The sequence below is a fragment of the Pseudophryne corroboree genome, chromosome 11 (assembly GCF_028390025.1).
Source record: "Pseudophryne corroboree isolate aPseCor3 chromosome 11, aPseCor3.hap2, whole genome shotgun sequence".
Taxonomy (NCBI): Eukaryota; Metazoa; Chordata; class Amphibia; order Anura; family Myobatrachidae; genus Pseudophryne; species Pseudophryne corroboree.
In genome coordinates this window covers 22,509,432-22,797,789 of record NC_086454.1, presented here as the reverse complement: position 1 = coordinate 22,797,789, position 288,358 = coordinate 22,509,432, and the positions used below count along the sequence as shown (strand labels likewise).

At 46.8% G+C, this 288,358-nt stretch overlaps 1 long non-coding RNA gene across 2 annotated transcripts; it reads left to right on the top strand.

Moving 5' to 3' along the window:
* The first annotated feature begins 66,271 nt into the window (after nucleotides 1-66,271).
* Nucleotides 66,272-232,182, top strand: LOC134969863 (uncharacterized). 2 transcript variants are annotated; one of them, XR_010189534.1, is made up of 4 exons: nucleotides 66,272-66,798; nucleotides 88,105-88,219; nucleotides 90,402-90,587; nucleotides 231,604-232,182. It is a non-coding gene; the product is annotated as an uncharacterized LOC134969863 (long non-coding RNA). The 2 variants fall into 2 exon arrangements; XR_010189533.1 differs by lacking the exon at nucleotides 231,604-232,182 and having other exon boundaries at nucleotides 90,402-90,694.
* Nucleotides 232,183-288,358: the final 56,176 nt, after the last annotated feature.

Below are 288,358 nucleotides of genomic sequence, written 5' to 3'. Positions count from 1 at the left end.
CTGCCAGTATACGTACGGACTGTCTGACGTGCCTACTTGGATGCGGTCACTCATATAATCCTCCACCATTCTTTCAATGGTGAAAGAATCATATGCAGTGACAGTAGACGACATGTCAGTAATCGTTGGCAGGTCCTTCAGTCCGGACCAGATGTCAGCACTCGCTCCAGACTGCCCTGCATTACCGCCAGCGGGTGGGCTCGGAATTCTTAGCCTTTTCCTCGCACCCCCAGTTGCGGGAGAATGTGAAGGAGGAGCTGTTGACGGGTCACGTTCCGCTTGACTTGACAATTTTCTCACCAGCAGGTCTTTGAACCTCTGCAGACTTGTGTCTGCCGGAAAGAGAGATACAACGTAGGTTTTAAATCTAGGATCGAGCACGGTGGCCAAATTTCAACAGATTGACCACCCGTGAATCCTGGTTAAGCGAATTAAGGGCTCCATCCACAAGTCCCACATGCCTAGCGGAATCGCTCTGTTTTAGCTCCTCCTTCAATGTCTCCAGCTTCTTCTGCAAAAGCCTGATGAGGGGAATGACCTGACTCAGGTTGGCAGTGTCTGAACTGACTTCACGTGTGGCAAGTTCAAAGGGTTGCAGAACCTTGCACAACGTTGAAATCATTCTCCACTGCGCTTGAGTCAGGTGCATTCCCCCTCCTTTGCCTATATCGTAGGCAGATGTATAGGCTTGAATGGCCTTTTGCTACTCCTCCATCCTCTGAAGCATATAGAGGGTTGAATTCCACCTCGTTACCACCTCTTGCTTCAGATGATGGCAGGGCAGGTTCAGGACTGTTTGATGGTGCTCCAGTCTTCGGCACGCGGTGGCTGAATGCCGAAAGTGGCCCGCAATTCTTCGGGCCACCGACAGCATCTCTTGCACACCCCTGTCGTTTTTTAAATTATTCTGCACCACCAAATTCAATGTATGTGCAAAACATGAGACGTGCTGGAATTTGCCCAGATGTAATGCTGGCGTTGTCCGATGTCACAAATCCCCAGGAGAGTCCATTTGGGGTAAGCCATTCTGCGATGATGTTCCTCAGTTTCCGTAAGAGGTTGTCAGCTGTGTGCCTCTTCTGGAAAGCGGTGATACAAAGCGTAGCCTGCCTAGGAACGAGTTGGAGTTTGCGAGATGCTGCTACTGGTGCGGCCGCTGCTTTTCTTGCTGCGGGAGGCAATACATCTACCCAGTGGGCTGTCACAGTCATATAGTCCTGAGTCTGCCCTGCTCCACTTGTCCACATGTCCGTGGTTAAGTGGACATTGGGTACAACTGCATTTTTTAGGACACTGGTGACTCTTTTTCTGAGGTCTGTGTATATTTTCGGTATCGCCTGCCTAGAGAAATGGAACCTAGATGGTATTTGGTACCGGGGACACATTACCTCAATCAAGTCTGTAGTTGCCTGTGAATTAACGGTGGATAACGGAAACACGTTTCTCACCGCCCAGGCTGCCAAGGCCTGAGTTATCCGCTTTGCAGCAGGATGACTGCTGTGATATTTCATCTTCCTCGCAAAGGAATGTTGGACAGTCAATTGCTTACTGGAAGTAGTACAAGTGGTCTTCCGACTTCCCCTCTGGGATGACGATCGACTCCCAGCAGCAACAACAGCAGCGCCAGCAGCAGTAGGCGTTACACTCAAGGATGCATTGGAGGAATCCCAGGCAGGAGAGGACTCGTCAGACTTGACAGTGACATGGCCTGCAGGACTATTGGCTTTCCTGTGTAAGGAGGAAATTGACACTGAGGGAGCTGGTGGTGTGGTTTGCAGGAGCTTGGTTACAAGAGGAAGGGATTTAGTGGTCAGTGGACTGCATCCGCTGTCATCCAAAGTTTTTGAACTTGTCACTGACTTATGATGAATGCGATGCAGGTGACGTATAAGGGAGGATGTTCCGAGGTGGTTAACGTCCTTACCCCTACTTATTACAGCTTGACAAAGGCAACACACGGCTTGACACCTGTTGTCCGCATTTGTGTTAAAATAATTCCACACCGAAGAGTGATTTTTTTTGTAATTTGACCAGGCATGTCAATGGCCATATTCGTCCCACGGACAACAGGTGTCTCCCCGGGTGCCTGACTTAAACAAACCACCTCACCATCAGAATCCTCCTTGTCAATTTCCTCCTCAGTGCCAGCAACACCCATATCCTCATCCTGGTGTACTTCAACAGTGACATCTTCAATTTGACTATCAGGAACTGGACTGCGGGTGCTCCTTCCAGCACTTGCAGGGGGCGTGCAAATGGTGGAAGGCGCCACCTCTTCCCGTCCAGTGTTGGGAAGGTCAGGCATCGCAGCTGACACAATTGGACTCTCCTTGGGGATTTGTGATTTAGAAGAACGCACAGTTCTTTGCTGTGCTTTTGCCAGCTTAAGTCTTTTCATTTTTTTAGCGAGAGGATGAGTGCTTCCATCCTCATGTGAAGCTGAACCACTAGCCATGAACATAGGCCAGGGCCTCAGCCGTTCCTTGCCACTCCGTGTCGTAAATGGCATATTGGCAAGTTTACGCTTCTCCTCAGACGATTTTAATTTTGATTTTTGGGTAATTTTAATGAACTTATGTGTTTTGGATTTTACATGCTCTCTACTATGACATTGGGCATCGGCCTTGGCAGACGACGTTGATGGCATTTCATTGTCTCGGCCATGACTAGTGGCAGCAGCTTCAGCACGAGGTGGAAGTGGATCTTGATCTTTCCCTATTTTACCTTCCACATTTTTGTTGTCCATTTTTTAATGTGTGAAATTATATGCCAGTATCAATAGCAATGGCCTACTACTATATATACTGTGCACAACTGAAATGCACCACAGGTATGGATGGATAGTATACTTGACGACACAGAGGTAGGTAGAGCAGTGGCCTACTGTACCGTACTGCTATATATTATATACTGGTGGTCAGCAAACTGTGCAAAACTGAAATGCACCACAGGTATGGATGGATAGTATACTTGACGACACAAAGGTTGGTAGAGCAGTGGCCTACTGTACCGTACTGCTATATATTATATACTGTTGGTCAGCAAACTGTGCAAAACTGAAATGCACCACAGGTATGGATGGATAGTATACTTGACGACACAGAGGTAGGTAGAGCAGTGGCCTACTGTACCGTACTGCTATATATTATATACTGGTGGTCAGCAAACTGTGCAAAACTGAAATGCACCACAGGTATGGATGGATAGTATACTTGACGACACAGAGGTAGGTAGAGCAGTGGCCTACTGTACCGTACTGCTATATATTATATACTGGTGGTCAGCAAACTGTGCAAAACTGAAATGCACCACAGGTATGGATGGATAGTATACTTGACGACACAGAGGTAGGTAGAGCAGTGGCCTACTGTACCGTACTGCTATATATTATATACTGGTGGTCAGCAAACTGTGCAAAACTGAAATGCACCACAGGTATGGATGGATAGTATACTTGACGACACAGAGGTAGGTAGAGCAGTGGCCTACTGTACCGTACTGCTATATATTATATACTGGTGGTCAGCAAACTGTGCAAAACTGAAATGCACCACAGGTATGGATGGATAGTATACTTGACGACACAGAGGTAGGTAGAGCAGTGGCCTACTGTACCGTACTGCTATATATTATATACTGGTGGTCAGCAAACTGTGCAAAACTGAAATGCACCACAAGTATGGATGGATAGTATACTTGACGACACAAAGGTTGGTAGAGCAGTGGCCTACTGTACCGTACTGCTATATATTATATACTGTTGGTCAGCAAACTGTGCAAAACTGAAATGCACCACAGGTATGGATGGATAGTATACTTGACGAATGACGACACAGAGGTAGGTAGAGCAGTGGCCTACTGTACCGTACTGCTATATATTATATACTGGTGGTCAGCAAACTGTGCAAAACTGAAATGCACCACAGGTATGGATGGAAAGTATACTTGACGACACAGAGGTAGGTAGAGCAGTGGCCTACTGTACCGTACTGCTATATATTATATACTGGTGGTCAGCAAAATTATGCACTGTACTCCTACTATATACTACAATGCAGCACAGATATGGAGCGTTTTTCAGGCAGAGTACGTATAATACTGGTGGTCACTGGTCAGCAAAACTCTGCACTGTACTCCTCCTATATAATACTGGTGGTCCCCAGTCCACACAATAAAGCAGTGTGAGCACAGATATATGCAGCACACTGAGCACAGATATGGAGCGTTTTTCAGGCAGACAACGTATAATACTGGTGGTCACTGGTCAGCAAAACTCTGCACTGTAACCCTCCTATAATACTGCTGGTCCCCAGAATAAATATATTTGCACTGCAGCCCCCTGAAACAAAGTGAGAGGACGCCAGCCACGTCCTCTCACTATCATTTCCAATGCACGAGTGAAAAATGGCGGCGACGCGCGGCTCCTTATATAGAATCCGAATCTCGCGAGAATCCGACAGCGGGATGATGACGTTCGGGTGCGCTCGGGTTAACTGAGCCATACGGGAGAATCCGAGTATGCCTCGGACCCGTGTAAAATGGGTGAAGTTCGGGGGGGTTTGGATTCCGAGGAACCGAACCCGCTCATCACTAATTTCAGTGTGAATAATCTTAGCTACGATCAACTCGGAATGACCCCCATAGTGCAAGTAATGGCACATATGCAATGTAGAAAATCGGGGATGTCATCCAAAGCCCCATTAATTATCTTCAACAAGTTACCATAAATACACTATCTATCCATGATCTTAGGCAAAGCTGGAGAAAGAAATCATCATTTTACCCCCTAGGAGAGATCACATTTAGGGGTCTATTTACTAAACACTGGATGGAGAGAAACTGGATGGAGATAGTGGCAGTTAGGAGCTGATTGGCTGGTACTTTGGGGGTTATTCCGAGTTGTTCGCTCGTTATTTTTTTTTCGCAACGGAGCGATTAGTCGCGAATGCGCATGCGCAATGTCCGCAGTGCGACTGCGCCAAGTAAATTTGCTATGTAGTTAGGTATTTTACTCACGGCATTACGAGGTTTTTTCTTCGTTCTGGTGATCGTACTGTGATTGACAGGAAGTGGGTGTTTCTGGGCGGAAACTGGCCGTTTTATGGGTGTGTGCGAAAAAACGCTACCGTTTCTGGGAAAAACGCGGGAGTGGCTGGAGAAACGGAGGAGTGTCTGGGCGAACGCTGGGTGTGTTTGTGACGTCAAACCAGGAACGACACTGACTGAACTGATCGCAGATGCCGAGTAAGTTTGAAGCTACTCAGAAACTGCTAAGAGGTGTGTATTCGCAATTTTGAGAATCTTTCGTTCGCAATTTTACTATGCGAAGATTCACTCCCAGTAGGCGGCGGCTTAGCGTGTGCAAAGCTGCTAAAAGCAGCTTGCGAGCGAACAACTCGGAATGACCCCCTTTATCTCCATCCAGTTTATCTCCATCCAGTGCTTAGTAAATAGAGCTCTATGTATCCACGGGTATGGGTCATTGGGTTGACTCAACTTAGGTCGACAGTCATTAGGTCAACCATGGAAAGTCGACATGCATTAGGTCAACATGGTCATTAGGTCGACATGTACTAGGTCGACTGGTCAAAATGTCGACATGGGTTTTTAGACTTTTTTGGTGTCGTTTTCTTCGTAAAGTGACGGGGAACCCCAATTAGTGCACAGTGTCCCCTTGCATAGCTCACTTTGCTCACCATGCTTCGGGCAAGTTACCGTTCCCAATTGTAGTTCACGTGGATCGTCAAGTATGAAAAAGTCAAAAAAAGGAAGAAAAAAAATAAGAATTTACTTACCGATAATTCTATTTCTCGTAGTCCGTAGTGGATGCTGGGGACTCCGTAAGGACCAGGGGGACAGCGGCTCCGCAGGAGACTGGGCACATCTAAAGAAAGCTTTAGGACTAACTGGTGTGCACTGGCTCCTCCCCCTATGACCCTCCTCCAAGCCTCAGTTAGGAAACTGTGCCCGGACGAGCGTACACAATAAGAAAGGATTTTGAATCCCGGGTAAGACTCATACCAGCCACACCAATCACACCGTATAACTTGTGATCTGAACCCAGTTAACAGTATGATAACAGAGGAGCCTCTGAAAAGATGGCTCACAACAATAATAACCTGATTTTTGTAACAATAACTATGTACAAGTATTGCAGACAATCCGCACTTGGGATGGGCGCCCAGCATCCACTACGGACTACGAGAAATAGAATTATCGGTAAGTAAATTCTTATTTTCTCTAACGTCCTAAGTGGATGCTGGGGACTCCGTAAGGACCATGGGGATTATACCAAAGCTCCCAAACGGGCGGGAGAGTGCGGATGACTCTGCAGCACCGAATGAGAGAACTCCAGGTCCTCCTCAGCCAGGGTATCAAATTTGTAGAATTTAGCAAACGTGTTTGCCCCTGACCAAGTAGCTGCTCGGCAAAGTTGTAAAGCCGAGACCCCTCGGGCAGCCGCCCAAGATGAGCCCACTTTCCTTGTGGAACGGGCTTTTACAGATTTTAGCTGTGGCAGGCCTGCCACAGAATGTGCAAGCTGAATTGTACTACAAATCCAACGAGCAATAGTCTGCTTAGAAGCAGGAGCACCCAGCATGTTGGGTGCATACAGGATAAACAGCGAGTCAGATTTCCTGACTCCAGCCGTCCTGGAACATATTTTCAGGGCCCTGACAACATCCAGCAACTTGGATTCCTCCAAGTCCCTAGTAGCCGCAGGCACCACAATAGGTTGGTTCAGGTGAAAACGCTGGAACCACCTTAGGGAGAAACTGAGGACGAGTCCTCAATTCCGCCCTGTCCGAATGGAAAATCAGATAAGGGCTTTTACAGGATAAAGCCGCCAATCCTGACACGCGCCTGGCCTAGGCCAGGGCCAACAGCATGACCACTTTCCATGTGAGATATTTTAACTCCACAGATTTAAGTGGTTCAAACCAATGTGACTTTTGGAACCCAAACTACATTGAGATCCCAAATTGCCACTGGAGGCACAAAAGGAGGCTGTATATGCAGTACCCCTTTTACAAACGTCTAAACTTCAGGGACTGAAGCTAGTTCTTTTTTGGAAGAAAATTGACAGGGCCGAAATCTGAACCTTAATGGACCCCAATTTCAGGCCCATAGACACTCCTGTTTGCAGGAAATGTAGGAATCGACCCAGTTGAATTTCCTCCGTCGGGCCTTACTGGCCTCGCACTACGCAACATATTTTCGCCAATTGCGGTGATAATGTTTTTGCGGTTACATCCTTCCTGGCTTTTGATCAGGATAGGGATGACTTCATCCGGAATGCCTTTTTTCCTTCAGGATCCGGTGTTCAACCGCCATGCCGTCAAACGCAGCCGCGGTAAGTCTTGGAACAGACAGGGTCCATGCTGGAGCAGGTCCCTTCTTAGAGGTAGAGGCCACGGATCCTCCGTGAGCCTCTCCTGAAGTTCCGGTTACCAAGTCCTTTTTGGCCCATCCGGAGCCACGAATATAGTGCTTACTCCTCTCCATCTTATCAATCTCAGTACCTTGGGTATGAGAGGCAGATGAGGGAACACATACACTGACTGGTACACCCACGGTGTTACCAGAGCGTCTACAGCTATTGCCTGAGGGTCTCTTGACCTGGCGCAATACCTGTCGAGTTTTTTAATCATGTGGACGACTTCTGGGTGAAGTCCCCACTCTCCCGGGTGGAGGTCGTGCTGAGGAAGTCTGCTTCCCAGTTGTCCACTCCCGGAATGAATACTGTTGACGGTGCTATTACATGATTTTCCGCCCAGCGGAGAATCCTTGCAGCTTCTGCCATTGCCCTCCTGCTTCTTGTGCCACCCTGTCTGTTTACGTGGGTGACTGCCATGATGTTGTCCGACTGGATCAACACCGGCTGACCTTGAAGCAGAGGTCTCGCTAAGCTTAGAGCATTGTAACTGGCCCTTAGCTTCAGGATATTTATGTGAAGTGATGTATCCAGGCTTGACCCTAAGCCCTGGATATTCCTTCCCTGTGTGACTGCTCCCCAGCCTCGCAGGCTGGCATCCGTGGTTACCAGGACCCAGTCCTGAATGCCGAATCTGCGGCCCTCTAGAAGATGAGCACTCTGCAACCACCACAGGATGGATACCCTTGTCCTTGGTGACAGGGTTATCCGCTGATGCATCTGAAAATGCGACCCGGACCATTTATCCAGTAGGATACACTGGAAAGTTCTTGCGTGGAATCTAACGAATGGGATTGCTTCGTAGGAAGCCACCATTTTTTCCCAGAACCCTTGTGCATTGATGCACTGAGACTTGGTTCGGTTTTAGGAGGTTCCTGATTAGCTCGGATAACTCCCTGGCTTTCTCTTCCGGGAGAAACACCTTTTTTCTGGACTGTGTCCAGGATCATCCCTAGGAAACAGAAGACAAGTCGTCGGAACCAGCTGCGATTTTGGAATATTGAGAACCCAATCGTGCTGCCGCAACACTACCTGAGATAGTGCTACACCGACCTCCAACTGTTCCCTGGATCTTACCCTTATCAGGGAATTGTCCAAGTAAGGGATAACTAAAATTTCCTTCCTTCGAAGGGATATCATTTCGTCCATTACCTTGGTAAAGACCCGGGGTGCCGTGGACCATCCCTACGGCAGCGTCTGAACCGATAGTGACAGTTCTGTACCATAACCTGAGGTACCCTTGGTGAGAAGGGTAAATTTTGACATGAAGGTAAGCATCCTTGATGTCCCGAGACATCATGTAGTCCCCTTCTTCCAGGTTCGCAATCACTGCTCTGAGTGACTCAATCTTGAATTTGAACCTCTGTATGTAAGTGTTCAAAGATTTTAGATTTTAGAATCGGTCTCACCGAGCCGTCTGGCTTCGGTACCACAATAGTGTGGAATAATACCCCGTTCCTTGTTGCAGGAGGGGTACCTTGATTATCACCTGCTGGGAATACAGCTTGTGAATGGCTTCCAAAACTGCCTCCCTGTCAGAGGGAGACGTCGGTAAAGTCGACTTTTGGAAACGGCGAGGGGGAGACGTCTCGAATTCCAATATGTACCCCTGAGATATTACTTGAAGGATCCAGGGGTCTACTTGCGAGTGAGCCCACAGCGCACTGAAATTCATTGAGAACGGGCCCCCACCGTGCCTGAGCTTGTAAAGCCCTAGCGTCATACTGAGGGCTTGGCAGAGGCGGGAAAGGGTTTCTGTTCCTGGGAACTGGCTGATCTCTGCAGCCTTTTTCCTCTCCCTCTGTCACGAGCAGAAAAGAGGAACCTTTTGTCCGCTTGCCAACAAAGGACTGCGCCTGATAATACGGCGTCTTATTTTGAGAGGCGACCTGGGGTACAAACGTGGATTTCCCAGCTGTTGCCGTGGCCACCAGGTCTAAAAGACCGACCCCAAATGTCCCCTTTCAAAGGCAATACTTCCAAATGCCGTTTGGAATCCGCATCACCTGACCATTTTACTGGTAGAATTGGACAACGCACTTATACTTGATGCCAGTCGGCAATTATTCCGCTGTGCATCATGCATATATAGAAATGCATCTTTTAAATGCTCTATAGGCAATAATATACTATCCTTATCTAGGATATCAATATTTCCAGTCAGGGAATCCGACCATGCCAACCCAGCACTGCACCTCCAGGCTGAGGCGATAGCTGGTCGCAGTATAACACCAGTATGTGTTTAAATACCTTTTTTGGATACCCTCCTGCTTTCTATCAGCAGGATCCTTAAGGGCGGCCATCTCATGAGAGGGTAGAGCCCTTGTTCTTACAAGCGTGTGAGCGCCTTATCCCCCCTAGGGGGTGTTTCCCAATGCATCCTAACCTCTGGCGGGAAAGGGTATGCAGCCAATACTTTTTAAGAAATTATTAATTGTTATCGGGGGGAAACCCACGCATCATCACACACCTCATTTTATTTCTCAGATTCAGGAAAACTACATGTAGTTTTTCCCTCACCGAACATAATACCCCTTTTTTGGTGGTACTCGTATTATCAGAAATGTATAAAAACATTTTCCATTGTCTCAATCATGTAACGTGTGGCCCTACTGGAAATCACGGTTGTCTCTTCACCGTCGACACAGGAATCAGTATCCGTGTCGGCGTCTGTATCTGCCATCTGAGGTAACGGCCGCTTTAGAGCCCCTGACGGCCTATGAGACGTCTGGACAGGCACAAGCTGAGTAGCCGGCTGTCTCATGTCAACCACTGTTTTTTTATATAGAGCTGACACTGTCACGTAATTTTCAACAGTACATCCACTCAGGTGTCGACCCCCTAGGGGGTGACATCACTGTTACAGACACTCTGCTCCGTCTCCACATCATTTTTCTCCTCATACATGTCGACACAAACGTACCGACACACAGCACACACACAGGGAATGCTCTGATAGAGGACAGGACCCCACTAGCCCTTTGGGGAGACAGAGGGAGAGTATGCCAGCACACACCAGAGCGCTATATATATACAGGGATAACCTTATATAAGTGTTTTTCCCCTTATAGCTGCTGTATGTTTTAATACTGCGCCTAATTAGTGCCCCCCTCTCTTTTTTTTAACCCTTTCTGTCTGCAGGGAAGAGCCAGGGAGCTTCCCTCCAACTGAGCTGTGAGGGAAAATGGCGCCAGTGTGCTGAGGAGATAGGCTCCGCCCCCTTTTCGGCGGCCTTATCTCCCGGTTTTTTGTATATTCTGGCAGGGGTTAAATGCATCCATATAGCCCAGGAGCTATATGTGATGCATTTTTTGCCATGTAAGGTATTTCTGTAATGTTTTATTGCGTCTCAGGGCGCCCCCCCCCAGCGCCCTGCACCCTCAGTGACCGGAGTATGAAGTGTGCTGAGAGCAATGGCGCACAGCTGCAGTGCTGTGCGCTACCTTATTGAAGACAGGAACGTCTTCTGCCGCCGATTTTCCCGGACCTCTTCGCTCTTCTGGCTCTGTAAGGGGGCCGGCGGCGCGGCTCCGGGACCCATCCAGGCTGGACCTGTGATCGTCCCTCTGGAGCTAATGTCCAGTAGCCAAGAAGCCCAATCCACTCTGCACGCAGGTGAGTTCGCTTCTTCTCCCCTTAGTCCCTCGATGCAGTGAGCCTGTTGCCAGCAGGTCTCACTGAAAATAACAAACCTAAACTAAAACTTTCACTAAGAAGCTCAGGAGAGCCCCTAGTGTGCACCCTTCTCGTCGGGCACAGAAATCTAACTGAGGCTTGGAGGAGGGTCATAGGGGGAGGAGCCAGTGCACACCAGTTAGTCCTAAAGCTTTCTTTAGATGTGCCCAGTCTCCTGCGGAGCCGCTGTCCCCCTGGTCCTTACGGAGTCCCCAGCATCCACTTAGGACGTTAGAGAAAAAGGTGAAAAACTCATGTCGACCTTTTGACCTGTTGACCTAGCACATGTCGACCTAATGACTGTTGACCTAAGCTGTGTCGACCTAACGGTCGTATCCTGTATCCACTCTGCTCCCCTTTTTAGTAATTGTGCATTACATGGACCAGGGGCGCTGGAATGTTTTTAGGTTGGGGGGGGCGTAGAAAAATAGTATTTTGGCGCCCCTATGGTGCCGGCCTCCTCTTCCTTTTTAGCCGCCCACCGCTGTGCGGATGAGCGCTTACCTCCAGATCCACGCGGGCAGCATCTCCTTTAAAAACAGTGTGCTACCGCAGGGTGCTGTGTCCTCCTATCTTCAGTTGTGTCCTAGCCACCGCCGGCTGTCTCTCCTTCACAGATGCATTACTGGGAGGAGGCGTGGCCAGGCTGGGACATCCTGGGACCATAGTCACGCCTCCTCCCCGTAATGCAACTATGAAGGAGAGACAGCCGTCGCGCTCTGGAAAAGGGGGCGTGGTCACTCAACAGGGGGCGTGTCCTTCAGTGTAGTTTTATCCCTTATACTATCTAGTACTGGTGCTCCTTTCACATTGTAGCACACGGTAGGAGCCGAAAATCACATTATAGCACACGGTATGAGCAGAAATTCACATTATAGCACACCGAATGAGCCGAAATACACATTATAGCACACTGAATGAGCTGAAATTCACATTATAGCACACGGTATGAGCAGAAATTCACATTCTAGCACATGGTATGAGCCGAAATTCACATTCTAGCACGCTGAATGAGCCGAAATTCACATTCTAGCACACTGACTGAGCTGAAATTCACATTCTAGCACACTGAATGAGCCGAAATTCACATTGTAGCACGCTGAATGTGCTGAAATTCACATTCTAGCACACTGAGTGAGCCGAAATTCATATTGCAGCACACTGATACCCCTTTTACACCTACGAGCACGGGTCGCAGCCGGGAGCCTGACACGGGAGCTGCCCCCTGCTGCGACCCGTGCTCGGTCCCTTTCCCATTAGCAGTCACAACCCGGCATATGCCGGGTTGGTGACGCTTCTAGCTACACGGCAGGGGCGGCGCAGGGAGATCACATGATCTCCCAGCGCCGCCCATCCATACAGTGTAAACGGGAGCCGTGTCGCATCGACACGGCTCCCGTTTACACTACACCCTACCCGGATCATTCCCGTGTCCTACCCAGGTAAATAGCCGGGTAGGATTCACGGATCACTTGATCCGGGTTTACCCTTTTCCACTTGCCAAAAACACGGGTAAATGCGCGCCCCCGTGCATTTACCCGTGTTTTTTGAGCTAGTGGAAAAGGGGTATGAATGAGCCGAAATTCACATTCTAGCACGCTGAATGAGCCGAAATTCACATTCTAGCACGCTGAATGAGCCGAAATGAGCTGAAATTCACATTCTAGCACACTAAATGAGCTGAAATTCACATTCTAGCACGCTGAATGAGCCGAAATTCGCATTCTAGCACGCTGAATGTGCTGAAATTCATATTCTAGCACGCTGAATGAGCCGAAATTCACATTCTAGCACGCTGAATGAGCCGAAATTCACATTCTAGCACGCTGAATGAGCCGAAATTCACATTCTAGCACGCTGAATGAGCCGAAATTCACATTCTAGCAGGCGGAATGAGCCGAAATTCACATTCTAGCACACTGAATGAGCCGAAATTCACATTCTAGCACACTGAATGAGCCGAAATTCACATTGTAGCACACTGAATGAGCCGAAATTCACATTATAGCACACTGAGTGAGCCAAAATTCACATTGTAGCACGCTGAATGAGCCGAAATTCACATTATAGCACACTGAATGTGTCGAAATTCACATTCTAGCACATGGTATGTGCCGAAATTCACATTGTAGCACACTGAATGAGCCGAAATTCACATTGTAGCACACTGAATGAGCTGAAATTCACATTGTAGCACACTGAATGAGCCGAAATTCACATTCTAGCTTGCTGAATGAGCCAAAATGAGCCGAAATTCACATTCTAACACGCTGAATGAGCCGAAATTCACATTCTAGCACACTGAATGAGCCGAAATTCACATTCTAGCACACTGAATGAGCCGAAATTCACATTCTAGCACACTGAATGAGCCGAAATTCACATTGTAGCACACTGAATGAGCCGAAATTCACATTGTAGCACACTGAATGAGCCGAAATTCACATTCTAGCACACTGAATGAGCCAAAATTCACATTCTAGCACACGGTATGTGCCGAAATTCACATTCTAGCACACTGAATGAGCCAAAATTCACATTACAGCACACGGTATTAAGGGGCGAATTTATTAAGCCTGGTGAAGTGATAAAGTGGAAGGTGATAAAGTACCAGCCAGTAAGCTCCTAACTGTCATTTTTCAAACCCAGCCTGTGACATGGTAGTTAGGATCTGATTGGCTGGGGCTTTATCACCTTCCACTTTATCACTTCACCGAGCTTAATAAATCTGCCCCTAAGTACTGTATACTTCTGTAATGTACTGTAAAGTCTCTCTGGGAGCTGACACTGTAATGCACAGCTGTGCACCTTCTGCAGGGCACACTCTGATGTGTAGCCTCTGACCTAGTTAAGGGTTTCCCTACTCCTCTGCCTTTCCAGCTGCACTCACCTTGACCCCCTTATCTCTTTCCTCAGTTTCCTTTATTTGCACCCTCAAAGTTCCTGATTCCCCCAGCCCCTCTATCTCACACTTCCCTCTGCATTCCCAGTCTTTTCTCATGCCCCCGGAGTCCCCTCTAGATTCAGCCAACAAGACACAGACTGCCTGCAAACCTGTATAACCTTTAGAGAGAGACTTCCCTGTTCTCATATAACATGCCCAGGTGCTTTCTCTGAGTCTGTGAGATCCTCACTCCGTGTTCCAGCAGGGGTCAGAGGAGCATGTGACCGCTCTGCCAATCAGGGGCTCTTCTAATCAGCATGTGCCAAGCTCCTCCAATCACAGCTCGGCACATGCTCTTCTGACCCTGTTGCTAAGATTGCTAAGACTGATGCTCGGCACCGCAGTGAGACTGTGAGTTACAGGGACTTCCCCTGCTGCTGCTGTTCCGTGCTCTCAGTGAGTCACACGATCTAACAGCGGGGCTCCCATCCCTGTGCTGCCGCCGCCGCTGCTTGTCATGCAGTGTGTCAGGCGGTGCAGTGGTAAGCCGGCAGCACAAGTAGCAGAGCGGACAGAGCGCCTTTGCAGACTGCTGAGCGGGTAGCGCCGGAGCCAAGCGCTACCCTGCGCCTCTGTCATATTTGGGGGGGGGGCAAGCTGCCCCCTTGCCCCCCCCCCCCCATGTCATGGACTCAGCTGTCCTGAAGCCTCTGCAAGCGGGAACGGTGGTGACAGTGGCAAACGCAGGATTTAGTAAGGGGGGTTTCCACCATGGTGTGAGTGTATGCATGTATATACATATATGTATGTACACATAGTGTGTGTGTGTGTGTGTGTGTGTGTGTGTGTGTATATGTATATATATATATACATACACACACACACACACACACATACATAGCACACGCATTCACACATACACAAACACACATACATACATACATACATAAACACACACACACACATACATACATACATACATAAACACACAAGCACACACACATACATACATACATACATACATACATACATACATACAAATCTCATATACAGTGTACATACTGTATATGTTATACTTACATACAGTACCACCAGGGCATAGGAGGCAGGGGCAAACCCGTGGCACTGTGTGAGGACGGAGCGAGCTGCTGTGGCTGAGCATGCGCAACCAGCAGCTCCCCCCAGACATTCTCTACTGCAGCAGGTCCGCGGTCGCGGCTTTTACTGAGACGGAGACACTGCAGTCTCTGTCTCAAAAATAAAAAACTTGTCTCATCAGGGTGGGGTTTCCAGGTACTTGGAAACCCCCCCTGTGTGCGCGAGTGGGTGAGGTGTGCTGAACACAGGTGATTCGGATCACATGGTTAATAACAGGCGCTCTGCTACTTATGGGCCAATGCTGTGCAGTGTGATGCTCTTGAGAAAGGTGGGACACCACCGAAACAGCTGTCGGGCTAATGGGGGAGAATCCATCATGCTGAGACCGCTATGGACATGGTGACATGTTTAACTTCTTTGTATCTACTATGCTGCTGTTATATGGATAACAAATTGGATTAGTCGAATAAGAAGCACTTTTTTGTAATGCAAAGGTGGTGTGCTGGTCTCCTCTTTTTTGGCTGCTGAATGGTGTGCTAAAGAAACTGATGGATATTACTTTATTATAAGATTGCAGCATCTGAATATTATACAAGCGTAACGTGCGGGTTTTTTTGTTTGTTTTTATCTCCTATACTAGGTGCTTCATCGCGCCCTACGGGCGCTCTTCACACCGTCGCAAGGGGCTACGCCCCCTTAACCCTTGCATGCTTTTCTGGGGTTTAATATTTGTATTATATGGAGTATTACCTGCATTCCTTTGTTAGTGGTTAAATATTGCACAATGAAAGGGCGTGCGATGGTGAAGGAGGCACAGCCCCTTGCGACGGCGTGAACAGCACCTGCAGGGCACGATGTACAGAATGTAGCGGGTGCGGGGTGGACTGCGGATGGGGCGGTGTCTGTAGATGCTGCGGGTGAAGGGGGGGCGGATGCGGGGGGGCCCCGGATGGGGAAGGGTTGGGAGGTGCTGCGTGTGGGGGAGGGGCAGAGGAGTGGGGGCTGCAGATGGGGAGGGGTCCGAAGGCACTGCAGGTGGGGGAGAGGCAGGGGTGACATGGGTGGGGCAGGTGCGGGGATGTTGCGGATGGGTGAAGGGTTCCGGAGGTGCTGTGGGATGGGAAGGGGCGGGGGTGCCGGGGGTGGGGTAGGGGTTCCGGAGGGGCAGGTACGGGTGGTGCAGCGGATGGGGAAGGGGTTCCAGAGGTGCTGCAGGTGGTGGAGGGGGGGTGCGGGGGTGCCGTGGGGAAGGGGTGGGTGAGGAGGGGACCGCGGATGGAGGAGGGTGTCTGCAGATGCTGCGGGTGGAGGGGGGGAGACATATATGGGTGGTGGATGGTGGAAGGGGTCTGGAGGTGCTGTGGGTGGTGGAGGGGCGGGGGAGTGGGAGCCATGGGTGGTGTAGGGGGTCTGAAGGCACAGCGTGTGGAGGAGGGGTGGAGTGCCGCATGTGGTGGAGGGGAAGGTGCGGAGGTGTGGTGCATTGGGGAGGGGTCTGGAGGCGCTGCGGGTACTGTACCTGCCAAAAAGGTAGTTGGAGGGTATGCAGTAATGGGGCCAGGACAAGGGTGACAGGGCAAGGACAGGGGCGGCGGGGCAAGGACAAGGGCGACGGGGCAAGGACAGGGGCAACGGGGCAAGGACAGGGGTGATGGGGCAAGGACAGGGGCGACGGGGCAAGGACAGAAATGACAGGGACAGGATAGGGGTAACAGGGCCAGGATAGGGGTGGCAGGACCAGGACAGGGGTGACAGGGCCAGGATAGGGTTGACAGGGCAAGCACAGGGGTGAAAGGGCCAGGATAAGGGTGACAGGGTAAGGCCAGGGGTGACAGGGCAAGGCCAGGGGTGACAGGGACATGAGCGAACACAGGGCACGGGAGAGATTGGTATTAGGGACAGAACAGTGGTGACAGTGACAGACAGATGTGTCTTACCGGAGTCACTGCTGCTGGCTGCTGCTGTTCCACTCCAACCTGTTGGGATCTGCTGCTGGTGGAGACTTGGCATGGCTGACTCTCTTAGGCTGGAGTCCTGCTTCCTCTGCCCGTCCGCATCCCTCCCCCCCTCCTCAGTCACACACCGCAGACCTCGCGCGGCTGCCGGGCACTGTGGTAAGGGGAGACTGGGAGTGACTGGTTAGCCCCCAGGAGACGCTGCGGCTGGAGGGAGGAGGGGGTCATAGCATGCACGCGGCGCGGACCTCGCGGCTGCCGGGCACTGTGGTAAGGGGAGACTGGGAGTGACTGGTTAGCCCCCAGGAGACGCTGCGGCTGGAGGGAGGAGGGGGTCGGACTTCTGCAGCGCTGCCCACCGGCTGAAGTGTCTGAAGGAGCTGGGCGCACCTCACTGCGGGCGGCAGTGCTGCAGCTAACGGTGGGGGTGCCGGGGCTGGAGATAACACAGGCAGTACGGAACCTGCACAGCGGCTGTTGCCCCACATAACTGCAGCTAAGAAGCGTGGAGTGTGGCAGAAAGTGACGCTCCTCTGCGCCAGAGAGCCCCTGCTGAGTATGCTGATGTGGGGGGTCAAGCACACAGTGAGCCGGTGCTCGTCTGTCTGTATGACATACCCCTCACACACCCCCATACCTCCCAACTGTCCCGCGGTGAGTACCATTTTTTGGGGTCTGTCCCGCTGTCCCACCCACGGGCCGCAGTGTCCCGCGGTGAGGGGGGGGCAGTTGGGAAGCTCCTGTACTCGCTGTTCTGCGTAGCAGAGCAGCGGTGAATAGATGCTGTGCGCATGCGCACAGCGTCTATTTAGTGGAGACAGAGGGAGAGGGGGCATCAGGGGGTACAGATTAAGGGGGGGGGGCGGCAGCAGTCGGATTAAGGGGAAACCCAGGGGGTACGTACCCCGAGCCCCACAGTTTTAGGGGGGCCCTGGCTGGAGTAGCTCTATCCCAGCTCTGAAGCTCCCCCATCCTGCCAGCAACAGCAGCAGCATTGTGCTACAGTCAGCACACGCTGCTGCGTGTTGTCAGGTCTGTGGTCTCCCTGCTTTCTTCTGCCTGTGCGGGTGTGTAGGGGGGAGCGACCACCCCCTCTGGATTTACCCCTAGCTGAGGGGCCAAAATCCCATAAAAAACAACAACCAATTCCCGGAATTTGCATAAGGGGGTGTGGCCCCATGGGCCGTGATTAGGCCACGTCCCCAAACCCACAGCAGGCACAGCAATGAGATAGGGTTCCTGTCTCAAGTGCCCTGGGCCCCCGGACTCATAATCCGCTCCTGGGGACATGCCAGCAGCTCACAGAGCGCTGGGCATGCCCCCTGACTGAGGAAAACGGGGCGTGACTCGCGATCGCGGGTCCTCCGCAAAGCCACGCCCATTTCGTTGGCCACGATCCCCTTTTCGCCGTGCATGTGTCCCTCCTTCTGCCTGAAGAAAGCTGGGAGGATTGCACCCCTGCCTGTGCCATGCCCATTAGTGATGAGCGGGTTCGGTTTCTCGGAAACCGAACCCCCCCGAACTTCACGCTTTTTACACGGGTCCGAGGCAGACTCGGATCTTCCCGCCTTGCTCGGTTAACCCGAGCGCGCCCGAACGTCATCATCCCGCTGTCGGATTCTCGCGAGGCTCGGATTCTATTGCGAGACTCGGATTCTATATAAGGAGCCGCGCGTCGCCGCCATTTTCACACGTGCATTGAGATTGATAGGGAGAGGACGTGGCTGGCGTCCTCTCCGTTTAGAGTAGACTAGAGAGTAGTAGAGACACTTGATTTACTAATTTTGGGGAGCATATTAGGAGTACTACTTGCTGATAGTGTGACCAGTGACCACCAGTTTAATTAATCCGTTCTCTGCCTGAAAAAAAACGATACACAGTGTGACACAGTCACATACCATATCTGTGCTCAGCCTCAGTGTGCTGCATCATCTATGTAATACTGTATATCTGACTGTGCTGAGTGCTCACTGCTCACACAGCTTAATTGTGGGGGAGACTGGGGAGCAGTTATAGCAGGAGTACGTATTTTAACAGTGCACACTTTTGCTGCCAGAGTGCCACTGCCAGTGTGACTGACCAGTGACCACTGACCACCAGTATATTGTGATTGTCTGCCTGAAAAAGTTAAACACTCGTCGTGTGGTGTTTTTATTCTATAAACGCATTCTGCTGACAGTGTCCAGCAGGTCCGTCATTATATAATATATACCTGTCCGGCTGCAGTAGTGATATATATCTATTTTTTATATCATTATCATCCAGTCTATATTAGCACTGCAGCAGACGCAGTACGGTAGTCCACGGCTGTAGCTACCTCTGTGTCGGCAGTCGCTCGTCCATCCATAATTGTATACCACCTACCCGTGGTGGTTTTTTTTTTTTCTATCTTCTTGATACTAGTAGCTTACTTTAGGAGTCTGCAGTGCTGAGCTGACAGTGTCCAGCAGGTCTGTCATTATATAATATATACCTGTCCGGCTGCAGTAGTGATATATATATATTTTTTATATCATTATCATCCAGTCTATATTAGCAGCAGACGCAGTACGGTAGTCCACGGCTGTAGCTACCTCTGTGTCGGCAGTCGCTCGTCCATCCATAATTGTATACCACCTACCCGTGGTGTTTTTTTTTTTCTATCTTCTTGATACTAGTAGCTTACTTTAGGAGTCTGCAGTGCTGAGCTGACAGTGTCCAGCAGGTCTGTCATTATATAATATATACCTGTCCGGCTGCAGTAGTGATATATATATATTTTTTATATCATTATCATCCAGTCTATATTAGCAGCAGACGCAGTACGGTAGTCCACGGCTGTAGCTACCTCTGTGTCGGCAGTCGCTCGTCCATCCATAATTGTATACCACCTACCCGTGGTGGTTTTTTTTTTCTATCTTCTTGATACTAGTAGCTTACTTTAGGAGTCTGCAGTGCTGAGCTGACAGTGTCCAGCAGGTCTGTCATTATATAATATATACCTGTCCGGCTGCAGTAGTGATATATATATATTTTTTATATCATTATCATCCAGTCTATATTAGCAGCAGACGCAGTACGGTAGTCCACGGCTGTAGCTACCTCTGTGTCGGCAGTCGCTCGTCCATCCATAATTGTATACCACCTACCCGTGGTGTTTTTTTTTTTCTATCTTCTTGATACTAGTAGCTTACTTTAGGAGTCTGCAGTGCTGAGCTGACAGTGTCCAGCAGGTCCGTCATTATATAATATATACCTGTCCGGCTGCAGTAGTGATATATATATATATTTTATATCTCATTATCATCCAGTCTATATTAGCAGCAGACGCAGTACGGTAGTCCACGGCTGTAGCTACCTCTGTGTCGGCAGTCGCTCGTCCATCCATAATTGTATACCACCTACCCTTGGTGTTTTTTTTTTTCTATCTTCTTGATACTAGTAGCTTACTTTAGGAGTCTGCAGTGCTGAGCTGACAGTGTCCAGCAGGTCCGTCATTATATAATATATACCTGTCCGGCTGCAGTAGTGATATATATATATTTTTTATATCATTATCATCCAGTCTATATTAGCAGCAGACGCAGTACGGTAGTCCACGGCTGTAGCTACCTCTGTGTCGGCAGTCGCTCGTCCATCCATAATTGTATACCACCTACCTGTGGTGTTTTTTTTTTTTTCTATCTTCTTGATACTACTAGTAGCTTACTTTAGGAGTCTGCAGTGCTGAGCTGACAGTGTCCAGCAGGTCCGTCATTATATAATATATACCTGTCCGGCTGCAGTAGTGATATATATATATTTTATATCTCATTATCATCCAGTCTATATTAGCAGCAGACGCAGTACGGTAGTCCACGGCTGTAGCTACCTCTGTGTCGGCAGTCGCTCGTCCATCCATAATTGTATACCACCTACCTGTGGTGTTTTTTTTTTCTATCTTCTTGATACTACTAGTAGCTTACTTTAGGAGTCTGCAGTGCTGAGCTGACAGTGTCCAGCAGGTCCGTCATTATATAATATATACCTGTACGGCTGCAGTAGTGATATATATATATTTTATATCTCATTATCATCCAGTCTATATTAGCAGCAGACGCAGTACGGTAGTCCACGGCTGTAGCTACCTCTGTGTCGGCAGTCGCTCGTCCATCCATAATTGTATACCACCTACCTGTGGTGTTTTTTTTTCTATCTTCTTGATACTACTAGTAGCTTACTTTAGGAGTCTGCAGTGCTGAGCTGACAGTGTCCAGCAGGTCCGTCATTATATAATATATACCTGTCCGGCTGCAGTAGTGATATATATATATTTTTTATATCATTATCATCCAGTCTATATTAGCAGCAGACGCAGTACGGTAGTCCACGGCTGTAGCTACCTCTGTGTCGGCAGTCGCTCGTCCATCCATAATTGTATACCACCTACCTGTGGTGTTTTTTTTTTTTCTATCTTCTTGATACTAGTAGCTTACTTTAGGAGTCTGCAGTACTGACAGTGTCCAGCAGGTCCGTCATTATATAATATATACCTGTCCGGCTGCAGTAGTGATATATATATATTTTTTATATCATTATCATCCAGTCTATATTAGCAGCAGACGCAGTACGGTATTCCACGGCTGTAGCTACCTCTGTGTCGGCAGTCGCTCGTCCATCCATAAGTATACTAGTATCCATCCATCTCCATTGTTTACCTGAGGTGCCTTTTAGTTGTGCCTATTAAAATATGGAGAACAAAAATGTTGAGGTTCCAAAAATAGGGAAAGATCAAGATCGACTTCCACCTCGTGCTGAAGCTGCTGCCACTAGTCATGGCCAAGACGATGAAATGCCAGCAACGTCGTCTGCCAAGGCCGATGCCCAATGTCATAGTACAGAGCATGTAAAATCCAAAACACCAAATATCAGTAAAAAAAGGACTCAAAAATCTAAAATAACATTGTCAGAGGAGAAGCGTAAACTTGCCAATATGCCATTTACCACACGGAGTGGCAAGGAACGGCTGAGGCCCTGGCCTATGTTCATGGCTAGTGGTTCAGCTTCACATGAGGATGGAAGCACTCAGCCTCTCGCTAGAAAAATGAAAAGACTCAAGCTGGCAAAAGCACAGCAAAGAACTGTGCGTTCTTCGAAATCACAAATCCACAAGGAGAGTCCAATTGTGTCGTTTGCGATGCCTGACCTTCCCAACACTGGACGTGAAGAGCATGCGCCTTCCACCATTTGCACGCCCCCTGCAAGTGCTGGAAGGAGCACCCGCAGTCCAGTTCCTGATAGTCAGATTGAAGATGTCAGTGTTGAAGTACACCAGGATGAGGAGGATATGGGTGTTGCTGGCGCTGGGGAGGAAATTGACCAGGAGGATTCTGATGGTGAGGTGGTTTGTTTAAGTCAGGCACCCGGGGAGACACCTGTTGTCCGTGGGAGGAATAGGGCCATTGACATGCCTGGTGAAAATACCCAAAAAATCAGCTCTTCGGTGTGGAAGTATTTCAACAGAAATGCGGACAACATTTGTCAAGCCGTGTGCTGCCTTTGTCAAGCTGTAATAAGTAGGGGTAAGGACGTTAACCACCTCGGAACATCCTCCCTTATACGTCACCTGCAGCGCATTCATCATAAGTCAGTGACAAGTTCAAAAACTTTGGGCGACAGCGGAAGCAGTCCACTGACCAGTAAATCCCTTCCTCTTGTAACCAAGCTCACGCAAACCACCCCACGAACTCCCTCAGTGTCAATTTCCTCCTTCCCCAGGAATGCCAATAGTCCTGCAGGCCATGTCACTGGCAATTCTGACGAGTCCTCTCCTGCCTGGGATTCCTCCGATGCATCCTTGCGTGTAACGCCTACTGCTGCTGGCGCTGCTGTTGTTGCTGCTGGGAGTCGATGGTCATCCCAGAGGGGAAGTCGTACTCGTAAGACCACTTTTACTACTTCCACCAAGCAATTGACTGTCCAACAGTCCTTTGCGAGGAAGATGAAATATCACAGCAGTCATCCTGCTGCAAAGCGGATAACTGAGGCCTTGGCATCCTGGGCGGTGAGAAACGTGGTTCCGGTATCCATCATTACTGCAGAGCCAACTAGAGACTTGTTGGAGGTACTGTGTCCCCGGTACCAAATACCATCTAGGTTCCATTTCTCTAGGCAGGCGATACCGAAAATGTACACAGACCTCAGAAAAAGACTCACCAGTGTCCTAAAAAATGCAGTTGTACCCAATGTCCACTTAACCACGGACATGTGGACAAGTGGAGCAGGGCAGGCTCAGGACTATATGACTGTGACAGCCCACTGGGTAGATGTATGGACTCCCGCCGCAAGAACAGCAGCGGCGGCACCAGTAGCAGCATCTCGCAAACGCCAACTCTTTCCTAGGCAGGCTACGCTTTGTATCACCGCTTTCCAGAATACGCACACAGCTAAAAACCTCTTACGGCAACTGAGGAAGATCATCGCAGAATGGCTTACCCCAATTGGACTCTCCTGTGGATTTGTGGCATCGGACAACGCCAGCAATATTGTGTGTGCATTAAATCTGGGCAAATTCCAGCACGTCCCATGTTTTGCACATACCTTGAATTTGGTGGTGCAGAATTATTTAAAAAACGAGAGGGGCGTGCAAGAGATGCTGTCGGTGGCCAGAAGAATTGCGGGACACTTTCGGCGTACAGGCACCACCAAAAACGCCTGAACCTGCCCTGCCATCATCTGAAGCAAGAAGTGGTAACGAGGTGGAATTCAACCCTCTATATGCTTCAGAGGTTGGAGGAGCAGCAAAAGGCCATTCAAGCCTATACAACTGAGCACGATATAGGAGGTGGAATGCACCTGTCTCAAGCGCAGTGGAGAATGATTTCAACGTTGTGCAAGGTTCTGCAACCTTTTGAACTTGCCACATGTGAAGTCAGTTCAGACACTCCCAGCCTGAGTCAGGTCATTCCCCTCATCAGGCTTTTGCAGAAGAAGCTGGAGACATTGAAGGAGGAGCTAACACAGAGCGATTCCGCTAGGCATGTGGGACTTGTGGATGGAGCCCTTAATTCGCTTAACAAGGATTCACGGGTGGTCAATCTGTTGAAATCAGAGCACTACATTTTGGCCACCGTGCTCGATCCTAGATTTAAAACCTACCTTGGATCTCTCTTTCCGGCAGACACAAGTCTGCTGGGGTTCAAAGAACTGCTGGTGACAAAATTGTCAAGTCAAGCGGAACGCGACCTGTCAACATCTCCTTCACATTCTCCCGCAACTGGGGGTGCGAGGAAAAGGCTCAGAATTCCGAGCCCACCCGCTGGCGGTGATGCAGGGCAGTCTGGAGCGACTGCTGATGCTGACATCTGGTCCGGACTGAAGGACCTGACAACGATTACGGACATTTCTCTATCGTCCTAGTGGATGCTGGGGTTCCTGAAAGGACCATGGGGAATAGCGGCTCCGCAGGAGACAGGGCACAAAAAGTAAAGCTTTACGATCAGGTGGTGTGTACTGGCTCCTCCCCCTATGACCCTCCTCCAAGCCTCAGTTAGATTTTTGTGCCCGGCCGAGAAGGGTGCAATCTAGGTGGCTCTCCTAAAGAGCTGCTTAGAAAAGTTTAGCTTAGGTTTTTTATTTTACAGTGAGTCCTGCTGGCAACAGGATCACTGCAACGAGGGACTTAGGGGAGAAGAAGTGAACTCACCTGCGTGCAGGATGGATTGGCTTCTTGGCTACTGGACATCAGCTCCAGAGGGACGATCACAGGTACAGCCTGGATGGTCACCGGAGCCTTGCCGCCGGCCCCCTTGCAGATGCTGAAGTAAGAAGAGGTCCAGAATCGGCGGCAGAAGACTCCTCAGTCTTCTAAAGGTAGCGCACAGCACTGCAGCTGTGCGCCATTTTCCTCTCAGCACACTTCACACGGCAGTCACTGAGGGTGCAGGGCGCTGGGAGGGGGGCGCCCTGGGAGGCAAATGAAAACCTATTTTGGCTAAAAATACCTCACATATAGCCTCCGGAGGCTATATGGAGATATTTAACCCCTGCCAGAATCCGTTAAGAGCGGGAGACGAGGCCGCCGAAAAAGGGGCGGGGCCTATCTCCTCAGCACACAGCGCCATTTTCCCTCACAGAAAGGCTGGAGGGAAGGCTCCCAGGCTCTCCCCTGCACTGCACTACAGAAACAGGGTTAAAACAGAGAGGGGGGGCACTAATTTGGCGTTAGAAATATATAATAAAGATGCTATAAGGGAAAACACTTATATAAGGTTGTCCCTATATAATTATAGCGTTTTTGGTGTGTGCTGGCAAACTCTCCCTCTGTCTCTCCAAAGGGCTAGTGGGTCCTGTCCTCTATCAGAGCATTCCCTGTGTGTGTGCTGTGTGTCGGTACGTGTGTGTCGACATGTATGAGGACGATGTTGGTGAGGAGGCGGAGCAATTGCCTGTAATGGTGATGTCACTCTCTAGGGAGTCGACACCGGAATGGATGGCTTATTTAGGGAATTACGTGATAATGTCAACACGCTGCAAGGTCGGTTGACGACATGAGACGGCCGACAAACAATTAGTACCGGTCCAGACGTCTCAAAAACACCGTCAGGGGTTTTAAAACGCCCGTTTACTTTAGTCGGTCGACACAGACACAGACAGGGACACTGAATCCAGTGTCGACGGTGAATAAACAAACGTATTCCTTATTAGGGCCACACGTTAAAGGCAATGAAGGAGGTGTTACATATTTCTGATACTACAAGTACCACAAAAGAGGGTATTATGTGGGATGTGAAAAAACTACCGTAGTTTTTCCTGAATCAGATAAATTAAATAAAGTGTGTGATGATGCGTGGGTTCCCCCCGATAGAAAATTAGGGGCGGTATACCCTTTCCCGCCAGAAGTTAGGGCGCGTTGGGAAACACCCCTTAGGGTGGCTAAGGCGCTCACACGCTTATCAAAACAAGTGGCGGTACCGTCTATAGATAGGGCCGTCCTCAAGGACCAGCTGACAGGAGGCTGGAAAATATCATAAAAAGTATATACACACATACTGGTGTTATACTGCGACCAGCGATCGCCTCAGCCTGGATGTGCAGAGCTGGGGTGGCTTGGTCGGATTCCCTGACTAAAAATATTGATACCCTTGACAGGGACAGTATTTTATTGACTATAGAGCATTTAAAGGATGCATTTCTATATATGCGAGATGCACAGAGGGATATTTGCACTCTGGCATCAAGAGTAAATGCGATGTCCATATCTGCCAGAAGATGTTATGGACACGACAGTGGTCAGGTGATGCAGATTCCAAACGGCACAAAGGTGTATTGCCGTATAAAGGAAGAGGAGTTATTTGGGGTCGGTCCATCGGACCTGGTGGCCACGGCAACTGCTGGAAAATCCACCGTTTTTACCCTAAGTCACATCTCTGCAGAAAAAGACACCGTCTTTTCAGCCTCAGTCCTTTCGTCCCTATAAGATCATATCTGCCCAGGGATAGAGGAAAGGGAAGAAGACTGCAGCAGGCAGCCCATTCCCAGGAACAGAAGCGTTCCACCGCTTCTGACAAGTTCTCAGCATGGCGCTGAGACCGTACAGGACCCCTGGATCCTACAAGTAGTATCCCAGGGGTACAGATTGGAATGTCGAGACGTTTCCCCTTCGCAGGCTCCTGAAGTCTGCTTTACCAAGGTCTCCCTCCGACAAGGAGGCAGTATGGGAAAAAATTCACAAGCTGTATTCCCAGCAGGTGATAATTAAATTACCTCTCCTACTACAAGAAAAGGGGTATTATTCCACACTATATTGTGGTACTGAAGCCAGAAGGCTAGGTGAGACTTATTCTAAAAAAAATTTTTTGAACACTTACAAAGGTTCAAATCAAGATGGAGTCACTCAGAGCAGTGATAACGAACCAGGAAGAAGGGGACTATATAGTGTCCCGGGACATCAGGGATGCTTACCTCTATGTCCCAAATTTGCCCTTCTCACTAAGGGTACCTCAGGTTCGTGGTGCAGAACTGTCACTATCAGTTTCAGACGCTGCCGTTTGGATTGTCCACGGCACCCCGGGTCTTTACCAAGGTAATGGCCGAAATGATGATTCTTCTTCGAAGAAAAGGCGTCTTAATTATCCCTTACTTGGACGATCTCCTGATAAGGGCATAGTCCAGGGAACAGTTGGAGGTCGGAGTAGCACTATCTCGGATACTGCTACAACAGCACGGGTGGATTCTAAATATTCCAAAATCGCAGCTGATCCCGACGACACGTCTGCTGTGCCTAGGGATGATTCTGGACACAGTCCAGAAAAAGGTGTTTCTCCCGGAAGAGAAAGCCAGGGAGTTATCCGAGCTAGTCAGGAACCTCCTAAAAACAGTGCATCATTGCACAAGGGTCCTGGTAAAAATGGTGGCTTCCTACGAAGCAATTCCATTCGGCAGATTTCACGCAAGAACTTTTCAGTGGGATCTGCTGGACAAATGGTCCGGATCGCATCTTCAGATGCATCAGCGGATAACCCTATATCCAAGGACAAGGGTGTCTCTCCTGTGGTGGTTATAGAGTGCTCATCTTCTAGAGGGCCGCAGATTCGGCATTCAGGATTGGATGCTGGTGACCACGGAGCCCAGCCCGAGAGGCTGGGGAGCAGTCACACAAGGAAAAAATTTCCAGGGAGTGTGATCAAGTCTGGAGACTTTTCTCCACATAAATATACTGGAGCTAAGGGTAAAATTATAATGCTCTAAGCTTAGCAAGACCTCTGCTTCAAGGTCAGCCGGTATTGATCCAGTGGGAAAAACATCACGGCAGTCGCCCACGTAAACAGACAGGGCGACACAAGAAGCAGGAGGGCAATGGCAAAAACTGCAAGGACTTTTCGCTGGGCGGAAAATCATGTGATAGCACTGTCAGCAGTGTTTCATCCCGGGAATGGAAACTGGGAAGCAGACTTCCTCAGCAGGCACGACCTCCACCCGGGAGAGTGGAAACTTCATCGGGAAGTTTTTTCCACATGATTGTAAACCGTTGGGAAATACCAAAGGTGGACATGATGGCGTCCCGTCTGAACAAAAAACGGGACAGGTATTGCGCCAGGTCAAGAGACCCTCAGGCAATAGCTCTGGACGTTCTGGTAACACCGTGGGTGTACCAGTCGGTGTATGTGTTCCCTCCTCTGCTTCTCATACCTAAGGTGCTGAGAATTATAAGACGTAGAGGAGTAAGAACTATACTCATGGCTTCGGATTGGCCAAGAAGGACTTGGTACCCGGAACTTCAAGAGATGCTTACAGAGGTCTTATGGCCTCTGCTGCTAAGAAGGGATTTGCTTCAGCAAGTACCATGTCTGTTCCAAGACTTACCGCAGCTGCGTTTGTCGGCATGGCGGTGGAACGCCGGATCCTAAGGGAAAAAGGCATTCCGGAAGAGGTCATTCCTACCCTGGTCAAAGCCAGAAAGGAGGTGACCGCACAACATTATCACCACATGTGGCGAAAATATGTTGCGTGGTGTGAGGCCAGGATGGACCCACAAAGAAATTTCAACTCGGTCGTTTCCTGCATTTCCTGCAAACAGGAGTGTCTATGGGCCGCAAATTGGGGTCCATTAAGGTTCAAATTTCGGCCCTGTCGATTTTCTTCCAGAAAGAATTGGCTTCAGTTCCTGAAGTCCAGAAGTTTGTCAAGGGAGTATTGCATATACAACCCCCTTTTGTGCCTCCAGTGGCACTGTGGGATCTCAACGTAGTTCTGGGATTCCTCAAATCACATTGGTTTAAAACCAGTCAAATCTGTGGATTTGAAGCATCTCACATGAAAAGTGACCATGCTCTTGGCCCTGGCCTGGACCAGGCGAGTGTCAAATTGGTGGTTTTTTCTCAAAAAAGCCCATATCTGTTTGTCCATTCGGACAGGGCAGAGCTGCGGACTCGTCCCCAGTTCTCTCCCTAAGGTGGTGTCAGTGTTTCACCTGAACCAGCTTATTGTGGTGCCTTGCACCTACTAGGGACTTGGAGGACTCCAAGTTGCTAGATGTTGTCAGGGCCCTGAAAATATGTTCCAGGACGGCTGGAGTCAGGAAAACTGACTTGCTGTTATCCTGTATGCACCCAACAAACTGGGTGCTCTTGCTTCTAAGCAGACTATTGCTAGTTGGATGTGTAATACAATTCAGCTTGCACATTCTGTGGCAGGCCTGCCACAGCCAAAATATGTAAATGCCCATTCCACAAGGAAGGTGGGCTCATCTTGGGCGGCTGCCCGAGGGGTCTCGGCTTTACAACTTTGCCGAGCGGTTATTTAGTCAGGGGCAAACACGTTTGTAAAATCCTACAAATTTGATACCCTGGCTAAGGAGGACCTGGAGTTCTCTCATTCGGTGCTGCAGAGTCATCCGCACTCTCCCGCCCGTTTGGGAGCTTTGGTATTATCCCCATGGTCCTTTCAGGAACCCCAGCATCCACTAGGACGATAGAGAAAATAAGAATTTACTTACCGATAATTCTATTTCTCGGAGTCCGTAGTGGATGCTGGGCGCCCATCCCAAGTGCGGATTGTCTGCAATACTTGTACATAGTTACAAAAATCGGGTTATTATTGTTGTGAGCCATCTTTTCAGAGGCTCCGCTGTTATCATACTGTTAACTGGGTTCAGATCACAGGTTGTACAGTGTGATTGGTGTGGCTGGTATGAGTCTTACCCGGGATTCAAAATCCTTCCTTATTGTGTACGCTCGTCCGGGCACAGTACCTAACTGAGGCTTGGAGGAGGGTCATAGGGGGAGGAGCCAGTACACACCACCTGATCGTAAAGCTTTACTTTTTGTGCCCTGTCTCCTGCGGAGCCGCTATTCCCCATGGTCCTTTCAGGAACCCCAGCATCCACTACGGACTCCGAGAAATAGAATTATCTGTAAGTAAATTCTTATTGTCGTCTACTGTCACTGCATATGATTCTCTCCCCATTGAAAGAATGGTGGAGGATTATATGAGTGACCGCATCCAAGTAGGCACGTCAGACAGTCCGTACTTATACTGGCAGGAAAAAGAGGCAATTTGGAGGCCCTTGCACAAACTGGCTTTATTCTACCTAAGTTGCCCTCCCACAAGTGTGTACTCCGAAAGAGTGTTTAGTGCCGCCGCTCACCTTGTCAGCAATCGGCGTACGAGGTTACATCCAGAAAATGTGGAGAAGATGATGTTCATTAAAATTAATTATAATCAATTCCTCCGTGGAGACATTGACCAGCAGCAATTGCCTCCACAAAGTACACAGGGAGCTGAGATGGTGGATTCCAGTGGGGACGAATTGATAATCTGTGAGGAGGGGGATGTACACGGTGATATATCGGAGGATGATGATGAGGTGGACATCTTGCCTCTGTAGAGCCAGTTTGTGCAAGGAGAGATTAATTGCTTCTTTTTTGGTGGGGGTCCAAACCAACCCGTCATTTCAGTCACAGTCGTGTGGCAGACCCTGTCACTGAAATGATGGGTTGGTTAAAGTGTGCATGTCCTGTTTATACAACATAAGTGTGGGTGGGAGGGCCCAAGGACAATTCCATCTTGCACCTCTTTTTTCTTTCATTTTTCTTTGCGTCATGTGCTGTTTGGGGGGTGTTTTTTGGAAGGGCCATCCTGCGTGACACTGCAGTGCCACTCCTAGATGGGCCAGGTGTTTGTGTCGGCCACTAGGGTCGCTTAGCTTACTCACACAGCTACCTCATTGCGCCTCTTTTTTTCTTTGCGTCATGTGCTGTTTGGGGAGTGTTTTTTGGAAGGGCCATCCTGCGTGACACTGCAGTGCCACTCCTAGATGGGCCAGGTGTTTGTGTCGGCCACTAGGGTCGCTTAGCTTACTCACACAGCTACCTCATTGCGCCTCTTTTTTTCTTTGCGTCATGTGCTGTTTGGGGAGTGTTTTTTGGAAGGGCCATCCTGCGTGACACTGCAGTGCCAATCCTAGATGGGCCAGGTGTTTGTGTCGGCCACTAGGGTCGCTTAGCTTACTCACACAGCTACCTCATTGCGCCTCTTTTTTTCTTTGCGTCATGTGCTGTTTGGGGAGTGTTTTTTGGAAGGGCCATCCTGCGTGACACTGCAGTGCCACTCCTAGATGGGCCAGGTGTTTGTGTCGGCCACTTGGGTCGCTTAGCTTAGCCATCCAGCGACCTCGGTGCAAATTTTAGGACTAAAAATAATATTGTGAGGTGTTCAGAATAGACTGAAAATTAGTGGAAATTATGGTTATTGAGGTTAATAATACTTTGGGATGAAAATGACCCCCAAATTCTATGATTTAAGCTGTTTTTCAGGGTTTTTTGAAAAAAACACCCGAATCCAAAACACACCCGAATCCGACAAAAAAAATTCGGTGAGGTTTTGCCAAAACGCGTTCGAACCCAAAACACGGCCGCGGAACCGAACCCAAAACCAAAACCCGAAAAATTTCCGGTGCTCATCACTAATGCCCATACCATCTGCTTCTGCTCCTAGACTCATATAGATTTGCCCAGATCTGTGACTCATTTGACTAACTCCGCCCAGTGTTGTGACTCCGCCCAGCGTTAGCAAATGAGGCACAAAGTCACAGATCTGGGCTAATATATAGGAGATAATAGCCCAGAGTGACTGTGGATAACACTGGGCGTGGCTAGGAGGTCTCATTGGTTTAGCAGCAGGTCTATCACACCCAGTCCACAGCTGATTGGGCAAGAAATGCCCTCCCACACAGGATACATCCAATGGGAGGCTCTGCCCTTTGGCTGCTGTGTGTTCCCAGAGCAGGATTAACAATGGGGCTGATGGAGCTGCAGCTCCAGCCCCACACCCCAAAATAGTCACCCTGCATCTGCAGCAACAGCAACACACCCTCCAACAATTTACACATAAAAATCGGCACAAATTTGAAAAAGGGGCGTGGTCACGGGTACAGCGTGGTCACGCCCCTTTTCCTATACTTTCAATGGAAGTTTGTAGAGCCAAAAATCGCTACAGACCTTAAAATACATAATTCTGTACCTGCCAAAAAGGTGCAGCTGGAGGGTATGCCACTGCATCTGCAGCAAGTCTCTGCACTGTAGATAGGGAAAAAGAAATCCTTTTACTGCAGTGTCCTATGTCCTGCTGCCAGTCCGCCTGCCCCCTCCGCCATCAACAATCCCCACTCCCTAGCCGCTGCCCAAGTGGAACAAAAGCTGCTGCAGCCACCAGCACAGATGTATATGAAAGCGGCACAGCAGAAGGCTTTCATAGCCCTCCCTGCGCCGCATACTCTCTGAGCCCCGGGGCCTCCTCTGCGCGTGATGTCACAGAAGTGCCTCCCCGCCACAGCCGCGCCCAGATCCACAGAGGCCCTGACTCCGCAACACAGCACCTGGGCTGCCGGCCTGGAAGCCCCGAGATGGCTAATGTAACGGATAGAGAGGGTGATATCGCGGAGGGTAATGTCTGGACGCTGAATCAATGTAAAAGGTGACAGTGCTGTGCAGTGCAGTGGGTGTGCAGTGTCACTGACACTGCACAGCACTCTCACCTTTTACATTGATTCAGCCAGTCACTCAGTTCTGCCAGCCAGTCTCTATTGTTAGCGCCGGTGCCCCAACGTGCCGCATTACTGGGAAGAAGACGCACTAAATAAACTACAGCTCCCAGCAGCCCTTAGCGCCAACGCATTCCGGCCCCTAGGGCTGCTGGGAGCTGTAGTTTATTGAGTACATCCTCTTCCCTGTAATGTTGGGACACCGGCGCTAACAATAGTGACTGGCTGCTGTGCGAGTCTCCGGGAGAGCCACTGCCAAAGGGAGGACAGCAGCTTAGCTGCTGACAGGAGGAGAATCAGGAGAAGCATTACCCGCCCCTCCCCCACTCGCAGTACCTCCGGGCTCAATTCGCGGCATCCTCACATCCCCCCCCTCCACCACCGGTGGTGGCTCCAAATCCCCTCCCCCACCCGCAGCTCCCCTGCACCGGCCCCTCCCCCACCCGCAGCACCCCCGCACCGGCCCCTCCCCCACCCACGATACCACTGCACCAGCCCCTCCCCCACCCGCGGCACCCTGCAACTGCCCCTCCCCCACCCTCTGCAACCCTGGACCCCTCCCCCATCTGAGTCTCCCCCGCTTACGCCACTCCCTCAACCACAGCACCTACTAGGTCAGAGGTTCTCAAACTCGGTCCTCGGGGGCACACGCAGTGCATGTTTTGCAGGTAACCCAGCAGGTGCACAGGTGTATTAATTACTCACTGACACATTTTAAAAGGACCACTGGTGTAGCAAATTATTTCACTTGCGATTCTGTGAGACCTGCGAAACATGTACTGTGTGTGCCCCCAAGGACCGAGTTTGAGAACCTCTGTACTAGGTGATTCATCAGGCCCTGCGTGCGCTGTTCACGCCGCTGCAAGGGGCTATGACCCCTTTACCATCGCATGCCCTATGTCCGTGCAATATTTAACCACTCACACAATTATGATTGGAGGTAATACTCCATATAATAAAAATATTGCATACCACACGCCTTACGACGGTGTGTAGAGCGCCCGTAGGGTGCAATGAGTCACCTAGTATATATATATATATATATATATATAAGTGGGTTAAAAATTATTGGTGGCACAGTGGATGTGGGCTGTTCATTGGTGGGGCAGTAGATGTGGGCGGTTCATTGGTGGGGCAGTGGATGTGGGCTGTTCTGAGGCAGTGGATGTGGGCGGTTCATTGGTGGGGCAGTGGATGTGGGCGGTTCATTGGTGGGGCAGTGGATGTGGGCGGTTCATTGGTGGGGCAATGGATATGGGCGGTTCATTGGTGGGGCAGTGGATGTGGGCGGTTCATTGGTGGGGCAGTGGATGTGGGCGGTTCATTAGTGGGGGAATGATGACTTTGTACAGGCTGAAGGCAGGAGGCTGAGCTGTCTGTATGGCTCCGTCCTGTGTGCTCTGCGTGCGGCTGGTAAGTTGGAGCCGGGGAGGGTGTGGGGAGGAGGAGCAATGTCACACACATGCCGAGGTGAGCGATGTCACAAGTGACATTGCTCACATTGAGCTGCCTGCATGGCTGACCCGCGACCTGTTCTTAACGAGCGCAGGTGTGCGCATCGGCCATTGGGACGGGCATACACACTAGACGACTTGAACGATATATCGTTCAAAAACGTCTTTATCGTCCATATCTTTGAACAAAGTTGTCTAGTGTGTATGGCCCTTTAGTGACCTAGAAAGAAAGTGTGGTATGTATTATCTCAATGTGACATCAGAGAGAGGAGCAATAGAGGAAAAACCAGACGTTTGACACTCAGCGCACTGAATGTTAGTGTTCCGATCATGCTTCTGCGGAACTTGACTCCACCCTAATTATGCATTGGAACCCGACTTAAAGTGACTGCTCTGCAGACGAACCTAATTGAGGCAGAGATCCTTACGGGATGTGGCGCAGGTGAGACGGTGTTTATGCCACGTATACCCCTTATTCCAAACAGTGGGGGTCATTCCGAGTTGATCGCTCGCTACGGATTTTCGCAGCGCAGCGATCATGGCAGAACGGGGCTAATCTGCGCATGCGTATGCACCACAATGCGCAGGCGTGTCGTACAAGTACAAAGAGCATTGTGGTTTTGCACAGGTTCTAGCGATGCTTCCATTCGCACTGCCGAACGCAAGGAGATTGACAGGAAGTGGGAGTTTCTGGGTGTCAACTCACCGTTTTCTGGGAGTGTTTGGAAAAACGCAGGCGTGGCCGGGCATTTGCAGGGCGGGTATCTGACGTCAATTCCGGGACCTTCGTCGCAGCAATTATTGCACAAAATAAGTAACTACAGGGCTGGTCTTGTCCTGCACAAAATGTGTTTGCTGCTGCGCGGCTGCACAGGCGTTCGCACTCCTGCAAAGCGAAAATACACTCCCCGTGGGTGGCGACTATACGTTTGCACGGCTGCTAAATGTAGCTAGCAAGCGATCAACTCGGAATGCCCCCTGTTTTCCTTTTCAGTTCAAGCTCCTGCTGCTTTGCTATGACGATCAACAAGTCGCAGGGGCAAACGCTCTGGGCTGCAGGTGTAGATTTCAGGACCAGCTGCTTCTCCCATGGGCAGCTTTACGTGGCTTGCTGACGAGTTAGTAGCCCGAAGCATCTATTTGAGTTAATCCCTAAAGTAAAAATGGCAATATTGTTTATAAAGACATTTTGTGATCAATGTGTACGATATAAAATATTCATCACAATATAAGATGGCACTAGTTCCGCTGAGCAATAACAGGCATCCACGTGATCGAAACCATGGGTACATACTGTATGTGTGTGTGTGTGTGTGTGTGTGTGTGTGTGTGTGTATGTGTGTGTGTATATGTGTGTGTATTTCACATAATTCCATTGTTTGTTTGTTTTGCTGAATTTAAGTTTCTCAATTGCTATATATAGAACAGAGATTAGGGAGGCCAGACCACACGGAATACTCGGGGTCATTCCGACCCGATCGCTCGCTGCAGTTTGTCACAGCGATTGGGTCGGAACTGCACATGCGCCGGCGCCGCAGTGCACCGGCGCATTGCAGCCGTCGTTGCCTAGCGATCGCCTCTGAGACCTCTGAGCGATCGCCTCTGAGGCCGTTTAGGGGAAGTGGTCCGGCCAACGCAGGCGTGACCGGACCGTTGGGGGGGGCGGGTCGCAGCGGCTGCGTGACATCACACGCAGCCGCTGCGGGCGGGGGAGCTACAGCGCTAAAGCTGCGCTGGTCGGGAGCTACTCTTGAAGTGCAAAGGCATCGCCGCTGTGCGATGCCTTTGGACTTCTACGGAGAATGGGGCCCGGCACTGACATGCGGGGCGGACTAGCTCTGTGCTGGGCGCCCCCGCATGTCAGTGTGAGTGATCGTAGCTGTGTTACATTTAGCACAGCTACGATCATCTCGGAATGACCCCCACAGTGCAGGAACTGCATTGTGTGTTATATGGCAAGATAGAAGGTGTCTCCCGCTTGCAGCTCTCGAGGTCAGGGATAATTCTGTAATTTCCTGGCTTATGTACAACATGACGGTCCATGTTGCCTACGCTGCGTATTCTCAGCAGAACAGAAATGGTTACAATGCTCTTATCTGCGCGAGGCTGGTCCGGGAATCTTGCTATATATACCGTAGGAGGGATTTCATAATTTCTCCCGGCAAGAACAGGGATGAAGGAATTTGATTCAGCATTTGAATAGGTTTGCTACTTAGTAACGGTGCTTTGTGTGAAGGTCACATGATCAGGATTTCCTATTCAGCAGTTGTGTTACATTTCTGACTGACAGCTATCTATACACGGCAATGACGATTGTGCATTGGGCAGTAAAGAGTGAGATACAGTAGAACCGAAATACTCTGCCTTTTGTGTCCTGAAACCTTGAAGATTCATAACATCATATACAGCCCGGGAAATGTAAAGGAGGCAGATGGGGTCATACTCTGCGTGACATGCAGTGAGAATAGTGCGCCATTCCCGTATAACTGCGCCACACTGCCCTTAAAATAAACGCTTATAGGTCCTGATTCTGAGTTGGACGTTGTGCTGAAATTCACGCAAATAGTCAATATTTTTCAGCTGCGCATGCATCCGCAGCAGTATGCCGCTAAAAAGTCGCGCAGCGCATGCGTCGCTATAACGATTGAGACGCAGGTTGTGAAGTATATTGGAAATGTGCTGTGCATTCCTGGGCGGTGACTACTCAGACACGCAGAGATGTACCGTCTTACGGGCGTGCTATGGGTATGTCGCGGCCGTGATGCTGGAGTGGTTACATACACAGATGTTCAATTGCTCACATTGGAGGCCGCACTTTGACTCCCCCCCCCAAAAAAAAAATTAAAATACAATGGACGTCAGTATTTGACCCGGCAAAAAGGTGACATCCGTAGAAGCAGTTTCACATGTCCTGATATAACATGAGTGGCGAGGACCACTGTAAAACCAATCTATCTACCCCCCACCCCCCGTGTGTCTGCCGTGCTCCTGCTGTAACAGCTGCCCCCCAGTATCATGTGACTGTAATTAGCTGCTGGCGGCTGCTCTCTGTACGGCTTCTTAGATTTAATCATTTGCACTATAGCTCAGATTTAAGAACATCATTTACATATGAGGCGCACAGGGAAAAGTTCACTTTCTTTTCCATCTACAAATGACGGTAATTGCCTGACTCACTAATAAACACGGGTCAGACAAGTATGTCTTCCCAGCGAGACCTTCCTGTCTGTCACCTCACAAGGTTAAATACAGTAAAGGTGCTTTAATCAGTAAGATTCATTTATTATACTAAACAACAGAAAATTAAAGCACAGATTCATTGGCTGCAGAGAGTCACAGGGGAATATTCAATTTGGCCCAAAGAGAAATCGGGAGTAAAACTCCCCGATGTTTCTTCGGGTGCTGCGGTCGGGCTATTTAATTAGCTCGGCTGATAAAACCTGCTTTCTCTATCGTCCTAAGTGGATGCTGGGGTTCCTGAAAGGACCATGGGGAATAGCGGCTCCGCAGGAGACAGGGCACAAAAAAAGTAAAGCTTTACTAGGTCAGGTGGTGTGCACTGGCTCCTCCCCCTATGACCCTCCTCCAGACTCCAGTTAGATTTTGTGCCCGAACGAGAAGGGTGCAATCTAGGTGGCTCTCCTAAAGAGCTGCTTAGAGAAAGTTTAGTTTAGGTTTTTTTCTTTACAGTGAGTCCTGCTGGCAACAGGATCACTGCAACGTGGGACTTAGGGGGAAAGTAGTAAACTCACCTGCATGCAGAGTGGATTTGCTGCTTGGCTACTGGACACCATTAGCTCCAGAGGGATCGAACACAGGCCCAGCCGTGGAGTCCGGTCCCGGAGCCGCGCCGCCGACCCCCTTGCAGATGCTGAAGCGTGAAGAGGTCCGGAAACCGGCGGCTGAAGACTCCTCAGTCTTCATAAGGTAGCGCACAGCACTGCAGCTGTGCGCCATTTTCCTCTCAGCACACTTCACTGGGCAGTCACTGAGGGTGCAGAGCGCTGGGGGGGGGCGCTCTGAGAGGCAAATATAAACCTTATACAAGGCTAAAAATACCTCACATATAGCCCATAGGGGCTATATGGAGATATTTAACCCCTGCCTGACTGGAAAAATAGCGGGAGAAGAACCCGCCGAAAAAGGGGCGGGGCCTATCTCCTCAGCACACGGCGCCATTTTCTGTCACAGCTCCGCTGGTCAGAACGGCTCCCAGGTCTCTCCCCTGCACTGCACTACAGAAACAGGGTAAAACAGAGAGGGGGGGCACATTAATGGCTATATATATATATATTAAAGCAGCTATAAGGGAGCACTTAATATAAGGATATCCCTTGTATATATAGCGCTTTGTGGTGTGTGCTGGCAGACTCTCCCTCTGTCTCCCCAAAAGGGCTAGTGGGTCCTGTCTTCATTAGAGCATTCCCTGTGAGTTTGCGGTGTGTGTCGGTACGTGGTGTCGACATGTATGAGGACGATATTGGTGTGGAGGCGGAGCAATTGCCAAATATGCAGATGTCACCCCCCAGGGGGTCGACACCAGAATGGATGCCTTTATTTGTGGAATTACGTGATGGTTTATCTTCCCTTAAACAGTCAGTTGAGGACATGAGGCGGCCGGACAATCAATTAATGCCTGTCCAGGCGCCTCAAACACCGTCAGGGGCTGTAAAACGCCCTTTGCCTCAGTCGGTCGACACAGACCCAGACACGGGCACTGATTCCAGTGACGACGGTAGAAATTCAAACGTATTTTCCAGTAGGGCCACACGTTATATGATTTTGGCAATGAAGGAGACGTTACATTTAGCTGATACTACAGATACCGTAAAACAGGGTATTATGTATGGTGTGAAAAAACTACAAACAGTTTTTCCTGAATCAGAAGAATTAAATGACGTGTGTGATGAAGCGTGGGTTGCTCCTGATAAAAAGTTGATAATTTCAAAAAAGTTATTGGCATTATACCCTTTCCCGCCAGAGGTTAGGGCGCGCTGGGAAACACCCCCTAAGGTGGACAAGGCGCTCACACGCTTATCCAAACAAGTGGCGTTACCCTCTCCTGAGACGGCCGCACTTAAGGATCCATCAGATAGAAAGATGGAAGTTATTCAAAAGAATATATACACACATGCAGGTGTTATACTACGACCAGCTATAGCAACTGCCTGGATGTGCAGTGCTGGAGTAGTTTGGTCAGAATCCCTGATTGAAAATATTGATACCCTAGATAGGGACAATGTTTTACTGTCGTTAGAACAAATAAAGGATGCATTTATCTATATGCGTGATGCACAGAGGGATATTTGCACACTGGCATCTCGGGTGAGTGCTATGTCCATTTCAGCCAGAAGAGCCTTATGGACACGACAGTGGACAGGCGATGCGGATTCAAAACGTCACATGGAGGTTTTGCCGTATAAAGGGGAGGAGTTATTTGGAGTTGGTCTATCAGACTTGGTGGCCACGGCTACTGCCGGGAAATCCACTTTTTTACCTCAAGTCACTCCCCAACAGAGAAAGGCACCGACCTTTCAACCGCAGCCTTTTCGCTCCTACAAAAATAAGAGAGCAAAGGGCTTGTCGTACCTGCCACGAGGCAGAGGAAGAGGGAAGAGACACCAACAGGCAGCTCCTTCCCAGGAACAGAAGCCCTCCCCGGCTCCTGCAAAAACCTCAGCATGACGCTGGGGCCTCTCAAGCGGACTCGGGGACAGTGGGGGGCCGTCTCAAAAATTACAGCGCGCAGTGGGCTCACTCGCAGGTAGACCCCTGGATCCTGCAGATAATATCTCAGGGGTACAGGTTGGAATTAGAGACGGATCCTCCTCATCGTTTCCTGAAGTCTGCCTTACCAACCGTCTCTTCCGAAAGGGAGAGGGTGTTGGAAGCCATTCACAAGCTGTACGCTCAGCAGGTGATAGTCAAAGTACCCCTATTACAACAAGGAAAGGGGTATTATTCCACTCTATTTGTGGTACCGAAGCCGGATGGCTCGGTAAGGCCTATTCTAAATCTGAAGTCCTTGAACCTCTACATAAAAAAGTTCAAGTTCAAGATGGAGTCACTCAGAGCAGTGATAGCGAACCTGGAAGAAGGGGACTTTATGGTATCCTTGGACATCAAGGATGCGTATCTACACGTTCCGATTTACCCCGCACACCAGGGGTACCTCAGGTTCATTGTTCAAAACTGTCACTATCAGTTTCAGACGCTGCCGTTCGGATTGTCCACGGCGCCTCGGGTCTTTACCAAGGTAATGGCCGAGATGATGATTCTTCTTCGAAGAAAAGGCGTATTAGTTATCCCATACTTGGACGATCTCCTAATAAGGGCAAGGTCCAGAGAACAGCTGGAGACAGCTTTAGCACTATCTCAAGAGGTGCTAAGACAACACGGGTGGATTCTGAATATTCCAAAATCCCATTTAATCCCGACAACTCGTCTGCTGTTCCTAGGAATGATTCTGGACACGGTTCAGAAAAAGGTTTTCCTTCCGGAGGAAAAAGCCAAGGAGTTATCCGATCTGGTCAGGAACCTCCTAAAACCAGGAAAAGTGTCAGTACATCAATGCACAAGAGTCCTGGGAAAAATGGTGGCTTCTTACGAAGCAATTCCATTCGGCAGATTCCATGCAAGAATATTCCAAAGGGATCTGTTGGACAAATGGTCAGGGTCGCATCTGCAGATGCACCTGCGAATAACCCTGTCACCAAAGACAAGGGTGTCACTTCTGTGGTGGTTGCAGAAGGCTCACCTATTAGAAGGCCGCAGATTCGGCATTCAGGATTGGATCCTGGTGACCACGGACGCCAGCCTGAGAGGCTGGGGAGCAGTCACACAAGGAAGAAACTTCCAGGGAGTATGGACGAGTCTGGAAAAGTCTCTTCACATAAACATTCTGGAACTAAGAGCAATCTACAATGCTCTAAGCCAGGCGGAACTTCTCCTGCAAGGAAAGCCGGTGTTGATTCAGTCGGACAACATCACGGCGGTCGCCCATGTAAACAGGCAGGGCGGCACAAGAAGCAGGAGTGCAATGGCAGAAGCTGCCAAGATTCTTCGCTGGGCGGAGAATCACGTGATAGCACTGTCAGCAGTGTTCATCCCGGGCGTGGACAACTGGGAAGCAGACTTCCTCAGCAGACACGATCTTCATCCGGGAGAGTGGGGTCTACATCCAGAAGTCTTCAACATGTTAATAGACCGTTGGGAAAGACCAATTGTAGACATGATGGCGTCTCGCCTCAACAAGAAACTGGACAAATATTGCGCCAGGTCAAGAGATCCACAGGCAATAGCTGTGGACGCACTGGTAACTCCTTGGGTGTACCAGTCAGTGTATGTGTTTCCTCCTCTGCCGCTCATACCAAAGGTATTGAAGATCATACGGCAAAGAAGAGTAAGAACAATACTAGTGGTTCCGGATTGGCCGAGAAGGACTTGGTATCCGGAACTTCAAGAGATGCTCACGGACGAACCGTGGCCTCTACCTCTGAGAAGGGACCTGCTACAGCAGGGTCCCTGTCTTTTTCAAGACTTACCGCGGCTGCGTTTGACGGCATGGCGGTTGAACGCCAGATCCTAAAAGGGAAAGGCATTCCAGAAGAAGTCATTCCTACCTTGATTAAGGCACGGAAGGAAGTCACCGTGAAACATTATCACCGCATTTGGCGAAAATATGTAGCGTGGTGCGAGGATCGGAGGGTTCCGACGGAGGAATTCCAACTGGGTCGTTTCCTACATTTCCTGCAATCAGGATTATCTATGGGTCTCAAATTGGGATCCATTAAGGTTCAAATTTCGGCCCTGTCAATATTCTTCCAAAAAGAATTGGCCTCTGTCCCTGAGGTCCAGACTTTTGTCAAGGGAGTACTGCATATACAGCCTCCTGTGGTGCCTCCGGTGGCACCGTGGGATCTAAATGTAGTTTTAGATTTCCTCAAATCCCATTGGTTTGAACCATTGAAAAAGGTGGATTTGAAATATCTCACATTGAAAGTGACTATGTTACTAGCCCTGGCCTCTGCCAGGAGAGTATCTGAATTGGCGGCTTTATCTTATAAAAGTCCTTATCTAATCTTCCATTCGGATAGGGCAGAACTGCGGACTCGTCCGCATTTTCTCCCTAAAGTGGTATCAGCATTTCATCTGAACCAACCTATTGTGGTGCCTGCGGCCACTAGCGACTTGGAGGACTCCAAGTTGTTGGACGTTGTCAGAGCCTTAAAAATATACATTGCAAGGACGGCTGGAGTCAGAAAATCTGACTCGCTGTTTATATTGTATGCACCCAACAAGTTGGGCGCACCTGCTTCAAAGCAGTCGATTGCTCGTTGGATTTGTAACACAATTCAACTTGCACATTCTGTGGCAGGCCTGCCACAGCCTAAAACTGTAAAAGCCCACTCCACAAGGAAGGTGGGCTCATCTTGGGCGGCTGCCCGAGGGGTCTCGGCATTACAACTCTGCCGAGCAGCTACGTGGTCGGGGGAGAACACGTTTGTAAAATTTTAAAAATTTGATACCCTGGCAAAGGAGGACCTGGAGTTCTCTCATTCGGTGCTGCAGAGTCATCCGCACTCTCCCGCCCGTTTGGGAGCTTTGGTATAATCCCCATGGTCCTTTCAGGAACCCCAGCATCCACTTAGGACGATAGAGAAAATAAGAATTTACTTACCGATAATTCTATTTCTCGGAGTCCGTAGTGGATGCTGGGCGCCCATCCCAAGTGCGGATTATCTGCAATACTTGTACATAGTTATTGTTAACTAATTCGGGTTATTGTTAAGGAGCCATCTTTAAGAGGCCCTTTCTGTTGTCATACTGTTAACTGGGTTTAGATCACAAGTTGTACGGTGTGATTGGTGTGGCTGGTATGAGTCTTACCCGGGATTCAAAATGCCTCCCTTATTGTGTATGCTCGTCCGGGCACAGTACCTAACTGGAGTCTGGAGGAGGGTCATAGGGGGAGGAGCCAGTGCACACCACCTGACCTAGTAAAGCTTTACTTTTTTTGTGCCCTGTCTCCTGCGGAGCCGCTATTCCCCATGGTCCTTTCAGGAACCCCAGCATCCACTACGGACTCCGAGAAATAGAATTATCGGTAAGTAAATTCTTATTTTTTCATCCGTAAACACACAGGTTCAGTGAAACCTGTGTGTTTTCGGGTGAAATAGCCGCTGATATCGGGCATTTTGCTTCGCTTGCCGGAGCCAGGTGAAGCAAAACCCCCGATAAGCCGTGGGACGCGCCGGCTTATCAGGGCCAATTAAATAGCCCCCGGCGGCGATACTTATCACCTGCCAGCTTCGGGACAAATTGAATAACCCCCACAGCATATTATCCATGTGGTCACAGGCTTAGCCATTTTCAGAAAATCCCGTGACCGGATGTGCCCTCCCTTCCCGAGCAAGGCGATCCCAGATTGGGTTTGGTCGCTTACTGACAGTAACCGCCTGTTACTGACTGCGCAGTGGGTGGGTATTTTGTTGCCGCCACCAGGCTTCTACCACCGGCACCAGGAACCGCGTTTCTGCTTAGGCTCCTACCACTGGCACCTGTATACTGTTTACCGTTGTGTATGCGTGGGCACGCTGATGACTACCTCCTGACTGGCATCGGTTGACTCCCACTGGTCACTGACCAGGCTCTGCCTTGATAGCTGGCAAAAGGCAGAGCTTGGAGTCGCTGGGCTCCAGGACAGGCGGATAATGGAATAGCATTTTGCGCAATTCTGGTAGTCACAGGATATAGATGCACTCATTGTAAAGGCAAGATGTTTATTGCTCAAACAGTCTTTAAAAAAAAGACTAGTCCGTCGCTAAAAGTGCAAAGGACCATTTCACAGCATACAAAGATGTTACAGCAGCATCTCTCCTCTCTCCGTCAGAAGAGATCACTCAGTCAGAGAATAACTCTCTCCACTCAGGTTTCACAGCCATCTTTATATAGTCAGAAGTTACAATAGCATGGTGACATCCACCTCCATATACCTTTTGGATTCGTATAGCAATCAGACCAGCTATCTTACAACACATAAATAAATGCAGATTACATTTCAATAGAGGAAACTCAGTTTCCTTCACACAGTATATCTGTACAAGAAGTCAGGAACACATCTGATTAAAATCTGCTTGACACTTTACATACAGAAACACTTTTCAACAGGATACTGGAGTGCACTGACCAACATCAACAATCTTATCACACTAGGAGGTTAATTAGCATATGATTTCCTTTGTGAGAGTGTCCCATGAAGTGTTCCCAAATGTCGATTCCAAAGTGCATTTTTACCTTTCAAATACTCTTAGACACGTCTTAGATATAAATACATTCTAAATGTGCAATTCTGCAACTGTACATGGAGCCCTAAATATTACATGTTAAAACACATTATTAATCATACATTTAGTCATTTAAAGTGCACTTAAAGTGCGTGGCGTATAACTGATCAAATAAAGAAGGATAGTTACCTAATGAGTGCCAGAGTTTCCTTGGCTTGGCACGCACAAATCACAGGAGCTCACAGAAAACCAAGTCCAGAATCATGGCAGGAAATGTTAATGACCCAGCAAAGAATGCTGGGACCAGGCAAACTATATAGGCAGGTGTCAGGTGTAGTCCCTGCTGGTAATTAATGATTAATTACCTGACACTTGGCTGCAGAACAGAGTCAGGAGGGTAGCACCTCTGATCAGATCCATGACTGCAGCTCACAATACCCCACCTGGTGGTGGCGGGGAAACAAGCCAGAGTTCTAACACATTCGTGAAACTTTAGAGGAAGCAGCAGTACAGCTGCAGAGGAACCAGTGGTGAAAATTTAGAAGACGCAGTGGTGCAGCAGTAGAGGAATCAACAGTGCAGCTGCATAGGAACCAGTGGTGAAGATGTACAGGAAGCAGTGGTGAAGCAATAGAGGAAGCAGCAGCGCAACTGTAGAGGAACCAGTGGTGCAGCAGTAGAGGAATTTGTATTCAAGCTGTAGAGGAAGCAGTGAATAGATGCTATAGAGCAGTGATGGGGAACCTTGGCACATCAGCTGTTGCTGAACTACACACCCCAGCATGCCCTGCAACAATTTTGACCCTCGGCTATGCTAAAACTGTTGCAGGGCATGCTGGGGTGTGGAGTTCAGTAACATCTGGAGTGCCAAGGTTCCCCATCACTGCTATAGAGTAAGCAGTGATGATGCTGTAGATGAAGTAGTGGTGCAGCATTAGATGAAGCAGTGGTGATGCTGTAGAGGTAGCAGTGGTGCAGCAAGAGGAATCAGTGCTGCAGCTGTAGAGGAAGTAGTGGTAATGAAGTAGAGGAAGCACTGGAGAAGCTATAGAGAAAGCAGTGGTAATGCAGTAGAGGAAGCAGTGGTGAAGCTGTAGAGGAAGCACTGGTGAAGCTGTAGAGGAAGCAGTGGTGCAGCAGTAAAGAAGGCAGTGGTGCAGCAGTAGAGGAAGCAGTGGTGCAGCAGTAGAGGAAGCACTGGTGAAGCTGTAGAGGAATCACTGGTGAAGCTGTAGAGGAAGCAGTGGTGCAGAAGTAAAGAAAGCGGTGGTGCAGCAGTAGAGGAAGCAGTGGTGCAGCAGTAGAGGAAACAGTGGTGAAGCTGTAGAGGAAGCACTGGTGAAGCCGTAGAGGAAGCCGTGGTGCAGCAGTAGAGGAAGCAGTGGTAATGCAGTAGAGGAAGCACTGGTGAATCTGTAGAGGAAGTAGTGGTGCGGCACTAGAGGAAGCAGTGGTGAAGCTGTAGAGGAAGCACTGGTGAAGCTGTAGAGGAAGCAGTGGTGCAGCAGTAGAGGAAGCATTGGTGCAGCAGTAGAGGAAGCAGTGGTGCTGCTGTAGAGGAAGCAGTGGTAATGCAGTAGAGGAATCATTGGTAGCTGCCATGAGGGCCAAGGTTAATGTGGGGTGATCTACTATATGCTACACAGTCAAGACCAGCAAAGGGAAAATACAAGAAGTTAGATGGGAGAAACATAAGGGAAAATATAAGAGGGAACATCTCAGTATATTCACTTATACCCCTTTCACACCAGCCAAAATTTCCCGGGTTAATGCACATGAACGCGCATCAACCCGGGAAATTTCTCAGTGTGAGAGGGTACAGGGTCAAAATCCCGGGATTCCTGCCCCGGCATTTCAACCCTGCTACCTTCCAGGGTTGGTCCCGGGATCTTCTCGGGAACCTGGTCAGTGTGAACGGGAGCCGGGTCAATGTGCCCCGGCTCCCGTTCACTCTCTATGTAGCAGGCGGCGTTTGGAGATCATGTGATCTCTTGCGCCGCCCCCGCCGCGTCACCGCTGACGTCAGCAACCCGGCAATATGCCGGGCTGCTGACTGCAGTATGCAAGGGGTCTTACCCGGGAATGTCCCTGTATGATCCAGGGACCGTATTCCCGAGTAAGACCCCGGCATTTCTGGTGTGAAATCGGTATTACTGTAGGTTACGACTAGAGATGAGCGGGTTCAGTTCCCTGAGAACCGAACCCCCCGAACTTCACTACCCGAGCCCGGCTCAGGTTTTCCTGCCTGACTCGGAAACCAGAACGAGGCAAAATGTCATCATCCCGCTGTCGGATTCTCGCGGGTTTTGGATTCCATATAAGGAGCCGTGCATCGCTGCCATTTTCACTCCAGTTCCGGAGAGTGTAACGAGAGGATGTGTCTCCGTCCTCAGTGTCTGTACAGGAGGGAAAGTGGGGTGGCGATTCCAGTGCTGTCTTGTGCTGCTCAGTCCAGTGTAGTGTCTTGTGCTGCATCAGTCCAGTCACAGTGGTGGTGTCCTCTGCTGCCATATGTCCAGTGCTGCTGTATAAGTCCAGTCCAGTGGTGCTGTGTTGTGCTGCATCAGTCCAGTGGTGGTGTCTAGTGCTGCATCAGTCCAGTCACAGTGGTGGTGTCCTCTGCTGCCATATGTCCAGTGCTGCTGTATAAGTCCAGTCCAGTGGTGCTGTGTTGTGCTGCATCAGTCCAGTCACAGTGGTGGTGTCCCTGTGCTGCTGTATAAGACCAGTGGTACTGCTGTATATGTCCAGTCCAGTGATAATGCCGTATATGTCCAGTGATACTGCCGTATATATGTCCAGCGGTACTGCCATATAAATCCAGTGATACTGCCGTATATATCCAGTGGTATTGCCATATAATTCCAGGGATACTGCCGTATATGTCCAGTGGTACTGCCATATAATTCTGGTGATACTGCCGTATATGTCCAGTGGTACTGCTGTATGAATCCAGTAGTACTGGCGTATAAATCCAGTCCAGTGATACTGCCATATAAGTCCAGTGATACTGCTGTATATGTCCAGTGGTACTGCTGTATATGTCCAGTGGTACTGCCGTATAAATCCAGTCCAGTGATACTGCCGTATAAGTCCAGTGATACAGCAGTATATGTCCAGTGGTACTGCCGTATAAATCCAGTGGTACTGGCGTATAAATCCAGTCCAGTAGTACTGCCGTATATGTCCAGTCCAGTGGTGTTGCCATATAAGTTCAGTGGTGCTGTCCTGTGCTGTATATTATTTACCCCAAATAAAGGGGTTATTAATATTTAATCCAAATTATTTTTACAGGGTTTGCCCTGTGTGGTGCAGAGGTACACTCTCCTGTGCCGCATATTGTGTTATATAACTCCAGAAAAATAATGGAGAACAAAAATTTGGAGGAAAAAATAGGGAAAGATCAAGAACCACTTTCTCCTACTACTGCTGCTGCTGTTGTTGCTGCTGGGAGTCGATCGTCATCCCATAGGGGAAGTCGGAAGACCACTTGTACTACTTCAACAAAGCAATTGACTGTCCAACAGACCTTTGCGAGGATGAGGAAATATGACAGCAGTCATCCTGTTGCAAAGCGGATTACTGACAGCTATGTTGGTGTTAGACGTGCATCCGGTATCCGCCATTGGTGCAGTGGGACTGCACTGTCAACCCTAGATGGGCCAGGTGTTTGTGCCGCACACTTGTGTCGCTTAGCTTAGTCATACAGCAACCTCATTGCACCTCTTTTTCTTCTTTGCATGATGTGCTGTTTGGGGCCTAGTTTTTGAATAGTGCCATCCTGTGTGACGCTGCAGTGCCACTCCAAGATGGGCCAGGTGTTTGTGTCGCTTAGCTTAGTCATACAGCAACCTCGGTGCACCTCTTTTTCTTCTTTGCATCATGTGCTGTTTGGGGCCTAATTTTTGAATAGTGCCATCCTGTCTGCCACTGCAGTGCCACTCCTAGATGGGCCAGGTGTTTGTGCCGCACACTTGTGTCGCTTAGCTTAGTCATACAGCCACCTAGGTGCAACCTTTTGGCCTAAAAACAATATTGTGAGGTGTTCAGAATAGACTGGAAATTAGTGGAAAAGAATGTTGTTGAGGTTAATAATACCGTAGGATCAAAATGACCCCCAAATTCTGTGATTTTAGCTGTTTTTATGTTTTTTCCCCAAATCATCCAGATTCAAAACCAAAACCTGAAAGGGTGGTTTTGGCAAGGCCAATCCAGATCCAAAACACGAGCATGGAACCAGAACCAAAACCAAAACACGAAAAAGTGCCCGCCGCACATCTCTAGTTACGACCCATTCAAAGAACCCATTACATATGTTTGCATTGAAAAGAGAAATGCAGCAGGGTCCAAAAACCTGTTTTGGTGTAACAGACAAGAAAGGGCAAAAGAAACAAGGGGCAGATTCCATAGAGCCTCCTGGACACTGGATGACACATGCACGGGCTGAGTAACCTCACGTGCGTTTGGTGAGCACATTGTAAGTGTTCTGGGCAGTGTGAAGGAGAAACTCGTATGTTGCAGGCCTAGCTGGTTAAACTTCCATACATCCGTGAACAACTATAATTTATTCTCCTCATTTTATCTGTCACAGATTATTTACGCTTATGGTAAATCTGCTAAACAGAGACGAAGAGGAATAATAATAATTCTGGATTATAAAGTACATTTCCCAGTGGAAGATTTAGCAGAGAAACTTTCACTTTTTATTCCTGTATCTCAATTTATGATCCTGGTATTCATTTACAGTATGCTCAGATACCGCAATATTATGTGCACCAGATAATAAGTTACTACAGTCTCTCTCTCTCTCTCTCTCTCTCTGGGGAGCTGCAGGGGTGGAAGTCTGTCATATGCTTGTTCTCATATAAGACTGATACATGAGACATTGATGAAGTATATATTATATGATAATGTACTCTGAGAATGCTGCAAGGCATGTTCTGTAACAGTGTATAGAAATAATGGCTTTTCCTGCAGCCAAATACACAGGTATTAGGAGGTTTTATGATGCTCTACCTCATACAGGAGCATGACGGAACTGGGACTGAACTGGGAATCAGAATGAGGCACTAAATGGAGAGTAACTGCTAGCCCCTCTGTTATTGGGAGAAACCAGAGTCAGCTGATCAGTCCAACATGGCGGAGCCCATACAGAGAAGAAACCAGGAATAGGCACCAAATCACCGATAACTACCCGGGTGGAATAGGTTTAGGTTTACTGTAGTGGCCAGTGGGAGCGCCCCAGCAGGGGCAGTAACAGCACCGGTAAGAGGGAGTCAGAGTCCGTTGTGTGACAAGCTGATTCCTTACCCTAAACCAAGACTCTTAAAGAAGAGTCTTTGGTTTAAGAGACCCACCGACCAGATGTTGCTGTCAGCGCCCCTGAGTAGCACCATCTCATTCACACTACACCACATATTAGTAGTGTCCCTTATTCATGTACACAGCCGCACACACTGTATCAGCCGGATTACGAATTGCAAATTTTACAGTCCTCACTGAATGAGGTCCAAAGTGCGGGTTTGTGTGGTTGGCGTATGACTTTTGTTCTCTGGGGGCCACTCATCGAGGATAGATGGAGGATGTAACACAATTAGGTTTAGCTGGTAACAGACTTCGAAGACATGACAGAAAATCACCAGGAAACACCACAGAACATCCAAGGGGCGATTATTAAAGAATCAACACACAACACCCAAGGCACAAATACCAAACTGTGCGACTGTAAGAAACTGTGGTGGTCACGCTGCTTGGTCTGAATGCCGGAGGGGAGAATATACAAACTGCACACAGTTAGGGCCATGGTGGGAATCGAACCCATGACCTCAGTGTTGTGAGGCAGTAATGCTAACCATTACACCATCCGTGCTCCCTCAGTGTACCTTCTCCATCCCTGGGCTAGCTCACCACTCTGCTGTGTACCTAGGACAGCTGTCTGTTCTGCCCAGTTCTACTCTGGTACGCTGTGTATACTGCACTTTGGTGGTCATTCCGAGTTGATCGATAGCTGCATTTGTTCACTGCGCAGTGATCAGGCTAAAAAAAAGGCAGTGAAGCGCAAGACGTACGGGCACAACGAACGATGCAGTTTTGCACAGGGTCTAGCGATGCATTTCAGTCGCACTGGTTGCCGCAGAGTGATTGACATGAAGTGGGCGTTTCTGGGTGGCAACTGACCGTTTTCAGGGAGTGTTTGGAAAAACGCAGGCGTGCCAGGGAAAATGAAGGCGTGGCTGGGCGAACGCTGGGCGGGTGTGTGACGTCAAATTCGGAACTGAATAGTCTGCAGTGATCGCAAGCGCTGAGTAGGTTTTGAGCTACTCTAAAACTACACAATCATTTTTTTGCAAGCGCTCTGCGATAAAAACGTTCGCACTTCTGCTAAGCTAAAATACACTCCCAGTGGGCGGCGGCATAACGTTTGCACGGCTGCTAAAAACTGCTAGCGAGCGATCAACTCGGAATGACCCCCTTTATCCAGATCCAGAATACATGAGATCCCCTTTCTCAGATACCCATTCAGGAACTCCGATCCACATGAATGGAGCAGTAATGTATAGCTGTAAGGCTGGTATATATATGTATGCCATGCGTTTAGGATTTGTGCTGACAAGAACCGGCCATAAAATGAATGTCAAAGGGTCAATTAAACAGTAATACTGCTGGTCTCCAACTCAGACAAAATCATAAGAGAAAATGAATAGTTTTACACTCGGTGCCAACCTCCCATCCCACCGAAACGTTCACAGATTATTACAGTAAAATTATCCGCCGAGGCACTTAGATGGGAGGAAGATTTATTCTGTATTGGGTGCATGTCTCATGAAACCGGGAGATCATTTAGAAAATCAACGCATAAAACACAATGAAATGGCCACTCTATAGAAATGAGACTGCAAATCATTCCTGTATTACCCAACGCGCCATCCTCGGAGACCGGGCTCTTTGCGGCGCACAAACTTCTTGTATTTCCTTAAGTGCTTCCACTCAGTTCAGCTTAATACGCATTAAGTTTTGATTAGCTCTTTTAAAGTTTGTAATTGCAATTATGAGCGTTTTTCTTTTTAGAATCCAGACAAACTGCTTTTCCATTCACATATCTCTGTTAGAAAACATTGCAAGAGAGGAATAAATCCGACGAGGGAATGCCGATTATCACATGAAAAAAACAAAACAGCAAAAACAATGAGAGTTATTTAAAGGGGATGAATACCGCTGTCTCACTGCAATATTCAGAGTATTCCCACACCTAATCCTTATGCAGCGTGCTTGTGTCGGGTCCCCTTACCTCCGGCTTTAGCAATATCGGAAAAGATGACATTTACGGCAGCTACCTAACAGATATCAGCTTTGATCGGTCTTGTGTAGAGTGGGATTATGGGCCTGATTCAGACTGGCGTGCTGCAGCGTCAGCGTTCGCAGTCTGATGCCCGGTGTAGTATGCGCATGCACTGTCCCCTGTACTGTCCTTTGTACGGCGCTGCGAAACACATGTGGCGCCTTATAAATAAAATGTAATAATAATAATAATAAATAAAATGCGCAGAAGCCACACTGAGCGTGCGCACACAGTGAGATGCGACGCCATATCATTTGTGCGATCGCCTCTGCCTGAATGACAGGCAGAGGCGGCGTTGGGAGGGGGTGCGGTCCGGACAAGGCAGGCGCGTCCGGACTGTTTGCGGGGTGGGCCGCGGTGCGACCCTAAACATGGTGGGTAGCCTTGGCTGCGTAGGCAGGGAGCTACTCGGCAGGTGCGGAAGCATCACCGCTGTGCGATGCTTTCACACGTCTGCGGGGGAGGGCCTGGGCACGCAGGGCGGACTAGTTTTTTCGCACATCTACGATCAGCTCTGAATCACCCCCTATGAAAGCAACTTCTTTCTACATTGTCCCGGGTTGGGATTGATTTTCCGGCGTTGGGGATGTTGGTAGTCAGAATACCAACCGTGGCAACCCGATGGTTAGAATCCTGACAGGGGAAGGTAAGTATACTTACCTTACACCTCTGTCCCCCTAACCCTCCCTTGCCGTAGCATAAATCTATCCCTCCACCCCCTGCAGCCCAGCCCTAACCCGCTCCGGTGGCCCCTAAATCTAACCCCCCCCCTTCCCGCAGCCTTACCCTAACCCTGTCCACCCGCAGGCTAGAACCTTTAGTAAATTTACCCCATAGATTCTCCATCCCAGATAGAACCCCTCTTAGGCCAATGGCATGTTCCCTGAAAACCGAAACCCCCCGATCTTCAAAAACACGAAAAGTGCCCGTTGCACATCTCTATAATTAATAAAAACTAATTTAAAAATAAACATAATGCGTGGACAGTGATGAAATGCATATTAGTGTTACGTTCTTGATGCTCTGAACAAAGAGGTGTAGTGGAGCAACTCCAAAGCACCAGAACGTGACGCTGAAATAATGGCCAGGTGTGATGGTAACCCCTAGCAACCTACCTCCGTTGTTTCACCCGCGTGGTCAGTTCACGCCTGCGAGACTGTGGTTTCTTGGGCCTACGGCAGCCGCGTTTGAAGGGCGGATTAGGTCTGCCCAACTCCGATGCCCCCAGGTCTTAATGCGAGACAAGGCGTGAACCGAGACGGGATGATAACAAGGGGACCTCGAACTAAACAAAACAGAGAGCTAGGGGCTACTAAGAAACCTAAAACTAAATATATGTGCGGCACGCCGCCAAAGGAAAAGAACAACAAAGGTACCACTGTCCACACCCTACACGGCACCGTCGTGTACCGGGGAGGACAGTGAGAGCGGAAACCTTCTGGCTCTTTCCTCTGGGGACAGCCGGGAGAGACCCATTTGCATGGGCTCCTCGACGTCCTCAGGGAAAGCATACACACATGGACTAGGCCTGAAATTAGCTCCTCTTTCAGCCCTCCGCTCTCGGAGACGACGATCAATTTTAATATCAAGCTCCATGAGTTTATCTAAAGTCTCTGGAGCGGGGTACTGAAGGAGACTGTCTTTGATAACTTCAGACAAACCGAGGCGAAACTGACAGCGCAGGGCCGGGTCGTTCCAGCCACAGTCGTTCGACCAACGGCGAAATTCGGTACAATACGCCTCTGCGGGATTTTTTCCCTGCTTAAGTGCACACAGGTGGCTCTCAGCCGACACTTCTCTATCAGGGTCATCATACAAAAGGTCAAAGGACTTAAAAAAGGCATCTACTGATAGCAAGGCTGCGTCATCGGCTTTTAAGCCCAGGTTTGCGGATCGCCTTGAAGCAAAGACATCACAATCCTGACCCGTTGAGACTCAGTACCAGAGGATCGGGGGCCTTAAACGAAAATAAAGTTTACAAGCTTCCTTAAAATTAAAAAAATCCTTTCGGTTACCCGAAAAGCGGTCAGGAAGATGCATCTTTGGTTCAGGAATCATACCCGGGGAGGCTCGTAAAAGATCTTCCTGTGATCTCACCCGAAGGGTAAGATCCTGAACCATCTGAGTGAGTTCCTGAATCTGATTGGCCAAAAGCTGGCTGGGATTCGGTCCTAATACTGCCGGATTCATGAGGCCGAATTTCAAGGCCACCCAGATACAAATAACTTTTTTTTTTTATGGGCCGGTGATAATGTTACGTTCTTGGTGCTCTGAACAAAGAGGTGTAGTGTAGCAACTCCAAAGCACCAGAACGTGATGCTGAAATAATGGCCAGGTGTGATGGTAACCCCTAGCAACCTACCTCCGTTGTTTCACCTGCGTGGTCAGTTCACGCCTGCGAGACTGTGGCTTCTTGGGCCTACGGCAGCCACGTTTGAAGGGCGGATTAGGTCTGCCCAACTCCGATGCCCCCAGGTCTTAATGTGAGACAAAGCGTGAACTGAGACAGGATGATAAGGGGACCTCTAACTACAGAGAGCTAGGGGCTACTAAGAAACCTAAAACTAAATATATGTGCGGCACGCTGCCAAAGGAAAAGAACAACAAAGGTACCACTGTCCACACCCTACACGGCACCGTCGTGTACCGGGGAGGACAGTGATAGCGGAAACCTCCGCAACAACACCAGTACCAAATAAACACAAGGACTCAGCGACCTAGACCGCAAGACGTAGCAAAAGCCACTACTCACCAAACCGGGAGAGAACCCCAACGAGCGAGAACCCCGAGAAGACTGTTACAGGTTCTCTCGAGTAGAGAGCTGGAAAGATTCGCAGGACCGACTTCTGAACTCCAGGACTCAGGATCACAGGGAGCAGGATCAACCAGATAACAGCACGCTGGACAATAACCTCTGCAGGGCAGGAACAGCATACAGGAAGCTATCACTGGCGAGGCTGTAATGTGCTTGATTCCAATAAAAAAGGACCTGCTGACCAATGACAGGATAGCCAGCAAGACCAGCCCCCAGACCCTAATTGATAGTTGCCGTGCAGCTGCCCTGCTGCACGAGCAACTCATCAGGAGAAATAAGTATCTGGCAACGGGGAACGCGGGCCGCCAGTGGCGTCCCCGTTGCCAGGGACCCGGCGGCTACAGCACGCACGGCGTCCTGGCGTTGCTAGGCACCGGGCGGGCGAAGAGGGAGGTGCGGCGGCCGTGACCGTCGCTCAACAACATTCGGAGCGGCGTCACGGACCGCCGCACCTAACAATTAGCAAGGAGTGATGTGCACTATTCATCCACTACTAACGTTAGTGGCTTCGAACCAAACACGGCATACAAATATGTAACTTATCTCTATAAATGGAGTTCCCGGGGGATGAGGCACAGTATATGGATACCTTGGCGAAAAACTATATAGACGGCACATAACGGATGGTTTAGTAGACAAACACAGAAACATTTTCTTTTAAAGACTGAAAATAGCCTCCTACTTGGTATAAACGTCAGTAGGGTTATTAGTAATTATAGCAAGGTTCTCGGATGTACTATAGGGATGAAGGGGTCTATTTATCATTTGCAGGTGTTTTTAATCACCAAAACCCAAAAATATTAAGTATATTAAATGTATGTACTGGCGAACGCTGCAGTCTTCCATCTGAAATATCACCATGTGATATGTCAACATTAGGTTATGGTTAGGTACCACTCGGAGGGTTAGGCTGCGGGGGGGGGGGGTGTTAAGGTTAGAGTCTAACTTAGACCATGGGTGGGGGGTGGGCGAAGGATAGGGTAAGGCACTAGAGGGAGGGTTAGTGATTAGGGTTAGCTAAAGGGCAGGTCAGTGCTGTAACCAGACGTTTTGGTGCCCTGGGCCAGAAAATTGGTGCCCTCTCATATTTTTCAAACAGGGACATATGGCGAGCCCTGGCCCCTAGTGAAAGCACTTGCTATTTATACAGTTGTGCTCATAAGTTTACATACCCTAGCAGAATTTGTGATTTTCTGGCCATTTGTCAGAGAATATGAATGATAACTCACAAACTTTCACTCATGGTTTTATTGTTATGCACACCAGTGCCTGCAGGAATGTACTGGTGTCTGAACTGTTATGCACACCAGTGCCTGCAGGAATGTACTGGTGTTTGAACTGCTATGCACACCAGTGCCTGCAGGAATGTACTGGTGTCTGAACGGATAGGGATGCAAAACAAATGAACTCACAGACAGACTGGGGAATATGACATTACGTACACAGAAGGTGATAGGGTAACAAAATAAACACAAAGTGAACAGAGAAGCCCAGAGGCTAAGAAACTGGGTGTCTCCCTAGTATTAATAATGCTCAGATGGAAAAAGCAAGATGTTGTGTTTTCATACGTAGAGAACCCGAAATGCTGTTGCTAAGGGCAACAGCAAAACCCTAAAGGGTTACCGACGGGTGTGGCAGTAAACTCCTTGGTCAGAGATGGAATGATAGACACAAGGAGAGTCTCCACAATCCTAATCCTCACTTGCAGTGCACAGGTTCAGCTTACTGCCACTAAACTGACCCCTGAACACCTTGCACAGTGAGACAGGATTTAGGCAGGCAATTCTGAGAATACAGCCGCAAACTTGCTAAGTTCACAGAGTAGCAAAAGAACCCCAGCAAGTTAAACGACTGACTCCAGTCTTACTGCTAGGTCTGGATTGGCAGAGTGTAATACCAAATCCCCAGGCCTATTTGCAGTAAGCAACAACAAATACAAAGCTACACAGTACTGGCTAACTTTCAGGAACTGACTAACCAACAAAGATTCAGCAGCATCTGCTTAACCTGAGAAGAGGCCTTATATAGCAGGTGCTGTCCACGCCCCACTCAGACCTCACAGACTGTGAGCACAAAAACCAGCACCGGATCCCCTGCCGTGCACAGAGCCTGTAACCACTGCACAGCAAAAGACCCGAACCGGAGTATCAGCTGCGCTCAGGTTACTCCGCTAGCACTTGTCTCCCGGTTGCCACGACGACGTGGCAGCACAGGGCAGGAGACCCTAACAGTACCCCCCCTCTGACGAGGGGTCAAAGAACCCCTACCACCGGGTTTATCGGGGAACTGCGAGAAGAAAGAGCGTAACAGTCTGGGGGCATGAAGATCACAACTGCGCAGCCACGACCGCTCCTCCGGGCCATACCCCTTCCAGTGCACCAAAAATGACAGCCGACCCCGAACCATCTTGGAGTCAAGAATCCTTTCAACAACAAACTCCCTCTGGCCACGTATCAGAAGAGGAGAAGGTCTTCCACTGGAAGAAGGATTACTAATCGCACGTTTTAAAAGGGAACAATGAAATGTTTTATTGATACCCAAAGAACGGGGCAGATCTAACTGTAATGCCACCGGATTGATAACCCTGGTGATCTTATAAGGGCCGATGAACCGGGGGCCTAACTTATGAGATGGCTGTCTCAACTTCAAATTCTTGGTAGACAACCAGACGAAGTCTCCTAATTTGAAGCTGCAGGGTCTTTTCCGCTTATCAAAAACCCTTTTGGTCACTAATGATAACAGACACAAGGGCTTTCTTCACTTTCCTCCAAATACCTCTAAGGACCGAAACCACAGAGGAACCACCAGGCGTGGAGTCCAGGGGGTCAAAAGAATTGGCCTTAGGATGATGCCCATACACACAAAGGAAGGGAGAGATCCCTGTAGCAGAGTGAGCCGCGTTGTTATAGGCAAACTCCGCCACGGACAGATGAACAACCCAGTCAGTCTGACACTTGGAGACATAACACCTGAGGAACTGCTCCAAGGACTGGTTCACCCTTTCAGTCTGCCCATTAGACTGCGGATGGTAGCCTGACGACAAGCTGACAGAAATCTGGAGATCGGAACAAAATGCCCTCCAGAATTTGGCCACAAACTGGGATCCGCGGTCAGAGACCACATCAAGTGGCAACCCGTGGAGACGCACAACATGCAGCATAAATAATTCAGACAGGCGTCTGGCCGATGGCAGCCCAACCAGTGGAACGAAGTGCGCCATCTTCGAAAACCTGTCAACGACAACCCAGATGGCTGTCATCCCCGAGGATTTGGGCAAGTCCACCACAAAATCCATTGAAATGTGGGTCCATGGCTTAGATGGGATAGAGAGTGGATTTAATGGGCCAACAGGAACCCCTCTAGGAGTCTTATTTCGGGCAGAGATGTCACATGCCCGAACCCACTGATCCACATCCTTAGCCACCGAGGGCCACCACACCGCCCTAGATAGCAACTCCCGAGTTCTGGCAATACCCGGGTGACCTGCCGACTTCTTGGCATGGAATTCCAGGAACACTCGCTGTCTTAACCTAGGAGGCACAAACAAAAGACCTACCGGAAGGTCTGGAGGAGCCTGCTCCTGTGCTCTAAGGATTAATGATAAGAGGTCCTGGGTAATGCCCACTTTAATACATGATGGGGACACAATGGGCAACGGCTCCTCGGTGGTCTCCTGGATTGGAGCAAAACTCCGCGAGAGCGCATCAGCCTTGATGTTTTTTGACCCAGGGCGATATGTTATCAAAAAATTAAAGCGAGCAAAAAACAAAGCCCATCGTGCCTGCCTGGCATTGAGACGCTTCGCTGACTCTAAATATGCCAGATTCTTATGGTCGGTGAGAATTGAGACCACAAACTTAGCCCCCTCAAGCCAGTGTCTCCACTCCTCGAGTGCATCCTTAATAGCCAACAATTCCCGGTTACCCACGTCATAATTCATCTCGGCAGGCGAAAATTTACGGGAAAAGTAAGCACAGGGATGAAGGCGATTATCAGACACTCCCATCTGAGAGAGCACTGCCCCAATACCCATCTCAGAGGCATCCACCTCCACCACAAAAGGACGCTCTGGATCTGGGTGTCGCAGCACCTTGGCCGATACAAATGCCCTTTTGAGACGGGCAAAAGCCGCTTTAGCCTCACAAGACCAGTGAGCAACATCCGCCCCTTTCTTAGTGAGTGCCACCAAGGGCGCCACTATAGACGAAAATCCAGCGATAAATCGTCTATAAAAATTTGCAAAGCCCAGGAAACGCTGAAGCGCCTTCAAACTAGTGGGCTGCACCCAATCCAGGACTGCCTGTACCTTGGAACCCTCCATTTGGAAACCTTCTGGGGAGATAATATATCCTAGAAATGCGATTTGCTGAACTTCAAATTCGCACTTCTCCAGCTTCGCCCCAAGCTGGTGGTCTCTGAGTTTCTGGAGGACTAAGCGTACATGCTTCCGATGTTCCTCCAGGGAATGGGAGAAGATTAGGATGTCATCTAAGTATACAACTAAGAATCTATCCAAATATTCCCTGAGTACATCATTCATGAAATCCTGGAAGACTGCCGGGGCATTACAGAGCCCAAAAGGCATCACCAAATATTCATAATGCCCTGAGTGGGTATTAAAGGCAGTCTTCCATTCATCCCCCTCTCTTATTCGGATTAGATTGTACGCACCGCGTAGGTCAATCTTAGAAAAAATGGTGGCAGTACGAAGCTGGTCAAACAAGACCGAAATGAGAGGCAGTGGGTATGAGTTTTTAATCGTGATACGGTTCAATTCCCTGAAGTCGATGCAGGGTCGCAACGAACCGTCCTTTTTACCCACGAAGAAGAACCCCGACCCAACTGGAGACTGTGAAGGTCTGATAAATCCCTTAGCCAAGTTCTCCTGAATGTACTCTGCCATAGCCTGAGTCTCAGGACGTGACAGGGAGTACAACCTGCTCTTGGGAAGCTTAGCATTTGGCAACAAATCAATGGCACAGTCATAGGGGCGATGGGGAGGTAGTACCTCTGCAACTTTTTTGGAGAACACATCCGCAAAATCTGCATAACACCCTGGCAATCCTGGCAATCTTAGCTGCGAGAGCCTGACTGGAAGGCTCAAGCAACTCCTGAAACAATCAGTACCCCAACTAAGAATCTCCCCAGAGACCCAGTCAAATTGAGGATTGTGGGCCCTTAACCAGGGTAACCCCAACACCAATGGGGCAAAAGTACAGACAGTCACATAAAAGGACAATTTTTCAGAGTGTGTGGCTCCAATAAACAAAGAAATATGGCTAGTGCAAGAGGTAATTTTACCTTGGGATAATGGTTCCCCGTTTAACCCACAAATCTCAATTTCCGATGCCAAGGGTACTAAGGGAACAGAGTGTTTCAGGGCGAATTGGCGGTCCATAAAAACCCCGTCGGCCCCACTGTCCACAAAGGCCTCAGTCTTGACAGTTTGACCGAGGATCTTCAAGGTCACCGGAATGATAAAAGTCTTCTTGGGAAATTCTGACTTCTGGCCTGACAGGATATTTCCCATCACCCTCAGGCCCTGAAGTTTTCTGGCTTTTCTGGGCATGATACTACCACATGACCTCCATTCCCACAGTACAAACACAACCCCTGCTGTCTCCTCCGCGTCTTCTCACGCGAGGAGAGGCGGGTAGCCCCAATCTGCATAGGCTCCTCGGAAAATTCCTCAGAGTCTGAGGTTCCCTTGGGAAAGAAGGAAACCTCGGTCTCCCTTTCAAGCCTACGCTCTCTCAGCCGTCTATCCACCCGGATGGATAACTGCATGAGCTGATCCAAGCTATCAGGCAAGGGATATTGTACCAGTTGGTCTTTTATCTGGTTAGAAAGACCTCTTCGGTACTGGTGTCTCAGGGCTGGGTCATTCCACTGGGTATCATGGGCCAACCTCCGAAACTCCGTACAGTAAACCTCAACTGGCCTTCGCCCTTGCTTAAGGATCGAAATCTGAGCCTCGGCTGAGGCCGTCTTGTCAGGGTCATCATACAGCATGCCCAGTGCCGTAAAAAAAGCATCAACACTTTTAAGCGACGGACAGTCAGGCTGCAACCCATATGCCCAGACCTGTGGGTCTCCTTGTAGCAAGGAAATCACTATGCCCACCCGCTGAATCTCCGACCCAGAAGACTGAGGCCTAAGCCGGAAGTATAGCTTGCAGCTCTCCTTGAAACAAAAGAACTGCGAGCGATCTCCAGAAAAACGATCCGGGAGATTTACTTTTGGCTCCTTAACCCCTGAAGGTGCTGCTGCTGCGGGAGCTCCGCCAGCGGCCTGGGAGGTGTGCATTTTAATGGACAAATCATTAAATTGTCGAGTCAGGACCTGCACCTGATCGACCACCTGTTGCAACGTATTTTGAGGGGTATGCTCCATATTCCCACAAAATTTCAACAGGAGTATTAGGCTGCTGATTATGTTATGCACACCAGTGCCTGCAGGAATGTACTGGTGTCTGAACTGTTATGCACACCAGTGCCTGCAGGAATGTACTGGTGTTTGAACTGCTATGCACACCAGTGCCTGCAGGAATGTACTGGTGTCTGAACGGATAGGGATGCAAAACAAATGAACTCACAGACAGACTGGGGAATATGACATTACGTACACAGAAGGTGATAGGGTAACAAAATAAACACAAAGTGAACAGAGAAGCCCAGAGGCTAAGAAACTGGGTGTCTCCCTAGTATTAATAATGCTCAGATGGAATTAGCAAGATGTTGTGTTTTCATACGTAGAGAACCCGAAATGCTGTTGCTAAGGGCAACAGCAAAACCCTAAAGGGTTACCAACGGGTGTGGCAGTAAACTCCTTGGTCAGAGATGGAATGATAGACACAAGGAGAGTCTCCACAATCCTAATCCTCACTTGCAGTGCACAGGTTCAGCTTACTGCCACTAAACTGACCCCTGAACACCTTGCACAGTGAGACAGGATTTAGGCAGGCAATTCTGAGAATACAGTCGCAAACTTGCTAAGTTCACAGAGTAGCAAAAGAACCCCAGCAAGTTAAACGACTGACTCCAGTCTTACTGCTAGGTCTGGATTGGCAGAGTGTAATACCAAATCCCCAGGCCTATTTGCAGTAAGCAACAACAAATACAAAGCTACACAGTACTGGCTAACTTTTAGGAACTGACTAACCAACAAAGATTCAGCAGCATCTGCTTAACCTGAGAAGAGGCCTTATATAGCAGGTGCTGTCCACGCCCCACTCAGACCTCACAGACTGTGAGCACAAAAACCAGCACCGGATCCCCTGCCGTGCACAGAGCCTGTAACCACTGCACAGCAAAAGACCCGAACCGGAGTATCAGCTGCGCTCAGGTTACTCCGCTAGCACTTGTCTCCCGGTTGCCACGACGACGTGGCAGCACAGGGCAGGAGACCCTAACATTTATACAGTTCAATTACCTTTTCCCGCAGATCCTTTGACAATTCTTTTGCTTTCCCCATGACAAAGAATCCAGACACGTCAGTGCAGCACTGGATGAAAGATTCAAGGGTCTTTCAGGAGTCCAGAAACTCACTGACCTTTTTTACACACACACTAATTACAAGCAAACAGATCACAGGTGAGGATGGTTACCTTTAGTAGCCATTCAACCCCGTTTGTTGTCAACTTGTGTGCATGTTATCAGGCCAAAATCTCCAGGGTATGTAAACTTTTGATCAGGGTCATTTGGGTAGTTTCTGTTGTCATTATGTTTTAAAAAGAGTAAACACAGTTGTTTGACAATAAATGGCTTCACCCAACCACTAAACATGAGTGAAAGAAAAGTTTGTGAGTTATCATTCATATTCTCTGACAAATGGCCAGAAAATCACAAATTCTGCTAGGGTATGTAAACTTATGAGCACAACTGTACATTTATAGGACACCCATACTTAGAGAACACTTCCAAGAAAATGGATTTGGACACCAATCCTCTTATACCATCAATTACGCACTTCACTTGAGAGTGCCATGTCATTAAGCAGGGCCGAAACTAGGACTTTCGTCACCCGGGGCAAGGCAATAGTTTGCGCCCCCTCCCCCCAAAAACAAAACAGCAACAGTAAAATAAACTCTGTCAGGCTAAAATATCAGATTACCAGGAAATTTGATAAAGGTGATACTATTGGACAATATTCCCCTATGTGCATCAAATGTCCTACAGTATGCGTCACATGCCCCGCCAGCGTGTTCAACTACATGATCCACTGTGTGTCCCCATACATTGCACTATATCATAACACTTCATTCCCCTATCCCTTGAACTACATCACTATACTACATCCCCTACACGCTGAACTACATCACTATACTACATGCCCCTATGCACTGCACTACATACCCTATATGCTACACTACATCACTACACTACATCCCCTTATATGCTACACCACATCAGTGCACTACATGCCCCTATATACTGCAATACATTACTACACTACATACCCTATATGCTACACTACATCCTCTTATATGCTACACCACATCAGTGCACTACAATCCCCTATATACTGCAATACATTACTACACTACATACACTATATGGTACACTACATCACTACACTACATCCCCCTAAAAGGTACACCAAATCCCCCCATCTGGGAGGCAAAGCGGAGGTTGATCTTGCTAACTGGGAGCACAGTGCACTTCTATAGCTTGTAAGGTGCACCGCACGCTAGTCGCAGCACTGCATGGCAAAGAAGAGAGTTTAAGAGAGTAACCGGCATAGGAGAGATCCCAGGTACTGGAGCTCACCCGTAAAGCGCTGTGAGCCAGCTGTGGGCAGACTGGTGGGTCAGAGACATTGCCAAGGGAGCTGTCTTCTGCCTCACTGGAGCAGCACAGCCCTGCCGGTAAAAAAAAACTAAAAACCCCTGTTCCTCTGTAACTCCTTGGCACCACCTCAAATCCTGCACCCGGGGCGCATGCCCTCTTAGCCCCCCCTACCGTGTTTCCCCGATAATAAGCCCTACCCCGAAAATAAGCCCTACCCTTGCTTTTGGAAACTGGTCCAAAATAAGCCCTACCCCGAAAATAAGCCCTATCAAAATTCCCGTTCCCTGAGTCCGTGCACTAAATTCAATGCCCCCCGCTCCACCCCCGCTAACCCTCTTCACCGCTGCCCTGCTTGATGGATGCTGTACAGCCGTTGCAGACTCCAGCTCCCGGTCCCAGGGATGCATTGCGCCCTGCGCATGATGTCACCGCGCACACAACGCGGCTTCTGTACACGGCGGGAGCGGAGCAGCGGTGCTGGCGGAAAGCATATTATTCTGTCTGTTTTGAGCCCCAGACATGAGTGCAAAAAGGAAGAGCTATACCGTCGGGTACAAGAAAGCAATTGTGGAGGACTCAGAGGGCAAGAATCTTTCATCTTTCTGTAAAGAAAAGATGTTGGATCTCCGAATGGTCCGAAAATGGAGAGCGGAGTACAATAACCTCAGTCAGCAGGTGGATGAGGGAAAAGCTAAGAAGCGCAGGTCTGGATCAGGTCGGCAACCCTTATATCCTGAGCTGGAAGACATTATTGGTGAATGGATTGCTGACAGGAGAGCAAAGGCGTTGGTTGTGCGCAGGGCTGATATTCAAGCATTTGCCCTTGCAATGGCACCACAGTTCGAAATGGTCCCAGAAGGATTCAAAGCATCACAACACTGGTTGGATGGTTTCCTTCAGCGATATGAACTGTCTCTAAGAAGATCAACAACACTGTTTAAGCTGGAAGATGTTGAAGTTATTAAACGTGCACTTGCATTCAAGTCCTTTGTTGATGGGATCGACTTTTCTAAATACCAAACCTGCAATATGATCGCTATGGATGAAACTGCAGTGTTTATGGGTCAAGCGTCTCAAACAACAGTTCATCACTGGGGTGCCACATCAATCTACATTCCCACCACTGGCTACGAAAGTGCACGGGTTACCTGTGTTTTGGCAATTCGTCTGGATGGAAAGAAAGCCACACCTCTAATCATCAGTAAGGGCAAGAAAGATAAGATTGAACGTGTATCAGGCATTTACGTTCTTGAAACCGAAAAAGCCTGGTGCACACAAGCAGTTATAAGGAAGTGGCTGGATTTAATGCTGCCACTTGTTTTGCGAGGTGACCAAAGAGGTCTGCTAGTCTGGGATTCAGCCAGCACTCACCGCGCTAAAGACATGAAGAACTTCCTTGCAGAGAGAAGAATAGATCAAGTAATGATTCCCGCAGGAATGACTGCCTATCTCCAGACTCTTGATATTGCAATAAACAAGCCATTCAAGGACTATTTGCGCATAGAAGTCAATGACTACATTGAAAATAGAATGGAAAGAAATCAGCGTGGAAACTTTGTGAAGCCCCGTCTGCAAGAGGTCGTGACTTGGGTGAAGAAGTCATGGGATAAAATTACTGACAGCTGTGTCGCCAATGCACTACAAGCAGGCTACCTGGACAAGACCTGCTCATTTAAGGAGAGCTATATTGCTGGACATGACAGATTGGGTCCACTTCTCCTGAAGGAAATGGAGGCACAAGAAATCCAGGCCGGAATTCGGGGTATGGACACTTATGATGATGTTATTGAAGAAGATGACATGACCATTTTTGAATAAAGGTTTTGTTTTTGTTTTTTTACACTTACGGTACCTGTTTATTGAAATTGCTGGCACCTGTTTATTGAAATTGCTGGCACCTGTTTATTGAAATTGCTGGCACCTGTTTTTTGAAATTTGCTGTCAATGTTAATTAAAATAAGCCCTACCCTGAAAATAAGCCCTATGGTGTTTTTTGTTGGAAAAAAAATAATAAGACAGTGTCTTATTATCGGGGAAACACGGTAGTTACGGCCCTGCATTAAGCTACATTATCCTTAATTTTAAATAAACACATTTCTTAGCAGTTACACCAGGACCTTCAGTCACATCCTCCATTATTTAAGGCACACATTTCAAAATACTGTCATACCCAGGATTCAAACCCATGACCTTCCGTATTGCAGTCAGACACCTTAGTTATAAGAGTATAAGAGTATTTTGAAATGTGTGTCTTACATAAAGGAGTATGTGACTGAAGATGTTTAGGAACATGAGGGGTAGATGGGCGCGGTAAGGTGACCCCACTGACTAAGGAGGAGGAAGTTTTAACGTGTCATTTTAAATGGGCCCCTGGAGCACTAAGGGAACAACTACTATGGTCAGACTTGGCAGCAGGGGCAAATTAAGAGAGGGGGGCCGTGAGCAGCCTCCACCTGGGCTCCCTCCTCTCTAGCAGGCAGCGACAGTGACTGAGCACTAAGCGGTGCACAGGTGTCCAGGAAAATGGTGTGACAGCCATTTTCCAGGTGTTTCTCCCTGCTGCGCATGCGCAAAATACTGGGAAGATGGCCAGGGCTCCATTTTTCAGGAGTACTGTGCACCATTTAGTGCTCAGAGTCACTGTCACGGGACTCCAGAGAGGTAAATATTGAAAAAATTGTTGCATTGTGTGCGGTGTGGGCCCACTGCACCCATTTAGATTTCTATAATGGGTGCAGGGTGTGGGGTGTCCAGGGGCGCCATATTCCCGGAGACCACAGTAGACTCTGGCAGAGTCTACTAGCTGCCGGAGAGGAGGGGGCCCTTTTCTCTTACTATGCCCCTGCACAAAGTGCAAATTAACCACCCCCTTTTATTGCTAAATCATCTCCTATATAATAGCCCAATGTGACTCTGTGCCTGGCCCCCTAACGCTGGGTGGAGTCACAGGGCTGGGCGGAGTCACAGGGCTGGGCGGAGTCACAGATCTGGCCAATTATATAGGAGAGGGATAAGAAACACCCAGCCCAGGGTTCACTTTCTCTGGTGTCCCAGAATGGCTGCAGCCACGGGACACTGAGACACAGCGCTCTCCCTGTCCGGTGGTCTACCCCGGGGCACAGCTCTCCAGGCGCCCCTCTCTGCAACATGCTGCATGGGGGATTGCTCAGCTGTGTGACACGGGATCAGGGCCGGCACCACCATTAGCCAGCTTCCTATGGGCGCATGCCACTGGAAGGCGGCATGCTCCCGCTTCACTTACTTTTTGTGGCACTGGGTTCGGAGGAGGCTCCGGCGGTGGAATAGAGGACGCTGCAGCTGTGTGGGGAAGTGACGGGCTCGGGGGATGCCGGTCCACTATCCACCTGACGGAGACGCCGGGGAGCGGAGGAGGCAGCGGCAGCAGCAAAGCTGAACGTGCTGCTGCTGTGTGAGGAAGTGACTCAGGGCCTTCTGTGAATAGAGACACCGAGGAGCGGAGGAGGAGGTGTTGGCCGGTCCAGCATACTGCAGCTGTGTGGGGAAGTGACGGCCCACGGGAATGCTGGGGCGCAGCACAGACATAAGTGGTGAGTGCGGACAGGAGTGCAGTCGCTGTGTCTGTATATTTCCATGCTGTACAGACCAGTGTATAGGACCCCATCCCCCACCCGTAGAAACCCCCGCAACTGCCCCTCCACCACCCGCGGCACCTCCTGACCCCCTCCCCCATCCACCACACCACCGCACCTGCCCCTCTCCCACCAGCACCACCCATGCTTTTACCCCCCACACGGCACCTCCCAACCCCCTATCCCATCTGCAGTACCCCCCCTCTCCCACCCGTGGCATCCACGCACCCCCACACCTGCCCCTCCACCACCCACAGCACCTCCAGACCCCCTCCCCTATCCTCTGCACCCCCGCAACCAGCCCCTTCTTCACCCGCAGTGCCTTCGGAAACCCTCTCGCATCCCCAACCGCCCTGCACCTGCCCCTCCCCCACCCACCACACCCCCTCCCCTCCACTATTTGCACCAGGGCCGTTTCTTGGGGCAGGCGAGCAGTGCAACCGCACTGGGCGGCTGCCGCGGCACTAACTGTGATTCCCTGCTTCCTCCTCCTATTTCTCCCCGAGTAACCCGCTCAGGGGGCGGAGTTTCACGGAATGACGCGGTTGCGTCGTTACGTCACGACGCAACCCCGTCACTCCGCGAAACTCCCCCCCCCCACCGAGCGGAGAACAGAGGGGGATCCAAGTTATGAAGAGGGAAAAGCCGGCGCGAGGAGTGACTGGTGAGGTGGGCCGAAGAGCGGTAATCGCCTCTGTAAGTATTCTCTCTCTCTCTCAATGTGTAAAATGGGGACACCTGCCGTAATGTGTGAAATGGGGACTCTTGCCTGCCATAGTGTGGGGATTTAATGTATCAAGGGCATTGCTGTGTGTGGCATAATATGGTGCAGGGGGCATTACTGTGTGCGGCTTAATATGGTAGAATTTTTTTTTCCTGTGGTGGTCGTGATCTGTTGGAGCAGGGTCAAAAACTGGATTGTGAGGTAGTCTTTTTAGGCGAGGCCACACCCATTGAGATGAGGCCACACCCCCTTGCCGGGTGGCGCGTACGTTTTTTTTAAATCTAGGTGTGTGTGTGGGGGGGCACATTTTTTTTAATGTCATGGGGGGGCGCATTTTTAAATCTCGCACTGGGAGCCAATTTGGCTAGAAACAGCCCTGATTTGCACTGCCTCCGGACCCCCTCCCCAATTCGCACCCCCCCGGCACCTTTTGACCCCCTCATCCATCCGCACACTCCCTCCCCCATATCAACCCCCCTCCACCCATTGCATCTACAGACACCCTCCCCCACACCGCTACAACCACCGCACCCGACCCTTCCCCAGCCGCGTCACCCACCCCACACTCGGCACCCCCACAACCGCCACTCCTATACTGCCCTTGGACCCCGTCCCCCACCCGCAGCAACCCCCGCAACTGCCACTCCACCACCCACGGCACCTCCTCACCCCTCCCCCTTCCGCCACACCACCGCACCTGCCCTCTCCCCCCCACCCCCTGCCCCACCTGCAGCACCCCCCTCCCCCACCCATGGCAGCCACACACCCCCAAATCTGCCCCTCCACCACCCGCAGCACCTCCGACCCCCTCCCCCATCCACCGCAACCAGCCCCTTCTCCACCCACAGCACCTTCGGAACCCCTCCCCCATCCTTAACAGCCCTGCACCTCCCCCACCCGCCACACCCCCTCCCCTCCACTATTCGCACCGCCTCCAGACCCCCTCTCCGCAGCAACCCCCGCATAATTCCCTTCTCCACCCGCACCATCCACCCCTTCCCCACCCTCGGCACCCACACCCCTCCCCTACCGCCCTCGGACCCCGTCCCCCACCCGCGGTAACTCCCGCAATCACTCCTCCACCACCCGCGGCGCCTCCGTACCCCATCCGCAACACCTTCGCACCTGCGCAAAATTTTACCACTAGCAACAGTAGGCATGCAGGTAATATGCCATATAATACATATATTCAACCACACAAAGGCGTGCAGGGGTTAAGGGGGCGTAGCCCCGTACGACGGTGTGAAGAGCGCCCGTAGGGCACGATGAAGCACCTAGTAGGAATATATACAGCATGCTTCTTCATATGTGTGTTCTAACTTCTAAGCTGCAGTTTGGTTAAAGCACCCCTCCCCCTGTGCTGGAATTGATGCATACTGCTCTGTTGTGGCTCTAAATGATTGTACTGTAACAAATAAGCTGCAGCACATTTTACAAGTACAGCTACAGCAAATATTTAATTTCTGAATGTGTAATCGGTGACATTTGAGCTTATGTTCTGTAACCAGCTGGAGGAAATGTGCGCGACAAACGTTTCCTTCAAAACAACAAAGAGGTTTATACTATTATATATCACTACAACCGACACGTCGCTATAAATGTAAAGGATATACAGATCGTACAAATGTATTTCTAAAGCTCGGAACATATCTTGGAATCTGTTTTTTTTTTTTTTTTATGAATGTTGGCGGATGAATAGGGAACATATTTTGGAGCAGGGATTTAGCAGTGAGTCTCACATGTAGATGAGTAAGGGAACATCTCCATTTATCAGCAAATATACCAAAGGTAGATATAACCATATAAGGGGTAATTCAGAGTTGATTGCAGCAGCAAATTTGTTAGCAGTTGGGCAAAACCATGTGCAGTGCAGGTGGGGCAGATGTAACATGTGCAGAGAGAGTTACATTTGGGTGGGTTATATTGTTTCTGTGCAGGGTAAATACTGGCTGCTTTATTTTTACACTGCAATTTAGATTTCAGTTTGAACACACCCCACCCAAATCTAACTCTCTCTGCACATGTTACATCTGCCCCACCTGCAGTGCACGTGGTTTTGCCCAACTGCTAACAAATTTGCTGCTGCGATCAACTCTGAATTACCCCCATGGTGTGCTCAACATATTCGGTAATTGAATATTATTTTTTGCTTTCCGAACTCATCCTTCAGTTCTGCGTCGTTAGGTATTCGCATGATTTCAAAGTGCAGCGTCATTTATTTTTCCATGGGAAGTTTCTACGGACCCTATACTCTATAGGACCCACACTGATAAATCACATTTACATTTGCCATTTCCAAATATCTATGAAGAGAAGTGAAAGTTACCCCCTGCAGTTACAATATTTAACCCTGATCTTGAAGGATAGAATTTGAAGACATTGGTGGTATTCAAATGATATATCACGCCCAATCTCCTTTCTGAAGTGATCCCCGTTATTGCGCATATCGCACCCATAGTAATCAGGTTTAGCTGCGTAAAGGGTTAGAGCGCCCTCACTACCCCAGGTGTAACGAGCTGAAATTATGATACCACGTCCATCAGCAAAAAACAGAACGGGTGTGAAAGGGGGTGAAAAGAATTGAATACCGCCCTTGGTGGGACATGCCATATCAAGCTCAATCATACACCTAAGGTCTATGGCGTGACTGAGCCGCTCTGAGAAGAGTAGCATACCCTAATTTTGTTGAAATTTTGTATCTTATATAGACCGCAGGCAGTGATGCCGAGAGGCAAGGGCGGAGCGGGCCCCCCTCTGAGTATACTTACCTTGCTTCGGCAAACGTGTCTCTCCTCCACGGCACCATTTCACACCGCACTGTAAAGTTGTGTGCTCGAATGGGGTCTGGGTCGACCACACTTAGGTTGACAGTCATTAGGTCGACCACTATTGTCGACATGGTCTATAGGTCGACATGTGATAGGTCAACATGAAAAAAGGTCGACATGAGTTTTTTTTGGGGGGTGTTGTTTTCTTCCTAGAGTGACCGGGAACCCCAATTAGTGCACCGTGTACCCTCACATAGCTCGCTTCACTTGCCGTGCTTCGGGCAAGGTGCCTCGCTGCGCTCGGCACAGGTTACCGTTCCCAATTGTAGTCCACATGGATAGTAAAGTATGAAAAAGTTGAAAAAAATGTAAAAAAATTGTGAAAAACTCATGACGACCTTTTTTCATGTTGACCTATCACATGTCGACCTATAGACCATGTTGACCTACTGCATGTCGACCAATAGTGGTCGACCTAATGACTGTCGACATAGTGACTGTCAACCTAATGACCATATCCCGTTCCGACTCCGTGCTGTGTCTATCCACTCGCTTTGGTAATGTGTTGCCGGCCCTTGGGATCCCGGCAGTCAGCATACTGACCGTGGGATGCCGACAGCAGAATGCCAGGAAGGGGGGGGCGAGCGCAACAGAGCCCTTCGCTGCACTCGCCACAGGTTCTTTTCCCACTCTATAGGTGTCGTGGACACCCACGAGTGGGAATAGACCATGTGTGTCGGCATTCTATCGGGCGGCATTGTGATCATTTGGGATTCCGGCATCAGCGCGGTGACTGCTGGGATCCCAAGTGTCGGTCACATGACTGCATCCCTTCCACTCCAGTGACTGAGCTGACCTGAACTATCTGTCTGTCCACTGTGTCCATCCACTCCAGTGGTGAGCTGACCTACAAATACATCCTTATACATCTAGCCTCAATACGCCATGCAGTGCGAGATGCCTGACGTGAGTAAGCCTCCAGGTCCCATGCAACGCAATGCAGCTAGGATGCACGAGGAGACTGTGCTGATTCATTTTATATATTACACTTGTATATTGTGTGTGACTGAGTCTGTATACAGAGCACAATGGAACTTGTATTGGAAAAAAGCTGTGGCTGCTACATTGTAGCACTTTGTGTACAGATACGGAGCTCAGTCACACACTGATACACAAGTGTCATATCAAATTTATCAGCACATTGTCGGTGTGCACCCTAGTCACATTGCTTTGCAAGTAAGATACATTTTCGGCAAAAAAGAAACAAAAAAGAAGCCTAACGCTAAAAGATTCTCACGTGACCTGCCGTGCCAAGAGAGGCTGGTTGGTGGGACTGCAGCAAAATGTATGAGGACATATCTGTATCTGTCCAGTGTCCATCCACTCCAGTGCTAAGATGTCCTTTCTGTTCACTCCAGTTTCCTTGGGCTCCTTAGTGGTGTTAATATTGGGGGTCATTCCAACTTGGAATTACCCCCCTTGGCCGAACTAAATTACAGTGCAGACAATTAGTGAGTCAATGTTTATTATTTTTTATAGTGTAGGAACTTAGATCCCTCTATTGTCTAAGTGTGATGCACTGTGACTCCACAGGCCGTACCCCACTGCATTCACATAAATAATATAAACACAGTGACTCGGCAGTGTGAGTTGTCATTTACCAAAAAGTAAAAACAATTGTTCTTTTTTTTTTGTACAAGTTGTGTTTGCTGTACCCCCACTGTGTTCACATAAATATAAGCTGTGTGACTCCACAGCATGTGTGAGCATGAGTTTGTGAAAAAAGTAAAAAATATTTATTTTTTTGTACAACTTGTGTGTATTCATCTATACGGATAACGATCATTCAAGAGAAAAGCAGGAGGAGCAACCAAATACTAGCGCTTTAGCTGCTGAAACCAGTCATTATTAATCTAGTCCTTCAACGTCATTTACTAAAGGCGATGCCCTTCAGAGAAATGGAATGCAAGGGAGCACACTTCACTCAGCTGGAGCTGAGCTAGACAATGAACTGGCGAGGACTGAGTGAGAGCCAGTAATCAGAATATATACCCCTAGGCCAGCTGGGAGGTTCCGGTATGAATGGTCGATCATGTTATGGTCGACAGTCATTAGGTCGACCACTATTGGTCGACATTGACATGGACACATGGTCGACACATGAAAATGGTCGACACATGAAAGGTCGACACATGAAAAGGTCGACATGGGTTTTTTAACTTTATTGTGTCGTTTTTTGCGTAAAGTGACTGGGAACCCCAATTAGTGCACAGCGTCCCCTTGCAGCTTCGGGCATGGTGCCTTCGCTTCGCTCGGCACAGATTACCGTTACAATCGTAGTCCATGTGGATTGTAAAGTATGGAAAAGTTCCCCAAAAGAAAAAAAAGTAAAAAAACTCATGTTGACCTTTTCATGTGTCGACCATTTTCATGTGTCGACCAAGTGTCCATGTCGACCATGTCAATGTCGACCAATAGTGGTCGACCTAATGACTGTCGACCATAACATGGTCGACCATCTGAACGGATACCCAGCTGGGATAGGCTGAGCAGAATCAGATGGTGCAGAGAGATCAGACTGGCTAACAATTGGCTGAACTACGGTCAGGTGATTGGGACTTGGCACAGCAGTACTCTAGGGTCAGGCTTTGATGTGGCTGGTGGCCTAGCAGTCCGGGAAATACTGAAGCCTGTATGTCTTGTAAGTGACAGAGGACATGGGTACCTTGTGATGGAGTGAGTCCTCATGCAGCAGGAGGGGTAGGTGACCCAGTGGCAGGGCAAACTGGACCGGGTTGTGACAGAATCCCCCCCCCCCCCTTGAGGAGTGGCCTCAGGACATCTCCTTGGTTTTCGCGGGTACTTTGTATGAAAGTTGGAGATGAGACAAGGAGTATCTTCAAAATTTACCCAGGACCTATCCTCAGGAACGTATTTCTTCCAATGGATCAGATATTGGAGATTCTGATAACGACAACGAGAGTCAATGATGCTTTCGCCTTCAAATTCTACCCCTCACTGAGTTTTAATAGGAGGAGCCTTGAGAACAGAAGTCTGAAATCTGTTGAGTATAAGGGGTTTGAGAAGTGACACATGAAAAGAATTGGGAATTCGAAGTGATAAAGGAAGTTGTAAATGGTAAACCACTGGATTGATGACCTTAATGATAGGAAATGCATCGATGAAGCGAGGTGCAAATTTCATTGATGGTGCTCAGAGTCTGATATTGCGTGTGGATAACCAAACTTGATCACCCACCTTGAGGTGAGAAATAGCCCTCCTCCTTCTAACGGCAAAAATCTTGTAACGTACCGAAGAGTTTTTAAGTGTGGCATGAACATGATGTTTGCAAAATATTGGAGAGTTGTTTTGGCAGCTGGTACATCAAACACTGGGAGAGACTGGCACTCAGGAACACGAGGATACTGCCCATGCATGGTGTAGAAAGGAGTGGTCTCAGAGGAAGTATGACAGGAGTTGTTATGAGCGAACTCGGCCCATGGTAGGAAATCTGTCCCTTCATCCTTCGAGAATGATATATACATATGGAGGAAAGTCTCTAAATCCTTATTGACCCTCTCGGTCTGCCCATTAAATTGTGGGTGATACGCCGTGGAGAACTTTAACTTAATCTGTAAGGATGAACAGAGAGCTCGCCAGAAGCGGGCAACAAATTGGGATCCTCTGTCAGACACAATCTCTGTGGGTAATCCATGAAGGTGAAATATTTCAGAGAGCTGATGGCAGTCCAGTCAGAGGTACAAAGTGTACCATTTTTGAAAAACGGTCAACCACAACCCAGATAGTGGTAAATCCTTTGGAGGGTGGGAGATCAGTATTGAAATCCATTGAAATATGGGTCCAAGGTTGTAATGGTATGGATAATGGTTGCAAGGGACCAACTGGAAACTGATGAGAGACCTTATGCTGAGCACACTGAGGATAAGATGACACGAATGCCTGGACATCAGAATGTAAGGAAGGCCACCAATAGGATCTTTTGACAAATTCCAAAGTCATTCTAACTCCCGCATGGGCCCATAGTAAAAGTCACCTGCGAAGGTCAGGAGTGACAAATGTTTTACCAGGAGGAGGAGTGACCACATCAGTAGAAGCAGATACAGTAGGATTTAGCAGCAAATACTGTTCATCTCCATATGATTCGCCTTCTGGAATCATAGAGCGGGATAAGCCATCAGCCTTACAGTTACAGGATCCTATATGGTAGAAAATTTTAAAATCAAACTGAGAGAAAAACAGTGCCTACCTGGCTTGCCTGGGTGTGAGACACTGGGCAGTTCTGAGATAAAGAGGATTCTAGTGGTCTGTGAATACCAAAATTGGAAAGCGAGCTCCCTCCAGCAGATAACGCCATTCCTCAAAGGCTAATTCATTAGCTAATAGTTCTTTCTCGCCAATGGGGTAGTTCCTCTCAGCAGGCAGAAATTTATTTGAAAAGAATCCACAGGGATGTGGATGGATTGTCCTCGAGTCTCTGTGAACGAACTGTCCCTACTCCTTCTGAGGTTGTGTTCACCTGAAGGATGAAGGGTTGAGTAACATCTGGCTGGTTGAGTTCCGGAGCTGAAATAAAGGACTGTTTCAGTAACTGAAATGCTGTTTTTGATTCCAGAGACCACTATGTTGGATTGGCCCCCTTTCGGGTCAAAGCAGAGATAGGAGCTACTAATGTAGAGAACCCCTTGATAAACTTAATAATAATTGGCAAAGCTCAGGAATCTCTGAATGACTTTCAGAGAATTAGGCTCAGACCAGGAGAGTACCGCTTGAACTTTTTCAGGATCCATCTTGAGGCCAGCACCTGAAATGATGTATCCAAGAAAATATTAATAATAATAATAATTATAATTTTATTTATATAGCGCTCTTTCTCCAATAGGACTCAAGGCGCTTAACAGATACATAGCATAATATAGTACAGAAAATAATGAAGTACATTTTCATAAAATACAGAAGCATGAAGATACTAAAAGGGACATTATGGAAATGCTTGAGTATACAGAAAAGTCTTGAGTCTACTTTTGAAGGATTCTATAGTTGGGGCCTCCCGCACTGTGCGGGGAAGTGAGTTTCATAGAGTCGGAGCCGCATGACTAAAAGCTCGACCCCCAGATGAATTACGGTAGATTCTAGGTACTGCTAAAAGTCCTTCATCTACAGATCGCAGTAATGGAGTGGGGCAGTATGGGGTCAGAAGCTGTTTCAGGTACCTTGGGCCTTGGTCATGTAATGCTTTGAAACTCAGTAAGCCAATCTTGAAGATGATTCGCCATCGTACAGGCAACCAGTGAAGGGAGTAGAGGATGGGTGTTATGTGGCTAGAACGGGGCTGATTGGTTAATAGCCTGGCAGCTGTGTTTTGCACCAGCTGTAAGCGCTGCAATTCTTTTGCTGGTAGACCAAGGTAGAGGGCATTACAGTAGTCTAAACGAGATGATACAAATGCATGTATGACTTTTGGCATATCATCTGAGGGAATTAAGTGCTTGATTCTGGCTATGTTCCTCAGGTGAAAGAATGAGGATTTGATTGTGGCTGATATCTGATGTTTAAGTGTCAAGCCACCATCCAGGACAACGCCAAGATTCTGCACACGATCACTGGTCTGTAATTCTGAATCCCCGAGTGTAAGTCCAGTTGGTTGGCTATGCTGCAGTCTTGTCCTTTGATGTTGCGGTCGTATCATAAGGACCTCTGTTTTATCAGGGTTCAGTCGCAGCCAACTGGCGCTCATCCACTCCTGTAGTTCAGCTAGATAGCCATTTAGGGTTGCTATTGGGTTATCAGTGCCCGGAGCAAAGGACAAGTACAGTTGTGTATCATCTGCATAGCAGTGGTAGACCAGGCCATGGCGCCTGATTATTTCGCCCAATGGGAGCATGTATACTGCAAAAAGCATGGGGGATAGTATAGAACCTTGTGGGACACCACATGGCAATGGCACTGGTGGTGATGAGTATAATCCAGATGATACTCTCTGTGACCTGCCTGTGAGAAATGATTTGAACCAGCTTAGGACTGTGCCATCCAGACCACAGAAATGTATCAGTCGCTCAATCAGAAGCCCATGGTCCACGGTATCAAATGCTGCCGAGAGATCCAGAAGGATTAATATTGAACAGTCACCCCTGTCTTTTGCCATCAAAAGATCATTTAACACACACACCAGGGCTGTTTCAGTGCTATGTCTTCTCCTAAATCCTGATTGAAATGGATCATAAATATCATGGGTTGTCACGCGGGTTTCCAGTTGATTTGCAACGACTTTCTCAATAACCTTTCCTAGGAAAGGAAGGTTTGATACCGGTCTGTAGTTGGTCATGCAGTTGGGATCTAAATTAGGTTTTTTAAGAAGCGGTCTAACAATTGCTTCCTTTAGGGGTCCAGGGAAAATGCCTGTCTGCAAAGAGCATTGAACAATTTTTGTAAAGACAGGACCAATTATATCCATACAACCTATTAGAAGCTTGGTTGAGGCTGGGTCCAGATCACAGGTGGTGGGACGCAAAATCCGAGCAATTTCAGCAGTGTCCTTTACATCCACTGGATCAAAGCTGGTCCATGAAGGCAGGTAGCTTATATTGGCAGGCTTTGTAGTTTGGCACTCCTTTGATGGCACTGTGGAGATTCCAGCCCGGATGGTGGATATTTTATCTGCAAAGAAGTTTGCAAACTCGTTGCATCTTGCCTTGGAGAGGGTCTCATCAGTCTGCAGGCATGCTGGCTTGCAAAGCATCTCCACTGTGCGGAAAAGTTGAGCTGGCCTATTGTTTGCTGCTGTGATCTCATTTGACAGGAACTGTGCTTTCTTACGAGTGATTGTCGATTGATATTCTTCGTTATGCTTTATTAGTTTTATTTTGTCATCCACTAGGTTAGTCTTCCTCCATCGTCTTTCCAGTCTACGCCCCCTTTTCTTGAGCTCACTAACACTGTTGTCGAACCATGGAGCTTGACGTTGTGGTTTACGAGGTCTTAAACGCACAGGGGCGATAATATCAATTGCAGCCATAACATCCCTATTATAATAACGGACTAGGGAACAGGGATCTTCACAGGCACCCAGTATAGCAGAGAGATCCAGATTTGCTGCAAGAGCCTGGGGAGTCATACCCCTCCTTGGACGATACCTGGTCAACTCCACGGGCAGAGATCTTAATTGAGGGGTTGCAACTGAGAACCAGAGGGAGTAGTGGTCTGACCAGATGACTGGGTTTATTTTTAGGTCAGTGACTTCTAATCCAATCTGAAAGACAAGGTCGAGAGTGTGACCACTTTATGTGTGGCAGAGGGAATGACCTGTGTGAAGCCCAGACCATTCATTGTGCACAGGAGGTCTTGGCCAAGGCGTGAGAGCTCATCATCCATCCATGCATTGAAATCCCCGAGGATAAGCCATCTTTGATGTTCCAGAACCAGGCCAGCAACAGTGTCTGCAATTTCTTGTAGAAATATCTTTCCATCTCCAGGTGGCCGGTAAATGAGAAGTACTCTGAAACCTAATCCTGTCGAACTCCGGGCAGCAATGCACTCAAATGAGCGAGTAGTTTCAATAGGGTGGACCCTAAGTTTAAGTTCTTTTTTGAAGCAGATAGCCACCCCACCACCCCTGCGGTCCAGTCTTGGGTTGTCTATGACAGAGTAGTTTGTTGGTACTGCAGCCTCCAATATAGGTGCTGCATTTTCATCTAGCCAGGTCATTGTAATACAGGCTAGATCTGCAGATTCAATAAGGTCAGCAATTGTTGCAGTCTTGTTTCTTATAGATCTGGCATTACAAAGGACTGACCTGATTGGGCATACCAGAGGGCCTTCAGTTTTCTTTATGTTAAGTGCAGGAGCTCTGGGTATGGGGGTCACAAAGTGAGAGTTGACAGTTCTGTCCTTCCAAACACAGGGCCGTCTTTTGGGTATCACTTCTATTTGATTGTTCTTTGAGTATGGGGGTGAGCAGGTGGGCAAAGGACTTAGATGGTTACCGGGGGAAATACATTTCCGGCTTGCTCGCTTCCCACGAATGCGCCTGTGTTTTCTTTTTAAAATGCCAAGGGATTGGAGAATAGAAGCCTGTGATGGTGTGATAGGAACTGCAGAACGTGGTGGGCGGAGTGAAAGAATGAAGCTGGAGCAATACGTATACATTTGGTCATCAATGACAGATTACTATAAATTTGAGCTGCATATGATGATGAGAGAGGGAGAGAAAGCAGTGGGTTTTTCTTTTTTTGTTCTTGTTTTTTTTTTTTTTTTCCTTTTTGTGTTTTGTTTTCCCCCAATTTCGGTATGTGATCAAAGATTATAATGGTATTATGAACAAAGTTATTGCTATAACCTATTGTGTATATTTGAAGCAAGTAATAAATAAAATAACTGCTGATTTAGTCAATTATCCTAGGATAGGCAGCCTTTTGGAAAGGTGTTAGAAGCCAATTCCTACTGTGTAGGTGTGAAAAGTCTCAGTGTGAGAGGCCTTTGAAGTAGATTTTTTTGTGGGGGTAGTGATAACGTGTCCTGGAAATGGATCCTGATTTTAAACAGTGAGCCTTCAGCAATTCAGAGCCTGAATATACTGATATTAGTAGATTAATGCAATAAGTCAGTTATTTGTTGCTCAGAGAACAGAGGTGGATGATGTCTAAATGAGGGGCTGGATGTAGCCAAAGATAGGTTGTAATCCACAGTACCTTATCTGGGTAATGTCCAATGCAGAGTACAGCAGCTGCTAAACTGAAGGATTTCTCAGTGGAGATATGCAGAGGATTCAGTCCAGGATTCAATCCAGTGTGTATCTCAGCGTAGGAATGCAATCCGTTGGTTTTATGAAATGTCCGCGTAGAGTAGTACAAGTTCAAGGTAAGTCCTTGGATATTTATGATGATTCATAGGTCAGTTGTGGTGAATTTAAGCTGTTTTATGGAGATGATCAGGAGCATACAAAAGGTGAGGCAGCCATCTTGGGCGCCATACAAGGTCATCTTGGGCGCCGAAAAGGAATATCTGGTACCTTGAAAATACATTTTTCAAGTTTACAGTACAAGTGATTTACACAAAGTCTTCGGAGGACCTCTTTTACTTGGTTGCGATGTGAAATAAGGTCACTGGAGAATATGAGAACGTCATCTAAGTAGACAAAAGAGTGGTACAGAAGGTCACAAAATATCTCATTCACAAAATGTTGAAACACTGCTGGGGCATTACTCAGACCAAAGTGCATGACCAGATATTCATACTGCCCATCTCTCATATTAAACACTGTTTTCCATTCATCAACCTGGCGAATGCGGATTAGGTTGTAGGCACCCCTCAAGTCAAGTTTTGTGAAGATAGTTGACCCTATCGTTCTGTAAAAGAGCTCCATGATTAATGGCTGTGGGTAACGAATTTTGACAGTGATCTCACTGAGCCCTCTGTAGTCAATACAGGGTCGTAATCTGCCATCTTTTTTTTTTTTTTTACAAAGGAAAACCATGCACCGGCAGGAGATGATGAAGGATGGATAAACCCTTTCTTCAGGTTCTCTTGGATGTACTGGGTCATTATCAGGTACAGATAATGGATATGTACGACCTCTGGGAGGTGATTTTCCAGGGACCAGGTCTATGGGGTAATCCTATTCTCTATGAGGAGGCAAAGTGTCAGCCCCTTGTTTGCTGAAAACTTCAATATACGAGTGGTACTGAGTTGGTAATTTCTCAGCAATGGTAGTATCAGATGACCGAACAGGTACCACTTGTGTCTAACAGACACTAGAACAATTCTTACCCCAAGACAAAATGTGCATGGTGGACCACTCTATTAGGGGATTATGTTTCTGAAGCAAGGGAAAAACAAGTACAATGGAATGAGTGACTTTAGGGATGACCAGAAAATATATTTCTTCAGATTGTAATGTCCCCACCTGGCGTTCAACTGCTGAAGTACACTGGTTGATGGATCCATGTGGGATCAAACTGCCATCCACAGCTGACAGTGACACTGGATGAGCCATTGTCACAGTGGGTATGTGGTGCTTGGTAACATAACTTTGCATTATGAAATTCTCAGCAGCACGAGTCCAGGAGAACAGACAGGAAATTATGTTTGTTAGCAACAACAAGATTTACTGGAATCACAGAGTATGACTGTTTGGGAGAGGGATGTAATACTCCTAGTCTCTTTGCTTCCTGAGGAATCAGAAGCAACCGTTTTCTCGGTTGTTTGGTATAGGAGGAGATCATATGTCCAGCTTCACCACAATACAAACACAGATTTGTTTGACGTCGCCTCTGATGCTCCTCTGGACATCTGCCAATGTGCATGTATTCCTCACCGGCAGTGATGTTCACAGGAGATGATACTGAATGAACCTTAAGTGTATTGTTACTCACAAGAACGTTCTCTGAGACGTAAATCCATTTTAGTGCATAGGGAAATGAGATCTGCAAACTTGGAAGGATGGTCACGAGTTGCCAACACTCTTCTGATTTCTTCTGATAGTCCATGCCAGAATGTAGCTACGAATTACAAAGAGTTCCACTGTAATTCCGATGCTATCTTCTGGAACTGTACCACATGCTGACCCATGGTTTTAGTGCCCTGGCATAAACGTAAAATGTCTTTAGATGCTGGCATAACTTGTGGTTTCCATCAACTTTATGAGGCGTGGGAAGGTGAAGTCTGGGCACAGAAGCAGCATATGGTACCGGATGGGTAAGAACCCCTGGTCCTGTAGCAGTAGTCAGAAATTCATCTTGGTGAGTAGAGATTTCTTGTATGCATCGTGCCAGCTGGCGACTTGTTAACTCCAAACCTTCCAGATGTACTGCAGTATTATTCAGGAGGTCCGGTGATAGACAAATTCCTTCAGCCAGATCCATATGGCCAGTTCATACTGTCAGACTGGTAGTTGTTTGTTAATCCAGAGTCTGGAAAAGTCTGTGCAAGTACTTGGAGGTGTATAAATAAGCTGTCAGGCCTGAAGAGACCTCTAGACATGAAAGGTAAAGTCGAATATTATCCCCTGGCCGGGAATCGAACCCGGGTCTTGGCAGGAGATTGCCGGAGCGTGACCACTAGACCACCAAGGGTATTGGTGTTGGTGAATGGACGATATATGAGGCAGTGAAGAGTGTGAAGTGAAGGCAGTGAAGAGTAACCAGGCTGACACTGGGACATATCTCCCAACATGACCCTCTCCAGGAGGGACAGAATGCTCTGCTCCTGGACTTCCCTCTTAATTTATGATAGCCATCACCTGTGCTGAAACACCTTTCCTATCCATTAACCTGTTAAAAACAGGTGCCAGCAATCATAAATTAAGCGAAAAGTCCAGAAGCAGAACATTCTGTCCCTCCTGGAGAGGGTCATGTAGGGAGGTATGCTGGGATGATACAGTAATGATGTACAACACTCTCCTTAGTTGTTACCGCAGTCCAGTATAGTGGAGTGGCTAATCTTAGCAGTGTGGTTACCAGGTTCAGAATGGATGGTCACTGTAAATCTAGACCAGGAAACACTCTTGAGATGACAGGACTGGATGCAAATTGTACACCGAACAGGATGACAGTTTCTGAAAAACCGGAGCGGATCCAGGGAACTGGAACAGGCTGGAATCTCAGGTGCTGGCTGGCACCAGGAGTTAGGAGCTTGATGAGATCACCTGTCCAGCCAAAGGGAAAGGTGTGAACAGGTGTACAGCTGGATAACAATACTGAGCAGCACTTAGGGAAGAAACTGCAACTTCAGGGAAACAGAATGCAAGGGAGCACAATTACCTTCCCTCAGCTTGAGCTGAGCTAGACAATGAAAGGGCGAGAACTGAGAGCCAGCAACTGGTACATATATCCCTTGGCAAGCTGGGATAGGCTGAGCAGAATTAGATGGCGCAGAGAGATCAGACTGGCTAACGATTGGCAACCTTGGAAATGCTTCCACATGGCTTAGAGTACCCTGGGCTTGTGTATGATGGATGTATCCTCAGTTGGATGTTGAGCTTTGTTATTATTTATTTTATTGTTAATATTATTATTATGATGTCAGGGTCACTGGTTCAAATCCCGGGTTCAACTTGTGTTTATAGTATTGGTCATTGATATTGATATTGGTAACAGTCTCAGAACATGCTTGGCCATGTGGTGGCTCAGTGAGTACCTTCAAAATGCTCCCACATAGCTTAGAGCAGTGGTTCTCAATCGCGGTCCTCAAGTACCCCCAACAGGTCATGTTTTCCAGGTCACCTAGCAGTTGAACAGGTGTATTCATTACTCACTGACACATTATAAAAGATTCACAGGTGGAGCAAATTATTTCACTTGCAATCCTGTGAAGAGACCTGGAAAACATGAACTGTTGGGGGTATTTGAGGACTGAGGTTGAAAACCACTGGCTTAGAGTACCCTGGGCTTGTGTATGATGGTTGGATGTTGCGCTTTGTTTGTTATTATTATTATTATTATTATTATTATTATTAATTTTATTAAAGATCAATATCAACACTACACACAGAATGCACCTTGACATACCTCCCAACATGACCCTCTCCAGGAGGGACACAATGCTCTGCTTCTGGACTTTTCTCTTAATTTAGGATTGCCGTCACCTGTATTGAACAAGTTAATGAATAAGAAAGGTGTTTCAGCACAGATGATGGAAATCATAAATTAAAAAAGAAGTCCAGGAGAAGAGCATTCTGTCCCTCCTGGAGAGGGTCATGTTGGGAGGTATGCCTTGAGAAAAGTCTCTCTGCTGTGCAGAAAAATGGGCAGGGTCCATAGCCTAATGGTTAAGTGTCCTGCCTTCAGTGATGTACCCCCACAGACAGTGATGTCAGGGTCACTGGTTCGAATCCCGGGTTTGACCTGTGTTTATATTATTGGTCATTTTCCGCCTGCTATTGATATTGGTTACAGTCTCAGAATACACCTTGAGAAAAGTCTCTCTGTTGTGTAAAAACATGGGCAGGCTCCGTAGCCTAATGGTTAAGTGTCCTGGCCACACTGATGTACTCTGTAGACTGTGACTTCAGGCTCACTGTCCCAGGATTGACCTGTGTTTATAGTATTGGTCATTTTCCGCCTGATATTGATATTGGTAACAGTCTCAGAACATGCTTCGCCATGTGGTGGCTCAGTGAGTACCTTGGAAATGCTTCCACATGGCTTAGAGTACCATGGGCTTGTGGATGATGGCTGTGTCCTCAGTTAGATGTTGCACTGTGTTTATTATTATTATTATTATTATTAGTAGTATTATTATTGTTATTAATTTTAATAAAGTTCAACATCAACACTACATACACAGAATACACCTTGAGAAAAGTCTCTCTGCTGTGCAAAAACATGGGCAGGCTCTGTGGCCTAATGGTTAAGTGCCCTGCTCACAGTGATGTATCCTGCAGACAGTGATGTCAGGGTCTCTGGTTTGAAGCCCAGGATTGACCTGTGTTTATAGTATTGGTCATTTTCCACCTGATATTGATATTGGTAACAGTCTCAGAACATGCTTGGCCATGTGGTGGCTCAGTGAGCACCTTGGAAATGTCTCCACATGGCTTAGAGTACCCTGGGCTTGTGGATGATGGTTGTATCCTCAGTTGGATGTTGCACTGTGTTTATTATTATTATTATTAATCTTAATAAGGTTCAACATCAACACTAAATACACAGATTACACCTTAAGAAAAGTCTCTCTGCTGTGCAAAAACATGGGTAGGCTCTGTGGCCTAATGGTTGCGTGTCCTTCCCACAGTGATGTACACTTCAGATAGTGATGTCAGAGTCACTGGTTCAACCTGTGTTTATAGTATTGGTCATTTTCCACCTGCTATTGATATTGGGACCAGTCTCAGAATACACATTGAGAAATGTCTCTCTGCTGTGCAAAGACATGGGCAGGCTCCGTAGCCTAATGGTTGAGTGTCTTGCTCACAATGATGTACCCTGCAAATAGTAATGTCAGGGTCACTGGTTCAAATCCAGCGTTTGACTTGTGTATATTGTATTGGACATTTTCCGCCTGATCTTGATATTGGTAACAGTCTTAGAACATGCTTCGCCATGTGGTGGCTCAGCCCTCTGACAGTCCAGGTTTTAAGGATATCCAGGCTTGAGCACCTCAGTCAATTTGATTTAACCATCTGTGCTCAACAATAGACAGCCTTAAAACCTGGACTGTTCTGCTGCCTTGACAACCAGGTTTGGGAACCAGTGACCTGAGTGTGTGTCTGTGTGTACGGAGTACAGTATAAAATGTAAACTCCAAAGCCATACTGTAGAGACTCAATGGCAAAATTCTCTGCACAGTTCTGCCTTATATGGTGGCGCTATATAAAATAATAATTATAGTATAAGCATGTAACAGTTATGGGTTTCCACTTTACAGCCCCCCCCTCCGCACATCCAAGCTCCACTTGCACAAAGAATGTGATCACAATTGACGTACAGGCTTCTTTCAAAGATAAATTTAGGACATTTGTCAGAGATATGTACTAGGTAAAGTTTCCTACATCTTTATTTAGTACAATGGACTGACATGACAGTCAACATGGACCATTGTTACTTTGTTACACTAATGTACCAGCTCTCTGCAAAACCATTAACCTCAGTTCCGCAGAGAGTACAATACATTCACTTGTTTATGACCTACTGTATACGGCTGGTGACCCACTGCCGCTGCATCAGACTCTGATAATACCACTGTCACTGAATACGGGATGACTGCAACCAAACCTGTGTACATGCTTTTACTGGCATTACAGATATTCCAATAATATCATGTACAGTATTCTGATGTCAGTGCGTAAGGGTCCCAAAACAAGAGGTAAATGAATAATGTTTGCAGATCCTATTATCATCAATCAGGAAAATAAATGAATCACTCCCGAAAGAAATGAGGTCATTTTGAATTGAGCGAAGTTAAAAATATCAGTAGCATTTCCAACCATTTGTTATTCCTGATTAATACAGGTATTATAATTATATACCGCTGTGCGTTCTTCCTTCTCGCCGGTTTCCACCCAACACTGTGGAGCATTGTCGTTTTATTTTCCAAAGAAACTGGGGCAGCGCTCGCACACGTTACAACAGACAAAAAAAGAAGCGACACAAAGTGTTGGCCCTGTTACCGTTTCACGACGAGCTCCCAGAGGAGCAATAAGAACAAAGCCGCAGATATTTAGGCTATTTCTGGAAGAAAATGCTCCCAGTTTGGTCATAAAAAGCCGCAATGACAGAACGAAAGGAAACTGCAGCCCGGAATTTTTATGGCAGCGATTTGCTTGAGACTCGCGCACTCGTCATACTTGTTTGTCGTACTGGTTGTGGTAATTGATGTAGGATGTTCATTGACTGTCTTCCCTGTCAATCAAAAATGTTGTAATTAAAGACCGTGATAAGTACTTCCGCACGCAGTGAAACAGCGCGACTAGAGAATGCCAAAAGCACTTTGAATCGATCTTCCAACGGCGCCAGATGCGTCGCCACATTTGTGTAATCCTGTTTAATAAACAGAGAACAGCTGCGGGGGGAAATTACCATTAGTTTTCAGTGTCAGTTAAGGAACAGAATACTTGCAGGATTTACTTGTCTAACAGTTGTATTTTCTTCGGAGTGAGGAGAGCGCTCTTGCGGCCGGCTAGGATTTTATTGCACGCGAGAACACAAACCACTTCTGTATATTAATTAAATGGGGAAACCATATAAAAGGCAAACTTAAAACAACAAAGCGCTGCCGCCGCTGGGAAGATCCAGAGAACATAAACTTGAGATATACTTAGGACTGATTCCAAGTTCGCGTCCACGTGGGAGTTTTTCCATGGAGCGCGCCTGAAGCAATACCGGGCTTGCGTGAAGCACACAAAGAACATATCCAGTCTCCCATCGCCTCAATGTGAGTCTCCAAAATGAAAGCCTGTAAACACCTGTGAGCATTTGTTTTTGTTTTGTTTTTTACAAGACTAGGCGAAGACTTTTGCCATCAGCGCTACCAATAAAATACAGTACTGCAAATCTGTGTGTCTGTGGCAAATAAAACAGAGGGGATTGTGTCATATTTTGATCAAAACATTTCAGCTTGTAGCCCATCGTCAAGAGACCCCAATTTTCTGCAAGTCCCCACGCTAGCATATGTGCCCAGTTGTAGAAAATGAGGACTGCCTAATTTTACACTCTAATGCGATTCTGCAACAGGAAAAAAAAAATTGCAATAACGTTTTGCGGTAAAAAAAACGCTAAGTGTTGCCGTATACTTACGTAAATCCTCATTATTGCAGCTGTAAGACAGGTGGCAGTGACAGGGTTAATGAGAAGAGACATTGGTGCCTGACTCAAATTGGGTCTCTAGGTTGCCATGGAGACAGGACGCTAAGAACTTAGGAGTACCGCCAGTCATATCCGGTGTTTCTTGATACACATTGGCTCTGCCGACCTTTTCACATTGCGGCAGGCAAGAGTCCCCATTTTACACATTACGGCAGGCAAGAGTCCCCATTTTACACATCACGGCAGGCAAGAGTCCCCATTTTACACATCACGGCAGGCAAGAGTCCCCATTTTACACATCACAGCAGTCAAGAGTCCCCATTTTACACAGTACGGCAGGCAAGAGTCCCCATTTTACACAGTACGGCAGGCAAGAGTCCCCATTTTACACATTTACGCAGGCAAGAGTCCCCATTTTACACATTACAGTAGGCACGTGTCCCCATTTTACACATTAGGCAGGAAAGTGTCAAGTGGGGGTGGGGAGGAAGGGAGAGGTAGGGGGAAGAGAGAGAGAGACTACTTACATTTAAAGAGGATCTTCCTGCTCTTTGGGCCGCCTTTCAATCGTCGTGCCGGCCGCCTCCTCCTTCTAATAGCTTGGTTCCCCCTCCTCTTGTCACCAGTACTCGCTCAGAGGGCAGAGTTTTGCAGAATGACGCGATTGCGTTGTGACGTCACGACGCAACCGCGTTATTCCGCCGTGAAACTCCGCCCCCGACAGGAGTACTCAGGAAAAGGGAGGAGGGGGAAACAAGGACCCGCAAAGTGCCACGGCGGGCACCCCGTGCGGTTGCACGGCTCGCCCGCCGCAAGAAACGGCACTGGGTGTATGGAGGGTAGTTTTATGAGTGTGACAATCGTCTACGGTAGCCCTGTCTTCTGAGGGTAACTTCGAGATCACTGGTAGAGCCCCACTACCAATTGGGATTTTAATATTTCCCACAATGCTGGTGTATAAAAGAACACACTATAAAACAACGGTTTAGGTTTTTACTTTTTCGAACCATGAATAGAATTCTCCTCTTTATTTCTATTAACAGAATTTCTGAATAACGACTTAAATTTATAACATTAAGTTTTACCAACAGTTAATTGGTCAATATAGTTTCACCAGGCTCATTAATTACACACTAATACAATACTGCAATTTTATTTCACAGCAACTGCCAATCCGCGTCGTCTCTCTCTCTGTGTGGAAGATAAAGGTTAAGGCATATGCATTACCCACTAAATGGAAATTTTCCACCTTTACCACTTATTACAGTCATTGAATAGTAAATATAGTCCTTCTACTGCTGGGTTTATTAGCTTAAATAATAGTGTCCACCAATTACTGCTATCTATATTGCGCAATTTCTAATGGCCATATCGTTGGTGCACATACAGTTCCTCTTCCTTACACGTGTATCTATAGACTGTTTAACTAGCCAACATGTTATTAGTTATATGACTAATCTCTGTAACTTCCGTTTTGAATATTAGTCTAACGTTATATATTGTTTGTAATCCACAGGTGCCTGCGATGTTATAATCTATCAATCATCCTGGTGACGACTTGCAGAGGGATACTAGGATTGGTCAAGCAAAACGGAGGATGAGCTATTCTCCTTATTAGTGCAATAATTAAGGTAAGGTACTTGTACTTTAGGCTGAACTGTCTGACTTTTAGCTATCCATTCCTTCGGCTCTATGCTGCCAATTTGTTACATCTGTTTCTGACTGCAGGGTTGCTCTCTCTTATGCAGGGGTGATCTGATCTTGTATTTATGGATTGCTTTTATTATGAGTGAATTCACAATGGTAGTAAGAATTACACTGCCTGTAGGACGGGGTCACTTCTTAATCATTCCCCTGCTTAGTGAGATCGGGATATCAAGCCTTATTATGACGTGGGACACCTGAAGTGAGGTATTGTGAGTCTGCGTCTCGGATAATCTACAGAGACTTTCCCCTGATCTAATTTAGTGTGACCAGGGCCCACCCACACTGGTCACTCACGCTTTGAAGTCCGCCTTTCATCCACCGGGTTGGTGGGAGAGCCGCGGCCGCCTCCTGGAGGCCGTCCTTTCACGGAGATCTCCCCTGCTACAGGCGTCCTGCTATCGCGTCACCGCCTTGTTGGGCCGTCCTTCTTCGGCAATCTGGCTGAACGTGAGTCTAGGATGCCGCTGAGTATACCGGAGATGCCGATCAGGTAGGATCTCGTAAATCCTGTCTCCCGGTGTTTGGAACGGAGCCTTTTTCTCACTATGATGCGCAGTCCCCGTCACGGCGATCTGCCGTCCCTTGTTGCGCACCTCAGACTGCCCAACGGTCCTTTGTTGACCCCGTTTTATCTCCTCTGCTGGGGTTCCCAGATCTGTCCCGCCGTTTGTTGCTCCTCGCGCTACCCTATGCTCCCCTAGGTAGGCTTGGATCTCCCCTTCCGTTTGAAGAAATTAAAAGGTCCGGGGCCACGAGCCAGTCTAAACTCTGTTCCAGACCTAGTACAGCCTGTACTATTTCTCCTCCATGAGGGTCCGCCTGATAAGTTCTTCCTCTCTATAGGGTTAATCAATTTTAACCAGGTCTTTTGCCCTCCGTGAGGGTCTAATAAATTATAATAGCTTTTTCACTATATGACATGTTCAAAGTACAACGTAAACTGAGTGGATATGTACTCAACCAATCTTATCTTACACTCTAATAGGCCCCCTATATATCAGGGCATTACATGAGGACACATCTGTAATCTGATTTCGTTACCAAAAATATGGTGATTCCCTTACCTCAGATTACAGCCTGGAAAATAACGTTACGATCATCTCCTCTTAAAAATGATCTTGTATTTAGACACTTTAATATAACACTGATAGTATCTCAAAATCTGAATAAAATAAATAATCCAACGTTTCCCCCGTTTCAGTAACAGAATCGCCTTTATTTACTGTTGCACATTTTAATTTAACCATATCATGGAGAGAGAATTATTTCTGCTGTTCGAATGCCTTATTTTCATTATATTGGGGGTCATTCTGAGTTGATTGTAGCGGTGCTAAATTTAGCACAGCTACGATCATTCACACGGACATGCGGGGGGACGCCCAGCACAGGGCTAGCCCGCCCCGCATGTCAGTGCCGCCCCCCCCCCCCCCCCCCTCGCAGAAGTGCAAAGGCATCACACAGCGGCGATACATTTGCACTTCAAGAGTAGCTCCCGACCAGCGCAGCTTTAGCGTGCTGGCCGGGAGCTACTCCTCGCTCCACGACCAGCAGCGGCTGCGTGTGACGTCACGCAGCTGCTGCGGCCCGCCCCCCCAACTGTCCAGCCACACCTGCGTTGGCCGGAACGCGTCCCCTAAATGGCGGCTTAACGTTGCCGTCCAGCGCCCTCCTGCCCAGTGACCGCCTCTGCCTCAGATGCGATTGCTAGGCAACGACGGATGGCATGCACCGGCTCTGGGGCATGCGCAATTCCGACCAGATCGCTGCGCTGCGAGAAACTGCAGCGAGCAATCGGGTCGGAATGACCCCCACTATACCTGATAGTGAGATAGTATGTGATCATTTAATCAAATACCTATATTTTCATTGCTTTATATGCAAATGAATGAAATTCTGTCTATAATACTGTTTTCATTCAGTGAACACTGATAGTGTAAAGAGTTGGAATATGAAGTACTAGATCACAAGTCAAAATTATTTTCCTATATTAGCAAATACAGTATAGAGCAATTCAGCTGATTATAGCGCCAACATCTTGAACCTGTGCTGTATTGTCCTACCCTACTGTTTCCTAAAACCCCCATTATCCCCACTTCCCTTCCACAGGACGGAGCCGCTGAGACACTGTAACATCCTCCAAGATACAGAGATTTCGTAATTATTGATCATCGCTATCTATGGCACCTTTCCGGAAGTGTAGAGATTTAATTACCCAAGGGTACTCAGGCGCTTTAGGTATAAGGTGTTTCACCGAGCTGCTGCCTTAAATTAAGGGGGAGTCACCCCCACAAGGTAAACAAACAAGAAAAATGGAAGGCTGCGCTAGATAAATGTAATGTGACAACAATAATTGGTCTATTAATTGTACAATTTATTATTAAAATATATTATCACTGAAATGGTGTGATAAGTATATCATAAAATGCATGCAACATTAATAAGACTTAATAAAAACATATAGTTGGGGTATAAGAAAGGGTTACCCAATTAGCCAGCAATGAAAGAAGTTAGTAGGTGGAAAAGTCCGTTCCAAAGTAGTCCCCCAGATAGGTCCGAGTCCGGTATATGTAGGTATTTAGGAGGTAAGCAGTGTCCCATATAATAGCAAATTGCCGCTAGAGGATATGATGCTCCTGAATTTTAGATGGTGAGCTCCTCATGCAGTGCGGTGTATGGAGATCAGCGGTTCAGTCTGCTATTGGAGTCCTCAAATTGCATATGATGATCCGGAACTTGGAGGGGGTGGTTCGGTCTTCCAGCAATATGTATCTGGCTTGGGTCCCTTGTGCCACTGACGCGTTTCGCTGCATTCAACTAGCAGCTTTTTAAAAAAAAGAAAACTGCAGAAACTGGCTCTACAGAGGCAAGATGTCCACCTCCTCCTCATCATTCGATTCCTCACCCCTTTCACTGTGTACATCCCCCTCCTCATAGATTATTAATTCGTCCCCACTGGAATCCACCATCTCAGGTCCCTGTGTACTTTCTGGAGGCAATTGCTTGTGAATGTCTCCACGGAGGAATTGATTTTATAATTCATTTTGATGAACATCATCTTCTCCACATTTTCAGGAAGTAACCTTGTACGCCGATTGCTGACAAGGTGAGCGGCTGCACTAAACACTCTTTCGGAGTACACACTGGAGGGGGGGCAACTTAGGCCAAATAAAGCCAGTTTGTGCAAGGGCCTCCAAATTGCCTCTTTTTCCTACCAGTATACGTACGGACTGTCTGACTTGGATGCAGTCACTCATATAATCCTCCACCATTCTTTCAATGGTGACAGAATCAGATGCAGTGACAGTAGACGACATGTCAGTAATCGTTGGCAGGTCCTTCAGTCCAGACCAGATGTCAGCACTCGCTCCAGACTGCCCTGCATCACCGCCAGCGGGTGGGCTCGGAATTCTTAGCCTTTTCCTCGCAGCCCCAGTTGCGGGAGAATGTGAAGGAGGAGCTCTTGACGGGTCGCGTTCCGCTTGACTTGACAAGTGTCTCACCAGCAGGTCTTTGCACCTCTGCACACTTGTGTCTACCGGAAAGAGAGATACAACATAGGCTTTAAACCTAGGATCGAGCACGGTGGCCAAAATGTAGTGCTCTGATTTCAACAGATTGACTACCCGTGAATCCTGGTTAAGCGAATTAAGGGCTCCATCCACAAGTCCCACATGCCTAGCGGAATCGCTCTGTTTTAGCTCCTCCTTCAATCTCTCCAGCTTTTTCTGCAAAAGCCTGATGAGGGGAATGACCTGACTCAGGCTGGCAGTGTCTGAACTGACTTCACGTGTGACAAGTTCAAAGGGTTGCAGAACCTTGCACAACGTTGAAATCATTCTCCACTGCGCTTGAGTCAGGGGCATTCCCCCTGATTTGCCTATATCGTAGGCAGATGTATAGGCTTGAATAGCCTTTTGCTGTTCCTCCATCCTCTGAAGCATATAGAGGGTTGATTTCCACCTCGTTACCACCTCTTGCCTTAGATGATGGCGGGGCAGGTTCAGGAGTGTTTGCTGGTGCTCCAGTCTTCGGCACGCGGTGGCTGAATGCCGAAAGTGTCCCGCAATTCTCCGGGCCACCGACAGCATCTCTTGCACGCCCCTGTCATTTTTTTTTTAATTCTGCACCACCAAATTCAATGTATGTGCAAAACATGGGACGTGCTGGAATTTGCCCAGATGTAATACACGCACAATATTGGTGGCGTTGTCCGATGTCACAAATCCCCAGGAGAGTCTAATTGGGGTAAGCCATTCTGCGATGATGTTCCTCAGTTTCCATAAGAGGTTGTCAGTTGTGTGCCTCTTATGGAAAGCGGTGATACAAAGCGTAGCCTGCCTAGGAACAAGTTGGCGTTTGCGAGATGCTGCTACTGGTGCCGTCGCTGCTGTTCTTGCTGCGGGAGGCAATACATCTACCCAGTGGGCTGTCACAGTCATATAGTCCTGAGTCTGCCCTGCTCCACTTGTCCACATGTCCGTGGTTAAGTGGACATTGGGTACAACTGCATTTTGTAGGACACTGGTGACTCTTTTTCTGACGTCTGTGTACATTCTCGGTATCGCCTGCCTGGAGAAATGGAACCTTGATGGTATTTGGTACCGGGGACACAGTACCTCAAGTAATTCTCTAATTCCCTGTGAATTAACGGTGGATACCGGACACACGTTTAACACCACCGCTGCTGCCAAGACCTGAGTTATCCGCTTTGCAGCAGGATGACTGCTGTGATATTCCATCTTCCTCGCAAAGGACTGTTGGACAGTCAATTGCTTACTGGAAGTAGTACAAGTGGTCTTCCGACTTCCCCTCTGGGATGACGATCGACTCCCAGCAGCAACAACAGCAGCGCCAGCAGCAGTAGGCGTTACACTCAAGGATCCATCGGAGGAATCCCAGTTAGGAGAGGAGTCGTCAGACTTGCCAGTGACATGGCCTACAGGACTATTGGCATTCCTGTCTAAGGAGGAAATTGACACTGAGGTAGTTGGTGGTGTGGTTTGCAGGAGCTTGGGTACAAGAGGAAGGGATTTAGTTGTCAGTGAACTGCTTCCGCTGTCACCCAAAGTTTTTGAACTTGTCAATGACTTCTGATGAATGCGCTCCAGGTGACGTATAAGGGAGGATGTTCCTAGGTGGTTAACATCCTTACCCCTACTTATTACAGCTTGACAAAGGCAACACACGGCTTGACACCTGTTGTCCGCATTTCTGTTAAAATAATTCCACACCGAAGAGGTGATTTTTTTTGTAATTTGACCAGGCATGTCAATGGCCATATTTGTCCCACGGACAACAAGTGTCTCCCCGGGTGCCTGACTTAAACAAACCATTTCACCATCAGAATCCTCCTTGTCAATTTCCTCCTCAGCGCCAGCAACACCCATATCCTCATCCTGGTGTATTTCAACAGTGACATCTTCAATTTGACTATCAGGAACTGGACTGCGGGTGCTCCTTCCAGCACTTGCAGGGGGCGTGCATATGGTGGAAGGCGCCACCTCTTCCCGGCCAGTGTTGGGCAGGTCAGGCATCGCAACCGACACAATTGGACTCTCCTTGGGGATTTGTGATTTAGAAGAACGTACAGTTCTTTGCTGTGCTTTTGCCAGCTTAAGTCTTTTAATTTTTCTAGCGGGAGGATGAGTGCTTCCATCCTCATGTGAAGCTGAACCACTAGTCATGAACATAGGACAAGGCCTCAGCCGTTCCTTGCCACTCCATGTCGTAAATGGCATATTGGCAAGTTTACGCTTCTCACAAGACACTTTTAATTTTGATTTTTGGGTCATTTTACTGAACTTTTGTTTTTTGGATTTTACATGCTCTCTACTATGACATTGGGCATCGGACTTGGCAGACAACGTTGATGGCATTTCATTGTCTCGGCCATGACTAGTGGCAGCAGCTTCAGCACGAGGTGGAAGTGGATCTTGATCTTTCCCTATTTTACCCTCCACATTTTTGTTCTCCATTTTTTAATGTGTGGAATTATATGCCAGTAATATATCAATATCAATGGCCTACTGTACTGTACTATATATGTATACTGTTGGTCACCAAAATGCTGCACTGTAATACTAGAAGCTATAGAAAAGTATATATATTATTGTATATATCAGTACAGAGCAGTGTAACTGTGACACATGTGTCCTGACAAGCAGTATAGAAGCTATAGAAAAGTATATATATTATTGTATATATCAGTACAGAGCGGTGTAACTGTGACACATGTGTCCTGACAAGCAGTATAGAAGCTATAGAAAAGTATATATATTATTGTATATATCAGTACAGAGCAGTGTAACTGTGACCCATGTGTCCTGACAAGCAGTATAGAAGCTATAGAAAAGTATATATATTATTGTATATATCAGTACAGAGCAGTGTAACTGTGACACATGTGTCCTGACAAGCAGTATAGAAGCTATAGAAAAGTATATATATTATTGTATATATCAGTACAGAGCGGTGTAACTGTGACACATGTGTCCTGACAAGCAGTATAGAAGCTATAGAAAAGTATATATATTATTGTATATATCAGTACAGAGCGGTGTAACTGTGACCCATGTGTCCTGACAAGCAGTATAGAAGCTATAGAAAGTATATATATTATTGTATATATCAGTACAGAGCGGTGTAACTGTGACCCATGTGTCCTGACAAGCAGTATAGAAGCTATAGAAAGTATATATATTATTGTATATATCAGTACAGAGCGGTGTAACTGTGACCCATGTGTCCAGACAAGCAGTATAGAAGCTATAGAAAAGTATATATATTATTGTATATATCAGTACAGAGCGGTGTAACTGTGACACATGTGTCCTGACAAGCAGTATAGAAGCTATAGAAAGTATATATATTATTGTATATATCAGTACAGAGCGGTGTAACTGTGACCTATTTGTCCTGACAAGCAGTATAGAAGCTATAGAAAAGTATATATATATATATATTACTGTATATCAGTACAGAGCGGTGTAACTGTGACACATGTGTCCTGACAAGCAGTATAGAAGCTATAGAAAATAAGAAAAGTATATATATTATTGTATATATCAGTACAGAGCAGTGTAACTGTGACCCATGTGTCCTGACAAGCAGTATAGAAGCTATAGAAAAGTATATATATTATTGTATATATCAGTACAGAGCAGTGTAACTGTGACACATGTGTCCTGACAAGCAGTATAGAAGCTATAGAAAGTATATATATTATTGTATATATCAGTACAGAGCGGTGTAACTGTGACACATGTGTCCTGACAAGCAGTATAGAAGCTATAGAAAAGTATATATATTATTGTATATATCAGTACAGAGCGGTGTAACTGTGACACATGTGTCCTGACAAGCAGTATAGAAGCTATAGAAAAGTATATATATTATTGTATATATCAGTACAGAGCGGTGTAACTGTGACCCATGTGTCCTGACAAGCAGTATAGAAGCTATAGAAAAGTATATATATTATTGTATATATCAGTACAGAGCGGTGTAACTGTGACACATGTGTCCTGACAAGCAGTATAGAAGCTATAGAAAAGTATATATATTATTGTATATATATCAGTACAGAGCAGTGTAACTGTGACACATGTGTCCTGACAAGCAGTATAGAAGCTATAGAATAGTATATATATTATTGTATATATCAGTACAGAGCGGTGTAACTGTGACCATGTGTCCTGACAAGCAGTATAGAAGCTATAGAAAATAAGAAAAGTATATATATTATTGTATATATCAGTTCAGAGCGGTGTATCTGTGACACATGTGTCCTGACAAGCAGTATAGAAGCTATAGAAAATAAGAAAAGTATATATATTATTGTATATATCAGTTCAGAGCGGTGTATCTGTGACACATGTGTCCTGACAAGCAGTATAGAAGCTATAGAAAAGTATATATATTATTGTATATATCAGTACAGAGCGGTGTAACTGTGACACATGTGTCCTGACAAGCAGTATAGAAGCTATAGAAAGTATATATATTATTGTATATATCAGTACAGAGCGGTGTAACTGTGACCTATTTGTCCTGACAAGCAGTATAGAAGCTATTGAGAATGCTAAATTCCTTTGCCTTATAACAACCCTTTATGAAGCTAAGAACACTGTACGCTGTTTACTTAAGAAGTACCGTAATGGTACGCTAGTTGCGTAACGATCGCTCAGCCGTAGGCGAGACGCTCAAGCGTCACGTTCGCTCACGGCCCAGTGATCACAGGACACGTTATTGGTTATGTCTAGGGGAATGATTCGCTGTAGCGTAGCATACGCTCGAGACCACGAGGAGGTCACCAGCGATGCAGACGCTCACAACACTATACCTTTATGATAAAACCTTATACCAATGAAATACTCTGAATACCTTAATGTGAGTACAGGGTGTAAGTGCAACCTTGTGTAACCTGACTAACTACAAAGCTGCTTGAGCGTCACCGACGCTCAAGTGAACACTTAACACTATAGAAAATACACAGATACTGGTTTAGGTTCCAAAGCCTATTAACTGTATTATATCTAATATACTTGTAAAAGGGGATAACAGTACAATTGATACACTACAATATAACAGAGACTTCCTAACCAGATAACTACACAAGAAATACAATACAATACAATTACTATTTATGGGAAAATGGAAGGGGAAGAGAAGAAGAGAGAGATAGAGAGAAATGGCTCATGATAACATTAAATAAGAGACAACATGGTTGCAGATAAAACTACACATGTGAGAGACAATCGCTGCGCAGTTAGTCAATGCTGAATACAGCATGGGATGGAAGCTAGACTCCATTTTGAGAAACCTCCACTTGATTCCAAAGACCACACCACATGGCTGAAAGGGGGAGGGGAAGACATCCAGCAGCAGCCATTTTAGATTTGCAGGTCCAAACACATGGCACTCTATACTAAACCACAATCACATAGCAGAAAACACAAGACTCCATTTTCTTCCAAAATGTCCAAGCCTCAAAACAATGCATATGTTCTGATTTTACAATTCCAAACCATCTAAAACACCTTTCACAATGTAATCCAACTTCCTAGAACCATCTCATAATTTCACATCCCAAACAACTTCAGTATCTCAATAACCAGAGCATATTCATCACAAGACCAGATCACAATGTAATTAACACAAACGTAACTGCATGGTGGTATTTATGATTAACAGGATATATATTATAACTAACCAGCACAATCTATTTTAAATCTCCATTGGCAAACAAATACCACAAATATTATGCTACAGATTGTATACTGTTCCAATTTATCACAGACTTCACAGAGTATCCACAAACACCCAACAATCACACAACCAAGTTACAATATCCTATTTAAACCAGAAAGCAATCTATCTGTTTCCTTATCTAGCCATGTGAGGTTCAATACTTAGCCTTTAGTTTGGAAGATGTCCTGGGGATTCAGCCGCCATGCTGCTTGGTGCCAGGTAGCTGTGTGTGTGTCTGTGAGTGTAGCTACATTACATCTGTTCTCTGAGGCCACACCTGACCACTACCTTCCTGTTTGACCAGTACCTGGGGGAGGGGTCTTTCTTTCTCCTTTGTATTGAGTCACCATTCTCTTTGTATACAAATCCAGCCCCATTTGTAAACACAGGTGTTGACCCTCCTCATTGAGTCTCAAAAGCTCAGTGTAATTAAAGACTATTGTACTCCGTCTGCGGGAAAGATACTGATTTGGAGTACAATTGATCTTCAATTACTATTCCTGTGTTTACCTTATGCATGTGTAGAGATGAGGCCCTCTTAACATGCAAACTATTGTTTGGGGGATCTCTGAGGTCAAAGAGACATTTGAGACCTACTGATGCCTGTCTCCAACTGTTCAGATGCATGACTAAGTAAGGACAAATAATAATGAATAAATGGACATAACTTCTTATGTCCATAACTATTCGCACGAGCAATTAATCTGCTCCAAACCAACACCGGAATATTGCTATTTAAATACTCTTCCGATAGGTACCAAACACCACTGTCTGACTCCTGTTAGACCCTTCGCACAATACAAAGAGGGATTCCTCCGTTCAGGGACATTCTATATTAACCAAACTTTCAGAATCTATCAAAGGGACCATAATCTATAAACTACATTAATTGTGAAAATATGTAACGAATGAGTCGCACGCTACGACTACGTAAACTCTACCGTAAATACGCATACCGCGCCTGTGAGTGCACGCTATTGCGGGTATGCGCCTCCACGGGAGAGCGCACGCACGCGCAGCGCGGACCAGTGTGCGGTGCAAATATGGCAACGTGCATAGAGACATTTTTCTGACTTCGACACTATAGAAAAGTATATATATTATTGTATATATCAGTACAGAGCAGTGTAACTGTGACCATGTGTCCTGACAAGCAGTATAGAAGCTATAGAAAGTATATATATTATTGTATATATCAGTACAGAGCGGTGTAACTGTGACACATGTGTCCTGACAAGCAGTATAGAAGCTATAGAAAATAAGAAAAGTATATATATTATTGTATATATCAGTTCAGAGCGGTGTAACTGTGACCCATGTGTGTCCTGACAAGCAGTATAGAAGCTATAGAAAAGTATATATATTATTGTATATATCAGTACAGAGCGGTGTAACTGTGACACATGTGTCCTGACAAGCAGTATAGAAGCTATAGAAAAGTATATATATTATTGTATATATCAGTACAGAGCGGTGTAACTGTGACCCATGTGTGTCCTGACAAGCAGTATAGAAGCTATAGAAAAGTATATATATTATTGTATATATCAGTAAAGAGCGGTGTAACTGTGACCCATGTGTCCTGACAAGCAGTATAGAAGCTATAGAAAAGTATATATATTATTGTATATATCAGTACAGAGCAGTGTAACTGTGACCATGTGTCCTGACAAGCAGTATAGAGGCTATAGAAAAGTATATATTATATACTGGTGGTCCCCAGTCCCCACAATGCAGCACACTGAGCACAGAGATTTGCAGCTCACTGAGCACAGATATGGAGCGTTTTCAGGCAGAGAACGTAGATATTTGCAGCACACTGAGCACAGATATGGAGCGTTTTCAGGCAGAGAACGTAGATATTTTCAGCACACTGAGCACAGATATTTGCAGCACACTGAGCACAGATTATTTGCAGCACACTGAGCACAGATTATTTGCAGCACACTGAGCACAGATATTTGCAGCACACTGAGCACAGATTATTTGCAGCAAACTGAGCACAGATATTTTCAGCACACTGAGCACAGATTTCTGAGCTTTTCAGGGAGAGAATGCTGCCACGTCCTCTCCGTTCAATCTCCAATGCACGAGTGAAAATTGCAGCGACGCGCGGCTCCTTATATAGAATACGAATCTCGCGAGAATCCGACAGCGGGATGATGACGTTCGGGCGCGTTCTGGTTAACCGAGCAAGGCAGGAAGATCCGAGGCTGCCTCGGACCCGTGTAAAATGGGTGAAGTTCAGGGGGTTCGGATCCCGAGGAACCGAACCCGCTTATCTCTAATTTAAATATAGATATATATCTATCTCTGTCAGGTAGGTGGTGTGTCGGGGTAAGTCCAGCTGTCCCTGAGGGTGCGACATTCAGCACTTTAGGGGCACCAAAATGAAATTACTTTTTGCCCCCACCCCCACACACCTAAAAACACTCTGGCACCCCTTAATGGGAGCATTCATGTATTTTTACTATTCCAAATATAGTCAAAGGAACAACAACCAGAATCTAGAGTCCGGCGACATGTGTAACTAATACAGAGTGGATGTAAGTACAACCCTGGGGTGCATTCATAATAAGCTGTGTTCACTCCAGTAGGAGGGACTGCCGCTTTTGGGGAAGGGGCGAAGCAAATAAAATGGCTGGACCTGCCCTATTGCATTATTAATGGTTTGCATTATATTGGGATGTGTATGTCTGGTTCCAGGAGTGAATATGACTTCCAGTGAAAGGGTTAATTAGCTAGCCATTAAAAGCAGCGGGCAAGCCTTGCTTCGTTTCTATTAAATACAATAAACATTAATGACAAGTAACAAATGGGTTCTCTTCCCATTGTACTAATTGTGCCTAGCCCGATGACTGGAAGCCACCTCTGGTGAGAGACTGGGAAATAGCATTGGTGGTGGTGGCAGAGATCGGCTGGCACAGATATTATACATCTGCAGAACTGGCACCTCACCAAGGGGCAGATGTATTAAGCCTGGAGAAGGCATAAAGAAGTGATAAAGCGGTGATAAGTGCAAGGTGATAAACGCACCAGCCAATCAGCTCATAACTGTTAATATACATATTGGAGCTGATTGGCTGGTGCGTTATCACCTTGCACATATCACTGGTTTATCACTTCATTATGCCTTCTCCAGACTTAATACATCTGCCCCCAAGTTCTCTGCATGTTGCTGGGTGGGAAACTGCAGTGATGGAAATAATTGTATTTACATGTGATTTATAGTATAACAGAACTCTGTATCCTGTGTGTGGCCGGAGAGACTAGCCAGCCACACGTGTAATGGCGTCTGCGGCACTGAAGGGGTTAACCCTCGTGCCCAGCGCCATGTTGCTGACTGTTTAAAAGTTTGTTTAATTATGTGTTTTACTTTTAACATGTCATATGTAGTGCTCTGTGCACCATTGCAGGAAGACATGTTTAACTGTATCTATTTTATATTCAAGACAGGCTTGGTGTATATTTAAAGGAAAAATGCAGTTACTATAGATGTCTGAATAAGCAACTCTTATCCTCTGGAAATAGGAAGGGGCATGCTAAGGGCCCTGTACTAGCAGTGAGGTGTGAAGGACAATACCTTTTGATGTGTGAGTTCCTTAGAGAGAGATACTAATCACTGGGTCTATGGGCTTGGAATCTGTTTCATGTAGAGGATATAAGTGATATACGATCCGAATGGCAGATACAGGAAGGAAGACCGTTTGTTTGTATTGTAGCTATTCCTGTTGTAATCTTAAACACTGGGATTGCCTGCAGATGGGAATGACCAGACACATTTGTATTTTGAAGATATGTGCACTTATATCCTTGTAAAATGTAATTTATTGGTATTTTGTAAAATAACCTGATTGGTTGGAGAAGACAGGGAGGGCTTACCCCCCTGTGATACTGTGTGGAAAACTGACATAAAAAGGAGACCTGCGTGCCTCCAGAGTGTATTGTAACATCTTCTTCTGCTGAAAACATCTTGATTGTATGCTGTTGCCCCTAGCAATAGGGAGGAGCCTTTTTAAAGGTTATTTGAGCAATAAACATCTTTGCCTCAAGACTGCTTCATCTTGTGACCTACAGGGTTAGGCCAAACCTAGCCCCGTTCTCCGGCTGTCCAGGGAAGCACCTGACGTCTCCAAGCTCCGCCTTCCGCCAGCTACCGGTAGAGGCCTAGCAAGTGGCTAGTGGGGATTCGTCGACACCACACAGGTGTGGTAAAGCAGTGCGTCGGCACATACAGAGCAGAACCGTGGTTCCAAACGCCACGGCAGGTTAGGAGTTTGGTGGTGGCAGCGAGAATCTGCCCACAGCGCAGTGGGTGGAGTCAGTAACAGGCGGTTACTGACGGTAAGCGGGAATCCCCTATGTGGTCAGGCCTCGTGCGGCTTGACTTTCCATTCTGTGCGCAGTCGACGGGACGCGGCAAGCGGCGAGTGCTTCCGTACGGTACCGTCCTGTCACAGAAATTGGTGGCATAGTGGTGGGATAATCCCAGGCGGCTTTTCATCACCCGATTGGAGAAGCCGAGTTACTCAGGAGAGGAGTAACTGCAGCGCAGGAGAACGCACAAGATGGCGGAATTCAGCGGAATGTCCAAGGAGGATCTGGAGATCGTATGCCAGGGGAAGGGTGTGGAAATCCCTTCCAACGCGTCCAGGAGCGTCATGCAGGCGGCGCTCAGGAGCTGGGAGGAGTCTCATCGGGCGGAGGTGGAAAGCACTGACGGCGTCAGCATCGCAGAGGACGGCCCACCAGTGGACCTTCGTGAGGAACCGGTGAGAACCACAAGCCCCGCCCTCTCTCACAGCAGCAATGTTTCCCAGCAATCCCTAGCAGGGCCAGGATCCCAACGTCCCAGGGGGGGCGACCCGGATACCCTAGCAGATCGGCTAGCGGAATTGGGGGAAAGGGCAACGGAGCAAGAACGCATGCTTGTCATTCGGATTGGCATGCGGAGCGGGCATCACAGGCCGTGGTACCCCGGGAGCCGTTGTCAGCTGTAGTACACAGATCAGGACGTATTCAGTTTGCCAAGTTTGCAGACAGTGATGGGGACATTGATGGACATTTGCAAGTCTTTGAGAGGACTTGTAAACTACATGATCTACCCAAGTCAGAGTGGGTGAGACACCTTGTGCCCACTCTGCATGGAGCGGCCTTGGAGGCCTATCGAGGAGTGGCGACGGAGGACTGTGGGAACTACGACGAAGTCGAGAAGGCCCTCCTCCAGCGATTCTTCATCACTCCCGAGTCTTACAGGAAGAAATTCAGAGACTTGCCCAAGAATCCTAGCAGCACCCATGAGCAGTTCGCCACCCAGCTGCGGCAGTACGTGGTGAAGTGGGTGAAGGATTCGGAAGCCACTACATGGGACGCACTGATCGACCTGATCTGCAGGGAGCAGTTCTACCGCCGGTGCGCCCAAGAAGTGAAGGAGTGGGTGCTAGATCGGGAGCCACCCAGCTTAAAGATGGCTGCCCAATTAGCCGACAAGTATGTGGCAATTCGGCCACGGGGGCAGAAGCGCCCCGCCAGCAGCCAGCTCCAACAGACTGTACCACCAAGGGGACCACCCTCTTCAGCTCATCACCCCCAAAGACAAGCATCTTCCAACCCGGGTGCTCTTGGCCAGCAACCGCACCGCAGCGTCCCTGCAACTGATCAGAGATCATCGGTGCCACGACTGGAGAAGAAGTGCTACGGCTGTGGGAAAATCGGACATCTGAGGATGAACTGTCCTGCATCCCAAGCACCCCAGACTCGTGCCCCAAATCCGAGTGCTGGAGCCCGGATCGCTTGTTTGACGAGAGAAGATGAGCCTACAGAGACTGTTCCCCCTCCAGTCAGTCCGATGGAGTGTGGCAAGAGACAGGTGTACTCTGCGGAGAGAGTCACCTGCATGGCCAAACAGCCCCTACACAACATGTGGAGGCACCTGCAGCCAGTCCACGTGGGACCCCTGCAGGGAGAAGGCCTAAGAGACTCTGGAGTATTGCAGGGTCGCACTGCCACGATCACCCTGGCAGAAGGAACAGAAAAAGCGGTTCCCATGGCAAGAGTCTACCTGGACTGGGGAGCTGGACCAGAGTTGCGAGAAGTTGCCGTCATGGATGGTCTCCCAACTGATGTGGTCCTAGGAAATGATCTGGGTGGTGGGATCGTCACTACGTTTGTTGGCGCCATTCCCCGGAGTCAAGTTCCAAAACCACCGTTGACATCAGCTACTCCAGCACAGCCCAGCCCAGAGGAAAAGACTACAGCTGCTAGACAACTGCCAGCACAGCTAACCACAGCATCAACCAGCCCAGAGGAAAAGATTACAGCGGCTAGATCAGTACATCGACCCCGCATGCCTTTTACCTCTGGTATGCCTACGTCCCCTAGCAATGCAGAGGATGTCGGTTCCAGCTCGTTTGATCCTGTGGGGGTGCCCAATGATGCTCCTGACCCAAGTGGTTTGCCAACTCCGGCGGTGAGTATGAGAAACCACACTGACTTTTCCATGACTGACCCTTACCAGACTGACCCTAGTAGTCCCCACCTAGATCCCCCTGTAGTGTGTCCCAATTTAGGAGAGATTGAGGGCCGCAGGCAGGAGTTTAGGGAGGCTCAACTCTCTGACCCATCCCTGAAAGGCATGAGGCGCCACTCTGGCAGCGGCCTTGACAGGGTTGGGGTGGGAAGTTTGACCTGGCGGGAAGGGTTAAGGTACAGGGTAGCCAGGAAAGTGGGAGGGGATAGACCAGATAGGGAATGTGTCCAACTGGTCCCCTCAGGGAACTTTCCTGCGCAACCGGTGTCGGTTGCCAGCGAAACCCCTTTGGACAGTAACCCGGAGACAGACCGTACCCTGAAGTGCCTGACACAGAGCTTACCCTGGTCTGGAATGTCGGATGACGCCCAGACCAACTGTAAGGCTGGTGCCATGCGTTGGCAGCCGGGGCACTCCAGCGGTTGTGTTGTCTCTGGGCCTCTGCCCATAGGAGAACCCTTGCAGCAAGTTGCTGTGGACATAGCAGGTCCCCTGCCTGTGCGCAGTAGATCGGGGAAGACACGCAGCCTCCCTGTAGTGGATGCCACACAGGATCCAGAGGCTGATGGTCTGGCCGCCATCCCTGTGGCACAGGTAGCGGACGAGGAGGAAGGAGTAGGCCTAGGTGACAGGGTAGGTTTCCCGAGTCATAGGTCGACGGAGGAGGATTGGAGGGCAGGTCTGACAGTTAGGGCAGACAGTTGCCAGATAGGTATGACGGAGGTGCAGTGCCTGGGGCACCATGTGGGAGGAGACAGGGGTAGGCCCAACCCAGAGGGGGTGGAGGCAACCAGAGGCTGTCCCCGACCCACATCACCCAGACCGGTACTGACCTTAGAACCTGTAAGGCCCTACGGACATGTTGTCATTGACTTTAGTCCTGTAGTGAACCCCTTGACAGAGATGGCTAGGAAGGGCATTCCCAAGTCAGTGGACTTTGCACCCGCTTGCGAGTTGGCATTCCAGTCATTGAAGGAGGTTCGGGTACCCGCTCCAGTGCTGATGGTGCACATTCTTGACCAGGACTGTGTGTTACGAACTATTGCGCCACTGCACGGACTGGGAGCTGTACCAAGCCAGAAAGAGCCATATGGGCAGGAGCACCCTGTGGCCTGTTTGAGCAGAAAACTGTTATGGTGGGAGGTGGGGTATGCCACAATTGGGACACCTTGGGTGGCACTTGTTTGTAACCAGCCCCCCACCGTGGTGACTTACCACCTACCTGTTAGGTGGCTGCAACCTACCTTGGGGGAATTGGACAGACTTTTGTGGTGGAGCCTTGAACTTGGACTTCAGGTGGACTATTTGAACATTGTGCACCCACGAAGAGAGGCCCACTGCACTATGGATGAACTGTCTAGGCCGGAGCCTACACACCCTAGGTAGCGTCCCCTTCAACACAAGGGACTGCGGGACCAGGACCCAAATCGTTGGGACATGGGTCCCTGGTTGACCCGCTTGAATGGGGGGGAAGGAATGTGGCCGGAGAGACTAGCCAGCCACACGTGTAATGGCGTCTGCGGCACTGAAGGGGTTAACCCTCGTGCCCAGCGCCATGTTGCTGACTGTTTAAAAGTTTGTTTAATTATGTGTTTTACTTTTAACATGTCATATGTAGTGCTCTGTGCACCATTGCAGGAAGACATGTTTAACTGTATCTATTTTATATTCAAGACAGGCTTGGTGTATATTTAAAGGAAAAATGCAGTTACTATAGATGTCTGAATAAGCAACTCTTATCCTCTGGAAATAGGAAGGGGCATGCTAAGGGCCCTGTACTAGCAGTGAGGTGTGAAGGACAATACCTTTTGATGTGTGAGTTCCTTAGAGAGAGATACTAATCACTGGGTCTATGGGCTTGGAATCTGTTTCATGTAGAGGACATAAGTGATATACGATCCGAATGGCAGATACAGGAAGTAGAGATGAGCGCCTGAAATTTTTCGGGTTTTGTGTTTTGGTTTTGGGTTCGGTTCCGCGGCCGTGTTTTGGGTTCGAACGCGTTTTGGCAAAACCTCACCGAATTTTTTTTGTCGGATTCGGGTGTGTTTTGGATTCGGGTGTTTTTTTCCAAAAACACTAAAAAACAGCTTAAATCATAGAATTTGGGGGTCATTTTGATCCCAAAGTATTATTAACCTCAAAAACCATAATTTACACTCATTTTCAGTCTATTCTGAATACCTCACACCTCACAATATTATTTTTAGTCCTAAAATTTGCACCGAGGTCGCTGTGTGAGTAAGATAAGCGACCCTAGTGGCCGACACAAACACCGGGCCCATCTAGGAGTGGCACTGCAGTGTCACGCAGGATGTCCCTTCCAAAAAACCCTCCCCAAACAGCACATGACGCAAAGAAAAAAAGAGGCGCAATGAGGTAGCTGTGTGAGTAAGATTAGCGACCCTAGTGGCCGACACAAACACCGGGCCCATCTAGGAGTGGCACTGCAGTGTCACGCAGGATGGCCCTTCCAAAAAACCCTCCCCAAACAGCACATGACGCAAAGAAAAAAAGAGGCGCAATGAGGTAGCTGTGTGAGTAAGATTAGCGACCCTAGTGGCCGACACAAACACCGGGCCCATCTAGGAGTGGCACTGCAGTGTCACGCAGGATGGCCCTTCCAAAAAACCCTCCCCAAACAGCACATGACGCAAAGAAAAAAAGAGGCGCAATGAGGTAGCTGACTGTGTGAGTAAGATTAGCGACCCTAGTGGCCGACACAAACACCGGGCCCATCTAGGAGTGGCACTGCAGTGTCACGCAGGATGTCCCTTCCAAAAAACCCTCCCCAAACAGCACATGACGCAAAGAAAAAAAGAGGCGCAATGAGGTAGCTGTGTGAGTAAGATTAGCGACCCTAGTGGCCGACACAAACACCGGGCCCATCTAGGAGTGGCACTGCAGTGTCACGCAGGATGTCCCTTCCAAAAAACCCTCCCCAAACAGCACATGACGCAAAGAAAAAAAGAGGCGCAATGAGGTAGCTGACTGTGTGAGTAAGATTAGCGACCCTAGTGGCCGACACAAACACCGGGCCCATCTAGGAGTGGCACTGCAGTGTCACGCAGGATGTCCCTTCCAAAAAACCCTCCCCAAACAGCACATGACGCAAAGAAAAAAAGAGGCGCAATGAGGTAGCTGACTGTGTGAGTAAGATTAGCGACCCTAGTGGCCGACACAAACACCGGGCCCATCTAGGAGTGGCACTGCAGTGTCACGCAGGATGTCCCTTCCAAAAAACCCTCCCCAAACAGCACATGACGCAAAGAAAAAAAGAGGCGCAATGAGGTAGCTGACTGTGTGAGTAAGATTAGCGACCCTAGTGGCCGACACAAACACCGGGCCCATCTAGGAGTGGCACTGCAGTGTCACGCAGGATGTCCCTTCCAAAAAACCCTCCCCAATCAGCACATGATGCAAAGAAAAAGAAAAGAAAAAAGAGGTGCAAGATGGAATTGTCCTTGGGCCCTCCCACCCACCCTTATGTTGTATAAACAAAACAGGACATGCACACTTTAACCAACCCATCATTTCAGTGACAGGGTCTGCCACACGACTGTGACTGATATGACGGGTTGGTTTGGACCCCCCCCAAAAAAGAAGCAATTAATCTCTCCTTGCACAAACTGGCTCTACAGAGGCAAGATGTCCACCTCATCTTCACCCTCCGATATATCACCGTGTACATCCCCCTCCTCACAGATTATCAATTCGTCCCCACTGGAATCCACCATCTCAGCTCCCTGTGTACTTTGTGGAGGCAATTGCTGCTGGTCAATGTCTCCGCGGAGGAATTGATTATAATTCATTTTAATGAACATCATCTTCTCCACATTTTCTGGATGTAACCTCGTACGCCGATTGCTGACAAGGTGAGCGGCGGCACTAAACACTCTTTCGGAGTACACACTTGTGGGAGGGCAACTTAGGTAGAATAAAGCCAGTTTGTGCAAGGGCCTCCAAATTGCCTCTTTTTCCTGCCAGTATAAGTACGGACTGTGTGACGTGCCTACTTGGATGCGGTCACTCATATAATCCTCCACCATTCTATCAATGTTGAGAGAATCATATGCAGTGACAGTAGACGACATGTCCGTAATCGTTGTCAGGTCCTTCAGTCCGGACCAGATGTCAGCATCAGCAGTCGCTCCAGACTGCCCTGCATCACCGCCAGCGGGTGGGCTCGGAATTCTGAGCCTTTTCCTCGCACCCCCAGTTGCGGGAGAATGTGAAGGAGGAGATGTTGACAGGTCGCGTTCCGCTTGACTTGACAATTTTGTCACCAGCAGGTCTTTCAACCCCAGCAGACCTGTGTCTGCCGCAAAGAGAGATCCAAGGTAGGCTTTAAATCTAGGATCGAGCACGGTGGCCAAAATGTAGTGCTCTGATTTCAACAGATTGACCACCCGTGAATCCTTGTTAAGCGAATTAAGGGCTGCATCCACAAGTCCCACATGCCTAGCGGAATCGCTCCCTTTTAGCTCCTTCTTCAATGCCTCCAGCTTCTTCTGCAAAAGCCTGATGAGGGGAATGACCTGACTCAGGCTGGCAGTGTCTGAACTGACTTCACGTGTGGCAAGTTCAAAGGGCATCAGAACCTTGCACAACGTTGAAATCATTCTCCACTGCACTTGAGACAGGTGCATTCCACCTACTATATCGTGCTCAATTGTATATGCTTGAATGGCCTTTTGCTGCTCCTCCAACCTCTGAAGCATATAGAGGGTTGAATTCCACCTCGTTACCACTTCTTGCTTCAGAAGATGGCAGGGCAGGTTCAGTAGTTTTTGGTGGTGCTCCAGTTTTCTGTACGTGGTGCCTGTACGCCGAAAGTGTCCCGCAATTCTTCTGGCCACCGACAGCATCTCTTGCACGCCCCTGTCGTTTTTTAAAAAATTCTGCACCACCAAATTCAAGGTATGTGCAAAACATGGGACGTGCTGGAATTGGCCCAGATTTAATGCACACACAATATTGCTGGCGTTGTCCGATGCCACAAATCCACAGGAGAGTCCAATTGGGGTAAGCCATTCCGCGATGATCTTCCTCAGTTGCCGTAAGAGGTTTTCAGCTGTGTGCGTATTCTGGAAAGCGGTGATACAAAGCGTAGCCTGCCTAGGAAAGAGTTGGCGTTTGCGAGATGCTGCTACTGGTGCCGCCGCTGCTGTTCTTGCGGCGGGAGTCCATACATCTACCCAGTGGGCTGTCACAGTCATATAGTCCTGACCCTGCCCTGCTCCACTTGTCCACATGTCCGTGGTTAAGTGGACATTGGGTACAGCTGCATTTTTTAGGACACTGGTGACTCTTTTTCTGAGGTCTGTGTACATTTTCGGTATCGCCTGCCTAGAGAAATGGAACCTAGATGGTATTTGGTACCGGGGACACAGTACCTCCAACAAGTCTCTAGTTGGCTCTGCAGTAATGATGGATACCGGAACCACGTTTCTCACCACCCAGGATGCCAAGGCCTCAGTTATCCGCTTTGCAGTAGGATGACTGCTGTGATATTTCATCTTCCTCGCAAAGGACTGTTGAACAGTCAATTGCTTACTGGAAGTAGTACAAGTGGGCTTACGACTTCCCCTCTGGGATGACCATCGACTCCCAGCGGCAACAACAGCAGCGCCAGCAGCAGTAGGCGTTACACGCAAGGATGCATCGGAGGAATCCCAGGCAGGAGAGGACTCGTCAGAATTGCCAGTGACATGGCCTGCAGGACTATTGGCATTCCTGGGGAAGGAGGAAATTGACACTGAGGGAGTTGGTGGGGTGGTTTGCGTGAGCTTGGTTACAAGAGGAAGGGATTTACTGGTCAGTGGACTGCTTCCGCTGTCACCCAAAGTTTTTGAACTTGTCACTGACTTATTATGAATGCGCTGCAGGTGACGTATAAGGGAGGATGTTCCGAGGTGGTTAACGTCCTTACCCCTACTTATTACAGCTTGACAAAGGGAACACACGGCTTGACACCTGTTGTCCGCATTTCTGGTGAAATACCTCCACACCGAAGAGCTGATTTTTTTGGTATTTTCACCTGGCATGTCAACGGCCATATTCCTCCCACGGACAACAGGTGTCTCCCCGGGTGCCTGACTTAAACAAACCACCTCACCATCAGAATCCTCCTGGTCAATTTCCTCCCCAGCGCCAGCAACACCCATATCCTCCTCATCCTGGTGTACTTCAACACTGACATCTTCAATCTGACTATCAGGAACTGGACTGCGGGTGCTCCTTCCAGCACTTGCAGGGGGCGTGCAAATGGTGGAAGGCGCATGCTCTTCACGTCCAGTGTTGGGAAGGTCAGGCATCGCAACCGACACAATTGGACTCTCCTTGTGGATTTGGGATTTCAAAGAACGCACAGTTCTTTGCGGTGCTTTTGCCAGCTTGAGTCTTTTCAGTTTTCTAGCGAGAGGCTGAGTGCTTCCATCCTCATGTGAAGCTGAACCACTAGCCATGAACATAGGCCAGGGCCTCAGCCGTTCCTTGCCACTCCGTGTGGTAAATGGCATATTGGCAAGTTTACGCTTCTCCTCCGACAATTTTATTTTAGGTTTTGGAGTCCTTTTTTTACTGATATTTGGTGTTTTGGTTTTGACATGCTCTGTACTATGCCATTGGGCATCGGCCTTGGCAGACGACGTTGCTGGCATTTCATCGTCTCGGCCATGACTAGTGGCAGCAGCTTCAGCACGAGGTGGAAGTGGATCTTGATCTTTCCCTAATTTTGGAACCTCAACATTTTTGTTCTCCATATTTTAATAGGCACAACTAAAAGGCACCTCAGGTAAACAATGGAGATGGATGGATTGGATACTAGTATACAATTATGGACGGGCTGCCGAGTGCCGACACAGAGGTAGCCACAGCCGTGAACTACCGCACTGTACTGTGTCTGCTGCTAATATATAGACTGGTTGATAAAGAGATAGTATACTCGTAACTAGTATGTATGTATAAAGAAAGAAAAAAAACCACGGTTAGGTGGTATATACAATTATGGACGGGCTGCCGAGTGCCGACACAGAGGTAGCCACAGCCGTGAACTACTGTACTGTGTCTGCTGCTAATATATAGACTGGTTGATAAAGAGATAGTATACTCGTAACTAGTATGTATGTATAAAGAAAGAAAAAAAAACCACGGTTAGGTGGTATATACAATTATGGACGGGCTGCCGAGTGCCGACACAGAGGTAGCCACAGCCGTGAACTACCGCACTGTACTGTGTCTGCTGCTAATATATAGACTGGTTGATAAAGAGATAGTATACTCGTAACTAGTATGTATGTATAAAGAAAGAAAAAAAAACCACGGTTAGGTGGTATATACAATTATGGACGGGCTGCCGAGTGCCGACACAGAGGTAGCCACAGCCGTGAACTACCGCACTGTACTGTGTCTGCTGCTAATATATAGACTGGTTGATAAAGAGATAGTATACTCGTAACTAGTATGTATGTATAAAGAAAGAAAAAAAAACCACGGTTAGGTGGTATATACAATTATGGACGGGCTGCCGAGTGCCGACACAGAGGTAGCCACAGCCGTGAACTACCGCACTGTACTGTGTCTGCTGCTAATATATAGACTGGTTGATAAAGAGATAGTATACTCGTAACTAGTATGTATGTATAAAGAAAGAAAAAAAAACCACGGTTAGGTGGTATATACAATTATGGACGGGCTGCCGAGTGCCGACACAGAGGTAGCCACAGCCGTGAACTACCGCACTGTACTGTGTCTGCTGCTAATATATAGACTGGTTGATAAAGAGATAGTATACTCGTAACTAGTATGTATGTATAAAGAAAGAAAAAAAAAACCACGGTTAGGTGGTATATACAATTATGGACGGGCTGCCGAGTGCCGACACAGAGGTTGCCACAGCCGTGAACTACCGCACTGTACTGTGTCTGCTGCTAATATATAGACTGGTTGATAAAGAGATAGTATACTCGTAACTAGTATGTATGTATAAAGAAAGAAAAAAAAACCACGGTTAGGTGGTATATACAATTATGGACGGGCTGCCGAGTGCCGACACAGAGGTAGCCACAGCCGTGAACTACCGCACTGTACTGTGTCTGCTGCTAATATATAGACTGGTTGATAAAGAGATAGTATACTCGTAACTAGTATGTATGTATAAAGAAAGAAAAAAAAACCACGGTTAGGTGGTATATACAATTATGGACGGGCTGCCGAGTGCCGACACAGAGGTAGCCACAGCCGTGAACTACCGCACTGTACTGTGTCTGCTGCTAATATATAGACTGGTTGATAAAGAGATAGTATACTCGTAACTAGTATGTATGTATAAAGAAAGAAAAAAAAACCACGGTTAGGTGGTATATACAATTATGGACGGGCTGCCGAGTGCCGACACAGAGGTAGCCACAGCCGTGAACTACCGCACTGTACTGTGTCTGCTGCTAATATATAGACTGGTTGATAAAGAGATAGTATACTCGTAACTAGTATGTATGTATAAAGAAAGAAAAAAAAACCACGGTTAGGTGGTATATACAATTATGGACGGGCTGCCGAGTGCCGACACAGAGGTAGCCACAGCCGTGAACTACCGCACTGTACTGTGTCTGCTGCTAATATATAGACTGGTTGATAAAGAGATAGTATACTCGTAACTAGTATGTATGTATAAAGAAAGAAAAAAAAACCACGGTTAGGTCACTGGTATATACAATTATGGACGGGCTGCCGAGTGCCGACACAGAGGTAGCCACAGCCGTGAACTACCGCACTGTACTGTGTCTGCTGCTAATATAGACTGGTTGATAAAGAGATAGTATACTACTAATATTATATACTGGTGGTCAGGTCACTGGTCACTAGTCACACTGGCAGTGGCACTCCTGCAGCAAAAGTGTGCACTGTTTAATTTTAATATAATATTATGTACTCCTGGCTCCTGCTATAACCTATAACTGGCACTGCAGTAGTGCTCCCCAGTCTCCCCCACAATTATAAGCTGTGTGAGCTGAGCAGTCAGACAGATATATAATATATATAGATGATGCAGCACACTGGCCTGAGCCTGAGCAGTGCACACAGATATGGTATGTGACTGACTGAGTCACTGTGTGTATCGCTTTTTTCAGGCAGAGAACGGATATATTAAATAAACTGCACTGTGTGTCTGGTGGTCACTCACTATATAATATATTATGTACTCCTGGCTCCTGCTATAACCTATAACTGGTAGAGATGAGCGGGTTCGGTTTCTCTGAATCCGAACCCGCACGAACTTCATGTTTTTTTTCACGGGTCCGAGCGACTCGGATCTTCCCGCCTTGCTCGGTTAACCCGAGCGCGCCCGAACGTCATCATGACGCTGTTGGATTCTCGCGAGGCTCGGATTCTATCGCGAGACTCGGATTCTATATAAGGAGCCGCGCGTCGCCGCCATTTTCACACGTGCATTGAGATTGATAGGGAGAGGACGTGGCTGGCGTCCTCTCCGTTTAGACACTTGATTTACTAATTTTGGGGAGCATTAGGAGTACTCAGTAGTGTACAGTGCAGAGTTTTGCTGATAGTGACCAGTGACCACCACTTTTATTTATAATCCGTTCTCTGCCTGAAAAAAGCGATACACAGCACACAGTGACTCAGTCACATACCATATCTGTGTGCACTGCTCAGGCTCAGGCCAGTGTGCTGCATCATCTATTATCTATATATAATATTATATATCTGTCTGACTGCTCAGCTCACACAGCTTATAATTGTGGGGGAGACTGGGGAGCACTACTGCAGTGCCAGTTATAGGTTATAGCAGGAGCCAGGAGTACATAATATATTATATAGTGAGTGACCACCAGACACACAGTGCAGTTTATTTAATATATCCGTTCTCTGCCTGAAAAAAGCGATACACACAGTGACTCAGTCAGTCACATACCATATCTGTGTGCACTGCTCAGGCTCAGGCCAGTGTGCTGCATCATCTATATATATTATATATCTGTCTGACTGCTCAGCTCACACAGCTTATAATTGTGGGGGAGACTGGGGAGCACTACTGCAGTGCCAGTTATAGGTTATAGCAGGAGCCAGGAGTACATAATATTATATTAAAATTAAACAGTGCACACTTTTGCTGCAGGAGTGCCACTGCCAGTGTGACTAGTGACCAGTGACCTGACCACCAGTATATAATATTAGTAGTATACTATCTCTTTATCAACCAGTCTATATTAGCAGCAGACACAGTACAGTGCGGTAGTTCACGGCTGTGGCTACCTCTGTGTCGGCACTCGGCAGCCCGTCCATAATTGTATATACCACCTAACCGTGGTTTTTTTTTCTTTCTTTATACATACATACTAGTTACGAGTATACTATCTCTTTATCAACCAGTCTATATATTAGCAGCAGACACAGTACAGTGCGGTAGTTCACGGCTGTGGCTACCTCTGTGTCGGCACTCGGCAGCCCGTCCATAATTGTATATACCACCTAACCGTGGTTTTTTTTTCTTTCTTTATACATACATACTAGTTACGAGTATACTATCTCTTTATCAACCAGTCTATATTAGCAGCAGACACAGTACAGTGCGGTAGTTCACGGCTGTGGCTACCTCTGTGTCGGCACTCGGCAGCCCGTCCATAATTGTATATACCACCTAACCGTGGTTTTTTTTTCTTTCTTTATACATACATACTAGTTACGAGTATACTATCTCTTTATCAACCAGTCTATATATTAGCAGCAGACACAGTACAGTGCGGTAGTTCACGGCTGTGGCTACCTCTGTGTCGGCACTCGGCAGCCCGTCCATAATTGTATACCACCTAACCTTTTTCTTTGCATCATGTGCTGATTGGGGAGGGTTTTTTGGAAGGGACATCCTGCGTGACACTGCAGTGCCACTCCTAAATGGGCCCGGTGTTTGTGTCGGCCACTAGGGTCGCTAATCTTACTCACACAGTCAGCTACCTCATTGCGCCTCTTTTTTTCTTTGCGTCATGTGCTGTTTGGGGAGGGTTTTTTGGAAGGGACATCCTGCGTGACACTGCAGTGCCACTCCTAGATGGGCCCGGTGTTTGTGTCGGCCACTAGGGTCGCTAATCTTACTCACACAGCTACCTCATTGCGCCTCTTTTTTTCTTTGCGTCATGTGCTGTTTGGGGAGGGTTTTTTGGAAGGGACATCCTGCGTGACACTGCAGTGCCACTCCTAGATGGGCCCGGTGTTTGTGTCGGCCACTAGGGTCGCTAATCTTACTCACACAGCTACCTCATTGCGCCTCTTTTTTTCTTTGCGTCATGTGCTGTTTGGGGAGGGTTTTTTGGAAGGGACATCCTGCGTGACACTGCAGTGCCACTCCTAGATGGGCCCGGTGTTTGTGTCGGCCACTAGGGTCGCTAATCTTACTCACACAGCTACCTCATTGCGCCTCTTTTTTTCTTTGCGTCATGTGCTGTTTGGGGAGGGTTTTTTGGAAGGGACATCCTGCGTGACACTGCAGTGCCACTCCTAGATGGGCCCGGTGTTTGTGTCGGCCACTAGGTTCGCTTATCTTACTCACACAGCGACCTCGGTGCAAATTTTAGGACTAAAAATAATATTGTGAGTTGTGAGGTGTTCAGAATAGACTGAAAATGAGTGTAAATTATGGTTTTTGAGGTTAATAATACTTTGGGATCAAAATGACCCCCAAATTCTATGATTTAAGCTGTTTTTTAGTGTTTTTGGAAAAAAACACCCGAATCCAAAACACACCCGAATCCGACAAAAAAAATTCGGTGAGGTTTTGCCAAAACGCGTTCGAACCCAAAACACGGCCGCGGAACCGAACCCAAAACCAAAACACAAAACCCGAAAAATTTCAGGCGCTCATCTCTAATAACTGGCACTGCAGTAGTGCTCCCCAGTCTCCCCCACAATTATAAGCTGTGTGAGCTGAGCAGTCAGACAGATATATATAATATTATATATAGATAATAGATGATGCAGCACACTGGCCTGAGCCTGAGCAGTGCACACAGATATGGTATGTGACTGAGTCACTGTGTGCTGTGTATCGCTTTTTTCAGGCAGAGAACGGATTATATTATGTACTCCTGGCTCCTGCTATAACCTATAACTGGCACTGCAGTAGTGCTCCCCAGTCTCCCCCACAATTATAAGCTGTGTGAGCTGAGCAGTCAGACAGATATATATAATATTATATATAGATAATAGATGATGCAGCACACTGGCCTGAGCCTGAGCAGTGCACACAGATATGGTATGTGACTGAGTCACTGTGTGCTGTGTATCGCTTTTTTCAGGCAGAGAACGGATTATAAATAAAAGTGGTGGTCACTGGTCACTATCAGCAAAACTCTGCACTGTACACTACTGAGTACTCCTAATGCTCCCCAAAATTAGTAAATCAAGTGTCTCTCTAATCTATTCTAATTCTAAACGGAGAGGACGCCAGCCACGTCCTCTCCCTATCAATCTCAATGCACGTGTGAAAATGGCGGCGACGCGCGGCTCCTTATATAGAATCCGAGTCTCGCGATAGAATCCGAGCCTCGCGAGAATCCGACAGCGTCATGATGACGTTCGGGCGCGCTCGGGTTAACCGAGCAAGGCGGGAAGATCCGAGTCGCTCGGACCCGTGAAAAAAAACATGAAGTTCTGGCGGGTTCGGATTCAGAGAAACCGAACCCGCTCATCTCTAACAGGAAGGAAGACCGTTTGTTTGTATTGTAGCTATTCCTGTTGTAATCTTAAACACTGGGATTGCCTGCAGATGGGAATGACCAGACACATTTGTATTTTGAAGATATGTGCACTTATATCCTTGTAAAATGTAATTTATTGGTATTTTGTAAAATAACCTGATTGGTTGGAGAAGACAGGGAGGGCTTACCCCCCTGTGATACTGTGTGGAAAACTGACATAAAAAGGAGACCTGCGTGCCTCCAGAGTGTATTGTAACATCTTCTTCTGCTGAAAACATCTTGATTGTATGCTGTTGCCCCTAGCAATAGGGAGGAGCCTTTTTAAAGGTTATTTGAGCAATAAACATCTTTGCCTCAAGACTGCTTCATCTTGTGACCTACAGGGTTAGGCCAAACCTAGCCCCGTTCTCCGGCTGTCCAGGGAAGCACCTGACGTCTCCAAGCTCCGCCTTCCGCCAGCTACCGGTAGAGGCCTAGCAAGTGGCTAGTGGGGATTCGTCGACACCACACAGGTGTGGTAAAGCAGTGCGTCGGCACATACAGAGCAGAACCGTGGTTCCAAACGCCACGGCAGGTTAGGAGTTTGGTGGTGGCAGCGAGAATCCGCCCACAGCGCAGTGGGTGGAGTCAGTAACAGGCGGTTACTGACGGTAAGCGGGAATCCCCTATGTGGTCAGGCCTCGTGCGGCTTGACTTTCCATTCTGTGCGCAGTCGACGGGACGCGGCAAGCGGCGAGTGCTTCCGTACGGTACCGTCCTGTCACAGAAATTTGAGACTAGCCAGCCACACTGTGCAATATGTAATTATTGTAATAGAGAGTCTCGCTGCTGCCAAATCATTGGCTCCGCTCTGAGTGACTTTACAGAATAAACACACACTTCAGACTGACATGCTGAGTGTCTTACTACAGTTTACATCCACTGTGCTTAGGGAGTTGCGGTATCGCGCTGTATATCTCAAAGGTACCCAATCAGCATGGCAGCACAGTGGATAGCATTGCTGATTCACAGCACTGAGATCACGGGTTCGATTCCCAGTCACGTTCTATAAGTGTGGAGTTTGTATGTTCTCAAAGTATGTGTGTGGGTTTCCTCCCGGAGCTCTCGCACTCTAAAAACATAGTGGTAGGTTAATTGGATTGTGACAGTGAAATAAACAGAACCCCTAGGATCTGTGTGCGTGAATACACGCTTGTTTATCAGGGAATTAGACTGTAAGCTCCAATGGGGATAGGGAATGTTGTGAATGACAAACATATGCAGATCTACACATTGGTACCGTTATTTGATAAGCAATAATAATAACAATTGTCATTACAGTATTTAAAGCAAATAAAAGTGCACTAATTACACTTTCATTGCATTGTCGCAATAAAGGAAAGTCCATCTCATTATTTATAAATATTATAATATTTTCATTCACTATATATCCGATCAATTTGTATTATACACACAAACCCTCATTACTCTCTATACTGGGCCGTATTCAGCTTCAGTTGCAAAATTGCAAATTCGCAAATCAGATGATTATCGGACGACTGTGGATTCTCTGTGACCAGATTGTGCGTGAAGGCCAAAATGCATTTGCAATGCAATCTCAGGCCCAGCAAAGTGCGATTGTATAGTGCTTGCCAGGAAGTGATTATTTGTGGGAAGTTACATGGCATTTGTTAGGAGTGGTTGGAAAAACGCAGGAGTGTCATGGCCGTTTTCGTGGCGTATACCTGATGTCAGCTGCAATTGAAAACATGGCGCCACTGCAACTGCAGCCGCGTATATCCGGCGTATGCATGGGTCAACCGGAATTGTCCATGGTGCTCGATTTCTTTGCATGCATCGTAATTATACGAATGCATACACAAATTTGTGGATGCAGCGGCGGCCATCTTTCACCTTACTGGGCGGCTCCTGACATATGTGTTTTAGCAGATGTAGGATTGAGAAAATCGCACTTTCTGCCTCAATGGCGATCCAAGATAAATAAGGCCCACAGTTGAAAATTCTTCAACTACTTAGAAAAAAGTGTAAAAAGGAAACCAGTAATAATAAATAAATCAGGACACAATTCAGCCAGAGGACGCTCTAGGCTTCAGAGAGGTTTTGTATGGGCACGCTGTATCCTAAAGGTCTCCAGAAGCGGCTCCTGACTAGGAGCCTGGTGCATAATTGTCCTCACTGACGTGATTCCAATCTGCAAGTAACACGTATTATTCAGATGGCTTTGACCTGAGTGACAGTACACGCCTGGAAGTAGTATTTTTGCATCTAATTACTTATGTATTTCTGGAGGAGAAGCTGCGGCATGTTTCCTGAAGGCAGCTACTGTACAGGACATTTCCCCTTGCTCCTCATTGTGTCTGCAAAGGCTTTCCGCCAAACACCTTATTACAGCCTTCCAAATGTATTTATTAAATTAGGTGTTATTATGGCGTGTCGGAATACATTATGGCGACACTACCTGCTTACAATGTAGAATACATTAATACTGATGAATAGTTCAGAGCTGTACAATATAAACAGTAATGTGGCTTAGGGCAAATAGCTCAGATTATATTTCTTTTTTTTTTAAGGCATAAAAAGACATAGTAGAGCTGGTAAACACCAATACGCACGTCTAAAAGTCATATACACATTGCTCATAAATATTTGATTATCTCTGCAGCACTGCTAAGCTGTAAATAGTAATAGAGTATTGATGCCTCACGCCATTAGAGGCGGCTAAAGGCTCCTCCTATAGATTTAAGACAGTGGAGGAAAATAGTGAAGTGGACAAGTGCAGAAGTTACCCACAGCAACCAGCTTGTAGATAGAATTTATCAAGTACAGTACATTCCATAAAATGATAGAAGTGTGTTGGTTGCTACGAGCGACATCTCCACACTTGTTTGATACTTCTCCCCCAGCGTCTCAGCTGACTAGCTGTCAGGCTGGGGCCCAGTGTGTTCCTGTAGGGAGATCAAGATGCACCATATGGCACTGCCTACCCTGACTGCACGTCCCTATGCACTAAGCTACCTGGGGGTGCTGGCAGACAGGTGTATTTATGCCGCAGTCATGTGACACACCTTATCTGCGCACAGGTGGGCTCCAATATACTATTTTTGTGACTCATGAAGAAAGTTGGTGCCTCCAGAGGAAACATAAGCATCGATATACCTGTAGGAAGGAGGAGAATTCTGATGCAATCACTTATTTTCAGCTTTCTGTTCCTAATGAATTTTGAAAAATGTCTGGATTACATTTTCTTTATAGTGAGATATTAATGATGTCTGGTATTAATATTAGCAGCATTTGGGGTGGTTACATTGTGGCAATGGTAAGATATTGAAGACATACAAGATGGTTTAATGATGCCAGTCATGAGATACTGTATTGGAGACATTTGGGGTGTTTGGTGGTGGACACAATGGAATGTTGATGACATTTGGGATGGCTAGCTGGTGGTTGCCGTGGGATATATAATACATTTTGTCAATGTATTCTTTAATTTGAAGAATGGGTTTACTGGTGGCACCTGTGGGATGTGTGTGACTGATTGTATCATCATGGCATATTAGTGACATTTGGTTTAGAGGTGTCAGAAATTGGATTTATCTGGTATTTGGAAGGGTGCATTTGTGTCTTGAAATTATATTACTTACTGGGAATAAAATAAAGCCAACACAGAGTATATCAATTCATATATATGTTGTGGTGAGAAGGCTTATGTCTCACCACAATTGTCCACATTGTGGTGGAATCAGCTCCCTCCAAGGGAGAAGAAAACAAGGCCTGCACATTCTGCACCTGTAGTGGAGGTTTATAATTCTAGGCTTTCTAAACTGCACAGCTGTAGCTGGAGAAACAGGGGTCCAGGTTTTACAGGTCACCCAGAGACAGCAGGAAGTCAGGTGCAGGAGAGGGGTTGAAAACTCCCAAACACCCACAATGCATGGCGCTGATGCCTATTAGGGGTCAGTGAGCAGGGTCCAGTTTATAGCGCCAAGGACTGTGGACATTGGCCGTGCCAGTAGAGCATGGCATGTGTGGCTGCAAACATTTGAGCATGGGATGTGCTTGGACCTTTATGTTAGTCTGTTTGTTTTCTGTATGTACCTGTGTGACCAGGCCCAAGCCTGAATATACTGTGCTACAAGTGTCTGATACCAGTAAACACTGTAACCGGAAACCTGCCTGCGAGTCCTTATTTACAGTTCCCCTATTACAATGTATATCTAGCATTATGGACTGCCATAATTGTGTCCTTTCACTCGGTGTGTGTACTTGATTTTTTGCAATCCTTTGGTCATGAAGGCGAAACCAAAAAACCAATGAAAAACAAGACAGGCGTCATGTCACCAATGGCACTTAGCGCTTTCTTCCCAAGAGAAACACATGTAAGTCCTAGTTAGATGATGTTCTTCAAGCAGCGAGAGGCTGTCGGAGAACACGAGAGCAAACAGAATCTATATAATATCCGATAGCTGTATACGGTACTTGTTCATCAAAAGCCATAAGTACTAGCTCGAGACCGTGTTCATCGGAAGACTGGTCTTGTCGTTGCCTGTTCCTTCAGCCCAGAATTTAGGAAATTAATGGCACGTCAACTCTTTTCCGCAGAAAAGAAAACCGACTGTCAACCACGCAGCAACTAAAACAAGCTTGTTTATGCTAATACATTTTGCCTCAACACATTGTAAATTCTTCCTAATGCATTAATTATGATTCCACATAGACCAATAATTATTTCAAATATGCTAATTAGAAAGCATTTCCCTCAGTCTAACACACATATCAGTAAACAAGTGGAATTAATTCCCTTAGGATATGATAAAAAGATAATGATTTCCTCTTGACTGCAGCTTAGAGAGTTTAGCCCCCAATCAAGGAGTAATTATAGATGAAAACGAAGAGTGAGATGTTCTTACAGGTGTGAGGGGTGAAATGTGCACTTTGCCTTCCTAACGTTACAAAAGTTATACTAAGGACCAGTATTGTAAGAGCTATTTACTGTCTTTGTGTGACTGGAGTTTGCAATAGTTCTGTACAGAATGTAAGTTCGCAAAAAGAAAAAGAGAAAAGGACTGTATTTGTCGATGCACAGGAAGAAGGGTGACCTGATTATCACAATCTTCTGGAGAATTATTAAAATTTAACTTTTATTAGTGTCAAATTAAAATAGTGTGATGATAACTGACACACAAACTACGAGTATAGACGAAACATAAAGGTTAAAATCAAGACGTATACAACATATACCACAAGTGCAATGAAATAATAAGTGTGATTAAAGATTAAAATATGTGTCCGCGTGTCTGTTCTTATATCCAATTATATAATATTGCTCACAATATTTACTCAGTCTGATAATAGTTGTCAGCAATTGGTCTTCATATGTTCACATGACCATTTGTCAGTATTTATAATATCTGGAGTATCCCACTCCTATGTGTATAATTGTAGCTGACAATATGATTCCAATGGTGTCTATAATATTCACACTGTGTATATCTTATATTCTAGGCTTGGTGGTCTGTCTTATTCCCCACTTCAATATAGTGTTTTAATCACACTTAAATGGATCACACTCAGTCTGTACACTTATATATACTAATATGCAACTTTGTCAAGATGGAGTATCATTCATTACATATATATAGTTTGTTCAGTAGTGGATGCATCTTTCCTGAGCCTTCTAAAGAGCATTCATTGGGAATACAGATTGGGTTTTTCTGCCTAAAAATTAACACATTCAATATCCTGGTTGGTACTTATGTGTAGATTATTGTTGTAAACAGTATAAATAGGTTACAGTGTACCAATATCTCTATGTGGTTGTATTACGTGCGCTCTTGATTTTAATGAGACTCTCTGTAGTCATGTAAGATAATTAGATCAGGAGACATGCCATTCCTATAGTGAGAGTGAGTACTTTCCTCACACTTCAATATAGGTATTATAAATGTGCAGCAGTATACTGTGTTGCAGTACCCCTCTTAAAGGTGACACCTCCTATATTGACAGACTAAATGTATCTGAATTAGATAGGGATAGTTATGTCCCCCGTCAATTATAGAGGGCCAGCTGGTTATTAATAATAAATTAGGTAATGGTGGTTTATATTCCTACCACTCAAGGTGTATATATGTTGAATTAGCTAAGCTAATTGGTAATCAAAAAGTACGGGTTCTGAGATGTTTATTATAGTATCAATATACCTGCTGCATAAGTTAATACTGCAGCACTTTATCCATTGGCATTCATTGAGTTGTATCATAAGTGTTTCCACATGCCTATTGAATTATAAATGACCACACACTTATAATTAGAACCTTGCTAGCTTAATTGCTACCTCTGGAGACAAAGATGTACTTTATTATCTGTGCTGATAATTCTCAAACAGCATAGATTATAGGGTATGTTTCTTATAGTATTTATGTATCTGCCGGGTTCTGAGGTGTTTATTATAGTATCAATATACCTGCTGCTTAAGTTAATACTGCAGCACTTTATCCATTGGCATTCATTGAGTTGTATCATAAGTGTTTCCACATGCCTTTTAAATTATAAATGACCACACACTTATAATTAGAACCTTGCTAGCTTAATTGCTACCTCTGGAGACAAAGATGTGCTTTATTATCTGTGCTGATAATTCTCAAACAGCATAGATTATAGGGTATGTTTCTTATAGTATTTCTGTATCTGCTGCACAGATTGAAACTGTAACGTTTATTCTATTGGCATTAGTTAAATTGTATCATGCATATCTCCTCCTGACTAACAGGTGGCTTGGAGAATCAACTGTGAAACATTGTTGCGTTTCTATCTGTATAAGCCACAACACTGTCAATTACTGCTTTCTCACTGACATAGTTAGACTGACTGTGTCTGCTAGCCTAACACAATTTATCCGTCTACCTGCTATTTAGTGCTGTGGATACCATCGGAATCTAACTAATCACATAATCAGAACTAGTTATACATTAAATTGGTTTATGAGCAAGGACATAGACTGACACGCGGACAGGCAGCGTGTGTCCGCGTGTCAGTCTATGTCCTTGCTCATAAACCAATTTAATGTATAACTAGTTCTGATTATGTGATTAGTTAGATTCCGATGGTATCCACAGCACTAAATAGCAGGTAGACGGATAAATTGTGTTAGGCTAGCAGACACAGTCAGTCTAACTATGTCAGTGAGAAAGCAGTAATTGACAGTGTTGTGGCTTATACAGATAGAAACGCAACAATGTTTCACAGTTGATTCTCCAAGCCACCTGTTAGTCAGGAGGAGATATGCATGATACAATTTAACTAATGCCAATAGAATAAACGTTACAGTTTCAATCTGTGCAGCAGATACAGAAATACTATAAGAAACATACCCTATAATCTATGCTGTTTGAGAATTATCAGCACAGATAATAAAGCACATCTTTGTCTCCAGAGGTAGCAATTAAGCTAGCAAGGTTCTAATTATAAGTGTGTGGTCATTTATAATTTAAAAGGCATGTGGAAACACTTATGATACAACTCAATGAATGCCAATGGATAAAGTGCTGCAGTATTAACTTAAGCAGCAGGTATATTGATACTATAATAAACACCTCAGAACCCGGCAGATACATAAATACTATAAGAAACATACCCTATAATCTATGCTGTTTGAGAATTATCAGCACAGATAATAAAGTACATCTTTGTCTCCAGAGGTAGCAATTAAGCTAGCAAGGTTCTAATTATAAGTGTGTGGTCATTTATAATTCAATAGGCATGTGGAAACACTTATGATACAACTCAATGAATGCCAATGGATAAAGTGCTGCAGTATTAACTTATGCAGCAGGTATATTGATACTATAATAAACATCTCAGAACCCGTACTTTTTGATTACCAATTAGCTTAGCTAATTCAACATATATACACCTTGAGTGGTAGGAATATAAACCACCATTACCTAATTTATTATTAATAACCAGCTGGCCCTCTATAATTGACGGGGGACATAACTATCCCTATCTAATTCAGATACATTTAGTCTGTCAATATAGGAGGTGTCACCTTTAAGAGGGGTACTGCAACACAGTATACTGCTGCACATTTATAATACCTATATTGAAGTGTGAGGAAAGTACTCACTCTCACTATAGGAATGGCATGTCTCCTGATCTAATTATCTTACATGACTACAGAGAGTCTCATTAAAATCAAGAGCGCACGTAATACAACCACATAGAGATATTGGTACACTGTAACCTATTTATACTGTTTACAACAATAATCTACACATAAGTACCAACCAGGATATTGAATGTGTTAATTTTTAGGCAGAAAAACCCAATCTGTATTCCCAATGAATGCTCTTTAGAAGGCTCAGGAAAGATGCATCCACTACTGAACAAACTATATATATGTAATGAATGATACTCCATCTTGACAAAGTTGCATATTAGTATATATAAGTGTACAGACTGAGTGTGATCCATTTAAGTGTGATTAAAACACTATATTGAAGTGGGGAATAAGACAGACCACCAAGCCTAGAATATAAGATATACACAGTGTGAATATTATAGACACCATTGGAATCATATTGTCAGCTACAATTATACACATAGGAGTGGGATACTCCAGATATTATAAATACTGACAAATGGTCATGTGAACATATGAAGACCAATTGCTGACAACTATTATCAGACTGAGTAAATATTGTGAGCAATATTATATAATTGGATATAAGAACAGACACGCGGACACATATTTTAATCTTTAATCACACTTATTATTTCATTGCACTTGTGGTATATGTTGTATACGTCTTGATTTTAACCTTTATGTTTCGTCTATACTCGTAGTTTGTGTGTCAGTTATCATCACACTATTTTAATTTGACACTAATAAAAGTTAAATTTTAATAATTCTCCAGAAGATTGTGATAATCAGGTCACCCTTCTTCCTGTGCATCGACAAATACAGTCCTTTTCTCTTTTTCTTTTTGCTGACTAACCTTAGCTGTAGTCGATAGCACCCCCACAAATAATTGTGAATACTTGAATGCAATAGGGGTTATTTTGGAGCTGTATATAGTTCCAAATCTGATATAATACAATTGTGTGTGTGCAGATACAATCCCACTTTCCAGAATGTAAGTTCACAAGATCCGTTTTAATTTGCAAATTGCGATCAAATAGTCATTACAGAAGGTTGGATTCGTTAATGCATTTTAAAATCAATCAAGTAAATCAACTGTTTGGCACTTTTTACTGAGCGTCAGTCAAGTTTTTAATTACTGGGTTGAGAACTTATTTCGGTTTAATTGTTGATAAGATGGGTTTGCCGAGGACTCGATAAGAAAGATAACAGACTTGTAGACATAACCCATAGTTGTCACCTGCATCAGGTTTTTTTCCCCCCTGAAAAAATGAATATTCTATTAACATCAATCAAGTTTTTTTTTTTAAAAGTCACCTTGAAGCTACCAGCTGTCAGCAATTTAGTACTTTGGAGATAATAAAGAGTTTAAAGAAGAAATAAATGTCCAAATCCATCTCTGGAAGGTTCTGAAAGGATTTCTTTCAAACATGTTATTCTTAGCAATCTCAGTAGATTTTAGGCACCAAGGGCTACCATCCGGATTTGCTGTACATTTACTACCAATCTAGCAAGAAGTGTTTACACTTTAGTTACCACGAGTCTTATGTGTCCTAACGTGGTGGAATTATGGAGGACAGACCTTCACACTACATTTTCATGGGAGTTCTTCACCATACAGGAGCTTCAGAGAGATGGGCGAGTTGAGTGCGAGTTGGTGGACCACCAATATCACAACATCCATCACCTTTCCCCTCTGTAGGATCACACAGGAAAAATAGGTGCATGGTGCAACCCTCAGAGGAGGGTGAGGGCCAGGTCATTCAATTTTGGGGATGCAGTTGTAAGGTAACTACCTTTAAGTATGGTTGTCTGGCCGGCTCCACCTTATGCCGTGTGCGCTCAATGAAACAAGAGCTGCAAGCTTGCATCATGTATATAGGTGGCTTGAAGACAAGGTGCCTCATCTTTGTAACTGTGCCTTTATTGGTGCTCATTTCCATACTTGCGATTCATATCTAGTGGCTATTCCCACCCATTTGCTTACTTTGGATTTGCCTCTATCCTTTAGCTTGCTTATGTGAATTTTCTGATAATCTTGCTAAACTGACAACAACTACTGGGCTATAACCAATACCATGCATGCCTAGAATAACTACCTTCCAAGGCTATACAACTGACATGTTGACTTGCAGTTATGATATTTTCAAAATGTAAGGTGTCTATTTACTAAGCCTTGGATGGAGGTAAAGTTGACGGAGGTAAAGTTCCAGCCAACCAGCTCCTAACTGTTATCAAAGCCTGGAGCGAGATACAATTGCGTGAAATAACGTACCAACCAATCGACTCCTAGGGCAGAAGCTGGTATTTTATCTCTCATAATGTTATCTCTCTCTGAGCTTTGAGTAAAAAACAAACAAACCCCTCAGAGCTATTTATTATCATTTGCAGCCAGCACCCAAAAATAAAGACTCCTTATGGCCACAATAAGCAGCAATAAAGAATCTTTATTCTCCCGGATTTACCACTGGTAAGTCGCTGGGATGTCAGCTAGAGATGAGCGGGTTCGGTTTCTCTGAAACCGAACCCGCACGAACTTCATGTTTTTTTCACGGGTCCGAGCAGACTCGGATCCTCCCGCCTTGCTCGGTTAACCCGAGCGCGCCCGAACGTCATCATGACGCTGTCGGATTCTCGCGAGGCTCGGATTCTATCGCGAGACTCGGATTCTATATAAGGAGCCGCGCGTCGCCGCCATTTTCACACGTGCATTGAGATTGATAGGGAGAGGACGTGGCTGGCGTCCTCTCCATTAGAAATTAGATTAGAAGAGAGAGAGAGATTGTGCAGAGTCAGACAGAGTTTACCACAGTGACCAGTGCAGTTGTTGTTACTAACTTTTATTTATTTTAATATATCCGTTCTCTGCTATATCCGTTCTCTGCCTGAAAAAAAACGATACACAGCAGCAGCCAGTCACACAGTGTGACTCAGTCTGTGTGCACTCAGCTCAGCCCAGTGTGCTGCACATCAATGTATAAAAGGCAAAGCTTATAATAATTGTGGGGGAGACTGGGGAGCACTGCAGGTTGTTATAGCAGGAGCCCCCAGGAGTACATAATATTATATTAATTTAAAATTAAACAGTGCACACTTTTGCTGCAGGAGTGCCACTGCCAGTGTGACTAGTGGTGACCAGTGCCTGACCACCAGTATAGTAGTATATTGTTGTATGTATTGTATACTATCTCTTTATCAACCAGTCTATATTAGCAGCAGACACAGTACAGTGCGGTAGTTCACGGCTGTGGCTACCTCTGTGTCGGCAGTCGGAACTCGGCAGGCAGTCCGTCCATCCATAATTGTATTACAATATATACCACCTAACCGTGGTATTTTTTTTTCTTTCTTTATACCGTCGTCATAGTGTCATACTAGTTGTTACGAGTATACTACTATCTCTTTATCAACCAGTGTACAGTGCGGTAGTTCACGGCTGTGGCTACCTCTGTGTCGGCAGTCGGCAGGCAGTCCGTCCATCCATAATTGTATTATTATTATAATATATACCACCTAACCGTGGTTTTTTTTTCATTCTTTATACCGTCGTCATAGTGTCATACTAGTTGTTACGAGTATACTACTATCTCTTTATCAACCAGTGTACAGTGCGGTAGTTCACGGCTGTGGCTACCTCTGTGTCGGCAGTCGGCAGGCAGTCCGTCCATCCATAATTGTATTATTATTATAATATATACCACCTAACCGTGGTTTTTTTTTCATTCTTTATACCGTCATAGTGTCATACTAGTTGTTACGAGTATACTACTATCTCTTTATCAACCAGTGTACAGTGCGGTAGTTCACGGCTGTGGCTACCTCTGTGTCGGCAGTCGGCAGGCAGTCCGTCCATCCATAATTGTATTATTATTATAATATATACCACCTAACCGTGGTTTTTTTTTCATTCTTTATACCGTCATAGTGTCATACTAGTTGTTACGAGTATACTACTATCTCTTTATCAACCAGTGTACAGTGCGGTAGTTCACGGCTGTGGCTACCTCTGTGTCGGCAGTCGGCAGGCAGTCCGTCCATCCATAATTGTATTATTATTATAATATATACCACCTAACCGTGGTTTTTTTTTTCATTCTTTATACCGTCGTCATAGTGTCATACTAGTTGTTACGAGTATACTACTATCTCTTTATCAACCAGTGTACAGTGCGGTAGTTCACGGCTGTGGCTACCTCTGTGTCGGCAGTCGGCAGGCAGTCCGTCCATCCATAATTGTATTATTATTATAATATATACCACCTAACCGTGGTTTTTTTTTCATTCTTTATACCGTCGTCATAGTGTCATACTAGTTGTTACGAGTATACTACTATCTCTTTATCAACCAGTGTACAGTGCGGTAGTTCACGGCTGTGGCTACCTCTGTGTCGGCAGTCGGCAGGCAGTCCGTCCATCCATAATTGTATTATTATTATAATATATACCACCTAACCGTGGTTTTTTTTTCATTCTTTATACCGTCGTCATAGTGTCATACTAGTTGTTACGAGTATACTACTATCTCTTTATCAACCAGTGTACAGTGCGGTAGTTCACGGCTGTGGCTACCTCTGTGTCGGCAGTCGGCAGGCAGTCCGTCCATCCATAATTGTATTATTATTATAATATATACCACCTAACCGTGGTTTTTTTTTCATTCTTTATACCGTCGTCATAGTGTCATACTAGTTGTTACGAGTATACTACTATCTCTTTATCAACCAGTGTACAGTGCGGTAGTTCACGGCTGTGGCTACCTCTGTGTCGGCAGTCGGCAGGCAGTCCGTCCATCCATAATTGTATTATTATTATAATATATACCACCTAACCGTGGTTTTTTTTTCATTCTTTATACCGTCGTCATAGTGTCATACTAGTTGTTACGAGTATACTACTATCTCTTTATCAACCAGTGTACAGTGCGGTAGTTCACGGCTGTGGCTACCTCTGTGTCGGCAGTCGGCAGGCAGTCCGTCCATCCATAATTGTATTATTATTATAATATATACCACCTAACCGTGGTTTTTTTTTCATTCTTTATACCGTCATAGTGTCATACTAGTTGTTACGAGTATACTACTATCTCTTTATCAACCAGTGTACAGTGCGGTAGTTCACGGCTGTGGCTACCTCTGTGTCGGCAGTCGGCAGGCAGTCCGTCCATCCATAATTGTATTATTATTATAATATATACCACCTAACCGTGGTTTTTTTTTCATTCTTTATACCGTCGTCATAGTGTCATACTAGTTGTTACGAGTATACTACTATCTCTTTATCAACCAGTGTACAGTGCGGTAGTTCACGGCTGTGGCTACCTCTGTGTCGGCAGTCGGCAGGTATCCAATACTAGTATCCAATCCATCCATCTCCATTGTTTACCTGAGGTGCCTTTTAGTTCTGCCTATAAAATATGGAGAACAAAAAAGTTGAGGTTCCAAAATTAGGGAAAGATCAAGATCCACTTCCACCTCGTGCTGAAGCTGCTGCCACTAGTCATGGCCGAGACGATGAAATGCCAGCAACGTCGTCTGCCAAGGCCGATGCCCAATGTCATAGTACAGAGCATGTCAAATCCAAAACACCAAATATCAGAAAAAAAAGGACTCCAAAACCTAAAATAAAATTGTCGGAGGAGAAGCGTAAACTTGCCAATATGCCATTTACCACACGGAGTGGCAAGGAACGGCTGAGGCCCTGGCCTATGTTCATGGCTAGTGGTTCAGCTTCACATGAGGATGGAAGCACTCAGCCTCTCGCTAGAAAACTGAAAAGACTCAAGCTGGCAAAAGCACCGCAAAGAACTGTGCGTTCTTCGAAATCCCAAATCCACAAGGAGAGTCCAATTGTGTCGGTTGCGATGCCTGACCTTCCCAACACTGGAGGTGAAGAGCATGCGCCTTCCACCATTTGCACGCCCCCTGCAAGTGCTGGAAGGAGCACCCGCAGTCCAGTTCCTGATAGTCAGATTGAAGATGTCAGTGTTGAAGTACACCAGGATGAGGAGGATATGGGTGTTGCTGGCGCTGGGGAGGAAATTGACCAGGAGGATTCTGATGGTGAGGTGGTTTGTTTAAGTCAGGCACCCGGGGAGACACCTGTTGTCCGTGGGAGGAATATGGCCGTTGACATGCCAGGTGAAAATACCAAAAAAATCAGCTCTTCGGTGTGGAGGTATTTCACCAGAAATGCGGACAACAGGTGTCAAGCCGTGTGTTCCCTTTGTCAAGCTGTAATAAGTAGGGGTAAGGACGTTAACCACCTCGGAACATCCTCCCTTATACGTCACCTGCAGCGCATTCATAATAAGTCAGTGACAAGTTCAAAAACTTTGGGTGACAGCGGAAGCAGTCCACTGACCAGTAAATCCCTTCCTCTTGTAACCAAGCTCACGCAAACCACCCCACCAACTCCCTCAGTGTCAATTTCCTCCTTCCCCAGGAATGCCAATAGTCCTGCAGGCCATGTCACTGGCAAGTCTGACGAGTCCTCTCCTGCCTGGGATTCCTCCGATGCATCCTTGCGTGTAACGCCTACTGCTGCTGGCGCTGCTGTTGTTGCCGCTGGGAGTCTATGGTCATCCCAGAGGGGAAGTCGTAAGCCCACTTGTACTACTTCCAGTAAGCAATTGACTGTTCAACAGTCCTTTGCGAGGAAGATGAAATATCACAGCAGTCATCCTACTGCAAAGCGGATAACTGAGGCCTTGGCATCCTGGGTGGTGAGAAACGTGGTTCCGGTATCCATCATTACTGCAGAGCCAACTAGAGACTTGTTGGAGGTACTGTGTCCCCGGTACCAAATACCATCTAGGTTCCATTTCTCTAGGCAGGCGATACCGAAAATGTACACAGACCTCAGAAAAAGAGTCACCAGTGTCCTAAAAAATGCAGCTGTACCCAATGTCCACTTAACCACGGACATGTGGACAAGTGGAGCAGGGCAGGGTCAGGACTATATGACTGTGACAGCCCACTGGGTAGATGTATGGACTCCCGCCGCAAGAACAGCAGCGGCGGCACCAGTAGCAGCATCTCGCAAACGCCAACTCTTTCCTAGGCAGGCTACGCTTTGTATCACCGCTTTCCAGAATACGCACACAGCTGAAAACCTCTTACGGCAACTGAGGAAGATCATCGCGGAATGGCTTACCCCAATTGGACTCTCCTGTGGATTTGTGGCATCGGACAACGCCAGCAATATTGTGTGTGCATTAAATCTGGGCCAATTCCAGCACGTCCCATGTTTTGCACATACCTTGAATTTGGTGGTGCAGAATTTTTTAAAAAACGACAGGGGCGTGCAAGAGATGCTGTCGGTGGCCAGAAGAATTGCGGGACACTTTCGGCGTACAGGCACCACGTACAGAAAACTGGAGCACCACCAAAAACTACTGAACCTGCCCTGCCATCATCTGAAGCAAGAAGTGGTAACGAGGTGGAATTCAACCCTCTATATGCTTCAGAGGTTGGAGGAGCAGCAAAAGGCCATTCAAGCCTATACAATTGAGCACGATATAGTAGGTGGAATGCACCTGTCTCAAGTGCAGTGGAGAATGATTTCAACGTTGTGCAAGGTTCTGATGCCCTTTGAACTTGCCACACGTGAAGTCAGTTCAGACACTGCCAGCCTGAGTCAGGTCATTCCCCTCATCAGGCTTTTGCAGAAGAAGCTGGAGGCATTGAAGAAGGAGCTAACACGGAGCGATTCCGCTAGGCATGTGGGACTTGTGGATGCAGCCCTTAATTCGCTTAACAAGGATTCACGGGTGGTCAATCTGTTGAAATCAGAGCACTACATTTTGGCCACCGTGCTCGATCCTAGATTTAAAGCCTACCTTGGATCTCTCTTTCCGGCAGACACAGGTCTGCTGGGGTTGAAAGACCTGCTGGTGACAAAATTGTCAAGTCAAGCGGAACGCGACCTGTCAACATCTCCTCCTTCACATTCTCCCGCAACTGGGGGTGCGAGGAAAAGGCTCAGAATTCCGAGCCCACCCGCTGGCGGTGATGCAGGGCAGTCTGGAGCGACTGCTGATGCTGACATCTGGTCCGGACTAAAGGACCTGACAACAATTACGGACATGTCGTCTACTGTCACTGCATATGATTCTCTCAACATTGATAGAATGGTGGAGGATTATATGAGTGACCGCATCCAAGTAGGCACGTCACACAGTCCGTACTTATACTGGCAGGAAAAAGAGGCAATTTGGAGGCCCTTGCACAAACTGGCTTTATTCTACCTAAGTTGCCCTCCCACAAGTGTGTACTCCGAAAGAGTGTTTAGTGCCGCCGCTCACCTTGTCAGCAATCGGCGTACGAGGTTACATCCAGAAAATGTGGAGAAGATGATGTTCATTAAAATGAATTATAATCAATTCCTCCGCGGAGACATTGACCAGCAGCAATTGCCTCCACAAAGTACACAGGGAGCTGAGATGGTGGATTCCAGTGGGGACGAATTGATAATCTGTGAGGAGGGGGATGTACACGGTGATATATCGGAGGGTGAAGATGAGGTGGACATCTTGCCTCTGTAGAGCCAGTTTGTGCAAGGAGAGATTAATTGCTTCTTTTTTGGGGGGGGTCCAAACCAACCCGTCATATCAGTCACAGTCGTGTGGCAGACCCTGTCACTGAAATGATGGGTTGGTTAAAGTGTGCATGTCCTGTTTTGTTTATACAACATAAGGGTGGGTGGGAGGGCCCAAGGATAATTCCATCTTGCACCTCTTTTTTCTTTTCTTTTTCTTTGCATCATGTGCTGATTGGGGAGGGTTTTTTGGAAGGGACATCCTGCGTGACACTGCAGTGCCACTCCTAGATGGGCCCGGTGTTTGTGTCGGCCACTAGGGTCGCTAATCTTACTCACACAGCTACCTCATTGCGCCTCTTTTTTTCTTTGCGTCATGTGCTGTTTGGGGAGGGTTTTTTGGAAGGGACATCCTGCGTGACACTGCAGTGCCACTCCTAGATGTGCCCGGTGTTTGTGTCGGCCACTAGGGTCGCTAATCTTACTCACACAGTCAGCTACCTCATTGCGCCTCTTTTTTTCTTTGCGTCATGTGCTGTTTGGGGAGGGTTTTTTGGAAGGGCCATCCTGCGTGACACTGCAGTGCCACTCCTAGATGGGCCCGGTGTTTGTGTCGGCCACTAGGGTCGCTTATCTTTCTCACACAGTCAGCTACCTCATTGCGCCTCTTTTTTTCTTTGCGTCATGTGCTGTTTGGGGAGGGTTTTTTGGAAGGGACATCCTGCGTGACACTGCAGTGCCACTCCTAGATGGGCCCGGTGTTTGTGTCGGCCACTAGGGTCGCTAATCTTACTCACACAGCTACCTCATTGCGCCTCTTTTTTTCTTTGCGTCATGTGCTGTTTGGGGAGGGTTTTTTGGAAGGGACATCCTGCGTGACACTGCAGTGCCACTCCTAGATGGGCCCGGTGTTTGTGTCGGCCACTAGGGTCGCTTATCTTACTCACACAGCGACCTCGGTGCAAATTTTAGGACTAAAAATAATATTGTGAGGTGTGATGTGTTCAGAATAGGCTGAAAATGAGTGTAAATTATGTTTTTTGAGGTTAATAATACTTTGGGATCAAAATTACCCCCAAATTCTATGATTTAAGCTGTTTTTTAGGGTTTTTTGAAAAAAACACCCGAATCCAAAACACACCCGAATCCGACAAAAATAATTCGGTGAGGTTTTGCCAAAACGCGTTCGAACCCAAAACACGGCCGCGGAACCGAACCCAAAACCAAAACACAAAACCCGAAAAATTTCAGGCGCTCATCTCTAATGTCAGCACATGTGAAAGCCGGAGCCACTGGAGGGCATCACCTTCTATTTCGCCTCCGGGCGCTTGGTATGAACTTACACCTCATCCAGGTTACACTAAATCTATCCTGAAAGGTCCTTTTTTTTGTCTAGGTTGGAAATGATAGTTGTATCTGCATTCAATCATGAATCATATCTTTCATCAAACTTTTATTCCTCCGATGAATAACACAGGAGGGTAGAACTCTGAACACAGGAGGGTAGAACTCTGAACACAGGAGGGTAGAACTCTGAATGCTACATTTCTATGAAACTCTTGTAAATGAAAATAATTGCAGTTCTCCACTGTCACTGTGGTGTCGTATGGAGTGGATAAGCTGTTATCGCTAATATTTCACAAGCCTGAAGCAGTTATCTGCAAGTTGCTTGTGTGTTTGCTGACCTTGCAGAATGTTCTGGTATCATGCCTCTGTGTATCCTTCAATTCAATATACTCTTCATTTAACTACTGCAAAGATGCCTCTTTGTCTAGATCTCCCATTAAACACACAAACCTGCTGTATGGCCCCGCAATTACATACATACTGCTGACTTAATCAGAAGTAGACGGATTATATGGATAAAGAAGCAAATGGAGATTTATTCTGTACTAGACTGAGCAGGCAGACAGTGAGAGCAGAAAGGTTCCACTGTAAATTGGGCTTCTCTTCTCTTTCCGTGGATGTCGTGTGCAGCGCTTGTTGTCCATATTCCCGAAGTTTAATTTTAAGTTGCCAGCTTTCGGGATCCCAGCAGTCAAAATACAGATGACAGAATTCCGTTAGCCGTCACAATACCGACGCTGGACTGTTGACATGGTCAGGAGACTCACGCCGGAATACCAAGACCCAACATCCTGACTGTAAGGGTAGATTAGGGTTAGGACCGGGGAGGGGCTTAGGTTTAGACACCACCTGAGGGGGAGGGGGGTTTAGGGTTAGGCTACGGGGTGCGGTGGTTGGGGTTAGGCACCACTGGGGGGAGGTAGGGTTTAGGCACTAAGGGGGGAGGGTTAGGGTAGGCTGTGGGAAGGAAGGGTTAAGGGGGTAGGAGAGAGGGAGGCACATACTTACCTCACCTCTGTCAGGAATTCAGACATCGGGATGCCTGCGTCGCGATTGCAACCGCAAACATACTGAACCCCAATGAACCTGAGCATGTCATTGGCAGCAGGGTTCCTTGTAGACTGTCGTGGACTGTGATCTGGATAGGAGGATGTTGTGTTAATGACCATGGATAGAACTTAGAGGTTTAATCAAATCTCTCCCTGTAACAAGCATAAGATAAATAATAAGATGATCTATTGAACACAAAGCAAACAACACAGCACTGAGAACAGTCTCTGAGATACCAGTGGGGCCGGCCAATATGAGGTCAGGTGACAGCAGGGCGTGCCCAGATTATAGGAGAGACTCTGATACTGCGAATCAATTATGTTTGTTAGAAAACAAACATGACGCATACGCAGTATGGAGCAATGCTGAGAGTCAGGATGATGATGTCTCTGCTCAGCTACAGATGTGTCCTTTTACATTGTTGTTTGCGGTTCTTGCCGCGATACGTACGCATCACAGTAGCACTATGCTGCGGCGTGCTGCACTGAGGGGCAGATGTATTAAGCCTGGAGAAGTGATAAAACAGTGATAAATGCAAGGTGATAACGCACCAGCCAATCACTGTAAATTTACATATTAGAGCTGATTGGCTGGTGCGTTATCACCTTGCACTTATCACTGCTTTATCACTTCTCCAGGCTTAATACATCTGCCCGGAAGTCTCTTCCGTGGGTCTCCATGTTGAATAGGTCTCAGGTGCGAGCGTATGCACTCACCCACGAATATCAACAGACTCTTGCCGTGCTGCGTACGCATTGTGGTAACAACACACGTGGACACACCTGTATACCAGCAGGTGGCACTCTGGAGCTCTTGGTAGTTGCTGGACGTCCTGCAAGTGGATGGAGAGGTAGATGTAGACTGGTTACCACAGGATACACTGGTGGATGAAGTATTGTTACTACCATGTGTCTGAAGGTCTGTGATGCCCGGTAGAACAGACTGGCAGGTGATATTTAGGATGGTAGCGAAGCACAAGCTGATCTGGTGGGTTATGGATTCACACAGAACCTTAATGATACAGTCATGAGTGGTGTTCATTCATATAGAATAACAGAACGGAAAACACAAACCATGCGCAGCATAAACAGTAGTGCTGAGTATTGCAGACTGGCACTGAAGGAGTTAAACCCCCTTACTATAAATCCTGATGTTCACATGAATAACAGAACTGGAAACACAAACCATACACAGCATAACAGTAGTGCTGAGTATTGCAGACTGACACTGGAAGGGTAAGGGGTGTGGTATGGAAGGTAGATAGTAACCAGGTCGACAGTGTCTAGGTTGACCACTATTGGTCGACAGTAACTAGGTCGACAGGTTCTGTAGGTCGACAGGGTCTTTAGGTTGACATTGTCTAGGTCGACAGGTCAAAAGGTCGACATGAGTTTTTTAATGCTTTTTGGGTGTCGTTTTCTTCGTAGAGTGACCGGGAACCCCAATCAGTGCACCGTGTCCCCATGCTTTGGGCAAGGTACCTCGCTCCGCTCGGCACAGATTACCGTTCCAATCATAGACCACGTGGATCGTTAAGTATGAAAAGGTTCATAAAAATAAAAAAATTGTGAAAAACTCATGTCGACCCTTTGACCTGTCTACCTGGAAACCCTGTCGACCTAGCTATTGTCGACCAATAGTGGTCGACCTAGTTACTGTCGACCTAGAGACCGGATCCCAAGGATAAGCTAGCAGCAATGTTACCACTTGGAGAACCCACAGCAGCCAATGTATATACTGGACTATGGAGCCAAACTTTGTAACTGCAAACAGGAGGTAGGCAGGAAACTGAAGAAGTTTAACTGGCAAAGTGAGCAAGCTTATAGGTCTCTGGAGCCATGTGCAGAAGATCTGGACTGGAATTGGTTGAGCAGCATCAGCTGATCTCAAGTAAGATGGCAGCACCTCTGTTCCACATGAAGAAAATAAACAGTCTTTGTGATTATAATGTTTTGCTACACATCCTGATAGTCTAGGTGAGTGATGCACTCCCATGGAGTGACAGCACCTTGTGCAGAAACAGGCTTTACTGGTCCGGCGTGTGACATAGGGGACCCTGAAAGTATAAGACATCACCAAGGCCAAACAGGAATAAAGCAATCCACAGTCTGCGTATATATCAATGGATAATGGTTGAAGGAAATCCTGAAAATATTATCTGCTGAATGCATTTGAGTACGGGAGTTGAGAAATGCCCCAGTATAGAGTGTGGTATCTTTTGTTGACATGAATGTTATGACGAACTGGGACATGTCGACGGTCAGCATGTCAAGATAGACTGCGTAGGTCATGAATGTGGCCGAGACAGCATAAACTCACCGGCTGGGCATGCGGCATGCCTCTTAATGCATCACTCTGGCACGGAAGGGGTTACAGTTTTTGTGGGAGGAACGTAAGGAAAACTGCCTGGATTGTGATTGGCTGGATTCTGTATAGGGGCTGGTCTGACATACATATAGTCTTCAGACCTAGAACAGCCTGGCCTCTTTCCTGTTTTTCCGTGGAACTGCAAGTACTACTGAATTCATCTTATCTGTTCATTTTCAATTCTTCTTTTCATTTCCTAACTCTCTTCTCTTCTTATTTTTCCCCTCTCTTGTTCCTTCCCTATTCTTCCTTCTAGTTACCTCTGCTGTCTCCTATCCATGCTCCCTTACTCTGTTCTATCTACTCTAGCTCCTTTTATATGTCTTATACAGCCTCAGCCTGAGCCAGAAGCAGCGCAGACCTCCCCGCTCGGCTCATGGACTCCACTGAGGTCCGGCCGGCCCGGGGTAGACCTGCTGCGGCTGCTGGACGGGAGACCGAGGGCGTGCGCGGCCGGGCTCGGCCGCCCGCCCATGCTCCCCTACGTCCTCGCTCTCCTCTCCGTCCCCGCCGCTGGCTGCGGCAGTGGACGGATTGCAGGAGGTCCGGATGCAGCTGCGACTGCCTGACAGGGACGGTGTCGTACCGCCCCTGATCCAGCGCTTGGGCTGGCTGTCGGTCGCGCGAGTTATGTGGGGCCGAGACAGCGCTCCCGCCCTGCTGCTCGGCGGCTCTCACCCGCCGGGGGGGGGGGAAGCCCCCCCCCTAATTATAGCTGCAGTATTTTATACAGTAAATAATAAAAATAAATAAATTAATAAAATAAAATGGCAGGACCGTCAATGGCTCAGCGGACAAGCCACTGAGCAACAGCTGGTACGGTCCAGTGGGGGGGGGGGGGGTCGTGTGGCTGGCGGACTCGAGGGGTCCTATGGCGCGCGCGTGCCGGTATTCCCTGCAGTCACCAGGGGGGCCCATACGAGGCTTACCCCCGCTGGTGCTTATTTCTGGGGCAGGCTCAGGTCCGGGTAGCGCCCTCCCCTGGCAGGGCGGGGCGGCGCTCCCACTCTGCAGCCGCGGATGGCCTGTTGCCGCCTTTGTATCTGGCAGGACCGTCAGGCAGGGTCTTTCCGCGTCCGCCCGCGGAGGGACGGGCCGCCTGGCCTCTCCTGCCGAGGTTGGCCCTGTGGCGCCAGCCCCTTCCGGGTTGGGTCACGTACCGATTACTGCTGTCGTCAGACGTGGCCGTTCAGCCCCTGCCGGTCATAGGCTGCGACCCCAGCTGCCGGTCACTCACCTCATGATGGGTGGCATGGTCAGGCGGGTGGCGAGCGATCTGGCCCTCCCCATGTCAAGATTCCTATTTCCGACACGGCTGCGGTCAGCCCTCAGTCGGACGTTGCGCTGCCCCTATCTAGCAGTTACGACACTCCGGTTACTCATCCTTAGGCCTATTCTCAGGATAGGAGGAGGTCGCAGCGCAGGCGGTTCAGCCAGGGTTTATCGCAGCAGGACAGATGTGCCGTTATACCCGACCTTGACGGCTCTTCCGGGTCCCTGCTCCTTACGGGTGGTTTGCGAACCCCCCGTGGGGGCGAGGGACTTGCGTTCCGTGTCTGCGCTTACAGCTACGGCGTCCGCTCCTTTGATAGACGCCACCGTCTTGTGCGCCATTCGTGCCACAGTCGTGTCGGCGGTGCCCCCCCCCCCTCCTTGTCATCCTCCCTACACGGGGGTCAGGGGCCGGTCACCGCTTCTTTGGCTGATAGCTTCGCTCAGACGCTTATGCCGCTCCTGTCCTCTGGCGGAACGGCCGGCCCGCCAGCTTTGCTCGCGGCGGCTGCGGGACCGGTGGGGGTCCGCGGGAACTATGTCCTTTTTGTCTCCCCAGCCATGGACGTCGGGTCTGGAATGGAGTCGGCCGGTGCCTCAACAAGTCATCCGGAGGGAGCAGGGACGGACGGAGTTGCTACTCGTGCAGGTGAGTCTTCATCGGACCCTGTCTTGTCCCGGGGCAGTATGGTTACCCTCCACCCCCCCCCGTAGCGGGTTCGGATCAAGTACTCAGTCCCTCTCCTCTAGCGAGGGTAGACGTACGCGTGGGGTTTCCAGCAAGCTCAGTAGACACAGGCGCAGGCGTCGGGGCACTGACTCGTCCCTTGGCTCCACGTCCGCGGTGGGAGTGTCCTCCGACGGCGGTTTTGCACAGGGTCAAACTGCGCGAGCGCCGGTATTCATCCTCTTCCGCCTCATAAGTGTTGTTCGAGTCGGACACCGGTCACTGCGCTAACACGGCGGTGCACCATGGTCTTATCCCCGGGTTCGGGACGGGATCCATAAGGGCCAATACGTCAATATCTTCCCCCTCACTAGTGTTGATCGTTAAGCTTTGCTTTCAGCTACTAAGAAAAAGACAGGGCAGTGAAGCCGCCTTGCGATCCTACCCTAATTGGGTTAGGTGCATGTTAATCTACGCGGCGTGTTATTTAGCGACGCGCCCGGACGAACACATGAACCTAGTGCGCTATTAATTCCTTATACACGTGCTGTACCAGGTGTATGAAGGGTCGGCTGGGCGACGTTACTTTTAGGTTTTCCGGCGCACACTGCTCGGCCGGGAGATCTACATTTTCGGTAAAATGGATGTCGAATTGTGCTCGGAGCTGACACAGGGCTCCGTGGGCATCGAGGAGGGCAGTACGGCGGGACGGTGGCCAAAGCGGCCTGGCTCTCGTTCTGCTGCTTTTTGAGCGGGTCCATCATGCACAGGGCATGGTAAATGCTTCGGTTTCCATAATGCCCAATGTGAGTTGGGTGGTCGGTGTCGTTTTCGTCGCTCCTGCATTGGATGTGGCGGAGCCCATGGGATCAGGGACTGCGCCAGTCCTGGGACAGGGGGTAATTCCGGTTCGCAGACACGGCTGAGTTGCATTCCCGCGGCCCCCAGGCACTGGCCTTGGCCCCCACCCCAATTAGATTACTGGCACTCATACCCTGGCTGTGAGGGTACCTGCGGCGGGTGGACGCCCAATTTTTGCTCCTGGGTTTCGCGTTCGGCTTCTCCTTGCCGATATCTGGGCTAGTGGTCCCGGGGCTGGTACGAACCTGCGTTCAGCTCGGGAGTTTCCGGTCGTGCTCCGGCGGAATGTTCAGGCTCAGGTTTTCATTGGGCGGGAGGATAGGCCCCCCCCCTTTTTCGGAATCCCCCCCCCCCTTTACCGGATTTGGTCTTGTCCCCCGTCGGGATAGTGCCCATGAAGACCGCGAGCAAATATAGGCTCCAACAGCGTCTTTCCTGTCCCCTGGGGTCATCCGTACATGATGCTATCCCCGATTATCAGTGTAGGGTCATTTACCTGTCCTTTGATTCGGCCATAGCCAACATTAGGTCTTTTGGACCGGGGGTTGTGATGTGTAACTTGGGCATCCAGTCAGCATTTCGTCTTCTCCCTCTGTACCCTTCCGCCTTTCGGTTTATGGGTTTTTATATTGGGCGATGGCTATTACATAGATCGGTACCTCCCTATGGGTTGTTCTCTCTCTCGCGCATACTTCAAAGGATTCAGTTCTTTCCTCCATTGGTGCCTGGAGCATGCGACGGGCGAACGGCGAATTTCGCACGGCTTGGATGATTTCCTTTTAATCGGGAACCAGGACTCAGATCGCTGCGCTAGCTTGTTACGGTGGGCACTTGCCCTCTTCGCACACTTCGGGGTTCCGGTGGCGCCTGAGTGGCCTTAGGGGCCCTCTGCATCCGTAAGTTTATCTCGGACTTCAGATTGATTCGGTCGCCGGCCTCTGTAGGCTCCCAGTGGATAAGGTGTTACGTCTTCACGATGATATGCTTTATGCGATTGCTACGGAAAAGCTTACTCCCATGCAGGCTCACTCCCTATGGGGCCTGTTTACTTTTGCTTGCAAAGTTATCCCCATGGGTGGGTTTTTTTCTGTAGAACATTGGAGCAGGCGACGGTTGGAATTCGACGCCCGCATCATTTTCTCAGATTGTCCCTTGAAATTCGGCATGAGTTACGTATAAGGGAAGACTTTCTGGTTCGTTTCCGCAGCGTTTGTGTTGGGGGGAGGCGGCCGTGTCTGGCACCTCCCTGGAGCTTTTCTCGGATGCCTCTGGTGCTTGCGATTAGCGAGCGCTTCACGACACACTTGCTGTTGCTAGAACTTTTTCCCATACTGGGCGCATTGGAGCTCTGGCGCTTTGCCCTGCGTACCAAACAGGTGGTCTTCTGGTGCAACAATTTGGGCGTGGTTTTTGCCATCATCAGGCAGGAGTCCACATCCTTGCCGGTACTGCGGGTCTTCACGCAGAGGTTCTTGCTATGCTGGGTGAACAACATTACGTTGCGAGCCAAGCCTTTCTCGCGGCGACTGGCAGCGGTTTCGGCAGTTGGCTCCTGCAGCTCTAATCCAAGGGGGCTTCTGTCCTACTTCGGTGTGCGGATTGGAGGATATAGCCCACAGGTTTTTGGCTCCTGCAACTTTCGCGGCTTATCTGGCCACATGGGAGCGGTGGAGTCGCTACCTTCTGGAGAGGGGCCATAGTGGTAAGACCCCTCACAAGGCAGATGGCCCATAGTTGCATTGGATTCGGGATGGTCTGGGATGGTGGCAGAAGACCAATCCCTGAACATCTGGGCAGCAGGCCCTCTGGGATGGTGGCAGAAGGCCGATCCCGGCACATCTGGGCAGAAAGCCCTCCTACGTTTAGGATATTGTTTCAATTATAATTTTGTGATATTTTCTTTTCATGTGCTGTCTGCTTTATGCGATGTGTGATAAATATTTCAACAGTCCCTTATTTCGATAGGGAGTTTTTCATCCCAGTTTAGATTGAATAGGCCTTCCTCTCAGTCCATAATAGCCGTCGACGTACGCCCCGACGGTTTGTGGGGTAGGATTCAGCGCTCACGATAAGAGGATACGGATACGATACGGGGATACGAGGTTCGCCTCTTCATGGCGGCCTTTACGATGGCCTTCCACTGTGCGTTCAGAGTGGGTGAGCTGGTGTCCATCTCTCGGACTTCTGCCTCGCCCATGCTGGCGGCCCACGTCGTCGTACGCCCCGACGGTTTGTGGTGTAGGATTCCGCGCTCCAAGACTGACGTAGTCGGCAGGGGGCTGTGGGTTCGAGTGGGTCGGGCTCGTGTGTGGGGCATTTGTCCAGTTACCGCAGCCCGGTCTTCTTTGTCCGTACGGCCTCCAACGCCTCCCGGGTGGCTCGTCCATAGTGACGGTTTTTAGTTGACCAGATATCAATTCCGGTCGGTTTTGGGGCGTTGTATTTTATACATGGGTCTATCTCCGGCCGACTATGGGACTCACTCTTTCCGCATCGGCGCTGCTTCAGCAGCCGCTGCGGCGGGTTGGTCCGAAGTCGAAGTCCGGGCACTGGCAGGTGGAGGTCTGGTGCTGTCAGGCGCTGTATCAGGCCTTTTCCTCCCGGTGCGCCCTTTTGAGGATTAGCTGCTCGTCGCAGTTGCACTTTGCGACTGCGGGGGCCTTGAGGAATTTTTGTTTTATCGTTGGTTTTAATTACGACTGACGAAGTTTTGTGTTTTTGCCTCAAGTCAAATTGGGCGACCCCTACCCCCCCCCCCCCCCCCCCGCCCTCCCTGTTAGGGATGCAGGTTAGGTTACCCATTTCTCCATATATTTCATTTCTTAACCTCAGTTTCGTATTATGTTTTCTTTAGTTTGAGTTGAGTGAGTTTTTCTTCGTATTCTGCTTTGTTTAGTTGAGTTGGGTTTTCGGTTCAGGTGGCGGTGGCAGGTTGGTAACCTGGCAGTTGGTCGGTTTCTGAACGGTTATTTTAGTTTAACTTACGGGGTTTATTGTTAGTAAGTTCGGGTGAACTTTTAGGTAATTTTATAGTCTTATTATTAATTGAGGGGCACCACCGTACCTGGTGGGCCCATATGATAGATCATAAACATGTGTGGATATTGGGGCCGGTGGCCCTATTTTTTACCCCGTAGGGGCGGAGCGTACCTCCGTCCCTACAACGGTTGGTGGGCAGGGGTAGTGGCAGAAGGTCGACCCCTGGCCTTGGATTTTTTAGATTTCCGATGTCTGGGATGGAGGCAGGAGGCCGATCCCGAAACATCTGGGGCAGAAGGCCCCCTCACACATATGTTTTTATTGCTCGGGATGGAGGCAGGAGGCCAATCCCGGAACATCTGGGGCAGAAGGCCCCCTCACACACACATGTTTATTGCTCTATTTCGTCATATAATTTTGGATTACCCTTATTAAGTTCATTATCATGCTTAACCGTTCTTCTCCCCGCCACCTTAGTTAGAGAGGGAAGTCTGCATTCTTAGTTTTAGTATTAATAGGCCTCCCTCTCAGACAAAATAAAAAGCTGACCCCTTTCACGCCAATTATGGTTGTTGTGTCTTTATTTATTAAGATAAGTGTGCTTGAGTGGCGTGCGTATGCATCTGACGTGTGAAGTTTAATAATTTTTTAAGTGTTAAAGCCCTAACTTTACTCTAACCCTAACCCTCTAGTGTCGACACTGTGACTGGCGAGATGCACAATGTCAACATAATGACCATGGGGGTCATTCCGAGTTGATCGCTAGCTGCATTCGTTCGCTGTGCAGTGATAAGGCAAAAAAACGGCACTTATGTGCATGCGTATGTGGTGCAATGCGCACGCGCAAAGTAATATTACAACGAACGATGTAGTTTCACACAAGGTCTAACAAAGCTTTTCAGTCGCACTGGTGGCCGCAGAGTGATTGACAGGAAGAGGGTGTTTCTGGGTGTCAACTGACCGGTTTCAGGGAGTGTTCATAAAAACGCAGGCGTGGCAGGAAAAACGCAGGTGTGGCTGGGCGAACGCAGGGCGTGTTTGTGACGTCAAAACAGGAACTGAACAGTCTGAAGTGATCGCAAGCGCTGAGTAGGTTTTGAGCTACTCTAAAACTGCACAAAAAAATTATGCTGCCGCTCTGCGATCCTTTCGTTCGCACTTCTGCTAAGCTAAAGTACACTCCCAGTGGGCGGCGGCATAGCGTTTGCACAGCTGCTAAGAACTGCTAGCGAGCGAACAACTCGGAATGACCACCCATGTCAATGCGCCTGCTCAGGGACGGACTGGGGCTGTGAAGCAGCCCTGGCAGTGTGACTGGGCCTGGCCTTGTGGCACGGCGGGAGTGTGATGCCTCACAGTAAATTACCCCAGGAGGTTTGATAAATAGCGTTTATTCAATGTTCATTTATTCCTATGGTACCCACAGTGTTATAAACCCTGAACTGTGTACTGCCGTGGTATCAGGGCAGGGTAAAGCAGGCTGGCACGTGTGGGCTACCGCAGCAGCACCTTCCGCGTGCCCACTCTGAGTGTCTCGTGTCCCGAGCGGGAAAGATCCGGGGAACCAGGGGAGAGGAGTTAAAAGCAGGAGGCACGAGAGACAGCAGTTAGAATGCTGAGGAGGATCAAGCTAGAGCTACAGTGCGCAAGTGAAGGGCGGATTGAGTACCTGAAGTCCGCGGTCGTCGGCGGGTGGTCTCCGGCTCCCTTCGTCCACCCCTCGGATGACGCTACGCCTGGCTGCTGTAGACAGGAGACAGCGGGGAAGCGGAGGCTGCAGTGTGCAAGACATAGATACAGAATTCCGGTGACGCGCGAGAGGCGGATACCGGGAAACGGCCACAGGCGGAATCTGGGAGGCGGCTGTCCTCAGGAGCAACGCCCCTATACAGAGTCAGGTTAGAGGGGAAGAGAAGTAGCATCTAAGTGACTCCTAGATAAGCGGAGCAACTAAAGAAGGAAAACAGAGAGACGGCAAGAGAGGTGGGAGTGCATAGTCACAGCACACACTGAGTCAGTCAGCAGTTTAACATCTTGCATTTATTAAGAGACAGTACATCGAATTGAATAACTTCTCCATATCGCTCAGTTACTTAAATATAGTACACTGACTCAGCGAATCAACTAACACCTCACCGTTATTAAAAAGCACCTGGAGTTAAACAGCTTCTTATAGATCACTCAGCTGTTCAAGTATATGATACTGATTCAGTCCCTCACCTAACCCCTCCATTATTAAGAGATAGCATCCAGAGTCGAATCGGTTTATTATCTCTCAGCTGCCTTAGTAACAATCCTGATTCGTTTAATCTAATGACCCCGCTCAGCTATAAAGTGAGACACCTAACCTTGCTAGGTGGAAAAGAGAGAGAGAGAGAGAAAACTCATAACATTGTGTCAGTATAGTGGAGCATTCTTAATAATAGAAACCACTACCTAGAATTGACTTACCTCTGCAGATACTCCTTTCTTAAAGCAGCATAGCTATACATAATTCTTCACGCCGGTTTTCCATCACCACGAGCACACTAGAAAGGATAAAGATAATAGACTGCAATTAATTTATGTGGTCGTAAGCCTAGATAAGGCTCGCAGCATAGACAATTCTGCTTGTCATTGATCCTAGTACAGAGAATTAGCCTAATCTGGTGTACTTAAGGAGAATATTAGCTTCCCCTTTACCCTGAAGCTTCTCTATATTACTTTGTACGTATATATATCTTGGAATCCTGTTGGGATCTCACATCTTAAAAACTCTCACTGCAAAACTACCGCCTCCTGTGGTTAGCATCACATCCACCTAAGGTACCCAATGTGCACCAACATCTATTTAATCAGCTGAATTTTGCGAGAAACAATACAGTCTAGGGAGGTTGCGCTGGCGGGACGGAAAGTCAGTGATTGCTGTTTAACCGAGACTATTGATCGGGAAGTAGAAATAAGATCGTATATTGTTATAGTATCCATTATCAGCAAATATTGGGAAGTCTAGCGTATGGTTGTTACTATTAACTATAATAATTAAAGAGTTCTGAATATTTTATAAGTGGTATTCGAGTGATATACATAAAGGTGTATTAGGGTCATATAATGTAAGTTGTATTAGAGTCATATAATATTAAGTTGTAGAACAGTCATGCGTGGTTACCAGTAAGACATCGTATCTGCAACTACGGTTCCAGTGAAATAAACCTAAGTTTAATTGCAATCCAGGTCTAAATTCTTGACTCTAATTGCCTTATTGAACAATTGAAGGATATTGAATTAAATCCGAGCAGATTGAGAGAAAGGACATTGACTCCCCTTCCGTCTGTGGATCCCTGAAGTAACCAGTGAATAAGGTAACAAGATAATATTACATAATTATTTGGCGTCACGAACAGGATTCCACCGGCCGGAGTAGGAGCAATGTCCCGTGAACAGGAACTGGGGCCGGACACCTCCAATAGTGATACTGATAGTTCACCAAGAATGGCACCAATGAATCCCATCACTTTGCCTTATTATTTTGGAGCCCCGTGGCTTCCCACGTATTCGGGGGATGCACAGGGGTTGGATGGAAATACGCTGGCTGAATTTAAACATTGCATGAATTCCATGTTTCGCCTCTACCCACTTAGTGAACAACAGAAGGTAGAAATATTGATGGGACAACTGAAGGAGTCTGCCCTTAGGGAAGTCAGATCCTGGCCAGAGGAGGAAAGAAAGAAAACTGACCAGATTCTACAAAAATTAGCCACTACCTTCGGGGTCCAAACGGTGTCTGAACTGAAAATGAGATTTTATGCCCGTATGCAATTCCCCACTGAAACTTTACGGGATTTCGCTCTGAGTTTACAGGAATATTTGAAAGCTATTCAAGTTGTTGATGCTCTTTTCTTGATTTCAAAGAAGCGGCCATTAAAGTAGTTGGAACCAGGCCAACAACGGATGCAAGTATCCCAGAGATGCCTGGATTTCAGGAGGCACCACCGTCGGGTGGAAATACCGCCACTCCTCTACCAAAGTTGTTCAAAAATCTGGATTCTGCCATTCAAAATCTTCAAACTCCCCTACCAGATCCCATGCAGACTCTCCGATGTCAAATGGAAGAATTAATGGTAGGGATGACGGAAGTTTGCAAAGAGGTGAGGAATTTAACCAATACCAATAGACTAAGTGACATTCCTGCGGCGACCCGATGGTCAAGAGAAAGGCGAAAACCCGCTAGTGATTGGAGGGACCCGCCTCCGAGAGGAGGGAGGTGATCCACAGATAGGCTCGACAGCCAGGGACGGCCCATTTGCTGTCAATGTCAAAGACCAGGGCATGTTGAGCGACAATGCAACCTACGGGAGCCTTTAAACCCCAATGCCCCGAGGTTGGAGACCGAGCCTCGGGGGGAATCCACAGAATAGATCCAAATCCGGATGAATGGTGGCCTCAGTATGTTGGTCGGTGTCCCAATATTCCAATTTCAATTAATGGTGTAGGAACGACTGCCATGTTAGACACCAGATCACAAATAACCACTATTCAGCTTTCCACGTTTCGGCAACATTGGGGCAAAGATCAATTAATGATGCCGCCTCCCTCTTGGCTCCAATTAATGGCCAGCAATGGACTACGCATCATCTGTGTTGGTTACTGGGAGGCAGATGTACAGATAGGAGACGTTTTTCTTCCACAGCAAGGGTGCCTTATTACACATACCAACGACCCAGATGCCACGCCCATCATTCTTGGAATGAACATTCTACAACGATGCCCCAATGAATCAATCACTATCTTGAAAAAAGAATTATCAAAGATGGAATTAACTGAGCAAAGTACACTTCAGAAAACTATTAAGACCCTGCAAAGCCAGCAAAAATTCGTAAACTGTGCCGACTATCTGGGAAAAGTGTGCATCACCGATAGTAAACCGGTGAAGATACCACCAAATTCTGAAATGATTGTGTGGGGAAAGAGTAGGTGTGGACCACAAGGAAGGACCTATGAAGCTTTGGTAGAACCGTATGGTTCAAACCACGGAAATAATCTCACAGTTGCTCACGCGTTGGTCCAAGTGGAGAGTGGACGAGTCCCTGTGCGGATCATGAATCCCCACAATCATACAATTATGTTATATCGACAGCAGGCTATTGCTAAACTAACTTGGACCACTTTCCAAGATATTATTGATCTGAAACGAGAGGCAAACCAACGTACTACCCTCGCTCATAATGAAAGTGATAAAAATTGGTGGGAAGAAATCCAAATTGGCGATAAAGATACCCCGTTGGAACAGAGACAAGGAACGCTACAGGTGGTGAAAGAAAACTCTGAAGCATTTAGTAAAAACCCCACTGACTTCGGTACAGTTGCCACGGTGAAACATCGCATTATAACAGGGGCCGTTCTACCCATTAAGGAAAGGCATCGACCATTGGCGCCAGCCCTATACCAACCCGTCCGGAAGATGCTAGAAGATATGAAGGCTACGGGCGTAATACAGGGGAGCCATAGCCCCTAGGCGGCACCGATGGTATTGGTGAAAAAGAAAAACGGACAATTGCGCTTCTGCGTCGATTTATAGAAAATTAAACAAAATCACTCATAAAGATGCATACCCATTGCCCAGAATTGAAGAGTCCCTTACCGCATTAAAGTCTGCAAAGTATTTTTCAACATTAGACTTAACCAGCGGCTATTGGCAAATTCTAATGGATCCTGAGGATAAAGAAAAGACCGCATTTACAACACCCATGGGTTGCATGAATTTAACCGAATGCCTTTCGGATTATGCAATGCTCCGGCGACTTTTCAAAGAGTGATGGAGCATTGCTTGGGTCATCGAAACTACGAAATGGTCTTACTATATCTTGATGATATAATTATCTTTTCCCGGTCGTACTCAGAACATCTGCAGCATCTGCATGAAGTGTTCCGACAATTAGCTAAGTATGGGCTTAAATTAAATCCTATCAAGTGTCATCTATTGAAACCTAAAGTCCATTACTTGGGCCATCTTGTAAGTGCGAACGGGGTGGCTCCTGATCCAGACAAAGTCGAAGCAGTTCGAGAGTGACCAGTCCCTCGGACTATCAAAGAGGTCCGGCGATTTCTGGGATTCGTAGGATACTATCGCCGATTTATGAAGGATTTTGCCAAAGTGGCGTCTCCGCTACACGAACTGTTACGAGATGTATCAAAAAATGATCGGGGAATGATAACCTGGACAACTCGGCATCAGACAGCCTTCGATCATCTGAAACAGTTTCTTATGAAAGCTCCTCTGTTAGCCTACCCGGATTATCAACAACCCTTCATTCTCTACACCGATGCAAGCAAGCAGGGTTTGGGTGCAGTGTTGGCGCAAGTCCAAGATGGTAAGGAGAAAGTCATTGCGTATGCTAGTCGCGGACTTAGGAAAACGGAACGAAACGACGCCAACTATAGCGCTTTTAAATTGGAGTTTTTAGCATTAGTATGGGCTGTCACAGAAAAATTCAGGGATTATCTGGCCGTCACCCCATTTATAGCCTACACCGACTGCAACCTGTTAGCCCATCTGGCCACGGCCCGCCTCGGAGCCTTAGAACAACGATGGCATTCACGATTAGCCAACTACCAATTCAGTATCCGTTATCGACCAGGACGGAGTAACAGTAACGCTGACGCTTTGTCACGCCTCCCAACTCAGACCGAACCAGAAACATCGGATCAGTGGGAAACGGTTGAACTGCCTCCATTCCAACCTGGAAAACAACAGATCACTCAACACTCAACGGTATCAAAGGTCAAAACTAATGAGACGCTCCTGAAAACGGCGTCCGCCAATGAATGGAAACGCTGGCAAGAGAAATGCCCCATTCTACAGCAATTAAAGATTTTACTGCAGCAGGACCGAGTGTTGACTAAGCGGGAGAGACAGACTTATGCACCGGAATTGGTGAAGTTGTGGCGGCAACTAGAGCGTCTGAGACTACGACAGGGTCTACTGGTCCAGAAAAGCGTCGACCCAAAGACACATCAAACAGTAACCCAAGTGGTTATTCCCCTCTCAAAAATATCAATAGTGTTACAAGCCTATCACGACCGATCCGGTCATTTCGGCATAAAGAAAACTGAGGATAATCTGAGGCAACGGGTGTACTGGATCGGTATGTATCAAGATGTAGACACTTGGTGTAAAAATTGCACGGCCTGCAATTTGAGGAGACCACCCCGCTCAACAGAAAAAGCGTTGCTTCATTCCATCATTAGTAATCAACCCTTAGAGCTGGTTACAATAGACCATGTAAAATTGGGAAAAAGTAAGGCTGGCTAGGAATATGCCATAACTATCGTGGATCATTATACCAAATTTGCTGTCGCCTGACCAGTAAGAGATCTGACTGCTAGGACCACTGCAGAAATTTTCTGGCGGGCTTTTGTACGGCCTTACGGGTATCCCACGAAGGTGTTAACTGATCAAGGACCTGCCTTCACATCTAAACTCTTTCACGAACTGTGTACACTGTATGGATGTAAGAAACTTTAGACCACCGCTTATCATCCTCAAGGAAACGGCTTGTGTGAAAGAACCAATCAGACTCTTATACACATGTTAAGAGCCGTTCCGGTACAGCAACAAGTGGAGTGGCCCTTACTGCTAGCAGAACTGGTATTCTTATATAATAATACCCCCCTCAGCTCCATAGGATACACGCCATACTACCTGTTATTCGGAAGACAAGGGAAGTTACCTGCAGATGTGGAATTCAATGTGGAAACAGACCCAGAACCATTCCTTGAAACGACATGGGTGAAGGAACACCAGCGCCGCTTGCAGTTGGCTCAAAGTTCAGTGAATAAAACAATGGAAATAGTCCGGCGTCGGCAAAAAGAACACTATAATTCCTCAGCCCAAGCTAGTTTGTTGAGGGTAGGAAGTAAGGTGTGGAAGAAAAATAATCAGCGACATAGTAAGTTGGACTATCAATGGGAACCTCGTCCATATACCATCATCGAACAACCTATCCATGACGTACCAGTGTACCGCCTAAAAAGGGACGACGGGTTTCAACCTAGTTTAGTGCATCGGAATCAATTAAAATTGTGTCCCCATGGGCCATATTACGCAAAACAAACCGGAGAAATTAGGGAGGCTCCTGGGCCCCCAATCGACACTATCACAGTAACTCCAGAGTCAAATTCACAGATGGACTTTCTTATGAGTCTATATTGCCCGATTCTTTATTTTGCTCCAAGTACAGAAGGGCAAGAAGTCGTAAAAGTGGTGGATGAAGACATCCCGGCCCTCTTTGAGTTGGAGTCCAAAATACTTCCTCCAAGACGCTCTGAGAGGAGTACAAAAGGGAAACTGCCTCTTAGATATCAATCGTAAATAATAATAGAAATGGTAACTTGCTAGTTGTAAAATATCCATTGTAATAATTTAATGACTTATGGTAGAAAAACGTTGAGTAACATAGTATAGATTGTAATTCACGATATTTAATGCGATATGAATTGCTATTAAATTAATAGAAGTTTGTTACATAGAAAACCAAGTTGGCTAGAAACATGAGGACATGTATTGTTTCAGCGGGGTAGTGTGTGATGCCTCACAGTAAATTACCCCAGGAGGTTTGATAGCGTTTATTCAATGTTCATTTATTCCTATGGTACCCACAGTGTTATAAACCCTGAACTGTGTACTGCCATGGTATCAGGGCAGGGTAAAGCAGGCTGGCACGTGTGGGCTACCGCAGCAGCACCTTCCGTGTGCCCACTCTGAGTGTCTCGTGTCCCGAGCGGGAAAGATCCGGGGAACCAGGGGAGAGGAGTTAAAAGCAGGAGGCACGAGAGACGGCAGTTAGAACGCTGAGGAGGATCAAGCTAGAGCTACAGTGCGCAAGTGAAGGGCGGATTGAGTACCTGAAGTCCGCGGTCGTCGGGGGGTGGTCTCCGGCTCCCTTCGTCCACCCCTCGGATGACGCTACGCCTGGCTGCTGTAGACAGGAGACAGCGGGGAAGCGGAGGCTGCAGTGCGCAAGACGGAGATACAGAATTCCGGTGACGCGCGAGAGGCGGATACCGGGAAACGGCCACAGGCGGAATCTGGGAGGCGGCTGTCCTCAGGAGCAACGCCCCTATACAGAGTCAGGTTAGAGGGGAAGAGAAGTAGCATCTAAGTGACTCCCAGATAAGCGGAGCAACTAAAGAAGGAAAACAGAGAGACGGCAAGAGAGGTGGGAGTGCATAGTCACAGCACACACTGAGTCAGTCAGCAGTTTAACATCTTGCATTTATTAAGAGACAGTACATCGAATTGAATAACTTCTCCATATCGCTCAGTTACTTAAATATAGTACACTGACTCAGCCAATCAACTAACACCTCACCGTTATTAAAAAGCACCTGGAGTTAAACAGCTTCTTATAGATCACTCAGCTGTTCAAGTATATGATACTGATTCAGTCCCTCACCTAACCCCTCCATTATTAAGAGATAGCATCCAGAGTCGAATCGGTTTATTATCTCTCAGCTGCCTTAGTAACAATCCTGATTCGTTTAATCTAATGACCCCGCTCAGCTATAAAGTGAGACACCTAACCTTGCTTGGTGGAAAAGAGAGAGAGAGAGAGAGAGAGAGAGAGAGAGAGAGAAAACTCATAACATTGTGTCAGTATAGTGGAGCATTCTTAATAATAGAAACCGCTACCTAGAATTGACTTACCTCTGCAGATACTCCTTTCTTAAAGCAGCATAGCTATACATAATTCTTCAAGCCGGTTTTCCATCACCACGAGCACACTAGAAAGGATAAAGATAATAGACTGCAATTAATTTATGTGGTCGTAAGCCTAGATAAGGCTCGCAGCATAGACAATTCTGCTTGTCATTGATCCTAGTACAGAGAATTAGCCTAATCTGGTGTACTTAAGGAGAATATTAGCTTCCCCTTTACCCTGAAGCTTCTCTATATTACTTTGTACGTATATATATCTTGGAATCCTGTTGGGATCTCACGTCTTAAAAACTCTCACTGCAAAACTACCGCCTCCTGTGGTTAGCATCACATCCACCTAAGGTACCCAACGTCCACCAACATCTATTTAATCAGCTGAACTTTGAGAGAAACAATACAGTCTAGGGAGGTTGCGCTGGCGGGACGGAAAGTCAGTGATTGCTGTTTAACCGAGACTATTGATCGGGAAGTAGAAATAAGATCGTATATTGTTATAGTAGTAGTTAAGTTTAATTGCAATCCAGGTCTAAATTCTTGACTCTAATTGCCTTATTGAACAATTGAAGGATATTGAATTAAATCCGTGCAGATTGAGAGAAAGGACATTGACTCCCCTTCCGTCTGTGGATCCCTGAAGTAACCAGTGAATAAGGTAACAAGATAATATTACAGGAGGGCAGCAGAATAGAGAACCAGAAGATTGCGCTGCTCAGCGAGATCTTCTTTCTGTGTGGCCGGAATCAGCCCTTCGAAGTGACAGATGGCTAATCCGGAACTGTGCCTGATTAGACGCAATTACAAACGCTGAAGCAACAGCGATCCTTTTCAGTGACGGAACTGCGGGATATCGCAAGTGTAGCAGCTGCCCGCAAGTGAAGAAAGCCATTGCAACATGCTCAACAACTGCATACTCTGTCACAACTGCGACACAGATACGACTCGCTGCAAGCCTCCATGGCGCACAGAATAGCAGCTGTAACTGCGACGCTGGCGTAATGTTTTATGCATATGAGATCGCAGTCGCACACCAAGACATGCCCCAAAAATGGTCACGACACGCCTGCGTTTTTGCAGACACTTCCCGTTATCTTCCCAAAATGGCCTCTCCCTGCCAGTTACTCTTCGACTGCTTCCTCGCTGTAAGTGAATTTCACAAAGGTACCTTGCCGTGTGCGCACCGTGGCCACAATGCATGCACAGTCCACCAAACCGCTCAGTTACAACACCATTGAAGTTGCGACCGCATTTGAATCAGGCCCAAAATTTTCATTGTGTCAATACAAAAAAAAAAATCAACAACATTCTGATGTAGACAATTTAAATGTGGATATAATGACTACACGGTATCTGGATGATAGATAGACAGTGTCTAGTTAGACAGTCGATAGATAGACACAACATGTTAGACAGACATTCGGTTGACATGGTCAAAAGGTCGACTGGGTCAAAACGTCAACATGGTCAAATAATCGACATGTCAAAGGGTCAACATAAAAAAGGTATACAATTTTTTTCCCCATGTTACATGTTTTTGGACTATTTCATACCTTCTCTATCCATGTCGGCATAGAGTTGGTTATAAACCTTGTGGTGGGCGCAGCGAGCCACCGAGCCGGAAACATGGTGAGCGGATGCATTTCTACAATTGGGGGTCGCAGATGACAAAACATTTTACACAAACCACAAAAATGCAAAAAAAGTGGTGTCTACCTTTTTTTTTGTGTCGACCAATTTCATGTCGACCTTCTTACCCTGTCAACCGATTGTCTGTCTAACACGTGGTGTCTATCTATTGACTGTCTAACTTGACACTTTCTATCTATCATCCCACACCCAACTTCAGTACATAGGGGGTCATTCCGAGTTGATCGCTAGCTGCCGTTGTTTGCAGCGCAGCGATCAGGCTAACAAATGCCATTTCTGCGCATGCGTATGCCCCGCAATGCGCATGCACAACGTATGGGTACAAAGGCCGTTGTGGTTGTGCACAGGTTTTAGCGAAGCTTTAAGTCGCACGGCACAACGCAAGAAGATTGACAGGAAGGGGGCGTTACTGGGTGTCAACTGACCGTTTTCAGGGAGGATTTGCAAAAATGCAGGCGTGTCTGAAAAAAACGCAGGCGTGTCTGAAAAAAACGCAGGCGTGGCTGGGCGTTCGCTGGGCGGGTGTATGACATCAAATCCGGACACGATTAGGCTGAAGTTTTCGCAAGCACTGAGTAGGTTCAGAGCTACTCAGAAACTGCACAAACTGTTTTTGTAGGCGCTAGGCTGCACACGTGTTCGCACTTCTGCTAAGCTAAAATACACCCCCCAGTGGACGGCGGCATAGCGTTTGCACGGCTGCTAAAACTAGCTAGCGAGCGATCAACTCGGAATGACCACCACAGGGGGATAATTCAGAGTTGATCGCAGCAGCAAATTTGTTAGCAGTTGGGCAATACCATGTGCACTGCAGGTGGGGCAGATGTAATGTGCAGAGAGTTAGATTTGGGTGGGTTATATTGTTTCTGTGCAGGGTAAATACTGACTGCTTTATTTTTACACTGCAATTTAGATTGCAGATTGAACTCACCACACCCAAATCTAACTCTCTCTGCACATGTTATATCTGCCTCCCCCTGCAGTGCACAAGGGCCCTCATTCCGAGTTGTTCGCTCATTAGCTGCTTTAAGCAGCATTGCACACGCTAGGCCGCCGCCTACTGGCAGTGAATCTTAGCTTAGCAGAATTGCGAACGAAAGATTAGCAGAATTGCGAATAGAAATTTCTTAGCAGTTTCTGAGTAGCTCCAGACCTACTCCTACACTGCGATCAGTTCAGTCAGTTTCGTTCCTGGTTTGATGTCACACACACGCCCAGCGTTCGCCCAGCCACTCCCCCGTTTCTCCAGACACTCCCGTGTTTTTCCCTGACACGCCTGCGTTTTTCCACGAACTCCCAGAAAACGGTCAGTTTCCGCCCAGAAACACCCACTTCCTGTCAATCACACTACGATCAGCAGCACGATGAAAAAACCTCGTTAGGCCGTGAGTAAAATACCAAACTTTTGTGCAAATTTACTCGGCGCAGGCGCACTGCGAGCATTGCGCATGCGCAGTTTGCGACTAATCGCTCCGTAGCGAAAAAAAATAACGAGCGAACAACTCGGAATGACCCCCATGGTTTTGCCAACTGCTAACAAATTTGCTGCTGCGACCAACTCTGAATTACCCGCATAGTCCGCTATGGAAGACTGCAGTGCTAAGTAAACCTACTGTGTGTCTAAAATATCTGGCGCATCCTCATTTGCAGAAGACTCCTGACAGCAAGAACATCACTAAAGCACCTTGAGTTGGCAAACTGACAGACCCAATTACATCCAGAGGTCATCCTGTCACCCCGAGCGCTCTCCTGTGGCTGGTTAGGAGGGCTTTCGGAAAAATCAAAATATCCAAAAACTCTAAAGAAAGAGCGTCGTAAAGCAGAATCAATATAATAAAAGCTGTGTTTAATCAGATTTTCTTTACTTATCACATTAGAAATAGTTTGCTTTGTAGACTCATTAATTCCGTTCCCTTGGTAAACCACGGCAGGGCCCTTGGTTAATTAGCTTAGATGTTTAAGTCTCTATTTATGGCAACGTTTGCATGCACATCAAGTTTATTTTATTTTCCGCTAATAGAGCAAAGGTCTGCATGGGATAGAGGTCAAAAATAATTAAAATTAGTGCCAATCAATGTAGACAGATAATCAATAAGCCTCAGCATGCATTATGTAAGCCTCCCTGGTGTGCAGGAATCCTGGCCTTCTATTATAATGACTCAATTTAATAACGTACCCCTGACACGGAGATCGTTTCTCTGGATGATGTTCACTTACTGCATTCAGGAAACAGGAAAAGTCTATGAAGATCTCGGGAAATGACTCTCACTTTCCCTGCGGATTTTATATAATTTCTCTCCTAAGATCTCTGTCAGGGTCATCTGTCAACGATAAAATCCGACCTCGCAATATGTACCAACAAGAGCGCCTTTTATACACCACAGTGCAAATCACTACAATGAGTGGAAAAAGAAAACAATTACTGTACATCATAGACCTACTACCACCGTAATATCACCCTATAAACCTACTACCTCTGTAATATCACCCCATAAACCTACTACCTCTGTAATATCACCCCATAAACCTACTACCACTGTAATATTACCCCATAAACCTACTACCTCTGTAATATCACCCCATAAACCTACTACCTCTGTAATATCACCCTATAAACCTACTACCTCTGTAATATCACCCCATAAACCTACTACCTCTGTAATATCACCCCATAAACTTACTACCTCTGTAATATCACCCCATAAACCTACTACCTCTGTAATATCACCATATAAACCTACTACCTCTGTAATATCACCCTATAAACCTACTACCACCGTATTATCACCCTATAAACCTACTACCTCTGTAATATCACCCCATAAACCTACTACCTCTGTAATATCACCCCATAAACCTACTACCTCTGTAATATCACCCCATAAACCTACTACCTCTGTAATATCACCCTATAAACCTACTACCTCTGTAATATCACCCCCATAAACTTACTACCTCTCTAATATCACCCCATAAACTTACTACCGCTGTAATATCACCCCCATATACTTACTACCTCTGTAATATCACCCCATAAACTTACTACCACTGTAATATCACCCCATAAAGCTACTAACACTGTAATATCACACCATAAACCTACTACCACTGTAATATCACCCCCATAAACTTACTACCTCTGTAATATCATCCCATAAACTTACTAGCGCTGTATTATTATCACCCCATAAACTTACTACCGCTGTAATATCACCCCATAAAGCTACTACCGCTGTAATATCACCCCATAAACCTACTACCTCTGTAATATCACCCCCATAAACTTACTACCACTGTAATATCACCACATAAACCTACAACCACTGTAATATCGCCCCCATAAACTTACTACCAGTGTAATATCACACCATAAACCTACTACCACTGTAATATCGCCCCCATAAACCTACTACCAGTGTAATATCACCCCATTGTCAAAGTCAAAAATATTACATAGAGAGACCATATAAACTGCACACATATAAGTCGCTATACTTGCAAATATGCGCAGCGAGCACAGCAATATATGGAAACACACGCATTTGCTCGGACATGGCACAGAGATGGATTCGGCACTTGTTTCATACAGTACATGGTTATAATAATGAACAGCACCAGACATCATGGAGATTTAGAATTGGCTAATGAATTAATGTCATGGATGTGTATCATTCGAACCGAACCAGATAAACACATCATGTTTGGTATTGAAGCAAGCAGAATGAGGTGTGGGTTAGTTTGAGGCCTGTTGTGTTGTTGTGGGACATTGCAGCGGATAGATATGATTATATGTATAAAAGCTAAGATCATATTGTTAGAACAATGGATGCTCAAGACAACCTTTTACTAAGTTTTCAGGGCTGAACCTGATTAGCATATACAAAGGAGAAAGAAAGACCCCTCCCCCAGGTACTGGTCAAACAGGAAGGTAGTGGTCAGGTGTGGCCTCAGAGAACAGATGTAATGTAGCTACACTCACAGACACACACACAGCTACCTGGCACCAAGCAGCATGGCAGCTAAATCCCCAGGACATCTTCCAAACTAAAGGCTAAGTATTGAACTTCACATGGCTAGATAAGGAAACAGACAGATTGCTTTCTGGTTTAAATAGGATATTGTAACTTGGTTGTGTGATTGTTGGGTGTTTGTGGATACTCTGTGAAGTCTGTGATAAATTGGAACAGTATACAATCTGTAGCATAGTATTTGTGGTATTTGTTTGCCTATGGAGATTTAAAATAGATTGTGCTGGTTAGTTATAATATATATCCTGTTAATCATAAATACCACCATGCAGTTACGTTTGTGTTAATTACATTGTGATCTGGTCTTGTGATGAATATGCTCTGGTTATTGAGATACTGAAGTTGTTTGGGATGTGGAATTATGAGATGGTTCTAGGAAGTTGGATTACATTGTGAAAGGTGATTTAGATGGTTTGGAATTGTAAAATCAGAACATATGCATTGTTTTGAGGCTTGGACATTTTGGAATAAAGTGCCATGTGTTTGGACCTCCAAATCTAAAATGGCTGCTGCTGGATGTCTTCCCCTCCCCCTTTCAGCCATGTGGTGTGGTCTTTGGAATCAAGTGGAGGTTTCTCAAAATGGAGTCTAGCTTCCATCCCATGCTGTATTCAGCATTGACTAACTGCGCAGCGATTGTCTCTCACATGTGTAGTTTTATCTGCAACCATGTTGTCTCTTATTTAATGTTATCATGAGCCATTTCTCTCTATCTCTCTCTTCTTCTCTTCCCCTTCCATTTTCCCATAAATAGTAATTGTATTGTATTGTATTTCTAGTGTAGCTATTTTGGTTAGGAAGTCTTTGTTATATTGTAGTGTATCATTTGTACTGTTATCCCCTTTTTACCAGTATATTAGATATAATACAGTTAATAGGCTTTGGACCCTAAACCAGTATCTGTGTATTTTCTATAGTGTTAAGTGTTCACTTGAGCGTCGGTGACGCTCAAGCAGCTTTGTAGTTAGTCAGGTTACACAAGGTTGCACTTACACCCTGTATCCACATTAAGTTATTCTGTGTATTTCATTGGTATAAGGTTTAAACATAAAAGTATAGCATTGTGAGCGTCTGCGCCGCTGGTGATCTCCTCGTGGTCTCGAGCGAACCGCTACGCCATAGCGAATCATTCTGTCCCGTGATCTCTGGGCCGTGAGCGAACGTGACGCTTGAGCGTCTCGCCTACGGCTGAGCGATCGTTACGCAACTAGCGTACCCATACGATACTTCTTAAGTAAACAGCGTACAGTGTTCTTAGACTTCATAAAGGGTTGGTTATACGACAAAGGAATTTAGTATTGTCACCATAAACTTACTACCGCTGAAATATCACCCCATAAACCTACTACCGCTGTAATATCACCCCCATAAACTTACTACCTCTGTAATATCACCCCATAAACTTACTACCGCTGTAATATCACCCCATAAAGCTACTACCACTGTAATATCACCCCATAAACCTTCTAACACTGTAATATCACCCCCATAAACATACTACCAGTGTACTATCACCCCATAAACCTACTACCACTGTAATATCGTCCCCATAAACTTACTACCGCTGTAATATCACCCCATAAACCTACTACCACTGTAATATCACCCCATAAACATACTACCAGTGTAATATCGCCCCATAAACTTACTACCTCTGTAATATCAACCCGATAAACTTACTACCTCTGTAATATCACCCCATAAACTTACTACCTCTGTAATATCACCCCATAAACTTACTACCTCTGTAATATCACCCCATAAACTTACTACCGCTGTAATATCACCCCATAAACATACTACCTCTGTAATATCAACCCGATAAACTTACTACCTCTGTAATATCACCCCATAAACTTACTACCGCTGTAATATCACCCCATAAAGCTACTACCACTGTAATATCACCCCATAAACCTACTAACACTGTAATATCACCCCCATAAACATACTACCAGTGTACTATCACCCCATAAACCTACTACCACTGTAATATCGTCCCCATAAACTTACTACCGCTGTAATATCACCCCATAAACCTACTACCACTGTAATATCACCCCATAAACATACTACCAGTGTAATATCGCCCCATAAACTTACTACCTCTGTAATATCAACCCGATAAACTTACTACCTCTGTAATATCACCCCATAAACTTACTACCTCTGTAATATCACCCCATAAACTTACTACCTCTGTAATATCACCCCATAAACTTACTACCTCTGTAATATCACCCCATAAACTTACTACCGCTGTAATATCACCCCATAAACATACTACCTCTGTAATATCACCCCATAAACTTACTACCGCTGTAATATCACCCCATAAAGCTACTACCACTGTAATATCACCCCATAAACCTACCACCACTGTAATATCACCCCATAAACGTACTACCGCTGTAATATCACCCCATAAAGCTACTACCACTGTAATATCACACCCATAAACTTACTACCACTGTAATATAACACCATAAACCTACTACCACTGTAATATCACCCTATAAACCTACTACCACTGTAATATCACCCTATAAACCTACTACCTCTATAATATCACCCCATAAACCTACTACCTCTTTAATATCACCCCATAAACTTACTACCGCTGTAATATCACCCCATAAACCTACTACCTCTGTAATATCACCCCATAAACTTACTACCTCTGTAATATCACCCCCATAAACTTACTACCTCTCTAATATCACCCCATAAACTTACTACCGCTGTAATATCACCCCCATAAACTTACTACCTCTGTAATATCACCCCATAAACTTACTACCGCTGTAATATCACCTCATAAAGCTACTACCACTGTAATATCACCCCATAAACCTACTACCACTGTAATATCACCCCCATAAACTTACTACCTCTGTAATATCACCCCATAAACTTACTAGCGCTGTAATATCACCCCATAAACTTACTACCGCTGTAATATCACCCCATAAAGCTTTTACCGCTGTAATATCACCCCATAAACCTACTACCTCTGTAATATCACCCCCATAAACTTACTACCACTGTAATATCACCCCATAAACCTACTACCACTGTAATATCGCCCCCATAAACTTACTACCGCTGTAATATCACCCCATAAACCTACTTCCACTGTAATATCGCCCCCATAAACCTACTACCAGTGTAATATCACCCCATAAACTTACTACCGCTGAAATATCACCCCATAAACCTACTACCACTGTAATATCACCCCATAAACCTACTACCTCTGTAATATCACCCCATAAACTTACTACCGCTGTAATATCACACCATAAAGCTACTACCACTGTAATATCACCCCATAAACCTACTAACACTGTAATATCGCCCCCATAAACATACTACCAGTGTACTATCACCCCATAAACCTACTACCACTGTAATATCGCCCCCATAAACTTACTACCGCTGTAAAATCACCCCATAAACCTACTACCGCTGTAATATCACCCCATAAACATAATACCAGTGTAATATCGCCCCATAAACTTACTACCTCTGTAATATCAACCCGATAAACTTACTACCTCTGTAATATACACCGCCATAAACTTACTACCTCTGTAATAACACCCCATAAACTTACTACCTCTGTAATATCACCGCATAAACTTACTACCGGTGGAATATCACCCCATAAACCTACTACCTCTGTAATATCAACCCGATAAACTTACTACCTATGTAATATCACCCCATAATCTTACTACCTCTGTAATATCACCCCATAAACTTACTACCGCTGTAATATCTCCCCATAAACCTACTACCTCTGTAATATCAACCCGATAAACTTACAACCGCTGTAATATCACCCCATAAAGCTACTACCTCTGTAATATCAACCCGATAAACTTACTACCTCTGTAATATCACCCCATAAACTTACTACTGCTGTAATATCACTCCATAAAGCTACTACCACTGTAATATCACCCCATAAACCTACCACTGTAATATCACCCCATAAACCTACTGCCACTGTAATATCACCCCATAAACCTACTACCTCTGTAATATCACCCCATACACTTACTACTGCTGTAATATCACCCCATAAACCTACTAACACTGTAATATCACCCCCATAAACTTACTACCTCTGTAATATCACCCCATAAACTTACTACAGGTTGAGTATCCCTTATCCAAAATGCTTGGGACCAGAGGTATTTTGGATATCGGATTTTTACGTATTTTGGAATAATTAGATACCATAATGAGATATCATGGTGATGGGACCTAAATCTAAGCACAGAATGCATTTATGTATCATATACACCTTATACAAACAGCCTGAAGGTAATTTTAGCCAATATTTTTTATAACTTTGTGCATAAAACAAAGTGTGTGTACATACACACAATTCATTTATGTTTCATATACACCTTATATACACAGCCTGAAGGTCATTTAATACAATATTATTAATAACTTTGTGTATTAAACACAGTTTGTGTACATTGAGCTATCAAAAAACAAAGGTTTCACTATCTCACTCTCACTCAAAAAAGTCCGTATTTCGGAATATTCCGTATTTCGGAATATATGGATATGGGATACTCAACCTGTACTGCTGTAATATCACCCCATAAACTTACTACTGCTGTAATATCACCCCATAAACCTACTACCTCTGTAATATCACCCCATAAACTTACTACCCCTGTAATATCACCCCATAAACTTACTACCACTGTAATATCACCCCAGAAACCTACTACCTCTGTAATATCGCCCCATAAACCTATTACCACTGTAATATCACCCCATAAACCTACTACCACTGTAATATCACCCCCATAAACTTACTACTGCTGTAATATCACCCCATAAACCTACTACCACTGTAATATCACCCCATAAACGTACTACCTCTGTAATATCACCCCATAAAGTTACTACCACTGTAATATCACCCCATAAAGCTACTACCACTGTAATATCACCCCATAAACCTACCAACACTGTAATATTACCCCATAAACCTACCACCACTGTAATATCACCCCAGAAACGTACTACCTCTGTAATATCGCCCCATAAACCTACTACCACTGTAATATCAACCCGATAAATTAACTACCTCTGTAATATCACCCCATAAACTTACTACCTCTGTAATATCACCCCATAAACTTACTACAACTGTAATATCACCCCATAAACCTACTACCTTTGTAATATTAACCCGATAAACTTACTACCGCTGTAATATCACCCCATAAAGCTACTACCTCTGTAATATCAACCCGATAAACTTACTACCTCTGTAATATCACCCCATAAACTTACTACCGCTGTAATATCACCCCATAAAGCTACTACCACTGTAATATCACTCCATAAACCTACCACCACTGTAATATCACCCCATAAACTTACTACCGCTGTAATATCACCCCATAAAGCTACTACCACTGTAATATCACCCCCATAAACTTACTACCACTGTAATATCACCCCATAAACCTACTACCACTGTAATATCACCCCATAAACCTACTACCTCTGTAATATCACCCCATAAACTTACTACTGCTGTAATATCACCCCATAAAATTACTACCACTGTAATATCACCCCCATAAACTTATTACCTCTATAATATCACCCCATAAACTTACTACTGCTGTAATATCACCCCATAAACTTACTACTGCTGTAGTATCACCCCATAAACCTACTACCTCTGTAATATCACCCCATAAACTTACTACCCCTGTAATATCACCCCATAAACTTACTACCACTGTAATATCACCCCAGAAACCTACTACCTCTATAATATCGCCCCATAAACCTATTACCACTGTAATATCATCCCATAAACTTACTACCACTGTAATATCACCCCCATAAACTTACTACTAGTGATGTGCACCGGAAATTTTTCGGGTTTTGTGTTTTGGTTTTGGATTCGGTTCCGCGGCCGTGTTTTGGATTCGGACGCATTTTGGCAAAACCTCCCTGAAATTTTTTTGTCAGATTCGGGTGTGTTTTGGATTCGGGTGTTTTTTTATAAAAAACCCTCAAAAACAGCTTAAATCATAGAATTTGATCCCATAGTATTATTAACCCCAATAACCATAATTTACACTCATTTTCAGTCTATTCTGAACACCTCACACCTCACAATATTATTTTTAGTCCTAAAATTTGCACCGAGGTCGCTGGATGGCTAAGCTAAGCGACCCAAGTGGCCGACACAAACACTTGTCCCATCTAGGAGTGGCACTGCAGTGTCAGACAGGATGGCACTTCAAAAAAATAGTCCCCAAACAGCACATGATGCAAAGAAAAAAAGACACGCACCAAGGTCACTGTGTGAGTAAGCTAAGCGACACAAGTGGCCGACACAAACACCTGGCCCATCTAGGAGTGGCACTGCAGTGTCAGGCAGGATGGAACTTCAAAAAAATTGTCCCCAAACAGCACATGATGCAACGAAAAAAAGAGGCGCACCAAGGTCACTGTGTGACTAAGCTAAGCGACACAAGTGGCCGACACAAACACCTGGCCCATCTAGGAGTGGCACTGCAGTGTCAGGCAGGATGGCACTTCAAAAAAATAGTCCCCAAACAGCACATGATGCAAAGAAAAATGAAAGAAAAAAGAGGTGCAAGATGGAATTGTCCTTGGGCCCTCCCACCCACCCTTATGTTGTATAAACAGGACATACACACTTTAACGAACCCATCATTTCAGCGACAGGGTCTGCCACACGACTGTGACTGAAAGGACTGGTTGGTTTGGGCCCCCACCAAAAAAGAAGCAATCAATCTCTCCTTGCACAAACTGGCTCTACAGAGGCAAGATGTCCACCTCATCATCATCCTCCGATTCCTCACCCCTTTCACTGTGTACATCCCCCTCCTCACAGATTATTAATTCGTCCCCACTGGAATCCACCATCTCAGGTCCCTGTGTACTTTCTGGAGGCAATTGCTGGTGAATGTCTCCACGGAGGAATTGATTATAATTCATTTTGATGAACATCATCTTCTCCACATTTTCTGGAAGTAACCTCGTACGCCGATTGCTGACAAGGTGAGCGGCTGCACTAAACACTCTTTCGGAGTACACACTGGGGGGTGGGCAACTTAGGTAAAATAAAGACAGTTTCTGCAAGTGCCTCCAAATTGCCTCTTTTTCCTGCCAGTATACGTACGGACTGTCTGACGTGCCTACTTGGATGCGGTCACTCATATAATCCTCCACCATTCTTTCAATGGTGAGAGAATCATATGCAGTGACAGTAGACGACATGTCAGTAATCGTTGGCAGGTCCTTCAGTCCGGACCAGATGTCAGTACTCGCTCCAGACTGCCCTGCATCACCGCCAGCGGGTGGGCTCAGAATTCTTAGCCTTTTCCTCGCACCCCCAGTTGCGGGAGAATGTGAAGGAGGAGCTGTTGACGGGTCACGTTCCGCTTGACTTGACAATTTTCTCACCAGCAGGTCTTTGAACCTCTGCAGACTTGTGTCTGCTGGAAAGAGAGATACAACGTAGGTTTTAAATCTAGGATCGAGCACGGTGGCCAAAAGGTAGTGCTCTGATTTCAACAGATTGACCACCCGTGAATCCTGGTTAAGCGAATTAAGGGCTCCATCCACAAGTCCCACATGCCTAGCGGAATCGCTCTGTTTTAGCTCCTCCTTCAATGTCTCCAGCTTCTTCTGCAAAAGCCTGATGAGGGGAATGACCTGACTCAGGCTGGCAGTGTCTGAACTGACTTCACGTGTGGCAAGTTCAAAGGGTTGCAGAACCTTGCACAACGTTGAAATCATTCTCCACTGCGCTTGAGTCAGGTGCATTCCCCCTACTTTGCCTATATCGTGGGCAGATGTATAGGCTTGAATGGCCTTTTGCTGCTCCTCCATCCTCTGAAGCATATAGAGGGTTGAATTCCACCTCGTTACCACCTCTTGCTTAAGATGATGGCAGGGCAGGTTCAGGACTGTTTGCTGGTGCTCCAGTCTTCGGCACGCGGTGGCTGAATGCCGAAAGTGGCCCGCAATTCTTCGGGCCACCGACAGCATCTCTTGCACGCCCCTGTCAGTTTTTAAATAATTCTGCACCACCAAATTCAATGTATGTGCAAAACATGGGACGTGCTGGAATTTGGCCAGATGTAATGCACTCACAATATTGCTGGCGTTGTCCGATGTCACAAATCCCCAGGAGAGTCCAATTGGGGTAAGCCATTCTGCGATGATGTTCCTCAGTTTCCGTAAGAGGTTGTCAGCTGTGTGCCTCTTATGGAAAGCGGTGATACAAAGCGTAGCTGCCTAGGAACGAGTTGGCATTTGCGAGATGCTGCTACTGGTGCCGCCGCTGCTGTTCTTGCTGCGGGAGGCAATACATCTACCCAGTGGGCTGTCACAGTCATATAGTCTTGAGTCTGCCCTGCTCCACTTGTCCACATGTCCGTGGTTAAGTGGACATTGGGTACAACTGCATTTTTTAGGACACTGGTGACTTTTTCTGACGTCTGTGTACATTTTCGGTATCGCCTGCCTAGAGAAATGGAACCTAGATGGTATTTGGTACCGGGGACAGAGTACCTCAATCAAGTCTCTAGTTGCCTCTGAATTAATGGTGGATACCAGAACCACGTTTCTCAGCGCCCAGGCTGCCAAGGCCTGAGTTATCCGCTTTGCAGCAGGATGACTGCTGTGATATTTCATCTTCCTCGCAAAGGACTGTTGGACAGTCAATTGCTTACTGGAAGTAGTACAAGTGGTCTTCCGACTTCCCCTCTGGGATGACGATCGACTCCCAGCAGCAACAACAGCAGCGCCAGCAGCAGTAGGCGTTACACTCAAGGATACATCGGAGGAATCCCAGGCAGGAGAGGACTCGTCAGACTTGCCAGTGACATGGCCTGCAGGACTATTGGCTTTCCTGTGTAAGGTGGAAATTGACACCGAGGGAGTTGGTGGTGTGGTTTGCAGGAGCTTGGTTACAAGAGGAAGGGATTTAGTGGTCAGTGCACTGCTTCCTGTTATGCACACCAGTGCCTGCAGGAATGTACTGGTGTTTGAACTGTTATACACACCAGTGCCTGCAGGAATGTACTGGTGTCTGAACAGAGAGGGATGCAAAACAAATGAACTCACAGACAGACTGGGAAATATGACATAACGTACACAGAAGGTGATAGGGTAACAAAACCAACACAGAGTGAACAGAGAAGCCCATAGGCTAAGAAACTGGGTGTCTCCCTAGTATTAGAAATGCTCAGATGGAAAAAGCAAGATGTTGTGTTTTAATACGTAGAGAACCCGAAATGCTGTTGCTAAGGGCAACAGCAAAACCCTAAAGGGTTACCAACGGGTGTGGCAGTAAACTCCTTGGTCAGAGATGGAATAATAGACACAAGGAGAGTCTCCACAATCCTAATTCTCACTTGCCGGGCCCAGGTTCAGCTTACTGCCACTAAACTGACACATTGACGCCCTGCACAGTGAGAGAGGATTATGCAGGCAGGTCTGAAAGTACAGCCACAAACCTGCTGGGTTCACAGAATAGCAAAAGAACCTCAGCAGGCTAAACGACTGACTCCAGTCTTACTGCTAGGTCTGGATTGGCAGAGTGTAGTACCAAATTACCCAAGCCTATTTGCAGTAAGCAACAACAAAATACAAAGCTACACAGTACTGGCTAACTTTCAGGAACTGACTAACCAACAAAGATTCAGCAGCATCTGCTTAACCTGAGAAGAGGCCTTATAAAGCAGGTGCTGTCCACGCCCCCCTCAGACCTCACAGACTGTGAGCACAAAAACCAGCACCGGATCCCATGCCTGTAACCACTGCACAGCAAAAGACCCGAACCGGAGTATCAGCTGCGCTCAGGTTACTCCGCTAGCACTTGTCTCCCGGTTGCCATGACGACGTGGCAGCACAGGGCAGTAGACCCTAACAGTACCCCCCCTCTGACGAGGGGTCAAAGAACCCCTACCACCGGGTTTATCGGGGAACTGCGAGAAGAAAGAGCGTATCAGTCTGGGGGCATGAAGATCACAACTGCGCACCCACGACCGCTCCTCCGGGCCATACCCCTTCCAGTGCACCAAAAATGACAACCGACCCCGAACCATCTTGGAGTCAAGAATCCTTTCAACAACAAACTCCCTCTGGCCACGTATCAGAAGAGGGGAAGGTCTTCCTCTGGAAGAAGGATTACTAATCGCCCGTTTTAAAAGGGAACAATGAAATGTTTTATTGATACCCAAAGAACGGGGCAGATCTAACTGAAATGCCACCGGATTGATAACCCTGGTGATCTTATAAGGGCCGATGAACCGGGGGCCTAACTTATGAGATGGCTGTTTCAACTTCAAATTCTTGGTAGACAACCAGACGAAGTCTCCTAATTTGAAGCTGCAGGGTCTTTTCCGCTTATCAAAAACCCTTTTGGTCACTAATGACACAGACACAAGGGCTTTCTTCACTTTCCTCCAAATACCTCTAAGGACCGAAACGACAGAGGAACCACCAGGCGTGGAGTCCAGGGGGTCAAAAGAATTGGCCTTAGGATGATGCCCATACACACAAAGGAAGGGAGAGATCCCTGTAGCAGAGTGAGCCGCGTTGTTATAGGCAAACTCCGCCATTGACAGATGAGCAACCCAGTCAGTCTGACACTTGGAGACATAACACCTGAGGAACTGCTCCAAGGTCTGGTTCACCCTTTCAGTCTGCCCATTAGACTGCGGATGGTAGCCTGACGACAAGCTGACAGAAATCTGGAGATCGGAACAAAATGCCCTCCAGAATTTGGCCACAAACTGGGATCCGCGGTCAGAGACCACATCAAGTGGCAACCCGTGGAGGCGCACAACATGCAGCATAAATAATTCAGACAGGCGTCTGGCAGATGGCAGCCCAACCAGTGGAACGAAGTGCGCCATCTTCGAAAACCTGTCAACGACAACCCAGATGGCTGTCATCCCAGAGGATTTGGGCAAGTCCACAACAAAATCTATTGAAATGTGGGTCCATGGCTTAGATGGAATAGAGAGTGGATGTAATGGGCCAACAGGAACCCCTCTAGGAGTCTTATTTCGGGCACAGATGTCACATGCCCGAACCCACTGATCCACATCCTTAGCCACCGAGGGCCACCACACCGTCCTAGATAGCAACTCCCGAGTTCTGGCAATACCCGGGTGACCTGCCGACTTCTTGGCATGGAATTCCAGGAACACTCGCTGTCTTAACCTAGGAGGCACAAACAAAAGACCTACCGGAAGGTCTGGAGGAGCCTGCTCCTGTGCTCTAAGGACTAATGACAAGAGGTCCTGGGTAATGCCCACTTTAATACATGATGGGGACACAATGGGCAACGGCTCCTCGGTGGTCTCCTGGATTGGAGCAAAACTCCGCGAGAGCGCATCAGCCTTGATGTTTTTTGACCCAGGGCGATATGTTATCAAAAAATTAAAGCGAGCAAAAAACAAAGCCCATCGTGCCTGCCTGGCATTGAGACGCTTCGCTGACTCTAAATATGCCAAATTCTTATGGTCGGTGAGAATTGAGACCACAAACTTAGCCCCCTCAAGCCAGTGTCTCCACTCCTCGAGTGCATCCTTAATAGCCAACAATTCCCGGTTACCCACGTCATAATTCATCTCGGCAGGCGAAAATTTACGGGAAAAGTAAGCACAGGGATGAAGGCGATTATCAGACACTCCCATCTGAGAGAGCACTGCCCCAATACCCATCTCAGAGGCATCCACCTCCACCACAAAAGGACGCTCTGGATCTGGGTGTCGCAGCACCTTGGCCGAGACAAATGCCCTTTTGAGACGGGCAAAAGCCGCTTTGGCCTCACGAGACCAGTGAGCAACATCCGCCCCTTTCTTAGTGAGTGCCACCAAGGGCGCCACTATAGACGAAAATCCAGCGATAAATCGTCTATAAAAATTTGCAAAGCCCAGGAAACGCTGAAGCGCCTTCAAACTAGTGGGCTGCACCCAATCCAGGACTGCCTGTACCTTGGAACCCTCCATTTGGAAACCTTCTGGGGAGATAATATATCCTAGAAATGCGATTTGCTGAACTTCAAATTCGCACTTCTCCAGCTTCGCCCCAAGCCGGTGGTCTCTGAGTTTCTGGAGGACTAAGCGTACATGCTTCCGATGTTCCTCCAGGGAATGGGAGAAGATTAGGATGTCATCTAAGTATACAACTAAGAATCTATCCAAATATTCCCTGAGCACATCGTTCATGAAATCCTGGAAGACTGCCGGGGCATTACAGAGCCCAAAAGGCATCACCAAATATTCATAATGCCCTGAGTGGGTATTAAAGGCAGTCTTCCATTCATCCCCCTCTCTTATTCGGATTAGATTGTACGCACCGCGTAGGTCAATCTTAGAAAAAATGGTGGCAGTACGAAGCTGGTCAAACAAGACCGAAATGAGAGGCAGTGGGTATGAGTTTTTAATCGTGATACGGTTCAATTCCCTGAAGTCGATGCAGGGTCGCAATGAACCGTCCTTTTTACCCACGAAGAAGAACCCCGACCCAACTGGAGACTGTGAAGGTCTGATAAATCCTTTAGCCAAGTTCTCCTGAATGTACTCTGCCATAGCCTGAGTCTCAGGACGTGACAGGGAGTACAACCTGCTCTTGGGAAGCTTAGCATTCGGCAACAAATCAATGGCACAGTCATAGGGGCGATGGGGAGGTAGTACCTCTGCAACTTTTTTGGAGAACACGTCCGCAAAATCTGCATAACACCCTGGCAATCCTGGCAAACTTAGCTGCGAGAGCCTGACTGGAAGGCTCAAGCAACTCCTGAAACAATCAGTACCCCAACTAAGAATCTCCCCAGAGACCCAGTCAAATTGAGGATTGTGGGCCCTTAACCAGGGTAACCCCAACACCAATGGGGCAAAAGTACAGACAGTCACATAAAAGGACAATTTTTCAGAGTGTGTGGCTCCAATAAACAAAGAAATCTGGCTAGTGCAAGAGGTAATTTTACCCTGGGATAATGGTTCCCCGTTTAACCCACAAATCTCAATTTCCGACGCCAAGGGTACTAAGGAAACAGAGTGTTTCAGGGCGAATTGGCGGTCCATAAAAACCCCGTCGGCCCCACTGTCCACAAAGGCCTCAGTCTTGACAGTTTGACCGAGGATCTTCAAGGTCACCGGAATGATAAAAGTCTTCTTGGGAAATTCTGACTTCTGGCCTGACAGGATATTTCCCATCACCCTCAGGCCCTGAAGTTTTCCGGCTTTTCTGGGCATGATACTACCACATGACCCTTATTCCCACAGTACAAACACAACCCCTGCTGTCTCCTCCGCGTCTTCTCAGTTCTCACGCGAGGAGAGGCGGGTAGCCCCAATCTGCATAGGCTCCTCGGAAAATTCCTCAGAGTCTGAGGTTCCCTTGGGAAAGAAGGAAACCTCGGTCTCCCTTTCAAGCCTACGCTCTCTCAGCCGTCTATCCACCCGGATGGATAACTGCATGAGCTGATCCAAGCTATCAGGCAAGGGATATTGTACCAGTTGGTCTTTTATCTGGTTAGAAAGACCTCTTCGGTACTGGTGTCTCAGGGCTGGGTCATTCCACTGGGTGTCATGGGCCAACCTCCGAAACTCCGTACAGTAAACCTCAACTGGCCTTCGCCCTTGCTTAAGGATCGAAATCTGAGCCTCGGCTGAGGCTGTCTTGTCAGGGTCATCACACAACATGCCCAGTGCCGTAAAAAAAGCATCAACACTTTTAAGCGACGGACAAACAGGCTGCAACCCATATGCCCAGACCTGTGGGTCTCCTTGTAGCAAGGAAATCACTATGCCCACCCGCTGAATCTCTGACCCAGAAGACTGAGGCCTAAGCTGGAAATATAACTTGCAGCTCTCCTTGAAACAAAAGAACTGCGAGCGATCTCCAGAAAAACGATCCGGAAGATTTACTTATGGCTCCTTAACCCCTGAAGGTGCTGCTGCTGCGGGAGCTCCGCCAGCGACCTGGGAGGTGTGCATTTTAATGGACAAATCATTAAATTGACGAGTCAGGACCTGCACCTGATCGACCACCTGTTGCAACGTATTTTGAGGGGTATGCTCCATATTCCCACAAAATTTCAACAGGAGTATTGGGCTGCTGAATATGTTATGCACACCAGTGCCTGCAGGAATGTACTGGTGTTTGAACTGTTATACACACCAGTGCCTGCAGGAATGTACTGGTGTCTGAACAGAGAGGGATGCAAAACAAATGAACTCACAGACAGACTGGGAAATATGACATAACGTACACAGAAGGTGATAGGGTAACAAAACCAACACAGAGTGAACAGAGAAGCCCAGAGGCTAAGAAACTGGGTGTCTCCCTAGTATTAGAAATGCTCAGATGGAAAAAGCAAGATGTTGTGTTTTAATACGTAGAGAACCCGAAATGCTGTTGCTAAGGGCAACAGCAAAACCCTAAAGGGTTACCAACGGGTGTGGCAGTAAACTCCTTGGTCAGAGATGGAATAATAGACACAAGGAGAGTCTCCACAATCCTAATTCTCACTTGCAGGGCCCAGGTTCAGCTTACTGCCACTAAACTGACACATGGACGCCCTGCACAGTGAGAGAGGATTATGCAGGCAGGTCTGAAAGTACAGCCACAAACCTGCTGGGTTCACAGAATAGCAAAAGAACCTCAGCAGGCTAAACGACTGACTCCAGTCTTACAGCTAGGTCTGGATTGGCAGAGTGTAGTACCAAATGCCCAGGCCTATTTGCAGTAAGCAACAACAAAATACAAAGCTACACAGTACTGGCTAACTTTCAGGAACTGACTAACCAACAAAGATTCAGCAGCATCTGCTTAACCTGAGAAGAGGCCTTATAAAGCAGGTGCTGTCCACGCCCCCCTCAGACCTCACAGACTGTGAGCACAAAAACCAGCACCGGATCCCATGCCTGTAACCACTGCACAGCAAAAGACCCGAACCGGAGTATCAGCTGCGCTCAGGTTACTCCGCTAGCACTTGTCTCCCGGTTGCCATGACGACGTGGCAGCACAGGGCAGGAGACCCTAACACTTCCGCTGTCATCCAAAGTTTTTGAACTTGTCACTGACTTATGATGAATGCGCTGCAGGTGACGTATAAGGGAGGATGTTCCGAGGTGGTTAACGTCCTTACCCCTACTTATTACAGCTTGACAAAGGCAACACACGGCTTGACACCTGTTGTCCGCATTTGTGTTGAAATAATTCCACACCGAAGAGCTGATTTTTTTTGTATTTTGACCAGGCATGTCAATGGCCATATTCGTCCCACGGACAACAGGTGTCTCCCCGGGTGCCTGACTTAAACAAACCACCTCACCATCAGAATCCTCCTTGTCAATTTCCTCCCCAGCGCCAGCAACACCCATATCCTCATCCTGGTGTACTTCAACAGTGACATCTTCAATTTGACTATCAGGAACTGGACTGCGGGTGCTCCTTCCAGCACTTGCAGGGGGCGTGCAAATGGTGGAAGGCGCAAGCTCTTCCCGTCCAGTGTTGGGAAGGTCAGGCATCGCAACCGACACAATTGGACTCTCCTTGGGGATTTGTGATTTAGAAGAACGCACAGTTCTTTGCTGTGCTTTTGCCAGCTTAAGTCTTTTAATTTTTCTAGCGAGAGGATGAGTGCTTCCATCCTCATGTGAATCTGAACCACTAGCCATGAACATAGGCCAGGGCCTCAGCCGTTCCTTGCCACTCCGTGTCGTAAATGGCATATTGGCAAGTTTACGCTTCTCATCAGACGCTTTCAATTTTGATTTTTGGGTCATTTTACTGAACTTTTGTTTTTGGATTTTACATGCTCTCTACTATGACATTGGGCATCGGCCTTGGCAGACGACGTTGATGGCATTTCATCGTCTCGGCCATGACTAGTGACAGCAGCTTCAGCACGAGGTGGAAGTGGATCTTGATCTTTCCCTATTTTACCCTCCACATTTTTGTTCTCCATTTTTTAATATGTGGAATTATATGCCAGTATCAATAGCAATGGCCTACTACTATATATACCGCGCACAACTGTAATGCACCACAGGTATGGATGGATAGTATACTTGACGAATGACGACACAGAGGTAGGTAGAGCAGTGGCCTACTGTACCGTAATGCTATATATTATATACTGGTGGTCAGCAAACTGTGCAAAACTTAAATGCACCACAGGTATGGATGGATAGTATACTTGACGACACAGAGGTAGGTACAGCAGTGGCCTACTGTACCGTAATGCTATATATTATATACTGGTGGTCAGCAAACTGTGCAAAACTTAAATGCACCACAGGTATGGATGGATAGTATACTTGACGACACAGAGGTAGGTACAGCAGTGGCCTACTGTACCGTAATGCTATATATTATATACTGGTGGTCAGCAAACTGTGCAAAACTTAAATGCACCACAGGTATGGATGGATAGTATACTTGACGACACAGAGGTAGGTACAGCAGTGGCCTACTGTACCGTAATGCTATATATTATATACTGGTGGTCAGCAAACTGTGCAAAACTTAAATGCACCACAGGTATGGATGGATAGTATACTTGACGACACAGAGGTAGGTACAGCAGTGGCCTTCTGTACCGTACTCCTATATATTATATACTGGTGGTCAGCAAAATTATGCACTGTACTCCTACTATATACTACAATGCAGCACAGATATGGAGTGTTTTTCAGGCAGACAACGTATACTGGTGGTCACTGGTCAGCAAAACTCTGCACTGTACTCCTCCTATATAATATACTGGTGGTCCCCAGTCCCCACAATAAAGCAGTGTGAGCACAGATATATGCAGCACACTGAGCACAGATATGGAGTGTTTTTCAGGCAGACAACGTATACTTGTGGTCACTGTCAGCAAAACTCTGCACTGTACTCCTATATAATACAGCTGCTCCCCAGTCCCCACAATTAAGCAGTGTGAGCACAGATATATGCAGCACACTGAGCACAGATATGGAGTGTTTTTCAGGCAGACAACGTATACTGGTGGTCACTGTCAGCAAAACTCTGCACTGTACTCCTCCTATATAATACAGCTGCTCCCCAGTCCCCACAATTAAGCAGTGTGAGCACAGATATATGCAGCACACTGAGCACAGATATGGAGTGTTTTTCAGGCAGACATCGTATACTGGTGGTCACTGATCAGCAAAACTCTGCACTGTACTCCTCCTATATAATTAATATACAGCTGCTCCCTAGTCCCCACAATTAAGCAATAAGCAAGCACAAATATTCGCATCAACAATACACGGAGAGGACGCCAGCCACGTCCTCTCCATAACATTTCCAATGCACGAGTGAAAATGGCGGCGACGCGCGGCTGCTTATATAGAATCCGAATCTCGCGAGAATCCGACAGCGGGATGATGACGTTCGGGCGCGCTCGGGTTAACCGAGCCATACGGGAGAATCCGAGTATGCCTCGGACCCGTGTAAAATGGGTGAAGTTCGGGGGGGTTCGGTTTCCGAGGAACCGAACCCGCTCATCACTACTTACTACTGCTGTAATATCACCCCATAAACCTACTACCACTGCAATATCACCCCATAAACCTACTACCTCTGTAATATCACCCTATAAAGTTACTACCACTGTAATATCACCCCATAAAGCTACTACCACTGTAATATCTAGAGATGAGCGCCTGAAATTTTTCGGGTTTTGTGTTTTGGTTTTGGGTTCGGTTCCGCGGCCGTGTTTTGGGTTCGAACGCGTTTTGGCAAAACCTCACCGAATTTTTTTTGTCGGATTCGGGTGTGTTTTGGATTCGGGTGTTTTTTTCAAAAAACCCTAAAAAACAGCTTAAATCATAGAATTTGGGGGTCATTTTGATCCCATAGTATTATTAACCTCAATAACCATAATTTCCACTCATTTTCAGTCTATTCTGAATACCTCACACCTCACAATATTATTTTTAGTCCTAAAATTTGCACCGAGGTCGCTGTGTGAGTAAGATAAGCGACCCTAGTGGCCGACACAAACACCGGGCCCATCTAGGAGTGGCACTGCAGTGTCACGCAGGATGTCCCTTCCAAAAAACCCTCCCCAAACAGCACATGACGCAAAGAAAAAAAGAGGCGCAATGAGGTAGCTGTGTGAGTAAGATTAGCGACACTAGTGGCCGACACAAACACCGGGCCCATCTAGGAGTGGCACTGCAGTGTCACGCAGGATGGCCCTTCCAAAAAACCCTCCCCAAACAGCACATGACGCAAAGAAAAAAAGAGGCGCAATGAGGTAGCTGTGTGAGTAAGATTAGCGACCCTAGTGGCCGACACAAACACCGGGCCCATCTAGGAGTGGCACTGCAGTGTCACGCAGGATGTCCCTTCCAAAAAACCCTCCCCAAACAGCACATGACGCAAAGAAAAAAAGAGGCGCAATGAGGTAGCTGACTGTGTGAGTAAGATTAGCGACCCTAGTGGCCGACACAAACACCGGGCCCATTTAGGAGTGGCACTGCAGTGTCACGCAGGATGTCCCTTCCAAAAAACCCTCCCCAATCAGCACATGATGCAAAGAAAAAGAAAAGAAAAAAGAGGTGCAAGATGGAATTGTCCTTGGGCCCTCCCACCCACCCTTATGTTGTATAAACAAAACAGGACATGCACACTTTAACCAACCCATCATTTCAGTGACAGGGTCTGCCACACGACTGTGACTGATATGACGGGTTGGTTTGGACCCCCCCCAAAAAAGAAGCAATTAATCTCTCCTTGCACAAACTGGCTCTACAGAGGCAAGATGTCCACCTCATCATCACCCTCCGATATATCACCGTGTACATCCCCCTCCTCACAGATTATCAATTCGTCCCCACTGGAATCCACCATCTCAGCTCCCTGTGTACTTTGTGGAGGCAATTGCTGCTGGTCAATGTCTCCGCGGAGGAATTGATTATAATTCATTTTAATGAACATCATCTTCTCCACATTTTCTGGATGTAACCTCGTACGCCGATTGCTGACAAGGTGAGCGGCGGCACTAAACACTCTTTCGGAGTACACACTTGTGGGAGGGCAACTTAGGTAGAATAAAGCCAGTTTGTGCAAGGGCCTCCAAATTGCCTCTTTTTCCTGCCAGTATAAGTACGGACTGTGTGACGTGCCTACTTGGATGCGGTCACTCATATAATCCTCCACCATTCTATCAATGTTGAGAGAATCATATGCAGTGACAGTAGACGACATGTCCGTAATCGTTGTCAGGTCCTTCAGTCCGGACCAGATGTCAGCATCAGCAGTCGCTCCAGACTGCCCTGCATCACCGCCAGTGGGTGGGCTCGGAATTCTGAGCCTTTTCCTCGCACCCCCAGTTGCGGGAGAATGTGAAGGAGGAGATGTTGACAGGTCGCGTTCCGCTTGACTTGACAATTTTGTCACCAGCAGGTCTTTCAACCCCAGCAGACTTGTGTCTGCCGGAAAGAGAGATCCAAGGTAGGTTTTAAATCTAGGATCGAGCACGGTGGCCAAAAGGTAGTGCTCTGATTTCAACAGATTGACCACCCGTGAATCCTGGTTAAGCGAATTAAGGGCTCCATCCACAAGTCCCACATGCCTAGCGGAATCGCTCTGTTTTAGCTCCTCCTTCAATGTCTCCAGCTTCTTCTGCAAAAGCCTGATGAGGGGAATGACCTGACTCAGGCTGGCAGTGTCTGAACTGACTTCACGTGTGGCAAGTTCAAAGGGCATCAGAACCTTGCACAACGTTGAAATCATTCTCCACTGCGCTTGAGACAGGTGCATTCCACCTACTATATCGTGCTCAATTGTATAGGCTTGAATGGCCTTTTGCTGCTCCTCCAACCTCTGAAGCATATAGAGGGTTGAATTCCACCTCGTTACCACTTCTTGCTTCAGATGATGGCAGGGCAGGTTCAGTAGTTTTTGGTGGTGCTCCAGTCTTCTGTACGTGGTGCCTGTACGCCGAAAGTGTCCCGCAATTCTTCTGGCCACCGACAGCATCTCTTGCACGCCCCTGTCGTTTTTTAAAAAATTCTGCACCACCAAATTCAAGGTATGTGCAAAACATGGGACGTGCTGGAATTTGCCCATATTTAATGCACACACAATATTGCTGGCGTTGTCCGATGCCACAAATCCACAGGAGAGTCCAATTGGGGTAAGCCATTCCGCGATGATCTTCCTCAGTTGCCGTAAGAGGTTTTCAGCTGTGTGCGTATTCTGGAAAGCGGTGATACAAAGCGTAGCCTGCCTAGGAAAGAGTTGGCGTTTGCGAGATGCTGCTACTGGTGCCGCCGCTGCTGTTCTTGCGGCGGGAGTCCATACATCTACCCAGTGGGCTGTCACAGTCATATAGTCCTGACCCTGCCCTGCTCCACTTGTCCACATGTCCGTGGTTAAGTGGACATTGGGTACAACTGCATTTTTTAGGACACTGGTGAGTCTTTTTCTGACGTCCGTGTACATTCTCGGTATCGCCTGCCTACAGAAGTGGAACCTAGATGGTATTTGGTAACGGGGGCACACTGCCTCAATAAATTGTCTAGTTCCCTGTGAACTAACGGCGGATACCGGACGCACGTCTAACACCAACATAGTTGTCAAGGCCTCAGTTATCCGCTTTGCAGCAGGATGACTGCTGTGATATTTCATCTTCCTCGCAAAGGACTGTTGGACAGTCAATTGCTTACTGGAAGTAGTACAAGTGGGCTTACGACTTCCCCTCTGGGATGACCATCGACTCCCAGCAGCAACAACAGCAGCGCCAGCAGCAGTAGGCGTTACACGCAAGGATGCATTGGAGGAATCCCAGGCAGGAGAGGACTCGTCAGAATTGCCAGTGACATGGCCTGCAGGACTATTGGCATTCCTGGGGAAGGAGGAAATTGACACTGAGGGAGTTGGTGGGGTGGTTTGCGTGAGCTTGGTTACAAGAGGAAGGGATTTACTGGTCAGTGGACTGCTTCCGCTGTCGCCCAAAGTTTTTGAACTTGTCACTGACTTATTATGAATGCGCTGCAGGTGACGTATAAGGGAGGATGTTCCGAGGTGGTTAACGTCCTTACCCCTACTTATTACAGCTTGACAAAGGCAACACACGGCTTGACACCTGTTGTCCGCTTTTCTGTTGAAATACCTCCACACTGAAGAGCTGATTTTTTTGGTATTTTCACCAGGCATGTCAACGGCCATATTCCTCCCACGGACAACAGGTGTCTCCCCGGGTGCCTGACTTAAACAAACCACCTCACCATCAGAATCCTCCTGGTCAATTTCCTCCCCAGCGCCAGCAACACCCATATCCTCCTCATCCTGGTGTACTTCAACATCTTCATCTTCAATCTGACTATCAGGAACTGGACTGCGGGTGCTCCTTCCAGCACTTGCAGGGGGCGTGCAAATGGTGGAAGGCGCATGCTCTTCACGTCCAGTGTTGGGAAGGTCAGGCATCGCAACCGACACAATTGGACTCTCCTTGTGGATTTGGGATTTCGAAGAACGCACAGTTCTTTGCGGTGCTTTTGCCAGCTTGAGTCTTTTCAGTTTTCTAGCGAGAGGCTGAGTGCTTCCATCCTCATGTGAAGCTGAACCACTAGCCATGAACATAGGCCAGGGCCTCAGCCGTTCCTTGCCACTCCGTGTGGTAAATGGCATATTGGCAAGTTTACGCTTCTCCTCCGACAATTTTATTTTAGGTTTTGGAGTCCTTTTTTTACTGATATTTGGTGTTTTGGATTTGACATGCTCTGTACTATGACATTGGGCATCGGCCTTGGCAGACGACGTTGCTGGCATTTCATCGTCTCGGCCATGACTAGTGGCAGCAGCTTCAGCACGAGGTGGTAGTGGATCTTGATCTTTCCCTAATTTTGGAACCTCAACATTTTTGTTCTCCATATTTTAATAGGCACAACTAAAAGGCACCTCAGGTAAACAATGGAGATGGATACTAGTATACAATTATGGACTGCCTGCCGAGTGCAGACACAGAGGTAGCCACAGCCGTGAACTACCGTACTGTACTGTGTCTGCTGCTAATATAGACTGGTTGATAAAGAGATGTCTATGTAACTATGTATGTATAAAGAAGAAAGAAAAAAAAACCACGGTTAGGTGGTATACAATTATGGACGGACTGCCTGCCGAGTGCAGACACAGAGGTAGCCACAGCCGTGAACTACCGTACTGTACTGTGTCTGCTGCTAATATAGACTGGTTGATAAAGAGATGTCGTAGTAGTATGTATGTATAAAGAAGAAAAAAAAACCACGGTTAGGTGGTATACAATTATGGACGGACTGCCTGCCGAGTGCAGACACAGAGGTAGCCACAGCCGTGAACTACCGTACTGTGTCTGCTGCGACTGGATGATAAATGATATAAAAAATATATATATATCACTACTGCAGCCGGACAGGTATATATTATATATTATATAATGACGGACCTGCTGGACACTGTCTGTCAGCAGAATGAGTTTTATTTTTATAGAATAAAAAAAACAACAACACACAAGTGAAGTCACACGACGAGTGTTTAACTTTTTCAGGCAATCACAATATAAGTATACTACTAACTATACTGGTGGTCAGTGTGGTCAGGTCACTGGTCAGTCACACTGGCAGTGGCACTCCTGCAGCAAAAGTGTGCACTGTTTAATTTTAATATAATATTATGTACTCCTGGCTCCTGCTATAACCTATAACTGGCACTGCAGTGCTCCCCAGTCTCCCCCACAATTATAAGCTGTGTGAGCTGAGCAGTCAGACAGATATATAATATATATAGATGATGCAGCACACTGGGCTGAGCCTGAGCAGTGCACACAGATATGGTATGTGACTGAGTCACTGTGTGTATCGCTTTTTTCAGGCAGAGAACGGATATATTAAATAAACTGCACTGTCTGGTGGTCACTCACTATATAATATTATGTACTCCTGGCTCCTGCTATAACCTATAACTGGCACTGCAGTGCTCCCCAGTCTCCCCCACAATTATAAGCTGTGTGAGCTGAGCAGTCAGACAGATATATAATATATATAGATGATGCAGCACACTGGGCTGAGCCTGAGCAGTGCACACAGATATGGTAAGTGACTGAGTCACTGTGTGTATCGCTTTTTTCAGGCAGAGAACGGATATATTAAATAAACTGCACTGTCTGGTGGTCACTCACTATATAATATTATGTACTCCTGGCTCCTGCTATAACCTATAACTGGCACTGCAGTGCTCCCCAGTCTCCCCCACAATTATAAGCTGTGTGAGCTGAGCAGTCAGACAGATATATAATATATATAGATGATGCAGCACACTGGGCTGAGCCTGAGCAGTGCACACAGATATGGTATGTGACTGAGTCACTGTGTGTATCGCTTTTTTCAGGCAGAGAACGGATATATTAAATAAACTGCACTGTCTGGTGGTCACTCACTAGTAAACTCTCTGCACTCTCTACACTTCTACAGTACTCCTCCTAGTCCTAAGCTCCAGTAAATCTCTCTCTCTTATAATCTAAATGGAGAGGACGCCAGCCACGTCCTCTCCCTATCAATCTCAAAGCACGTGTGAAAATGGCGGCGACGCGCGGCTCCTTATATAGAATCCGAGTCTCGCGATAGAATCCGAGCCTCGCGAGAATCCGACAGCGTCATGATGACGTTCGGGCGCGCTCGGGTTAACCGAGCAAGGCGGGAAGATCCGAGTCGCTCGGACCCGTGAAAAAAAACATGAAGTTCGGGCGGGTTCGGATTCAGAGAAACCGAACCCGCTCATCTCTAGTAATATCACCCCATAAACCTAGCACCACTGTAATATTACCCCATAAACCTACCACCACTGTAATATCACCCCAGAAACCTACTGCCTCTGTAATATCACCCCATAAACTTACTACCACTGTAATATCACCCTATAAAGCTACTACCACTGTGGAGTACCCCAGGGATCTGTACTTGGACCAGTGCTTTTTAATATCTTTATTGGTGACATTGCAAATGGCATTAAAGGGAAAGTATGCCTTTTTGCAGATGACACAAAGGTATGCAACAGGGTAGACACACCAGGTGGGGTAAAACAAATGATTGAGGATCTAGGTAGACTAGAGGAATGGTCAAGAGTCTGGCAATTACAGTTTAATGCCAAAAAATGCAAAATCATGCACTTGGGTCTCAAAAACCCTAAAGCTGGGGCGTGGTCTGGGTGCTGAAGGAGACAGACGTGCCTAGTGTGAGCTCCTGAGCACCATAGCCCAAACTGCATATCCTGCAGCCTTCTGCAACTCCTAAGCCACCCTATTCACACTGCTGCCCTCCTTGCACCCCCGGCTGAGACCCCTGAAGTGCCGCGGAATCGGGGAGCAGTTTTAACCGCTCCCGCGGATTGCGGCCTACGGGGCTAGGAGAAGCCGGGACCTCGAGTTTGGCCTTAGGCCGGAAGCGGCTCCGGGACCCGCTGCACGGGCCGCTGACATCAGCTGGAGCTCCGTCCTTTCCGCGACCGCTAGCCGCCGGCCGCGACTAGAGGCGTCTCCCTGCCCCCGGCCCCGACAGATACATACCCGCCCGGCGGAGACTCATAAACCCGGCAAGAGGGGCAGCGCTAGCAGACGCCCGGCGGCCATATTGGATCCACTACAAGACACTGCGGCCAGGCTGTTGAACGGGGCTGCGGTCCCTAGACTACACTATGAGGCGCCTAAGTGTGAGGTAAGGTAGGGAGGCTTGATGTACTATAAAATTAATAATAGCACTCCCTTCACCCATCCATCAATCCAGCCATCCATCCATCCATCCATCCCTCCACATATCAAATCTGCGTTGGCTGATAACTTGCTTGGCAGCCTGGGGTCACGCAGTTATACCCCCATCGGACCATATCAGATATACTACCACTGCAAGTGGACGAATGGGTCCCTAACCTCGTACATGTTTGCCTGATGCCACCCTAAGACCACGTGGGGGCTTTTGCACGGCGACGACCCTCATGCTTCACAGTGCCGAGGATATGTAAAAGGGTAATTCTACACCGCTTTATTTAAAGACCGATCTCATGGTGAGAGGGATAAAGTAAAAAAAATGCCAAGACCAAGCCGGACGCGATACCGCTCCCTGCGAACCGACGCTCATCAGATTTACGCCAATTCCTAACTTCCCCAACCTCATCCCCCGCTGCCTCTTCTACTGTCCCGACCTCCCCGAGTTTACACGATCCGGTGGACAACATGGCCTCTCCTGGGACTCCGGTGCCCCCACAGGCCCTCTGTCTGTCCGCGGAGATAAGCGAAATATTGTCTCATGTACGGACACTTCCTACGAAACAAGATTTCTCAGCCTTGGAGACTCGCCTACTTTCCACCATTACTCAGGAGGTGACAGCGCTCCGACAAGATATGTCTCAAATCGCGACAAGAGTTGATGTCCTGGAACGCCATGAATCGTCTACAGTGGACTCTCTGATCAAATTTCGGGAAGTGCTATTTCACCAACGGGATGATATCTCCTTCCTAAAATCACGCATTGAGGATATGGATAATCGCGGCCGGCGAAATAATATTAGAGTCAGGGGCCTGCCTGAGAGCGTCCAGCAAACAGACCTTGTAGCCGCGTTATCTAAGATATTTGGGGAACTTATTGACCTGGATCCGAACAAGGACATTATATTCGATAGAGCTCACAGAGCCCTCCGTCCTCGAGGCTTACCCTCCGACAGACCACGGGACGTGATTTGTAGGCTCCATTATTATGCCCAAAAAGAGGAAATAATGAGGTCGGCCCGTCAACTGGTCAGCATTGACTTTCAAGGCGACAAGATTCAGATAATTCCCGACCTTGCCTGGTCGACCTTACAACAACGTCGCGCCTTGAAACCTCTTACAGACTCTCTCAGGAAACTCGAGCTGAAATACAGATGGGGCTTTCCTTTCTCCCTCCAGGTCTCTCATGGCGGCAAAATCGCAAGTCTCTCTAGACCGTCGGACTTACAGGCTTTCTTCACGATCCTGGGAATCCCTCCGGTTCCGGTGCCAGACTGGGACGCCTTTCACCACCTTCCAGACCTGCCTGTTGTACTCCCTCCAGACGACGCGTGGCAGCAAGTTCGTTCCCCACGGATGCGGGGATCCACTCCTGGCCCACGTCCTTCGAAGCCTCCCTGAATGAGAAGCCTCGTCCCGAGTGGACGTAAATTTGCCTGTTACTTATGTTATTCATTGAGTCTTTTTCTCTCTTAATAGTGCTATGTGTTGCTCACGAGTGAGATCGATTTTTTGTTTTTTGTTTTTGTTTTTATAGATGGATAATAGTGTGCAGATGCTATAGTTTCATGGAACCCGGTTTGATAATTTGAGGATTGCCTGTACACTCTTATACAAATTGATATACTTATATATCTATATACTTTTATTTTTCATGTTCCACATGTGCCTGGTGCACACCTCGGTAATACTGTATATTAATCTAGTTTCTATCTTGGGAGTGGTCGCTGTCCTGAGCCCCCCGCAAGACCCCACTATGCTGCATCCCCTGTTTCTTTGGATCGGGAGTCGGCAGGATTACGCTCCTGTCCTTTTTGCAGCAGTTCTTTTTGTAGTACCACCGCTTCTGTTTAATATCAAAGTATTTTTTGGCGGGGATTCCCACGCCACAGCTTTCTTTTTCTCTTTCCTTGCTTTTCCTTCTTTCCTATCTCCCCCCCCTGCTATTCTTCCCTCACCTTTCCCAGAGTCTGCCGAAGAGAAGACTAATGTGAAGTGATTAGATCCGTCTGATAATGGGGGTGAATGATCTACACGTAACTACCCTTAACGTTAAAGGGCTGAATGTTCCTGAAAAAAGGTCTAAACTTCTCAAATGGCTTAGAGATGAGAAAATCGACGTTGCTTTTATTCAGGAAACACACTTCAAGATAGGACATGTGCCGTCCCTAAAATGTCACTATTACCCGCACGTTTTCCTGTCTAACAATTCTGCTGGCAAGACACTAGGCGTAGCCATATTGCTTGCGCGCCACCTGCCTGTCCTCAATGTTGCCTCCCACAGAATAGCTGAGGGTAGGGGGTTGCTGGTGAAATGCGACATATACGGCCAACGTTTCTCTTTTTTAAATATATATGCCCCTAACGCTAAACAACCTTCCTTTATATCCTCAGTTCTAGAAGACGCGGAACCTCTTTTAGAAGGGGTGGTCGTGATGGGAGGTGATCTGAATTGGACCCTGGATCCCCGCCAGGACAATTCTAAAAAGATTTCCTACAGGTCGGAGGGGGAGCATAGGGGGATGAGACGTGCCCTGCTCGCCTACCAGCTGATCGACACATGGAGATTGACACACCCTTCTGATATAGATTACACCTATTTCTCACACCCACACCAGACTTATTTTTGAGTCACCGACACTTGCACCTTCTGTCTGATGCCTCTATAGGACAGATTGTATGGTCCGATCATGCCCCAGTTAACCTCACCCTACGCTTACCTCCCAGCGCACATCGCCAATGGTCCTGGCGTTTTAACGACACTTTCCTGCAAGATGCAGACTGTAAGTCCCGAATTGACAACGCTTTGGACTCTTATATTAGTACCAACGACTTAGATGACATTTCCAAAGTCTCAGTATGGGAAGCTCATAAATGTGTCATCAGGGGGGTTTGTGTTCAAATAGGATCCTTCCGCAAAAAGCAGAGAGAGAAACTCCGAGAGGATTTACTGTCCAAGATACAATCTCTCGAGCTTCTACATAAAAAATCCCAAACCCCACAACACTACGCCGATCTCGAAACTGCTAGGGCGGCTCTGAATAAGTTACTCTCCGATAGAGTCAAGTTTTCTTATCGGAAGTGCCATAGCAGATACTATCAATGGGGCAATAAGCCTGGAAAACTATTGGCCAAAGCACTTAGAGAACAACGTGCTCTTACTTTTATTCATACAATTAAAAACGATCATGGCCAACCCCAACACCAGACACCCCACATAGCCAGGGCCTTCAGGACATATTACTCCACTCTGTATAACCTCTCCGGCCCAACCGGAAGAATTGACAGGCCGTCCCATCAAAAAGCCATAGCTGACTACTTACGATCCTTACATTTCCCCACATTAACCACAACAGAAGTAGAAGATCTAGATGCCCCGTTTTCTACTGAGGAGGTTCAGCAAGTTATTGAATCCTCTCCTAATGGCAAGAGTCCCGGCCCCGATGGATATACTATTGCCTATTACAAAGCTTTTAAAGAGAAATTAATTCCTATACTCACAAGAGCCTTTAACACCATATCAGATCAATCGCCCTTCTCCCCACAATCTCTCGAAGCCCATATTGCAGTTCTACCCAAAGAGGGTAAGGATCCCAGTCTTTGCTCCAGTTACCGGCCAATCTCATTATTAAATATAGATATAAAACTTTTTGCTAAATTGATTGCAAATCGCCTTAAACTATTGTTGCCTGGCTTGATACATGGAGATCAAGCTGGATTTGTTTTAGGCCGAGAAGCTAGGGACAATACTTCTAAAGTGCTCAGCACGGTTCACTATGCCGGCCAGCTTTCATCCCCATCAATCCTATTGTCGACTGATGCAGAAAAAGCTTTTGACAGAGTGGACTGGGATTTTTTGACCGGTATGTTGAGGCATCTGGGACTTGGTAATGTCTGTCTTCACAGAATCTTATCCCTCTATACCTCCCCGTCCGCCAAAATTAGGCTTAATGGCTCCCTTTCTGACCCCTTTCCAATTTTCAACGGTACGCGACAGGGATGCCCGCTATCCCCATTGCTCTTCGTCCTTTGCATGGAAACATTAGCCCGAAGTATTAGGGCTAACCCAAGTATTTCGGGCCTGTTGGTAAGGGGGACCGAATACAAACTGGCATTATATGCCGATGATCTACTCGCAATAATCACGAACCCGGTCACCTCTTTACCAAACTTAATGGCAGAGTTTGAGAAGTTTGGAGCCCTCTCTAACTTCAAAATAAATTATTCCAAATCTATTGCCATGAATTTAACTACTCCTCCTGCTATAGTAGAAAGCCTGAAACAAGCCTTCTCCTTCACCTGGCATGATCACAAATTAAAATATTTGGGGGTGTTACTGACCAACGATTTATCCAAAGTGTTCTCCCTAAACTTTAAACCCTTATTGACTAGGCTTCGCCTAGACTTCCTGAAATGGAAGAAATTAAGACTGTCCTGGTTTGGGAGGATCAATGTAGTTAAAATGAATGCCCTCCCTAGGATTTTATTCTTTCTCCAGACCCTTCCGATACACATCCCCCTGCTCTGGCTTCGTGACGTCCAGAGGCTTATCCGTACATTTGTATGGGGTAAAAATTCACCCAGATTTAAACACGACATTTTGTTCAGGAGAAAACATCAAGGGGGGCAACAACTCCCACACATCCCTAACTACTACCACGCGGTACACCTGAATAGGATTCTGGAATGGACGCGGGCCAAAGACCGCAAACAATGGGTCCTCCTAGAGGAGGGCTGTCTCCCACATTATATTGAAATTGCACCTTGGCTCCCTACCCTCCCGAAGGTATCACACCCCACGGTCTCTCCCACGCTTAAATTATGGGCTACGCTGAGATCCCAGAGTCACATATCCTCCAAATGGTCCCCCTTAACCTCCTTTCTCTATAACTCCGAATTTGCCCCTGGCTTCCAAGGGACTGCTTTCGCCCCATGGGCAGAAGCCGGGATCTTTAGAGTCGGTCAGCTGGTGAGCTCGGGTAGGGTGCGCTCCTTTTCAGATGTTCAATCCCCTTGGAACCTACACAGTGCTGAGTTTTGGAGGTTCCTGCAGGTCCACCATTTCATATCATCTCCTAAGAACTTTTCTGACGTAACTAGGGACCTCACCGGGTTTGAGAAACTATGCACCTCCCCCAATTCACCCACGCATACTATTTCACAAATCTACACGATGATTATGGAAAACTTTTTCCCACAACCTCCTACCTTCCTGGCTTCCTGGGAGAAGGAATTGTCAGGGCTACCTACACAGATTAACTGGGATTCTGTGTTTAAGAACGCTCAGGCGAGTTCTTTATGCATCTCGACATTAGAGACCCTTTATAAACTTATATATAGGTGGTATAGGACCCCTCGTGTTCTCAATAAAATGTTCCCCTCCCTTTCGAATCTATGTTGGAGATGCGAAAATGCACCAGGGAGTTTTATACATATTTGGTGGGATTGCCCTCTTATAACTCCATTCTGGGCAGGAGTATTTAAATGCACCGAACAGATATTGGGAGATGAGATTCCGAAAGACCCAGATTTCTGGCTCCTTAATCACACCCCCGCAGGGTCACACTCCTACAAATATTCCCTGTTAAGACACCTTAGCAACGCAGCTAAAGCGGTGGTTCCAATCCTTTGGAGATCCACCTCACCACCCTCGATTAAAATGTGGTTCACAAAGATTGATCACTTTTTAGACATGGAAGACCTTATCTCCTTCTCATCTGGGAAAACAGTTGACTTCATAGCTATCTGGTTTCCCTGGTATGACTTTAAGGACACACCGCTGTATCGGTCCTATATTACGACATAACCCCCTTCATATCTATAAACATGCTCATATTCATACTTGTATCATTATTCATATCCATACTCATATTCCGACAATGATGTCTCTATAATATGGTCCAGACTCATAATTGGTGGGGGAGGCCCCTCCGTTCCCCAATTGGTCTGCCCTTACTGTGCAGACTCTTACACCTGACTCTGCCCACCCTAATTTTCCCTTACTTCTCCTCTCTTCCTCTTCTCTTCTCTCTCTTGATTCTCTTTCCCATTCATCAATGCTGTTTTGATAATATGTTTTCTTTTATAAGTTTTAATGTTGTCAGTAATGCAGACAGATATTTTTCTACTAAGGGCGCTTTATGTGTAGTGTACTGACGAATATATGTCACGCGATATTTTTGTATGCCCTCATTTTGTTTTTGAAAATATTTCTGTAATGTTCTGACTGCTGCTTTAACTAATAACTAATAAAAACAGTTTACACAAAAAAAAAAAAATCCTAAAGCTAAATACAGTATTAATGGCACTATACTGGAAACTACTGAGGAAGAAAGGGATCTAGGAGTCACTATTTCAGATGACTTAAAGGCAGGTAAGCAATGTAACAAGGCAATGAGGAAGGCTAGTCAGATGCTTGGCTGCATTGGGAGAGGAATCAGCAGCAGAAAGAAAGAAGTAATAATGCCACTGTATAGGTCATTGGTACGGCCTCATCTAGAATACTGTATTCAGTTCTGGAGGCCATATCTTCAAAAGGATATTAATACATTAGAAACTGTACAAAGGAGGGCAACTAAAATGGTGCATGGCCTACATCACAAAACATACCCAAAAAGACTAAGAAATCTCAATATGTATAGTTTGGAGCAGAGAAGGGAAAGGGGGGACATGATAGAAACTTTCAAATATATCAAGGGTTTTAACAAAGTCCAGGAGGGAAACATTCTCCAAATGAAGAGAAGCAATAGGACACGAGGACATGCACTGAGACTGGAGGGGGGGAGGTTCAGGGGAAATTTGCGGAAAAATTATTTCACAGAAAGGGTAGTGGACAAGTGGAATAGCCTCCCATCAGAGGTGGTAGAGGCTAAGACAGTAGAGCAATTTAAACATGCATGGGATAGACATAAGGATATCCTTACAAAGAAATAAGGATCAAATAAGGTTAGAGATAAAAATAATATTAAAAAAAAAAAGGGGCAGACTAGATGGGCCAAGTGGTTCTTATCTGCCGACAAATTCTATGTTTCTATGTTTCTAATATCACCCCATAAACCTACCACCACTGTAATATCACCCCATAAACGTACTACCGCTGTAATATCACCCCATAAAGCTACTACCACTGTAATATCACCCCCATAAACTTACTACCACTGTAATATCACACCATAAACCTACTACCACTGTAATATCACCCCATAAACCTACTACCACTGTAATATCACCCCATAAACGTACTACCTCTGTAATATCACCCCATAAAGTAACTACCACTGTAATATCACCCCATAAAGCTACTACCACTGTAATATCACCCCATAAACCTACCACCAGTGTAATATTACCCCATAAACCTACCACCAGTGTAATATTACCCCATAAACCTACCACCACTGTAATATCACCCCAGAAACCTACTACCTCTGCAATATCGCCCCATAAACCTATTACCACTGTAATATCACCCCATAAACCTACTACCACTGTAATATCACCCCATAAACCTATTACCACTGTAATATCACCCCGATAAACTTACTACCTCTGTAATATCACCCCATAAACCTACTGCTACCTCTGTAATATCACCCCATAATAAACCTGCTACTACTGTCATATCGCCCTATAAAACTGCTATTTCTGTAATATCGCCCCATAAACCTACTACCTCTGTAATATCGCCCTATAAACCTATTACCTCTGCAATATCACCCCATAAACCTACCACCACTGTAATATCACCCCTTTTTCATGTCAGCATTCAGCATGTTGACAGTAATGTAATGTCAACATTATTGAAATGTTGACAATGGCCCTCATTCCGAGTTGTTAGCTCGCTAGCAGATTTTAGCAGCATTGCACACGCTAAGCCGCCGCCCTCTGGGAGTGTATCTTAGCTTAGCAGAATTGCGAACGAAAGATTAGCAGAATTGCGACTAGACATTTCTTAGCAGTTTCTGAGTAGCTCGAGACTTACTCCTACACTGCGATCAGCTCAGTCCTTTTCGTTCCTGGTTTGACGTCACAAACACACCCAGAGTTCGCCCAGACACTCCCCCGTTTCTCCAGCCACTCCCGCGTTTTTCCCTAAAACGCCTGCGTTTTTCCTCACACTCCCACAAAACGGCCAGTTTCCGCCCAGAAACACCCACTTCCTGTCAATCACACTACGATCACTTCAACGATGAAAAAACCTCGTTACGCCGTGAGTAAAATACCAAACTTTTGTGCAAATTTACTTGGAGCAGGCGCACTGCGAACATTGCGCATGCGCAGTTTGTGACTAATCGCTCTGTAGCGAAAAAAAATAATGAGCGAACAACTCGGAATGACCCCCAATGTGTTTTTGGTGTAGTGCTACCCTTAACCCTAGCTGTAACCCTGATGCTAACCCTATCCGTAATGCAAATATTGACCGTAGGACCTGGCTGACATTGCATATATCAATATTCTGTCAACATTTTCCAGGTGTCGACATTATAAATGATGATTATCATAATTGTATAAAAGAGCTCTTAGTGGCTGCATTCTCTTTCCTCATATATCCTTCTCTCCTTCCCTCAGACAGTACTGGCGTCTTTGGCCTAATTTGTGGTTTCATTTCACTTATTCATACTGGCGCTCATCTCCATTGTTTTACTAACGGATTATTTATCTTCCTCTTTGTAATTTACATCTCATCTACATCAGAAATCTCTAGATGAAACAACAGAGTAAAGGGGAAAAGACGGGGAATAGTATTTATTTCATTGATGTCTTTGACGCTGAACTGACTTTATTCTCTGATCGCAGAAAACAGACACAAGAAGGAAACACAGGATCCGGCCAGGGAGCTCATCCTGGGCCTAATTCCAATTTGGATACAAGCCTAAGGGGGTCATTCCGAGTTGATCGCTCGCTAGCAGTTTTTAGCAGTCGTGCAACCGCTATGCCGCCGCCCACTGGGAGTGTATTTTAGTTTAGCAGAAGTGCAAACGAAAGGATCGCAGAGCGGCTGCAAAAAAAATGTACAGTTTCAGAGTAGCTTCAGACCTACTCAGCGCTTGCGATCACTTCAGACTGTTCAGTTCCTGGTTTGATGTCACAAACGCGCCCTGCGTTCGGCCAGCCACGCCTGCGTTTTTCCTGGTACGCCTGCGTTTTTCGGAACACTCCCTGAAAATGGTCAGTTCCCACCCAGAAACGCCCACTTCATGTCAATCACTCTGCGGCCAGCAGTGCGACTGAAAAGCTTCGCTAGACCCTGTGTACAAATACATCGGCCATTGTTAAAGTACGTCGCGCGTGCGCACTGAGCCGCATACGCATGTGCAGAAGTGCCTTTTTTTCTTAATAGAAGCGCAGCAAACTTTTTCAGCTAGCGATCAACTCGGAATGACCCCCTAAATGCGGACGGAGCCTGCGGATATCTGCAATGCGCACAAGTGCTGTAGAACGCAATCGTCATTTCCGCGTGACCCACACATGCATACTGGACAGAGGGGCTGATTTAGAGATGTTTGCAGCCGCGCATCTGTCCGCAACGGCCACATCAATCTGGTCTGCGCACGGGGACTGCCCGCAGTGCACATGCGTGACCCTTTTCCTTGTGGCGGATGTGGCTACAAGATGATTGACAGCGGTGGACATTCGCGGGGTGGCGACGAGGCGTTGGGGGGTGTGGAGGGCCGAACAGGGGCGTACCCGGAGCGATAAAAAAATTGGTGGCAGACCGCCTGACAGCAAAGCCAGGCTGTGCTGCCAGGGTTCAACCTTAATTCAATGCGTAGGCAATGTAATTACGGATGCATTGGGAGGCGGCGCATTTTAGTGGAACTGATCATTCTCCTAATGGTGTCACAAGGGGTGCCGTGGGGCATAGACTGACTCCCGTGCTCATTTATATCGTACGGAAGGATGAGACGCCTGTTTCAGATGGATCTTTTGCCCCCCTGCATGTGGCTGGTGTAATCCCGGTGGTAATGATAGTTGCTGTGAATGGAACACAGTGGTCCACCTGGCTTTCCGCATGAAGGGGGTCATTCCGAGTTGTTTGCTAGCTGCTTTCGGTCGCAGCGATCAGGCAAAAAAAAATCGGCATTTATGCGCATGCGTATGGTGCGCACGCGCGTCGTACTTTCACAAAAGCCGACGTAGTTTCACGCAAGGTCTAGCGACGCTTTTCAGTCGCACTGCTTATTGTTGAGTGATTGACAGGAAGTGGGTGTTTCCGGGTGGTAACTGAGCGTTTTCAGGGAGTGTGCTGAAAAACGCAGGCGTGCCAGATAAAAACGCAGGAGTGGCTGGAGAAACAGGGGAGTGGCTGGCCGAACGCAGGGCGTGTTTGTGATGTCAAACCAGGAACTAAACAGTCTGCACTGATTGCAAGGCAGGAGTAGGTCTCGAGCTGCTCAGAAACTGCACAATCTTTTTTTGTAGCAGCGCTGCGATCCTTTCGTTCGCACTTCTGCTAAGCTAAGATACACTCCCAGAGGGCGGCGGCTTAGCGTTTGCACGGCTGCTAAAAGCAGCTAGCGAGTGAACAACTCAGAATGAGGGCCGAAGACGGGTGCACATTCATTATAGACAGGTAGGTACGCGGCCATACGCAGAAGTGCCTGCAGATACTTGCACCATGTCCGCCATTTTTATCCCGATAGCTTCATACCCTTGTCATTCAGATAACACCCACTGTAATAACTGTGTGTTCCCGATAGATATATATCTGTGCTAAATCATTACTAGAAACACTCGGTATAATTCATATATACGCCTAGCCATAGCTTTGAGAAGGGCATACTTTCATTTCCATGTTTAAGGATACAAAATTGCTCTCCCACATGGAAACCAACAGAACGTCCGCAGAAAAGTGTCTGTCAGACGATCAGGGGCAGGAAATGGTTTTATCTCTATTATGAGGAACATTTATGTGACACAATATAATAAATCTCAGGCATGGCGCTACCGGGAGTCCTATTAACCAGACAGCTTCATTTTGATTTCAACAAGGTTAAGAAAAGCAAAAGGTTGAGTTAGCTCATGGGTAACATACTGCAGGAGGAATGAGATTGCTCTGTAATGACACATTCCGCATTAGAGTGCCGAACGGTAAACTTTACTCTCCCAGCAAAAATGCAGAATTCAAATACATGTGACAAAAAGCCATTAGGTGAATTCATCTGTAAAGTCGGAGTCTATGTCCCAATTTCACTGCCTCCGAATGCATGAAATGGAAAGTTCCCTTCCTGAGAATGAAAACCCAGCAGTTTTAATAAAAGTGACATTCACGTATGCGCTATTTCCATTCCGGTTACTGGAATAATATTTCATTGTTATTTACATTTTATTATTCAAATATTCATTTTTCTATAGGTCCTCGGGAAACGTCGTCTATGGAAAATGTATATGCGGGATACAATGTGTCACCGGGCTCACCAGCTGCTCATAATGCGGAGTGATGTGCACTATAAATAGCGACAGATATGGGGGGGATGGTGGATTGACAACAGCGATGTACTGGTTACTTATATTATTATTTATATGCAGTAATTTATATAGTGCGCACAGAGCTTTACAGAGAGTATTCGGTCATTCGCATCAGTTTAGGATCGGTTTAAGAGAAGAGGAGGCCCATCGGCATTTTACGTGTGGCCCCTTCCTCTCTATCAGCGCAATAGACTCTATATGCCGAAGTGTACTGCACGTGCGCAGGTCTCCAGCAACATGGCGTCACTTCTATGTTCCCGGATACTTCTGTATTGCGCATGTGAATGACTGTGCCATTTTCCAATTGATTTCTGTCTGCAGCACTGCTCAATGCTGGACTCCTGAGAGGGAAGTATAATTATATGGGGTGTGCAATGTGGGCCCCTCTGGATCTAGGGGGCCCATGTGCACCGGCGATGCATCAGTCCCTGCTCCAGTGGAACTTACACACACTAGGGTCATTTTTTTAATCAGAAGCCAATTAACCTACCAGTAGGTTTTCCGACTGGATCCCGCCCATTTCCCCATTGAAGTGGGAGGTCTGGGGGCTTGATGGTGTGTTCTGGTCAGTTGATGACATTATAGCCATGCCCCCTGGTGGATAATGCCGGTAGTCTGCATTGTAATGCAGAGGGCGTAGCTACGATGACCACTCCCCCGTACCACTTCCTTTGTACTGTCACACCTCCATCACACCCCCTGTGATGCGCCACACCCCAGCTGAGCCGAACCGGCTGCTCTTTCCAAGAAAGGAAGTCGCTGTCTATGGTATAAGTATGTTTTACCCCATTATTAATCCTCTAATTATAAACTACAGAAACTATTCCTGTTAATACAGGTTCCTACAGTAATGCCAATATCAGTCCATCTGACATATTTATCAGGGTGTGTCCGATCTGGACTACCCTCCCTGACACCCTAATCCTTCCACTACCTGGGACCTAGTGATCTGCCGCAGCCAGTTATGCCTGAGCATTGGGGGTAATTCTGAGTTGATCGCAGCAGCAAGAAAGTTAGCAATTGGGCAAAACCATGTACACTGCAGGGGGGGGCAGATATAACATTTGCAAAGAGAGTTAGATTTGGGTGGGTTATATTGTTTCTGTGCAGGGTAAATACTGGCTGCTTTATTTTTACACTGCAAATTAGATTGCAGAACACACCCCACCCAAATCTAACTCTCTCTGCAAATGTTATATCTACCACACCTGCAGTGCAAATGGTTTTGCCCAACTGCTAAAAAATTTGATGCTGCGATCAACTTGGAATTACCCCCATTGTACAGAAGAGCCACAAGGCTATTTGTGTGAATGCTATTTCTCTGACGTCCTAGTGGATGCTGGGAACTCCGTAAGGACCATGGGGAATAGCGGGCTCCGAAGGAGGCTGGGCACTCTAGAAAGAATTATGACTACCTGGTGTGCACTGGCTCCTCCCACTATGACCCTCCTCCAAGCCTCAGTTAGATTTTGTGCCCGGCCGAGGTTGGATGCACACTAGGGGCTCTCCTGAGCCTTTAGAGAGAAAGTATAGAAAGTAGGTTTTTTATTTTCAGTGAGACCTGCTGGCAACAGGCTCACTGCAGCGAGGGACTAAGGGGAGAAGAAGCGAACCTGCCTGCTTGCAGCCAGCTTGGGCTTCTTAGGCTACTGGACACCATTAGCTCCAGAGGGATCGACCGCAGGCCCAGTCCTTGGTGTTCGGTCCCGGAGCCGCGCCGCCGTCCCCCTTACAGAGCCAGAAGCAAGAAGAGGTCCGGAAAAGCGGCGGCAGAAGACATCAGTCTTCACCAAGGTAGCGCACAGCACTGCAGCTGTGCGCCATTGCTCCTCACACACACTTCACACTCCGGTCACTGAGGGTGCAGGGCGCTGGGGGGGGGGCGCCCTGAGAAGCAATAAATACACCTTGGCTGGCAAAAATACCACAATATATAGCCCCAGAGGCTATATATGTGGTAAATACCCCTGCCAGAATCCAGGAAAAAGCGGGAGAATAGGCCGCGGAAAAGGGGCGGAGCTATCTCCCTCAGCACACTGGCGCCATTTCTCCCTCACAGCTCCGCTGGAAGGAAGCTCCCTGGCTCTCCCCTGCAGTCTACACTACAGAAAAGGGTAAAAAAGAGATGGGGGGCACTAAATTTAGGCGCAGTATACAGTTATATAGAAAAAGCAGCTATAGGGGACATAACTCAGTTAGTCCCTGCATTATATAGCGCTCTGGTGTGTGCTGGCATACTCTCACTCTGTCCCCCCCAAAGGGCTTTTGTGGGTCCTGTCCTCTGTTAGAGCATTCCCCGTGTGTGTGCGGTGTGTTGGTACGGCTGTGTCGACATGTTTGATGAGGATAATGAGGTGGAGACGGAGCAGATGCCTTTAGGAGGGATGTCACCCCCTGCGGGGCAGACACCTGAGTGGATGTGCTTATGGAAAGAAATGAGTGCACGTATAGACTCTTTACATAAGAAATTTGACGACATGCCAAATGTGGGACAGCCGACTTCTCAGCTTGTGCCTGTCCAGGCGTCTCAAAGGTCATCAGGGGCTCTGAAACGCCCGCTACATCAGACCGCAGATGCAGATGTCGACACTGATACTGACACCAGTGTCGATGACGATGAGTCTAACCTGATGCCCACTAAGGCCATTCACTGCATGATTGAGGCAATGAAAGAGGTGTTACACATTTCTGATATAAATACAGGTACCACTAAAAAGGGTATTATGTTTGGGGAGAAAAAACTACCCGTAGTTTTTCCCCCATCAGATGAATTAAATGAAGTGTGTGAAGAAGCGTGGGCTTTCCCTGATAAAAAATTGGTAATTCCTAAGAAGGTACTAATGGCGTTCCCTTTCCCGCCAGAGGATAGGTCACGTTGGGAAACACCCCCTAGGGTGGATAAAGCGCTCACACGTTTGTCTAAAAAGGTGGCACTACCGTCTCCGGATACGGCCGCCCTCAAGGAACCTGCTGATAGAAAGCAGGAGGCGATCCTGAAGTCTGTATACACACACTCAGGCATTATACTTAGGCCAGCTATTGCGTCAGCATGGATGTGCAGTGCTGCCGCTGCGTGGTCAGATAAACTGTCAGAGAATATTGACACACTAGACAGAGACACGATCCTGTTAACCATAGACCATATCAAAGACTCAGTCTTATATATGAGAGATGCACAGAGGGAAATCTGCCGGCTGGCATCTAAAGTAAGTGCATTGTCCATTTCTGCTAGGAGAGGCTTATGGACTCGCCAGTGGACAGGAGATGCAGATTCTAAAAGGCACATGGAAGTTTTGCCTTATAAGGGTGAGGAATTATTTGGGGATGGTCTCTCGGACCTAGTTTCTTTCCACAGCAACGTCTGGGAAGTCAGCATTTTTACCCCATGTCCCCTCACAGCCTAAGAAGGCGCCGTTTTATCAGGTTCAGTCCTTTCGGACCCAGAAAAACAAGCGTGGAAAAGGCGGGTCTTTTCTGTCCAGAGGCAGAGGTAGGGGAAAAAGGCTGCAACAAACAGCAGGTTCCCAGGAGCAAAAGTCCTTCCCCGCTTCTTCTTCCAAGTCCGCAGCATGACGGTGGGGCTCCACAGGCGGAGCCAGGTACGGTGGGGGGCCGCCTCAAGAATTTCAGCGATCAGTGGGCTCGCTCACAGGTGGATCCCTGGATCCTTCAAATAGTATCTCAAGGGTACAAACTGGAATTCGAGGCGTCTCCACCCCACCGGTTCCTAAAATCTGCCTTGCCGATTGCTCCCTCGGACAGGGAGGCGGTGCTAGCGGCAATTCACAAGCTGTATTCCCAGCAGGTGATAATCAAGGTACCCCTACTTCAACAAGGCCGAGGTTACTATTCCACACTATTTGTGGTGCCGAAACCGGACGGTTCGGTGAGACCCATTCTAAAATTGAAATCCTTGAACACATACATAAAAAAATTCAAGTTCAAGATGGAATCGCTCAGGGCGGTTATTGCAAGCCTGGAGGAGGGGGATTACATGGTATCCCTGGACATCAAGGATGCTTACTTGCATGTCCCCATTTACCATCCTCACCAGGAGTACCTCAGATTTGTGGTACAGGATTGCCATTACCAATTCCAGACGCTGCCGTTTGGACTGTCCACGGCACCGAGGGTATTTACCAAGGTTATGGCGGAAATGATGATACTCCTTCGAAAAAAGGGAGTTTTAATTATCCCGTACTTGGACGATCTCCTAATAAAGGCGAGGTCCAAGGAACAGTTGTTGGTGGGAGTAGCACTATCTCAGGAAGCACGGCTGGATTCTGAATATCCCAAAGTCACAGCTGGTTCCAACGACACGTCTACTGTTCCTGGGTATGATTCTGGATACAGTCCAGAAAAAAGTATTTCTCCCGGAGGAGAAAGCCAGGGAGTTGTCATCTCTAGTCAGAGACCTCCTGAAACCAAAACAGGTATCGGTGCATCACTGCACGAGGGTTCTGGGAAAGATGGTAGCTTCTTACGAAGCAATTCCCTTCGGCAGGTTCCATGCCAGAAACTTTCAGTGGGACCTGTTGGACAAATGGTCCGGATCGCATCTTCAGATGCATCGCTTAATAACCCTGTCTCCAAGAACCAGGGTGTCTCTACTGTGGTGGCTGCAGAGTGCCCATCTTCTAGAGGGCCGCAGGTTCGGCATACAGGACTGGGTCCTGGTGACCACGGATGCCAGCCTTCGAGGCTGGGGGGCAGTCACACGGGGAAGAAACTTCCAAGGACTATGGTCGAGTCAGGAGACTTCCCTTCACATAAATATTCTGGAACTAAGGGCCATTTACAATGCCCTAAGTCAAGCAAAATCCCTGCTCCTACACCAGCCGGTGCTGATCCAGTCAGACAACATCACGGCAGTCGCCCATGTAAATCGACAGGGCGGCACAAGAAGCAGGATGGCAATGGCAGAAGCCACAAGAATTCTCCGATGGGCGGAGAATCATGTACTAGCACTGTCAGCAGTGTTCATTCCGGGAGTGGACAACTGGGAAGCAGACTTCCTCAGCAGACAAGACCTCCACCCGGGAGAGTGGGGACTTCATCCAGAAGTCTTCCAGATGTTGGTAAACCGTTGGGAAAAACCACAGGTGGACATGATGGCGTCCCGCCTCAACAAAAAGTTAAAAAGATATTGCGCCAGGTCAAGGGACCCTCAGGCGATAGCTGTGGACGCTCTAGTGACACCGTGGGTGTACCAGTCGGTTTATGTGTTCCCTCCTCTGCCTCTCATACCGAAGGTATTGAGAATAATAAGAAAGCGAGGAGTAAACACAATTCTCGTGGTTCCGGATTGGCCAAGACGAGCGTGGTACCCGGAACTTCAAGAGATGATCTCAGAGGACCCGTGGCCTCTGCCGCTCAGACAAGACCTGCTACAGCAGGGGCCCTGTCTGTTCCAAGACTTACCGCGGCTGCGTTTGACGGCATGGCGGTTGAACGCCGGATCCTGAAGGAAAAAGGTATTCCGGAAGAAGTCATTCCTACGCTTATTAAAGCCAGGAAAGATGTTACGGCAAATCATTATCACCGCATATGGCGGAAATATGTTGCATGGTGTGAGGCCGAAAAGGCCCCAACAGAGGAATTTCAACTAGGTCGATTTCTGCATTTCCTGCAAGCAGGAGTGAATATGGGCCTAAAACTAGGCTCCATTAAAGTACAGATCTCGGCTCTGTCGATTTTCTTTCAAAAAGAACTAGCTTCAGTACCTGAAGTTCAGACGTTTGTGAAAGGAGTGCTGCATATTCAGCCCCCGTTTGTGCCTCCTGTGGCACCTTGGGATCTCAACGTGGTGTTGAGTTTCTTAAAATCACATTGGTTTGAGCCACTAAAAACCGTGGATCTGAAATATCTCACGTGGAAACTGGTCATGTTATTGGCCTTGGCTTCAGCCAGGCGAGTGTCAGAATTGGCGGCTTTATCATGTAAAAGCCCTTATCTGATTTTCCATATGGATAGGGCAGAATTGAGGACTCGTCCCCAGTTTCTCCCTAAGGTGGTGTCAGGGTTTCACCTGAACCAGCCTATTGTGGTGCCTGCGGCTACTAGGGATTTGGAGGACTCCAAGTTGCTAGACGTTGTCAGGGCCCTGAAAATATATGTTTCCAGGACGGCTGGAGTCAGAAAATCTGACTCGCTGTTTATCCTGTATGCACCCAACAAGCTGGGTGCTCCTGCTTCTAAGCAGACTATTGCTCGCTGGATTTGTTGTACAATTCAGCTTGCACATTCTGTGGCAGGCCTGCCGCAGCCAAAATCTGTAAATGCCCATTCCACAAGGAAGGTGGGCTCATCTTGGGCGGCTGCCCGAGGGGTCTCGGCTTTACAACTTTGCCGAGCTGCTACTTGGTCAGGGGCAAACACGTTTGCAAAATTTTACAAATTTGATACCCTGGCTGAGGAGGACCTGGAGTTCTCTCATTCGGTGCTGCAGAGTCACCCGCACTCCCTCGCCCATTTGGGAGCTTTGGTATAATCCCCATGGTCCTTACGGAGTTCCCAGCATCCACTAGGACGTCAGAGAAAATAAGAATTTACTCACCGGTAATTCTATTTCTCGTAGTCCGTAGTGGATGCTGGGCGCCCATCCCAAGTGCGGATTGTCTGCAATACTTGTAAATAGTTATTGTTAACTAAAGGGTTATTGTTGAGCCAACTGTTGAGAGGCTCTGTTGTTTTCATGCTGTAAAACTGGGTATAGTATCACGAGTTGTACGGTGTGATTGGTGTGGCTGGTAAGAGTCTTACCCGGGATTCTAAATCCTTCCTTATTATGTCTGCTCGTCCGGGCACAGTGTCCTAACTGAGGCTTGGAGGAGGGTCATAGTGGGAGGAGCCAGTGCACACTAGAGATGTGCACTTGAAATTTTTCGGGTTTTGGGTTTTGGTTTTGGGTTCGGTTCCGCGGCCGTGTTTTGGGTTCGACCGCGTTTTGGCAAAACCTCACCGAATTTTTTTTGTCGGATTCGGGTGTGTTTTGGATTCGGGTGTTTTTTTTTTAAAAACACTAAAAAACAGCTTAAATCATAGAATTTGGGGGTCATTTTGATCCCAAAGTATTATTAACCTCAAAAACCATAATTTACACTCATTTTCAGTCTATTCTGAATACCTCACACCTCACAATATTATTTTTAGTCCTAAAATTTGCACCTAGGTCGCTGGATGACTAAGCTAAGCGACCCTAGTGGCCGACACAAACACCGGGCCCATCTAGGAGTGGCACTGCAGTGTCACGCAGGATGTCCCTTCCAAAAAACCCTCCCCAAACAGCACATGACGCAAAGAAAAAAAGAGGCGCAATGAGGTAGCTGTGTGAGTAAGATAAGCGACCCTAGTGGCCGACACAAACATCGGGCCCATCTAGGAGTGGCACTGCAGTGTCACGCAGGATGTCCCTTCCAAAAAACCCTCCCCAAACAGCACATGACGCAAAGAAAAAAAGAGGCGCAATGAGGTAGCTGTGTGAGTAAGATAAGCGACCCTAGTGGCCGACACAAACACCGGGCCCATCTAGGAGTGGCACTGCAGTGTCACGCAGGATGGCCCTTCCAAAAAACCCTCCCCAAACAGCACATGACGCAAAGAAAAAAAGAGGCGCAATGAGGTACCTGTGTGAGTAAGATAAGCGACCCTAGTGGCCGACACAAACACCGGGCCCATCTAGGAGTGGCACTGCAGTGTCTCGCAGGATGGCCCTTCCAAAAAACATTCCACAAACAGCACATGACGCAAAGAAAAATTAAAGAAAAAAGAGGTGCAAGATGGAATTGTCCTTGGGCCCTCCCACCCACCCTTATGTTGTATAAACAGGACATGCACACTTTAACCAACCCATCATTTCAGTGACAGGGTCTGCCACACGACTGTGACTGAAATGACGGGTTGGTTTGGACCCCCACCAAAAAAGAAGCAATTAATCTCTCCTTGCACAAACTGGCTCTACAGAGGCAAGATGTCCACCTCATCATCATCCTCCGATATATCACCGTGAACATCCACCTCCTCACAGATTATCAATTCGTCCCCACTGGAATCCACCATCTCAGCTCCCTGTGTACTTTGTGGAGGCAATTGCTGCTGGTCAATGTCTCCACGGAGGAATTGATTATAATTCATTTTAATGAACATCATCTTCTCCACATTTTCTGGATGTAACCTCGTACGCCGATTGCTGACAAGGTGAGCGGCGGCACTAAACACTCTTTCGGAGTACACACTTGTTTGAGGGCAACTTAGGTAGAATAAAGCCAGTTTGTGCAAGGGCCTCCAAATTGCCTCTTTTTCCTGCCAGTATAAGTACGGACTGTGTGACGTGCCTACTTGGATGCGGTCACTCATATAATCCTCCACCATTCTTTCAATGTTGAGAGAATCATATGCAGTGACAGTAGACGACATGTCCGTAATCGTTGTCAGGTCCTTCAGTCCGGACCAGATGTCAGCATCAGCAGTCGCTCCAGACTGCCCTGCATCACCGCCAGCGGGTGGGCTCGGAATTCTGAGCCTTTTCCTCGCACCCCCAGTTGCGGGAGAATGTGAAGGAGGAGATGTTGACAGGTCGCGTTCCGCTTGACTTGACAATTTTCTCACCAGCAGGTCTTTCAACCCCAGCAGACTTGTGTCTGCCGGAAAGAGAGATCCAAGGTAGGCTTTAAATCTAGGATCGAGCACGGTGGCCAAAATGTAGTGCTCTGATTTCAACAGATTGACCACCCGTGAATCCTTGTTAAGCGAATTAAGGGCTCCATCCACAAGTCCCACATGCCTAGCGGAATCGCTCCGTGTTAGCTCCTCCTTCAATGTCTCCAGCTTCTTCTGCAAAAGCCTGATGAGGGGAATGACCTGACTCAGGCTGGCAGTGTCTGAACTGACTTCACGTGTGGCAAGTTCAAAGGGCATCAGAACCTTGCACAACGTTGAAATCATTCTCCACTGCGCTTGAGACAGGTGCATTCCACCTCCTATATCGTGCTCAATTGTATAGGCTTGAATGGCCTTTTGCTGCTCCTCCAACCTCTGAAGCATATAGAGGGTTGAATTCCACCTCGTTACCACTTCTTGCTTCAGGTGATGGCAGGGCAGGTTCAGTAGTTTTTGGTGGTGCTCCAGTCTTCTGTACGTGGTGCCTGTACGCCGAAAGTGTCCCGCAATTCTTCTGGCCACCGACAGCATCTCTTGCACGCCCCTGTCGTTTTTTAAATAATTCTGCACCACCAAATTCAAGGTATGTGCAAAACATGGGACGTGCTGGAATTTGCCCATATTTAATGCACACACAATATTGCTGGCGTTGTCCGATGCCACAAATCCACAGGAGAGTCCAATTGGGGTAAGCCATTCCGCGATGATCTTCCTCAGTTGCCGTAAGAGGTTTTCAGCTGTGTGCGTATTCTGGAAACCGGTGATACAAAGCGTAGCCTGCCTAGGAAAGAGTTGGCGTTTGCGAGATGCTGCTACTGGTGCCGCCGCTGCTGTTCTTGCGGCGGGAGTCCATACATCTACCCAGTGGGCTGTCACAGTCATATAGTCCTGACCCTGCCCTGCTCCACTTGTCCACATGTCCGTGGTTAAGTGGACATTGGGTACAGCTGCATTTTTTAGGACACTGGTGACTCTTTTTCTGAGGTCTGTGTACATTTTCGGTATCGCCTGCCTAGAGAAATGGAACCTAGATGGTATTTGGTACCGGGGACACAGTACCTCCAACAAGTCTCTAGTTGGCTCTGCAGTAATGATGGATACCGGAACCACGTTTCTCACCACCCAGGATGCCAAGGCCTCAGTTATCCGCTTTGCAGTAGGATGACTGCTGTGATATTTCATCTTCCTCGCAAAGGACTGTTGGACAGTCAATTGCTTGGTGGAAGTAGTAAAAGTGGTCTTACGACTTCCCCTCTGGGATGACCATCGACTCCCAGCAGCAACAACAGCAGCGCCAGCAGCAGTAGGCGTTACACGCAAGGATGCATCGGAGGAATCCCAGGCAGGAGAGGAATCGTCAGAATTGCCAGTGACATGGCCTGCAGGACTATTGGCATTCCTGGGGAAGGAGGAAATTGACACTGAGGGAGTTGGTGGGGTGGTTTGCGTGAGCTTGGTTACAAGAGGAAGGTATTTACTGGTCAGTGGACTGCTTCCGCTGTCACCCAAAGTTTTTGAACTTGTCACTGACTTATTATGAATGCGCTGCAGGTGACGTATAAGGGAGGATGTTCCGAGGTGGTTAACGTCCTTACCCCTACTTATTACAGCTTGACAAAGGCAACACACGGCTTGACACCTGTTGTCCGCATTTCTGTTGAAATACTTCCACACCGAAGAGCTGATTTTTTTGGTATTTTCACCAGGCATGTCAGTGGCCATATTCCTCCCACGGACAACAGGTGTCTCCCCGGGTGCCTGACTTAAACAAACCACCTCACCATCAGAATCCTCCTGGTCAATTTCCTCCCCAGCGCCAGCAACACCCATATCCTCCTCATCCTGGTGTGCTTCAACACTGACATCTTCAATCTGACTATCAGGAACTGGACTGCGGGTGCTCCTTCCAGCACTTGCAGGGGGCGTGCAAATGGTGGAAGGCGCATGCTCTTCACGTCCAGTGTTGGGAAGGTCAGGCATCGCAACCGACACAATTGGAGTCGGACTCTCCTTGTGGATTTGGGATTTCGAAGAATGCACAGTTCTTTGCGGTGCTACTGCTTTTGCCAGCTTGAGTCTTTTCATTTTTCTAGCGAGAGGCTGAGTGCTTCCATCCTCATGTGAAGCTGAACCACTAGCCATGAACATAGGCCAGGGCCTCAGCCGTTCCTTGCCACTCCGTGTGGTAAATGGCATATTGGCAAGTTTACGCTTCTCCTCCGACAATTTTATTTTAGGTTTTGGAGTCCTTTTTTTACTGATATTTGGTGTTTTGGATTTGACATGCTCTGTACTATGACATTGGGCATCGGCCTTGGCAGACGACGTTGCTGGCATTTCATCGTCTCGGCCATGACTAGTGGCAGCAGCTTCAGCACGAGGTGGAAGTGGATCTTGATCTTTCCCTAATTTTGGAACCTCAACATTTTTGTTCTCCATATTTTAATAGGCACAACTAAAAGGCACCTCAGGTAAACAATGGAGATGGATGGATACTAGTATACTTATGGATGGACTGCCGAGTGCCGACACAGAGGTAGCTACAGCCGTGGACTACCGTACGGTGTCTGCTGCTAATATAGACTGGATGATAATGATATGAAATCAATATATATATGTATGTATATATAATATCACTAGTACTGCAGCCGGACAGGTAGATAATATATTTATTAGGTAATGATGACTGATGACGGACCTGCTGGACACTGTCAGCTCAGCAGCACCGCAGACTGCTACAGTAAGCTACTATACTATAGTAGTATGTACAAAGAAGAAAGAAAAAAAAAAAAACCACGGGTAGGTGGTATACAATTATGGATGGACTGCCGAGTGCCGACACAGAGGTAGCTACAGCCGTGGACTACCGTACTGTGTCTGCTGCTAATATAGACTGGATGATAATGATATGAAATCAATATATATATGTATGTATGTATATATAATATCACTAGTACTGCAGCCGGACAGGTAGATAATATATTTATTAGGTAATGATGACTGATGACGGACCTGCTGGACACTGTCAGCTCAGCAGCACCGCAGACTGCTACAGTAAGCTACTATACTATAGTAGTATGTACAAAGAAGAAAGAAAAAAAAAAAACCACGGGTAGGTGGTATACAATTATGGATGGACTGCCGAGTGCCGACACAGAGGTAGCTACAGCCGTGGACTACCGTACTGTGTCTGCTGCTAATATAGACTGGATGATAATGATATGAAATCAATATATATATGTATGTATATATAATATCACTAGTACTGCAGCCGGACAGGTAGATAATATATTTATTAGGTAATGATGACTGATGACGGACCTGCTGGACACTGTCAGCTCAGCAGCACCGCAGACTGCTACAGTAAGCTACTATACTATAGTAGTATGTACAAAGAAGAAAGAAAAAAAAAAAACCACGGGTAGGTGGTATACAATTATGGATGGACTGCCGAGTGCCGACACAGAGGTAGCTACAGCCGTGGACTAACGTACTGTGTCTGCTGCTAATATAGAGTCTAGACTGGATGATAAATTATTGATAATGAGATGAAATCAATATAATATCACTAGTACTGCAGCCGGACAGGTACTATATATATTTATTATGTAATGACTGATGACGGACACTGTCAGGTCAGCAGCACCGCAGACTGCTACAGTAAGCTACTATAGTAGTATGTATAAAGAAGAATGAAAAAAAAAAAAAACACGGGTAGGTGGTATACAATATTATATATATATATATATATATATATATATATTATATACAATTATATATATATATATATATATATATATATATTAAACTGGTGGTGATTGATTATTAAACTGGTGGTCAGGTCACTCACGTTGCAACTTGCAACTAGTACTCCGAGTCCTAAGCAGACAATCACAAAATATATTATTATACTGGTGGTCAGTGTGGTCACAACAATGGCAGTGTGGCACTGACTCTGGCAGCAAAAGTGTGCACTGTACGTTATATGTACTCCTGAGTCCTGCTCTCAGACTCTAACTGCTCCCCACTGTCAGTGTCTCCCCCACAAGTCAGATAATACAATACACTTACAGTCACACTATCTAATCTATATCACTTCAGCAAGTAGTATAGTAGTATAGTAGTACTCCTCCTAATAATGCTCCCCAAAATTACTACTACTGTGTCTCTCTCGTCTCTACTGTGTCTCTCTCTTCTCTAAACGGAGAGGACGCCAGCCACGTCCTCTCCCTATGACTCTCAATGCACGTGTGAAAATGGCGGCGACGCGCCGCTCCTTATATAGAATCCGAGTCTCGCGATAGAATCCGAGCCTCGCGAGAATCCGACAGCGGGATGATGACGTTCGGGCGCGCTCGGGTTAACCGAGCAAGGCGGGAAGATCCGAGTCGCTCGGACCCGTGAAAAAAAACATGAAGTTCGGGCGGGTTCGGATTCAGAGGAACCGAACCCGCTCATCTCTAGTGCACACCAGGTAGTCATAATTCTTTCTAGAGTGCCCAGCCTCCTTCGGAGCCCGCTATTCCCCATGGTCCTTACGGAGTTCCCAGCATCCACTACGGACTACGAGAAATAGATTTACCGGTGAGTAAATTCTTATTTTTATATCCACTCAATTTACAACATCTGACAATTTTACGATTTACTTTAATAGCCGGCTGCCCGCACATATATTCTCCAGCTTTTAGCTCTGACCTGGACGTGACTCATTAACACAAATTATTGTTTTTCTTAAATATGAACAGGAAAAAAATATTTTAAAAATGCCTTAAAATCCAAATATCCAAAAGAATGTGTTTTGGTTGAAATCAATACAAAGGGGTAAATTTACTAAGATTCGTATTTTCCCGTTTCAGGTCAAAGTTCAATCACGAATGACATCGAAAGTGTAAAACTGCAACTTTTTGAATTGATTACGACTAATTTACTAAGCTGTCGTATTCGGGTTTTTCTTTTGTTCCGATGTCGATGTCATTCGTGGTTTTTTTTCTATTTTTACGGCAGTGATTAGCAAAACACTGCCGACTTTTTTACAATGAATCTCGGCCGGATCTGTGTGATCCGTGCTGGGGTTCATTTTTTTTGTTTTTTTTAAATTAAACACTGTCAAATATTTTAAAAAAAATTGCGTGGGGTCCCCCCTCCTAAGCATAACCAGCCTCGGGCTCTTTGAGCCGATCCTGGTTGCAGAAATATGGTGAAAAAATTGACAGGGGTTCCCCCATATTTAAGCAACCAGCATCGGGCTCTGCGCCTGGTCCTGGTTCCAAAAATACGGGGGACAAAAAGAGTAGGGGTCCCCCGTATTTTTAAAACCAGCACCGGGCTCCACTAGCTGGACAGATAATGCCACAGCCGGGGGTCACTTTTATATAGTGCCCTGCGGCCGTGGCATCAAAAATCCAACTAGTCACCCCTGGCCGGGGTACCCTGGGGGAGTGGGGACCCCTTCAATCAAGGGGTACCCCCCCCCAGCCACCCAAGGGCCAGGGGTGAAGCCCGAGGCTGTCCCCCCCCATCCAATGGGCTGCGGATGGGGGGGCTGATAGCCTTTGTTGTAAAAGAAAAGATATTGTTTTTAGTAGCAGTACTACAAGTCCCAGCAAGCCTCCCCCGCATGCTGGTACTTGGAGAACAACAAGTACCAGCATGCGGCGGAAAAACGGGCCTGCTGGTACCTGTAGTACTACTACTAAAAAAATACCCAAAAAAACACAAGACACACACACCGTGAAAGTATAATTTTATTACATACATACACACATACATACATACTTACCTTATGTTCCCACGCAGGTCGGTCCTCTTCTCCAGTAGAATCCAAGGGGTACCTGTTGAAGAAATTATACTCACGAGATCCAGGGGTCCAGGGTCCTCGGGGAATCCAGGTGTAATCCACGTACTTGAAAAAAATAACAAAACGGACACCCGAGCCACGCACTAAAAGGGGACCCATGTTTGCACATGGATCCCCTTTTCCCGACTGCCAGAAACCCACTCTGACTGATGTCTAAGTGGGTTTCTTCAGCCAATCAGGGAGTGCCACGTTGTAGCACTCTCCTGATCGGCTGTGTGCTCCTGTACTGAGTGACAGGCGGCACACGGCAGTGTTACAATGTTGCGCCTATGCGCTCCATTGTAACCAATGCTGGGAACTTTCTGCTCAGCGGTGACGTCACTTTAGGTCAACCGCAGGGCAGAAAGTTCCCACCATTGGTTACAATGGAGCGCATAGGCGCTACATTGTAACACTGCCGTGTGCCGCCTGTCACTCAGTACAGGAGCACACAGCCGATCAGGAGGGTGCTACAACGTGGCACTCCCTGATTGGCTGAAGAAACCCACTTAGACATCAGTCAGAGTGGGTTTCTGGCATTCGGGAAAAGGGGATCCATGTGCAAACATGGGTCCCCTTTTAGTGCGTGGCTCGGGTGTCCGTTTTGTTATTTTTTTCAAGTACGTGGATTACACCTGGATTCCCCGAGGACCCTGGACCCCTGGATCTCGTGAGTATAATTTCTTCAACAGGTACCCCTTGGATTCTACTGGAGAAGAGGACCGACCTGCGTGGGAACATAAGGTAAGTATGTATGTATGTGTGTATGTATGTAATAAAATTATACTTTCACGGTGTGTGTGTCTTGTGTTTTTTTGGGTATTTTTTTAGTAGTAGTACTACAGGTACCAGCGGGCCCGTTTTTCCGCCGCATGCTGGTACTTGTTGTTCTCCAAGTACCAGCATGCGGGGGAGGCTTGCTGGGACTTGTAGTACTGCTACTAAAAACAATATCTTTTCTTTTACAACAAAGGCTATCAGCCCCCCCATCCGCAGCCCATTGGATGGGGGGGGGGGACAGCCTCGGGCTTCACCCCTGGCCCTTGGGTGGCTGGGGGAGGGGGACCCCTTGATTGAAGGGGTCCCCACTCCCCCAGGGTACCCCGGCCAGGGGTGACTAGTTGGATTTTTGATGCCACGGCCGCAGGGCACTATATAAAAGTGACCCCCGGCTGTGGCATTATCTGTCCAGCTAGTGGAGCCCGGTGCTGGTTTTAAAAATACGGGGGACCCCTACTCTTTTTGTCCCCCGTATTTTTGGAACCAGGACCAGGCGCAGAGCCCGATGCTGGTTGCTTAAATATGGGGGAACCCCTGTCAATTTTTTCACCATATTTCTGCAACCAGGATCGGCTCAAAGAGCCCGAGGCTGGTTATGCTTAGGAGGGGGGACCCCACGCAATTTTTTTTTTAAAAATAAGCACTTTCCCACCCCTTCCCACTGATATACATGCACGGATCTCATGGATCCGTGCATGCCTATCCAATCACGAATAAAAAAAAAAGGTCTGTTTTTTTTTAGACATAAAAAAGAAGAAATATCTCCCAGCGCTAAAAATTATAGAGAATAAAAATAATATTCAAGCATTAAACATCACACAGGGTTGATAATTGGCAAATAAAATTCTTTTATTAAGAATATTGTTTAAAAAATGTATATCATTTCTTATTCATAAAATTATCCTAAAAATAATTCTAGTGTGTCCTAATACCGGTATACTGAAAATTAAATAAGACAAAACAAAACACACATATAACATATAGATCTATGATACGCTCTCCTCAGCGTTTTACTCACAGAGCTGTGGCACAATAATTTCAGATGTCTCTATTGCAGGGTGTGTGGTCATATATCTCCCAGACTGGAGTAATGGCCAAGTGAATAAACAGATTCTGACCAAAGTGCAAACAGTGAGCAGTAATCTTAATAATAGTCAGTTCAGGTTCATATCCTCAGAATCCAATGGGTATAGCAATCCCTTGTATAGTATTTGAAGGGTCACTTACTTCAAATTACACGGAGTCCATAAACCACGGGTGTCTGCCGGCAGACAATGAAACTGGACGTCTCTGTGATCAACTAGTTTCGCCTTCAACAGGCTTCCTCAGGATGGTCGAGTACGTCTCTTCCCCGCTGTTTTAAGTCCGTGCATGGCGTCTTGTTGCTATGGTGACCCGCTTCTCTTCGGCCACCGCAGCGTCTGACGTCATGGCGCTTCCTCTTTCTCTCGATCCTCCGAGTCCTATTTCCATGGTGATCCGTGCCTGACGTAATTGTATTTCCTCTCATTCAGGTTCTTGTGCGTCTAGTCACCATGGTAACCCGCCGTCATGCCCGGCGTCTGGCCGCTTCTCCTCCTTCCTGTCACTGTTCAGTTATTCCTTTATACAAATATGATCACGCTGGTGTTCATGCTTTTTGGTTCAAAGCATACGTTGTGATCAAATTAATTTATAACAAGTGTCACATAGAGTTAGCTCTGCAACTCGTAATTTTTATATGTTTATTCGAACTTTTTTAACCCAGCCTTATCTGGAACATATCCATATAAAGGTTATTCAATATCATCACTGTTCCACGTAGTAGATTCCTTTCTAAGGTCTGGGTCCATACTCTATTAACATATACCAACACCAAAAAACACCCGACATAAAACAACACAGTGCCTTATCTATCCTACTAATTTTATTTTACATAAATATTAAAAACTTTTTCAACCTTTAAGGGTTTATTTCTTCATCTATAGACTATTTCTTAAGGAATGGATGTAATTCCCAATCTATATTTAGTCCTTTTGGGACTAGGGTATCTAACTCAAATATAGTTTTTGCTTCTTCCTTTAGTATTGCACTATCCCAGTCCCCTCCTCTCCACGGTTTATGTATCAGTTTGATTCCCACAAATTCTAATAACGCTGGATCACTGTTGTGAACTTTAGCAAAATGAACCGGAATATTGTGGTTATCCTTTTTTGTTCTAATATTGTTCAGATGTTCATTTATTCTCAATTGAAGACAACGAAAAGTCTTCCCTACATATTGGAGTCCACATGGACATGTCATTAAATATATTACTCCCTTTGAGTTGCATGTGATTTTATCTTTTATTTTATACTCTTTCCCTGTACTGTTTGACTTATATGTCTTGATTGGTTTTGTAGATACATTCCTTGTTTTTCGACATACTGTACAGTTATTACATCTATAAAATGCTGGTTCTATGTCTTTTAACCATGTTAATCCCTCTTTCCTCTCATCTTTATTAAAACTCCTTACTAAACTAGTTTTCAAAGTAGGTGCCCTCCTATAAATAATCCTAGGTTTATTTGGTACAATATTTTTAAGTTCCTCATCAGTAGTTAGAATGTGCCAATGTTTGTAGATGCTTTCTTCTAAAAATCTTCTCTGGCTGGAGAATTTTGTCAGGAATAGCACTTCATTTTTTCTTTTTTCTTTATTATTTTCCTTATATTTGAGGAGAGTCATTCTTTCTAATCCATCTACCTCATTTTTATTTGCTACTAAAATGCTTTCCATGTAATTTTTCTCTCCAAACTGTTCCATAAGTTCCATAACTTGTGTATCATAGTCAGCTTTCTTGGAACAGTTCCTCCGGATTCGTTTCATCTGACCTTTAGGAATATTGGCTAGCCATTTTGGATGATGATTGCTCTCAAAGTTCAAGTAGCTGTTACAGTCTACTTCCTTCTTAAAAGACTTTGTTTCGATCTGATCATTTTCAATGAAGACCGTTAGATCTAGGAAATTAATACTCCTATTACTGATCTCTCTTGTAAATTCCAAATTGTAGTTGTTCACATTTATCTTCGTGATGAATTTTTCCAGATCTTCTTTGCTTCCATTCCAGATAATGATCACATCATCTATGAATCTTGCCCATAGGACAAGATTAGGGAGGTATTCATTGTTAGCCCATATATACTCATTTTCCCACTGTGACAAAAACAGATTAGCATATGAAGGTGCAAAATTTGTACCCATAGCTGTCCCTTGAGTTTGCTTGTAGTATTTACCACCAAACCAAAAGAAATTGTGCTCTAATGTAAATTGTATACTTCTCAAAATAAAATCTATCTGATCCTCCTTCAAATTCGATTCATTCTTCATAATTTTCTGAATGTTTACCATTCCTTGATTATGTCGAATTGACGTGTACAGTGATTTAATATCACATGTGCAAAGAAGAAAGCCTTTTCTCCACTCTATTTTTCCCAGTGTGTCCAGAATTTGCATTGTGTCTTTAATATAACTTCTCTGTGTTACCACTAGTTTTTTCAAATAGACATCAATATAGCATGATAAGTGGGATGTTAATGATTGTATTCCAGCGACAATTGGTCTTCCTGGGGGGGTAATTGGGTCCTTATGGATTTTCGGCAAGTGATAAAACACTGCTACTTCAGGATGTTCAGGGTATAGATATTTAAATTCATTTTTCGTAAGTATTCCTTTCTTCAATGCTGCCTTAAGAATGATTTCTAGCTCCTTTTTATACTCTTCCATAGGATTTTTTTGTAATTTTACATATGTACTCGTATCCTCTATTAATCTCATACACTCCTTGTTATAGTTACCCTTATCCATGACTACAATACCCCCTCCCTTATCTGCTTGTTTAATCACAATTTCTTTATTCTGTTTTAAATTTTTTAGAGCAATTTTCTCTTTCACACTCAGATTACATTTCTTGGATCTCTCCATCATTTCAGGGATCTTCTTTATGTCTTCTTCTACTAGTTTCTGAAATGTACTCAATAGATGACCTTTCAAATGTGAGGGATAAAATGTAGATTTTTCTTTTAAGTCGCAATGTACATATACTTCTGATTCTGTTTTTTCCTTTGTTCCATTCTCCCGTTCTTTTCTTCTGAAGAATTTTTTTAATGTGATTGTTCTAATAAATTTTTGGAGGTCCACTATAGTTTCAAATTTATTTAACGTGTTTGTTGGGGCGAATTTTAGTCCTTTTCCTAGAACTTTTATTTCAAATGGGGTCAATTCATAACTACTCAAGTTGAATATCCCCTGCGCGTGTTTTTTTTGTAGTTGTTCTTCCTTTGTTTTTTCTTTTGTCCTGTTTTTTGCTCCTCCCCGCTTTCCCCGTTTGTAGACACTGAACTTCTTTTCCGTCTTCTTCTTCTTTTTGTTGCTGAGTCCGGAGTTTTCTTTGGGATTGCTCCTAGACTTTGTGTCGAGCTGTTTTTTTGTGCTAGTTCTAAAAAAGCATCTAAATACGCCTCTGTATCATCTATCTCTTCTTCTATTTCTTCATCTTCCTCCTGGTAATGTGGTTCTCCCGACCTAGGGTCTTTCTTTCCCCTGTTGTTGATTCTTTCCATAAGTGCTCTAGCCGAGAGATCAAGAGTTTCTTGGTGGTCCTCCCTCCCATTGTTGAAACTTCTAACAAGTATCTCAGTTGTAGGGTATTTATCTTTTGTAGGTCTTTTTTCCTTTTTCTTCTCTTCTGGGGCCTCCCGTTGGTCTCCTCTATCTTTCGTCCATCTGTAGTTTTCCCTTTCTCTCGTTTCCATATGCGTCCGTATGGCTCTACCTTCTTTCCCCATTCTTCTCTGATATCTCTCATCACCCTTCAGCATTTCCTTTTTCTTATACCCGGATTCTCCACCTCTTGTTTCTCGCAGATTGTGTACATCATCACTTATTCTCTGTCGTTCGAAACGATTTTGTGGTAGTTGATAGTAGTCTCTCTCTCTTCTATAGAATCTGTCATATTGTCTCGGCTCCTCGGGATATGGTCTCTTTCTCCCATCAGTTCCCATCTGGGGTCTTCGTTCTATCTTCCAATTCCTAATATCCCCCTTATAATCCTCATGATCTCTTCCAAACTTCTTCTTTTTCTGTTCTATTATTCCTTGTTCAATTTTTTGTAATTTTAAATTAGTAAGATTTTCTAGATTCTTAAAATCAGTTAAATGTTCTATAGGTTTCAACTTCTTTCTTATATCTTTAATCTCCTTCTCTAGGTCTTTAATATTCTCCTCTCTGTCTGCCACGATTAGCTTCATTAAATTTATTGAGCAAACATCCAGAGTATCATTCCATCTACGTAAAAATTCCTCATTTTTCGATATAAATGATGGAACTTTTATTAATCTCAAACCCCTTGGGATCATTTGTTTTTCAATGTATTTTGCTAGTGTGGTACTTTCCCACCACTGTTTTATCTCTTGTATTTCTAATTTCTCTAATCTAGTGTACAGGCCACAGAAAGTGTTTTTTTTTAGCACTTTTTTACGAGTTGTAATTTTTCACGGCAGTGTTTGTTTTTTTTTTTGCTTTGCACTTCTTAGTAAATGACCGAGATTCATACTTAAACAGCCGCGTTTTGACCGATGGTGTATTCATTCGTGATTTTTTTCCTAGGACTTCAAAATATTACGAATGCCCTCATCACTGCCGTGATTATTGCTTAGTAAATTACCGAGATGACACTTTGATGAAAAAACGGCATCTCGGTCAAAATCGGGAGCTTAGTAAATTTACCCCAATGAGTTTACATGTTAAACATTTATTTCAGTCAGCTTGGTTTATGAGTCGTTACATTACACCGACAAGAAGAGGTTTCAGTTAGAGAAATGTACTAAGGGGGGAATGTATCAAGCCTTGGAGAGAGTCTCCCCAAAACTTGATCCATCTCCCCTTAAGTATGTGACAGCTCTTTCCTGTCTCTGCTCCATCAGATAAATTCTATATTAGAATGAAATGACAGTCCTGGACTGCCCATAGGTTCTGTATAGCCACAGTTCAGATAGCGGGGCATTTAATTATCGGTTACCTGTGCTTCCAGAAGACCAGTGCGGTCGTCAGATGCTTTACATCCAGCTGGTCAGATTGGTGAAGTTCACAGGTTTGGAGCTGGGATATATATTCTGATAACTGGTCATTAGTAGCAGGTAATAAAGGACACTGATAAGGAAAAGAACCTGTTTCTGTAAAACGGCAAAACATTGGGGGTCATTCCGACCCGTTCGCACGCAGTGGTTCTTTGCTGCGGTGCGAATGGGTCAGAAATGCGCATGCGTGGCAGACGCATTGCGCACGCGCGTCGTTGCCTGGTAACAATCGTCGCCGGGAAACAACACCACCAGCGAGAAATGTGATTGCAGCGGCGATCGCAAGAAGATGGACAGGCGGGAGGCGTTCCGGGGCGGATACTCACCATTTTCCAGGCGTGGTGAGTCCAACGCAGGCGTGTCCAGGCGTTTGGAGGGGGGATGTCTGACGTCAGGACCGGGACCTTCCTCGCTGGATCCGTCGCACTGGGTGAGTAACTGCAGCCCTGGTCTTGTTTTACTTTAAACTTTTTTAGCTTAGCATGGCTGCACAAGAGATCGCACCCCTGCTATGCTAAAATACACTCCCACATAGGCGGCGTCAGGTTGATCACACGAGCAGCCAAAAGTTGCTATGTGCGATCAACTCGGAATCACCCCCCATTGTGCCCTGCAGTAACTCATATCCCAGTCATCCGCCAGTTTCTACTTTCCTCACCGCCATATTTTTCTTCATCTTTATAAACAACCCCACAGTGGCACCCAGAGACTGGAAGCTATATCACACGGCACACCACATACACGGCAGCAATTGTTGCATTATACCTGTGAATGAACATCAATCCCACACCAGCAGACCTCCCAACAATTGCACCGGCACCGGCTAAATCGGGGAAAAGCATTCACTGCCTTCTAACCAACCAAACAAGCCCAGTCCACCCCAAATGTCCACATTTTGGCTAAACCCCGTACACTTTCATGTAAACTCGCCCCCTTTTCAGAAAACGCAGACAGGATCATCAAGCCATTGGGAGGGCGTGGTTCTGGGAGGTGATAGATAGACAGGCAATAAGTTAACACCGGGATGCGGTTGGCTTTCGGGATCCTGGCAGTTGAAATACCAACGCCGGAATCCGGACACCTGTTGGAATCCCGATGCCAGAACTCTAAAAGGGGCAGGAGACCGACACCGGAATCCCGACAGCCGGCATCCCGACTGTAAAAATAGCCAGCGGGTTAGGTTTAGGAAGGTAAAGGGGGGTTAGGTTTAAGCGCCACATGGGGGGGTTTAGGGTTAGGCAGCGGGGGTGGGGTAGGTTAAGATTAGGCTGCGGGGAGGGGGGGTAAGGGAGCCGATGAAATAGCCTCTACTCACCCCTGTCGGGATTTCATACGTCAGGGTCCCGGCGTTGGTATTATGAACTGGGTGCCGGCTTTACATACTGATTCTGTCGACAGCATAGGCTCAGCAGACACAAAAAGGTTGACCAGGTCAAAACGTTGACAGGGTCAAAAAGTCGACAGAAGGTCAACAAAGCCCCATCCAGGTGTACATACATTGCCAGCACTTGGGGGGTCCCTGCACTCCAGGGCTTCTTACAGTGGCCTTGGCCCATGTATATTGTACTTGCCATCCCCCTCCCTCAGCGTCTTCTGGACCACAGTGTTCCAGAAGATCATTGACTGCCTCAGTGACAAGTCCAGATCAGACATGTAATAGAAGCACGATTTGCATACTGACAGCACAGAGGACCCAGTAGCCTGAGTACTGTGACAGCAATGGTGACCAGGGCCCCAGTAGACCACACTTCTGCAGACAACCTCTCCTGCCTGTTTCCTTTCATACCACATTGCTGCCAATCATACTCTGTGAGAAACCTTTTAAATTCACAAACTTCAATAGTTAATAGAACAAACTGCACTTGTTTAATCTAGGTTATGGATTGATTTTACATATTGATGATACTACTATAATGTTTAATCATTTGGGGCCCATTTGTTTTGACCCTTGCGTCACAGTAAAAAAGAAACAGTACGACTTCCTGTACAGATGGAAAATGATATTCCTCCTGAAGGAATGAACCACACTGTAACAAAGTGTCACTTAATTATAATAAAGTGACCCCCGTTGCAGTTTGTATTTGAAGTAAAAAGCCCCAGTTGCACAAAACCGCCGCGCACCAAGCCGAAGTTTGTGAAAGTTTCAAACTTTTCTTGCAGTTTGGCCACGGATCATTAAACGTCTCAGGATGACTGTGCTTAGAACGGTTTCACAGGATCAGACACGCCGTGATCACCCATTCTTATCACTGCACTTCATTTCACATGCTAATGCAATTCCCACTTGTCAGACTGTCATCGACGAAGACTCCGAGACCATCTCTAAAAGGCGACTTTTTAAACTCTTGATATATTGGACTGAACTTTTCTTTCTGGGTTTCGCTGCCACTGCCGAGATTCATTCATTACTAGTGTGGCCTGGGATGCAAACATTTCAGATGACAGATTTCTGGATTGCTTAAAGGTTATACAATGTCTTCATTTGTGACATGTAACTGAGATGTTCAGATGATACAGAGAAAATTGTGACTTCTGAATTGTGTAACTAGGTTACGTCTGCGCCCTGCGGCGTTCTCATATCAGTTGTATTGAAACCCCTGCTGACGTGACATGAATATTAATTGCTGTACAGCCATGCTTTGTGAAAATGAAAAGCTTGATTTATTATGTATTATTAGTATTGTGAAGACAGGGCCGGTTCTAGCCCTTGTGGCGCCCCGGGCGAAAAATAGGGGCGTGGCTTCATACAGGGGCGTGGTCAGTTACACCCCCTGTAGAGTTGTGCCCCCATTTGTGCCCCCTGTACAGTAGCACCGCTTACAAAAAAAAAGAAAAGAATACTTACTATCCCCGCTCCTGACCGCTGCAGACATCCGCCGGCGCCGCTCCTCTCCTCGGATCTATGGGAGAGACGTCATGGCGTCTCTCCCATAGCATGGCATAGATAGACACTAGAGGTTATTTATGACCCCTAGCGTCTGTGGCAGTCCCACAATGCTGTGCGGTGCGCGATGACATAATCGCGCACCACACAGCAAAGGTCCTCTCCATGAAGGGAAACTAGACGGGTAACGTCTAGTTCCCTTCACAGCGCGGGGCACTGCCAAACAGCGGATCTTGTCATGGTGCGGCGCCCTCCGGAAGGCGGCGCCCCGGGCAAAAGTCCTGCTTGCCCATGGCAAGATCCGCTACTGTTTGAATATATAGTTTACCCTCATGAAGCTGACCTGCTACCGTAAAATAACAGTTCTCTCATCCACCTTTTTAGGTTTAGTTTTAAAATATCCACATGGCACCCTGGCAGCCCTCTTGGAATTTTGGGGTGAATAACTAGTCTTGCTGGTTTTAATCCTGGCACACACAGACACATCAGAGAATCAACCATTTCCATTGGGAGATACTGGTAACTTCATCAGCATATCAGTGCCCAGTGCCAGTCGCGTATTTGCGCTGGGCATTTCCTAAGCCAAGCACCTCTCCAGGCTGAAGGGAGCCATTCTACTGTAAGCACCCCACAAGCCAGAACAATGTGCCACTAGGCTAGCGACAGTGCTGCCCCCTTGGTCCAGCGGCATGGGTGGTAGCACCAAATGCTTACCGCTCCTTACTGACTGGACCAGTCACAGGATTTAAGCCCCTGATAAACAGGGGCTTGGATTCAGTTACACACTGACTACATCCTGCTCAGACCGGGCCACCGAAAGAGGGGGTACTAATTACCCGGGCGGTAGGTCGACACTACTAAAGTCAACAGTCAATAGGCTGACATTTATTGGTCGACATGGACAAAAGATATTGTAAAAGGGTTGATATGGCAATGATTGACACAGGAAAAGGTTGACGTGTTTTTAATTTTTTTTTTACTTTTTCATACTTTACCATCCATGTGCACTATGATTGGGAATAGGAATCTGAGTGAACGAAGCCACGCAAGGGGACGCAGTGCACTAATTGGGGTTTCCGATGACTTTAAACAATCCCCCCACCCCAAAAAAAACCCTCGTGTTGACCTTTTTCTGTGTCGATCATTTCAGTGTCGATCTTTTCCAGGTCGACCCTATAATCCATACTCCATGCTTGTTGGAGGGTCGTGCTTATGCGCAATGTGACGAACATCGTACAGTGAGTGATTTTTTTTATTATTGTGTCGGGACCTGAATTGTGCACAAAACTTGAGAAATATATGGAAATTATCTTTATTACCGATTTTGCCTAAGAATTGTTACCATTGTACGGTAGACAACGTGGGAAGTGAGCTATATACTTTGCTTGGAACCACTCAGTATACCAGGACCACCTCACCAAGCTTGTTATCCTGAAACCTCTTCGAGCGAGCGGAGGAAGTGGCTAATTTGTGCTCTTTACTCCCGTCAGAGCCTCGTCCATCCTCCAGTCAGATAATGGAAGAGAATTTGTAAAGAGCATTTACCACTTTGCCCAAACGCTTTAGGGATTGTGCACAGTGCCTGATTTCCCACGGTGGAAGGGATTGGATTGACTGTAGTGTGAGTATAATTTGGAGGGTTATTTGTCTATATTAGTGGGATTGTATCTGAGGTTACAGTAGCAGCAGAAATTGATGTGAAGCCTGAAGGTGTAATATTGTTTGTGTGTCTGCGCCTGACATATACAGCGGTGCAAGTATGCGGGTACACTCGGGTACGGAGTACCCTTAAGAATTTGGCAGCGGGTACGCAGTACCACCTGCCACACACTTTGCCATTACCACAATTACAATGTGCCACAAAGCAACAAGACCATGGTGCTTGGCAGCATGACGGCTCCTCCCACTTTGTCAGGGTTACTGGGAGTGCCACAGTGGCTGTATTTTCCTGTTATAATGGAGGCATTACTATATATTCTTATTAAATTGGGGCATTACTATATATTTCTATTATACTGGAGGTGTCACTATATATTTCTATTATACTGGAGGTATCACTATACAGTATATTTCTTTTATACTGGAGGTATCACTATATATTTCAATTATACTGGAGGTATCACTATATATTTCTATTATACTGGAGGTATCACTATTTATTTCTATTATACTGAGGTATCACTATATATTTCTATTATACTGGAGGTATCACTATATATTTCTATTATACTGGAGGTATCACTATATATTTCTATTATACTGGAGGTATCACTATATATTTCTATTATACTGGAGGTATCACTATATATTTCTATTATACTGGAGAGATCACTATATATTTCTATTATACTGGAGGTATCACTATATATTTCTATTATACTGGAGGTATCACTATATATTTCTATTATACTGGAGGTATCACTATATATTTCTATTATACTGGAGGTATCACTATATATTTCTATTATACTGGAGGTATCACTATATATTTCTTTTATACTGGAGGTATCACTATATATTTCTATTATACTGGAGGTATCACTATATATTTCTATTATACTGGAGGTATCACTATATATTTCTATTATACTGGAGGTGTCACTATATATTTCTATTATACTGGAGGTGTCACTATATATTTCTATTATACTGGAGGTATCACTATATATTTCTATTATACTGGAGGTATCACTATATATTTCTATTATACTGGAGGTATCACTATTTATTTCTATTATACTGGAGGTATCACTATATATTTCTATTATACTGGAGGTATCACTATATATTTCTATTATACTGGAGGTATCACTATATATTTCTATTATGCTGGAGGTATCACTATATATTTCTATTATACTGGAGGTATCACTATATATTTTTATTATACTGGAGGTATCACTATATATTTCTGTTATACTGGAGGTATCACTATATATTTCTATTATACTGGAGGTATCACTATATATTTCTATTATAATGGAGGTATCACTATATATTTCTATTATACTGGAGGTAGTACTATATATTTCTATTATACTGGAGGTATCACTATATATTTCTGTTATACTGGAGATATCACTATATATTTCTATTATACTGGAGGTATCACTATATATTTCTATTATACTGGAGGTATCACTATATATTTCTATTATACTGGAGGTATCACTATATATTTCTATTATACTGGAGGTATCACTATATATTTCTATTATACTGGAGGTAGTACTATATATTTCTATTATACTGGAGTTATCACTATATATTTCTATTATACTGGAGGTATCACTATATATTTCTATTATACTGGAGGTATCACTATATATTTCTATTATACTGGAGATATCACTATATATTTCTATTATACTGAGGTATCACTATATATTTCTATTATACTGGAGGTATCACTATATATTTCTATTATACTGGAGGTAGTACTATATATTTCTATTATACTGGAGGTATCACTATATATTTCTATTATACTGGAGGTATCACTATATATTTCTATTATACTGGAGGTATCACTATATATTTCTATTATACTGGAGGTAGTACTATATATTTCTATTATACTGGAGGTATCACTATATATTTCTATTATACTGGAGGTATCACTATATATTTCTATTATACTGGAGGTATCACTATATATTTCTATTATACTGGAGGTATCACTATATATTTCTATTATACTGGAGGTATCACTATATATTTCTATTATACTGGAGGTATCACAATATATTTCTATTATACTGGAGGTATCACTATATATTTCTATTATACTGGAGGTATCACTATATATTTCTATTATACTGGAGGTATCACTATATATTTCTATTATACTGGAGAGATCACTATATATTTCTATTATACTGGAGGCATCACTATATATTTCTATTATACTGGAGATATCACTATATATTTCTATTATACTGGAGGTATCACAATATATTTCTATTATACTGGAGGTATCACTATATATTTCTATTATACTGGAGGCATCACTATATATTTCTATTATACTGGAGATATCACTATATATTTCTATTATACTGGAGGTATCACAATATATTTCTATTATACTGGAGGTATCACTATATATTTCTATTATACTGGAGGTATCACTATATATTTCTATTATACTGGAGGCATTACTATATATTTCTATTATACTGGAGGTATCACTATATATTTCTATTATACTGGAGGTATCACTATATATTTCTATTATACTGGAGGTATCACTATATATTTCTATTATACTGGAGGTATCACTATATATTTCAATTATGCTGGAGGTATCACTATATATTTCTATTATACTGGAGGTATCACTATATATTTTTATTATACTGGAGGTATCACTATATATTTCTGTTATACTGGAGGTATCACTATATATTTCTATTATACTGGAGGTATCACTATATATTTCTATTATAATGGAGGTATCACTATATATTTCTATTATACTGGAGGTAGTACTATATATTTCTATTATACTGGAGGTATCACTATATATTTCTGTTATACTGGAGATATCACTATATATTTCTATTATACTGGAGGTATCACTATATATTTCTATTATACTGGAGGTATCACTATATATTTCTATTATACTGGAGGTATCACTATATATTTCTATTATACTGGAGGTATCACTATATATTTCTATTATACTGGAGGTAGTACTATATATTTCTATTATACTGGAGTTATCACTATATATTTCTATTATACTGGAGGTATCACTATATATTTCTATTATACTGGAGGTATCACTATATATTTCTATTATACTGGAGATATCACTATATATTTCTATTATACTGAGGTATCACTATATATTTCTATTATACTGGAGGTATCACTATATATTTCTATTATACTGGAGGTAGTACTATATATTTCTATTATACTGGAGGTATCACTATATATTTCTATTATACTGGAGGTATCACTATATATTTCTATTATACTGGAGGTATCACTATATATTTCTATTATACTGGAGGTAGTACTATATATTTCTATTATACTGGAGGTATCACTATATATTTCTATTATACTGGAGGTATCACTATATATTTCTATTATACTGGAGGTATCACTATATATTTCTATTATACTGGAGGTATCACTATATATTTCTATTATACTGGAGGTATCACTATATATTTCTATTATACTGGAGGTATCACTATATATTTCTATTATACTGGAGGTATCACTATATATTTCTATTATACTGGAGGTATCACTATATATTTCTATTATACTGGAGGTATCACTATATATTTCTATTATACTGGAGAGATCACTATATATTTCTATTATACTGGAGGCATCACTATATATTTCTATTATACTGGAGATATCACTATATATTTCTATTATACTGGAGGTATCACAATATATTTCTATTATACTGGAGGTATCACTATATATTTCTATTATACTGGAGGCATCACTATATATTTCTATTATACTGGAGATATCACTATATATTTCTATTATACTGGAGGTATCACAATATATTTCTATTATACTGGAGGTATCACTATATATTTCTATTATACTGGAGGTATCACTATATATTTCTATTATACTGGAGGCATTACTATATATTTTTAGCCCTGCCTCCAGATTCCCCCCAAAAAAGGGGCTGTCGTGTGGCCACACCGCTAGAGTCATATAGCCTCTCCCACTAGCAGCATGTGGCCACGCCCCCTCACAGCACATGACCACGCCCATTTTTCGGCACACAGTACCACTAAGAAAATATTTCTTGCACCACTGGATATATATGACAAAGTGTATATATGATTTCTAGTGTGCTTGCATTCAGCAATAAGGGTGTGTGCAGTTGGGTTAATTGCAGATTAGCAGATCAGGGGTTAATGGCTTGGAGCTCTGGATGTTAGACTTGCAATATACACTGATGCAGTAAGGTGATTGGTTCAACTGTTCCCCTATCAGCACACGCGCTGGAAGTAAGAGCGATCAGAACTTTGTGTGGTCAAGAAAGCAGAGGTTTTTGTTTGAAAATTCAGCCAATCAGTGATGTGTCCTGGGGTGCATAAGAACATTCATTGGTCAGTGTGGGATTTATCATTGACAGCAAGGTGATGGGAGTCTGGCAGAAAGTGTGATGCCACCCAAGACATGGAGACCATGAGCCAGTCCGACTTATGGAGATTAAGAATATTGTGGCTGACATGGTGCTGCTGCAACCAATAAAGTCTTGCAATTGCATTTTTAAGAATAGAAAAAAAGAGACAAAAAGAAATTATATGTACATGTGGATTTACTTGTGATATAATGGGAGATAGTGATATTCACTGAACACGAGTGATAATTACTTTAGTGTCTTGTGTTGTTGTATTCATCTTTGTATATTCTCCCTTTTATTTTAGATAGGTTAGAAATAAAAGTTAAGTTTTAATACTAGTCATCAATTCTTTACATAATATATCATTAATTATTTCAAAAGAGTGCTCCAAAAAAGGAATTTTCTTTGGGGGTTAGTCCCCACAAATTTTTTTGCTGCTGCAACCAAGGAAGGTCTGTATGTGTACACGTGGATCTGAGGTCGGGGAGAGCTGACCTAGCAAGAATTGTACGAATCTTGAAATGTGCACAAAAAATTGAAGTTAGTGGGAGCCCTGCCGAAACCCCTATAAAAACATGAATTTACTTTACTTGATAAGTATGAAGAATAACAGATGGAATGTGGAGGGAGTCATATTGCTAGTGGAAGGGGCCTGATGACAAACAGAGTAAGGCATATGGGAAAGTCTGATGACATGGGTGGTTCTGATGGTAGGAGGAAGGCTTGATGGCATGTACAGGCCCGTGGGAAGGTTTGATGCCATGTGGGTGGTTCTGATGGTAAGAGGAGGGCTTAATGTAAAGGCACGTGGGAAGGTTTGATGACAAGTGGGTGGTTCTGATGGTATGAGGAGGGCTTGATGGCATGTAAAGGATTGTGGAAAGGTTCGATGACATGTGGGTGGATCTGATGGTATGAGGAAGGCTTGATGGCATGTAAAGGCTTGTGGGAAGGTTTGATGACGTGGGTGGATCTGATGAGCATGTAAGGGAAAGTGTGGAGGTCTGGTGCATATTGAGTGGGACTGATAACATTTGGGTGGGTATGATGTCAACTAAAGGTATATGGGTAGGTCTGATGGCATGTACATGGCTCTGATGGACATGTAAGTAGCATTTGGAGAGGTCTGAGGATATGTAAGGGCAAGTGGGGATGTCTGATGGGAATTTTGGTATATCTAATTTTGTAATTTTTTTCCGCAGAGATGTTTCTGTGAAAGTTTAAAAAGGAAACAAAATCAGGCACATTTTTCATAATTGGATAATAAAAATAAAGAAACAACAATCTGCGCTGGAAAGAATTTGTGTAGATCGTTAAAAACAGTATCACCATACAGAGATACAGAAGCTCACAATAAACAATAAAAATATATTAAAGTCTTTTAACACTATCTTTTGTTTATCAGGCAATTGATTTCTTCTTTATATCCTCATGAATATAGATAAAAAGAAAAGTGTGGCACATCGAACAAAAAGGCACCAGTTGTGACACTGCACACATGCAGGGCCGGCGCAATATGCTCAGAAAAAGTGATTTAATGCAGGGAAGTGCCAGGCATGAGGGACGCTCTCCCCACTCTGCTACCCTGCTACTGTCCATGTTGCTGCCGGCTGTCACAGCGCCTGTCAAACTTTATGACAAGCAGCGACGCTGGCAGAGGGCTCCTGAGCAGGAAGCTGCCACTGGGTTCGCTCATGCCTGTGCACACTGCTCGTTTCCTGCCATAGGCTGCCGCTCAGCACATTAAGGGCAATGCCGGGGGCAACTGCAGCACACAGCATGAATGGGATGATTGGCATCTGTGGTGGAGGGGAGGTGCTGGGGAGCTATCGGATGGTGGTGGGAGCAGGAGTGGGGCTTCAGGTAAGTGTAGTGCTGAGCCTATGTGGCATTATGTGTAAGTGGCACTACTACTGTGGGCATTATATGTAAGTGGCACTATGTTTAAGAGGCGCTACTACTATGGACATTTTGTGTAAGGGGCACTACTACTGTGGGAATTATGTGTATAAGAGTCACTACTACTGTGAGCATTATGTGTAAGGGGGCACTTCTATTGTGGGAATTAAGTGTAAGGGTCACTATTACTGTGGGCATTATATGTATAAGGGGCACTACTCTGTGATGCAACGTGAATAAGGGGCACTACTGTGTGCAGTAATGTAAATAAGGGACACTATATGGTGTAATGTGAATCAGGGGTACTATGTGTGGTGTAATTTGAATAAGATTATGCTATTGTTTGGCATAATTTGAACTGAGGGTAATATTATGTCCCCATGCGCCTTCCCTGTGAGACCACACTTCTTTTTTTGGCACACACCTTTGGCACATGCTGTACCTTTATAAAGTATGGGAGCCAGGGCACAAATGTATAGCATGCAGGGAGAGCCAAACACCCTATCACCGATCCTGCACACACAAATCCTCAAGATGTGAAAAAGTATACGGAACCACCTAATATAGCAGATGCCTTCAATATAAGGAATAAGGATTCCCAACTTCCCATTCAATATAAGGGTCAATCCAATTAGATGTGAGTTTCATGAAACTCGCAGACTTCGCACAAATGTGCACACCGAAAAATTCTCCAATTCATTTTAAAATGGCTATTTGCGGTACTCGCATTGAGGGTGTGCACATTTTCTGCAACATGCGATCTGGGACTGCAGAAATGTGACAATTCTGTTAGAAGAATCCTATAGAAGGATATTAGTGAGCAAAGGGAATGTACTAGATGCTTTTAATGGTGTCAAATGGCTGATTTGTGCTTTTTTTAAGTGAATAGAATGTATAAAGCTTATGAATTTCATTAATTACAAAGGAATTAAACGAAAAAATGCAAATAAAATTAAATAAAAAATGTGCTTTAGTGTAATTTGTGGCCATTTTAAAGTAAAAAAGAGAATGTAACAAAATTAGATGTGCGGGCTCGTTTTCCTGAAAACCAAGCTTGCCCAAACTTCAGGAATCCGCACAACTCCAAGTGCTGGCTTGGATTTTCCCGCCTTGCTCAAAATCCAAAATGAGGCCAAACGTAATCTTCCCGGCATTGAATCTCGTGTGTTTCGAATTCGATATCATTCCCTCCCATTGTGATTTGGGCGCCATTTCACACAGGACCGCTAATAACTGCTAAGCTGACCTATGTGACTAAGTGTCTACTCCTCAGGCTGTTAGTGTTATTCACCAAGAGCTGCTGATCTGTGACTGTGTTCCTCGGGCTCTTAGTGTTAATATTTGCCAAGCTAGATTAATGCGATAGGCAGTTAGCAAAACATTATTTTTTATTTTTAAAGTGCAGAAAGTTACAGCTATTACATCTGGTGGTGAGTATTAATGCTTGGTACAACTGCACATTGGTGTTTTTTTTATCACTGCCCGCAGTGCGACTGCAGCCCAGAGCTCCATGTAGGGCAACATTAGCCCTTGGTGCACAGCACACTAGTATTTTTTGTCACTGCCCAAATTGCCCTCCAGAGCTCCATATGGGTCAGCATTAACCCTTGGTGCACAGCACCTTGGTGTATTTTGTCACTACCTACATTGCATCCCACAGATTCTAATACAGGGCAGCATTAACCCTTTATTGGTACACAGTACATGCTAGCACCCGCAAACGTTTTTGGTGAAGTCATTTGTGGAAAAACAGAAAAAATATATATACTTTTTCCAACTTGTTGTGTGTGTTCAATAAAACCCAGTAGGTGCCATGCACCACTGCATTAATAAATATAAGTACTGTGAGTCCGCAGGGTGAAGTTGCCATTTGTGGAAAAACAGAAAATAAAATTGTTGGCTTTTTTGTACAACTAAAGCCCAGTAGTTGCTGTGCCCCACTGAGTTTATAAATATGAGCACCGAGTCGATGTGGATCACAATCAGTCGGTAGAAAAGCAGGAGCAGCAACCAAGTACTAGTGCTGTGACTGCTTCCAGTCATGATGATCGTGATATTAGTATGAAGTACTTCAACATCAACTAAAGCCGGTGCTCAAGGGCAGAGAGGGTTTAAGAAAGGGCACCTGAAATCAAAACAATGCATTACAATGCTAAAGAAAAAAACATCACCTCTAATAAAGTGAAAGTTTACTGCTGAAAAAGATAGAATTGCCAATACTGTAATCCACCGTTACAGAAGACTCTCTACTTTGTTGTATTGGGCAGCAAAGATCTTCTTCATAGAATTTGAATTTCATTTTTTTGACCATGAATATTTTTCCACATTTCATTAGTTGCTACCCTCTAATGGTTTCAGGCCAGGAACGTGCATAAAACAGAGAGTATTCTCCAGTGTGCTGGCGTAAGGTACATTCTCCCTCCTCTCCCTATGATATAGATGCTTGTGTAGGTTTTGACGGCTTGGTTCCCCAATTCACTGAAGCATATAAATGGTGCAATTCCACCTGGTCACTCACTACCTCTTGCTTCGGTTAGTAGCAGGGCAAACGGAACTGTTCTTGCAGCCAATGCAATCTTCTACATGCGGTTGCTGAATGAATGCCGAAAATGTCCAGAAATTTTTCGGGCCACAGATAGCATCTCCTGCATGCTCCTGCCATAATAAAAAAAAATTCTGAACCACTAAGATTATTGTGTGGACAAAACATGGGACGTGTTCAAATTCACCCAGTTGTAATGCTCTCACAATGTTACATGCGTTATTGGAAATTACAAATCCTCAGGAGATTCTTTGCAGGGTAAGCCATCTTGCCATGACATCCCTGAGTTTTTCACACTGGTATGCCTCTTAGTGAAGCCGGTGATACATAGCGGATCCTGCCTGTGACTGAGCTGGTGTTTTGTGTTAGACAATGCTGCTGCTGAATGCAATACACCCACCCATTGGGCTATCACAGTCATATAATCTTTAGTTTGAAAAGTACAGCTTGTCCACATATCTGTATCTGTGGTTAAGTGGATAGGGGAGTACAATGTCATTTTCTAGGACGTAATTAATTTTTTTTAAGCTCCCAGTACAGGCAAGGAATCGCTGTTCTGGTAAAATGTAAGGGTCTGGGACTCAGGGTCTACACACCTTAGGTCGACGCCAATTGGTCGACACACCTTAGGTCGACATGGACAAAAGGTCGACAGGAACAAGGTCGACATGGAAAAAGGTCGACATGAGTTTTTAATGTTTTTTTGGTGTCGTTTTCTTCGTAGAGTGACCGGGAACCCCAGTTAGTGCACCGCGTCCCCTCGCATGGCTCTCTTCGCTCACCATGCTTCGCTCGGCACAGATTACCGTTCCAATCGTAGTCCACGTGGATCGTTAAGTATGAAAAGGTTCAAATAAAAGAAAAAACTCGTGAAAAACTCATGTCGACCTTTGTCCATGTCGACTTAAGGTGTGTCGACCAATTGGCGTCGACCTAAGGTGTGTCGACCTTTTTGTTGTCGACCTGGAGTCCGGATACCAAATGGAATCGAGATGAAATTTAGTCGCAGGGACACAGGTCCTCAATTAAAACCAGATGCATTGATGGTCTGCTGGCTATACTACCCCCTCCTCCCTCATAAATTGTATTAGCTAATCAAACAATGAAATTAAGTTAACTAACTAATCAATCCTTCTTTCTTTTACAGAAACTGACGACAGAAGAGGCCATAAAAGAAGATTTTTTTCCCCCGACCAATAATACCATCCCCTGATTTAGTTCTTGATTAATGAAAACATTCTTGTTTACTTTCTATGGGGTTGTGTCAGCGGCGGCGGGTGTAAGACGCGCCGGCTCCCGGCCGTTGCCAGGCAACGGGGCCGGTGCATCACTTCCGCCGCTGAGCGTCCGTCTCCGGCGGGTTGCCTAGCAACCGGGGACACTTGGCGGCCGCCCCGCACTCCAGTCCCGGCTTTTACCAGCAGCCGGGACACTGCACAGCTGGACAATTAGGTCTGGGGGGCTGGTCTGCTGGCTCTCCCATGATAGGTCAGAAGGACCTTTTTATGGGAGCCAGGATCAGGCAGCCCCGCCGGTGATAGCTTCCTGTGGAGCTGCTTCCTGCCCCTGGAGAGTTCCTGTACAGCCTTCCAGTCCTGTGACCCTGTATCCTGAGTCCTGGTTTCCTTAGGGGTTGCTGCTGAACTCAGCTCAAACTGCAGCATCACGTTCCTGTACTCGGAGCTCATCACCTGTCTGCCACTGCAGTGCCACTCTGTTTCCTGGATGTGCCATGTTAAAGTTGAACTGCCACGTGTTTGTGCAGGAGGTAGTCAATTTGCCGGCTGTTGGGATCCAGGCGGTAGAGATTCTGACGCCGGAATCCCGACACCAGATAAATAGTAGGTGGGAATCCCCTCTTGGGTGGTGGTCCACCACCTGAGGGGCAATAGATTAGTGTGGCAACCAAAGGTCGCCACCAGGCCCAAAGCATGGCAAGTGCAGCAAGCCCATGAGTGGACACGCTGCACTCGCCGCTGGTATTCCAGCTATCAGGATTCTGGCATCGGTCTGGTGACCGCCGGGATCCCAGCAGCCGGCTTATTATGCTCTTTCCGTTTGTGCTGTCCACAGTCAGCCAGCTACCTCGGCGCAACCTTTTGGCCTAAACTGGATGAAAATAATATTATGAGCTTTGAGGTGGTCCAAACTGACTGGAAATAACTGGATATGAATGTTATTGAGGTTAATATTGTAGGAACAAAATTAAAACTGACATTATTTTAGCATTTTTTTGTTTACAAAAACAGATCCAAAACCAAAACAAGTGAGGGTGGTTTGTCAAATCAGAACTAAAACCAAAATACGAAAATAAATACAGATCCAAAACCAAAACCAATTCACAGGGGTCGGCCCACACCTAAAAAAAAAAAAAAAAAAAAATGATCCACAACAATTATTTTTGGTTGAAATAAATGCTCTCATGGAGGTTTATAATCTAACGAAAAAGTGGATTTTGGGGTAATTTGAGGCCATTTATTTCTCTTACGTCCTAGAGGATGCTGGGGACTCCGTAAGGACCATGGGGTATAGACGGGCTCCGCAGGAGACATGGGCACTATAAAGAACTTTTAGTATGGGTGTGCACTGGCTCCTCCCTCTATGCCCCTCCTCCAGACCTCTGTTAGATCTTGTGCCCAGAGGAGACTGGGTGCATTACAGGGAGCTCTCCTGAGTTTCTCTGTGTAAAGAATTTTGTTAGGTTTTTTATTTTCAGGGAGCTCTGCTGGCAACAGACTCCCTGCATCGTGGGACTGAGGAGAGAGAAGCAGACCTACTTAAATGATAGGCTCTGCTTCTTAGGCTACTGGACACCATTAGCTCCATAGGGAGTCGGAACACAGGTCTCACCCTGGGGTTCGTCCCGAAGCCGCGCCGCCGTCCTCCTCGCAGAGCCGGAAGATAGAAGCCGGGTGAGTATGAGAAGAATGAGAAGAAAAGAAGACTTCAAGGCGGCAGAAGACTTCAGATCTTCACTGAGGTAAGCGCGCTCCCACACAACACACAGTGAAGGCACATATGGGTGCACGGCGCAGGGGGGGGCGCCCTGGTCAGCAATAAACCTCAAGGGGTGGCATAATACAGTTATTAGACTGCGGAGGCAGTAAATAAAGTAACCCCCGCCATTTTTTCTAAATCAGAGCGGGCACTAACGAGCGCCATTTTCACAGAAGCTGCAGAGAACGCTGGCTCCCCGGACTCTCCCCTGCTGAACGAGCTCAGAGGGCTGAAAAAGAGAAGGGGGGCACAATTACACGCAGTGAGTGGGAAAATCAGTGTTATTATATAAAAAGCGCTATCTGGGTTTATTCCAGTGTCAGTTTGGCGCTGGGTGTGTGCTGGCATACTCTCTCTCTCTGTCTCTCCAAAGGGCCTGGTTGGGGAATTGTCCCCTTATAGTTATATCCCAGTGTGTGGGGGTGTCGGTACGTGCGTGTCGGCATGTCTGAAGCGGAAGGCTCATCCAAGGAGGAGGTGGAGCAGATGAGTGGTGTGTCCCCGTCGGTGGTGCCGACTCAGGAATGGATGGATATGTGGCATATGTTAAATGCAACGTAGCATCATTACATAAGAGACTGGACAGAGTCCAGGGAGTCGACAGGGGGTCAATCCACGGATTGGACCGACTCACAGGGCCCGTCGGGGTCTCAGAAGCGTCCCTTGTCACAAATAGTAGACACAGATACCGACACGGACTCTGATTCCAGTGTCGACTATGATGAAGCAAGATTGCACCCTAGGGTGACAAAAAGTATTCAGTTTATGATTATTGCAATAAGAGATGTTTTGCTTATCGCTGATGAACCCTCTGTGCCTGACACGAGGGTACACATGTTTAAGGGAAAGAAGCAGGTAGTAAACTTTCCCCCGTCTCATGAACTTAACGAGTTATGTGAAAAAGCTTGGGAGACTCCAGATAAGAAACTGCAGATTCCCAAAAGGATTCTTATGGCATACCCTTTCCCTACACAGGACAGGGTACGTTGGGAATCCTCTCCCACAGTGGACAAGGCTTTAACACGCCTGTCCAAGAAGGTGGCGCTGCCGTCTCCTGACACGGCGGCCCTCAAGGATCCTGCGGGCCGCAGGCAGGAGACTACATTAAAGTCTATTTATACACATACTGGTACTTTAATTAGACCGGCAATTGCGTCGGCATGGGTATGTAGCGCTGTAGCAGCGTGGACAGATACCCTGTCAGCTGACCTTGATACCCTAGATAGGGATACCATTTTGTTAACGTTAGCCCATATTAAGGACGCGGTCTTATATATGAGAGACGCTCAAAGAGACATTGGATTACTGGGTTCCAGAGCCAATGCCATGGCTATTTCTGCGAGACGATCCTTATGGACCCGCCAATGGACGGGTGATGCGGACTCAAAAAAGCATATGGAGGTTTTACCTTACAAGGGTGAAGTGTTGTTTGGGGATGGTCTCGCGGACCTGGTTTCCACAGCTACCGCGGGTAAATCTACCTTTTTACCTTTTGTTCCCCAACAGCAAAAGAAACCTCCACAGTATCAGATGCAGTCCTTTCGGTCGCATAAGTCCAGAAGAGGTCGGGGCTCCTCTTTCCTCACCAGAGGTAAGGGTAGAGGTAAGAGAACACCTGCTTCGGCTAGTTCCCAGGAGCAGAAGTCCTCCCCGGCTTCCACTAAGTCCACCGCATGACGCTGGGGCTCCCCTACGGGAGTCCGCACCGGTGGGGGCACGCCTTCGACTCTTTAGCCAAGTCTGGGTTCAGTCAGACGTGGATCCTTGGGTGAGGGAAATTGTTTCCCAGGGCTACAAGCTAGAATTCGAGGAGGTGCCCCCGTGCCGGTTTTTCAAGTCGGCCTTACCAGCTTCTTCCCCAGAGAGGAAAGTAGTATTATCTGCAATTCAAACGCTGTGTCAACAGCAAGTGATTGTTAGGGTTCCCCTGAGCCACAAGGGAAAAGGATATTATTCGACCCTGTTTGTGGTCCCGAAGCTGGATTGTTCGATCAGACCCATTTTAAATCTAAAATCCCTAAACCTGTACTTGAAACGGTTCAAATTCAAGATGGAATCGCTCCGAGCTGTAATATCCAGCCTGGAAGGGGGAGATTTTATGGTGTCGCTAGACATAAAGGATGCTTACCTTCATATATCCCTCTCATCAGGAGTACCTGAGATTCGCTGTACAGGATTGTCAATACCAGTTTCAGACGTTGCCGTTTGGGCTTTCCACGGCCCCGAGAATTTTCACCAAGGTAATGGCGGAAATGATGGTGATCCTGCGAAGGCAGGGTGTCACAATTATCCCATACTTGGACGATCTCCTGACAAAGGCGAGATCAAAAGATCAATTGCTGAAGAACGTGTCGCTCTCCCTGATAGTGCTCCAACAGCACGGGTGGATTCTCAATCTGTCAAAGTCGCAATTGGTTCCAACAACTCGACTATCGTTCCTAGGTATTATTCTCGACACGGAACGAAAGAAGGTTTTTCTCCCGTTGGAAAAAGCCCAGGACCTACAGAACATGGTCCGAGACCTGCTAAAACCAAAATGAGTGTCAGTTCATCAATGCACTCGAGTTCTGGGAAAGATGGTGGCCACTTACGAGGCCATTCCCTTCGGCAGGTTTCACACGAGGATGTTTCAATGGGACCTTCTGGACAAGTGGTCCGGGTCCCATCTACAAATACATCAAAAAATAACACTGTCCCCCAGGGCCAGGGTGTCTCTTCTATGGTGGCTGCAAAGTGCTCACCTTCTAGAGGGTCGCAGGTTTGGCATTCAAGACTGGGTTCTGGTAACCACAGACGCGAGCCTCCGAGGAAGGGGAGCAGTCACCCAAGGAAGAAATTTTCAGGGACTATGGTCAAACCAGGAGTCCTGTCTGCACATCAACGTGCTGGAATTAAGGGCCATATACAACGGCCTTCGACAAGCGGAGAGTCTTCTTCGCAACATGCCGGTTCTGATTCAATCAGATAATGTCACAGCCGTGGCACATGTGAACCGCCAGGGCGGGACAAGGAGCAGAGTCGCAATGGCGGAAGCCACCAGGATTCTTCGCTGGGCGGAAAATCACGTAAGCGCTCTGTCAGCTGTCTTCATTCCGGGAGTAGACAACTGGGAAGCGGACTTCCTCAGCAGACACGATCTCCATCCAGGAGAGTGGGGACTTCATCAAGAAGTCTTTGCAGAGATAACGGGTCTCTGTGGAATTACTCAAATAGACATGATGGCGTCACGCCTCAACAAAAAGCTTCGGAGGTACTGTGCCAGGTCTCGGGACCCTCAGGCAGTATCAGTAGACGCCCTGGTGACACCATGGGTGTTTCAGTCGGTCTATTTGTTTCCTCCTCTTCCTCTCATCGCAAAAATTTTGAGGATAATAAAACAAAAAAAGAGTACAGTCAATACTCATTGTTCCAGACTGGCCTCGAAGGGCCTGGTACTCGGATCTTCAGGAAATGCTCACAGAAGATCCTTGGCTTCTTCCTCTCAGGGAGGACCTGTTGCAGCAGGGGCCCTGCGTATTCCAAGACATACCGCGGTTGCGTTTGATGGCATGGCGGTTGAACGCCGAATCCTAGCTGAGAAAGGTATTCCGGAGGAGGTCATACCTACTCTGATAAAGGCTAGGAAGGAGGTGACGGCGAAACATTGTCACCGTATCTGACGGAAATATGTCTCTTGGTGTGAAACCAAGAATGCTCCTATGGAAGATTTCCATCTGGGCCATTTTCTCCACTTCCTAAAGACAGGAGTGGATATGGGCCTGAAGTTAGGCTCCATTAAAGTACAGATTTCGGTCCTATCTATATTCTTTCAGAAGAAATTGGCTTCTCTACCAGAAGTCCAGACTTTTGTAAAGGGAGTGCTGCACATCCAGCCTCCCTATGTGCCCCCAGTGGCACCCTGGGACCTTAACGTGGTGTTACAGTTCCTTAAATCTCACTGGTTTGAACCCCTTCAAACGGTTGAATTAAAATTTGTCACCTGGAAGGTGGTCATGTTATTGGCCTTGGCATCTGCAAGGCGAGTGTCAGAATTGGCGGCCTTGTCTCACAAGAGCCCCTACTTGATTTTTCATGTGGATAGAGCGGAGTTGAGGACTCGTCCTCAATTTCTGCCTAAGGTGGTGTCTTCATTTCATATGAACCAACCTATCGTGGTACCTGTGGCTACGAGTGACTTGGAAGAATCCAAGTCCTTGGATGTAGTCAGGGCCTTAAAAATTTATGTAGCCAGGACGGCTAGAGTTAGGAAAACAGAGGCACTGTTTGTCCTGTATGCAGCCAACAAGGTTGGCGCGCCTGCTTCTAAGCAGACTATTGCTCGCTGGATCTGTAACACGATTCAGCAGGCTCTTTCTACGGCTGGATTGCCGTTACCAAATTCGGTAAAGGCCCATTCCACTAGGAAGGTGGGCTCTTCTTGGGCGGCTGCCCGAGGCGTCTCGTCATTACAGCTTTGCCGAGCAGCTACTTGGTCGGGTTTAAACACTTTTGCAAAATTCTACAAGTTTGATACCCTGGCTGACGAGGACCTCACATTTGCTCAGTCGGTGCTGCAGAGTCATCCGCACTCTCCCGCCCGATTGGGAGCTTTGGTATAAACCCCATGGTCCTTACGGATTACCCAACATCCTCTAGGATGTAAGAGAAAATAAGATTTTAAACCTACCGGTAAATCTTTTTCTCCTAGTCCGTAGAGGATGCTGGGCGCCCGTCCCAGTGCGGACTAAATCTGCAAGACTTGTATATAGTTGTTGCTTACATAAGGCTTATGTTACAGTTGGAATCGGTCTTTGACTGATACTGTTCTTTGTTCATACTGTTAACTGGTTACGTGTATTCCAGGTTATATGGTATGATTGGTGTGGGCTGGTATGAATCTTGCCCTTAGATTAACAAAATCCTTTCCTCATATTGTCCATCTCCACTGGGCACAGTTCTCTAACTGAGGTCTGGAGGAGGGGCAAGGAGGGAGGAGCCAGTGCACACCCATACTAAAAGTTCTTTATAGTGCCCATGTCTCCTGCGGAGCCCATCTATACCCCATGGTCCTTACGGAGTCCCCAGCATCCTCTACGAACTAGGAGAAGAAGATTTACTGGTAGGTTTAAAATCTTATTTTTTTTAATACCAAAAATGACGTAATTATTGGCCCAATTAAGCTAAATGAAAATATCCAAATGCCTGATTAGTCATTAGGGGGGTTTCCAAGGGGTTCTGAAGCAAGTCCTGACATTTTTGCCATAAAAATTAAATCTTCTAAGTTCTAACCAAACCTGAGAACAAAATGGATCTTACACATAGCTTGCGCAGCTAAATTTCAAATTGCTAAAGCTTGGACGCAACCTTCCCCCCACGTCTCGACCAGAACTTGTGAACAGAATCTGGTAGCTATCCAAAATGGAATATATCTCTACCTTGATGAGCAACACAGTGAACAAGTGCCATGCCATTTGGGCATCTAGGTATAGGGGCAGTGGCAGATCCAGGGGGGGGGGGCACTCGGGCCCGTGCCCCCCCTGTCGTTTGTGGCCTCCATCCCCCGTCCCTCCCACGTCCCTCCGTGGTCCCCCTCCCCCCCCGGCGCCGCACAGGGAGATTACGGGCGCCCGCTGAGATTGTGTTAGCAGCGGGCGCCCGTCTCCCTGCACAGCGGCAGCCGGAGGCCGGAGCTCAGTACTGAAGCCAAGGGAGGAGGAGGCCTGCAACGGAAGCGGGAACGGGGCTTGGTAAGTATACTATGTTGTGTTTTCTCTTCCATCTACTGGGGGCAAACTACGGGGGGGACATTACTGCTGGGGGCATCAACAAGGGGCATTACTACTGGGGGGGCAGCCGCATTACTACTGGGGGCATTACTACTGGGGGGAATAAACAAGGGGCATTACTACTGGGGGCATCAACAAGGGGCATTACTACTGGGGAGGCATTACTACTGGGAGGCATTACTACTGGGGGGCATTACTATTGGGGGGTCATCTATTGGGGGCATTACTACTGGGGGCAGCTACTGGGGGACATTTTTACTGGGGGCCATCTACTGGGGGCATTATTACTGGGGGCATTACTACTGGGGGGTCATCTATTGGGGGCAACCTCCTAGGGGGCATTACTACTGGGGGCAAACTACTGGAGGACATTATTACTGGGGGGCATCTACTGGGGGCAAACTACTGGGGGACATTATTACTGGGGGCCAACTACAAAGGGGCTAACTACTGGGGGCATACTACAGGAGGACATTACTACTGGCGGCGTAACTACAGGGGCATTACTACTGGCGGCTTAACTACAGGGGCATTACTACTTGGGGGCTAAACTACAAGGGGGGGGGGGCAAACTACTGGGGGCATAACTACAGGGGCCAAACTACTGGGGGATAACTACAGGGGCCAAACTACTGGGGGCATTACTACTGGGGGCTAAACTACAAGGGGGGCATAACTACAGGGGCTAAACTACAATGGGGCAAACTACAGGGGGGCATTACTACTGGTGGCTAAACTACAAGCAGGCAAACTACTGGGGGCATTACCACTGGGAGGCTAAACTAAAGGGGTGGGGGGGGGTAAACTACTGGGGTCATAACTGCAGGGGCATTACCACTGGGGGCATAACTACTAGGGCGCTAAATGACTGGGGGCATTACTACAGGCAACATTACTACTGGGGGCAATACGGGCATTGCATAAGGGGCACCACTACTATGGGGTCTATATAAGGGGCACTACCAGTACAGTGGACATTGCATAATGAGCGCTACAACTGTGGGCATTGTATAAGAAGCGCCACCTCACATGCACCGAAGCCGCATGCAAATGTACTTGCCCCTTCCATGGTGCCCCCCCCCCCCTATCATTTTCTTCTGGATCCGCCCCTGTATTGGGGTATATTCAATAACTGTTATAGGGGTATATTCAATAACTGTCGGAAGCTACCGTCTTGTCGGGAAGACGGCAGCTTCCGACAAGACGGGAACTTTGCGGTAAGCGGTTGACCGAAAGTAACCTCACCGCTGACCGCAAAGTTCCCACCATTGGCTTCAATGGAGCGCATAGGCTCTACATTGTATCTGTGCCGTGTGCTGCCTGACAGACACTACAGGAGCACACAGCCAATCAGGAGAGTGCCACGACGTGGCGCTCCCTGATTGGCTGAAAGAACCCTCTTTGACAGGAGTCATGGGGTCCTGCCAGTCGGGGAAAGGGGTCCCATGTGTAAACATGGGGCCCCTTTCAGTGCGTGGTCGGGTTTCTGTTTTATTATTTTGCCAAGTACGTGGATTATACAAAGGTCTGATTCTACACTGGATTATGTGAGTATAATTTTTTTCACAGGTACCCCAAGGATTCTACATGGAGAAGAGGACCGAGCCTCGTGGGAACATAGGTATGTATGTATGTATGGAGGTGTGCATGTATGTAATAAACCTTTACTTTTACGGTGTGTGTGTCCTGTTTTTTTGGGGGTATTTTTTTAGTAGTAGTACTACAGGTACCAGCGGGCCCGGTTTTCCACCGCATGCTGGTACTTGTGGTTCTCCAAGTACCAGCTTGCAGGGGAGGCTTGCTGGGACTTGTAGTACTGCTACTAAAAACAATATTCACATTTTTTCACAAGGCTATCAGCCCCCCATCCGCCGCCCTTGGATGGAGGGGGACAGCCTCGGGCTTCACCCCTGGCCCTTGGGTGGCTGGAGGGGGGACCCCTTGATTTAAAGGGTTCCCACTCCTCCAGGGTACCCCGGCCAGGGGTGACTAGTTGGGTATGTAATGCCAGGGCCGCAGGGACCAGTATAAAAGTGTCCCCCGGCTGTGGCATTATGTACCTGGCTAGTGGAGCCCGGTGCTGGTTTAAAAAATACGGGGGACCCCTACGCTTTTTGTCCACCGTATTTTTGGAACCAGGACCAGGCGCAGAGCCCGGTGCTGGTTGATTAAATATGGGGGAACCCCTGTCATTTTCCCCCCCATATTTTTTCTACCAGGACCGGCTCAAAGAGCCCGAGGCTGGTTGTGCTTAGGAGGGGGGACCCCACACAATTTTTTTCAGAATTTTTAAGACTTTAATCAACTTTTTAAGGTACACAATGAAGCCCTGCACGGATCTCACAGATCCGGCCGGGATTCCTTGTGTTTTGTCAGGCAGTGTTTTACTCATCACTCCCGTAAAACACTGCCTGATATTACGAATCACATCGACATTGGAAAAAACGATTGTGCAAAACTCGTCAGCTTAGTGAATGATCGTATCAGGATTCAAAAAGTTGCAGTAAAATGCACCCGATACCATTCGAGTTCAAACACCCTTCAAAACGTCCAAAACACGAATCTTTGTAAATATACCCCAATGATTTAGAAAACACTGAAAACATGGTCTACTGTTACGCACATTTGGATATGTTATGCATAGATTTGCAATCACTTTTTGATTGGCATTAAAAAAAAAACACTGGTAGGCTTGTAGATAAAACACCATAAACCACATTGTCCTTGCAGTATATTATTACTGTTTAAAAAATAAATAAAAAGTGCTTTAATGTAGACACTATACAAAACAGAACATAGAAAAACAATTAAAGAATGCACAAACAGTTGTGCATAAACACTGACCACACTGTGGTTATTTAACAATAAATAACAAGAAATTTCACTGTTTCACGGGCAAATTGCTCAATACAGTAAACTCTGAGTTTTGCGCGCTAGATGGTGCAGTATTTGGGGCATAGTATGGGCCAGGATTAAATGAGGAAAAACCCTGCTCAGGGTATTGTGAGTTGTGGTGTTGTATTGGTGCTCTTGAGGTATTGCTCATAAGTGATGAGCGGGTTCGGTTTCTCCGAAACCGAACCCCCCCCGAACTTCACCTTTTCCACACGGGTCCGAGGCAGGTTAGAACCTTCCCGCCTTGCTCGGCTAACCCGAGCGCACCCGAACGTCATCATCCCGCTGTCGGATTCTCGCGAGATTCGGATTCTATATAGCAGCCGCGCGTCGCCGCCATTTTCACTCGTGCATTGGAGATGATAGGGAGAGGACGTGGCTGGCGTCCTCTCCGTTTATTGTAGAAGTTGATTGGTTTACTTTATTTCTTATTTGTGGGGAGGATTGGGGAGCAGCTGTTAGGAGTACAGTGCAGAGTTTTGCTGATAAGTGACCACCAGTTTTTTTATCCGTTCTCTGCCTGAAAAAAACGCTCCATACCATATCTGTGCTCAGTGTGCTGCATGATATATCTGTGCTGAGTGCTCACACTGTTTAATTGTGGGGACTGGGGAGCAGCTATAGCAGGAGTACAGTGCAGAGTTTTGCTGACAGTGACCACCAGTATACGTTGTCTGCCTGAAAAACACTCCATATCTGTGCTCACAGTGTGCTGCTTTATTGTGGGGACTGGGGACCACCAGTATAATTAATATTATATAGGAGTAGTACAGTGCAGAGTGCACTGCTGTACCTACCTCTGTGTCGTCACTCGTCATCCATTAAGTATACTATCCATCTGCATTCTATACCTGTGGTGCATTTTAGACAGTTTTGCAGTTTGCTGTCAGTGTCCACCAGTATACTATATATAGCAGTACGGTAGGCCACTGCTGTGTACCTACCTCTGTGTCGTCACTCGTCATCCATTAAGTATACTATCCATCTGCATTGTATACCTGTGGTGCATTTTAGACAGTTTTGCAGTTTGCTGACAGTGTCCACCAGTATACTATATATAGCAGTACGGTAGGCCACTGCTGTGTACCTACCTCTGTGTCGTCACTCGTCATCCATTAAGTATACTATCTATCTACATTCTATACCTGTGGTGCATTTTAGACAGTTTTGCAGTTTGCTGACAGTGTCCACCAGTATACTATATATAGCAGTACGGTAGGCCACTGCTGTGTACCTACCTCTGTGTCATCACTTGTCATCCATTAAGTATACTATCCATCTGCATTGTATACCTGTGGTGCATTTTAGACAGTTTTGCAGTTTGCTGACAGTGTCCACCAGTATACTATATATAGCAGTATGGTAGGCCACTGCTGTGTACCTACCTCTGTGTCGTCACTCGTCATCCATTAAGTATACTATCCATCTACATTCTATACCTGTGGTGCATTTTAGACAGTTTTGCAGTTTGCTGACAGTGTCCACCAGTATACTATATATAGCAGTACGGTAGGCCACTGCTGTGTACCTACCTCTGTGTCGTCACTCGTCATCCATTAAGTATACTATCCATTTGCATTCTATACCTGTGGTGCATTTTAGACAGTTTTGCAGTTTGCTGACAGTGTCCACCAGTATACTATATATAGCAGTACGGTAGGCCACTGCTGTGTACCTACCTCTGTGTCGTCACTCGTCATCCATTAAGTATACTATCCATCTGCATTGTATACCTGTGGTGCATTTTAGCAGTTTGCTGACAGTGTCCACCAGTATACTATATATAGCAGTACGGTAGGCCACTGCTGTGTACCTACCTCTGTGTCGTCACTCGTCATCCATTAAGTATACTATCCATCTGCATTGTATACCTGTGGTGCATTTTAGACAGTTTTGCAGTTTGCTGACAGTGTCCACCAGTATAATATATATAGCAGTACGGTAGGCCACTGCTGTGTACCTACCTCTGTGTCGTCACTCGTCATCCATTAAGTATACTATCCATCTACATTCTATACCTGTGGTGCATTTTAGACAGTTTTGCAGTTTGCTGACAGTGTCCACCAGTATACTATATATAGCAGTACGGTAGGCCACTGCTGTGTACCTACCTCTGTGTCGTCACTCGTCATCCATTAAGTATACTATCCATCTGCATTCTATACCTGTGGTGCATTTTAGACAGTTTTGCAGTTTGCTGACAGTGTCCACCAGTATACTATATATAGCAGTACGGTAGGCCACTGCTGTGTACCTACCTCTGTGTCGTCACTCGTCATCCATTAAGTATACTATCCATCTGCATTGTATACCTGTGGTGCATTTTAGACAGTTTTGCAGTTTGCTGACAGTGTCCACCAGTATACTATATATAGCAGTACGGTAGGCCACTGCTGTGTACCTACCTCTGTGTCGTCACTCGTCATCCATTAAGTATACTATCCATCTGCATTCTATACCTGTGGTGCATTTTAGACAGTTTTGCAGTTTGCTGACAGTGTCCACCAGTATACTATATATAGCAGTACGGTAGGCCACTGCTGTGTACCTACCTCTGTGTCGTCACTCGTCATCCATTAAGTATACTATCCATCTGCATTGTATACCTGTGGTGCATTTTAGACAGTTTTGCAGTTTGCTGACAGTGTCCACCAGTATACTATATATAGCAGTACGGTAGGCCACTGCTGTGTACCTACCTCTGTGTCGTCACTCGTCATCCATTAAGTATACTATCCATCTACATTGTATACCTGTGGTGCATTTTAGTTTTGCGCAGTAAATATAGTAGTAGGCCATTGCTATTGATACTGGCATATAATTCAAAACATTAAAAAATGGAGAACAAAAATGTGGCGGTTAAAGGGAAAGATCAAGATCCACTTCCACCTCGTGCTGAAGCTGCTGCCACTAGTCATGGCCGAGACGATGAAATGCCATCAACGTCGTCTGCCAAGGCCGATGCCCAATGTCATAGTAGAGAGCATGTAAAATCCAAAACACAAAAGTTCAGTAAAATGACCCAAAAATCAAAATTAAAAGCGTCTGAGGAGAAGCGTAAACTTGCCAATATGCCATTTACGACACGGAGTGGTAAGGAACGGCTGAGGCCCTGGCCTATGTTCATGGCTAGTGGTTCAGCTTCAAATGAGGATGGAAGCACTCATCCTCTCGCTAGAAAAAAGAAAAGACTTAAGCTGGCAAAAGCACAGCAAAGAACTGTGCGTTCTTCAAACTCACAAATCCCCAAGTAGAGTCCAATTGTGTCGGTTGCGATGCCTGACCTTCCCAACACTGGACGGGAAGAGCTTGCGCCTTCCACCATTTGCACGCCCCCTGCAAGTGCTGGAAGGAGCACCTGCAGTCCAGTTCCTGATAGTCAAATTGAAGATGTCACTGTTGAAGTACACCAGGATGAGGATATGGGTGTTGCTGGCGCTGGGGAGGAAATTGACAAGGAGGATTCTGATGGTGAGGTGGTTTGTTTAAGTCAGGCACCCGGGGAGACACCTGTTGTCCGTGGGAGGAATATGGCCCTTGACATGCCTGGTCAAAATACAAAAAAAATCAGCTCTTCGTGTGGAATTATTTCAACACAAATGCGGACAACAGGTGTCAAGCCGTGTGTTGCCTTTGTCAAGCTGTAATAAGTAGGGGTAAGGACGTTAACCACCTCGGAACATCCTCCCTTATACGTCACCTGCAGCGCATTCATCATAAGTCAGTGACAAGTTCAAAAACTTTGGGTGACAGCGGAAGCAGTCCACTGACCACTAAATCCCTTCCTCTTGTAACCAAGCTTCTGCAAACCACACCACCAACTCCCTCAGTGTCAATTTCCTCCTTACCCAGGAAAGCCAATAGTCCTGCAGGCCATGTCACTGTCAAGTCTGACGAGTCCTCTCCTGCCTGGGATTCCTCTGATGCATCCTTGAGTGTAACGCCTACTGCTGCTGGCGCTGCTGTTGTTGCTGCTGGGAGTCGATCGTCATCCCAGAGGGGAAGTCGGAAGACCACTTGTACTACTTCCAGTAAGCAATTGACTGTCCAACAGTCCTTTGCAAGGAAGATGAAATATCACAGCAGTCATCCTGCTGCAAAGCGGATAACTGAGGCCTTGGCAGCCTGGGCGGTGAGAAACGTGGTTCCGGTATCCATCGTTAATTCAGAGCCAACTATAGACTTGATTGAGGTACTGTGTCCCCGGTACCAAATACCATCTAGGTTCCATTTCTCTAGGCAGGCGATACCGAAAATGTACACAGACCTCAGAAAAAGACTCACCAGTGTCCTAAAAAATGCAGTTGTACCCAATGTCCACTTAACCACGGACATGTGGACAAGTGGAGCAGGGCAGACTCAGGACTATATGACTGTGACAGCCCACTGGGTAGATGTATTGCCTCCCGCAGCAAGAACAGCAGCGGCGGCACCAGTAGCAGCATCTCGCAAACGCCAACTCGTTCCTAGGCAGGCTACGCTTTGTATCACCGCTTTCCAGAATAGGCACACAGCTGAAAACCTCTTACGGCAACTGAGGAAGATCATCGCAGAATGGCTTACCCCAATTGGACTCTCCTGGGGATTTGTGACATCGGACAACGCCAGCAATATTGAGCGTGCATTACATCTGGGCAAATTCCATCACGTCCCATGTTTTGCACATACCTTGAATTTGGTGGTGCAGAATTATTTAAAAAACGACAGGGGCGTGCAAGAGATGCTGTCGGTGGCCCGAAGAATTGCGGGCCACTTTCGGCATTCATGCACCGCGTACAGAAGAATGGAGCACCACCAAACATTCCTGAACCTGCCCTGCCATCATCTGAAGCAAGAGGAGGCATAGATGGGTCAGCATTAGGAGGGATTGCTGACTCCCGAGTGCCATAGGGGAAGCCAGGGGTATCCCCAGGTAAGCTGGCTCTCAGATGCTGTAGGAGCCATTACCATGTGGCCTTACACTGGGAATTTAACCCAGACATATTTGTAATTGTTCATGGGGTGGGTGTGGGGTGCGGTGGCCCCTGTGTCGGTATGGCTGGGCTGCTTCAGGTCGGCACACCCTAACACTTTATTAACACTTATGATTTTCCCCATCACTTTGTATATATTATTTTAATCACACCACTTACATAGCACTTCTGTGCTTCTTATTAACCCCTATTAATTTTCACCTGTGTGCTGACCTGGGGTGGCCGACCTGTGCCGACATCGTGGGGTCCTGCACCCCAGGCCCATACCTAGTATTAGGGACCCCCAGTGACGGAGAAGCCTTGTCGATCGGCCTGGGGGCTTAACCCTATATCTGCAGATATACGCAACTAAGATCTCCGTATTATCTGACTATTATGTAGTAATATTTTTCACTCGGTGTGCATTAGGGAACACAGTTTTTTCCTACACAGAATTACCCCTCCCTTTTAGCACCTGAGTGACATTACAATCTGATTGAGCAGCTTTCCATTTTGTGTACTGCCATCATCTGAAGCAAGAGGTGGTAACGAGGTGGAATTCAACCCTCTATATGCTTCAGAGGATGGAGGAGCAGAAAAAGGCCATTCAAGCCTATACATCTGGCCATGATATAGGCAAAGGAGGTGGAATGCACCTGACTCAAGCGCAGTGGAGAATGATTTCAATGTTGTGCAAGGTTCTGCAACCCTTTGAACTTGCCACACGTGAAGTCAGTTCAGACACTGCCAGCCTGAGTCAGGTCATTCCCCTCATCAGGCTTTTGCAGAAGAAGCTGGAGACATTGAAGGAGGAGCTAAAACAGAGCGATTCCGCTAGGTATGTGGGACTTGTGGATGGAGCCCTTAATTCGCTTAACCAGGATTCACGGGTGGTCAATCTGTTGAAATCAGAGCACTACATTTTGGCCACCGTGCTCGATCCTAGATTTAAAACCTACGTTGTATCTCTCTTTCCGGCAGACACAAGTCTGCAGAGGTTCAAAGACCTGCTGGTGAGAAAATTGTCAAGTCAAGCGGAACGTGACCCGTCACCATCTCCTCCTTCACATTCTCCGCAACTGGGGGTGCGAGGAAAAGGCCCACCCGCTGGCGGTGATGCAGGGCAGTCTGGAGCGAGTGCTGACATCTGGTCCGGACTGAAGGACCTGCCAACGATTACGGACATGTCGTCTACTGTCACTGCATATGATTCTCTCACCATTAAAAGAATGGTGGAGGATTATATGAGTGACCGCATCCAAGTAGGCACGTCAGACAGTCCGTACGTATACTGGCAGGAAAAAGAGGCAATTTGGAGGCCCTTGCAGAAACTGGCTTTATTCTACCTAAGTTGCCCTCCCTCCAGTGTGTACTCCGAAAGAGTGTTTAGTGCAGCAGCTCACCTTGTCAGCAATCGGCGTACGAGGTTACTTCCAGAAAATGTGGAGAAGATGATGTTCATTAAAATGAATTATAATCAATTCCTCCGTGGAGACATTCACCAGCAGCAATTGCCTCCAGAAAGTACACGGGGACCTGAGATGGTGGATTCCAGTGGGGACGAATTAATAATCTGTGAGGAGGGGGATGTACTAGAGATGAGCGCCTGAAATTTTTCGGGTTTTGTGTTTTGGTTTTGGGTTCGGTTCCGCGGCCGTGTTTTGGGTTCGAACGCGTTTTGGCAAAACCTCACCGAATTTTTTTTGTCGGATTCGGGTGTGTTTTGGATTCGGGTGTTTTTTTTCTAAAAACACTAAAAAACAGCTTAAATCATAGAATTTGGGGGTCATTTTGATCCCAAAGTATTATTAACCTCAAAAACCATAATTTACACTCATTTTCAGTCTATTCTGAATACCTCACACCTCACAATATTATTTTTAGTCCTAAAATTTGCACCGAGGTCGCTGTGTGAGTAAGATAAGCGACCCTAGTGGCCGACGCAAACACCGGGCCCATCTAGGAGTGGCACTGCAGTGTCACGCAGGATGTCCCTTCCAAAAATTCCCCCCCAAACAGCACATGACGCAAAGAAAAAAAGAGGCGCAATGAGGTAGCTGTGTGAGTAAGATTAGCGACCCTAGTGGCCGACACAAACACCGGGCCCATCTAGGAGTGGCACTGCAGTGTCACGCAGGATGGCCCTTCCAAAAAACCCTCCCCAAACAGCACATGACGCAAAGAAAAAAAGAGGCGCAATGAGGTAGCTGTGTGAGTAAGATTAGCGACCCTAGTGGCCGACACAAACACCGGGCCCATCTAGGAGTGGCACTGCAGTGTCACGCAGGATGTCCCTTCCAAAAAACCCTCCCCAAACAGCACATGACGCAAAGAAAAAAAGAGGCGCAATGAGGTAGCTGACTGTGTGAGTAAGATTAGCGACCCTAGTGGCCGACACAAACACCGGGCCCATCTAGGAGTGGCACTGCAGTGTCACGCAGGATGTCCCTTCCAAAAAACCCTCCCCAATCAGCACATGATGCAAAGAAAAAGAAAAGAAAAAAGAGGTGCAAGATGGAATTGTCCTTGGGCCCTCCCACCCACCCTTATGTTGTATAAACAAAACAGGACATGCACACTTTAACCAACCCATCATTTCAGTGACAGGGTCTGCCACACGACTGTGACTGATATGACGGGTTGGTTTGGACCCCCCCCAAAAAAGAAGCAATTAATCTCTCCTTGCACAAACTGGCTCTACAGAGGCAAGATGTCCACCTCATCTTCACCCTCCGATATATCACCGTGTACATCCCCCTCCTCACAGATTATCAATTCGTCCCCACTGGAATCCACCATCTCAGCTCCCTGTGTACTTTGTGGAGGCAATTGCTGCTGGTCAATGTCTCCGCGGAGGAATTGATTATAATTCATTTTAATGAACATCATCTTCTCCACATTTTCTGGATGTAACCTCGTACGCCGATTGCTGACAAGGTGAGCGGCGGCACTAAACACTCTTTCGGAGTACACACTTGTGGGAGGGCAACTTAGGTAGAATAAAGCCAGTTTGTGCAAGGGCCTCCAAATTGCCTCTTTTTCCTGCCAGTATAAGTACGGACTGTGTGACGTGCCTACTTGGATGCGGTCACTCATATAATCCTCCACCATTCTATCAATGTTGAGAGAATCATATGCAGTGACAGTAGACGACATGTCCGTAATCGTTGTCAGGTCCTTCAGTCCGGACCAGATGTCAGCATCAGCAGTCGCTCCAGACTGCCCTGCATCACCGCCAGCGGGTGGGCTCGGAATTCTGAGCCTTTTCCTCGCACCCCCAGTTGCGGGAGAATGTGAAGGAGGAGATGTTGACAGGTCGCGTTCCGCTTGACTTGACAATTTTGTCACCAGCAGGTCTTTCAACCCCAGCAGACCTGTGTCTGCCGGAAAGAGAGATCCAAGGTAGGCTTTAAATCTAGGATCGAGCACGGTGGCCAAAATGTAGTGCTCTGATTTCAACAGATTGACCACCCGTGAATCCTTGTTAAGCGAATTAAGGGCTGCATCCACAAGTCCCACATGCCTAGCGGAATCGCTCCCTTTTAGCTCCTTCTTCAATGCCTCCAGCTTCTTCTGCAAAAGCCTGATGAGGGGAATGACCTGACTCAGGCTGGCAGTGTCTGAACTGACTTCACGTGTGGCAAGTTCAAAGGGCATCAGAACCTTGCACAACGTTGAAATCATTCTCCACTGCACTTGAGACAGGTGCATTCCACCTCCTATATCGTGCTCAATTGTATAGGCTTGAATGGCCTTTTGCTGCTCCTCCAACCTCTGAAGCATATAGAGGGTTGAATTCCACCTCGTTACCACTTCTTGCTTCAGATGATGGCAGGGCAGGTTCAGTAGTTTTTGGTGGTGCTCCAGTCTTCTGTACGTGGTGCCTGTACGCCGAAAGTGTCCCGCAATTTTTCTGGCCACCGACAGCATCTCTTGCACGCCCCTGTCGTTTTTTAAAACATTCTGCACCACCAAATTCAAGGTATGTGCAAAACATGGGACGTGCTGGAATTTGCCCATATTTAATGCACACACAATATAGCTGGCGTTGTCCGATGCCACAAATCCACAGGAGAGTCCAATTGGGGTAAGCCATTCCGCGATGATCTTCCTCAGTTGCTGTAAGAGGTTTTCAGCTGTGTGCGTATTCTGGAAACCGGTGATACAAAGCGTAGCCTGCCTAGGAAAGAGTTGGCGTTTGCGAGATGCTGCTACTGGTGCCGCCGCTGCTGTTCTTGCGGCGGGAGTCCATACATCTACCCAGTGGGCTGTCACAGTCATATAGTCCTGACCCTGCCCTGCTCCACTTGTCCACATGTCCGTGGTTAAGTGGACATTGGGTACAGCTGCATTTTTTAGGACACTGGTGACTCTTTTTCTGAGGTCTGTGTACATTTTCGGTATCGCCTGCCTAGAGAAATGGAACCTAGATGGTATTTGGTACCGGGGACACAGTACCTCCAACAAGTCTCTAGTTGGCTCTGCAGTAATGATGGATACCGGAACCACGTTTCTCACCACCCAGGATGCCAAGGCCTCAGTTATCCGCTTTGCGGTAGGAGGACTGCTGTGATATTTCATCTTCCTCGCAAAGGACTGTTGAACAGTCAATTGCTTACTGGAAGTAGTACAAGTGGGCTTACGACTTCCCCTCTGGGATGACCATCGACTCCCAGCGGCAACAACAGCAGCGCCAGCAGCAGTAGGCGTTACACGCAAGGATGCATCGGAGGAATCCCAGGCAGGAGAGGACTCGTCAGAATTGCCAGTGACATGGCCTGCAGGACTATTGGCATTCCTGGGGAAGGAGGAAATTGACACTGAGGGAGTTGGTGGTGTGGTTTGCGTGAGCTTGGTTACAAGAGGAAGGGATTTACTGGTCAGTGGACTGCTTCCGCTGTCACCCAAAGTTTTTGAACTTGTCACTGACTTATTATGAATGCGCTGCAGGTGACGTATAAGGGAGGATGTTCCGAGGTGGTTAACGTCCTTACCCCTACTTATTACAGCTTGACAAAGGGAACACACGGCTTGACACCTGTTGTCCGCATTTCTGGTGAAATACCTCCACACCGAAGAGCTGATTTTTTTGGTATTTTCACCTGGCATGTCAACGGCCATATTCCTCCCACGGACAACAGGTGTCTCCCCGGGTGCCTGACTTAAACAAACCACCTCACCATCAGAATCCTCCTGGTCAATTTCCTCCCCAGCGCCAGCAACACCCATATCCTCCTCAGCCTGGTGTACTTCAACACTGACATCTTCAATCTGACTATCAGGAACTGGACTGCGGGTGCTCCTTCCAGCACTTGCAGGGGGCGTGCAAATGGTGGAAGGCGCATGCTCTTCACGTCCAGTGTTGGGAAGGTCAGGCATCGCAACCGACACAATTGGACTCTCCTTGTGGATTTGGGATTTCGAAGAATGCACAGTTCTTTGCTGTGCTGCTTTTGCCAGCTTGAGTCTTTTCATTTTTCTAGCGAGAGGCTGAGTGCTTCCATCCTCATGTGAAGCTGAACCACTAGCCATGAACATAGGCCAGGGCCTCAGCCGTTCCTTGCCACTCCGTGTGGTAAATGGCATATTGGCAAGTTTACGCTTCTCCTCCGACAATTTTATTTTAGGTTTTGGAGTCCTTTTTTTACTGATATTTGGTGTTTTGGATTTGACATGCTCTGTACTATGACATTGGGCATCGGCCTTGGCAGACGACGTTGCTGGCATTTCATCGTCTCGGCCATGACTAGTGGCAGCAGCTTCAGCACGAGGTGGAAGTGGATCTTGATCTTTCCCTAATTTTGGAACCTCAACATTTTTGTTCTCCATATTTTAATAGGCACAACTAAAAGGCACCTCAGGTAAACAATGGAGATGGATGGATTGGATACTAGTATACAATTATGGACGGGCTGCCGAGTGCCGACACAGAGGTAGCCACAGCCGTGAACTACCGCACTGTACTGTGTCTGCTGCTAATATATAGACTGGTTGATAAAGAGATAGTATACTCGTAACTAGTATGTATGTATAAAGAAAGAAAAAAAAACCACGGTTAGGTGGTATATACAATTATGGACGGGCTGCCGAGTGCCGACACAGAGGTAGCCACAGCCGTGAACTACCGCACTGTACTGTGTCTGCTGCTAATATATAGACTGGTTGATAAAGAGATAGTATACTCGTAACTAGTATGTATGTATAAAGAAAGAAAAAAAAAACCACGGTTAGGTGGTATATACAATTATGGACGGGCTGCCGAGTGCCGACACAGAGGTAGCCACAGCCGTGAACTACCGCACTGTACTGTGTCTGCTGCTAATATATAGACTGGTTGATAAAGAGATAGTATACTCGTAACTAGTATGTATGTATAAAGAAAGAAAAAAAAAACACGGTTAGGTGGTATATACAATTATGGACGGGCTGCCGAGTGCCGACACAGAGGTAGCCACAGCCGTGAACTACCGCACTGTACTGTGTCTGCTGCTAATATAGACTGGTTGATAAAGAGATAGTATACTCGTAACTAGTATGTATGTATAAAGAAAGAAAAAAAAACCACGGTTAGGTGGTATATACAATTATGGACGGGCTGCCGAGTGCCGACACAGAGGTAGCCACAGCCGTGAACTACCGCACTGTACTGTGTCTGCTGCTAATATAGACTGGTTGATAAAGAGATAGTATACTCGTAACTAGTATGACTATAAAGAAAGAAAAAAAAACCACGGTTAGGTGGTATATACAATTATGGACGGGCTGCCGAGTGCCGACACAGAGGTAGCCACAGCCGTGAACTACCGCACTGTACTGTGTCTGCTGCTAATATATAGACTGGTTGATAAAGAGATAGTATACTCGTAACTAGTATGTATGTATAAAGAAAGAAAAAAAAAACACGGTTAGGTGGTATATACAATTATGGACGGGCTGCCGAGTGCCGACACAGAGGTAGCCACAGCCGTGAACTACCGCACTGTACTGTGTCTGCTGCTAATATAGACTGGTTGATAAAGAGATAGTATACTCGTAACTAGTATGTATGTATAAAGAAAGAAAAAAAAACCACGGTTAGGTGGTATATACAATTATGGACGGGCTGCCGAGTGCCGACACAGAGGTAGCCACAGCCGTGAACTACCGCACTGTACTGTGTCTGCTGCTAATATAGACTGGTTGATAAAGAGATAGTATACTCGTAACTAGTATGACTATAAAGAAAGAAAAAAAAACCACGGTTAGGTGGTATATACAATTATGGACGGGCTGCCGAGTGCCGACACAGAGGTAGCCACAGCCGTGAACTACCGCACTGTACTGTGTCTGCTGCTAATATAGACTGGTTGATAAAGAGATAGTATACTCGTAACTAGTATGACTATAAAGAAAGAAAAAAAAACCACGGTTAGGTGGTATATACAATTATGGACGGGCTGCCGAGTGCCGACACAGAGGTAGCCACAGCCGTGAACTACCGCACTGTACTGTGTCTGCTGCTAATATAGACTGGTTGATAAAGAGATAGTATACTCGTAACTAGTATGACTATAAAGAAAGAAAAAAAAACCACGGTTAGGTGGTATATACAATTATGGACGGGCTGCCGAGTGCCGACACAGAGGTAGCCACAGCCGTGAACTACCGCACTGTACTGTGTCTGCTGCTAATATATAGACTGGTTGATAAAGAGATAGTATACTCGTAACTAGTATGTATGTATAAAGAAAGAAAAAAAAACCACGGTTAGGTGGTATATACAATTATGGACGGGCTGCCGAGTGCCGACACAGAGGTAGCCACAGCCGTGAACTACCGCACTGTACTGTGTCTGCTGCTAATATAGACTGGTTGATAAAGAGATAGTATACTCGTAACTAGTATGTATGTATAAAGAAAGAAAAAAAAACCACGGTTAGGTGGTATATACAATTATGGACGGGCTGCCGAGTGCCGACACAGAGGTAGCCACAGCCGTGAACTACCGCACTGTACTGTGTCTGCTGCTAATATATAGACTGGTTGATAAAGATATAGTATACTCGTAACTAGTATGTATGTATAAAGAAAGAAAAAAAAACCACGGTTAGGTGGTATATACAATTATGGACGGGCTGCCGAGTGCCGACACAGAGGTAGCCACAGCCGTGAACTACCGCACTGTACTGTGTCTGCTGCTAATATAGACTGGTTGATAAAGAGATAGTATACTCGTAACTAGTATGTATGTATAAAGAAAGAAAAAAAAACCACGGTTAGGTGGTATATACAATTATGGACGGGCTGCCGAGTGCCGACACAGAGGTAGCCACAGCCGTGAACTACCGCACTGTACTGTGTCTGCTGCTAATATATAGACTGGTTGATAAAGAGATAGTATACTCGTAACTAGTATGTATGTATAAAGAAAGAAAAAAAAACCACGGTTAGGTGGTATATACAATTATGGACGGGCTGCCGAGTGCCGACACAGAGGTAGCCACAGCCGTGAACTACCGCACTGTACTGTGTCTGCTGCTAATATAGACTGGTTGATAAAGAGATAGTATACTCGTAACTAGTATGTATGTATAAAGAAAGAAAAAAAAACCACGGTTAGGTGGTATATACAATTATGGACGGGCTGCCGAGTGCCGACACAGAGGTAGCCACAGCCGTGAACTACCGCACTGTACTGTGTCTGCTGCTAATATAGACTGGTTGATAAAGAGATAGTATACTCGTAACTAGTATGTATGTATAAAGAAAGAAAAAAAAACCACGGTTAGGTGGTATATACAATTATGGACGGGCTGCCGAGTGCCGACACAGAGGTAGCCACAGCCGTGAACTACCGCACTGTACTGTGTCTGCTGCTAATATAGACTGGTTGATAAAGAGATAGTATACTCGTAACTAGTTTGACTATAAAGAAAGAAAAAAAAACCACGGTTAGGTGGTATATACAATTATGGACGGGCTGCCGAGTGCCGACACAGAGGTAGCCACAGCCGTGAACTACCGCACTGTACTGTGTCTGCTGCTAATATAGACTGGTTGATAAAGAGATAGTATACTACTAATATTATATATACTGGTGGTCAGGTCACTGGTCACTAGTCACACTGGCAGTGGCACTCCTGCAGCAAAAGTGTGCACTGTTTAATTTTAATATAATATTATGTACTCCTGGCTCCTGCTATAACCTATAACTGGCACTGCAGTAGTGCTCCCCAGTCTCCCCCACAATTATAAGCTGTGTGAGCTGAGCAGTCAGACAGATATATAATATATATAGATGATGCAGCACACTGGCCTGAGCCTGAGCAGTGCACACAGATATGGTATGTGACTGACTGAGTCACTGTGTGTATCGCTTTTTTCAGGCAGAGAACGGATATATTAAATAAACTGCACTGTGTGTCTGGTGGTCACTCACTATATAATATATTATGTACTCCTGGCTCCTGCTATAACCTATAACTGGCACTGCAGTAGTGCTCCCCAGTCTCCCCCACAATTATAAGCTGTGTGAGCTGAGCAGTCAGACAGATATATATAATATTATATATAGATAATAGATGATGCAGCACACTGGCCTGAGCCTGAGCAGTGCACACAGATATGGTATGTGACTGAGTCACTGTGTGCTGTGTATCGCTTTTTTCAGGCAGAGAACGGATTATAAAGTAAACTGCACTGTCCTCACTAGTAAACTCTCTCCACTCAGTCTCTACACTTCTACAGTAACAGTACTCCTCCTAGTCAGCTCCAGTAAATCTCTCTCAGTCTCTTATAATCTAAATGGAGAGGACGCCAGCCACGTCCTCTCCCTATCAATCTCAATGCACGTGTGAAAATGGCGGCGACGCGCGGCTCCTTATATAGAATCCGAGTCTCGCGATAGAATCCGAGCCTCGCGAGAATCCGACAGCGTCATGATGACGTTCGGGCGCGCTCGGGTTAACCGAGCAAGGCGGGAAGATCCGAGTCGCTCGGACCCGTGAAAAAAAACATGAAGTTCTGGCGGGTTCGGATTCAGAGAAACCGAACCCGCTCATCTCTAGGATGTACACAGTGAAAGGGGTGAGGAATCGGAGGATGATGATGAGGTGGACATCTTGCCTCTGTAGAGCCAGTTTGTGCAAGGAGAGATTGATTGCTTCTTTTTTGGTGGGGGCCCAAACCAACCAGTCATTTCAGTCACAGTCGTGTGGCAGACCCTGTCACTGAAATGATGGGTTCGTTAAAGTGTGCATGTCCTGTTTATACAACATAAGGGTGGGTGGGAGGGCCCAAGGACAATTCCATCTTGCACCTCTTTTTTCTTTCATTTTTCTTTGCATCATGTGCTGTTTGGGGACAATTTTTTTGAAGGGCAATCCTGCCTGACACTGCAGTGCCACTCCTAGATGGGCCAGGTGTTTGTGTCGGCCACTTGTGTTGCTTAGCTTAGTCACACAGCCACCTTGGTGCGCCTCTTTTTTTCTTTGCATCATGTGCTGTTTGGGGACAATTTTTTTGAAGGACCATCCTGTCTGACACTGCAGTGCCACTCCTAGATGGGCCAGGTGTTTGTGTCGGCCACTTGTGTCGCTTAGCTTAGTCACACAGCCACCTTGGTGCGCCTCTTTTTTTCTTTGCATCATGTGCTGTTTGGGGAGTATTTTTTTGAAGGGCCATCCTGCCTGACACTGCAGTGCCACTCCTAGATGGGCCAGGTGTTTGTGTCGGCCACTTGTGTCGCTTAGCTTAGTCACACAGCCACCTTGGTGCGCCTCTTTTTTTCTTTGCATCATGTGCTGTTTGGGGACAATTTGTTTTGAAGGGCCATCCTGCCTGACACTGCAGTGCCACTCTTAGATGGGCCAGGTGTTTGTGTCGGCCACTTGTGTCGCTTAGCTTAGTCACACAGCCACCTTGGTGCGCCTCTTTTTTTCTTTGCATCATGTGCTGTTTGGGGACAATTTTTTTGAAGGGCCATCCTGCCTGACACTGCAGTGCCACTCCTAGATGGGCCAGGTGTTTGTGTCGGCCACTTGTGTCGCTTAGCTTAGTCACACAGCGACCTTGGTGCGCCCCTTTTTTTCTTTGCATCATGTGCTGTTTGAGGACAATTTTTTTGAAGGGCCATCCTGCCTGACACTGCAGTGCCACTCCTAGATGGGCCAGGTGTTTGTGTCGGCCACTTGTGTCGCTTAGCTTAGCCATCCAGCGACCTCGGTGCAAATTTTAGGACTAAAAATAATATTGTGAGGTGTGAGGTGTTCAGAATAGACTGGAAATGAGTGGAAATTATGGTTATTGAGGTTAATAATACTATGGGATCAAAATGACCCCCAAATTCTATGATTTAAGCTGTTTTTTAGGGTTTTTTGAAAAAAACACCCGAATCCAAAACACACCCGAATCCGACAAAAAAATTTCGGTGAGGTTTTGCCAAAACGCGTCCGAATCCAAAACACGGCCGCGGAACCGAACCCAAAACCAAAACGCGAAAAATTTCCGGTGCACATCACTATTGCTCATACGGTCACAGAACGCCATGTTCATTTGGTGCAATTCCCTGTGACGGCCATACTGCTCTCTACTCATGCGTTCCTGCATTGTCATGACTTGGGAAAGAAATGCATCATGCATTTGGCGTTCTGCCTCTAGAAAACTGTCGAGCCTTGCATCCTCCTGTGCGGACATTGTAGCGTCCATCTCTCTGAGTTGGTCGACATGCAGGGCCGTTTCTTGGGGCAGGCGAGCAGTGAAACCGCACTGGGTGCCCGCCGCAGCACTAACTGTGGCTCCCTGCTTCCCCCTCCTATTTCTCCCAGAGTAACCCGCTCGGGGGGCAGAGTTTCACGGAATGACGCGGTTGCGCCGTTACGTCACGACGCAACTAGTGATGAGCGGGTTCGGTTTCTCGGAAACCGAACCCCCCCGAACTTCACCTTGTTTACACGGGTCCGAGGCAGGTTAGAACCTTCCCGCCTTGCTCGGCTAACCCGAGCGCGCCCGAACGTCATCATCCCGCTGTCGGATTCTCGCGAGATTCGGATTCTATATAAGCAGCCGCGCGTCGCCGACATTTTCTCATTCGTGCATTGGAGATGATAGAGAGAGGACGTGGCTGGCGTCCTCTCCGTTTATTGTAGAACTAGAGAAGTTGATTGGTTTATTGCTTTTGCTTAATTGTGGGGAGGATTGGGGAGCAGCTGTTAGGAGTACAGTGCAGAGTTTTGCTGATAAGTGACCACCAGTTTTTTTTCCCGTTCTCTGCCTGAAAAAAAAGCTCCATACCATATCTGTGCTCAGTGTGCTGCATGATATATCTGTGCTGAGTGCTCACACTGCTTAATTGTGGGGACTGGGGAGCAGCTATAGCAGGAGTACAGTGCAGAGTTTTGCTGACAGTGACCACCAGTATACGTTGTCTGCCTGAAAAACACTCCATATCTGTGCTCAGTGTGCTGCTTTATTGTGGGGACTGGGGACCACCAGTATAATTCATATTATATAGGAGGAGTACAGTGCAGAGTGCACTGCTGTACCTACCTCTGTGTCGTCATCCATTAAGTATACTATCCATCTACATTCTATACCTGTGGTGCATTTTAGACAGTTTTGCAGTTTGCTGACAGTGTCCACCAGTATACTATATATATACTTATAGCAGTACGGTAGGCCACTGCTGTACCTACCTCTGTGTCGTCACTCGTCAACCATTAAGTATACTATCCATCTACATTCTATACCTGTGGTGCATTTTAGACAGTTTTGCAGTTTGCTGACAGTGTCCACCAGTATACTATATATAGCAGTACGGTAGGCCACTGCTGTGTACCTACCTCTGTGTCGTCACTCGTCATCCATTAAGTATACTATCCATCTGCATTGTATACCTGTGGTGCATTTTAGACAGTTTTGCAGTTTGCTGACAGTGTCCACCAGTATACTATATATAGCAGTACGGTAGGCCACTGCTGTGTACCTAACTCTGTGTCGTCACTCGTCATCCATTAAGTATACTATCCATCTGCATTGTATACCTGTGGTGCATTTTAGACAGTTTTGCAGTTTGCTGACAGTGTCCACCAGTATACTATATATAGCAGTACGGTAGGCCACTGCTGTGTACCTACCTCTGTGTCGTCACTCGTCATCCATTAAGTATACTATCCATCTACATTCTATACCTGTGGTGCATTTTAGACAGTTTTGCAGTTTGCTGACTGTGTCCACCAGTATACTATATATAGCAGTACGGTAGGCCACTGCTGTGTACCTACCTCTGTGTCGTCACTCGTCATCCATTAAGTATACTATCCATCTACATTCTATACCTGTGGTGCATTTTAGACAGTTTTGCAGTTTGCTGCCAGTGTCCACCAGTATACTATATATAGCAGTACGGTAGGCCACTGCTGTACCTACCTCTGTGTCGTCACTCGTCATCCATTAAGTATACTATCCATCTACATTCTATACCTGTGGTGCATTTTAGTTTTGCGCAGTAAATATAGTAGTAGGCCATTGCTATTGATACTGGCATATAATTCCACACATTAAAAAATGGAGAACAAAAATGTGGAGGTTAAAGGGAAAGATCAAGATCCACTTCCACCTCGTGCTGAAGCTGCTGCCACTAGTCATGGCCGAGACGATGAAATGCCATCAACGTCGTCTGCCAAGGCCGATGCCCAATGTCAAAGTAGAGAGCATGTAAAATCCAAAACACAAAAGTTCAGTAAAATGACCCAAAAATCAAATTTAAAAGCGTCTGAGGAGAAGCGGAAACTTGCCAATATGCCATTTACGACACGGAGTGGCAAGGAACGGCTGAGGCCCTGGCCTATGTTCATGGCTAGTGGTTCAGCTTCACATGAGGATGGAAGCACTCATCCTCTCGCTAGAAAAAAGAAAAGACTTAAGCTGGCAAAAGCACAGCAAAGAACTGTGCGTTCTTCAAAATCACAAATCCCCAAGGAGAGTCCAATTGTGTCTGTCGCGATGCCTGACCTTCCCAACACTGAAGGGAAGAGCTTGCGCCTTCCACCATTTGCATGCCCCCTGCAAGTGCTGGAAGGAGCACCCGCAGTCCAGTTCCTGATAGTAAAATTGAAGATGTCAGTGTTGAAGTACACCAGGATGAGGATATGGGTGTTGCTGGCGCTGGGGAGGAAATTGACAAGGAGGATTCTGATGGTGAGGTGGTTTGTTTAAGTCAGGCACCCGGGGAGACACCTGTTGTCCGTGGGAGGAATATGGCCATTGACATGCCTGGTCAAAATACAAAAAAAATCAGCTCTTCGGTGTGGAATTATTTCAACACAAATGCGGACAACAGGTGTCAAGCCGTGTGTTGCCTTTGTCAAGCTGTAATAAGTAGGGGTAAGGACGTTAACCACCTCGGAACATCCTCCCTTATACGTCACCTGCAGCGCATTCATCATAAGTCAGTGACAAGTTCAAAAACTTTGGGTGACAGCGGAAGCAGTCCACTGACCACTAAATCCCTTCCTTTTGTAACCAAGCTCCTGCAAACCACACCACCAACTCCCTCAGTGTCAATTTCCTCCTTACCCAGGAAAGCCAATAGTCCTGCAGGCCATGTCACTGGCAAGTCTGACGAGTCCTCTCCTGCCTGGGATTCCTCCGATGCATCCTTGAGTGTAACGCCTACTGCTGCTGGCGCTGCTGTTGTTGCTGCTGGGAGTCGATCGTCATCCCAGAGGGGAAGTCGGAAGACCACTTGTACTACTTCCAGTAAGCAATTGACTGTCCAACAGTCCTTTGCGAGGAAGATGAAATATCACAGCAGTCATCCTGCTGCAAAGCGGATAACTGAGGCCTTGGCAGCCTGGGCGGTGAGAAACGTGGTTCCGGTATCCATCGTTAATTCAGAGGCAACTATAGACTTGATTGAGGTACTGTGTCCCCGGTACCAAATACCATCTAGGTTCCATTTCTCTAGGCAGGCGATACCGAAAATGTACACAAACCTCAGAAAAAGACTCACCAGTGTCCTAAAAAATGCAGTTGTACCCAATGTCCACTTAACCACGGACATGTGGACAAGTGGAGCAGGGCAGACTCAGGACTATATGACTGTGACAGCCCACTGGGTAGATGTATTGCCTCCCGCAGCAAGAACAGCAGCGGCGGCACCAGTAGCAGCATCTCGCAAACGCCAACTCGTTCCTAGGCAGGCTACGCTTTGTATCACCGCTTTCCATAAGAGGCACACAGCTGACAACCTCTTACGGGAACTGAGAAAGATCATCGCAGAATGGCTTACCCCAATTGGACTCTCCTGGGGATTTGTGACATCGGACAACGCCAGCAATATTGTGCGTGCATTACATCTGGGCAAATTCCAGCACGTCCCATGTTTTGCACATACATTGAATTTTGATGGTGCAGAATTATTTAAAAAACGACAGGGGCGTGCAAGAGATGCTGTCGGTGGCCCGAAGAATTGCGGGCCACTTTCGGCATTCAGGCACCGCGTACAGAAGACTGGAGCACCACCAAACATTCCTGAACCTGCCCTGCCATCATCTGAAGCAAGAGGTGGTAACGAGGTGGAATTCAACCCTCTATATCAGTGGTGGCCAACGCGTGGCTCTTGAGCCACATGTGGCTCTTTCTTCTCAATGATGTGGCTCCTGACAGTCTGCACTCTACACACTTTGACAGGCGGCCGTCTCCCACCTTGCAGGGCTGCTGGGAGTGGAGGCAGGAGTGCCACGCCGGCACTACATCATGGCCACATTACCTGCCCTGTCTAGGACTCCTGCCATTGCCGTGAAGAAGTGGCACCTGTCTGGTCTCACTGTACGCTGTCACTCTGTCATGCTACCAGTGACCAGAGAGGGGAGAGACAGAGGGAGAGGATGCTAAAAGACACAGAGTGAAGGGTGGGCAGGCTGAGAGGCAGAGGGAAGGGGGAACAGGCAGAGAGGCACAGACTGAAGGGGGAGCCGGCTGAGAGGCACAGACTGAAGGGGGAGCCAGCTGAGTGGCACAGAGTGAAGGTGAAGCAGGCTGAGAGACGCACAGTGAAAAGGGAGCAGGCTGAGAGACACAGAATAAATGGGGGGCAGGCTGAGAGGCACAGAGTGAAGGAGGGCAGGCCGAGAGGCACAGAGTGAAGGGGAGACTGTGAGGCACAGAGAGAAGGGGGGAGGCTGTGTTGTTTCAGTGTTTTTCGCCCCCCAGTGTGACTAAAAATGTGGGTGTGACACATGGTCATGCTCCTACAAACGTCATACCAAAGGCGGGCACACAACAATGGGGTGTGGCCTTGTGCCAGTTGGGCCATGCCCCACTTTCTGCATGCGCACCTTTGGTGTGAGCATAATACCGGCTCTTTGAGTTGACTACAGATATTTTTGCGCTCTTTCCCTCTGACTGGTTGGCCACCCCTGCTCTATATGCTTCAGAGGATGGAGGAGCAGCAAAAGGCCATTCAAGCCTATACATCTGCCCACGATATAGGCAAAGGAGGGGGAATGCACCTGACTCAAGCGCAGTGGAGAATGATTGTAACGTTGTGCAAGGTTCTGCAACCCTTTGAACTTGCCACACGTGAAGTCAGTTCAGACACTGCCAGCCTGAGTCAGGTCATTCCCCTCATCAGGCTTTTGCAGAAGAAGCTGAAGACATTGAAGGAGGAGCTAAAACAGAGCGATTCCGCTAGGCATGTGGGACTTGTGGATGGAGCCCTTAATTCGCTTAACCAGGATTCACGGGTGGTCAATCTGTTGAAATTAGAGCACTACATTTTGGCCACCGTGCTCGATCCTAGATTTAAAACCTACCTTGGATCTCTCTTTCCGGCAGACACAAGTCTGCAGAGGTTCAAAGACCTGCTGGTGAGAAAATTGTCAAGTCAAGCGGAACGTGACCCGTCAACATCTCCTCCTTCACATTCTCCCGCAACTGGGGGTGCGAGGAAAAGGCTAAGAATTCCGAGCCCACCCGCTGGCGGTGATGCAGGGCAGTCTGGAGGGGGTGCCACTGCTGACATCTGGTCCGGACTGAAGGACCTGCCAATGATTACTGACATGTCGTCTACTGTCACTGCATATGATTCTCTCACCATTGAAAGAATGGTGGATGATTATATGAGTGACCGCATCCAAGTAGGCACGTCAGACAGTCCGTACGTATACTGGCAGGAAAAAGAGGCAATTTGGAGGCCCTTGCAGAAACTGGCTTTATTCTACCTAAGTTGCCCTCCCTCCAGTGTGTACTCCGAAAGAGTGTTTAGTGCAGCCGCTCACCTTGTCAGCAATCGGCGTACGAGGTTACTTCCAGAAAATGTGGAGAAGATGATGTTCATCAAAATGAATTATAATCAATTCCTCCGTGGAGACATTCACCAGCAGCAATTGCCTCCAGAAAGTACACGGGGACCTGAGATGGTGGATTCCAGTGGGGACGAATTAATAATCTGTGAGGAGGGGGATGTACACAGTGAAAGGGGTGAGGAATCGGAGGATGATGATGAGGTGGACATCTTGCCTCTGTAGAGCCAGTTTGTGCAAGGAGAGATTAATTGCTTCTTTTTTGGTGGGGGCCCAAACCAACCAGCCATTTCAGTCACAGTCGTGTGGCAGACCCTGTCGCTGAAATGATGGGTTCGTTAAAGTGTGCATGTCCTGTTTATACAACATAAGGGTGGGTGGGAGGGCCCAAGGACAATTCCATCTTGCACCTCTTTTTTCTTTCATTTTTCTTTGCATCATGTGCTGTTTGGGGACAATTTTTTGGAAGTGCCATCCTGTCTTGATTGACACTGCAGTGCCACTCCTAGATGGGCCAGGTGTTTGTGTCGGCCACTTGTGTCGCTTAGCTTAGTCAAACAGCCACCTTGGTGCGCCTCTTTTTTTCTTTGCATCATGTGCTGTTTGGGGACAATTTTTTGGAAGTGCCATCCTGTCTTGATTGACACTGCAGTGCCACTCCTAGATGGGCCAGGTGTTTGTGTCGGCCACTTGTGTCGCTTAGCTTAGTCACACAGCGACCTTGGTGCGCCTCTTTTTTTCTTTGCATCATGTGCTGTTTGGGGACAATTTTTTTGAAGGGCCATCCTGCCTGACACTGCAGTGCCACTCCTAGATGGGCCAGGTGTTTGTGTCGGCCACTTGTGTCGCTTAGCTTAGTCAAACAGCCACCTTGGTGCGCCTCTTTTTTTCTTTGCATCATGTGCTGTTTGGGGACAATTTTTTGGAAGTGCCATCCTGTCTTGATTGACACTGCAGTGCCACTCCTAGATGGGCCAGGTGTTTGTGTCGGCCACTTGTGTCGCTTAGCTTAGTCACACAGCGACCTTGGTGCGCCTCTTTTTTTCTTTGCATCATGTGCTGTTTGGGGACAATTTTTTTGAAGGGCCATCCTGCCTGACACTGCAGTGCCACTCCTAGATGGGCCAGGTGTTTGTGTCGGCCACTTGTGTCGCTTAGCTTAGTCACACAGCGACCTTGGTGCGCCTCTTTTTTTCTTTGCATCATGTGCTGTTTGGGGACTGTTTTTTTGAAGTGCCATCCTGCCTGACACTGCAGTGCCACTCCTAGATGGGCCAGGTGTTTGTGACGGCCACTTGTGTCGCTTAGCTTAGTCACACAGCGACCTTGGTGCTTTTTTTCTTTTCTTTGCATCATGTGCTGTTTGGGGACAATTTTTTTGAAGTGCCATCCTGCCTGACACTGCAGTGCCACTCCTAGATGGGCCAGGTGTTTGTGTCGGCTACTTGTGTCGCTTAGCTTAGCCATCCAGCGACCTCGGTGCAAATTTTAGGACTAAAAATAATATTGTGAGGTGTGAGGTGTTCAGAATAGACTGGAAATGAGTGGAAATTATGGTTATTGAGGTTAATAATACTATGGGATCAAAATGACCCCCAAATTCTATGATTTAAGCTGTTTTTTAGGTTTTTTTGAAAAAAACACCCGAATCCGACAAAAAAATTTCGGTGAGGTTTTGCCAAAACGCGTCCGAATCCAAAACACGGCCGCGGAACCGAACCCAAAACCAAAACACAAAACCCGAAAAATTTTCCGGTGCACATCACTAGACGCAACCCCGTCACTCCGCAAAACTCCCCCCCCCCCCCCCCCCCCGAGCGGAGTACAGAGGGGGATCCAAGTTAGGAAGAGGGAAAGGCCGCCGCTAGGAGCGACTGGTGAGGCGGGCCGAAGAGCGGTAATCGCCTCTGTAAGTATTCTCTCTCTCTCTCTCTCAATGTGTAAAATGGGGACAGCTGCCGTAATGTGTGAAATGGGGACTCTTGCCTACCGTAGTGTGGGGATTTAATGTATCAAGGGCATTGCGGTGTGTGGCATAATATGGTGCAGGGGGCATTACTGTGTGGGGCTTAATATGGTAGAATTTTTTTTTCCTGTGGTGGTCGTGATCTGTTGGAGCAGGGTCAAAAACTGGATTGTGAGGTAGTCTTTTCAGACGAGGCCATGCCCATTTAAATGAGGCCACACCCATTTAGATGAGTCCATGCCCCCTTGCCGGAGGCGCGTGCAAGTTTTGTTTTTTTATCTAGGTGTGTAAGGGGGGGCATTTTTTTATATCATGGGGGGGGCGCATTTTTAAATCTCGCACTGGGAGCCAAATTGGCTAGAAACAGCCCTGTCGACAAGGACATTTGACATGGCTTTAGCCACTTGCTCCGCTCTGCTCAGTTTCTTCCTTCTAGGCGGTATGGTGTAAACTGTGAAGAGAAGAAATACAAAATGAGCGTATATAAAAATAGCAGCGTTAGCAAACATGTGTTTGTGGCATTAATCCACCTACACACTAGCTACTCTGCAACATTGAACTATTTATAAAAATGCAAAACCCCCTGGGTGGGGGCAGAAATTGCAAAGCGTGCCACCGTGCCAGCAGCGTGATGAGCGCAGTGATCCTGCAAGGGGCTCATTTGCGCTCGCCATGCTGCTGCCACACTGGCCACTCATACTACACACATAACCGGAAGATTAACAATTGTGGATTTGTGCTATGAGTGTTAATTTCTAAACATGTACTTACTGTTTTTCTGTAAAGTTGGGGTGATGGTGACGGCACTTTGTACAGTCCCACTGTCACTGGTCTGAGCATCCACGACGTCTTCAATGGTTGCAGTTATGGTGTCGTCTTTTCTAGATGTGTTGATGGACGGGTGGGAGGATGTGTTGCTGTCCTCGGGTGTGTCGTCAATTAACAAGGGTGATGACGGGCAGACGTCACTGCTTGTCTGTGTCTCTTCTGGAGTGCCTTCTGTAGCAGTGTACTGTGAACTGGAAGACAAACTCACCGGACTGCATATAGCTGTGTTTCCAAAGATATTGGCGCAGATGTCATAGTACTGCCAGTCGATACGGCCTACACCGCTCTTTTTCCTGTTGTTGTCATGCACCTTCAGAAACTGCTTTTTCAGAGTTTTCATTTTGTTTAACACTTGCTGCTGTGTGCGGATGATTCCCCTGGCTTCCAGCATCTTGGAGATGTTTTTATAAATCACTGCATCTTTAACTGTGCCTGTGATCTGCCTCATTATTTCCTCCTCTCCCCTAATGCTCAGCAACTCTCTAACCTCCTGGTCTGTCCAGGTCGCCATGCTGCCTTCCTCACACGCATCCAGGACGCTCCCCTGGGCTCTGAAAGATGACATCATCTTTTCTGAGCCCAAGAAAGCTCCAATCGGAAGCCTTTTAACAGTCCCGGGTAGTGAATCCCGGGACGGGCCCTTTCACACTACACAGCTTCCCGGGATGGTCCCGGATTCAACCCTGGTCGAGACCTGGGTTGAAATCCTGGGATGCTCGTCCCGGGAAATTGTCCCTGTACCCTTTCACACAGAGAAAAATCCCGGGATGATGCGCGTTCACGTGCAATATCCCGGGTTTTTTCAAGCGAGTGTAAAAGGGGTATAATTGGATTGCAAAATTAATTTGCATTGTGAATTTGACATGAAAGCAGCAACTTGCAGCTCGCACACGGCAACTTGTACCTAACTGAATTGACCCCATAGTTTAAAAGGGGTGTAGTATGTCTGACCGGCGGTCAGGAGACCGCCGGTCAGCATACCGACGCTGGGATCCCGGCGGGAGGGGCGAGTGCAGCAAGCCCCTTGCGGGCTCGGTGGCGACCTGTGGTCGCCACGGGTTCTATTCCCATTCTATGGGTGTCGTGGACACCCACGAGTGGATATAGTCCCTGTTGGTCGGCATGCCGACCATCGGGATAGTGAGTGGGCGGGATGTCGGTGGAGGTCATGTGACTGTCGGTCTCACCTTACAAACATACGTACTGTATGTCTATAAGGTGCCATCTTAATATTCCAGCACAGCATTGAAGGTTTCTAATTGAATCTTTTGATATATCTCCAGGCTAATGGTACAAGATAGCATCCTACAGTTAAGCGCAGGCTTCCGGAGTACCATGCAGATAAACGCTCCATTTGAAATGCAGACTTTGCTCTTCAATGAAGACTCATCATGTTGTGTTTAAATATCCGACGTGTTTCCAATCAAGCCTGATTCTTTTTCAATGTGTCTTTTGTTTGAAGAACATTATTATACTGTGACACACTTGTATTCTTCTTTGGCTGTGTATTCATGAGGATATAAAGACAAAATCAACAGCATGATACACAAAAGAAATGTCCAAAAGACTTATACATTTTTATTGTTACATTTTTCATGATCATCTGGCCATTGTCGTGGACACCCACAGAGGGAGAAAAGCCTGTGGTGCTAGGTATTTCACCGCCTGTTGGGATTCCAGTGTCGGCATTGTGACCGCCGGTATCCCGATAGGCGGTCTAGTGATTACAGGAGCGCCGCACTAATGATACAGGAGCGCCGCACTAATAATACAGGAGCGCTGCACTAATGATACAGGAGCACCGCACTAATGATACAGGAGCGCTGCACTAATGATACAGGAGCACTGCACTAATGATACAGGAGCACCGCACTAATGATACAGGAGCACCGCACTAATGATACAGGAGCACTGCACTAATGATACAGGAGCAACGCACTAATGATACAGGAGCTCCGCACTAATGATACAGGAGCACTGCACTAATGATACAGGAGCACCGCACTAATGATACAGGAGCACCGCACTAATGATACAGGAGCGCCGCTCTAATGATACAGGAGCAACGCACTAATGATACAGGAGCGCCGCACTAATGATATAGGAGCAACGCACTAATGATACAGGAGCGTCGCACTAATGATACAGGAGCACCGCACTAATGATACAGGAGCGCTGCACTAATGATACAGGAGCACCGCACTAATGATACAGGAGAGTCGCACTAATGATACAGGAGCACCGCACTAATGATACAGGAGCGCCGCACTAATGATACAGGAGCACTGCACTAATGATACAGGAGCGCTGCACTAATGATACAGGAGCACCGCACTAATGATACAGGAGCACCGCACTAATGATACAGGAGCACCGCACTAATGATACAGGAGCACCGCACTAATGATACAGGAGCACCGCACTAATGATACAGGAGCAACGCACTAATGATACAGGAGTGCCGCACTAATGATACAGGAGCGCTGCACTAATGATACAGGAGCACCGCACTAATGATACAGGAGCAACGCACTAATGATACAGGAGTGCCGCACTAATGATACAGGAGCGCCGCACTAATGATACAGGAGCAACGCACTAATGATACAGGAGCAACGCACTAATGATACAGGAGCGCGGCACTAATGATACAGGAGCGCCGCACTAATGATACAGGAGCAACGCACTAATGATACAGGAGCACCGCACTAATGATACAGGAGCACCGCACTAATGATACAGGAGCGCCGCACTAATGATACAGGAGCACCGCACTAATGATACAGGAGCACCGCACTAATGATACAGGAGCGCTGCACTAATGATACAGGAGCATTGCACTAATGATACAGGAGCGCCGCACTAATGATACAGGAGCGCTGCACTAATGATACAGGAGCGCCGCACTAATGATACAGGAGCGCTGCACTAATGATACAGGAGCGCTGCACTAATGATACAGGAGCTCCGCACTAATGATACAGGAGCGCCGCACTAATGATACAGGAGCGCCGCACTAATGATACAGGAGCGCTGCACTAATGATACAGGAGCTCCGCACTAATGATACAGGAGCACCGCACTAATGATACAGGAGCAACGCACTAATGATACAGGAGCAACGCACTAATGATACAGGAGCGCCGCACTAATGATACAGGAGCAACGCACTAATGATACAGGAGCGCCGCACTAATGATACAGGAGCACCGCACTAATGATACAGGAGAGCCGCACTAATGATACAGGAGCAACGCACTAATGATACAGGAGCACCGCACTAATGATACAGGAGCAACGCACTAATTATACAGGAGCACTACACTAATGATACAGGAGCACCGCACTAATAATACAGGAGCACTACACTAATGATACAGGAGCGCAGCACTAATGATACAGGAGCACCGCACTAATGATACAGGAGCACCGCACTAATGATACAGGAGCACCGCACTAATGATACAGGAGAGCCGCACTAATGATACAGGAGCAACGCACTAATGATACAGGAGCACCGCACTAATGATACAGGAGCGCCGCACTAATGATACAGGAGCGCCGCTCTAATGATACAGGAGCACTGCACTAATGATACAGGAGCAACGCACTAATGATACAGGAGCACCGCACTAATGATACAGGAGCGCCGCTCTAATGATACAGGAGAGCCGCACTAATGATACAGGAGCAACGCACTAATGATACAGGAGCACCGCACTAATGATACAGGAGCGCTGCACTAATGATACAGGAGCAACGCACTAATGATACAGGAGCGCCGCACTAATGATACAGGAGCGCTGCACTAATGATACAGGAGCAACGCACTAATGATACAGGAGCGCCGCACTAATGATACAGGAGCAACGCACTAATGATACAGGAGCACCGCACTAATGATACAGGAGCGCTGCACTAATGATACAGGAGCATTGCACTAATGATACAGGAGCAACGCACTAATGATACAGGAGCACCGCACTAATGATACAGGAGCGCCGCACTAATGATACAGGAGCGCTGCACTAATGATACAGGAGCAACGCACTAATGATACAGGAGCACCGCACTAATGATACAGGAGCGCCGCACTAATGATACAGGAGCGCCGCACTAATGATACAGGAGCAACGCACTAATGATATAGGAGCACTGCACTAATGATACAGGAGCGCTGCACTAATTATACAGGAGCAACGCACTAATGATACAGGAGCGCAGCACTAATGATACAGGAGCACTACACTAATGATACAGGAGAGCCGCACTAATGATACAGGAGCAACGCACTAATGATACAGGAGCGCCGCACTAATGATACAGGAGCAACGCACTAATGATACAGGAGCACTACACTAATGATACAGGAGCACAGCACTAATGATACAGGAGCAACGCACTAATGATACAGGAGCACTACACTAATGATACAGGAGCACAGCACTAATGATACAGGAGCAACGCACTAATGATACAGGAGCACTACACTAATGATACAGGAGCACAGCACTAATGATACAGGAGCAACGCACTAATGATACAGGAGCACTACACTAATGATACAGGAGCGCCGCACTAATGATACAGGAGCAATGCACTAATGATACAGGAGCGCTGCACTAATGATACAGGAGCAACGCACTAATGATACAGGAGCACTACACTAATGATACAGGAGCGCCGCACTAATGATACAGGAGCAACGCACTAATGATACAGGAGCGCTGCACTAATGATACAGGAGCGCCGCACTAATGATACAGGAGAGCCGCACTAATGATACAGGAGAGCCGCACTAATGATACAGGAGCGCCGCACTAATGATACAGGAGCGCTGCACTAATGATACAGGAGCACCGCACTAATGATACAGGAGCGCTGCACTAATGATACAGGAGCAACGCACTAATGATACAGGAGCACTACACTAATGATACAGGAGCAACGCACTAATGATACAGGAGCAACGCACTAATGATACAGGAGCGCTGCACTAATGATACAGGAGCGCCGCACTAATGATACAGGAGAGCCGCACTAATGATACAGGAGAGCCGCACTAATGATACAGGAGCGCCGCACTAATGATACAGGAGCGCTGCACTAATGATACAGGAGCACCGCACTAATGATACAGGAGCGCTGCACTAATGATACAGGAGCACCGCACTAATGATACAGGAGCACTACACTAATGATACAGGAGCGCCGCACTAATGATACAGGAGCACCGCACTAATGATACAGGAGCACCGCACTAATGATACAGGAGCGCCGCTCTAATGATACAGGAGCACCGCACTAATGATACAGGAGCACCGCACTAATGATACAGGAGCACCGCTCTAATGATACAGGAGCGCCGCACTAATGATACAGGAGCGCTGCACTAATGATACAGGAGCACAGCACTAATGATACAGGAGCGCTGCACTAATGATACAGGAGCACCGCACTAATGATACAGGAGCACTACACTAATGATACAGGAGCGCCGCACTAATGATACAGGAGCACCGCACTAATGATACAGGAGCACCGCACTAATGATACAGGAGCGCCGCTCTAATGATACAGGAGCGCTGCACTAATGATACAGGAGCAACGCACTAATGATACAGGAGCAACGCACTAATGATACAGGAGCACCGCACTAATGATACAGGAGCACCGCACTAATGATACAGGAGCAACGCACTAATGATACAGGAGCGCCGCACTAATGATACAGGAGCGCCGCACTAATGATACAGGAGCGCCGCACTAATGATACAGGAGCAACGCACTAATGATACAGGAGCGCTGCACTAATGATACAGGAGCACTGCACTAATGATACAGGAGCGCCGCACTAATGATACAGGAGCAACGCACTAATGATACAGGAGCAACGCACTAATGATACAGGAGCACCGCACTAATGATACAGGAGCACCGCACTAATGATACAGGAGCAACGCACTAATGATACAGGAGAGCCGCACTAATGATACAGGAGCGCCGCACTAATGATACAGGAGCAACGCACTAATGATACAGGAGCAACGCACTAATGATACAGGAGCAACGCACTAATGATACAGGAGCACCGCACTAATGATACAGGAGCACCGCACTAATGATACAGGAGCGCTGCACTAATGATACAGGAGCACTACACTAATGATACAGGAGCACCGCACTAATGATACAGGAGCGCTGCACTAATGATACAGGAGCACTACACTAATGATACAGGAGCACCGCACTAATGATACAGGAGCAACGCACTAATGATACAGGAGCAACGCACTAATGATACAGGAGCGCTGCACTAATGATACAGGAGCACCGCACTAATGATACAGGAGCAACGCACTAATGATACAGGAGCAACGCACTAATGATACAGGAGCGCTGCACTAATGATACAGGAGCACCGCACTAATGATACAGGAGCAACGCACTAATGATACAGGAGCAACGCACTAATGATACAGGAGCGCTGCACTAATGATACAGGAGCACCGCACTAATGATACAGGAGCACCGCACTAATGATACAGGAGCGCCGCACTAATGATACAGGAGCACCGCACTAATGATACAGGAGCACTACACTAATGATACAGGAGCGCCGCACTAATGATACAGGAGCACTACACTAATGATACAGGAGCGCGGCACTAATGATACAGGAGCACCGCACTAATGATACAGGAGCGCCGCACTAATGATACAGGAGCACCGCACTAATGATACAGGAGCACTACACTAATGATACAGGAGCGCAGCACTAATGATACAGGAGCACCGCACTAATGATACAGGAGCACCGCACTAATGATACAGGAGCGCAGCACTAATGATACAGGAGCACTACACTAATGATACAGGAGCGCAGCACTAATGATACAGGAGCACCGCACTAATGATACAGGAGCACTACACTAATGATACAGGAGCACCGCACTAATGATACAGGAGCACTACACTAATGATACAGGAGCGCTGCACTAATGATACAGGAGCGCAGCACTAATGATACAGGAGCGCAGCACTAATGATACAGGAGCACTACACTAATGATACAGGAGAGCCGCACTAATGATACAGGAGCACCGCACTAATGATACAGGAGAGCCGCACTAATGATACAGGAGCGCTGCACTAATGATACAGGAGCAACGCACTAATGATACAGGAGCAACGCACTAATGATACAGGAGCGTCGCACTAATGATACAGGAGCAACGCACTAATTATACAGGAGAGCCGCACTAATTATACAGGAGCACTACACTAATTATACAGGAGCGCCGCACTAATGATACAGGAGCACTACACTAATTATACAGGAGCACTGCACTAATGATACAGGAGCACCGCACTAATGATACAGGAGCAACGCACTAATGATACAGGAGCACCGCACTAATGATACAGGAGCACTGCACTAATTATACAGGAGCGCCGCACTAATGATACAGGAGCACTACACTAATTATACAGGAGCGCCGCACTAATTATACAGGAGCGCCGCACTAATGATACAGGAGCGCCGCACTAATGATACAGGAGCACTACACTAATTATACAGGAGCGCCGCATTAATGATACAGGAGCACCGCACTAATGATACAGGAGCGCCGCACTAATGATACAGGAGCACTACACTAATTATACAGGAGCGCCGCACTAATGATACAGGAGCACTACACTAATTATACAGGAGCACTGCACTAATGATACAGGAGCACCGCACTAATTATACAGGAGCGCCGCACTAATTATACAGGAGCGCCGCACTAATGATACAGGAGCGCCGCACTAATGATACAGGAGCACTACACTAATTATACAGGAGCGCCGCACTAATGATACAGGAGCACTACACTAATTATACAGGAGAGCCGCACTAATTATACAGGAGCACTACACTAATTATACAGGAGAGCCGCACTAATTATACAGGAGCGCCGCACTAATGATACAGGAGCACCGCACTAATGATACAGGAGCACCGCACTAATGATACAGGAGCGTCGCTCTAATGATACAGGAGCACCACTCTAATGATACAGGAGCGCCGCACTAATTATACAGGAGCGCCGCACTAATGATACAGGAGCGCCGCACTAATAATACAGGAGCGCCGCACTAATGATACAGGAGCGCCGCACTAATGATACAGGAGCGCTGCACTAATGGTACAGGAGCATCGCACTAATGATACAGGAGCACCGCACTAATGATACAGGAGCGTCGCTCTAATGATACAGGAGCACCGCACTAATGATACAGGAGCGCTGCACTAATGATACAGGAGCACCGCACTAATGATACAGGAGCGCTGCACTAATGATACAGGAGCACTGCACTAATTATACAGGAGAGCCGCACTAATTATACAGGAGCACTGCACTAATGATACAGGAGCACCGCACTAATGATACAGGAGCACCGCACTAATGATACAGGAGCGTCGCTCTAATGATACAGGAGCACCGCACTAATGATACAGGAGCGCCGCACTAATGATACAGGAGCGCCGCACTAATGATACAGGAGCGCCGCACTAATGATACAGGAGCACCACACTAATGATACAGGAGCGCTGCACTAATGATACAGGAGCGCCGCACTAATGATACAGGAGCACCGCACTAATGATACAGGAGCGTCGCTCTAATGATACAGGAGCACTGCACTAATGATACAGGAGCGTCGCTCTAATGATACAGGAGCGCCGCACTAATGATACAGGAGCGCCGCACTAATGATACAGGAGCACCGCACTAATGATACAGGAGCGTCGCTCTAATGATACAGGAGCACCGCACTAATGATACAGGAGCGCCGCACTAATGATACAGGAGCGCCGCACTAATGATACAGGAGCGCCGCACTAATGATACAGGAGCACCGCACTAATGATACAGGAGCGCTGCACTAATGATACAGGAGCGCCGCACTAATGATACAGGAGCAACGCACTAATAATACAGGAGCGCCGCACTAATGATACAGGAGCGCCGCACTAATAATACAGGAGCGCCGCACTAATGATACAGGAGCGCCGCACTAATGATACAGGAGCGCTGCACTAATGATACAGGAGCGCCGCTCTAATGATACAGGAGCAACGCACTAATAATACAGGAGCGCCGCACTAATGATACAGGAGCGCCGCACTAATAATACAGGAGCGCCGCACTAATGATACAGGAGCGCCGCACTAATGATACAGGAGCGCCGCACTAATGATACAGGAGCGCTGCACTAATGATACAGGAGCGCCGCTCTAATGATACAGGAGCAACGCACTAATAATACAGGAGCGCCGCACTAATGATACAGGAGCGCCGCACTAATAATACAGGAGCGCCGCACTAATGATACAGGAGCGCCGCACTAATGATACAGGAGCGCTGCACTAATGATACAGGAGAGCCGCACTAATTATACAGGAGCGCCGCACTAATGATACAGGAGAGCCGCACTAATGATACAGGAGAGCCGCACTAATTATACAGGAGAGCCGCACTAATTATACAGGAGCGCTGCACTAATGATACAGGAGAGCCGCACTAATTATACAGGAGAGCCGCACTAATTATACAGGAGCGCCGCACTAATTATACAGGAGCGCCGCACTAATGATACAGGAGCGCCGCACTAATGATACAGGAGCACCGCACTAATGATACAGGAGCACCGCACTAATTATACAGGAGAGCCGCACTAATTATACAGGAGCACTACACTAATTATACAGGAGCGCCGCACTAATTATACAGGAGCGCCGCACTAATTATACAGGAGCGCCGCACTAATGATACAGGAGCGCCGCACTAATAATACAGGAGCACCGCACTAATGATACAGGAGCGTCGCTCTAATGATACAGGAGCACTACACTAATGATACAGGAGCACTGCACTAATAATACAGGAGCACCGCACTAATGATACAGGAGCGCTGCACTAATGATACAGGAGCGCCGCACTAATGATACAGGAGCACCGCACTAATGATACAGGAGCGCCGCACTAATGATACAGGAGCGCTGCACTAATGATACAGGAGCACTGCACTAATTATACAGGAGAGCCGCACTAATTATACAGGAGCGCCGCACTAATGATACAGGAGCACTACACTAATTATACAGGAGCACTGCACTAATGATACAGGAGCACCGCACTAATTATACAGGAGCACTGCACTAATGATACAGGAGCGCCGCACTAATGATACAGGAGCACCGCACTAATTATACAGGAGCACTGCACTAATGATACAGGAGCGCAGCACTAATGATACAGGAGAGCCGCACTAATGATACAGGAGCACCGCACTAATGATACAGGAGCACTGCACTAATGATACAGGAGCGCCGCACTAATGATACAGGAGCGCCGCACTAATGATACAGGAGCACCGCACTAATGATACAGGAGCAACGCACTAATGATACAGGAGCGCTGCACTAATGATACAGGAGCGCCGCACTAATGATACAGGAGCGCTGCACTAATGATACAGGAGCACCACTCTAATGATACAGGAGCACCGCACTAATGATACAGGAGCACCGCACTAATGATACAGGAGCAACGCACTAATGATACAGGAGCACTGCACTAATGATACAGGAGAACCGCACTAATGATACAGGAGCAACGCACTAATGATACAGGAGCACCGCACTAATGATACAGGAGCACCGCACTAATGATACAGGAGCACCGCACTAATGATACAGGAGCAACACACTAATGATACAGGAGCACTGCACTAATGATACAGGAGCAACGCACTAATGATACAGGAGCAACGCACTAATGATACAGGAGCAACGCACTAATGATACAGGAGCACTGCACTAATTATACAGGAGAGCCGCACTAATTATACAGGAGCGCCGCACTAATGATACAGGAGCACTACACTAATTATACAGGAGCACTGCACTAATGATACAGGAGCACCGCACTAATTATACAGGAGCGCCGCACTAATTATACAGGAGCGCCGCACTAATGATACAGGAGCGCCGCACTAATGATACAGGAGCACTACACTAATTATACAGGAGCGCCGCATTAATGATACAGGAGCACCGCACTAATGATACAGGAGCGCCGCACTAATGATACAGGAGCACTACACTAATTATACAGGAGCGCCGCACTAATGATACAGGAGCACTACACTAATTATACAGGAGCACTGCACTAATGATACAGGAGCACCGCACTAATTATACAGGAGCGCCGCACTAATTATACAGGAGCGCCGCACTAATGATACAGGAGCGCCGCACTAATGATACAGGAGCACTACACTAATTATACAGGAGCGCCGCACTAATGATACAGGAGCACTACACTAATTATACAGGAGCACTGCACTAATGATACAGGAGCACTGCACTAATGATACAGGAGCAACGCACTAATGATACAGGAGCGCTGCACTAATGATACAGGAGCACTGCACTAATTATACAGGAGAGCCGCACTAATTATACAGGAGCACTACACTAATTATACAGGAGAGCCGCACTAATTATACAGGAGCGCCGCACTAATGATACAGGAGCACCGCACTAATGATACAGGAGCACCGCACTAATGATACAGGAGCGTCGCTCTAATGATACAGGAGCACCACTCTAATGATACAGGAGCGCCGCACTAATTATACAGGAGCGCCGCACTAATGATACAGGAGCGCCGCACTAATAATACAGGAGCGCCGCACTAATGATACAGGAGCGCCGCACTAATGATACAGGAGCGCTGCACTAATGGTACAGGAGCATCGCACTAATGATACAGGAGCACCGCACTAATGATACAGGAGCACTGCACTAATGATACAGGAGCGCTGCACTAATGATACAGGAGCACTGCACTAATGATACAGGAGCGCTGCACTAATGATACAGGAGCGTCGCTCTAATGATACAGGAGCACCGCACTAATGATACAGGAGCGCTGCACTAATGATACAGGAGCACCGCACTAATGATACAGGAGCGCTGCACTAATGATACAGGAGCACTGCACTAATTATACAGGAGAGCCGCACTAATTATACAGGAGCACTGCACTAATGATACAGGAGCACCGCACTAATGATACAGGAGCACCGCACTAATGATACAGGAGCGTCGCTCTAATGATACAGGAGCACCGCACTAATGATACAGGAGCACCGCACTAATGATACAGGAGCGCCGCACTAATAATACAGGAGCGCCGCACTAATGATACAGGAGCGCCGCACTAATAATACAGGAGCGCCGCACTAATGATACAGGAGCGCCGCACTAATGATACAGGAGCGCTGCACTAATGATACAGGAGAGCCGCACTAATTATACAGGAGCGCCGCACTAATTATACAGGAGCGCTGCACTAATGATACAGGAGAGCCGCACTAATTATACAGGAGAGCCGCACTAATTATACAGGAGCGCCGCACTAATTATACAGGAGCGCCGCACTAATGATACAGGAGCGCCGCACTAATGATACAGGAGCACCGCACTAATGATACAGGAGCACCGCACTAATTATACAGGAGAGCCGCACTAATTATACAGGAGCACTACACTAATTATACAGGAGCGCCGCACTAATTATACAGGAGCGCCGCACTAATTATACAGGAGCGCCGCACTAATGATACAGGAGCGCCGCACTAATAATACAGGAGCACCGCACTAATGATACAGGAGCGTCGCTCTAATGATACAGGAGCACTACACTAATGATACAGGAGCACTGCACTAATAATACAGGAGCACCGCACTAATGATACAGGAGCGCTGCACTAATGATACAGGAGCGCCGCACTAATGATACAGGAGCACCGCACTAATGATACAGGAGCGCCGCACTAATGATACAGGAGCGCTGCACTAATGATACAGGAGCAACGCACTAATGATACAGGAGCACCGCACTAATGATACAGGAGCACTGCACTAATGATACAGGAGCGCCGCACTAATGATACAGGAGCGCCGCACTAATGATACAGGAGCACCGCACTAATGATACAGGAGCAACGCACTAATGATACAGGAGCGCTGCACTAATGATACAGGAGCGCCGCACTAATGATACAGGAGCGCTGCACTAATGATACAGGAGCACCACTCTAATGATACAGGAGCACCGCACTAATGATACAGGAGCACCGCACTAATGATACAGGAGCGCCGCACTAATGATACAGGAGCGCTGCACTAATGATACAGGAGCACCGCACTAATGATACAGGAGCGCCGCACTAATGATACAGGAGCGCTGCACTAATGATACAGGAGCACCGCACTAATGATACAGGAGCTCCGCACTAATGATACAGGAGCACCGCACTAATGATACAGGAGCACCGCACTAATGATACAGGAGCTCCGCACTAATGATACAGGAGCGCTGCACTAATGATACAGGAGCACCGCACTAATGATACAGGAGCTCCGCACTAATGATACAGGAGCACCGCACTAATGATACAGGAGCACCGCACTAATGATACAGGAGCTCCGCACTAATGATACAGGAGCGCTGCACTAATGATACAGGAGCAACGCACTAATGATACAGGAGCAACGCACTAATGATACAGGAGCGTCGCACTAATGATACAGGAGCAACGCACTAATTATACAGGAGAGCCGCACTAATTATACAGGAGCACTACACTAATTATACAGGAGCGCCGCACTAATGATACAGGAGCACTACACTAATTATACAGGAGCACTGCACTAATGATACAGGAGCACCGCACTAATGATACAGGAGCAACGCACTAATGATACAGGAGCAACGCACTAATGATACAGGAGCACTGCACTAATTATACAGGAGAGCCGCACTAATTATACAGGAGCGCCGCACTAATGATACAGGAGCACTACACTAATTATACAGGAGCACTGCACTAATGATACAGGAGCACCGCACTAATTATACAGGAGCGCCGCACTAATTATACAGGAGCGCCGCACTAATGATACAGGAGCGCCGCACTAATGATACAGGAGCACTACACTAATTATACAGGAGCGCCGCATTAATGATACAGGAGCACCGCACTAATGATACAGGAGCGCCGCACTAATGATACAGGAGCACTACACTAATTATACAGGAGCGCCGCACTAATGATACAGGAGCACTACACTAATTATACAGGAGCACTGCACTAATGATACAGGAGCACTACACTAATTATACAGGAGCGCCGCATTAATGATACAGGAGCACCGCACTAATGATACAGGAGCGCCGCACTAATGATACAGGAGCACTACACTAATTATACAGGAGCGCCGCACTAATGATACAGGAGCACTACACTAATTATACAGGAGCACTGCACTAATGATACAGGAGCACCGCACTAATTATACAGGAGCGCCGCACTAATTATACAGGAGCGCCGCACTAATGATACAGGAGCGCCGCACTAATGATACAGGAGCACTACACTAATTATACAGGAGCGCCGCACTAATGATACAGGAGCACTACACTAATTATACAGGAGCACTGCACTAATGATACAGGAGCACTGCACTAATGATACAGGAGCACTGCACTAATGATACAGGAGCAACGCACTAATGATACAGGAGCGCTGCACTAATGATACAGGAGCACTGCACTAATTATACAGGAGAGCCGCACTAATTATACAGGAGCACTACACTAATTATACAGGAGAGCCGCACTAATTATACAGGAGCGCCGCACTAATGATACAGGAGCACCGCACTAATGATACAGGAGCACCGCACTAATGATACAGGAGCGTCGCTCTAATGATACAGGAGCACCACTCTAATGATACAGGAGCGCCGCACTAATTATACAGGAGCGCCGCACTAATGATACAGGAGCGCCGCACTAATAATACAGGAGCGCCGCACTAATGATACAGGAGCGCCGCACTAATGATACAGGAGCACCGCACTAATGATACAGGAGCGCCGCAGTAATGATACAGGAGCACCGCACTAATGATACAGGAGCGTCGCTCTAATGATACAGGAGCACCGCACTAATGATACAGGAGCGCTGCACTAATGATACAGGAGCACCGCACTAATGATACAGGAGCGCTGCACTAATGATACAGGAGCGCCGCACTAATGATACAGGAGCGCTGCACTAATGGTACAGGAGCATCGCACTAATGATACAGGAGCACCGCACTAATGATACAGGAGCGTCGCTCTAATGATACAGGAGCACCGCACTAATGATACAGGAGCGCTGCACTAATGATACAGGAGCACCGCACTAATGATACAGGAGCGCTGCACTAATGATACAGGAGCACTGCACTAATTATACAGGAGAGCCGCACTAATTATACAGGAGCACTACACTAATTATACAGGAGAGCCGCACTAATTATACAGGAGCGCCGCACTAATGATACAGGAGCACCGCACTAATGATACAGGAGCGCCGCACTAATGATACAGGAGCGTCGCTCTAATGATACAGGAGCACCGCACTAATGATACAGGAGCACCGCACTAATGATACAGGAGCGCCGCACTAATAATACAGGAGCGCCGCACTAATGATACAGGAGCGCCGCACTAATGATACAGGAGCGCTGCACTAATGATACAGGAGAGCCGCACTAATTATACAGGAGCGCCGCACTAATTATACAGGAGCGCTGCACTAATGATACAGGAGAGCCGCACTAATTATACAGGAGAGCCGCACTAATTATACAGGAGCGCCGCACTAATTATACAGGAGCGCCGCACTAATGATACAGGAGCGCCACACTAATGATACAGGAGCGCTGCACTAATGATACAGGAGAGCCGCACTAATTATACAGGAGAGCCGCACTAATTATACAGGAGCGCCGCACTAATTATACAGGAGCGCCGCACTAATGATACAGGAGCACCGCACTAATGATACAGGAGCACCGCACTAATTATACAGGAGAGCCGCACTAATTATACAGGAGCACCGCACTAATGATACAGGAGCACTACACTAATTATACAGGAGCGCCGCACTAATTATACAGGAGCGCCGCACTAATTATACAGGAGCGCCGCACTAATGATACAGGAGCGCCGCACTAATAATACAGGAGCACCGCACTAATGATACAGGAGCGTCGCTCTAATGATACAGGAGCTCCGCACTAATGATACAGGAGCACTGCACTAATAATACAGGAGCACCGCACTAATGATACAGGAGCGCTGCACTAATGATACAGGAGCACCGCACTAATGATACAGGAGCGCCGCACTAATGATACAGGAGCGCTGCACTAATGATACAGGAGCAACGCACTAATGATACAGGAGCACCGCACTAATGATACAGGAGCACTGCACTAATGATACAGGAGCGCCGCACTAATGATACAGGAGCGCCGCACTAATGATACAGGAGCACCGCACTAATGATACAGGAGCACCGCACTAATGATACAGGAGCGCCGCACTAATGATACAGGAGCGCTGCACTAATGATACAGGAGCACCGCACTAATGATACAGGAGCGCCGCACTAATGATACAGGAGCGCTGCACTAATGATACAGGAGCACCGCACTAATGATACAGGAGCTCCGCACTAATGATACAGGAGCACCGCACTAATGATACAGGAGCACCGCACTAATGATACAGGAGCTCCGCACTAATGATACAGGAGCACCGCACTAATGATACAGGAGCATTGCACTAATGATACAGGAGCGCTGCACTAATGATACAGGAGCTCCGCACTAATGATACAGGAGCTCCGCACTAATGATACAGGAGCTCCGCACTAATGATACAGGAGCACCGCACTAATGATACAGGAGCATTGCACTAATGATACAGGAGCACCGCACTAATGATACAGGAGCTCCGCACTAATGATACAGGAGCGCCGCACTAATGATACAGGAGCAACGCACTAATGATACAGGAGCACCGCACTAATGATACAGGAGCACTACACTAATGATACAGGAGCGTCGCACTAATGATACAGGAGCACCGCACTAATGATACAGGAGCGCTGCACTAATGATACAGGAGCACCGCACTAATGATACAGGAGCTCCGCACTAATGATACAGGAGCACCGCACTAATGATACAGGAGCTCCGCACTAATGATACAGGAGCACCGCACTAATGATACAGGAGCGCCGCACTAATGATACAGGAGCACCGCACTAATGATACAGGAGCACTACACTAATGATACAGGAGCACCGCACTAATGATACAGGAGCACCGCACTAATGATACAGGAGCACCGCACTAATGATACAGGAGCGCCGCACTAATGATACAGGAGCACCGCACTAATGATACAGGAGCTCCGCACTAATGATACAGGAGCTCCGCACTAATGATACAGGAGCACCGCACTAATGATACAGGAGCGCCGCACTAATGATACAGGAGCACCGCACTAATGATACAGGAGCGCCGCACTAATGATACAGGAGCGCCGCACTAATGATACAGGAGCACCGCACTAATGATACAGGAGCACTACACTAATGATACAGGAGCACTACACTAATGATACAGGAGCACCGCACTAATGATACAGGAGCACCGCACTAATGATACAGGAGCACCGCACTAATGATACAGGAGCACTACACTAATGATACAGGAGCACTACACTAATGATACAGGAGCACCGCACTAATGATACAGGAGCACTGCACTAATGATACAGGAGCGCCGCACTAATGATACAGGAGCGTCCCACTAATGATACAGGAGCGCCGCACTAATGATACAGGAGCTCCGCACTAATGATACAGGAGCAACGCACTAATGATACAGGAGCACCGCACTAATGATACAGGAGCTCCGCACTAATGATACAGGAGCAACGCACTAATGATACAGGAGCTCCGCACTAATGATACAGGAGCTCCGCACTAATGATACAGGAGCTCCGCACTAATGATACAGGAGCGCCGTACTAATGATACAGGAGCGCTGCACTAATGATACAGGAGCACCGCACTAATGATACAGGAGCACCGCACTAATGATACAGGAGCACCGCACTAATGATACAGGAGCAACGCACTAATGATACAGGAGAGCCGCACTAATGATACAGGAGCACCGCACTAATGATACAGGAGCGCCGCACTAATGATACAGGAGCGCTGCACTAATGATACAGGAGCACCGCACTAATGATACAGGAGCACCGCACTAATGATACAGGAGCAACGCACTAATGATACAGGAGAGCCGCACTAATGATACAGGAGCACCGCACTAATGATACAGGAGCGCCGCACTAATGATACAGGAGCGCTGCACTAATGATACAGGAGCTCCGCACTAATGATACAGGAGCACCGCACTAATGATACAGGAGCAACGCACTAATGATACAGGAGCACCGCACTAATGATACAGGAGCTCCGCACTAATGATACAGGAGCTCCGCACTAATGATACAGGAGCTCCGCACTAATGATACAGGAGCGCCGCACTAATGATACAGGAGCAACGCACTAATGATACAGGAGCACCGCACTAATGATACAGGAGCTCCGCACTAATGATACAGGAGCTCCGCACTAATGATACAGGAGCTCCGCACTAATGATACAGGAGCGCCGCACTAATGATACAGGAGCAACGCACTAATGATACAGGAGCACCGCACTAATGATACAGGAGCACCGCACTAATGATACAGGAGCATTGCACTAATGATACAGGAGCACCGCACTAATGATACAGGAGCTCCGCACTAATGATACAGGAGCGCCGCACTAATGATACAGGAGCAACGCACTAATGATACAGGAGCACCGCACTAATGATACAGGAGCACCGCACTAATGATACAGGAGCACCGCACTAATGATACAGGAGCTCCGCACTAATGATACAGGAGCACCGCACTAATGATACAGGAGCACCGCACTAATGATACAGGAGCTCCGCACTAATGATACAGGAGCGCCGCACTAATGATACAGGAGCACTGCACTAATGATACAGGAGCACCGCACTAATGATACAGGAGCACCGCACTAATGATACAGGAGCTCCGCACTAATGATACAGGAGCACCGCACTAATGATACAGGAGCACCGCACTAATGATACAGGAGCACCGCACTAATGATACAGGAGCGCCGCACTAATGATACAGGAGCACCGCACTAATGATACAGGAGCACCGCACTAATGATACAGGAGCACCGCACTAATGATACAGGAGCACCGCACTAATGATACAGGAGCACCGCACTAATGATACAGGAGCTCCGCACTAATGATACAGGAGCACCGCACTAATGATACAGGAGCACCGCACTAATGATACAGGAGCACCGCACTAATGATACAGGAGCGCCGCACTAATGATACAGGAGCGCCGCACTAATGATACAGGAGCACCGCACTAATGATACAGGAGCACCGCACTAATGATACAGGAGCTCCGCACTAATGATACAGGAGCGCCGCACTAATGATACAGGAGCGCCGCACTAATGATACAGGAGCGCTGCACTAATGATACAGGAGCACCGCACTAATGATACAGGAGCACCGCACTAATGATACAGGAGCACCGCACTAATGATACAGGAGCACCGCACTAATGATACAGGAGCTCCGCACTAATGATACAGGAGCACCGCACTAATGATACAGGAGCTCCGCACTAATGATACAGGAGCGCCGCACTAATGATACAGGAGCGCTGCACTAATGATACAGGAGCACCGCACTAATGATACAGGAGCGCTGCACTAATGATACAGGAGCGTCGCACTAATGATACAGGAGCGCTGCACTAATGATACAGGAGCGTCGCACTAATGATACAGGAGCGCTGCACTAATGATACAGGAGCGCTGCACTAATGATACAGGAGCGCCGCACTAATGATACAGGAGCACCGCACTAATGATACAGGAGCACTGCACTAATGATACAGGAGCGCCGCACTAATGATACAGGAGCGCCGCACTAATGATACAGGAGCGCCACTCTAATGATACAGGAGCACCGCACTAATGATACAGGAGCACCGCACTAATGATACAGGAGCGCTGCACTAATGATACAGGAGCGTCGCACTAATGATACAGGAGCACCGCACTAATGATACAGGAGCGCTGCACTAATGATACAGGAGCGCTGCACTAATGATACAGGAGCGCTGCACTAATGATACAGGAGCGTCGCACTAATGATACAGGAGCGCCGCACTAATAATACAGGAGCGTCGCACTAATGATACAGGAGCGCCGCACTAATGATACAGGAGCGCCGCACTAATGATACAGGAGAGCCGCACTAATAATACAGGAGCGCCGCACTAATGATACAGGAGCGCCGCACTAATGATACAGGAGCGCCGCACTAATGATACAGGAGCGCTGCACTAATGATACAGGAGCACCGCACTAATGATACAGGAGCGTCGCACTAATGATACAGGAGCGCCGCACTAATGATACAGGAGCGCCGCACTAATGATACAGGAGCGCTGCACTAATGATACAGGAGCGTCGCACTAATGATACAGGAGCACTGCACTAATGATACAGGAGCGCTGCACTAATGATACAGGAGCGCCGCACTAATGATACAGGAGCGCCGCTCTAATGATACAGGAGCTCAGCTCTAATGATACAGGAGCGTCGCTCTAATGATACAGGAGCACCGCACTAATGATACAGGAGCACCGCACTAATGATACAGGAGCGCCGCACTAATGATACAGGAGCGCAGCACTAATGATACAGGAGCGTCGCACTAATGATACAGGAGCGCCGCACTAATGATACAGGAGCGCTGCACTAATGATACAGGAGCGCTGCACTAATGATACAGGAGCACCGCACTAATGATACAGGAGCGCCGCACTAATGATACAGGAGCAACGCACTAATGATACAGGAGCGTCGCACTAATGATACAGGAGCACCGCACTAATGATACAGGAGCGCCACTCTAATGATACAGGAGCGTCGCACTAATGATACAGGAGCACCGCACTAATGATACAGGAGCGCCACTCTAATGATACAGGAGCGTCGCACTAATGATACAGGAGCGCCGCACTAATGATACAGGAGCACCGCACTAATGATACAGGAGCACTGCACTAATGATACAGGAGCGCCGCACTAATAATACAGGAGCGTCGCACTAATGA